Source organism: Athene noctua, chromosome 14, assembly GCF_965140245.1.
Source record: "Athene noctua chromosome 14, bAthNoc1.hap1.1, whole genome shotgun sequence".
Classification (NCBI taxonomy): domain Eukaryota; kingdom Metazoa; phylum Chordata; class Aves; order Strigiformes; family Strigidae; genus Athene; species Athene noctua.
This window is the reverse complement of record NC_134050.1, coordinates 1,848,294-2,136,651: the sequence shown is the minus strand read 5'-3', so window position 1 is coordinate 2,136,651 and position 288,358 is coordinate 1,848,294. Positions and strand designations below refer to the sequence as shown.

The following is a 288,358-nucleotide window of genomic DNA, read 5'->3' as shown; positions in this document are numbered from 1 at the left end:
GGGAGGTCAAGTAACAACAGTGTTTAGCCTTAGGCTTACAGTCCTTTTAAATATGAAAGGAAGAAATTTTTTTATTTATGGGTGAGAAAGGGCAGCAGCCAAATAGGAGCCTAGGGTAACTCTGCAGTAAAAGTGTATCCTCAGGGGGTCAACACTGCCAAGAACACAGGATATGCTGTTGTCTATTGTGCTTATTTCTGGACAGTATCTTCTGATTTAGGGACCAGCATTCACTATAAGGCTAAATCAGAATGGAAAGTTAAAGTATTCTGAAATGAGAATATATGAAATTGAACTTTCAGGTCAAATAACGAAGTGTACTGACTTTGTGAAAAAAATTTCTTCTTTCTTATTCTTTTTGGTCTCTTTTAGAATCAAGTTGTCTGCTTAAAATTTCATTTTGAATCTTTACATTTTTATTATTGTTTTTGAAGCAGTAGCCATTTCTTGGCTAAATTATAGCAGGCATACTTAGAATGCTCCCTGGCTTTAATAGAAGTAGGAATTGAAAATACTTGGAGCTGGTACGTTTGTTATTTTCCAGTTAAGGAAGCTGGCAAATGATGTTACAAATTTTTGGAAGAATTGCGGTTTTACAGACAATGAGAGTAGTAGTTAGAGCAACACAATGTCTAGATAGGATTGCTGAGAACATAATGATGATTGGTTTTCTGTTGTATAACTGATAAGTAATATGAAAACCTCAAATTATAATCGTAGAATGATACAACAAACAGCCCTGAAGTCTGACACTTGCAAGATCAAAAAGGCTATGTGAGATCTTGCATATTTGTTGTTTAAAGAAACAGTTCCATGACACGGTAGCTGTAGGCACTGTGCCATCCAGGCAAACAAATCTTATGAAGAAACTACCTGGTTTAGAAGTTAGTTTGCAATACGAGCTCTGAAAATCCAACAGAGATGAGCATTTTTAAAAAATGTTGGCATTTGGCGATTACTAATTCCTCTAATTAAAAATCTTATTTTTTTTAAAAAAAAGGGGGGGGGAGGTGTGTAAGTTATATTTACATCACTAGAAAACCCTGAGGGTACCTTGCAATTATTCTATATGCTGTCTGGGATGTTTTTAATAAACAGAATAGGCTGGCTTTGCTTTGCAATTATATTGCAGCAAAGTGGTTTTGGGTTTAAATGTTCCTTTCTAGTATATTTCTTCCTACAGGGTTTTTAAATTTTTCTTGCACAAGAAAGATTTTCTTTTTATTTTGATAATTGGGAGTTGGAAGTGCTTTGAGAGTTGAAATAAGATTTGAATTTAAAGATGGTATACCTACTGCGTACTCTTGTATTACCTCGATTATGGAAGACAGGAAAAAAGCTCATATTTGCCTTCTGTCTATGTTGTTTAATCAAGACAATAATAGGTTCTAGGATTTTTATTTCTGAAGTCACATGATAAACTAAGAGAAAGGACTGATGTCTTCTAAGTTATAATACTTGCAAACCCTAAGAAGTGTATATCCTGACCTATCCATGGATAAAAATTAATTTCAATTTTACTTGTAATTGTAGAAGTTAACAAAAAAAAGCTTTAAAATGATGGAAGAATAATGTGCATGTAGAAACCCTGGAAAATAAGGGACTTCTGCCAAGTATTTGAGTTTCCCAGGTTATAAGGTGAGGGAAGGATGTTTGGCTTTTGTTAATGGCTGTTATTTTAAAAAGAAAAATATTATGCCTATAAAGCTTTTGAGATACTCTGATAGATAAAATCAAAGGTCTAAGGCATCACAGAATAGCATGATCTTAATTTTTGTGTAGCGTTTAGCTAATTTGTCTGCTTTTCAGTTCATGATGGACGATGTGAGTGATAGACAAATGAACTAGGTGTATTATCATCAAAACAGAAATATGCAAATATCTAGGCTGAATCTTGGCATAGAAAGGAGGTAGTTTAACCCTTTTTGAACTTGGATTTCTAAAAATCTTATTTTGGCTACTCTAAACCTGTGACAGTTTCTGCTGAGAAACCACACAGGTGAAACTAAGAAGATTACAAGCTCTCCTTTATTAGTTACTGCTAAGAGAGGAGAGACACTGGAGCTGAGTAAGGCAGCCCGGGCTGCTCCCCAGGTGTAACAACCAGTGCAGCTGAGAAGAGGTGACAGCAGTAGGTGACTCTTCCGAGAGGTGTGGAGGCACCATCAGCCGACCTGACACGCTCTCTCGAGAGCTGTGCTGCTCACCGGGGGCTGGCATCAGGGCTGGCACCGAGAGACTGCCGAGCCTCCTGCAGCCTGCTGACTGTTACCTGCTGCTCTTGTTTCACATGGGCACCGGTGACATTTTTATCTAGTTACAGAGCCCTGGGAGTGGTGCTAAGGGACTCTGGAGCACAGGTAGTTTTTTCACCAATCCTGCTAGTCAAGGGGAAGGGGTTTGGAAGGGCCAGTCGAATCTGGCAAGTCGACAGTTGGTTATGGGACTGGTGCCACAGCCAGGGCTTCGACAACTTAGACCACGGGACTCGCATTGAGAGACCTTAGACCAGATGAGGGGGGCTGAGGGGTCCATCTGTCGGAGCAGGGGAAGAGCATCTTCAGTCATAGGCTTGCCAGGCTAGTGCAGACCTTTAAACTAAAGTTGCTGTGAGAGGGGAACCTCAACCTATTCCACTCCTACCAGCTTGATGCCAGTGCCAGCAATAGTTTGCCCAGAGCCTGAAGAGGGGTCACGGGTCAGCAGGAGAGCACCTGAGGAGCAGCACAAAGTAATTCCAGCCAGAGGGCCAGCTTCATTGGGGGCCCAACTTAAATGCCTCTTTGCAAACGCACGTAGCATGGGGAATAAACTAGAGGAGCTAGAGATACGCACGTACCTGCAGGGCTACGTTCTTATTGGCATCACAAAGACATGGTAGGATGTCTCCTGTGAGTGGGGTGTTGGAATGGAAGGGTACAGGCTCTTCAGGAAAGACAAGCAGGGGAGATGAGGAGGGGTGTCACCCTCTGTGTCAATGACGAGCTGAAGTGCATGGAGCTCTGCCTGGGGATGGGTGAGGAGCTGACCGAGAGCTTATGGGTCAGGATTAAAGGGAGGGCAGGGACAGGAGACATTATAGTGGGGGTCTGCTACAGGCCACCTGACCAGGTAGTCAGATAGGAGCAGCCTCATATTCACAAGCCCTGGGACTCATGGGGGACTTCAGTCATCTCAATAGCTGTTGGAGGGACAACACAGCAGGGCACAAACAATCCAGGAGGTTCCTGGAATGCATTGATGATAACTTTCTTCTCTAAGGGGTAGAAGAGCCAATAAGGAGATGTGCTGTGCTGGACCTTGTTCTCGCCAACAAGGAGGGGCTGGTGGGGAGTGTGAAGCTCAAGGGCAGCCTTGGGTGCAGTGACCATGAAATGGGGGAGTTCAACACCCTCGGGGCAGCGAGGAGGGCGCACAGCAAGCTCGCTGCCCTGGACTTCAGCAGACCAGACTCAGGGCTCTTCAGGGATCTGCCTGGCAGGGTAACTGGAGATAAAGTCCCAGAGGGAAGAGGGGCCCAAGAAAGCTGGCTAATGTTCAGGGATTCAAGGATCATGTCCTCCAAGCTCAGGAGTAATGCATCCTGACAAAGAAGGAGCCTTAGCGTGATGGAAGACAACCACAGTATCTTTTAAATTCATCTAACTTAATTTGAGAGGTTTAATGCTGCTTTTTTTGTTAGGTAATTTATACTGATTGGAGGATAGGAGAAGACATAATCTCAATCAAACCACTGGGGAATGGTGAAAGCAAACCTAGCAGGCAAAGATCTTTTCAGCATCAGGAGTGGTCTGGAGCCAAGACAGGACATTTGACTGCAGCTGGAGACTATAGGCTAGTCATACATGTTTAGCTTTTCAGAAACTGGGCCTCTTGAAGTATTAAGTTTAGTCCCAAATCATCATGAAAACTACTTTAGAAGAACTCAGAACTTTGGTTTCTGTAGTGTAACATTGATTCAGAGGAAGATGGGTAACATTAGAGATGCATTAGAGATTTGACACTTATTTTATATGTCACTAAGGCCTCTTTCCATCTAAAATTCCTAGTTTGCATACACAGAAATGTCAGGTTACAGTTAACTTGATGTATGTCCCCCATCATGACTGTATGTCAACATCTACTTGTCCCCTTAGCAATACAGTGCATACAGTGAGAGCAATATGAAGCATACAATGAGAATGTAGACTGTAATGCAGTAGTGAGAGCTCACAGCTGATGATATATGTGTTTTAGTAAGGAAAGGGTTAATTCATAACTGGAATGCATTTTTAATTTTAAGGAATAAATAAAGGAAACCATTGGGTCTTAACAGCTGGCCAAGAGTACTCGGAAAGACTTGCAAGCTCCTACAGCAATTAATCCAGATCAAGAGAGGTTTAACTTTGAAGTTTAAAATATCCTCCATGCCTGAGGAGGGACCCGTTTAAAGTGCTCATGAATGGGGTAGATAGCTGATTTGTAAGAGTGGGAGTTAATTTATGGATATGAAATCTGCCTTTTGACTCTGCAGTCTGGACTTTTCGATCTTAATCTTCTGTAGTAGATCAGTAGCCTGGGTGAATACAGAGTGAAAAATATTATAGATCATCTCACATTAGTATAGTCTGTAAGAAATACAAATTATTTGCTCTATTTATTACCAGAGCCAGGAGTTTGAGTTTTCCAACTTTTGATAATCAAGTTTTCTAAGTAAACCAACAGCAAGTTTGAAAATCTTCTGGTGTTCTTTTACAATTTTACTCTATTTAACCTGAAAAATAGGTTGATTTTTTTAAAAGGAACTTTTTTGGGGGAGGGATTATATCTACAATGAGCTGAATATCCTGCTCATTATGGGGTAAATCTTGGAAACTAACTTGCAAGTGTACTAGTAAACTTCATGCCAATTTTTGAAGACTTTCATTTTTCTAGAAATAAAATTACAATAAGATTTTTTTTTTGTTTTAATTTAAAAAAGCTCCTTGAGATAATAATGCATATTGTCACATCAATTAGAGTAAGTGGCCAGTCACATGGAAAAGATTACAGTTTTTTATTTGACCAGTCTGAGCTTTGAAAATTATAGTGAGATTTTAACTTTTTGAGCAGGAAGCTTCCCTAGTCTTCCTGTTATGGCTTTACATTTTGATGAGAGTATTCTGTTTCAATCCTTGCCAGTGTTTGTAAGAGGCTTTTTGACCTTTCTATTATTAATTTCTGTCTTAAAACAATGAAATGCCTATGCTGTCTTCATTCTTTTCACCATCTTACTTTCTCCCCACAAAAGCAGAAAGTAAAGCTATTAACAAACAGCCATTTTGTAAGCAGAGGGAACTAAATCCTCTGACTGCTTTCTCCTGCAGACTAAAAGTCTCTCGATCTTTGTCTACCCACATAAACTTCAGGTGTATTTTTTGAGGTGAACATACCCTTTTGTATAATGCTGCTTTGTGTGCCTTGGTGAAATTATGCCCACTGTTGTCTGTAATGCCAAGAGCCTCTAATGACAACAGAAAATTGAGAAAAGGTGGTTTGGAGAAAACACTTGAGCTAACACGTCTGTACTCTGTTTTATTATACTTGCTGTGCGATCTCAGATTAGGGGGCATGATAGCGTGCTTCTTTATGAATACTTCTCAACCTGTATGACAAAGTACTGCAACAGAGTTGAAAATGTTTTAAACATCTCTTCACCAGACAGCCATGGATGGGTCATTATGTTAGGCACTGACAACTTTGGTATGTTGGAAGGGGAATGGGGAAGACATTTAACTTCAAATAATATGGGAGGATGTGGGAGATGGGAATGGAGATGCGATCATCACAACCACTTCCAATGAAGATCTTTGTGTCATCAAACTATGTTCCAGACAAATAAAGTAACAAGAATACCAACAAACCAGGATGCGAGCTTTGAATGTCAAGCTGGAGAGGAGAGTGAGGAAAAAGAGATTCATCTTACACAAAAGGATGGAGAGGGTAATTAGTTCAGAAAAATCCTCATAGCTGCAGCTAGTTAGTAAGAGCTTAGGCTAAACAAAATCCTGGAGGAACAAAGAATGTTACGTAAAACATAATCTAACACTGCTTTTTCTTGTTTCATTTCGCTTTTTGTAGGCTGTCATTTGGAATTTAACATTTTGCTGTGTTAAACTTGGACTTAAATTTTCTTGTTGGAGCAACTCTCTCATCAGGTGTCATCTTGAGTGAAGTTAATAGGGCTTTTGTTACTGTTGTCTGAGTCTAGACCTACCTTTAGATATGACATACTTTAGGATCTGATCCCCTCCTTTTCCAAGGTGTTTCTCCTTAGAACATGCCAAGTGTCCTGCATGGGGTGAGGATGCAGATACCTGCATCTGCAAAGCAGAGCATGAGGAAGGAGAAGCTGATGTGTATTGTATGTTGTTCTTATGCTGACTTGCAATGCGGTTAGGTCACACATCCAGATCACGAATTAGAATGTGCTCCTGGACAGCGCGGAACAAACCGATGTTGTTAATTCAGAGGCAATGAATCTAAGTATGTATCGTAATGTGCAGTTGTAGGCAAGTGGGAATGGATGAAAACCATAATGAATTTAGGAATTTCACACCTGAGGGAGGGTTAGAGAAGTGAAAGTCTTCAGAGCTGGAATGCCTCTGCAGCCCTGCTTAGCTGGAAAAGTTAGGCTGTGGGCCAAGCTCAGGATGGGTCTGCTGCTCAGTATATTCTTGCAGCTGGACTCACCTTTCCGTGCTTCAGTCCAGGTTTAGGGTTAGGGAGGCAAGGTCTCCTGAGCAGGATTTCCAGTGGAGTCCTGTTCCACCTGGAGAGCAGGGATGGGGGCTTGCCTTGGGATGAGGCTGTAGCTCAACACATATTTGGAGCTAGACAAGCACTGTGCTCTGCTTTGGAATAAGGATGAGGGCTTTCAGAGATGGATTTGCATCGGAGTCTTCTCCAGTCCAGAGAGCTGATGGCACAGTGTGGAGTTTAAAGGCTGATACTGCTGAAAATCACATCTTAGGAAAAGTCTTCTCATATGTGAATGCCCTGCTGTAGGAGAATGAGCAAACAGTTCATGTTTCTGGCAAGATCCAAATTCAAACTCAGACAGTTATTAGTGTTTCTCATTTTAAAGATATTGTCTCTTCAAATCTGCAAGATAAGATTAATTGAAGATTTTGTGCAACTCTAGGGTATTTTTTGAATGTCAACTGTTAGTGTGTTGAATGATAGATCTTTACCACCTACTTAAGCTTGAAATTCTGCATTTCTTTTTCATGTTATTTATTTTGGAAAACACAGTAAAGTGCTCTTCTCTCACTAGTTTAAATAAAAGAGAACAACTTGGCATTTGTAATAATCAAACTAACTGACCTAGGGTGGAATAGCAATTCATTCAGCACAGGGCAAATCCAGGAGATTTTGAAAACTCAGCATGGCCTTGTAATGAGAGAAACTGTGCCAATTCATGAATACAAATCTTCTAAAAGAAAATTCTGCAAAACTTGGCTGGTATCATATATTGGCCCCTGGCTGGTTTAATTTATCTGGCACATACACAACTCTGACACTAGCTGATCATATTACTCAAAAAAAAAAAAGGGGGGGGGGGGGGAGTGTATCGTCTTCTACATTTGTTTTTTATATACATACCCCTTCTGTGTCATAGAACAATATGCTGACAGATGGTACTTAGTCACCTGTTATGTCTGTTGATTATATGCTTTGATCTAAAATTTATTTTGCTCTTCTTGGCAGCTGAGCTATTTCTTAATCCATTGATAAAACCTGCTTAATAAGCACTTACAAAGACATTGACATCACCAGAAATAGACCGTGTTGGTGAAATCATGACGTGATGCCGTAAACCCAAAAGAAGCCTTGTATTCAAGGCTTCAAGCAAAATGTGTTTTTCTGAGAAATAAGTAACAAGCAGTTTTATTCTTGCTTTTAATACTTAAGTCTGCTGCTTCCCTGTATTTATTTCAAGTGTGTCAATAAGGAGAGGACAGTTCAAATAGCTGCTTTCTTATAAGGAGTTTGTATCTTGCCATGCTAGAAGCTTCTTTTTCTGTGTGTTAAGACTTTCTGAAACACTATTTGATCTTCCTTAATTATGCATATAAAAATAATTTTGTTGTCATGAAACAGCTTTAAGAGGAGAGCCACTACCTTGTCTCAGGGTGGCTTGCTGTGACTAAACAGACCTGACAGTTCACCATGAGAAGTGTAGGTAGGTAAAATTTGGCACATTTTGTTTGGGCTTTTTCTTGAGCTTTTGTTGGGGTTTTCTGCAAAAGCTAAAGCTTTCGGGGGTTTTTAGGTTAAGGATCTCATTGCTCATTAATTTCCTTTGGTAATGACAGTGTGAGTAATAAGAACCAGCTACAGTAATCTTTGTATACAAAGGGGAGTTGGGGGGAGTTATAAATTTTTGATATCTTGAGGACTTCATTCCCTTAGCATTTTAGTAAAATCATGTCTTTGTGGCTAAGCTGCATGACCATCTCTGGCCGACACATACTGTCACCAAGCTTCCTGAAGAGGGTCATGCGGTGCAGTTTCACTTGCCATCAGTTGGCTGGCAAGTCCATCCAATTATCAAGGCATATTTTGTCAGCATGTAAGCAGTGTCTTCTGCCAGCTTTGGGAGCTTTCCAGCCTTGGAGACCTCCAAGGCTGCAGTGTAGGAAAACTGACTTCTCTTTAGCCTTCTCTTTGCCTGGTCAGCTTGCTTGATGTCCTGTGAGTGAGCACTGGAGAGAGCCGAGGTAACTGTTTTAAACCAAGTGGGTAAAACTAACTGATGTGATACCGTGAGAGACTTTCTCCTCTTAAATGATCCATCCTCAAAAAACATATTGAAGCTCCCCCAGGAAAGCTGTTAAATTCTCCACAGATAAATTGTTTATTTTCATGCAAGAAATACAAATTAATGGAGAAGATGACTGTGGGCAGAATTCTGGAATATTTAATTCTGAATCTGGCCATAATAACACATGGAGTGTTGCTGCTTAGATTCTCATTGAATTGTGTTCAGAATAGCTCTTCTGTCTTTTAAACTAAAGTGACAAGGAAGTTAGTGCTTAATTTTCTTTATTGCCCCTGTGACTGTTTACTTAAAAATACTTTGTTCTTAATTTTATAAATTTTTGCTCTATGTGCTCATGTAAGTGGAATATTATAAGTACCTAGTTTCCAGTAAATTTTTTCTTTGATAAAGCAGAATATTCTGGTAAATTTTTTTCTTTGATAAAGCAGTATCTATTAAAATTACTGAACAGATGTTAAAAATATGAGTTCAAATTTTAAATTTAAAAAATCCAATTAAAATGTACCATTTTTTCTTTTTTTATTTTGGTTTGGCACAGGAAAGGCTGATTTTAAAATGTCAGCCAGAGGACTACTAGTTAAACTGTGAAATACTGAGAAGCATGTTAAGGCATGACACTGTTGCACAGTTAACAATCGTTCTTTTTTGGCTTGTTGCCTCTAGAGACATACTAGAAGGGGGAGGAGAGGGGGGTGAAGCAAGCAATTTAGAGCTTATACTTAAATAGAGATAGGTTAAAAGAAAAAACAAGAACCACCACCAACAAAAAAACCCTCCCAAAACACCAGAAACCCTGCCAAAACACAACTGTCCAGAAACAACCCAACCCCTGGAAACTCATAACAAAAATACTCCCAAAGCACAAAATACTGTTCTTCATCAGATATTTTTGTCAGCCAGACTTGGGGACATATAAACTGCCAGACATACAGTCTGTCACACCGCCGTTTTGGTGTTTGGCACTGCCAGGAATGTTTGCACAGCTCGGAGAGGGTACAGCAAGGGGTGGATGAATCTTGGTGTGGAATAAATTTTTCTTGAAACCTGTTTTTTTTGTTTTTTCTGAGAGGAGAAAATGGAGTTTTTATGTTTGTATTAGGGGAAAAGGTAATATGTATTTTATCTTGGGAAGTTCTCAGTTGAAGAAAGAGAATGGACTTTATGGATTTTTGGTTGTTCTTCTTGGGAAGACTTTGGGCTTCCACATGAGGTGATGTGACGTACATGAGAGGGGAAAACCCCCCACAATTTAAAAATACACTTCAGGTATTGTTAAAAACTAGTTGTTCATCCTTTCTGTAGTGGATACTGTAAATGTCCATTACTTTGAATATTAAAGAATCTGATATTTAACTTCTGGCTGACGAATGTTCATGCTGAAGTGGTATAAGAAAGTAAATATATTGGAGAAGCATTTAATAGTTTCACTCAGGTTTTTTTTTTTTTCTCCTTTAATTATGAGAGTATCCCAAGAAACACTAAGCTAGAGAAAGAAAGTGGGGTTTTGTTTTGGGGTTTTTTTGGGGGGTTGTGTGTTTTTGTTGTGTTTCTTACCCTCCCTGTCTAACACCGCTTCCACCAACCTCCTAGCTCTTCTTTCAGACTCCTTTCTGTTAGGAGCCTTCTCCCACTTTCACCCAGACAGCATCGCCACCCACATACATACTAGGATCTTCAGTCATATCTGTCCTCACTCTCATGCACAAGAAATGTTCAGTTACTACTTCTACCTCTTTTCTTTCTCACAAAAGCCCGATGAGAGAGTCCTTTTGCTTCCAGTTTCACATCTCTTTTCGTGTGACATTGCTCCTGCCTGCTGGTAGTGCAACACTGAATCTTGCCACCACTAGTTTAGGTTGCAGAATCAAATTTTGTCTATGTTAACACAAGTTGATTCCAGGAGTAGCAGAATGCACCTTGGCTCAGCTTTGATACTGCTGTAACTCAGTGTCCATGAAGTTTGAGTTGCTGTAGAAACACTCCCCCGTGAGCCAATCCTCAATTCAAGGAATTACAGATTTTCAGGGCTTCAGATGAAGCCAGCTATGCTTATATGAAGGATGTCAACGAGAAGATTCAGTGGTAAATAAGGCAATCAATGCAGTAATTCTACATTATCTAAAAATGTTGTTCTTGATGAAGTTTTTGGAGTTTTAAATATTTTCATTTTAATGTTTTGTAAATATTGTCATGGTTGATGTTCTGGTGTCCAAAATAGATGGAAAAAAATTAGATTAGCTAAATGTTACTGTGAGCGTTTTTACACTTTGACACTGAAGTTATCATCTTGGATTGCACCACTGGCAGTCCTCTCAGACAATTGAACTAATTCACTTTCCCAGAGTGTCTGCAGACTGAAAATTAGAATATCTTGTCTACTACCATCTTCTGATTAGAAAATATTGGTTTACAGCTGTAAAGAAAAGGGAAATGTTTAAATTCAGATTGGAAACACATGTTCAGCTGAAGAGAATACTAGGATAAATTCAACAGCTGTGGATATGCCCTATGTTTAGGACTATGGCCTTGAAAACTTCAAGTAGTATTCCTGGTCTGTGTTTTTGGTTTTGTTGATTTTTTTTTTTTTTTTTTTATTCCTTGTAAATAAGTAGATTTTTAAAAAAGCTTTTGTCTGAGGGTTTTTTTTCTCTTTAAAACAATAATGCTAAACATGACATGCTAACAGGAAAACTGGTTGCAATGCGCATGCTGAAGAGGGAGGCCTAGGCCAGGAGTCGAACATTCCACATCAGTCTGCAAGATTAAAATGTTTGTAGCTTAGCAGTTTACACAGTTTTTATTGGAGTCTATCCAGATATTTGCATGCAAAGAATTATTGCTCAATGACAAATGGTGTTGACACAATCTAGTATGTCGGGAAATTTCCACTCTAGTATGGTCATGTGCCAAGTATGATACCTTTTGGGAATAATGAAATTATGTATTTTGGCCTCAAAATATAAGTGGACAGCAACAGCAATTTTCTATAATTTTGGAAACATCAGTTTCTGTATCCATAACTGGAGGTGATTAGCATTTTTGCTAGTTTGTGGTAAGACTAATACAAAAAGCTGAAAAGTAAACCATCCTTCAGCAGTTGTAAAATACTCCTCCTCTTACGAAGAGTAGTCTCTGTATATATGCATACTTGGACTACCTATACTCCAAAGTGTGATTCTGCAAATGTGGTGCTAAATAGTATTTTCTCCCTAAGCAGTTCATATACCATTGTGAAATTTGCTTTGTGGATGTTGTCTGCAAAATCAGGGTCTGGCTGCTTGGCAAGTACAGTGTAAAGGCTAAGGACTGGATTATTTCACCATATTCATCATCTGTGTGTGCTGGAATGAGTTTCTTTTCGAGGCAGGGACTGGCTTTTACCTTAATGTTCAGGGACTACTGCATATACACAGTTGCTACTTGCTGCAAATGAAGTAACTCCTGGTTTACATGGTATTTCAGAAAGTATTCTAGCACACTGTTGTAATGGTATTCAGAGCTGCACTAAATCAGAATAGCTCATTTGATGATTAGCTAGAGCCAGCATTAGTTGACAAAAGAAAACAGTTTGAAGAAAATATCTGAAGGCATATGTATCTGATTCAAAGACTGGTGCATCCATGCAAACACCTTTTAAGCACAGTGGATGTTAGCTCAGGCCTCTTTCCTTAAGTCCTTCCAGCTTTTGAGGTTTTTCAGGCAAGGCTGGTGCTCCACCATACATGCTGTGGACAATGAGAACTGGAAGAAATGACCGTGTTCTAGATTTTTAGAACCAGATACTGAAAGTCAGATGTGTAAGATCAGTCAGAAGGTTTTGCATGAAGTACTTAAGAGCTTTCAATGAGCCAGTCTTAGAAGTAGTAGTAATAGGTTTCCTACAGTTTTTCTCTCTAACTGCCTTTGCAGCAGAATGTGTGTAGAAGAAACTAAGCCTGAAAGCACTGTGCGAACATGAAGTATATTTGTTGTATATTTGCCAAAACGAAGTGTACTTTCTGTATGTAACAGTAGCATTCTTTTGCCTTTTTGATAATATAAACATTTCAGTGACATAAAATGCTAGTTTTTAAGCTAAGAGAAGAAAGGTGTCACACTTTTCAAATAAAGTTTTGAGCATGAAAATTCAGTTTTCTTAACTGGATAGGTGATACCTGGAATTTTCCCTATTAACTTCAATGGGGACCTTTCAGATCATTTGATTCACTTGTACTCTTTGTAAATGTTTTTTATTTGGCAGTAAAACAATTGTAGGAACAAGGATTAGGTTGTGTTTTGTGAAGAGATTACATTTACCATTTATCGCATTTCATGTTTATGTTGGAATACCACTGACATTATGAAGTAAGTCAAAAAGGCTTAACTTTTAAAATGACAGCTGAAGTCTTAACACTGAAAGCTCTTTGATTAGAAGAAATGTTTTCTCTTGAAGAGTGATATGGGAAAAGAAGAAAGTACTAGTAGGATTCAGGTCTGTCAGCATTTTAATTACACAGCTCACTGTTTTTAGTCACTGTGCTGAAGTCTTGCTTTATGCGTAGCTTTTATTTCTGTTGCATTATTTTGTACTGATTGCTGAGCAATCTCACACTAATGTAGTAAATAATGTTAGTACTACTTAGAGAGCAGGGTTTGTGGGGTTTATTTTTTGGTCTGGTGGGTTTTTTAGTGTATTTTTGTTTGGGTGTAGTTTTTTAGACACAATGAATGTAAAGGTTTTAAAGGTAAATTCTTAGCAGTTGGTGGGTGTATAATTAAATGTTTTGTCAAGTCCTGTGTAAAAATCCTATTTTGCCTATTCTGTTCCTGTGTGAGTTCTGTTTTGTGTACCAGTTTGAATGGTGATAGCTCTATGTGATTGGTCCCATGGTTGCATTTGTTGACATAAAATATTGGCTCACATGCCTTGTGAGGAAAAGTCTTTGCTGCTGATAATGCCTTTCTTACAGCAACCCACAAGCATACAAGTAGGTTCTGTACTTGGCATGAAGCACTTTGGCTGTTGTCAAGAATCCCAGAAACAACTAATGAATCTATCCATCTCTCAGGACACTGTTTTTAAGCAAGGGTAATATATTTAAATATATCTATATATGTATTTCAATCCTGCTTGCTTCCTGAAACACTGGAAATAACCACATTTAAATCCAGTAAATACATTTCTAAGTAATACAGTTTTAATAACTTACAGTTCAATGTAGCTTATTACATACTGAACTCCATGATTTTATCCGTTTGTAAACAGGATGTAAAGATGCTGTTGCCGAAATCTATCCAAGACTGATGGAAACTGGTCAAAAGGAGGAAAAAGAGAATAACATTTTACTTTAGTAGCTTAGAGAAGTCTGTTGATCTTGTCATTGCGATGACATGGGCACATACACCACTCATTTGCACAGACTAGCTGTGGCACAATGCATTTTCTAATTCATATCCTTTCAACTGCATATTTCTTTTTTGTCTTAATTTTCATTGTCTTTTTTCCCTCTGTTTCTTCATTTTTATTCTTTCCTCCAAATCTTCTTGCTCAATTCTTTCTCCCCCAACTCTTCTCACTTCTCACACCTCTATTTCTAATTTCACGTACTAGGAGTGTTTCTAGAGTAATGCAGAATTCCCAGAAAATAAGGGCTGATTTCTATCAGAGAGTCTATTTTCTGCAAAGTAATTACATTAAATTTAAGAATAGAGAGTATACCATTCAAGTCACAAGGACCAGAAGATCAGTTCAGGAGATGAGGACATCTCTAACCTAGTGTTCTTTTGTGATACCTTGATGTGTTTATGATGTGAAAGGGCTTCCTCTGCATAAGCAGAACAGTTGTGTGGAGAAGGAAGCCGCTGTGCCATAGCAAAAGCATTGTGGTCCTGCTGCTTTTCCTGTGCTGGGACCTTGGAAAGCAGGTGGCTGCTGTGAGGGGGTCAGGGTGCAGGCAGAGGCAGCTACTGCTGGGAAGGCAGAGCCACCCCAGAAGCCAGGCTTGGTGCCCAACTCTTCCCATTCATGTACCTCTTCAGTTGGCTCATCATTGCTCTTAATTCCCTTTCCTATTCCCATTCCTGCCGGAAGATCAGGCTGGCCCCGGTCCCATATTCCCATACAGGCTTGCTTCTGCTGCAGAGAAGCCCTGAGATGATTCTGTTTGTGTTGGTTGCTCAGTGGTTTATATGAAATGAGTTACTGACCTTTCTGCTTCCTTAGAGGCAGCGATTACTTCACAGCTGACATACATTGTGTAAATAACATAGCTGAGAGCTGTAGGAACTGAATGAGTGAGCAGGAAAAGTGAGTGAGCTTTAGTTCAGCCTGGGGTGATGCAGCCAGTGTGTGGGAACAGTTCTTTGGTCTTTCCTTCTCTTCAGTGCTAAGCAGAGGAGTTCTGCTCTTGGGGTGAGCAGCCTTGTACCTTGTTCTCCAGAGCATGAAGGCAATACCTGTGTGATAAATACAACATACAACCTCCTCGGTCTATAGATGGCATCGCAGAGTACTGCCACCCATAAGGATATCTCCAGGTGGTATGATTGCACAGACTTCGTTGCAGGATATTTCAACAAGAGGGATAATAATTGATCTGGGCTGACTGTTATAATATCCATTTTTATTATGGTCTGAATGACCAGCTACAATTTCCTGTCATTGTCTATAGTTTCCCCTGGACTTATGCAAGCTCTTTTCAATTAGCCTTCTTTCTGGAGACTTTTCAGGAAACAAATCTATTTATATGCATCTATCTATACACAAGGAAAAGAACAAGTCAGAACTATAAGAAACTGAAAACCAAGAAATCCTCCACAGTCTTATAATGAAAGAGCAGCAATAACCCAACATTTTGTGTAGTGCAAAACACTGCTGTTACCATTTGTTACTAAATATTATGGAAGGATGCTGAAGGGAATACATAAACCCAAATTTGGTTATTTTTCAATAGTAGAAGTCATAGTATTTTTATTGGAAATCGTACTCATTCTCCTCCTTTCAGATCATCTTTTTTCTTTGCTGCTTCAGCTTACACAAACTTAGTGGGCTCTCCTAATAGGAGTTAGTGTGTCTTGCTGCAGAACCTCCCTCAGTTAGTTGCTCTTACAAAAAAATGTTGCTCTATTTTTCTTCCTACTATGAGGTTTTACAATGATTCATTTCTCTTTGGAAGTATTACTGGGTTTGATCTCATACTTAATTTGCTCCACATTTCTCATAAGCTCACAGCATGCTGAGAGCTTGCTGGTTTCAGAAATGTGCCAGTGTTAGTTCTGCATTTGAACTGGTTGCTGTTTACAAGCCAAACGTGAACAGAGGTGGTTACTAGAGCCTTGCTGTCGTCTTTTTGCAAAGAACATTGCTTTTTATGGTGGTGTTTATGGATATAATGATACCAGGCCTCTGTGTGCACAGCAGAGATTACACAAGTGATACAGGGCAAGACCTTCAGGGAGTTATAAGGCCTTTTGAAAAAAGGCTTCCAGCTCTTTTCAGGCCTTGACAAAGTTGCTCACCTGTGAAAGTTTTACTAGTAGGAACTTGTTGGAAGGAAAGCAGATCCAGGTGGCTATTGTGTGAATGTGGAGAGACCTTGTCTGAAAGGTTGTTAAAGGGAGAGAAAATTAGAAGAGGGAAAGTAGATGTTTTAGCTTGTTCTCAGTTCTGGGGCTGTTTATACATATATAAGAGAGTTGTCTGTGAGAAATGGAATACTGAGATAATTTCACACTTGTGACTAAATGAATTTAATTAAAGTTATTTATTGTTCTTTCTCCTTGCTCCCACAAGCACTTAGTACCTTTATGTGTCTGTTAAAGGGTCATTAGAGTAGAAAAGAAAGCATATGTTTTATTCCCCTGATTATTGGGAAAAAAAAGGCTAGAATTAATAAAAATGCCAGGTTTCAGATGTTCTCCAAACCACTGGGGACATGTAAGTGAACACTGATGGGGAAATGGCTTCACCTTGAAACTGTCTGTGGCTAGAGTTGTTCTTCGGTTCATTTTGATCATGGATGTTTTGAAGAAAATTTTCTTGTTACTGCATCTTTTTAGGAGTTGTTGGAGAGATATGTACTTTCTCGTAGCTTGTGTGGGGGGGGTGTTTTGGGGTTTTTCTAGAACTATTAATTTCATCCCCCAGTGAAATTCTTTTCCACCTGGATTATCTTAATTTCATTTTGAGCAAAACATGGGTTGCTACTTGGACCTATTCAAGGAAGTGTCTGCATGCACATATCACATCACACACAAATAGTCACATCAGTCTTAAGGCAAAATTAGAAGATTATACTCCTTCAGACCCAGTCACAAAGCTGAAATGATGTCAGAATTTCCATTACATCTGTGTTGTTGACAATTTTTTTTTCTCCCTTTAATATGGAGAATTTACATATGAAAAGTCTTATTCTTAAAGAACTTGGTGAATTTTGTATTTGTTTGACTTTGAGGGAACAAAACCATAAGTAAATGAAAGTAAAAAAAATATTTTTTATAATAGATTTCTAAATATATAATGGTATTAACAAGCTGATTTACTGGGTTTGGCTTTATATAGTGAGCTAATAGGGAAAGAACACCTGAAAGTTTATCTTGTTCTTTTTTCAAAAGTATACATCCTGAAAGCAGAATTTAATCAGGGTTGTTTAGTAGCAAAGTAGCTTTGCCTTTTCTACAAGTACAAGTCCCTCCTCTTCATGAGATGTGGAATAGGTTTTTTGTCGAGTTATCTTCAGACAGATGTGGACTGTAAATGCCAGGTTAGCATTCTCTGATTGGAGTTAAAACAGTAGTTTCCTTTCACGGATCTAGTCTCTCTCTTTGTTGCTGCTTATCTTGCATGTTTTGTATAGGGCAGGTGGTTAGGAAAAGGAAGAACAACTTAAAGCATGCTCAGTATCTACTGAATTTTAAAAAATTACTCTTATCCTTTAGATGAGTACAATTAAAGCATGTTCCCCTGCTTAGATTTCAACTGGTTTGGGCTGAGCTGTGCAATGTGTAGCTGCAATTGTGCTGAGCTGTAGCTATAACATTCCCTGAGAATTCTAGTTTCAGGTCAATAACCTTGTCTCTGTACAGTATATAAGAATTTCAGTGCATGCTATTTCATTAGTCCTTGGTAAGCTGAAATCAATACGGGTTCTTGCACTTTTAAGCAATATGCTGTATAAGAAACTATGCAAAGCAATCTCTTGGGGGGGTTTCTTTTTTGTTGTCACTTGAACTATATGTAACAAGAACCACAGGAAAAAACCCAGCTCTTCAAAGAACATATTCACTGAAGTGCTCGGTGTGATTCAGCATTACCTTGAAGGTCAGGGCAGAAAATACCTTAAAAGTACAGGGAGAAAGAGGGAAGTGTACAGAAGCATGATTGTACCCAGTCATTTGAGACAAATGTCAACAGCTTCACACTACACAAGTCAGGTATTTATGTCATAATGCTTACCTTAGAGTGAAATAAGTGTTTTCTTTCAGGATAAGGATATATATGAGATACAGAAGGATTGAATCACTGGTTACATTTATTATTAAAAAATAAATATAACAAGTACAACAAGATGAAGTACTACTTGCACTACCTTATTGTTTGTAACCCATGGACAAAAATAATTCTATCTGTTGCTGTTAAATGAAATTACATGATTAATTTTATAGAAGCAAAGTGAATTTAAATCCCTTTTGTTTATTGAACACTTCCAAAACCTTGCATTTTAAGGAGGTGGGGAGTAGTTAACAGTAAGTGGAAGAGTATTCTTTTATCTTATATTTCAGCCCTTTACTAGCAAACTTGGACACTGTCACTTGAGCAGAGAGAGGGAAGACAGTTTCTCTAGCTCTGAAAGGGTGTTTTACTATGGTAGTAACTACTGCAACATAAACTTTTTTTTTTCATGAGAGTGATTTTGAATCCTTTTTCTTTGTTGTATTCCCAGCTATATTCATGCTATGCTTTTTGGATGGTTATTCTCCAACAGAAAAATGTATGGCTTGCATGTCTGAAGCAACTGTGAATTTTTGACAACTGTTTTCTTGCATTGAGTGAAGGAGTTATATTCAAACAAACAGGATGCTTTTAAAGATAGGTGGTGTTAAGTAGTGTTCTATAAATTTGCTTGCTTCTGGGTGACTTCCCAATGTATATAAAGTATGGAGTCATGGGAGAGCTGTCCCTGCAGATCCATTGTTTTGCACTAGGCTGTGTAGGTTTTGGGTGTCTTCACAGCAGTAATTTCAATAAATGTGCATGCCTTTTGAATGTTGTTCATCCAGTGTTCTAAAAAGGGATATGAAAAAAGCCCACTCCCACTTTCTTTGCACTGGAGTAAATATCAAAAGGGATTTAAAGGAAAGAGAAGGGAATGCTAATGCGAGTCTGCAGGTGCAACACTTCAGATTGCATCTGTGATTCCCTGTCTGAAGTCATAGAACACCAGTTTGGAAGGGCCCTCGGGGATCATCTGGTCCAACCTTTCTTGGCAAAAGCATGCTCTAGGCAAGACAGCCCAGCACCCCTGTCCAGCTGAACCTGAGAAGTGTCCAGTGTTGGGGAATCCACCACTTCCCTGGGGACATTATTCCAGTGGCTGACTGGTCTCATTGTGAAAAAATTTTCCTCTTGTGGCCAATCAGAATCTCCCCGGGACTAACCTGTACCCATTGCCCTTCATCTTTTCCCTGTGACTCCTTGTAAAAAGGGAGTCTCCATCATTTTTGTAGCCACCCTTTAAATACTGGAGCATGGTGATAGTCTCCTCTAAGCCTTCTTTTCTCCAGGCCGAACAACCCCAACTCCCTCAGCCTTTCCTCATGTGCCAGGCTTCCCAGCCCCGGGATCAGCTTTGTGGCTCTCCTCTGGAGCCCCTCCAGCCTGCCCACATGGATTTTGTGTAGCAGGGGCCAAAACTGAACACAGTGTTCCAGGTGTGGCCTGACAGGCTCTGAGCAGAGGGGGATAATGACTCCTTTACCTCTGCTGGTGCAGCCCAGCACCCTGTCGGCTTGCTCTGCTGCCGCCGCACGCTGTCCGCTCTCGCTGAGCTGGCTGTCCGCCAGGACCCCCAGGTCCCTCTCCAGAGCTGCTGCCCCGCCAGGTGGATCCAGCCCGTGCTGCACTCCTGGATGGCGTTTGCCCAGGTGCAAGACCTTACACTTGTCCTTGCTGAACTTCATCAGGTTCTTGTTAGCCCACTCTTGCAGCCTATCCGGGTCTTCCTGCAGGGTGGCTCTCCCTTCCCAAGTGTCCACTTCCCCCCTCAATTAAGTATTATTAGCAAACTTCATCACTTGATCCCATCATCTCTCACTGTCCTATTGTTGCAACTTTTTTCTATTAATCTCCTGAGAAAATTCTTTTCCAGACTTAATGCATCAGATCACATTTGGAATTGGCATTAAATTTTTTCTCAGTCAGTAAAATGTCACTTGATATTTTAAAACTTGTTCTAGGAATTTAAGGAATAAAAAAAATCATTTGAATTTGCAGATTATCTTTTGTGAAATATTGGAAGCCAATCTGTGGAAGCAGGTACTGTCCTGGCTGGAAAAGCCCCATGATTTTTCTTGTGCTGTGGCTTTGGCTTGTTCCCATAAATGTTTTTCTATTTCTCATATATGGAAATATTTTAATATCCTCTCTTTTATATATTTTTAAGATGAGGTTGGTTCACCATTGTCTCTTTCTCTGGAGGTCACAAATAATCTAGGCAGTTTCTTAGAAAAATTTTAGTTCTTCTCAAATAGTAAATTATATCTGTATAGACATTCAGATTATGCTTTCTGGTATTGTCAGTGTATGGGAAAATATGGGATCCATAAATTGTTAATTGAGAAAATTGTACCCCATCTTTGATTTTTGGAAAGTGGAGAATGAATTACTTCATTTCCCGTGTGAAACTTGTCAGTTCTGTAATGTGAGTGCTTTCCCTAAGTTACTCACACTACTTTGAGAAGAAGGGTCAAGTAGGGACTTGAAAGAAGATTCAAATGGGACTTCAGTGACAAAAGCTCTTCCCATCAGCATAAACACAAACTTTTGGTAATAAAATGATCAATATAACAGTGAAATGCAACAAAGTGCAAATGCAATTGATCATAAAGTATAAACTTGTCAATCATTTCTATTCAGACTTATGAATAACTTATCAGGAAGTTCTTCCATAATTTTTTATATTTAGGTTATTTGTATGAATTACTAGTGTGTTAAGAAAGATATTTTTTCCATGATGATTTTAATCTCAATGGCTTGAAAGCAATCAAGATTATGTTGCTCACGTACTCTTCCTCCATGTACTTTTCTTGGCTTAGAATTTCTTACTATTTTATCAATTTCGCATTCCCAAATATTAACCGTTTTTCCCAAACTCATTACTGTAATGCAATCTGAAATATTATTTTATATAATTTCAATATATAAATTAACATATATATGTTTTCAAAGTGCCTTGAAATGAAACTGATCCTTTCATTGTGCACAGCGAATATCAGAATGATTTCCCCTGCAGAGTCTTGAACATAGAACCTATAAAATAATGAATTGTCATAGCAATCCATTTACTGTTAATAGTCTTATTCTGTACAGCTGTCTTTTGAAAATACTTTCCTATTAGCAATAATAAAAAAAAATTCAAAATCAGTTAAAGTACATTGAGACAGTCTATTATTAGAAGGAAAATAAATTTTAGACTGGAAAATTAAAGACAATGTGTATGCATGGTGCATCTTTTAGTTTTTTATTTGGCTTTTTTTTCCCTCATTCATCACAGACTCTAGATCAGAGCATTAGTTATGTTTATCTTTTAATCCTACTGTTCTGGGTTTGTTTATGTAAGATTTATTATATAGCCAGGGTGGGTAGTTAAATGAAAACCAAAACTGACCCTCAGTCTGTGCAAGAATACCTAAGAAGAGATTACTTTACATCGACAAGTTAAATCTATTCTCAATTCATTATGTAACAGTTGGGCTCCATGTTTCCTGAGTCAACATGAGACAGAAATTATTGCCAGTTGTATCTACCTTTTTGCACTTAACTCTGACATATGAACAGCAAAACAAGGAGGAAGAGCAGCTGTGTACTTTTTCTTAGTAGTACTTTAAGACAGAAACTCTCTTAATGACCCTGTTCCATTTGTCAACTAATTAAAACACTATTATTATTGACTGTACTTACTGCTGGCTGTGTACAAATCTCACCCAGTATGATTTTTATTGGTCCCTGGTAACCTTTACTTCACAGAAAACCGTTAACAGATACCATAAGCATAGTGCTTGGGTGAACAAACATGAAAACAATAATATTGTGAGTGCTCCCACCTTTTTTTTTTTTGGACACAAACCCAATTTTAATAGGTAAATTTTACTAGAGATTGAATGTATTTACCTTAAAATAATTGTTGATATTACAGCTTGTTCTGTTAGGGCACTGTAGTTTGAGGTTGGGTTCCTGGTGGTTTTTTCCTTTATCTGATTAACGTGCTGAAGCAGACTGGAAATAACCAGACTGCCTAGTGATCTGGACAGTGGCTGAAGTAATAGTTGTGGAAATCACAGATGTTTTCACTTAGTGTGCATTTTGTATTCTGTACTCATAGGGCAGGTATAGAAAAATTGTGGTGGACTTGTTCTGATGTGCCACTAGGAGCTACAGATTAAATTCATTCTTCTTTAAAAGACCTACATGAGGTATATTCATCTTTAAAGTGATTTAAAGATTGAAATGGTGTCTAGGCGCTTTGTAGAGAGGGGAAAAAATGACCATATTTGTTACTGGAAACACAGTATTTTGCAATTTCATGCAGCCATATGTAACAGGATTTCAGGGACACTGATGGACTAACTTTTTGTGAAATCCTAGCTGTATATTCTTTTAGTAGGTATTGTTTTCACTTCATCAAAAAAAACCCTCCAAAGGAACTCAAATAGCGAAGTGATCTAGCTTAGAGTCTTAAACAAGGGATATTCCCAGCTCCATCTATCCTCTGAATACTCCCTATGGCTCCCTACACATGTATTTTATCACATTTTAGGAGGCTTTTTTACTCTCTGGGGGGTTTTTTTCATTGCTGCTTGTGAAATACCATGCTAGAAAAAGGTAAAGTAAATTAAAAAACACTGTAGGAGAAATGCTGAAATCAAAGTTGTATGAAGTAATGTGTGTAAAAAAAAAAAAAAAAAAAAAAAAAAAAGTGGGGGATCCCCCTGCCCGAGCTCACTTTCTTTGATGCCTGTATCATTGATTGCATATTCATATAGTTGTTCACAAAAATGCAGGTGGAAATGTCAGTTTTCAGTTATTACATCTTTAACAGTGATGCAAAGAGGTTGAAAAGCCTAGTGATGGCTGTAAATCTGAGAGCAAATATTTAGTGGAGTTCTACAGTTGTTCTGGGCTGTGGTATTAGTTATACAGAGGAGACACAAGCTTATCCTGAAAATGTTTTTATTCAAGTCATGTTTCTTTGCTCCCAGTGCAACAGGTTTATGGGGAGATGTGGGTGTGTGGTCCTGTGGTTAGAGCAGGAGAATACAAGTAGGACAGGAACTCTGACTCTGTACCAGCTCTGCCATTAACTCTGTGTGATCCTGGTCAAAACATGAAAATTCTGCTGTTCATTTTGCCCATTCGTACTGGATAAAATGCTGATTTTTAGAATGGACCAAGAGCCTTAATTAGCAGACATTTGATTTACTTGAGATTCTCAGAGAAGAGATGCTGTGCAATCTTAACTACACATAATTATTCACCCAGACTACAAAGTTTTGCTAACACCCCAGCACAGCTATGTCATGAAAGATACTGCATTCTCTTGCTGTGTCAAGAGTAGGTGGTTTTGGCTTTCAAAGGCCAGAGAAGTGTTTAATTTACAGTTTTAAAAATTACTGTCACACATCTGTACAGTGTATTATTATTATAAACTATATTTAGGATAATATTGAGCATTTTTTGTTAGCTCACAGTTGGTTTATTACAAAGTAAGCCAGATCTAATTCACTGCTGTCACAGGCTTTTTAAGGTGTGGTATGAGTGCAGGTTTTACTAAATTTCTGCCATTAGGCAAAATATTTGTTACTTAATTATGTGTAATAATTTTCTATCTTTTGCTCATCATCTTGGGAGCACTAACAAATCGGGACATATGTTTGTCAGAAGCAGCATGGACCAACAGAAGAACAACAAATAAGTGGTTGGGGATGTCCAGGAAATGTTCTTTTGAAGCTTTGTATTCAGTGTGATTTGAATTGCAAGACTTGACTTTCTGCAGCTGAAATCATTGCTGAAGGGCTGAATAAGCTTGAGGTATAATTTAAGGGAGGGTAGTTTTAATGCAATTCAACAGGCCTACTGGGAAAACTAAGATTTGGGGGTTGTCAAAATGAAAAAAATTTGTCAGAGTAGGTTATCTTTTCTCCTCCATGAAGTATTCTGCTGAAGTGGAAAAAAATTACTTAAACATAAAAATAGACATTGTTTTGGTCAAAGTATAAAAAAGAGGAAGTCAAAGTCATTATATCAGCAGAGAGTGGATTAAATTTATTTGGTCTTGGCTAAACACAAATGTGTGCATGTGGAAAGGATCACTGATACAGATTACTAAAATGTGATTGTAAAACACGTATTCTCCATGATTGCCTCTGTTTGCTAGGTAATGACAAGTGTGTTGCTAGTTGTCTTATAAAATTGGGCTATAAATCATTCAAGTTTTAATTTCACAGGGAGTTGAGTTCTGTATGGGCTTCCATTTGTAATATCTTTATTTGCGCTATGTGTAGCCATTGGGTGTAGAAGGATTGCACTCCATTACCCGTGTGACAGCAGGAACTTAGCGATTCAAGTGGTGGTCAAACCACTATAGAAGGCATGACTGTGAGTAAACACTGGATAAAGTGTACTGTCTTTTACCCTGAGGAACTTAAAACTGAGCAATGGACTGACAAACCATGGGCAAGATAACCAGGTGCTCGAGGCAGTGGGTTAATATAAAATGCAGGTGTGTTTGCAAGAATAAATTAGTTTTATTTTCTGTTCTGCTTTATCTTTTCAAGGGTAGTCGTTCTGCTGATGGTCAGGAGTTACAGACCACGATGAGAAGAGGAAGATGAGAGCAGGGACGTCAGGAAAAGCAGCTGCTGCAAGAGGTGAGCATTTCATAAGCTCTTGTTGCCTGACATAAATGGCAGGGTCTTTTGCATTGCCCAGTTGAAATTAGATAATTCCTCAAAAGATCTGACCTAAATAACAGTTCCTCAAAAGATCTGACAGCAGCCGTAGGGTATGAAGGAGGGAGACCTGTGATTATCCAGGCAGACTTGTCCAAAGCTAATAATCTGAAATCAACTTGATTTTCTGTGGGAAAAAGTAGCAGGTGGCATGGCTCATAAAGATCTGGACCATACTATGTAAGGTTTTTCATACTGTCTTGTGTGCTTATCAAGCAGCATCTCATTTGTTATATGGACTTGCTGAGATGACCCTGAGAGGCATAGACTAGTTTGCAGGGAAAGCATATTCAAGACATTGCTGTTAGTGATCCTCTGTCAAATAAGGAGTTGTTTTAGTAGTGTTTATGCAGGATTTGCAGTTTTGGGTCAAGTACAATTCCATGCTTTCCTTGCTGATAGGGCTGGTAAAACAGAAAGGTTCCAAATTGCATTGGCAGATGACACTATGCTGCAGCCAACTTGAAAAAAAGGGAATAGCTTTGAAAACTATGTAGTAAAATAATATTGAGAAAATATAAGAAAACTGATTAAGAAAAAGTGTCAAATTATGCACTTCGAAAGGAATAGATGGTGGGAATGTGGGGGGAAAATGCATTAAAAATTGCTAGGGCTTCTGGGGGGATGGGCAGCCTAATTGGTATCTTAAACCTCTTTTGAGCCCTGTTTTCTGTGATTGTGTATATCATTCACATACACATCTCTAAACTCTGCTTCTGAGTTCTTACGTTATCCATTGTGCATGCTTAGCACAGAGATTTGTGACTTTAGTGGGACATAAAGTGAGAATTCTGCATGCATTGCCAGAAGGCACTGATATTTTGACACTTCCATTCAGTAATATTGCCTGAGAATCTTTTGAAGAATGGAATAACTACACGCCTCGGACAGCATATAAATTTACTGACTCGGCGTTTTACAAGCTGGATGTATTGAATACATGGTTTGATTCATTATGGTGCACCATGTTCATTTATAGGTTCTGTTACATCTGAGAACTTGCCGAGGGGAAGGGGCTCCTTTATGGCACTAGTCCATTAACAATCACAGCTTTTCTAGGGTCAGATGTTTGTCTGGGCGATGCTGGAAGTGAACCAAAATCAAGTCTAAAGTTAGGATTTTCTTAGCACAGTGAAATACGTTCCATATAACTAAGACTTACTGCGTCTTGAGGAGGGGATAATTTTGTGTCTAATTTCTGTGGAAAGGAAAAGGAAGTTCTCATACCTTTTTGTAATCTCAAGTGTAAATTTCCAGGTATTTGAACAAATACAGTCAAGTAAGTAGTGACTTTAAACTGTAGTTTCATGCCTTGTAGATCATCCTGGAAAAGGTATGCAATTTCAAAGAGCTAAACAGCGGGAACCTTTTGAGATATTTTCACATGATATCTCTAAGGTCAACCAAGAAACTCAAGCAAAGATGAGAAAGGAATACAAGGAAGGCAAAAATGTGCAAAACTGGTTGAATGGTAGCTGAACTGTGTGTGTGGAGCTCTGTCTTGCGCCAGTGAAAGGCAACTGCTAAGAAACTGTGTTTAGCAAGAAGCCAAAACCTCTTCTCTAGTTGTGTGTCAGTTTTTTTAGGTGGAGTTCATGAACCAGTTTGTCATTGGGTCCCTAATGTATTCTCCAACCTTCTCTGTAATCTAGGCTATGAATTACAGATTATTTTACAGCCATTGTTTCCAAGAACTGCTTATCCCCTAATAAGTACCTGCAAACATGCTGATACATATTGAGTTCTAAAAAAAGATACCTGCATATATATGACCTGAAGAAAGCAAACCCTTGGACTGATTACATAAGGTAGTATTTTGTTGCATTATGTCAATTGCTAGGAAACGGGATGACGCCATTTCCTATGGTTTAAATTATTAAGAAGCTTGGGTTGAGATATAAAATTAAATACTTGTACCAGTATGGTCAGCTTTATTTTTACTAACTGAAACTGTAAAGGACTGCTGTGTAAGGCCAGACATTTCTACATCTAGCAAAAGTGGAAATGCAACTGATATGCAGCTCTTCAGCAAGAGATAAAACAAAACCTAATTGCTTAAATCACGCTCAAATTATATTTACAAAATATTTCTAAACCACTGGATTATTTCCATTTTCATTACAAGATGTGAAGATCGAGTGCGGTTTTTGTTCCTCTTATCCCTTTACTTTCATAGTATCTAATACATATTTAAAATGTCAAATTTCATTGTCTTGGTTATCACCACTGAAACTTTGCTAGAACTGAGTGAACAAACAATCATGAACAAAGCTGCCTTTTGACCTAGGTGTTGTTAGCTGTGTTCCCTGAATGTTAACAAAAACAAATTAAATTCACAGATAGGCTAAATATTCCTTTCTGGTTCAGGATTCAAAGACTGTCCTATTGTTGCCCAAAAATTAATAGATAAAAGCACCTCCAAACTGATTTCCCTCTCCTTTAGTCCTGGGTCTGGCATGAGTTTGATAGTATGTTGGATCAGAGTTCTGGCAGTGTTCACTTGTCGTATAGCCTGTCGTGGTTCTTGGGATCTCTGGCACATATAAATGGTGCTGGTAGGAAGGACACTCACAGCTGTCGTTTCCCTCTGTTGCCTGTCTGTAGTTTGTGGTCTCATAATGGAAAGGGACACTTGTGTGGGGCTAGAAATCTAGGCCTGAGAGTATTCTCGCTTGTGATTGATTTTATTAGGTTCTCCCTCTAGATTACAGGATGCTGTAGAGTTGTGTGGAGCCATGGCATCCTGTGGTTGTACTCGGTAAAGTGCAGTGGTAGCCTCAGTTTCCAGTACAGAAAGCCAAAGAAAAGCCAAGCAGGGGAAAATCAAAGAAGAAACCTCTCCTAGTTTATTGAGGCCTGTCAAAGGGTGCAAGACACAGGAGCCTTATGTCCTTTCCTGTGTGGTTAATTTCTCATGGGAGAAACATAATGAAAGTTTGCAGATGTGATATTTGAATTACTTTTCTCTGGTTTTTATTTGGCCAGCAAAAACATCTAGGTCAAGGAATGTAACAATCAAAGCAAGTATTTTACTATTTTAAAAATTTTTTTAATATACAAAATGTGATGGTTCTGGTCATAGGTTTTAGAGGTGACCTATCCAAGCAAAACTTTGGACAAGTGAATAAGGATATTTTTATGAATATGCACATAGAGAGCAGCAGTGAGGAGCTGTATAAAAGAAGTTTTGAGAATAAGCACGTCTGAAGCCACAAGTCATAGCTACACTGGTGAAGTAATAGTTTACCCCCCTGAGGACATTACCTTATACTGAGAGAAGATTGTGTGCTGTTAATGACTGCTGTAAGAGGAACATCCTTTATGAGAGGTGGGGCTTGGCAGAGCTCTGAAGCAAAATCTCTGGTGTTGGGACCTTTGTTATACCATTTGCTCTGCATCTCTGGTAGGCTTTCTTTCACCCTGCTTAGAGCCCTGACACTGATGATGCAGTTTGGATGTTGTATGTCCCATCTCTATGACTTTGATGCTTGGGACATTAGAACAGTGTGTTTCTCCCCTACAAAAGTGAGCACTGGTGATGGTGGGGAACCTTGCAAAATAGTTTTCTGACATAAACAAAGCTGTCTAGTATTTTAAGTGAAACACAACACTAGATGGGAGTAGGCAAGTATCCCTGTTATACTGAGGAAGGACAGCATGACAGCTTGAAAAGCAGCACCATTCAGTCATCTTTTTTTTTTTTTTTCCCAGCAATATAGGCACCTAGCCAAAGCTTTTTTTTAACAATTATTAGTATTTTTCAGTGCTAAAAGCTAACTTGAGATTCCAGGCAGGTGTAATTCAAATACAATATTAAACCACACTAGAATATCTATTCTAAGGAGCACCACTGCACAGTTTAAATAACTGCTGAGGTAACACACCAGAAAAATCTACACTGCAGAAATACTGATGATTTTTCAACAAGTAGTTGTTAATTTGGTTGAATACTCTTCACCAAAGTGCCCCAGAGAAATTATCACTAACAATTCACGTAACAATACTTCATGCTAGCAAATACATTTTCAAATCTCAACTTAACTACCAATTACGCCTCATTAAATGATTCTTGATGAATTAATCAGCAAAATTAAGCTTCATTAAGTGATTCTTGCAGTATCATTCTGAAATGTTATAATTATTTCTCTTTTAAATACCGGGAAACTGAGGTAGACAATTCAGGTGGTTTGCTAATGACCATGTACAGCGTTTACTCTATAACCAAAATTGAAGGCTAGGTTCCCAGAGCTGCTCTTCTGGTATTAAAACCACTAGCCCTGATTTTGATACCTGTTCAAAAAAAAAAAAAACAACCCAAAACAAACCACCACACCACAAGCAGACAAAACCTAAACACACACCACAGTCATCTCCCCCCAAAAAACCTTCCTGACTGTTCTGGCTACCCAAGTAATGTCTGAAAACAATTCTATTTTAATAAATATATTTTTTAGAAAGGGCTTTGATAGCTGATAGAAATTAAAACAAGAAACTTTTGTTTTTCAGACCAAGTTTTATTAGTTGTGGTTTTGCCGTTTTGTAGGCTCTACGGTGTAAGTATGTTTTACAACTGTTTCTTAGGCTGAAAATGTAATATCTCTTCTGTCAGGAACATTTCTGTAAAGTATATTTTATGACCTTTCACAATTCATCACAGTAATGTATCCAATTTATTTGAAGATTTTTCAAAATCCCAGTGACTAGATAAAAGCACCCACCACAGAACTTGCAGAATTCAACTTTAGTTGAACAACCTGCAGAACTGGTAGTATAAAATCGCTGAGAAATAGCATCCTAAATTTGATTTCCCCTACCACCCTTTTCAGATTTCCAACTTGCTGTAAAAAGTGGCAGGACTGAACTTGTGCAAACAGGCTGATGTCTTTCTGAGTGTGCTGAGAAACACAGGGAAAAGGATGAATAAAGTGCTTCTCTAGTTCTTGCATAAGTGCATCAGACACATCGGTATGTGCTTCCCCAGTCCCTGAGCAAACTGGGCCAGAGGAGCAAAGCTCTGACTCTCTCGGGCTTGGCCAACAGTGTTAGTATTGCCTTCTGCACATGACTTTCTCTGTCTTCAAGTACAATAAACATACTCCTTACAGAGGCTATATTTCAGAGCATAATTTAACCCATAAATGAAGGCTGATTCTGTTGTTATCTAGTGACTAATATTGCCCTCTGGAGCAGGGGGAGGAAACGACCTTTCACAGCCAAGACACTTCATCTCAAACTTTATTCAAAGTGTATAGGAATCAGATTCTTTCTGTCATGTAGTTATCATGTCTAGAGGCCACCACAGTTGCCAGCAAGTGATTCTAGCTCCTGATATGCTGCTGGGTTTCATTGCTGCTCTTTGGTTGGACTATGTGGCAGGCTGCAGTGAGTGCAGAGAACATGTACCTCAGTACATGTAACAAATTATTAAGGATATAATTATTATTTTATGTATAAGACAAATATTGAATGCTGTTTGAATACTAATAATCTGTAAGGCAAGTGAATGAAAACTAATAATCTGTAAGGCAAGTGGATGAATATGAGGGTTGGAGTTTAATTTTTGACAAAGCGAAGACTGTGGTGCTCTCCTTGTTCAGGTAACACATAACCATGACCATCATAACTTTGTTTTGAAGAGCCAAAAACCAGTAGTTGATTATTTATTTAGAGCAAACTTTCTTACACTCTTAATCTATTGCATATCTGATAACATAACACGTTGCACTAATCCTGCCCTTCTACAATACATAGGTGGGTTAGACACTGCAGCCACAGGCTGCATCTCTTCCTTTCCTAACTTGAGTTCTCTTCTGATAGTTATGGCTTCTTCTCTAGCATGTCACAACTTAGTTTTCTTCACAAGGATCCCATCTCTGCGTATTCTTCCTTGCACATGTGTATTTTGCTGCTCCCTGTAATGGGCCGTGTGTGGAATGCCTCTAACCAGGTGAGTTATGGAGTGGCCCTTGCAGGGGCAGCACGTCCAGCTCTGCCTCTGTGTGAAGGGGCAGTGGTGCTCCACCCTTCCCTTTCTTCTCCTGACCAGTGCTGCTAGTGTTGCCTGGAGCTGAAGTTGTTCTTTCTCCAATTGTTTACATGTAAATAACTCAGATACTTCGTTAATTAATTGGGGGGGATGACACAAAACTTGTTTTATTCTAAGTGGGAAGGAATTTCGTTTTTCTTGGAGCCCTAGGGTGTTTTATTTGATACTCTCCAGTGTTGATGTCTCCAGATTTTGAATATTGCCCTTCTTGCCAGGATGTTTTACTTTAACACTGGAGGTAAAATGTATCTGGAAAAGCATATCACGTTGTAAAAAAAAAAAAAAAAAAAAAAAAAAAAAAAAACCCAAACCCCAAAAAACCCTATCTAAAAGAAAATGTTTGTAGGCTTTCTAGGCAGATTGCTTGTTTGGTAGATGGTCTTGCTTGCTAATGCCTCTACTGCAAAACATATGCCATTATATATCTGGAAGATAGGATTCTTTTCATGTATGCTTACTCTGAGAAGAGGTGTGATGGTCTATGCTCTAGGAAGCAAAATGTGCTCCTAGAAAGGCAATGTGAACTTCAGCAACAGAGCCATCGGCACCCAGCCAAGAATATTGAAATCTGAGGGATGTCAGAGTTCTGGGGGAAAAAGCAGCAAACTGCACTTGTTCAGCCACACTGCTGCTTTAGTTGTCTAATATTTTGAAGTAGTCTGAAGAACTGCAGACTACTGTCTGTATTTCTTTGTTCACTGTGCTTCCGCAGCATCTGACACTTGATCTTCAAAGGCTGTTGCATGTCAGGTGCTCTGATGTTAGGTGAAATCATACTGCTTTTGTCTTTTATATTTCCCCATATGCAGGGATCCCTCTTACAAGGTGGTATGGTTTAAATGACTTGGGTGTGCTTTAACTAGAAAATGTGGAAGATGTTTCCTAAGCTTCAAGAGGAGGGTACTTTGCCTCCAAGAGAGAAAGTGAGTTTGGTTCACTGACCTTTCCTTGTTATTAGAAACTGGACATCTGAATGTTAAAATGAGGTTTTGATTAGTTTCCCTAGCATTCTTTCCTGTCAATGATGTATCAAAACAATGATGTTGAGCTATACTGCTGCAAACAAATAAGCTGCTAGAGGACCATGGAGAAAACTTGGCAGAAGTCCTCGTTTATTTCCATTCTCTTTCTATTTTAGAAGGAATTAAACAGCCAGTGTTTTCCATCCAGTTAAAACCAGGCTTTTACACGTACATTTGCAGTGTAATTTTGACTTAATGGAAAGGGAATGAATTATTGTTGGCATGATTCTAGTTTCTGCTGTTAAAGACAGGCTTGCTGGACCAAACTAAATCAAAACAACTTTTCTTTTAAATAGCTGCTTGAAAGTCCAGATTATGAAGTGCTGTGTGGTATTGTTTAAGTGTCTTAGAAATACTTGGAGATGTTACAAGAACTGATTTGGATGCCCTTAACTCTGCCAGGTCGAGTTTGCTCTGTTGGAGGCCTTGAAGAGCTGTCAGTCCTTTAAGTCTGACTGGATTGACTTGGAAGGCTGAGAAGATTAACCTTAAAGGGAAAATAAGCAAAAATCTATTGTGGTTGAACTCTAAGGATGAATTGCTTCAACAGATCTAGTTATAAATGCAGGTTCCTTCTTCCTCCATTACTTTTGAAGATCGTAGGTCTGAGTTGTTGGAGACTAAGAGTAAAGCCTTTATTTTTTTCTCCTGAGTGGCTATGGGCATTTTTATGGCTCATGTATTACAGCTGAACTGTATGTATTAATGATTAGAGAGTAAGGTTGGAGGATGCCACTTGCATGGAACTATAACTTACCAACATTACATGTTTTATGAATAGGAATTCTTTTAATGCCTTAATTCCTAAGGACCTGCAAGCAGTAATTAATAGTGGAGCAGGATAATAAATTATGTCTGCTCGAAGTTTACTTTGAGTTGAATATACTGAAAGAAACTGAAGAGGGATTATCAAGGACTGACTGTTGTGGTCTTAAAACATGTGAAAAGCAGAAGTGTGTGACACTTAAAAATCCTGATTCAGAAGAAGAGGAAGGCTTTGCAGCTGGTCACACAGTGGGATGCTGCTCTGTGCCCTCCATTTAAGCATTAGGTACCCGGTTACAAAATAATGTCATTAGGCTTCTGCCCCTGTCAGTGTGAGGGCTTTGTTCTCTTATTACATGACTTTTGAAGAAACAAAAGGCAAAAGAATGTGTGGAAGCCTCCTCAGTGCATCCCTAATGATGGCTTGCAACTTCACAGCTTTTCAAGGACAGGCAGACAAAGGCGTCCCCTCCTGCCATTGTATCTGTGCTCAGTTAGGAAGCACTGGCAGGGCTGCCACCCTCTGAGAGAGAGCTGCAAGTCCGAGCAGTCAAGGGGATTGAGAGGTAAAATGCCAGAAATGTCAGTCTGGAAAAACTGATTGCCATCCTCTCCGCAGATGGATGTGCACACACGTGGGTGTGTTGGACACTAGGCTTTGGCATTATTGAAACTATTTTAATTAAGGTTAAAACGAAACCAAACTATATTATCTATATGTCTTTAAAAGCATATTCTAGGCTTTAGAATTAGAAGTATTTTGCATGTTTGTGTGTGTGTAGGGGGATGTTGTTATTTCCCCCCACCCCCGACCTTAGTGTTGATAGTATTTTTATAAATTTCTAATGAAGGCAGAAAAGTTTTGGTGTCTGTAAAGTATCTCACAAAAGCTAGCACTCTGTAGCTTTGCTCTCGTAGATGGCAGCAGGAAAATAAAAATGCTTGTCTCGTTGTCTAAACTGAATGAAGTACAAAAGCAATGAGAGTATGGAAAACAGGGGAGGCTTTTAAAGTATTTTCATTTTCATAAACTCACATTAATGATGGAAAATATCAAATTTTATTATACAGCTAAGGCTCTGATTTTATTCCATTCACAGAGTGAGAAGACTCAGAATATAACTTTCATCACCTTGTTTGCTTCTGTGTCTTGGAAAATAAATTCTATTAATTTCAGGAAAGAGCAACTTCACTTTGTTCTTTCTTGTGTAAAAATAAATGTAAGGATTGTTCTGTGGAAAATAAGTCTCTGGCCAGATCCCGCCTTTCCTTTTCAAGATTTCAGAGGCAGTTTTTTCTTCATAAGGACTGTAGAATTTTGATCAGTGTTTAAAGAATGACTACCAAAAAAAAAAAGACTAACTCTCCTACTTGCGTACAAAGCTAATGTGCATTGATTTGTTGTCTTTTTTTCCAGGTAGTTCATCTGTTTAATATCTTTCCAGAAACTCAAGTCTTTGATATTTAATGTTATTAGACTTCTTCAAGTGCAAATAACTTCTTTATATAATTCTTCCATGTAAAAAGATAGAAATTAGTATTAGATAGGTAGTGATTGTTTTAAGTGCTTTGAGTTAATTCTAGTGAAGGTGATAATTCTGGGGGTGTTTTTAAACTGAGAATAGAAGACCAGACCCTGGCCTTAGCTACAATGAGGAAGAAAACTTGTATCCATAACTGCATTTAATGTGTATAGTTTACATGAACAGTAATTATGGAGTATGTCTGTGAAAACTCCATCTCTTTATACCCAAGAAGTTCCCTCTGTCCAAAGCATTCCCATTCTCCACCTCGTTGAATTAAGTTAAGAACAGGAATCCTTATGCTGTGAGTTATATTTGGTTACAGATCTGATTTGTAGATAGACAATAAATAAATTAATATATCCTGAACATTCTAAGAGGTACAATTCAATTTGAAAATAATTGTTTTTTTTTTAAAAAAAAAAACCAACTTTGTTATTACTGTGATTTAAGATCTGGCCTTTTTAAAACTAGGGTCTATACCGCACTGTAAAGCTTGGCTTGGGACTGTTGTTTATTGCCTGGCAGTACAAGTGCAATCTAGCATCAAGCCATCTTTGTTATCAGCAGAAATTGGCATAGTTACAGCAACCGAGGCAGGACCTAGCAAACAAATACCGCCTGTACTTCTTGTTTCTCCTTTACAGAAAGGTGCTGTGCTTGTTAGCTGTGTGGTGTTCTTTGTACTAGGAGTGTCAGGTAGAGACTATGTATATCTTAAAAGCAATCTTTTAAAGTAGGTTGTTAGTTCATCACTACCATGGTATTCATGCAGTGTTAGAATGATAAAAGCTTACCCATCCTCACTCCTACATACTGCCTTCAGAGTATTTTGTCTTGCAGCTTCTTACAAGTTATTGTAAGTACATGCATCTGGGGAGGAGGGGTCACCAAAGGAAATCCATTTTTGGCCTCTTCTAATTCTTCAGCTGGGTTTCAGGCAGCCACTGTGTCCTCAGGAGGTAAACTGCATCTGTTCCTTCTGAAGCTTCTTCAGCCTGAGATGTTGGGCAAAGGACTCTCAAGAATAATGCTAGGTACCTCCCTGTCCCACTCCTTCCAGTAATAAACTGGGCAGGAAGTATCTGACACTGGCAGAATCTGCTGTGATGTGCTGAGAGGAACTGAGAAGAATCATTAGTCGTTATTTTAATGACCTTTGGGCAGGAATGCATTTGATGTTCCTCTGTGAACAGCTCCCAAGATGCACTGAGGAGTGTTTTGGAACACTGTATCCACACAATGTTATGGATGCTAACGTACCACAATATATTCCAAAATATGAATGGTACTACTGTGAGTTAACTATTATCCTCTAGGTACATCATCACACGGAGGAATAAATCAGAAATTAACCCCCTTTCTTCAAGCTGGCTCTGTGGTTGATGTTAGCTTTTTCTTCCATGAAGTAGGGGAGCAGGTGATGCCGTATCTGCTGCTGTTCTCCCCCCACAAGCAAGCACAGGCAGGGCAAGGCAGGGAATTGCCTTCATAGGTCAGCAATGTTGGACAGAAGGCAGGTTGCAAGAAGAAATACTGCAGGGCCTTAGCCGCCATAGAGCCATAGGTAGGAATATGCTCACCTGCATAGCTGCTCTTTGCAGCATTACCATGAAAACTCTCAAAAATATGAAAGGCTTAAAAGACTTGCAATTAGGTTTTATCAATTTATCTTCATTCTGATGTGACATTGATAATGACTGGTTTTAACACCGGTATCTTGAGCTTCAAACATTCTCTTTCACAGACTACATGAGGAAAAGATAAATACAACATAAGTAAAAAGATAAGTAACCTCTTGTTTTATCTTGCTGTTAGTTCAAATTTTTTCTGTGTATGACTGAAAAAAATCTCTGCCACAAATACTTTAGTCTCTTCCAATCCCTACTGATAAGTTATGAGAGCTACAGCCAGTAACCCTGAGTTATAATTGAAAGAATCTCTGTGCCAATTCATTATTGATCTGTACGCAACGATGTGAAGCAACTTCCCTCCAGTGCTTGATTCTCCACATCATACACTGAAATGAACTGCCTGGTTACCTGCAGAGGGGAAGTGAATGTATTCTTCTGCTGCGGAGACATTGATTAGAGTCTGAAGCATGTTTTTTAAATTAATGTTTGCTCGTGGATCATCAATTGTGACATGTTGTGACCTTCCTTAGGTAGAGTCAACAAGTACTTCATACTGTTTATTAGATCCCCACTGGTCCACAACAAACGTGCCATTCATCTTCTCCAGTTAGTCATAGCTAGCCTGACAGCAGAGGGCTTTCACTCCCCTTCGTACGGCCGTCCCGTGTGTCCGACTGCTAAACAATGGTGTGCCAGCTGCGGTGAGGGATGGCATCAGTCCATAGTCTGAGCCACCCGCAAATATACTGAGTTTTGCAAATATGCTAATGAACTCTTAATCTGTTAGTGAAGCTGCTGAAAACACCAGACTTACCTTCCAGCTTCTCTTATGTTAAAGAAGGTTCTTTAATGTGTAAAAACAACTGTAGTTATTACTAAGGTGCATAAATTATACAGTTAATGTTGTTAGTGTCTAAAATTCATTTTCCTTTTCACACTGACCTTTTGATATACCTCTGTATTCATGTGTGTGCTATTTAATGCTCTATTAAGCTATATTAAAATACAAGGATCATCCACTAATGCAAATCATTCAGCAGCAGCATCCAGAGCCTATTCATAATTCACTGAAACCAGGCCTTTCCTGGCTTGTCTTTGTTACCGGTTGTATGTGATGCTTTCAACTGCTACTTTGCACCAATTGCCATTTGTATTCGATACCTAAGAGTACATTGGATTTAGCAAATGTGGAAGAAAAATTTCAGAATAATAGTAATGAAAATGGTCTTCCTTTTCAGATCTTGAGGTGTTTGTACAGGTTTCTTGGTGTTCTTGCTTATTGCTTTTTTCTGTGCTCCTCCAGATTTATAGGGTTTATTTCATACAGAACCAGTAAGATGAAAATATCAAAATCAGCCACTATGTCTGGTTTTACTACTATTTCTCAGGAGTTGATCAATAAACAAATGAAAGCTTTATAAATCTTCCCAGTTGTTGAAATTCAAATATTAGTATCTACAGAAAACATTCATTCTTTGAGTATTTAAGCAAAAAACTTGGGACCAGCCCATGAAAACATCTCACAACAATTGAAATGAATCATGACCTAGTTAAATTATTTCCTACTTCATGTCACAGTCATGACCCTCGTGACATCTCCACCTGCGACGACATCATCACTATTTCTGTTTAACCTCAGCCAAGAATTTGGGACATTTGTCATAACGTAATAGCTAAAGTAAACTTTATCTGCGTGATTCTTACCACCATCAAGCCCGCTAGTGTCATGTTCCTGGTATGCCTAGAGGCACTCGATGTGAAGTGGATCTTTTATAATTATTAGGATGGCAGAAGAACAGTATCCATACTGTGATCTTACAAACACCCCTTTCATCAGACTATAATATTGTACACTTCACTGTGCCCAAAGGGTTAAAAGCAGCTGGTTTTTACTCCAATAATGAATAATAATTTTGAAACAAGAAGTTTTTATAGAACCATTTAAGTGTGAAAGTACTTAAAACAAACAAAACAAACCCAACACAAGCACAAAAAAATCCACACAAAAAAGCCCCAAACACTTTGTCAAGCTGTTTTGTTTTTCAAACAGAATATTTTTATCAGACTTGGCAAAATTAACAGAGTGAATGTTTCAGAATTTGTGTTCATGCTTTGCATATAATAGGCTTTTTGTTTCTTGCATGTGATTTGGCATTCTCTCTCTTATTCATTTCTTTTTTTCCCAGTTTCTTTCATTTGATATAGGTACTTGTCACCTGTTTATTTCTAGAATCTGCAGAAATTCTAGGCCAAAATGTTATCTACCACTTTTTTTCTTAATGTCCACATATTGTACAAGCATCTGTTCCTATAGATCCATTTTTCACCTTGAGTGTAAGAAAATAAGGTTATTTTCTTTCTGCTGGATGCTGCAGCATTAAAATGCTTTAATTGAAGAGTATAGGGCTGAACGTTCTGGTGTTCTGGGCAGGCCATGGGGAGAAACTGTGCAGTGCTAAATGAATTTATCTTGGGAGATTTCTGGAGTCTTGAGCTGAAATTTAGGGATGCTCTTGGAGAATGTTTCCTTGGTTTCTGGTCAGCTGCCTCTTTATTTCTTTGGGGGGGCTGAATACACCCCTTAAGAGTATTTTTATAATTTTCTTATTTGGGAGTGAGTGTACCATGTGTCCAATGTTTTTCCTTAAATTACAAAAGTTTCTCTTCCCACTTTTAAATTGGTGAGGACTTGTTTGACTCGTTCCACTCACACAGTTTGAACACTGTGCTATTATACCAGGCCATCAGCTTCCTTGCAGTGTTTTTCTAGAAGAAAGTATAAATTATACTAGTGAAGCGACTTTTCTGTTTGCAAGGATGTTTTTTCTTAGTAAAGAGTGCTTTAATTAGGAGAACATTGATTTCACATACCTACTATTGCTGCAGATGTAAACACCTAGAATAAAGGTGGGGTTTTTTAACTGACCTGGGAATGGTTTTGTGGGAAGAAATCCAGTTCCTGGGTGTGAAGGTGTTAATTCAGTTCAAAGTAGTAGTTTGTGATGTTTAACAGTTAGACTAGATGATGTCCAGGGTCCTTTTCAACCTTAGATGATTCTGTGATGTTGTTTTTCTATAACCATAGACAGACTGACTAATTAGGGGAAACCTATGGATCCAGTAAGGAATCTGGGAAACTGCTGGCCCTAAGTTATACTGGCAGATGCTCATCATTCTTCATTCTGTTCTCCCTGTTGACAGCTCCCTGCTTCTTCAAGAAACTACATTAGGATTGGATTCCATTAACTTCTTGCATCTTTTTACAATGTATGTCTTTTCCCTGCAAGCATCTTAAATAGATGAAAAATACTATAAGCAGGAGATATTGTTTGTAAATGATCTGATATGAGCGGTTTTAAAATACTGCACATCAATGTGCTTGTGTCGATGACTTCTGAGGTTTTTACAAATAAGCCTTTTTGTGACAACAATGTAAATGTAAATAAATACATCCTTTGGGTTCAGAGGAGAGCTTATATGTAGAAGGCTTTAGTCTTATCCCTTCAGGATATTCTCCATCTTTTCCTCTGACATTTTGGTTACATGGTGTTTATATGGCAAGTCTTGCAAAAGCAAGGAGTGGTACAACAGGGAGCATGGATGACTGCATTCAGGCTGCTGGTCATCTGTACGTGGATGCAAGTTCTTCTCCCCTTCTGAAAAGGAGCTTGCTGCCTAGCAGTGTTTTGAAAGATTTGGGTTACGTTTTGGAAACCCTCACATACAATTTGCTATATTTTGGAAAAGTAGGCATGTTAAATCTGGATATGTAATATCTAAACAGCTTTGTAATTAATGCTTAATGATATAATTAATCAAAGCAGTTTGAAAGCAAGATAACATCAAGCACACTATGACAAAACATTGATTTCTAGATGGGAGAGTTGTATCATGCTCCTAGTTTCGTAAGATTTTAAAATGGAGCTGGAGGGGGGGCTAGGGAGGAGTTTTCTGTTAACGCTTCAGATCTCTTTGGAAGTAATTTTTTCAAGCAGGCCTGAACTATTCTGCTTTTGAATGCTAACTAGTGGAAACTGATCTTCATTATACTGATCCTTTATTATACAGATTGTTCTAGGAATTGAATGTCAACTTAGTGTCCTGTGCAAGACACTTCTGTGTCTCTGTACCTGTTTTATTGTAGTAGTTGAAAGGATGGTTGTCTGTTTAAAATCCTTTCCACTGCACCTCTATTCAGAATCATCTTGTCCTTCTGCTATGTCAGATGGTAAGATTACAGTTCCTGGCCATTACCAAATGAAAGGTATTCAGACAAGTTTCGGGCAGCCACCAAACAGAGAAACAATAGAATATCTGTTCCCTGGGTGGGAGCAAAGGGATTCATCCTCTTTCTTTTGTCAACTGGTAGAACGAACTAAGCTCTTGCAATTCAGATTTTCTGTTTTCTCCTTTGTTACTAATCTTCTAAGTATAGCAAGAAAGAGGCTTGCTGGAGAGTTCATCTACTGACTGTCATTCTAAGACTGACTAATAAATCTTCTGAGCCTGTTAACGTAGTTGTTTATGGGCATTAAAAAAATAGTACTAAAAGTATAAAAAATGCCTTCTAATTTCCAGAATAGAAATCCATGAGAGGGAAAAGCACTGAAGCTACTGCAAGAAATGGGGTTATATTGAGAATTAGATTTATCTTATTCAAAATGTGGGTTTCGTTGTATCTTTTCATATTGTTACAGGCCTGAACCTGTACTCAGTAAAAGCAGTTATATTTTTGCCATTGACTTCAGTGGGAACAGATTAGTTACTGGTAAATATTAGAGCAGTTAGGTAGATTTCATGGTGTTACTAAACTAAAGTAAGATCAGTGAGTGAAATATTTCTGAAGTTTTCAGAAGGTTGAAAGTTAAAAAATAATATAATCTCAAAAAACATATAAATTATTATGGCTGTTAAGCAGGGCTAAAGGATAAGCACTGAATCAATGAGTGGTACTTAATCCTTCACCAGAATTTTTCAAAACAAATTGGAGAAAAGAAATGCAATATATCCAAATGAAAGCTTTTTTGTTTTAAGTGGAACACTTTCTTGTTCTGAGCAGTTCGTGGGCTTCCTCATTGCAGTCACATCGCTTAAGTAGATTATGGCTAATGTAACACTGAACTTATACTAATTAGCTGTCTTAATTTTAAATTCAGCAAAGCTTATTGGCACAGACAATAATCAGCCTGTGCAATTCAGTGCCCTCGGAGACGCTCCCAGCAACCTCTAAGTAACCCGAGAGATGCTTTTCTTTTCCCCCTACAGGACCTATATAAGACTTAATGCAATTAACTCTATGGGCTCAGGGCCCTCTGAGGATGGGAACTCCAAGGCTGCTTTAGCATGTGGGCAAATGTCTTCTGGCACCTCTGCTCAAAGCCAGAATGTGGTTCAGAGATGGCATGAGAGCACTCAGGGCACCTATGTCTTTCAGTCTATCAGTCTTACAAATCTTATCTGTTTTCATGTTCTGACAGCTTAGTTTTTAAGATATTTTATCTTTGGAAAACCTCACTGAGTTAGTGAAGTGCTCTTTCCTTTCTGCCATCGGCACAAAGGGCAGGCCGGTGGGGTGAATCCCAAGGGCCGCTCCTCATGCGCCATGGAGCTCGGCGAGGGGAGCTGGCCCCTGGCCTGTCGGTGTGCACAGCCCTCGAGAAAGCCATTAGGACACACTGCGCCGGGGTGTGTAAAACCACACCTCAGGGCGTGTGAGTGGGAGAGGAGGAGTAGTCCCAGCTTTGAAGTCTCATCCAGAAAGCAGGTTACCCAGGTTTAGGTCCCTCCTCTGCCTAAGGGGATCCAAACCCACTGCTCCCACCTCCTTTTGGAGCTCCTTAATTTTTATGCTATGGGCCGCTCTTGGGTGGTAGTTATCTCCACCCTTCCTGCTGAAGCTGTGCCCACACAAGGTCGTCCCAAAAGCATCCTGACCTTTCCCTTCTCCCATACCTTCAGCAAGTACCAAATGCTGCCTTGGGCACCCATTCCTTGTTGTAGGCTGACCATATCTTACTGTAATAGATGTGGTGCTTAAAGTTGGCCCGAGCAAGCAAGATGCCAGCCTGTGAGGAGATGTAGCATGGTAGCTGGGCACATAAACATGGGGAAAAAAAACCTGTTTACTAGCAGCACAATACTGGTTTACAATATTGCATAATATTCAAGCAAATTTTTTTGTACTGAAAAGGATGTGAAACAAAAGGTTTCAAAAGATTAAACGTTCATTGGGAAGCATCTCTGCAAAGCCTTTTGACTTTTGACATATTTATATATATATGGATGTGGCTTTGATTACTGTGTTTTCCTTACTTTTCAAGTGGAACCCTACAATCTAAGGCTAATTAATGCCAGTATGAGAAATAAGACATCTAGGACTTTGTTCTGATCACAAAGTTAATGTAGGTCTTAATACTGAATGCTTTGGATGGGACACCGGATGAAAATTTATGCCAGTGCAATTTGCTCAGCCATGACTCTTAACTCGGCATTTATACATAATGTTACAGCTGTTCTGGCTAATATTATGCACTTTTAAGCTTTTCATCTGGAGATCTAAGAGTGCTATACAAACAGTAATTTATTTGAACTTTCCAATGTCCTGAGAAATTTCAAATCCCAGTTTTTTAAGAAATAAAGGCCATAAAGTATATTTTCTCTAGCAAGTATTTTGGATGTCTAACAATGATACCCTAGCAAAGTTCTGGTTTTGTTAAAATTGAAAAAATTAAATATATAACAGAAATACATAGCTAGGAAAAGGGCTTTTCATTCACAGACATCCTCTTAAAATCAGAGGTTAGCAGTTAATTGTGGAATACTGTCTAATTTGTATTGTCAAGAGCCACATATTTTTCATACAGGTTACATGTTCATAGGCCCATTAGTGAATTAGATGCATCCCAGCCTTCTCCCCAAGGTTGTGGGGTAACACAATATATTGTTTAATAAAAGAAGTTGCTATGCCTTCTTGAGCCCTTCTTGCTACTCCTTCTCTCAACTCCTAGAAATTACTGTATAAAACTCAGTGATGTTTTACATACTCCTATAAGTATAGCCTGTTTTCATGACCAGAGCTCATGTGTGTATAGCATGGATGCAAATGTTCAAAATGAAAACACGTTTTGATCGTAAGATCAAAGTATGTCTGGTGTAGAGCAACTAAAGTAGCTGTTATGCAAATTTACTGTCACATACGTTTTGCCTAATGGCCGAAGACTGATTCCCTGCATATGGTCAAGGAGGGGAAAGGCAGATCATCTTTTTATAGAAAACTCTGTAGGAAAGGGAGAAGCTTCTCCTTCTTACTTGTTCCTTAGCGCTGAGTTTTTTGATACTCTTGTGTGAAAAAGGGATGTAAAGATCTCTTGAAATGAATTGCTAAAGTATATTAGGCTAGACTACTGTGAAAAGATTGTAATACAAACTGCCTCGCACTTTCACCTGTTTTTTCCAACACTCTGCTTTTCATGGGTCGCAAACAGCACACCCCAAAAATAGCGATTCAAGCTGTGTTAGATGAAGGCAGGAAGCCAGTTCCAGAGTCCAGGACATATCCAGCCGCTCCCACTCTTGTTCAAGCTACATAAATATTTAATTTTAGGCTATTATGTTGAAATCAGACCAAGTTAGAATTATAGATTGGTTTTATGGACCATAAATTCTACCTTGGATATATCCTAGATTGATTGGGAGTAGTGCCAGTAACAGCACTTTGCTACTGAATTCTTTTTTTAAGGTGAATCTTCATGATTATTTTAAGAGCTGCCACCTTTTTATCATGTGTTTATAGTAAGCCACCATTGTTCATCATATAAAAGAGATTAATAATTTTACAATTTGGAAGGAAAACAAATATTTTTTTGTCTAATACTATAATCTGAAATCATCTGGAATCATTAGAAGATTCAATCATACTTCTAAGCCTTGCTTTTCCCAAGGTGGTGTATTTGAAAAATGCTCACTGAGACATATCATCCTTGTAGTTTCCTGTGGTGGTTTTCTAAACCCTTGTGGGAATGAGACTAAGTTGCAGACAGCTCTACTCCAGGTCTGTAGCTCATTTAAGTGCCTGGTAAATTGCTCAGTTATGTGGTTCTGTTCCTGGTTTAACAGCAACAAAGTGGAGCTAAAAAGCATCTGAATGAATAATTAACATAATCCTATAAATGTGGAATCTCTTAGGGGGAGAGTCTCTATTCAGAAGAAGAAATATTGCTATGGGGCTTGCACTGTGCTGTCCCAAGGCCTTGAATTCCTGACGAAAACTGGTGTTTTGGTAGGAGTTCCTCCTCCTACTGCTCACCTTCCCCCAGGAGCTGGCTGCCTGCCTCCTTATGCCCCGTTCCCAGTCCCTCCAGGTCACTGGCACCCAGTGGAGCTTGAGAAAGAGGCACACTGAGGGGGCTGGTGCCTTGTACTAAGGCCTGAAAAAGCAGAGGGCAGAAGGAGAAAGAGAATATATGTAGCAGGGAGAGCAAAGGCAGACGAACACAGCTGTGTAGAGAAGATGCAGCCACGTGAAGACAGCAGATGTTATCACTGCTGGCATGGATACTGGATGAGCGGATTGAGTTGTTAAGTATAGATTATATCTTGTAGCAATTCTCACGACTCCTAAAACACGTCAAAATTGTCTGCAACACAGAGAATGATTTATATAAAAGATTAATATGTTTTGTTTGCCTCATAAGGGCCCTTGCCAAGATGCTGCAGCTCCTCTGTATCTTGCTTTGGCTTCCCTACTGAAACAGGATGAAGAGGCTAACTCACTGTAACATACTCGGGATGAAATGGTTGGCCTATTCAGCTGCTCCAGAAATTTTTTTTCAAGTACTGGAACAATTAGCTGATGAGGTATCTAATAAGGAAGGGATATTTTGAAACATGTTAAAACTGCTGCTTCAAATCCCACTCTCTAGTGCTGCTTTTCCACATTTCTTTCCTTGAATGCCGTTATGCTTTCCTTGAACTCTTCTTGTTTTGCTGCTATTCAAACCCATTTCTTCCCTCATTGCTTTTCTTCAGAGCAATAGCACTTCTGCTTGCTTTCCAGAGAAAAAGCTATTTCTACACTCAACCTCAGTTCTCTAAGCCAGAAGGAGTGAAGCACAGTTTGGATTCAGGTGTGTCTGCAGTATAGTTTCACCTTGTGTTAATTGTTTGCTGTTTAGGCCAGTCTGGACACTTCCTGAATGTTTGTTTTCAGGCTATAAATGCTTGCTGCTTATGCTGAAGATGAGGATGTATGAATTTTCTGTATACACAAAAATGACTAGGTTTTTGTATACAAATATGTGGTGATATGGTCTTGCCTCTTTTAACTTGCTGACATAAACTTTTGGCAGTTTTTTCTTCAGTGAAATATTTAGAGGGCTAAGGTTGGGTATTTTTTAACATTTCTAGCAATTGGGTTTGGCTAGAAGTCCACAGTAATGACTAAGATTCTTCTCTTCCTTTTGCCAAATGATAGAAAAAAAGGAGATTGATATCAATGCTTTACATTTGTGTATAAGTGGATTTCTTCCCCCTAGATTGCTTTACCAGCATAAGATTAATGTTGAGGTTTCTTATAAACAGATACATCTGTTCACATGCAATTTTGCTCCATAAGCATCTCAAAACTGTCAGTGTAGCACATCTTAGGGATCTGTGCATGCAACTCTGTCCCACTTTTATCCAGTGTAGTAAAGTCAGGGCAAGAATTATGATAGGAAAATATGACACGCTACGTGGCATGATTCTCCACAGTCAGATTACTGTTCAGGTTCTCTCTGTGTGTGGATGCATCTTTTATTAGTCATGAATATTAAACCCCTTGAAGTCAATGGGGTTATGGGTTCTAGCTCTTTTGCTGGGTAGGCTGACAGCACAAAATAATATATACATAATAATATTCACTGCTTTGGCCAGTATTTGAAGTATGAACCTCAGATATGAGTTTGTTCTAGCTTTCATTACTGTTACTGATGGATTATTTTTATTCAGTGAAACCATACTTGATTACTTTATGCCGGTAGGAAAAGCCTGGGCAGACCAAAGACCTGCATTAGCCTGTTGAATTGGTATTCTTGGGTCACTAGCAGTGGATCTGTGGGTTAGTGTCAAGGGCATATGAACTGGGGTGGCAGCCCCGCTTGCATGCTCTGCCCCTCTATCAGCAAAGCAGGGCTTTCATGGGCATCTGTTAGTGATCTCACTTGTTCAAGGTGGATGGATCTGCCCACACTGCTGAAGTAATTCTGGTATCAGTGCTGACATTCTGTAATGTTAATTATAGTAGGCTAAAACCTTTGCAATCCTGAATGCAAGATTGCAGTGCTGATGTTTTTTTCTTGATCAAAGGCATTGATCACCCAAAGCTAGGGAACCAGAGATCGAACATTCATGTGCAGCGTTGTTTCTTCCAGCTACTTTTGGATATGTCTCATATTCTTAGCGTCCTGGTAGAGTGGTGGAGAAAAGCTTATGCCTTCAGTTGTGGCAGCTCTTGACTTGGGTTTCATTCTGGGAAAGTAAATTGGATGTGTATTTTCTCCGAAATAAGCCAGGAGCTGTGACAATTGTTTGGTGGGGTTTTTTTTCATCTCTGCAAATCTGACATCAGCTGAGCATCAGATAGGTCAGGCAGTTGGATTTGTAGAAGTCTAGGCTTTCACAATAAATCTTTGTGGTTATCTTGCTCAGTTAGTCTGTGGACCTGCTCAGATCTGGCACTGAGATATGTGTGCTCAGCAAGGAGGATACTGCAGTGTTATGAATGTGAACTTAAAAAAACCCATTTCAGTGGGACAGCACTGACTTCATTCCCTTCCTACCTATATATTACTATGACCTAGAAAAGTTGGGCTTAGGAGAGATCATAAATATTTCCATGTTTATCCTCAGTCTGTATTTTAATAAGAACTGGACACAGCTCTTCAGAGTTGCAAGAAAGTCGCCAGTGGTAATTCTAAACAAGCTTCAATGTATGAAATTACAAAAATTCTCAATGCAAAAGTTTTCTCCTGGTCTAAACCAATATGCTTCCCTTCTTACTAGTTTACAACTTTAATTATCAAAGGCATAACTTTTGAATTATGTAGCAGGGCTACAATTTTCAGAAAGAGTGTAAGTGATATTTGGACTGTCTTCACATGTGATTTTTCAAAAGCCAACAACCTTTTGGAGGACAGGTCTTGCTGGAAGTCAAAGACACTTTAAACCTGTACCTCTTGTGAAAGCGGGACTTGGGTTCCTAAGTTGAGAGGTGGCTTTTGGTGTCTTACCCACACCCTCTCTCCCCTCAGCAAATCTCACAAAGGAAGCCCCTGCAGGTATACTCTGGGGTGGAGATGATGTTTGACTGGAAGTCAATGACTGTCAGTCCTGCCAGACTGGTTGGCTTGTGCTAATCCTTTTTCAGAAACAGGGCCAAGTTTAGGCATGATACTCCAAATGGCGTGATGTTTGCTTAGCGTCAAGAAAGATGGTTCAATGCAGTCTCTTGGGGACTACTGTTCTATTATATTTTTTGAAATGAGTAATTGCTTCAGAGTAGGGGGGTATAGAGGGTAATGTTATTTGCTGAAAAGAAAATTAGGCATGGGTGTGCCCAAGTGACAAGTGAGCAACAGACTTCTCAAACAGCATTGGAGAATGTCTCGTTGTAGGCTTATATTTGTTTATGGATAGACTGTGCTCAGATCTGAATATATGATGCTCATGAATGTCATGGAAGTTTTAGCATTTGTACCTTGGGCTGGAATTTGACCCGTATTACTCCTAGTGAAACATGCAATGGATTGTTCAGCTGCATTTCATACCCTTAAGGATTAAAAAACAAAACAAACACCAAAAAAATCCTCAAAAAATGCCCAGACAGACAAAAATAAATTTTTTAGCCAGTGTTAATGTACTGAAAGTTCTTTATATTTGAATGCTGAATGCAATTGGATCTCTTATTTTTTTGCATTTGTACATGTTTAGGCTTGATTTGCCAGTGAACATAATAATAGATTATTTAAGAGTCCTTTAAACTGAAGACTGATTACACATTGCTTACAAACATTCCACACTGAAATTAACTTCATTTTTATGCTTAGTAATTTGAATTTGTACTCATCCTTCATTGACATACTTTTTATCTACTGATGTCTAAATGATATTCATATTTTAAATATGGCATTGGAAAGAAAAATTAAATCAAACTTAGTCATGTTGTGTTTAACAGAGTAGCTTATGAACAAGAGTTCTGAATTTTTTGTGAACATTATGCTCTTGGCAGAATTTGTTGGGAATTCTGAGGTACTTTTTGAAGTCTCTTCAATTTTAAGTGTATGTTAATAAGCAAAGAATTTCTTTTAAAAAGCATTGATACCTGTCAACAAAGGATAGAAATAAGACCTTTTTTTGTTAAGTCATCTCATCTTCTCATGAATGAGCAGGCTTTTAGTTATTTTGTTCAATAACTGACCCCATCATGAATAATATATATAGTTATATTAATGATCATGTTTAGTTAATCAACATTCAAATACATTTATTATATTTGCAGTTAATTTTTAAGAAATATTTTGCAAGACTCTAATCTGTTTTAGCTAGTGTTTCGGACTGCCATAAAAGGAGACACAAGCCGAAACACAAAGCAATATGAAAAGGGCATATGCCTATTGTATACTAAATTTATATAAAGCCATATGAAATGTTGAAAGCAAATTCCAGTTGCACCATTTTCCCATGACTTCCATTATCTGCATTTTTCTACCTAGTAACTAACTACTCATGGCCTGATCACATAAAAGCTCATAATTCAATATCTGAAATACTTGCAGACTTAGACACTAGTTTGGGTACTTTTGATTCTTGTGTTTGATATTATTTTGCTCATTAGCAATTTGAATAAAAATGGAAATTTCTCAGGGTAATTATATACTATGTATTGTGGCTACCTTCCCCCATACAAGCATTTGGTGAGGGATCAAACTGTTTGGAACTTGTAGAGCCCTTCTCACAGGGGCTTCCTAGACCACAGAACCAGCCAAACGTTCACTTCTACTATATAATAACTAGGGATTTCATCTAGACAGATCAAAAGATACATGATAAAATGTTTGGAGTTGTTCTGTTTGAGCCCTGGTGAAAGATTAAATCTTTCTTAGTATTGAATATTTGTGTAATAAAGATTTTTGTGGCAATACAGGTTTTTGTAGCAGTGCCCTTCAGTAACTTAAAATTATTCCATTGATACGAGGGGTTTTAAGTAAAGATGAGAACCTCAAATGGCTGTACTGGCAATAGCCTGTGTAAAAGAAGTATTTTTGTCCTGGGTGCCATAGCCCCTGATACTGATTCTGCTGCTCTTCTTCACCTGAAATTGCTAGGTATGGGTCCTGGAAAAGGAAGAACTTTCATGTTGGCAGCCATGTCCCAGGCAGAACAGCAATAGCCAGAGAGTCCCTCTGAGAGGAAACTGGGCAGTCTTCGGAGTGAGATCTGCCCACTGGGTGAACCACCTCTGCCAGAGCTGGTTTTCAGAGTGTTTTGGTTTTGCTAGATTGGCAAATTAAAATACAACAGCCTTGTCTGAACTTACCCAACCAACTCTGTTCTCCACTGTACATCATGTGAAAATTAATTTGCTTTTAATTGAGGCATGTTTTAGTGCACCGACTTGGCTGGTTTGAGTATCCCAGTTTCTGATATCCTGTGATAGGTATCTCAAATGTTAGACCAATCTTCTGTTTGTGTTTCCATGGAGCTACTGAAAATTTGTTGGTGTCATTTGAACTAATGACAAAGCTTGGACTTTCATGATCAACGAATCTGAGGACTCTCTAGATCCATGATTTTGAGTAGTGTATAGCATAAATATGTAACCGTAGGACATAGAGAAAAAGACAAATGATAGAGCTGAAGCCCGAAGTGTGGAACAGAAGCATTTTTTTAAGAGTTCCAAAACTATAGATTTGCTAAGTATATATCGCTAACAATATTGAAAAAGTTTAGTTGGAAAATTTTACTCATGGACAGGTCTTCACAGTATGCGTGGTTCTCCTTGCTGCAGAAAGAAATACAGATATCCAGGAGATGGAGAATGAAACACATTTATAGAAATAGCAGCTATTTGTGCCACTAACATAAATGAATCAAAAAATCTTCCTCAAACTATAAACTCTGAGTATAAAATTATAGGCCTGAGACTATAAAGAAATGTGGTTATAAAATGTAGTACTGTAGTACAATGGTTTCCTAATACTCTTTGACCTCTTGTGTTTCTTCCATAGCTTGAATCAGTCTCTACACGTTACCAGGTATATGGCTCCCCGGCAGTAAGGGGTGGAGGTGAATTTATACCTCGTCTGTTGTTTGTACCATATCACAGGTTGGAAGTGTGGGTCTAGTAGAGAGGAAAACACATTGGAAATTGTTGGCTTATTTACTACTTGTTGTCACTAACCTGCTGTGCACCCAGTTCAGGTCACTGCAGCTCCTATGCCTGTGATCTCAGCTGATGCCTGGCTTGTCTGGCTGTACTGTGATCTCATCAGAGCAAGGGCTACCTTCTCCCGTGTCCCTTAAAAATATGTAGTATCCTAACTTTCTATCTTGTGTGGACCTATTGCTATACAAATGCTAATGAGAATGATATTTAGCTCTAGCTGAAAATGTACAAGTTAATCACTGGGTTAACTAGCTACACCTTCAGGGTTTCTAACTTGTCTCCTTTTAGATTCAGATATACTGGGCAAAACAGCAGAGCTTGTGACCTTTTGCATAAATTGATTGTCTGGTTACCCATCTTTGAACTAGGAAAATGTCCATTCTTCAGTTTTATAAGTAAAAGAAATCCCAGAATACTGATGGAAAGCAACCCTGCTGGAATGACGGTGGCTTAGCAGTTATAAGCCTTGAGTTGAAAGTGTGTAGCAGATGACTTCTGAACAGGCAGGTATCTCTCACCCTTGTTATTTGCAAAGATGAAGCCCAATTGCTAATGACCGGAGGAAAAGAAAAAGGCTTGGAAATTCTGTGGGGAGAAATATTGGAGGGAGGGGCAATGACAGAGAAGTTAATAATGAAATATATGTTCTATAAACTTTTCCTTTAGGCATACTAAAGCTATAGGAGCTGATAATTATGGAGGTGGTTATGAAGGTGAAATGCAGAAAGGAGTCTAAGTACAGGTCCAATTAATATTGTCAAAACATGGTAATTGTGTTCATTAACTAGATGAAGTGATCTACATGTGAATCACTTCAGTGACACATGATGAGAGACTTTAAACAACTGAAATTTAAACCTGGCTCAGTTGGCTTGTTTTACACAAACTAGCTTGCAAAACATACTTAGAAATACCATTGCACATGCTTTGTAAAATGGATTAATAGGTCTGGATTTGATTTTACCTTAAACTTGCCTGTTAAATTAAGCTAAATACCCTTACTTTGTGGCACTGTTTTTGGCAAATCATGTAGGTAAACACTTAGAGCAAGATGAGAACATCCTGGATCACAAACAGCAGCTAAGGCTTAATGTTCTGTAGAAAAGGAGTGTATTGTGGAAGAACTCTGACTATATAAACTATGTATCATCTAGGGAAACACTCCTTCCTCCATACTTACCAATTACAAGTTAAAAGCAAAGGAAAAAACAACTTGAGTGATATTTCATCCTCAAATTCTCAGCACGCTAGCCTATTGCAAATTCTGCAGTCACTGGCCTTTACAGCTGCGTTAACAAAACCTCAAGAAAACCACAGGATTTTCGTTGATCGATCTCTCTTCCTGTTCACCTGGCTACAGTGTTGGTAGCTGTGGAGATACTGTGGCGTGGACTCCTGGCCCTCCCCGCCTGCTCTTTGTTAGGCTGTTGTAGTGAAACAGCTTGAAGCACAAGATGCTCCACGGTTCTCACAGACTCAAGAGTTTTCTTCCTTGTGACAATGCAGGGTTTGATTCATGCTGCCTGCCACTTTCCTATTGCCCAGGGTCTTTGCTGGGCTTTGTCCTTTCTTCTTCATTTCCTTCAGCTACCTGCTCTCCAGTCTGTATTTCATGGGTTCAGTTATGTTTTCTGACACGGTTTCATTCTCCACACTCTTGTCCCTGTCCATCCCCAATTCATTTAGGCAGGGCAGAGGCAGGAAAGTTTTCCTTCCCCAACAGAACAGAGAAGAGCAAGGTCCATGCTCACTACAATCCTGACTGGTTTATAAATCACTCTAAACCAGAATCCCATTTTGTTACTTAACTGTACAACTGACAGGTAGGGAGCAGGGGGTACTATTTTTTTTAAAATCCACACCCTGAAGTCAGTAAATACATAAAAATTATTTCAAAATAATTAGATGATCGGGTTATTCTATTTTACATTGTAATCACCTGCTGAAGATCATTGGTTACCCCTGTCAGAGCTAAGAATAAGTAATTTACAGTATATACTGGCTTCAATCCTGCCTCTTCCTATATTAGCCTAGGAAAAACTTTTCGGATCAGCTCACTACTGTGCATGGTGCACAACTGTATGTACTGCTTTGTGTGTTACAGCTACAGGACACCTGGAGCTGTGTGTGCTACATCTGTCTTTGAAGGATGGCAAAATTTGAGTGCCAGACTCTCTATTATCTGGTCAGAGTAATATTTTTTTGAGACCCAGCAAGGAAAGTAGAAGACATAGAAAATACACAGGAACACGATTATAAAAAAGATTACAATCCTGGCTTTAAGCTTTTAATTTACTGGTGATTCATGAGTCATCCAGGCGCTCCAAAAAGGAAATCTGTAGTAGAATTATGGAGAGACCTTACTGTGAGAGAGTGAAGAGCGCCTGTGAAAGAAAGGGAAATATAAAAAAAACTAGAAGTTTGCAGTCTAAAGCAAATTGTTTGATTCTGTGCTAGTGGTAGGAAGAACAAGCACCAACATTTTCAAAAGGTGATCCATGTCTTTTAATTTCCCAAGTCACTTTTCATCTGTTCTTGAGATATGTCTATCAAGTGGAGATTCAGTGTAAGACAGGAAAAAAAAAAAAAATTATTAGGCTACACTGATAATTAAAAGCATAAAGTAATAGCCTGATTACATGTTAAAAAAAATACCCTCTAAGAGATTAAAACAAGGGGATTACATTAAATTGGAACAGGGATTAAATATTTTTTCCTAGAGGCTTTTAACACATTTTCCAAAGACCTGCTTATGAGCACAATTTGACTGATGAAAAGTATTTTAGAGATAATAGACTAAATAATCACATAATTGAGGCATTTGAAGTACAGTGCTAGAAAGCTGATGATAGTATGTTTCAGATATGTAAGAGCTCTTTCTATGAGTCACAGATTATTTTTTGGGGCTTTTTTTGGTTTGGGTTTTCCCTACCACCATCACCCCTAGGAAGCTCTAATCCCAAAAGTGACTTAGAATTGTCTTCTGAGATAACTCTGCAGTGGTTTCACTGAACTATTAAATGGGAAATATGACTTGAAAACATTCAGAAAAGGGGAGAACGTGCAATTTAACTTTAGGGGAACTGAAGCACAGAAGAGTGAAATTGTTTAACATTTTCATTACAACAGTACCTAGAAGGCCTTGGGTAGGTTAGGACTCCTTCTGCCAGATGATGTACAATCGCACAGTAAATATCTTCATCAAAAGTTTACACTCCAAGGGGAATAAGATACCACTCATTACTCAAGTTATTCCCCAAACTAGGAATAGAAAAGCTATCTCCCTATCCCAGTGCTTCACAGTAATGTTCCTCCTAGAATATCACCTGAGATGTGCTCCCTCCTTATGTGAGAAGAACTTGCCTCAAATTAGAAGGGGAAAATTCAGAAGGTTAACTTGGAAACATGTTTAAATAAATTAAAAAAAAAAAAGGGGGGGGGGGGTTTCAGGCAAGGAAGTTGAGCAACAGTGGCATAAAACAGCTGGTGAGAGTATGTCCTTAATCTGTATGACATGTTATTACATAAAGAACTACAAAAATACTGCTGAGATTGCCACGTACTACACAAATAATGAGTTTTTGCCAGGACACAGAAAGAAACTAACTTTCTTCAGGTTTCTTACCAAGTAGGAACCTAATACTGAATCTGTGGAGTCCCACCAATTTGAACAAGACTATTCATGAAATTCAGAGCAGATGCTGACGAGCAGGGGAGGAGCAGCTTGGCAGAAAAGAAGAAAAAAGTTATTGGGAGGCAAACTATTTTTTTTATGGAACATCAGTGTGTTTCTGGAACACTTTCAAAACTGAGGGAAGGGGATTTTAATAAAACTTGCCAAATAAAGCTTAAAATTTAAAATGATATGTAGGTATTGTGTAAAGCCTGCAGAAGTTACCTTTTAAGGATATATTATAATGCTCTGGTAGAGTTAGTTCTGTGCACCCTAAGAAATCAATGGCCAACTCTAGTGTTATTCAGTATGTGAAAGGGTGTGAGAATCCACCCTACACAGAGAGCTCTGCTCTGATGCATTTACACAAGTAACGTGTTAAATTAGGCAAGCAATAGTTCTTAAAATGTGATTTGACAATTCTGCTCGAAGATACGTGGCTAACTTGCACACAAAGCCAAATTTCGCTTTGAGTTTATTACATTTTCCCTTTCTGTTAAGCTTCTAAGTTCATCTAGCAATGTGAGCTTGTATAAAAGTAGTAACATCCATGTAGACTCCCTGCACTTTGTGATGCTCATTTCTTTAAACTTTGTATGCCAGCTCAGGAGCAATAATATCAAATGACTTCAAAGGACAACTGCTTCCAACAATCCGCAATGGCTTGTATTTCAACTCTCTAACCAGCGTAGCTCACCAGACCTGTTATTTTATTTCAAGGCCTGTGCTGCTCTTTTCATGTATTGAGCTACAGTTCCAACTCAGTGCAAATGAAAGAGGGCAAAAAGAAACAGCCAAAAGTAGTGTAAAATTTGAGAGGGGGGAGGTCTGTGTGCATGTCTCCCCAAGATATAGGCACACAGGCTATTTTTAAAGTAAAGTTGGAAAATGTTTCATGCAAGCAGTGAACAATAAAGCTTCCTGATGTTTTCCTTCTCTCACACCCACTTACTCGCTTCCCTCCTTCAACTCTGTCTTGTCTGAAACCAAGACTGTAGGGTCTTCGGAAAAGGATCTATCACCATAAATCAGCTAGACTCTGATCTGACTGGCTACATGCTGCTTTAGAATTAAATGGCAATAATTAATAGGTCATTCATTTTGCATGTCAGTGGTGTTCATTACAGTAAATGTATTTGCCTCCCCTCTTCCCTCCCCATTTAAGGCATCAAATGATATCCCCACAAAGTGCTTACTCAAACTGGCAGATCTCTTACATGTGGTAAGGACTAGAAATATATTGAATTTGACACAGAGTCTTTATTCTGATAATATTGCTTGATAGTGGGTTTCTGAAACAAGGTCAGGGCTAAAAGCTGGACTACTTGACTCATTTTGGTTTAATATAGGTGAGTGATTGATGTCTGTGAAGCTTTGGCTCCAGCCTTAGTCTTCCACCAGAAACCTTCTCTTTAGACTGTGTGAGGATATTTACCGTTTGAACTAAGCTTTTGCCAACATGCAAGTCAATATAAGACAATGCCTCTTGCTGAAAGAATGAGTTCCCCCTTTCCAAGTGCTTTCAATTTCTCATTTTTACCACCATACTTTGTCACTGGCAGAAGCATTTGTGTGACTATTGAGTCACATCAGTGACTGGCCGAAATGAAAGATCATAATTTTTTTTCTGATCTGGTTCACTATCTTGTCCCACAAACTCTTGTCTAGTCTCAAAAGAAAGTACCATGTAGGGTCAGAAAAAAGTGTCCCCAAGGGCAGCAAACAGACAGGACTCATGTAGTAGTGCTTAATAATGCTTGTTTAAAGGGTGCCTGAAACTAAGGCCTGTTTCTACTCTGATTATGTCTCCCGGACAAAACTCCCTCTGTTTTCTGTAGGTATTGTGCCTGAGAAAGGCCTGGCGGCCTTGGTCCTTGATGGTTCCTTTGAGAAGCAGATAGGGTGTTGAATAAACAGGGCAACATGGTACTATACACAGAATTATCTTAAATAGTTCATAATGCTGTTAGTTTTCTATTTCATTTACCGCTATCTATATCTGCTTGCCTGGCCTTAGGATGAGAGAAAGATTAGACTGGACTTGAGTCTGTAAGATAGAGAATGGTGTATATATATATTTAAAAAGCAGGTGTTGGTTGGACCTTTCACCTCTCTTGTGGCGGTTCTAGAAGTAGATTTATGTAATGATGTTGGTGGGGATTTTGCTGCTGCTGCTCTCTCTCTTCTGTTCTCTCAGAACTGGGAAGGAGATGAAAATCCTGCCCTCCTAGCTGCTCTTCTGAATCGGCTCTCCTAACCCTTGGCTACATGCCTGGCAAAACCCCAGAGCCAAATCCCCTGTCAAAGCCAAGCATCTTGTGGCTTGTCTCTATTATCTAAGTGAGGATATACAAGTCTGGGAGAAGTACCTGGTCCAATGCAAAGAGTGATTTCCTCTTGTATGTTTTAATAATGATTTGAGAGAGAGGGATTTATGAAGATGTTTGAATTCGGTCTGTGCAAGAACAAAAACTGGGTCCATTGCAATTGCACTTGCAACTGTTTAAATATCAAATAAATATACCGAATTTCACCTGCACAATATAGGAACGCATTCAAATATGTGTTTGTGGGAAGTCACAGCGGGTCCCACCAAACCCTTGAGACTGCAGAGCCACCTGCAGTGTTCTCACCCCGGCCCTCCCGGGACAGGGGCCAGCAGGGTCAGGATCTGTGCTACTGAGAGGCCAAGAGCAAGCACTGCATGGTGTGTGTTCCTCAGCAACCTAGAGCAACAGTGGTTTTGTCCTGGTTTTAAGGCTTTTCCTAGCTGAGGATGAGTAGGCAGACTTCGCTTTTCAACTTCGAATTTCCTGGCTTCCTTCACAAAATACCTGACGCCTATATCAATAGTATAATGATGCACGGCCTGTTGCAGCTTATTTCTATAATGTGCTTGCTTTTTATTTGCTTGGTGTGGCTAATGGGAGAACTTACGTAAAGCAATTTCAGGTTTATTGCTTACATCACTCACTGGAGAAGCTATCAACAGATACTTGCATCACCCACCCATTACAGCTGTACTGGTTAATCTAATGCAGGGCAACAGCATGACTCCCCCACCCCCCAACTTATTCTTCAGAGCTACTTCCATGTAAGTATTTTTAATTGCAGAGTGGGGGGGAAATTCCTCACTCTGGACATGAGGCAGCACTTATAAATGCCACTACACTCCCCCTGCAGTGACCAGATCTGAGGAACACACAGTTGTACCTGAGGGAGCCCCTTGTCCCCTCACTTTCTGATGGCACAATGCTGTCATGAGACAGACTGGAGAGGTCTGACCTGGTGTATCTTTCTACTCACTTTGCAAGAGGGTAAATGACACCACGAGATAACACAACAAAATCCCAGACCTGAGATATATATATTTTTTTAAATCACATTCAATTGGGAACACTTGTTTAGTCTTACTAAGTTTTATTAGCTCTAAAAATAGGTTCTTAAATATTTTGCAAGGTTGACTAAAACATGAAAAACAATTATAATCAGTGTTTATAATAAACCACCATTTGTTATAACTAAGACCCATTCAGTGGAATAACATTTATCAAGAATGAGAGCGTATAGGGAATTGTAGCCTCAACGAATCCACAGACAGCATTTCTCTGCTTTCAAACTGACCCGTTGCAGAGTCCAGTCTTCTGCTGTGCAACAGCATTACTACCAGCAAGAACACTGCGAAAGAGTGGAACCCAGTCTTTGGGGGAGGAAGCTGTGAGGTTTTTATCAAAAATAAAGAACTGGTCTACTGGTATACCCCTTTTTTATACTTTATCGTTAAATGAAAACTTTCATAAATAGCCTTACATAAATAATAATCTCAGAAGTTTTAAAAAGTTCACACTGGCAGTCGGACCTTACTCTCTGGTCTCCCACTGCTGCTTCTGCAATTATTCTGGAGTACAAGAATCCTTAATGTCTCTTCCTGTAAGAGCAGGTCATATATTTTCAGTAAGAGTTAGGCTGCAGAGGAAGATTTGGCAGTTAGGTGAAATGCATGTTACAGCTGATGCTGTTTTTTTTTTTTTTTTAATTGGAATAACTGATGAAAAGATTAAGCTGTAGTGCAGGCAGGGCTTGAGTCATGCTTCTATCATTGTATCTCTTGGCCTAATATGAACTATAATATTAAAAACGGTAGCTCAAGCTGATTCTGTACTTTGTTTATCTACAACCAAGCTCAGCCAAATATCAGCTAGCCTAGTGAAAAAAAAATGTAGTTGAAGGCTGTGTACATACAGGTATTGCTAATTACTTTCAATGACTCTCAGATGAACACTGATACTAACAGATTTCTTAGTCTGCCTTTAAACAAAGCACTCTTATCTATGCATAAGAAAAAGTACTACGCAGAGCTAATACAGTATGTTAATCTGTATTCTGATTTAGTTTGTTCTTTTCTTAAAAAAAAAAAAAGTGATTTATCATCCGGTTTTGTTGCCAAAAGGAACTGCAGCACTTTCCAAAATCTTGCGCCCTGGGAGCTCCCGGCGTCGCTTTCAGTAGCATCGACACCTCTTTTCCTCCGCAGTGTTTAAACGATCAGCAGCTTTTAGTCGCGGTGGCTGGCTGCCTGTAAAGGAGCCGGGTTTATTTGTAAATGACAGCGTAACTCGCTGTCTGACTTTGCAAGGCTGAGCAACTATTCGGGAGGGAACTGATTTACCCTACAGGGAGCGCGTCCGGGCGCTTTACTGGCACAGAGATTATCCGGAGTCGCCTGTGCTGCAGTGGGGGGGTACCGTGGGGAACCGTAGGATTAAGAGGCCCAGCAAAAAAAACCACCGGAGAGGAACAGGCGGCGGGGTTTAGGGAACGAGCAATCCCAGGCGTGAGTGAAACACAAACGCGCTGTGGGTTTCTCTTCCTTAGATAAAAGGACCGGCGAGCCAGCCCCAGCGCTGCCCGCGGATGGCTAGTTAGAACAAGTTTAAACTCAAGAGCGAAAAGTACAAGGTTTGCCCTGCGCGACCGTCTCCTGCCCCGGGAGGCTGCTCGCCCGTCCGACGGCAGCCGCGGGCCGGGGGCACCGGGCAGGGACGGCGGCGGAGCCCTTCCCCGCTGCTCGGCGGGGCGGGCGCTAGACGAGGGACTCGCAGACGGGCACCGAGTCCGAGTCCTGGCTGTGCATGGAGCTCAGCCCCGTGTCCGAGTCCTCGTCGTTGTCGGCGCGGTCCTTGCGCAGCGCCCGCGCCTGCTCCAGCCAGGCGGCCGCGCCGCCTCCCCCCGCCGCCGGCCGCCCCCCGCCCGCTGCCCCGCGCGGCTCCGCCGGCGCCTCCGCCACGTCCAGGGTGCCCAGCGTCTCCAGCAGCCGCTGCAGCTCCCGCTCCTTGTCCTCCCACGCCCGCTGCGTGTAGTCCAGGTCGGTTTTGACGGCCTCCAGGTCCGTGCTGAGTTTGAGGCCGATGTAGAGGCTGGTGCTGAGCTGGGTCTTCACGCGGTCGTGCTCCAGGTGCAGCTCCCCCCCGCCGCCGCCGCCGCTCAGCTCCGTGGTGTCGCAGTCCGTGTCGGCCAGGCCGGGCCCCGCCGCCAGCTCCAGCTCCTCCCGCCGCCGCTTCATCCAGCGCTCGTTGAGCTCCTCCTGGATCTCGGCGGCCAGGTGCTCCAGCAGCTCCTCCTGCTGCGCCCGCTGCTCCTGCAGCCGCAGCACCTCCTCGCACTTCCTGGCGTAGTCCTCCTCGGGGCGGCCGGCGGCGGGCTGGGCCGCCCCGCCCGGCTCCCGGCCCGGCTCCGGCTCCGCGCCGCCGGCCCCCACCAGGTAGGTGTCCTGCACGTAGTTGACGCCGTGCCGCTTCATGCGGTCCAGGTGGATCTTGGCCTCGTACCGGTCGATCTCCCGGTCCAGCTCGCGGAGCCGCTGGATCTGCTGCCGGATGGTGTGGTCCTGCGAGAGCACCAGGTGCACCAGCGTCTCCATCCTCTCCGCCGACGAGGCCTCCCGGGCCAGCGGCTGCTGCCGCTTCTTGTTGATCTTGGCCAGCTTGCGGAAAGCCTTCCGCACCACCCGCCGCTGCCGCTCCTGCGTGAGCGCCAGGCTGGCGCGGGCCGCCCCCAGGCCGTGGCCGGGGCGCTCCTTGCTGAGCACCACCCGCGCCTCGGCGCTGCGCGGCCCCGCGTTGGGCAGCGAGGCCTCGCTGCGCACCAGCACGAAGCGCACGTTCTCCTGCTCGTCCCCCCACGCCACCCAGAGCCGCAGGATCTTCGTCTTGTTGGGCAGGATCCGCTCGAAGCCCCGCCACTTCTCCACGATGCAGTAGGAGTGCGGCGGCCCCGACAGCATCCCGCCGCCGGGCTCGGGCAGCGCCGGCCGCTGCCGCCGGTGGTGGCTGTCCTCCAGCAGCACCCGCACCACGTCCGAGCAGGTGGTCCGCCGGGAGAGCCCGGAGATCAGCTTCTCCTCCTGGCAGATCCACACCGAGATCTTCCGCTCCTCGGGCTCCATCGGGGGCGGCGGCGGGCGGGCGGCCGGCGGGGCGCGGCGGGTCAGGGCTGGCCGGGCAGCCGCTCCATGGGGAGCGCTCGGGGGAGGCGCGGCGCCGCCCGCCCGCCCGGCCTCAGCATGGCCGGGATGCCTGCCCGCCCGCGGCTCCCCGCCCGGCCGCTCCGCCGGCCGCTCCACCCCTTCCTGCCCGCTGCGCGGCCGGGAGGGGCCCGGCGCGGAGCGGAGCCCGGCCCGGCGCGGAGCGGAGCCGTGCGGAGCCCGCCCGCCGCCGCCCGCGCTCTGCCGGGTCCCCCCGCCGCCGCCGCCGCCGGGTTTTCCCTCGCCCACCACGTGGGCGCCCCCCGCGGCTCACGCCCCGGCGGGCAGCGCCGCCCCGGCACTCCGCGCAGAGGTCCGCCGGCGCGGAAACTTCAAGGCGGGTCGCCGTCGTCTGCCTGTGTGTCCCTTTGCGCCTGCCTCCGCCGCGCAGGAGCGGCGTCGGGGAACCGGCCGGCCGCCGAGGGACGGGAGCGAAGCCGGGAGCTTCAAAGTGAAAGCCGGGGCTAGCGAGGAATATCCAGTTTTAGTAAATCACCCGCCTGTAATTAGGGAATTCATGTGTGCAAAGCACTTCGCAGATGAAATATGCAAAGGACGGGAATGTCTAAGTGTTATTAAAATACTAGCTGAGCCAGATTTTAATGGGAGCTTGCCGTCTACTTTGATGGGAACGGGATCCGTCTCCGAGTGCGGATTAAAATGGGGAGATGTAAAAAATGGTAATGAAACGCAAGGGTTGTGGTGCTGGTTTTCACCTTGCGGTTGCATCGCAGGCGTTCGCGCACCCAGGCATTTCTACGTGCCTGGAAAGTATTGCAACGTTTAAAGGGGGTAAACTGTCTAAAACCTGAAGGCTGGTCTGTACCTTTTGGGGGATTTTTAGAGCTGATAGAATTGGTGTGCCACGTGGAGAGGATTTTTGCTTGAATACAGTTAGCATCCCAGTCAGTGGAACAGAGCAGAGTTACTGCTGTAATTCTGCTGTTTGAAACAGCGAAGTTGGGGCACACAAAATAGCGAGTTAACAACTCTGCAGCCCAATGTCCTCCTTTCCCTTAAAGTACAGCACTGGGGATGGGCAGCCCCTGTGGTAGCTTTTCCTGTATTTACCTGGAAAAGATAGTCCTGGGGGAGGCAGCCTGTGCCCTGCTCCGGCTGCCTAAGGCAGCTCCTTGCCGTGGTGGTTCCTGCGGTGCAGCCTCCTGTGCAGCAAGGAAGCGGGCTGAGGGCCACCAAGCACCAGCGTTCCTGGAGCTGAAGGTCACACAGGTCACGCGCCTGCTGCTAACCTCTCTTTCCTGTATTATTGTGGGTTAAACGATCCCAAACCGAGGTGGCCGCTGCGTGTTGCAATAAGGGCACGCAAGGCAGGGGTGTTGGTTGCGGGCTGGGTTTTGCTTCCTGACCCCAGCCGCATTACGTTAAAGTTGTGTGTTCCCGTCCAGTGGTAAAGTCTGTTACTGTTCAAGTCATTTTGCCCTCACGATGTGTTAGAAGCACTAGGTTGCTGCACTGTTTCTGTATAGAGGGAAGCCCTTGCTGATGGAAGGTTACTTCTGAGATGCGCAGTCTTTTTGTTCGGTGTGTCGATTGTGGCTAAAAGCGTCATTGACTCCAGGGCAGAGGAAGGTGGACCCAGCAATGGCAGTCCTCAAAGAGAACAAAATGGCCTTGACAAATGGAGTCGTAACTATGCTGGGACAAACCCAACAGCTCACGCTGCCCCGGGACGATAGGGTGTTGAACAGGAATAGGGTGCACGATTCGGCTTGGCCTCTGAAAGGCCCGAGATAAAAAAACTCCAGGAGAGTAGGGAAAGAAAAGCCTTGTTGCTCTCATCAGGCTGACAGGAACTTGGAAATTCCTTGTTGTCTTCTGCAGAATCAGGTGCAGCAAAAGAATTAGTGAGGCAGTGAGAAATTGTCTGACTCCTTTACTGGTGGTTCCTCGCCTTTCCCATTTAGTTTTGATCTCATTTTACATGTATTTCCTATGGGAATGTCTGTACCTACTTTGTTCTGGCAAAGAACAATACAGGAAGAGCAGGGTGTGATGTGAAGAGACATCTTATGCTCCCCACAGGTCAAGCTGCTCCAACTTGTCTGACTGCCTGTATCTATCCAGCATCCCAGCCCGGCTGTGTGCGATGAAATTGGAAGGTGATCGTTCCATCTTTCCTTGACCACATCTCTGTGTATGGAAAACTGGCTCTGCCTTTCCAGTGGAGCCCCCAAGGCAGCATCGCCAGAGACAGAACGAAGATGTTGGCAGTTTGGTTGGAGGCAGTAAGGTTAAGATTAATGAGACAAACACTTGACTTTGGTAGGATAAGCCTATTGGATAAGTATGTATATAATCTGTGGTTAAAAAGCTGGCATTAGAAATTTACATTGTTAGAACTCAGGTTTAGCCCTCAGGAAGTTTGTTTCAGGCTGTCTGCAGACTCAGGAAACTGCCACCGAAGCTTCAAAGGTTGGCGAGCTCAAGCGTGTAAACGCTTATCTGAAGCAAAGTTTGGGCCCCGCTGTGCTGAATCCCAAAAGGCAACTGAATGCATGCAACCCTTTGCCTTTCCTCCAAGGCTCTTAAAGCACCCTGCAGAGGAAGGTAGGGTTATTATCTAATTTTTACAGATAAGAATGCTAAGGCGTAAAGGAGTCGAGTGCCTCGCCTAAGGTTATACAGCAAGGCATTAGCAGTGTCACAAAGCCAGTCAGGTTCCTTCACTCTGGTGCCATTAGTCACTGAACTTGACTGCCTAGTGTTCTGCCTCCTTCCTCTCCTTTTAATTATTCCATGAGAAAGGGAGATGAGGAAGTACGCATTAGTTCAACGACTACAGATGGTGATAAAATGAAAGTGCAGTCTCAGCAGACGATACGTTCTCTATGTCCAGCGAGGCAATAGGAGGCAGTGGCATTACGGCCTCCTTCAGACATCTCCTGCCTGGTGAAGGCACATCTCCTCCTTCAGCTGACTGTGCCTGCAAACCTGCAAGCCTCAGCAGTGACACACGGGGAGGCTGTATCATTCACATATCAAATTGGAGGCAAGGACAGTTGTTCCTCTCTTCACTCCCTTCCCCACAGAACAGTGATAGATGAAGTCTTCTATAATTTCTGAAACAAGCATATTGCACAATTTAAAGCTAAATGTAATAAACATGATCTTCTGTAATCCAGAGGCTGTTTCTGTACTGCCGTATCAATGCACAGCTGTCACCATTCTCTGCTTCTGAAGCACAAACTTCCTCGACAGAATGCTATCCGGAACATCGCCGTGTGGCATGTATTTTTCTGTTTTACTAATTGCAAAAATGCAGAGTTGACGATACTCTTAACAGCCACCTAATCTCCAAAAGGAGATTTATGAGCTTAACATTTTAGGCTGTATTGAAAAGTCCAAGCCCAGATATAGACTAGTTTATTTTTACCTGCTGCAGAAGAATTACAAGGCCGAGTGATGGGAAATAAGCTGTATTCTGCCATGCCACCTGAAGTTCTTTCTCTTCCTCCCTTTTTGTTGAGGTGTGCAGGTAAATTACCCAGTCTTTTGTGATAAGAACAGCGTTTCTCATTACGGGGTTGGATAGTGAGGTGTCTGGTTTTTTTTCTTTTTGAGCTGAGCTACCAGAATGAAATTTCAGCCCTTATATTTTTAATAGATAGAATGATGCAGGACTTTATCTTGAATACTTTGAATTGAAAACAAATAAATGAAAATGTATTTCCTGCTTCCATAATTCATATAGCAGGGAAGTGGAGAAAGTCTTAGGAAACTGTATTTGAGACATGGAATTAATTTCTTTCAGAAGCATTTAAATGGAAAAATTGTAGGGATTTGGATTCAGGGTATTTATCTTCTTTTTTTTTTTTTTTTTTTCCACAGTGAAGTTGCCTTAACTTTTTAGATCACACTCAGGACAATTTACTTATTTTTCCTGAGGTTACAGTTCAAAAGAATACAGTCCAAGTGAGATGAGTAAAGGCAGGCTGCAACTGGTAATCTATTGAGCCATCACTGTCTGGAGAAGTTACTCTTTGTTGTGATGCTGAACAGCAATGCTGTTTTCCCGGCTCCTCTTCCTATGTTCCTGTTAATCTTTTTTATGAGGTTTAGCTGTTGGTCCCTTATACTTGTTGCTTTCTAACTAACATTTTGCCTCAACACACACTGATGAAGTCCTGGGACGTAGTTTGACTGTTAATACTGCAGGCTTCTGCAACGCTTGCTTACCTTTACAGATACATGAATAGTGGAAGGGGCTATTGAGCTTACAGGTCACTCTCTCTCACAGATCCTTTTTCTTTTGTACCTACTTTCTCCTGAAAGTATAAAGCTGAATAACCAAATCATGTTGTGAATAACCAAATCATCCCTAGTTAGCATGCATAGAAAAAAGTGCTTGAAAAACTACCTGTTACCAGGAGTATTTAGACCTTAGTCAAAACAGTTTGTAGACTTAGACTTTCATCTGAAAGAAAGTTGTTCAGTTTGTAACTGCACAGCTTTAGACATGTGAGAAAGCTTCTTCCAGGTTTTCTGTTGAAGCCACTGAAGGAAATGGCACTTTTGATCAAGATGACTTGTAAGAAGAGCAGTAAACTCTTGATCTGCTTCTGTAAGCTATAAGCTCTGGGAACTCTTGATCTGCTTCCTTCAGTTCCTTGCATCTGACGTGTAGTGTTTTGCTTCTGAACGCTCCCTATGCAACTGGTACAGTTGGTGTATGCAATCTGGAGTAATTCTTTGCTTCACATCATTGATGGTACTTACATGCTTGTGTGATCCATTTGGGAAGACTGTGGTGTGGTCTGTTTGAATAGTAGCTGCCGATGTTGGGTTATACTGCTTTGACTACTTTATTCAATTTCTTATTTTAATGTGCACACACCCAAACTACAAACAGGTATGTCAGGAGGAGGAGACTGTCTTCCAGTGAAATCGGAGGGGGCTGCATGGGTAAATCCCTCTGCAGTGCTTTGAAAATGCAGGTATGTCTATAGACTACCATTAAAGACAATTATGATGACGTATATTTATATTATAGTACAGCCTGGAAGTCTTGATGTGCTAGATGTAATGTAAATGCATGGGAAGAGACTATCCCTGCCTTGAAGGCTTAACCAGTGTCATGCAGCAGGTTAGGGGCACAACAAAGATCAGTGCTAAGAATACCGATTTCCAGCTTCTCATCTTTGAACCGACTCTTTTAACAGCTTGGTTTTGTTTGTTACGTGCCTGCGACTCCTAGGATGGAAAAGAATCCCTCTCCCTTTACACCTTATGTTTCAGATTTTCTTTTCTTACTGAATGCAATTTAGCATAAATGAAGAAGAATAAAAATAGTTGAAAGCCACCTTTTTCCTTATACTGTGCATAATAGATATACAAAGCTTTGATACTAAGTCAGTCAGTGGAGATGCATTAGTATGCCTTGGGGGAAAATATGAGAAAGATCAGACTCAAATGATGACTATAACCTTCCTTCTCCAAAAATGTTAAATGTATTTGAAAATGGTTTAGTACTACTCTAATAGCTTGGTCTTAGCTTGAATACCTAGCCTTCATTGATCAAAAAAGGAATCAAGAATTAGGTACAGTGACATTCCTTTCCTCAGCAGACATCCTCAGTGCAAATATGATCATTTAAATTATTTAGCACTTGTAGCTTCTTTGCTTTTACAGTAAACAGTTCTCTTAGCCCTTGAGAAAATGACTGAGGCTCTCACCGTGATTGTTTCTTCAATTTTGACCATTAAGCTCAAAACAGATATACTAGGTCATTCATTATCTTATTGACATTTATCAGGAAGGCTTTTAGCTACTTTAGGACCAAAATATTCTTGGTGAGGGTTTTTTTTTTTTCCCTACTAACTTGTGAATATCCATTAAAATACACCTTCTCCTCTTTCTGAGTGAGTAAGCAGTGTGGCCTCAGTAACACAAATGATACAGACTTTCCCATCTAGGCATTCAGATTACCTCTTTTGCAGGTCAGACTTGAGCTTTCTGGCCTTGCTGGGGTGATGATTAGCAAAAAGTTCTGTTGTTTTTTCTGTACAGGCCAAGCAGAGCTGCTGCTCTCTGTCTGCTGGGATCAATGACAAAACTCGACAGGTTTCCCTGGGAGCTGGCCCTAGAGCAGTGATGGTGAGAAATGTTAGTTAGGCATGAAGCAAACATCTGTTTTCATGCTGGCAATGTGAGTAATATGGTTCCTCAGCATAACCGCTGTGAAGAAAGAGGCCCCAGATCAACCTTGGCATTGCATTTTGGCAAGCACGTCTGGCTCGCATGTGCTCACAGGTATACTGTGTGCACTACGTTTCTGTAAGGCAATTCTTGCAGGTACAAAGAGGGTTTGAATTTAATTATATATTATCTGAGCTGGAGAACAGTTAGTGACGTATGTTCCTGTCTGTGACTATGAAGTGTGTATTCTCATTCTACCACCCCACAAACACATTCACTTGGAAATTTGTAAGAATTAAATTTTTTGTGTGCAAATATAGGCATTGTCTATATACTGTGTATGGATCGTTTGTGTTTAGATTTAGTGACATCCTTTTCTCCGGTGAAATACACCGCAGGGAGCTTTCTACCTGTGTCAGAAACCACCCTGAAGTGATAGATGATAAAATCAGGATGTATTGTTGCAGTAAGATGTTTTGGCAGATTAGAATGGGGACAAAGGAATTCTCAGGGTTGGAATGAACAGAACTTTCAGTATTTCCAATATTACCATGAAATCGTTTGGTTTTGAAGTCTGTCCTATAAATGTACTTAACAGGCAATCCGTTTTACCTGTTCTGTTTGTAGGATCAGTAGTTGATTACAGCTTTTATAGCACAGACTTATATTCAGATAAGGGTTTAAATATGTAGCTATGAATCCATATGCAAGAAGTGTAATTTACTTTTCAAGTATAATTAAATCCTCACTGAATTAAGACCATGAGATTATTACATTCTCCAGCCTCATTCTGTCCAGTTGTGATCTTTCTAACTCCTATGGAAAACATCCCAAAGTCTCGCTTCTGAACTTTTGTATCATAACCTCAAGACACTTGTATCTTTGACCCATTTCTAAACATTTTTCTTTTGTATTCTTAGTAGATCATCATAATACTAGCCTAACTCAAACCAAGCCTTAGTGAGTAGTTCAAGCGAGTAAATAAAATTCATTTCAGATTAATAAATAAGGATGCTTTACAAATTATTTCAACAAAAGATAATGCAAAAGGTCTTTTAAAGGGAATATGAAGCTGGATATAGACTGTGTATATTCGCGTGGCCCCCAACCCCATTCTGACATTAACAGTGGCAGCTGGATTAGGTCCAGAGGCCAGAAGTCTCTTTAGAAAGCAAGATGATTTCAGTGATGCTGTTCTTTCCCTTGAGCAGATATGTTCTGGATGGGTTCCATGGACAGAAAATTAAATGAGATGCAACTTAAGCTGGTGGAAAAATTTGAATAGTAATATGCAATATGAGAAAGGACCCTAGGTTAAAGTAATATGGAAAAAGCCCTGGAGTTGGGTGCATGCAGCAGGGAAATAGGGTGTGTTATTCTTTGAAGCATGGCTCTTCTGAGAGTCCCAGGAAGATGGTGTGATCTAAGGAAATGCTCAGTTTCCCTCAGGATGGCCCAGCACAGGCCTGAAAAAAACATTGTAGGAGACACATGAATTGTTCAGCACTTGTTACATTGCTATAAAAACAAACAAAAAAAAGTTTTTCTTTATCCTTTTCCTCAGCTTAATAAGATAGCATGATCCTTAGCTAAGCCTTAAGTATTAAATCGTAATGAAAGCAATGGAGAGATGACAGCAAGTGCAGTGCAAGGAAAGTAAGAAAAATTCAGGGGATGTCAAGAAAATCAGTTGGATCTGGCAGTTTCTAGAGTTTTGTTTTAAAGGAAGTGACAGGAACGTTGATAAAAACAGGAATTGGCACAGCACTGGAAAAATACAGTGAATGATCCTGGCAGAAATGGGGACCATATCCAGAGCCTCTGTCCGTGTAGTTGCAACCAAATTTTTAGAAGGCCCAAATCATCGCAAAACCATGCAGGTATTGCATGCAGCAAGTGAAAAGACTGATTATTAATGTACCTGCCCTTCTGTATAATGCTGTGCTTTTCCCACAAGAGATTTTTCAGGTTAGCTTACAAATTGACAACTGTATTAAAAGTGAGATTGTATCTGCCTCATTTACTTGTCACTCAGGAAAGAATGATACTCCATCTATCATCAGCTCCTAGGGCTGCACTGGGCTGCTGCATTGTAATTCTCTTGTTATTGTAAAGAGCCTCCAGTCTTATCCTTTACTTTAGAAACAATTCTCAGGGAGTCTCGTGGGGCTTCTGAGATGGGTGTAGGTTCTGCTGGCAGCTGATTACTCTGGATGCCTTGCATGCATTTCTACTGAGTGCTTGTAAAGTCAGTTGTGAAAAGCTGACTATTCTGTGGGAGAAATGACACCAGCAGGCCACATTCACCATGTTTCCTGTTGACTGGGCATTAATGACTGAAGAGTCATCATTTTTTAATGATTTAATATTTACCAACTGAAAAGGCTGCTGTTGTAATGGAGCATATATATTTTACAGCTAGTGAGGGCTTGAGACTTATGTATCACTAATTAGTACATATAGTAATAAATAAAGTTAATTTGGGAGGTTTTTATATGCAGAAAACAAATTAGTCTGTTACTTTTACTAGGAATATTCATCATAAATCAGATTTTTATTAGCTTAAAGTAAATTAACTTCTTAAAGCTATGGTGACTTGTGTCATCTTAAGATTTGGTCCAGACACCTTTTTGAAGCTGTATTACCTACAGTTTCTTCTTGTAATTCCTGGCAACCTTTGAATCCTATGTACTTTTTTTTAGCAAGGAAACTTAACTTGATTTCATTTATCATGATAAAATGCACTTTTAACTCTAAAACTTTGTCAGCTACTTGTTTTTAAGTAGAAGGCACTGTATAAACTGATACTATTTGAACTGAAAAAAATCTTAAGTACAGTTTTTAAATCCCACATTGTTGTGACAAGTCTTCTATTCATTTCAGTCTTTTATTCTTCTATTTCATTTCTATCCTGCTTGTACCAGAATCACTCATTGGTTTTGGCAGTGTTTCTTAACACAGATACAAGGAAGGCAAGACAACCTTTAAGCATGAAAAGTTAAGTGACTTTTCTCCATCTTACAGTTTTAGCGCTCTTGACAGCTTGAGGTCTGTTTTTCCTAAGGAACTTGTCACTAGTCAATGTACTACTCATAGACACAGCCTCAGACTTGTCAAGTTGCTTATAGCTCTGTGCTTTGGGTATTCAGTCTCCTAACATCCTTCTTGACCGCTCCCATGCATGACCTAGCTCCACTCCTACTGAACCACTGGACTCTGGACTATGAAAGATGCTGTATAAAAATAACAAAGCAAGCCAATGAATTTTTTTTAAAAAAAGGGGGGGGGGGGGGGAAGGAAAACGGGACCCATCACTGTGGGTTTTTGTTTTGCTTTTTTAAAGACAAAAAGGAGCGAAAGAGGACATGAAGGGAAGCCTCACATACTTGGCAGAAACCCTAACATTAGTAGCATAGAAGCAGTGTCAGGAGTGAAAAATAGACCTTATTGAAAATCCCATCAGAATTACCTTCTGAATGAGTGAAGGCTTGATCCAGAGAGATCTTGGGTTGCTGCCACAGTCTTCAAGGGAAGGTGGAGATGCTCAGAGCTATATGGCACAATCCTCCAATCTTCATAGCCTAAGAGAAGTTCAGGTCTCATTTTTCCCTTATTAGAATACATGCTTACTCATACTGCAGCGCAAGTTAGTGATAGGAAGGCTTTTGGCTAAAAGCTGAAAGGAATCTGAAATCCTATATCAGGGCGTTTGACAGTGAGGTTCTTAAAATATACCAGACTAAATCCAGAGAAGTGGAGTCTACCTGCAGCTCGGTGCCCTGGTACAGCACAGTGATTGGTGTGACAGAAATGTCTAACTATCCACCAAGCTCTCACCATCTTTAATGAGAGTGGATGTGTATGAGAACTTTTAATCCAAGGATTGAAACGAAACCTGAGTGCAGAATTTGTGGAGTAATTTCACCATATTTTCTGGTTTATAGAGCTTGCTTTATTTATAGGGCTAATTGTGGATTCCAAACGGCGAGTTGAAGGCCTTCAGGTATTAGAGCTCTAGAAGGGTCACAGCCGGGGCCGGGGTCCTGTCAGGCTGGTTACTGTACAGGCATGTAGTTAGAGATGTATTCCCTTTAGGACTGGGACTAGTTAAAGGTGTGCTGGGGAAGAGAGCAACTGCACTTCTGTTTTACAGAGAGAACAAGGGTGCAGAAATAGACCAGGCAAGTTTGAAAATATACTGGCTCTGGACTTCTGAGTCTCCCTTGTGCCTTTGAAAGCCAGCTTGTCAGCGGTGGACTTGCCTGAGCTGGGGGGTGTTGAGCTGGCAGCCCCAGCCCAGGGCATGGAGGGTCAGCTTTGTGCCCTGAAGCCAGAGATGCCATCACCTTCCCTCCTGCTGCCCTCCCTGCGCCACTGCTGGCCCTGACCAGCTGGTGTGGGCCAACTAAGGATGGGGCAGGGCCTCCCGCAACTGTTCCCTTGGGGACTATTGCCCTGTAGTGGCCTGCTTCCATGAGGCTCTAACATCTTCCACAGCCGGTGGGTGTCCAGCCCGCGGCCAGGTGTGGCTGGCTGTGTTTGAAACCTGAGTTTGTTTGATGAGCAGAGGGTGGCGTGGGCAGGATGCAGGGTGAATATGGATGTGTAATGGAATTGACTTGAATTCTCTCTAGCATTATTTGGCTCCTGCCTCTCTTTTCCTTTTCAATCAGTACAGTAGAAAATTCTTTTGAAGGGAGATAATTTTACAAAGTGCTGAGTTCAGTGTTCCAGAGCCTCTGGCATCAGCAGGAGACTTGCATGCTTTTAATCTATCTCCTGTGTTCCTATATTAAAGGAAATGTTTTCAAAGTGATTTGAGCAAGTTACTTCTGTGAAACCTGTTAACAAATAATAAGATATACGCATGTAACAGTTATTTTGCTTTCAAAGTTTGCCTTTAGGAGCAGAAAAGATTTCTCATTGCTAGAAATACTTTTTTTCCTAAAAAAAAAAAAGAAAAAGACAGGTTCTTGGATGTGATTTTTCATTCCCATCCCTCTTGTGTTGGCTTTAATCATGCAAACCTCCCACCAAGGTCAGGGAGAGTTCTGGCTAATTTACTGACTACAGGAACTGGAAAGTTGATGCAGATTTGGTGACTGTCTCCATAGGTCTGAGGGACACAGTGGAGGCAAGAAGCAGATCTCAAACCCAGGGACATCCTCAATCATTTCCCGTCACCAATGTTTCACTCCTTGAGAGAGAAGATCCCTGACATTTGAAGGGAGAATTCTTTAAGAGATCCTGCCCACGATTGCAGCATTTTCCTGTGAAAGACCTGATCTTGTAACCATGTTTTTGCACTGGTGAATGCTCCCATTTCCCAGCAGGCTGGAGAATGCTGAAGTGATTAAATCCCACAGACAGTTTTGATAGCCTGTAGTCAAGGTGAAAAGTATGCACGTATGATGTTGCTTCTTACAATTTTAGTTTTGCTGAGTTACGAGATTTCTTCAACATTTTATATAAACTGAAAATAGACAAAATTGTGGCTATGACAAACTGTAAGACCAGTTGTGCAATAGTATCTACCCATGTGGTGTGTCGTGGCAAACCCAAGGTTATACCTCTTTCCAAGAAAGGATAGCCACCTCCTGTTGTTGAAGAGCAGCTGATGTGCACTGATTTGTTCTCACGTGAAGCAGAAGTTCACCATTTCCATGGTTTGCAGTGTCCAGGACAACACTGGGACCTGCATTTCCAGGCGGGAATGCAGGGCACAAGTGAGCCAGGGTATCTGGGAGAGGAAAGAGCAAAATGGAGTGGGAGTAATGTGGGCAGTATGAATTTTGGGAGAAAAGGATTTCTGGCTTGGAATATTAAGTGAAGTAAGAAGCACAAGGATCTTGGTATGTAGCATGAGGTGAGAAGTAAGAAAATGTGGGAAGGTAGTGCATAGGGAGCAGCAGTCATAAGTGGTGGAGAGTAGAGGGCCTGTGGTGGGACAGTCATGGAAAAGCAGCCTTATTGAATCCATAAAAAGTATGGACCACCAGCAGACCACTGTAATAAATTGTCATTATTTGGTTTTGTTTATCATTACTTCCCATCAGGAGTAACTGAGCAAAAATACCATTTTTTGTGGTGACACTGCTGCTCTGCTCTGTAGTCTCAAGAGTCAGTGTCTTGAGCTGACATCTGTTGTAGACCGAGTAACTGCAGCCTGGTATTTGAAACACTGGTCTTATGTGCTCATTTGGTGCATTCTTGGTCATCAAGTGGCTGAGAAACTTTTAGGTAGCTTTTAGCTAAGACTACTGATAGTCAGTACTTTGTAGGATCTTATTTGTGCTGTATTGTTTAAATCTGGAGGACTGTGGCCAATCTTAAAGCACTGTAATTCTGATTCCTCTTTAATTTCCTTAAGCTGTTGGAAACCTCTCTATAGTAGCAGGGAGCAACGGTGATCAAAGGGGGGTGCAGACTGTGTTTGCCTTATTCGTCTGTTGTGAGAAACTCCCCCTGCTTCCCTTACCTGTCTGTACATAGCAGTGTGCTCTGCTCTGGGCTCGTCTGGTGGTCTGGCAGGAGAGGCTGAGGTCAGAGATTTGGCTGCATCAAGAGCAATGTGACAGAGCTCAGAGGAGCTGTGTGTGTGAAAGAGATGGCCGTTTGCTGTCTGCTCAGCACAATGTGACACTGTTTCTGTGACTTCGGTATAACCATAAGAGAAAAGTTAGGGATCCACAAGGAAAAAGACAAAAAAACCCAAAACAACCAAAAAAAAAAGGGAGTGAAAGGAATACTGCCAATACCATTACTCCTTGTGCATTCAGACTATGATCTTTTGCTGAGTGGGGTGTATGAACCTTTGTTGAACTACTTTAGCATGACTAATTTGACCTTTCCCGTTGGATTTTCCCAAATATATCTCTAGTGATCAAATGTATCAATGTAATTTACCAGTCTGCCCTCCTGGAAAGAGAAGTCCAATGCTGATTTTCTTATTTCATATTCCACCAGTATCTCTGCTACCACCCTGTTCTGTGCAGAAGTAGTTTTACTGAGAGTCTTTTCCATCATTAGAGCTCCTTCTAATGTGAACAGCTGCTCGCACTGGTTAGGCTAAGATTTAGGCCCACAGTGAAGTAACAGGATCTCTTTCCTAACAGGTATTGGGGGGGAACCCTTCCACTCTGACCAGCACCTTCATCCCGCCTTCCTCTGCTCTGCATTGTTCAGCTCCTTCTGCAACATGCCAGTGCACCTGCTGTTGTCTTACTGATTATTTTTTTTCTCTCTCATTGGCATTTTAAAGCCAACTCTCACGGGTTTAAAAAAGGCAGGGATCCGTTCCATTCCGGGTGTCAAAACCAGTTCATACGGTGTGGGAGAGAATGGTGTTGCTCCATGGCTTCGAGATGACACGGCGCCTGGCACCTCCTCTCGCTGCCGGGGCGCAGGCTCTGGGCCGGCGGCTCCTGCCCGCTGCCGGCCGTGCCCGTGCCCTGCGGGCCGTACGCCCCCCGCCAGGGCCGCTCCCGCTTCACGGGGCACGGCAGGGCCCTGTCGCGGCCGGTGCTGGGCGCTTGGGTGGGACGGCTCCCGCCGCCTTCCCGCTCCTGCAGCCTGCGGCGGGGCAGCACCCCTCGCCGGCGGCGGGGCCCCGCAAACTGCGCCGGGGGCGGCCACGGTCCGGCGGACCGCCCGCCCGCCCGGCGGACCGCCCGGCGGACCGCCCGCCCGCCCGGCGGACCGCCCGCCCGCCCGGCGCCGCTCTCCGGTCTGTGCCGCCCCCTGCCGGCGCGGCCGGGCTTTGCCCGCGGCTGTCCCGGCAGAGCCGCGGCGTTGCCGAGGCGGGCGGAGGGAGCGGGGTTGCGTCGGCCGGGGTCTGGGCTCCAGCCGGGACGGCCTTGGCGGCCCAGGTGCGAAGGCGCCTTGGTCTTCACCAGCGCCTCTGCATGGCTCTCGGCGTTCACTTGGGTAGAAGGCAGTCGGTCACCTCCTTTAAAATCGGGGCGCTCCGTTTCGGACTGCTCGGCAGAAAAGCCTCCTGCACGTCTAACCTTGCCCAGGGTGCTGTGGTTACCTTAGTCTGTGCATTGCCGGAGGTGCATTCTTCTCTCCACCTGCCAAGACACCCAGCTCAATCTCAGAGCCTTCACTAGAATCGGAGCCGGAATGACTAAGCAGCCAAAATATTTACCAATCTGCTCTGCCAAAAAAGCCACCCACCCTTTGCTTGGTATTTAAGACACAAAGGTTACACGAGTGAGTGTAAGTTCCACTGGTGTGGTATCACTGCAGAAGCCTAAGGAGCACAGCCCTTGGGCCACTTCTCCCTCTTTAATGACAAAGCAGCACGAGATTTCAGCGTGAGTTTTGGAAGTTAAGCTGCCATTAGCAATATGCAGATTTTAAAATGCTGAAAAATATGTCAAGAACATACATCCTGTAAAAGACTGGTCATCTTCTGATAGACTGAATAACTTGACTGATAGGGGTGTTTGTTTTGGGAAGACTTTGAATATATTCTATCCCCGTATCAAATACACCTGCATGAAGTACACATGGGCGTCATCTCTTCAGTTCCTCGCGCTGGGCAGTACAAAGGCAGAGCTTCCCATTTCGGATCAGTCACACCTTTGGTTTCAATTCAGATAGTAGCGAGAGGCATTATGATGAGCAGAGGAGAACTGAGGGTGCAGCCTCCAGCTGGGCATCTTTGGTCTCAGCGTAGTGCTTGCTCACAGGCTGCCACTACACACAGACACCACGCCAAGTAAGAATATCAGCGTATAGAACATGGCGGGACACTAAGAACTAAATAGTGCTATGTAGTCTATGTCTGTGTATTTTTATTATGCAACATGTATTTGATCACACTGAGCAAATTATAGTATAGAAAGTAGAAGCAGGTTAAGCTTTATTTTATATGAAAATCTTAACGCAGTGAAATGTTAACTTGAGAGCCAAATTCTGCCTTCATGCAGGCAATCATAATGCCATGCAAGTGAATGGCTCAGGTTGTGTCTTAAGGCAGATGTGGTTTCATCATGACTGAACTGATACCAGTGCACATGAATATAGAATTCCCTTTTCTGTTTTGTTTTTTTTTTTTTTTCTTAAACTAGAAATTTGGCATTGCTAAATTAAACTTGCATAACAATAAATTCCCCTTTCTTCAAAAAAATGTCAATTCTGTCATAAAAGAGCTAACTATCCCAAAGGAAAAATATTTCCTATGTGTTTGTTCTGACATTGTATTTTATCAGAGCTGGAGTTGGGGATTCCTGACTCCTGCTCTCTGCTTTGAGATGACGTCAACAGCAGTATGTCATGGCTAGGGATGCCTGTGATGCAACTGCTTCTGTGTGCTGCATTGTGAGCAGGCACCTGAGTGGTGAGGGTTAGGGAAGAAAGTAAGATCACCATTGCTATGAGATACTATGGAAATGCTCCCTAACTGGAGTATTTCAGAATTCCTTTTTTATTTTTTCCTCTCACCAATGTCAAACAAGCTAACTTTTTACGGTGCCAATGTTTGCCTTAAAATAAAACATTCCTATGTAGCTCTGCCTAAAAACCCCTTTGAAAGTCCCAATTTCAAGCCCAGTAATGCAGTGATATTTTTGCATGACACTTCCTGTATGGGAGGAGATATTTGGGTGCCTAAAATGTGAGCAGCTGGCTGCTGTATTATGGTTATCACCTGTACTGTGCAAGGCTAGAGGTAAGTCAGTGTCAAGACTGAAATAAAATAAGACAGCCTTCCCCCTCACCAGCCACGCAGTGCCAATATGTTAAGTAAATGTTTGACAGTAGGGTGATTTTATGTTATTTAAACCTTCAGGACAGCAGTCAATAGCATTTAAGTGCACTTCATGTAAGTCTTGTTGCAAAACCAGCAGTGGCTGAACTGTGACTTTTCCCACTAGGAAGGAGTCAAAGGCAGCAGTGGCAGTTGTGCGCTATCAGTGCCCTCCTGAGGGGCAGCACCTAGTGTCCCCGTAACTCCAGAGCGGGGCTAAGGCTGAGAGCCCACTAGAAGGGAAGGCGGAATTTCAGTTGTTCCTTCAGCAGTTTCCCGTATGTAGGTGTGGAAAGCCCTGAGGGACTTGATCCTTTTATCTCTTTATTCAAAACTGTGCAGCCAGCAAAAGATGCTGAAGAGGGTGTCCAGTTTGCAGCACCATCAGGACCCTTTTGAAGTGACTTAGGTAACAAGAGCAGCAGAAGTGGGCAGTTACTAACCCTGCTCTGGAGTTGGGAGCTCTATCTTGTAGCTGCCTTCAAGGTATGGATGGGGGCCCCAGAGTGAGGAGGCACCTTTGCCCTTTGCAGGAGCAGCCTCCGCTCCGCTCTCCCATCAGCTGCCTCGCAACCGTTCAGCTTCTTACCAGATCTCTCTCTTTCCTGCCAGCACTTGTTGCTTAGCTGATAGGACATTCCAGTTTATCTGGGCAAATCACCTTTTTCCCCCCTTCTCTTGAGATACAGACGACGTGATGGAGACCTGGTCTCCTTGTGGTACAGTCTTCTATCCTGTCGCATTTCAAGTGAGAAATCAAACCAGGGGGATCGATCGAGTTGGACGGTCCTGAGTAAATCAGGGAAGAGATTAGCTAGCTGAATTATTGAAAGAGGCTGGTGGGGGGGGGGGGTTAAAGGATACCCTCTCTAGAAGTGAGTACTGTTATTTGTTTGTCAGAGATACTGCTAGTAATCTCTATACTATTTTGAAATGTAATTTTCTTCCTTAGGAGGTGAATATTGGCAGAAATGTTTTGTGGGCTTTTGGGGTTTTGTTTTTTGGGGGAGGGGGTGTGGTGTTTTTTTAAGCAAAATCTCAATGGTTTCAACTGCAAATTTGGAGATTCGCTTTGTTCATGTCTGAAAAGCATAGCACAGTTAGGAAAGGAGGGTTCAAAACCAACCCAAATGACAAAAAAAGACTCTGTTCATAGATCAGACCCAAAGAGACAAATCTAACCATAGACTTCAGCTTCCCATTTAAGCAGATCTTCAGAGTTCAGTATCTTGACCTGAACTAGAGCATCTCTTCTAGAAAATGCAACCAATTTTGAATTTAAAATTCGTAATGAGGTAAAATCCATTATAAATCTTGGTATGCTTTTCCAAAGGTTTATACTTTCTTTTGAAAAATTTAACATATTTCTAGTGTGGGTATTGTAGGGGTTTGAGTCTTGTGTTTATATGTCTTTCTATTTCTTGTTATCTTCATATGAGAAACTAAAGCATTTTTTTCTCAGCCCTTTTAATCATTCTCACAGCTCTCCACTGCCTTTTCTTCAATATATCAGCTGATCCTTCTTCACTTCTTAACACTGGAACTAGGTACCATAGAGTCGCTGTAGTAATACCAAATGTAGTAGTAATGTACTTTTAGGCAAAGGTACTCCATTTCAATATCCAGGCATTGCATTCACTCTTTTGCCCCACTGTAACAGCAGGTGTGTAACTAATTCCCATCACACATTGAGTCATTTTCAGTTTTACTGGTTTTTAGAAGGAAATCTTCTGTCTGCAACACTTGGACTCAACCAGTAAAAGTCTTGGGAGGTACAACCATGTTCCAACACCTAATATTAAGTTAGACTTAACCCTGAGCCAAAAATATTCTCTGTAATACCTCAGACACGCTGACTGTAAAGTTTTTGGAAGCTCTGGTTGCAGCACCTCTACAGTCCCAGGCAGGCAAATGGCTCACGAACAGGTCACCTGTGCAAAGCTGTTTAGGTGAGCTAAAAGCCCAAGACAAACATCCTCTGGCAGGCTGTCTGTGCACTTTATCCCTGCCCATGTGTGTTTGCAGTGGCCACTTTGGCAGGCGCCTGGCAAGCCAGGAAACAGTATCCAAAAAAAGCAGAGGGTTGCTATGAAAACGAAAGAAGAATGTGTCCTGTTCAGCATTTCAGGTCAGATTTAGGATTTCACATTAGAGTAAGAAAATGCAGTATCATATGAGATGTCTTTCAAATCAGACATTTTAAACTGAGGGTCCAGCGTGTAGCAGTATGCATGTCCTGCTCGTGCTTCGTGCTATTGACTGTCATCATCACTACCTCAGGAAAAAATAGCGCTGCATCACAGTCATTAAGCAAGAACTCCTTCCGACAAGTTTTTTGCTATTAACTCCAGGAACAGATCAATGACTAGCATAATACATTCTTTCAACGCCCCCACTCGACAAGCAGGAATCATTTCCATTTTAGGAACAAAGACCCTGAGGTCGATAGGCAGGCTGCAGCATGTCCAAGGATGTTGCCCGCTGAAAACCTGCAGCATCTCAGGGTTAGAAACCTGGAACGTCCTTTTAACCCTCGTCTTTGTGCTCCCCCAGAAAATCTGCAGAGGGGACAGGGTATTTTAACCATGAGGCCCAAATCTGAGGATTAATTGCACCTAAGCAGACATATGAAATGAGTATGCTTAAGTGTGTGGCTGGAGAGGTCTGGGTGGGCAATAGCAGGAGCAGCCCCAGAGTCACACGGGACAGACCGTAGTGTTGCGCAGACCTTTGATGTTATTTTAGTAGGCTTTCTGATCCCAACGTGATTGATTTTTGTGTGTATAAACAGTGCAAGGACAGACGGGCCTCAGGCATTTGGAGAGTTTAGTAAAGTTCTTAACTTCTTTTTTTGAATGTTAGGCATATCTGTATGTGGGTGTTGGTAGCTGTTCATGACTTCTTAAGTCCATTGAAGCTTTCTGTGTCAGTACATTTTGGTCAGCTCAGAGAACTTCTCATCTTTCAGCACAGAGAAAGGGGGAAGACTTTTCACTGAAAAAACATTAAAATACCATCTTGGGATGGTGTCTTCATCAAGTCCTGATGTAACCACAGGGCTGAGTTGAGTTCCCCTCACTGTCCTCCCCTGTATGGTTCAAGGCTTTTCACGGCCTCTACTGTATCAGAAACATTGATGGAGATGGGAGGGGAGAACTCTCGGTTCCAGCACTTCGACTGAAGAGCCTCCAAAGAGTTTTCAGAGGATGACAGCTAATAATCCAAACTTTGAACCTAAATGCAGACGTTTACCACATGGCTCCTGCTGAGTACAGACTCTGGAATTTGGCATTGCTGCCTTGGGCTCTCCAGGATTTCAACAGATGTAGTGCATTGATTTAATGTTTAAAAGGGAACCCTGCTGTGGTTTCCACAGCTTGTTTCATCGCTTTAGAAATCAAGCAGTAACATACAAACAATACAAGCAATTTTGTGTTATAAACAACATCCAATGTTTAGGGAATTGGTATTAAAATAAAACATCTTCAAGACTTTTGGCATTCCCCTGTCATCCATCTGGAGATCATTCTCTTTTTCCAGACTCTTCCCATTTTTGTCTATTTCTGAATTTTCAGTATTTTCCTTGTAACTTGGAGATATCTTCAGTTTGCACTTTTTTTTCCTTTTTTTTTTTTAACCACACACTTACCTTGACGGGGCTTGTTTGGCCCAAATAATTCAGAGCTAATAAAAAGGCTAACTTCCCACATATGACAGCACAGTGTTTGGGCAATGAGCACGCCACAGTGCTCACTGCATTGTACAATACTCACGCAATAAGACACAGAGCCCACAATAAGATCATTTCTATGTTAATGTCCATGCTTTTGTTTATACATTTTTGGGACCTGATGCTTATACTAGACACCTTCAGTTTGTATGTGGGGTGGGGAGGTGGTCATTATGCTTCTGGAGCTTCTAGAAACAAAAAGCTCAGAGAATCGCTAAATATTATACCATTTGCTTTCAAGGAGTTGGTTTCAGAAGCAATTCAAAGGAATTTACAGAAATAAATCCTTTACCTCTACCACTGTGTTATTGACGTGATTATGCCTCCAAAGAAAAATAGAGCTGGAAAAGATAAAGGCAGATAGGGTGGTAAAAGATATGGACCACCTTCAGTGTTGAGCATGATGTGAGGTTTTGTCAAGCATTACATGAGGTTTTTAGCTTAGAAAAAGACAACTGAGTGGGAATGAGATCGAAATTATAAAAATCATAGAGAATGTGACTAGGAAAGCAGAATTTGCTGTTTCTCATAGTTCAAGAAATAGGTGGCAAATCTGAAAGAAAGACACTTCTTCAAACACAATGTAGGTACACTGTGAACCTTGCTGCCAGAGGGTGTTGTCAATGCCAAAAGTTGATACCTGGATTCAGACTAGACCCGTTCGTGGAAATAAGCTCCACCAAAAGCTATTAAACACAAATGTTACCATCTCTGTTTCCTAGATTATTACCCTGTGTATCTCTGAAAACTGAAAGAGTTTGTCGGGGAAAAAGCACTATACGCTTCTTCCATTCTCTGTCTCTTCCATCTGCCATCTGCCCTGTTGAGACAGGATACTGGCCTGTATCCTGCTGTGAAGTCCAGCAATTCTTACGTTTCTAGTCTAAAACTTCATTTCCTTTAACTTAGCTTCTTTTCTCTTTGTTTCCTGCTGTTTCTATTGCTCTTCAGTCTTTCCATCTATCAAGACATGGGTTTTTTGCCTTCTTTACTGCCTCTGCTATTTTCCACTTTGTCATCTTCAGAGTTTAACTTGTTTGACCTCCCGCAGATCTTTTACCTTGAGACCTAGAAAAGAGTTTAGCATCTTGACACCCATCTACATTTTCTAGTTAGCAGTGATCTGGGGGTCTAAGCATGAGGTACCTCAGAGAGCAGTTGGAGTATTCACTCCCTGAAAATGTAGGTTTGTTTAAGGAGTCTCCATCCAATTAACAAAGAATTGTAATATGCAAGAATTTGCTTGTCACTACTATTTTACTTGTCCAAGTGCTTGTTAAATTTTTATGCCTTTAGCTGAGGGGTGATTTTTAAAAAGTGAGGTGTTGTGACTGCAATATTGGGCACAGTGGGGATCATGAAAAATGCCAGATGGAACAAAATTATTCTGATTTTTGATCCACAAAGAGCCTAACTGTCAGTCATGCTGAGCATCCAGCAGCTCCCATTGAAATCAGTGGCCCCAGGCCAATCCTGCTAGAACTGCTTAGTTTAGTTCACTGGATTGACATTACTGTTGAACCTGCCTCGCACCACAGCTGAGCTTTGAGAATACAGAAAGAGGTGATAGTGTCAATAAAATAAGGAGATGCAAAGAAGCTGTGGGGAAAGGCAAGAGATTGATGCCCTACTGTTCGTTCCTTTTTCTTTTGAAGCTCTTTGTTTTCATTCAAGTGCTGAGTGTCTTTTCCATTTACCACTGCTCTACTCTGTCATCTCTATTTTGATTTAGTAGGACCTGGTAGGAAACATAACCGATTTGGAAATATAAATTTGCATCTCAGGTAGCAGTCTGAAGACATACTTGCTGAATTCTTTGCCTGTTTTTTAGCACATCCTTATGTCAGATTATGGCAGAAAAAATCCTTCTGATCATGCTTGGTTGTGGTGCACTGGAGGACACGGCTACATGCAGGAGAACAGTTCCTAAAAATAGTATTCAGTCATGAAGTTTATACAGGGAATTGTTTAGTCTTCTGTTTTGTTTTAGAGCATTTTTCAGCCAGCAGTTCAGTTTTATTCTGAAGCACATCAAAGCCCCAAATCAAAACACACCTGAAATTGAAATAGCACACTTCAGACCCAAATGGAACAGTATTTGGATTTTTGTATTTGTCTGGATTTAGCCCACTCTTGAGACCAGTGGAGCTCTGATGCAAATTCAAAGTCCAAACCTAATGATTTTATTTGTATCTATCTAAGTAGTAAAATAATTACTGATATGTTTAGAAGAATAAGCATACTTACTCTGTTGAAGATCGCCTGTCACTCTGTCTGCATGAAGATAAACTGTTTGCAGAACCAAAGGATCCCTTCAAAAGGTTCACAAGCAATAGAGGATACATAAACTTCAAAGAGTGAGGCTGGGATAATAAAGAAGAAGGAACCAAAGACAGTAAGAAGGACCCTGAGTACTTTGGTCCTTGAGTCTTCTGGATATAATTCTTTCTCTGTTTCACTGATGCACTGCAAAATATTAAGAGGTTCAGCTCTCTCTTAACAGAAACGTAACATGTCCCTCCCTGTTCAGAGGTGAGCATAAGTCTGCAGTTCACTTGAAGCACATCATGAACAGAATGCTTTATTTGAAAATTGACCTTTTATCATAAGCTGTTTGAATTCTGCCATCTACATGGTAAGACCCTTACCTGAAATAATACCATAATTCCATGGAAATGTTGCAAAAGCACTGAAGTGGTAGGTTACTTTTTCAAACTGTTATATTGTGCCTTTCCATATTTAAATAGCCGACAAACATCTTGTTTAACTTCTAGCAACACTGAATTCTAGTGACAGTCTGAATCACAATGCATCTTGGCTTATGATGTATTAGTCTCCTATTTTTTGTTGCACAGAATGATGAAAGCTGGGAGAAAAGAAAAATTACAGCAGAAATAGGAATGGGAAGCTGAAGTGAGCCCTAGGAGCATTGCAGGTGTTCTCCCACATGGAGTTTATCTGTCTGTGGCAGAGGCCAAGACTGTTAATGATGACTGTGGATAGTTACTATTGTCAAAGACATGCAATTAAGCTGCTTGGACTGCCCGACATCTCGGCCCCGTGTATACACGGTATTGGAGGTCCAAGAAGTTTAATTGCTGCTTCACACCATATCCACAAATATCAGTCACGTGCCTCCCGCCCTATGACAGAGCTGCACTGGCTGAAGATTCACAAACGTGCTGCCAGCCCAGGTGTGTGTTTTCTGTGTGCTAGAGATGAGGCAGTTGTGGCAGGAGAAGGCTGGCCACCAAAGCCAGCAGATGGGCTTGTCCTTGGAGCAAATCAAGCAGTGAAACCAGGTGGCTGAGAATTCCCAGCTGGCCACCTGTAGCTAGGGATGGCCTGTCTGGAGGAGCCAAACTCGAAGCTTTATCCCTAAGTTTTCAGAGGCTCATATGCAGCTCTGCAAGAGACAAAAGGGAAAACAAATGGGAATTAGTGTGATAGCAGGCTAATATTTTGCCAGGCTGTTTGCTTTGCTTTTTGGTGTCACATAACATCATGAACAATTTCTCCAGATGGTCAGGCCTCCTTCCAGCTGTCCTTTGAGGGTGGACTATAGGAGAATGGGATCTTCTGGCAAGTAGTTGCAACATAGGAAGCCTATGTTGGAATCTCCTAACTGTCCATTTGCAGTTTTTAACTGCCGGACTTGGACAGGCTACTTTGAGTTTGCTAGTACCACTTTGCAGTTTGGTGGCCAAGTTCAGTTTGGTCTCTAGCCAGTGGTTACCCCAGGATAGCTGTTTGCCTTACACTTTTGTCAGCCTTCCTCTGTGCCTAGGAAAGATAGTCTGTGCAAACTGTTATTGTCACAATGTTGTTAATGAGCTTTTACTCCAGTGGGAGGCACTAAAAAGGAGTTTTTTCACCTGGCTTTAATAAAAGCATCTCCAGATGAAACACAGATGAGAGGACATCTATGTGAGAGAGTGACTTGTTGTTGCTTAGACCAATTTACAATACTGATAACTGACAGCAGATAAAGACATGACTAGTCTTTGTGTTTTACCAGTTTAGAATTTATGTTTTCTATGGCAAATGAGCAATTTATGCTACCAGGTAGTCTTTCCTTTTATGGGAGACATGATGCAGCCTTTTTTCACGAGGTAGACTGTGTTTTGAATGTTCAGCGCAATTACTCAGGTTTTTTTCTGACTCTTAGCTAGCTAAAGGCTTCTGTATATAATAATGACCCATCCCTCCAGCCTCCAGGAGTGGCTGTTGAAAGCCAGGCACAAATCCTGAAGAGAGCAAACAAAGAAAAATAAGCTCTCTATATTGTATGCATATACAAGCCCTGAACTCTCCACACAGTCAGGTAAATGTGCTATCTCCTTTTAAATGCTCTAGCTGCACTGGTTGTGTTGACAGACTACACTTTGGCTATTGCTCTGGGCTGATGCTTGCTCTGGCTCTCAGCACTGACTCTAGAGCTTGGAAGAGGCACTTGCCCATGAACTGGCTGCTGTCCAGTGAAGAAAGGGGGTTCTTTGTGTCTGTCTGCATGGGGTTATTTGTCTCTGTAAATGTGTGCTCTATTCAGTGCTGACAATTCCCACAGTTTCATGATATGGCTCAATATTTAGCACTGGCCTACAAGCTGGACCTGGGGCATTGTGTGAGATGTGTAAAAGTCTTACAATTATAAACATAAAAAGGGAAGGTTTCCATTCTCTTAGGCACAGCAGACTGGAAACACCAAAAGGTAAAAGCAAAATTTTCCTTGAAATTGTTCTTTTTAAAAATTCAACCACATGATTTTTGGGTGCGTGAGATGGTTTCTGGCTGGCTGAAGTTGACAATACTGCACTCATCTGTTTTCAGTGAAACCATGGTAAAGTCAGACTCTGCCTTGGCAATGCCTGCAGCTCTGAGCTCCATTACGCCCTGATGCATCACAGATTTAGCAGCACGTTACTTCGTGGTGCTTTCTGCTCACTGGCTCGGCAAATGGCTTGTGCTAACCCGATCCCGTATCAGCTGCAGCTTATGTCTGACACAAACGGTGCTACTGCTCGTGGTGACTTTTGGGGCAGAGAAGCACTGACACGGGGAGATGCCTCCTGCCCGCTGACCTGGCTGATGAAGCACAGCCACACTGCTAGGGAGTTTGTTAACGGCCTCTCGTAGCAGGGTAATTTGTCCCAGGTGCCGGGCAGATGAGAACTGAGGAAGGTGGCCAGCGGGTATGGTGTCTTGTGTAATAAAGATAGCGAGCACTTCAAAACCGGCCTTTCAGCCACACAGGGAGGTTTTTACTCTCATGAGGGGAGATAGAGAAGCTATTAATCTGCCAGCAGATTCACAGGTTTAAGCCCTGAAGGATCTACAGTGATAATCTAATCTGATTTCCTGTATAATATAAATTGTGGAATTTCCCTGGCTTGATTCCTGCTTCGTGCTCACCCTGTATGTCAAAGAGAACACGTTTATTAGAGAAGTGTCCGACTGCAATTTAAATATTTCTGGCGGTGGCAGCTTCCTTGCAGACCTTGACAAACGGCTGTGGGGCGAGGAACCGGCGCGGGGTGCCCGGGCTGGGCTGGCCGGGCAGCGGGGGAGCGGCCGCCGGGAGCCGCTGCCGGGCCGTGGCGGCCCCGCTGGGTGTCGCTGCGGGGCCGCGGAGGTGCGGGAGCTGCGCGGCCGCGGTGGCCCCGCGGTGCGGCAGCCGCCCTGCGCTCTCCGGGTCTCACCCGGGAGCGGGTGTCACCCGCGAGAGGGATCGAACGAGAGGCGCTGCGGAGGGTTATGCACGGTTGGTTTTTTGGGGGCCAGACTCTGCTCTCCGTTATTCCAGGGAATTCAGGAATTACCTCTTTGCTTACTGCCTTATCAAGAAGCTTTTGATGTGACATTTATTCCAGTGACATAATTTTAAATCGAAAGTCCGACTGCTTTTCAGTCTGGACCGCTGGGGTAGTTATCCACCATCCCTACGCTGTTGGGAAGCGTGAGACAAGCTAATAACCTGATGAGAATGGGGAGCACAGATTTCCCAGGCTGACTCCATTCATTCCCAGAAGGTTTTTCCAGCCGTGAGTAGCAGTTAAACCAATGCTTGTCTAAAAAGACGTGCCATGCTCTGGGTGCTGAAAATCAGGCTGCAGAGGGAGCTAGTCTCAAGGTAAAACCCTTCCTCCGTACGCCTTTTCCCTGACAGTTGATGTGATCCCTTCACGTTTTTCACAGTACCACAGAGAAAACCCACTTTTCCCCAAATATATCTTGTGTTGTTCCCCAACATGACTGCTTCCCAGGCCAGGTTTGAGGGTTGAGGCTGTTTGGGATTTCCTTACAACAGTGTGGGTGCAACAGTAGTTTTGAGTGATGAGCCAGTCAAGCCAGAGGTGCTGGCTGAGCGCTGCCAGCGTGTGCACCAACACCCCAGTACGGGTCCAGAGGGCCTGATGCTGCCTTGGACGTATCCGACAGTTGCTGCACAGATGGTCCATGCTTGCAGGGTAAATACGCTGTAGTCAGAACTAGTCAGATTTACCGCACAGAAATACAGCTACTCAGCGATCCACTGAGGAGCACCGTGCCAAATTAGTTTGAAGATTGTGGAGCCAGTGTGGCTCAGGTCTTTGGTGATCTCTGGGCAGCCTGGGAACGGCAGAGATTTGCTGTTGTAAAGCCAGTTATACTCAGAGTGCCCTCAGCACTCGTGGTTATCGTTTCTCCTCTTCCTCCTGCAGCATGGTAGTAGCAACTTATGTCCCTTGACTTAGAGTGTGGTTACTGTGCAGCCCCAGTTGAGAGCAACGTTTCCTTCATTAGCTCTTGAAAACAGAAAGAGCATAAAGTGAGGAAACCTGCTCTCAGCTGGGCAGCTCTCAAGCTGCTCTCTTATGGGAGGTGGCGGTGGCTGCCAATTCCGTGCCCTAGTCTGGCTCCGCATCTTGCGGTCTGGTCATGCAGAAATCTGGGGAGGACGGGTCTGTATCAACTCCCATCCCGTGGCAGGAGGTAGCACTTGGTTTTCATCTGGCTTCGGTTGCTTGGCTGTGTGTCTATACGGAATATTTTAAATCTATGTGATTTGGATTCTTCTTCACCATAGAAACACATAAAATGACAAATGAGTAAAGACTGATAATGCCAGCAATAGGGAACAAGATACAAAGATTTTGACCTCTGATCCGCAGCTTGGCGGATGCTGTTACTGTTTGATGAGTTTTCTGTGGCCCATGTGAAATGTGTTCAGCTCCTACCTCATCTTCTGCTCCGCAGCCGGCAGGCAATCGCAAAGCAGTGCACTGGGATGAGGACTCTGTCTTTATTTCTGCAGCGTGCTGAGCTGAAGTGATTTGCCAGTGGTCACACAGGTGGCCAGTAGCAGAGATGAGAGTAGATCTCTATCTTAGCCCTAGTCTGGTGCTGTAGTTACCAGATTCTGTCTCATGGCTCTGCCCAGGGGAGCACATCTACAGCCTGTGCCAGGTTTTCAGAATCTTCCTTCATGTTTTTCCTGCATGAGCAAGCTGATAGAACATCTTTTCCATTTTGTTTCAGTCCTGTGGCCAGAAAAACATAATTTTGCTTTGTCCTTTTTAACCTTCATTTAAACTTTTGCTTAACAGAGTTGAAAACATAATCTGTCACTGTTTATCATAATCTAGTTACCTGTTTATATCATGAATAGAGAGAAACTATTGAAAACAAAGGTTCTAATGAAAAAGTAAACAGTTTTAGAAATAGTTTGCTTCAGGCCGTGGTATTATATATATGTGACTAGAGACCCAAATGCAAAGGGCACAAGGAGTTGAAACGCGAATCCATTTCCGTCATGTTTTTAAATGAAACCTCTTTCTCAGCATGCCCCAGGCTTTGGCTGATGGGTATGGTTTCAGCAACAGAAAAGTCTGCTCAGCACAGCTAGAAGCACTCACGGCACCAGGAATCCTGAGCGCTGCTGGCACTCAGACTGCTCCCCACCAAAGGGGGAACGCTGTACTGGGTCTGCACCAGGCACTGTACCGAAACAAAGCCTTTCAGCATCTGTGGCAGGGAAGTCACCAATTGCCATATGTCACTCTGCTGTGCATATGCTAAGTGGGCCCAACCAATCCCATTTGCACATTCTCTGTGTGACTTGTTGTCCCACACAATGAGCGCCCTGTTGTCACCAGTGCTAATGCTATGCAATCTGCTTTGCTGTAGTGCAGCAGGCACCTCGCCTCTTCATATCGTAGCACATTTTGCCACATAAGCGTGGCCCCGGTATTGCCGGATGCTTTGCAATCTGTTGCTCTGCCGAGTGCGAGCCCTGCTGTCACGTTTGCTGCAGCCTGTTGGGCCACAAAGGAGCAGGCGGGCTGCGGGCAAGGGACACGCTCTGCTCAGCTGCCGTCTCAGAGCTGTGCGGCCCCTGCACCGTGGCTGGGCTGCCTGGCCAGCATCACTCCCGTAGCAGGAGTGACGGTAACGAGCTTCACAACTCTATTGTCCGTAACCAACCATTCCCACTCCTTAACAAGTGTTATTTGTATTTGCTTCATGCATAACAAGCACATCCAAGACTGCGAGCCTTGAGGCACTTACACAAAGAGCTGATACAGGCAAGGTAGAATAGTGGCCCAGTCCTTTGCTGAGAAACAGACCTCACTGCAAGGGTTTCTTCAGAAACTCTTCATGTACCGCCCTTTAATTTGAGCCCAGGAGACATATGCAGGTTTCATGCTGTGGACTTCACTGAAACAGACCACTGAGTAGCACAGCCTTGCTGTGGACTGCAGGCTGAACTTCTGCTCAGAGGAGCCTCAGGAAAACAAATACGTGCTTCTGAAGTACTCACATACCATAAAGGCCTTCTCCAGGATACAGTTAATGGTGCCAGGGCTACCTGTTGACCAGCAAAGATGTGATAAAGTATTGAAAAGCTTGTGCCCTCAGATGTACCACCAAAACCACTAGCATCCATTTGGAGATTGTACTCTGTAGAATAATGGGTATATACATGGAACCTAAACTAGGGCTGGGAGGACAGTTTTCATTTAGGCATGCCCTAAGACTAGGTGCTTGGTTCCCAGAGTTTTTATAGCTTTTCTCAGTTCAGAGTAGTTGGCTCTCCTGCCTGTAGCGTCTTTTGACATACAACTTGTATGAAGTCAGAAAAAAGCCCTGATTTAGCAATGTAATTTTATAACATTCACACATCTGTTTTCACTGAGGGCTTTGAAGCCCAGTAAAATGGATAAGATAGAAAAGAAAAAAAGAGACAAAGAAAAAAACCCCTGCCTGTAGAAATATGACTAATGCCCAGACCTGTCTGTACTTGTTAAAATGTGCTAGAATGACAATGTTAACGGCTTGGCCAAACATCAGAAAATCACTACTTCATCTGATGCTATTAGCTGAGTTATTCAGTAAAGGCAGAGCTGGAAAAATAGTGATGCCTCCCTGGGCCTCAGGGTGGAGCGGCAGAGATCTCACACGCGTGACTAAGAGATGCTAATGAGAGTCTGGCCCCTTACGCCAGCTGCCCCACGCTGCTGCCACCCTGTCCTGAGTGGCCTGGTACCGCTGGGCCTGGAAAGCTTTCTGTGCCTAACCAGTCAGTAATTTGGAAGGTTGTGTAACGTGAGGGGCCTTTCCTGGGCAGCACTTCAGAAAGAGACAAAAATGCCACTTTATATTTTGCTTGTAAGGCTATGTTCAGGCTGCACAAGAAATGCCCAGGGTGAGTCACCAGCCACCCGAGAATGAGCTGTGTGCCTGATAATCACTTTCAAATGTCCCACTTCCCTGAGGGTGGGATTTTTGAACAGGAATACAAATCCCTGTCAGCTTCTGCGGTATACTTTGGACAGTTTTCTTTCTACAGTACTGACACCAACAGGGGGATCTGTCTCTTTGGTGTTTATCTTTACCTGTTCCAAGGCACACCTTTGGGAGGTGAAGGAGTTGATCTTTAGATTTGTACCTCACAGTTCTCCTAAAATGCTGTGTGCTGCCTTCAGGTTACAGGCCCCGTCATGTCTGCCTTCCAGTGAGGCATGATTCTCACCTGCCTGGCTCAGAGAGGGGGAGATCTGCTGGGCTGTGTTTGTGCTGAATCCTGTCCAGCCAAGTGTCATCCCCTGAGCAAAAAGTGACGCAGAAAAGGGAGTCTGTGATAAAGCCAGAGGTGCTTTATGCCGCAGCTTCATGTTTCCTGGAAATGTCTCTAGGAATAAAGGACAGTGCTTTAAACAGCACTTGCCGTAGGCATGTACTTCATTATGTTCTTCATGCAAGGACACATTGAAATTCAGTTCAAAGAGAGAAGGAAAGCCATTTTGCAGTAACCAGAGATCAGATTATTTGGTAAGCACAAAAGCCTTTTGAGTAATAACTTTTCTGTGGAGAGTCAGATGGTTTCTATATGCTTAGTAGTCTTGGTTTCCCTTGAACTGTGTAATTCAATTGAGGTGCCTCACTCAGCTTTTAAACCATCCCATGCCAACGTATCACAGCACAGCTGTATTCCTGGACTGGCAAAGCCACTGAGCATCTCTTGTGAGGCCAATATCTGCAGCGTTTGGCCTTGATCTTCTTCAGCGAGGTACAAGGATAAGCTGACTGACTAAAATCCAAGTCAGTCTCCTCCCAGCGATCTATGCTCAACAGTAGTTGGAAGCAAGGCTGGATTTGAATTGGTGCTTTAAATTTCTGTTCGTACTATTCCGGAGGTACATAGAGATCTCCAGGAGAGATGGTGCTCTGTTATTTTATGTGCCATGTGACGTAAGGGTGTCACACGGGCAAGGTGATAGAGGATGTGGATCCAAGCCAAGAGAATGCATGCCTTACTATATTGGCAGTGATGCAAAGAAATACAGAGAAATAAGCCACCATTCTGAAATAGAGCTAAAAATTAGAGGGGTTTTTAAAATGTTGGCTTTGCTGTCTCAGCAGAAGCCAAGAAGCCAGTATGTTATGGTAACTTAGAGTTTTCCTTCTTTTCGGCAGAGCTGAATGTTTAATTGATTTAGCAACTAAATGTGACAGGTAGGATGCTGCTGCTACAGGGGAAAGCTTTGGAAGGGAATGGAAGTGACAATGCATTACATTTGCTTATACATTACTAGTTCCCTAAAAATACAAATAGACTGAGATAGTAGATACAAACTATTCCCAAGTACCAAATGGTGTTGCTGAACCAGACCATAGTGAGAAAAGGGAGGAGGACAAACAGGTATTTTCTTGTAGTAGTTGTTCAGGTGGATCAAATCTTTTCAACCTTGGTGTCTAAATTACACTGATGGATAAATTTTTATGTTATGTATTCAGACTGCATGCTAGAGAAGACAGAAAAACCCAAATATCTTACCAAATGCTACTCACCTTTTGCTGAGGGTCCCGCTCAATATTCTGTTAATTAGACAGGAAGGGTTCAGCGCATCTCCAAAGGAGACTCAGAAGGAGTTGCTGTTCGTAGTTATCCATGATGAATGCTGCAGCTGTTATTTCTGAACACAGACCCAGAAAGTAGAAGGGAGATGACCTTCAAGATTTACATCAGATCAAAGGAAGGTCAGTGGCTGGCAGGAATATGGGAAGGGGGAAGAAAGGTGAGAAATTTCTGTTAAAAAGCAACAGTGACCCCCTCTGCCTGCAGGTCACCAGCGTCTTTAAATTGGTAGTTCTTTTCTCTTGTGCTAATTAGTAGGGGCTACAGTGGAAGTGCATATTCTGTCAGCTTAAATTCAGTTAGTTGAGAAGGGAGAGTGTGCCTTTTAGGTTTTCTTTTAGGGTAAACTCTTCCCATTAGGCGCAATATATTATCTAGGGATCCATCCTTCACTTGAGATTGTGGAAAATTTCCTGTGTCCCAGCTGGGATCACAAGTGTGTCCAGAAAGATGGAGAGCAGAGGCCTATTGCTTTCCGGGATATCCTAGCACTGAGTGCACACATAAACAGAGCACACTGGACAGATGGGTCATGATTTGTTTGTGCTACCTATATGTCCTATGTATCTCTATGTTTCTTATTTATCTTTATATATATTTATTAATTCAAAGACCATTTACAATGATTCCCTTTATTTAAACATCCTCTAGATTCTGTCTGCTTGTTTGTGCCTCTGGGAAAATCAATCTGTTTAGGGTGCTGAGCACAACTGTAATAAAGGGGAAAGAAATAAAACGGACAGTGAAATATGATGTGCTCTCTCTAGAAGGGAAAGTAGAAGCCTCAAGCCAAAGTCCAAAGGTTACGTGCTGTGGTAATGGTCTTATCTAACCTGGTTATACCTAGTACTTGCAGGTAGACAGATTGAGGCATGCTGCAGTCATGAAATGACTACAGCAGAGCCCGATGAGACTCACTGCCACCCCATGCTCTACATCAGAGTGTGTTGCAGCAGCAAGCACCAGAATCCTTCAAATCCTAGCTGCTGTCTTAGGGCCATATCCTTCTCTTGGGTGTCCCCAAGGATTTAGGCCACTTTGGTGGAGTGTCTGAGGAGAAAATTTGGAACATATGCGAACCTCACGGGCTCCTGGCTGAGGGACTTTGTCAGACGTTCAGCTCACAAAGTGACCCTTTGTATAAGCACAAAACCCAACTTTGTTACCATATGGAGACTTAAATCCAGTTATTGCAGGGCTTGATACAATCTTGGAAGGAAAGGGAGTAAGAATAAATGTTTCTTTTAAATATATTTTGGGTTGTACCTTGGGTTGTATCTTGGTCAGTCTTTCAAGCTTTTTTGCTCACTGGCTGACAGAGAAGTTTCTACTTTTTTGCCTCTTACGATGGCCTCTCTGCCTGGCATTTCCTGTATGATGTGGGGCTGTGCACACTTGCAGCACTGAAGCTGTTTCCTAGTTTCCAGCAGAGCTGAGCAGCACATACTGTGAACCCAGAGTCCCAGCTTCTCGTCAGGTACATTTTTAATAGCTGAACGGCATCTTTGTGATTAACCTTCAAACAGAAAGCTTAAGTATTATACAGAATTCCTCCTTTTCTGTTTATTAAAGAAAATGGACACCCTCCCATTACATGATTACATGCCTGTTGTTGGGGACTGTGAGGGTAACAGACCATCCACACTGCACCAATTTCTAAACTATATTGTGCAGGTATCAGTTTCCCTAGATCTCCTTTGTAATCGTGACCATCTCTTACGCATAAATACTTGTCTGTCTTGTCAACAGGCAATCGAAAATGAGCTCCAGATGACGTGCTGTTTTTTTCAGCCGTGAGTGTGTGTTTGGTGAGCTGTGAGTCTCACCACTTCCCTGTTCCCCTGTTTTGCAGACACAAGCACACCACGCTGCCTCCTACCACCACACAGTCTTCTAACAAGGAAGAGCTGGTTGCTGGAGCTGACAGACCACTTCACAGGTCCATACTGTGCAGCTCTATCTCCATGGCTTTTATCTCCTTGCTCCCTTCAACCTCCCATCTGCCACCATTGCAGGGAACTTGTGGTCAGCCCTGATCTTGAACTCTCCACCCCCTCCCAGGGCTTTCTTATCTGTAAATCTGTCTACTGCTGCATCCACAGCTTTCCCATGCATCTCACGGGCACACCCGAGAAAGCCTGATTTGTGCCGTAACTTCTGACGTTGGCAGTGGTCACTCGCAACTATCCAGCCACGTGAATGCACAGAGCCCTGCCTGTTCTTTCAGTATTTCCGGGACAGGGAGATGTTCAGGAAAGGGGAGATGCTCTCCCCTTCCACCACTCACTGGTCCCCTACCAGGTTATTTGCCTTATTCAAATTAATTCATATTAGTGAACACCCTGTATGCTTTCCTCAGTCTGGTCCTCTGGGTTCCTTTCCTCTTTCTTTGGTACTTTTTCAGCTGCCTCCAGTTGATTAACACTGACTTTTGTTTCTGTTCTTTTATGTGTCTGACCAGAGGTAGTGGAAAAGCCTTCTTCTCTGTAGTTCTCTGTAACAGCCTTTACCCTGTCTCCTCATTCATCAGCTTCATCTTCAAATCATGGCTAATCCCTGTGGTTGAGGCTTCCTTTCCGTTAGTATTCAGGTACTTTCAAGCTAACTTTCTCCACTGTGCGTGTACCTATTCCCTTGGTGCTATAACCAAGGGTAGACAGTTCATTTTCCACCTCCTTGAGCTGAGAAACCACACAAGCCTATAGAGCAGGGCACGTGGAGAGAGATTGCCTGACTGCCCTGTTTGTCTCCTCTCAGTGGCTCTTGAGCCCTCAGACTTGCTCTCTCAGAGTGGCTGTTACCTTTGTACCACTTCCAGCGCCGATGTTCTTAATGGAAAGTTGTTTTGTTTTCATGGAAAAAAATGCTAAGCTGATGCCATAGTTTTGTCTGAGTGCTCTGCATACCCTGTGGTGCCTCACCCAGAGTCAAGAGGAATTGTGAGCCTGGTGATGCTAGTCTCAAGTAATAGCATTTCAGAGAAGGAAGCAATTGGAGAAAAATTCTGAAAAAATAGGGGGGTCTCAGAGCTCAAGACCCCTCTGTTCATGTGTTGGGTCACTGCCCAGGTGACATTGTGTCCTTTTGTTGGCTGGGAGATGGGTGAAAGTGGGCAGGAAAGCCAAAAGGTTTGGAGTGTGCTTGTTACTGCACCACATCTACCTGCTCCTTCGTGCTTATCCAGAGCCTATCGCTGGAGAGGCTTGGGGCACCTCCCAAACATTACTCACCACCACCTCCCTCAAACCAGGAGATCATTGGAGGAGATAGGGGAGCACAAACCCTGCTGAGACTAGTGTTCTCTCTTCATTATTGCTGTAAACTCTGGAGGTGAACTGCACTGTTGAGTTTCCACCCATCATGGTGTTCTGAAGATAAACCTTAGATTAAACCCTATTAAAAATACAATATAGTCATAGTAAAACCAATACATATATTTTACAATGAAGCCATAAAATTCTCTGTGCTGTGCAGTGGTGTAATATATGTGCAACTGGTTGAATCTAATACGTCATTGCTTGAGTTTGTTGTATGTGGGTTCAGTTCAAAAGTAATGGAAGGGCAGAATATCATGAAGACACAGATATTCCCCTCTATTCCCTTCAATTAACACAGAGCTGCATCAAAACCAGTGTTCTTATAGCGTACTGAGGAGAATGGTTATAACCTTAATCTGTTCTTGTACATTTTGCCAAGTATAATGCTCACTAGGAAGTTCAACATCACAGGTGAAAGGATAAGAAAAGACAAGTATCTTGGAAAAAAAAAAGTCTCTGATAACGCTGTAGAGAATTTATGATCTTAGCAGAAAGGGATTTTTTGAAGTCTGGAAAAAAAATAAAATTCTTTTGACTCTGACAACAACAAAAAAAACCTGAGAGGGGGCTTTAAATATGTGTACTAAACTTAAATGCTTTAAGCAGGAAAAAAAATGAATGAGTTTGTAGTTTGTTAATCCACTGGCAAAGTCAGCAGCACATACAGCTCAGTGCCGTGTTCAAACTGAGAGTAAGGCTGAAAGCTGCGGCCGTAGGCTGCCTTTACTGGAGGGCCAGAAAGCAAAGCATTAAGGTGCATTGCAAGGTAAGCAGGCGTAGTGAACTAATCCCCTCTTTGAACTGTGTAAGAGGAATGAAAAGAGCCATATACATATTAATCATGGCTCCTGTACCTCGATCTGATGGCTCCAACCACCAGCCTTAGCAGAACATTGACTCTATCAGGGTTAGGGGAAAACTATAATGCCTAAGGCTGGATCCAAAACTGCTCCCTGTGTGTGTACATCTCTAAGAGCTGATAAAGATGTTTGGAAACAGACTTATGACTTTTTTTTTTTTTTTTTTTGGCTTTCTGTGCCAATTTAGTATCATCAAGGTTACCTGTTTATGCTCTCACCTCTAGGACAGAATGAGTGCCATGGAAAGCAACATTTTTGAATTTCATCAGTCTGAACCTAGAATGGACTCTGCACACACCCAAACCAACACATAGATGGAAGGAAGGTGGCCAGTGCTGGGTAACTTGAGACCAGTCACTTGCACTCAAGTGCCTTTGCTCAGCTGATTGTTTCAGCTCTCTTGTGACTGTTGCTCATGCTCATGCTCACGCTCTCTCGCTCTGTTTTCCAGTAAAAACCAAGCTGACAGCTCTTCATCTGTCAGGGAGGCTACAGGGAGCCTTGCTGCTGAGATTTTTGGGTTTTATTGATTCTCTACAGCAAGGCACGCAAGCATGGGGGCCTGCAGCAGCCCTTAAGCTTAGAGAGGATATGTCCAAAAACTGCAAAGGGCTAATAAGAGGCAATACAGGAGGGGGAAAAAAGAAAAAAAGTGTAATTCTGTTCACTGACTTAGAAGGTGAATGTTTGTGTTTTGGTGTAGCCTTTTTTCTTAGTTTTAGTTCTTTCTCCCTTCTTCTGGACTTCAGTGAAGGTCTTCAAATGATCCTTTTCCTCCTTTCTTCCTATCTTCTCCCATTCTCAGCTTTTCATTTTCTTTGAAAAGCAGTAACCTGCCACTCTTTTTTTTTTTTTCACAGTCACTTGAACTCTGAGTTTCTACAGTTTTCCTTTTGCCCCACCCCTAGTACAGTCTCTCTGCCCGCTCTCTCCTGCCCTTCCCACCTTCACCAAGTTTCTCATGTCTCCAGCACAGCCCTAGCTCTCACCAAACAGTAGCAATCATACACCAATTTACAACCATTAACCAATTAAGTGTCATAGCGCTCTACAGGTTAGGTAATTATTTATGAACATTGCTAAGATACTGCTGTTCGGTGTAACAGATTGTTCAGCTGTTTCTGTTCAGAGGGCCCCCTGCAACAATAGTAAAGCTGCAAAAGATCAGGGCTGGGATGGACAGCTAGAGCTGTGTGTGGGAACTGTAGACATCTGCTAACACACTGCTTAGCTCTGAACCCTCCTTTTACTCTTGGGTTTGTGAGCATTAAATGTGTTCTATATTTGTAATGTCAAATAGGCTGCAGCTTTAAAAAAAACCCCAAACATCCAGAAAAGTCCATGGACCACATAGAGCCTGTCATTCTACACTTCATAAAATGACACGGGGTAACTGGCCTGTCGTCTTTGTTCCTTGCCCAGGCTGCAGACTGTGCTTAGTCAGGGAGAGGCCATTGCTTCTGCTGAAGGCAGCTCATTAATAAACTAATGGGCTGTGACATTACATGGGGACTCCCAACCTGAAATCCTGCATGACATTTTCCCAAAGGTGGAAGATTTATGGTTTTAAACCTAAATTAATTAAGAAGCAGAACCTTAATTAAGAAGCAGGTTGCTTCTAAAACAGCTAACCCACTTCAAAGGGCTGAAGCCGTAGACTTAATGGGGAACAAAGAAGAGAAAACAGGGTCAAAACAGACCATATCCGTGCGTTGTTCTCAACCCATTCATCTTGCACATGGGGGGTGCTCTGCTGGCATTTTAAAAATGGCAGTGGAACATCTGCCACCCAAAAGGAGAATTAGGGTGTGTGGGAGGGGCGTGTGGTTTATTCAAAAGCCACTGCTCCCCTTTTGAAGCAGAAGATGAGCCAGATGTACATCTTTTTTTCTCTGACAAGTCCTGGTCATGTTCCCATTGATTTCAGTTGATCCAGGATATCCCTCTTATTCTGCTTTTCTTTTATTTTTTTTCTTTTTTTTTTTTTTTTCCTAGCTAGGTGGTTTTACTTCATAATGTTGGCAGGCAAGTTGATCCTGTATCATCACCTCTCACCATATCAAGTACAGCTGCTAGCTGAGGGGCAAGTGGTTTAAGAAAAAACAAGAAATCAAGTCTCTTGAAAAATGTCACATTTTTAGGATCTTAGTTCCCACAGAGCTCAGTGTCCTTCTGCACACTCAGATAACTGCTGTGTTCCTCAGTCCGTTCTAGTTGCCAAGTTAATGATGTATTTGATAGCACTTCTTATTAAGATTTTGAACAGGTCCTTCCTGCTTCTGGAATAAAGGGAGATGAGTGTTTTTTTCCCATTAAAACTGTATAGTTTTAAATGATGTTTCCAAAAAACCCTCCACCGTTTCTTTAGGAAGACTCACAAACTAGAGGTAGTCACCTTTCTTGATGATAAAATGCCAGAACGCAGATGGACTTGTTGAACACGGCTTCCAGATGTGCCAGCCTCGAGCACCTTCCCTGCAGGTTTTTGTAAGTCCTGCTGGACGTCCATTGCACTTTTAGGCGGGGACACAGATACTGCCGCAAATCTGGCCTTGTGCTACTTTGGGAAATGCTTTTGAAGATGCACCCACCATTAAAGAGATTGATGTAAGAGATGAAGATAAATGCACAAAACACTTTCATTTTCTTTATTTTCAATCGATACTGTATGAATACAAAGTTTCTAGAAAGCTACAAAAATTCTACCACTTTATCAAGAAGGCATCAAAATGTGTCACTTTGCAAAGACATGAAAACACCTGCAGTAACCGACACAAAAATAGCATTTTTAGAGTGATGAAATAATTGCACTTAACTGTCATGGATATTAAAGTTATCACACATATGTACCGCGAAAGCTAGAATACATATTTTTTTTTTTTTACAAAGCACTTTATAAAAAAATTCTCTGCACACAAAACCTATAATTTTCATATTACTATCATACTAAAGATAAATTCACTTTAAAGCCAACACTTAAAACATTTTAAACAAAAAAAGGTACCAGTACCTACACACAGACAATAACAAATACAAGAATACTGTACTGCCAAGAGGTTTGACTGAAACTCCTTTTGAAAGCTTCTGCAAATATGTTAAGAAAACATCGGAGAACATTCACTTTTTTCAAAGAGCCTTCCCTCACTGTCTAACCTAGAGGTACTTTATCATCAAAAGGCAAGTTCTACATCAAAAGTTACCAGCAGCAGTACAATATTAAAGTAACCACTGACCATATATGAATATGCTTAAGTCACAAACCCATTTTATACACATTACACAAATAAACATAAAGTGAGAATTCCATTAAGTCATTTACAAATGTGAACAAATGCACATGGCAAAAAAACCCCAAAACAAAACAAAAACCCAACCTGTTTTACATAAAATGTACTGAAGAATTAAAGGCTATTCAGGTTTTCAATGTTATAAAATTCTTTTGTCTTTTTTTTTTCAGGCACATATTGTATTTTTTGTCTGCAGTCATGAGCCTGAATCAGAGGCCCATAAAACAAAACAAAACAAAAACAAAAACACATATTCTGTAAGGAGGTAACAGGGATCCATCTCCTTTTAGTCAACTGAGTGCATTTAAGATTTAATTTACATACTAGAACTAATTACATGATCTCAGCAAGAATGACCTGAAAAGTTAAAAGATGAAGATGTCCGAAGTGTTTCTTGTACTTTGACTTATCCAGCCTCAGTCTTTTTTAGGGGGCTAAACATCTCATTAGGAAAGATAAGAGGGGGAAAAGAGATCATCCTGAGAAAAGTACAAAACCGGACCGTGTTATCCGCATCTGCTGTGTGACCGGGTACATTATCAGCATGGGTCGGGTAAAGGGTAGACAAAAGGTTTCTCAGTACGACTGATTGTGTGATCCAGGAAAACTGTGAGGGGGACCGCTTCAGAAAGCAAGTACGCCCTAGGACTTGCAGTGGAAAAATAAATAGGTATGGATTAGTATGTCAAATGTTGTATCTGCCTTGAACTGGCCAGTTACTTACATTCAACATCAATGTACACCCTTCATTATTTCAACGAGCCTATACCGTGGAGGTTTTAACGGAAGGAGCTACTGCCAAACTTAATGAGCTGTAGCTGTGGTAGAGAGGGAAAGTGAGAAACAGGCATTATATCTGCAATTCCTTCAAAACAGTGGTGCAGTACCTAAATAAAATCATTTTGGAATTCAAGTAAGTAAAACTACATTTGTTAATAGTAATTTTTAACAGCCCCAAATGGTACCATTATGCTTGTTTTAATGAGACAGAAGTATAGTTAATTACAAGTACTGACTAGTACAGCTCAAACATTTGCTAAGAACTGAAAATATATGCTCTATTTGTGGGGCGAAAGTATCTCTGCCCTACCTCAGTCTCATTGAGTTCAACAGGATTACTTGTTTTATAGAGGTAAGTGAGATTTAGACCTTGAAGGAATAACAAAAATAATATTTTAGAGACAGGGAACTTGAATTATCACAATATTTACCACACAGTGTCACAATATTTCTATATATAAAAAGTTAATCTTAGTTTTCATCAAATACTTTAAAAATCAAGTTAAAATTGTATTCACAACTATATAATCCCTCTGACAGCTTTTGGTTTTGCTGATATTTGTTCTTTCTAACATTGTTGTCTTAAAATCGTGCTCCTCTTCCCACCAATTTTAGCTGTAGTGTACAGTATGGCCCCCGTTCACAGAAGGTATCAACTACAGGCACATTATTAAGAGGAGCTAATGTTTTTTTCCAAGACATCATCTGGGTGAAAAAATAAACAAAACAACCCTGTGTTTTGAATCGCGCTGGCCAGAGTTTCTCTAACAGCACCTTCATCCACAATGCTCACACTCAACATTTCAATGCTTAAAAACACACAATTGCATTTACCCTAGCTGTTCTCTGTTCTCCACTTTCATCATTTTATGCATCTGACTTTCAGCATGCACAACTTTGTAAACAAAATCTTCTGTCTAACAAAAAAAATCTTCACAGATAGCAAAATATTCTTAGAGGAGAACAATAAAGTCACATTTGTCCACTGTCTGAAATTCTGCAGTATATGGATCTCTCATTATGCAGATGCATGACTGGCTGAAGAGAATATAAATGTGAATCATTTTTATATCACAGACAAATCAGTTGCTGGTTTGCAACGCTGTCAGAAACGGCAAACAGTAGATTATTTTTCAGCAGGTTGAGCAAAATTACTTTGATATAAATGGTGCTCTTTTGTGAATGGAGGCCTGTAGATTCAACTTATTCCAATAAACCAAAGGCATTACGGTGATAACTAAATATTTTTGGTCTCTCTACAAATTGTCATTATTATGGCAGCACTTTTCTAAGCTGGAATTTCAAACCAAAGGCACTTTCATGCTAGAGTGCAGAAGAGTCACAATTAATTATTTGGTCATGAAATTTAAAAAGGCAGCATTTATTAATACAATTCACTTTTCACGGAGAACTAAGAATCTGTAACCTTTCCTTTTGGTATAGGCATTTAACTGCGTAGTAATGGGACTGACTTGTACAGAAGGTTGGTTTAGACCAAGCAGTCAAAGAGCATTTCTGTGGGAAAAAATACAGATATTTTAAAAAATGGAACCAATTAATAAAACAATATATAAAATTTATGTTAAGAGGCTAAAGGTACTTCTAATATAATGCTAAGGCACTGCATATTGTAATGCTTTGGCAGCTCTCAATTAAAAGGTTCCTACAAAAAAGTAACAGTAACAAGATAAATTCTTCCAGCTTACAAAAGAGCTCACAGTTTACAGGCAGCCTGTTGGACTACACACCCTACAGCGAACAGTTGAAGGATTAAGGCTTTTAAGAATTAACATATACAGGGTATGGATCATTTACAGAAGTGTAAAGAAAAGACGATGGAAGTAGTTTCCCTAATATTACATATGTGAACACCAATAAACATTGTGACTTTTTATACCCTATAGTTATGGCATATGTATTGTGCCAGATTCTATTAAAAAAACTGTACCTGGTTTTGCAAATTGACTTACATACTTTATATGCCTCAAAGAGTTTGCTTGTTATTAAAAAAAAAAAAAAATAAAAAAAATCACCAAAACCACAATTCAAACCCTAAAATAAAAGATAACTTTAGAATAAAACAAAAAAGTAGTTTTTGACTTGTAACACCAAGTGCTTACAATAAAGGGCTACCGTTAGGCTGTTACAATGCAGTGCTTTTCCTGATGTGATTGTTAGTGTTAAAAACGAGTGTTAAGAGACCTTACCATGGACATATTTTCTCTGTTCAGTTCATGGAATATAAACCAAAAGATCATCAGCCCTAATATCCACAAGCAGGTAACAGCTAGACATCACAGCAATCATCCACCTACTGGCGTTAGCTCAGAGGCAGGCTAAGGAATTTAAGCAGTTGCCCTTCCCCTCAGTGATGTTTGTATTGTCCTCTAACCTGAGTCTTCACCAGTGTTAATGTGAACACGGTCTGACGCAGACATACAGCAACCCGCTACCTCATCTAGGCTATGCTCTAGTCTAGATAATTCAACAATGGGCAATTCTGACAGAAAGGACTACGCAGAAATATCGTATTTAAAAAAAAAAAAAAAAAAAAAGAGACTGGCTTTTTTGAAGACTACAGCACTGTGCCTGGGAGTAAATTCTAGACTTAAATTGTGCATGGGCACATATCAGTAAAGGGCAGGGAGGAGGGACCTGCTAAACTTTAACTTCTTTGATTCAGGACTGCGACAGACCTTCCCAAGAACGCTCTTTGCCGATATCTCATGACCGATTTTTAAGGTGGCTTGTGCTTGGCCGGGCAGCCCTCAGCCTTTCAGGCAAACGTTTCGCATGAGAACCTGCTGCTGGCCCAGCACCTGCTGAAACTGCTGCCCAGGCAACTGAGGGGCAGTGCTGGGTGTGCAGCAGAGGAAAAGAAATGGAGCAACACTTGCTGGTGTAGCCAGGAGGAATGAGACTACTTCTCTCCCGTGTGCGTACCTCAGACAATCACTCACACCCACATCCGTGGTTCGAATCCTTACAGTATTAAAATATCTCCAGCTGTACTTCACTTCCTGGAGTCTTCCCTGAATATATCAGAAGGATGAATACTACCACATCTGGATGCAAAAGGACATCAGACCCCACGTGGTATGTACGTGTTTGTTTCAAATAAGGTCTTCACCAGTTGGAACTGGAGAGACAACTGGGAGAGGTGTAAGAGCACCATGGTAAAGAGGAAATGGAGGAAAAAAAAAATCTCCACTTTCCCATCTTCTTAGCCTGATGTTGGTTGTGATTTTCTAGTGTCTCATAGATATTAAAGCTGTTGATCCTTTCAGAGGTGTACGTATTCTTCTTTCAAACACGTTAGTGTTTTGCTTTCAAGTTAACGAATTACTCGATGCTGTCGCAATGTCAGTTGTTTCCGTTCATCTGTTAATTTCAGAGCTGCAAGTTTTTCACTCATTAGAAAACATAGTTGTCCATATAAAATATAACTGCACACACAAGACTACATATAATGCAAGTCTAAATCTTCAGTATTTACCTACTTATTGCAAAATGAGCCATCTTTTTCATTAAATAATCAAATTTTCATATTAGTACAATACAGCTTTATACTCTTTTAAAATACACTAGATATGTTAGGGATAAGGGATGATGTTTTCTTTCTCTGCAATACTTGTTTGAAAATTTAATGGATTAGAAGATTAGTTTTAGTGTTGAGAAAAAAATACAGAATTTGCCTAATTTTAGGACCTGTCTGTTTCTATCAGGCATTTCTTAAGGCTATATTTTTCATTTGGTTTCAAACAGAAAAATGTTTTCATTTTAAAAAATAATTTAGTGAATTACATTCGTCCATATCTTCCACCCTAATTAGTTACAAAGATAATTCTATAAAGATTATTAACTTTGTGTACTCATTTACAGTTATAGCTAAAGATTCATTTCAATTTCACTTGCATTGTAAAACAAGTATTTCATGTTGGAAAAAAACCCAAAATAAATTCTTATAAATGCTGTCAGTTTTTCCCCATGGCAAATGCTCTGTCATACATTTTTCTACCAGAATTAAAAATAGGCCTCCACAGACAGAGGCGTTAGGTTCTTAAATACAGTCTTCCCAAAGAACTGTGGTTTACAAATTTGAAGAACACTTAGTTTTAGAAATAATTTTTACAACTGTACCAGAATTTCACAGCTACAATTATATATGAACACATTAAAAATGACTTCACTAAAACAGGATTTAGAAAAATGTGGGTGAAAGTTGGGCCAGAGGCACTGCCACTTAGTGTTGAGGTTTACAGTCTGTGTTTTGATAAAGAAGTGAAATGAAGTGTATATATAAATAACTGCTCAGTCCTTTACAAGCCTGTAGATATGATGCTGTGCTCCATGTTCGCTGTTGGACACTTCAAATACACAAGCCATGCAAAGCAGGGTTTCTTGTGTATCCCTGTTTGTGACAACCTGTGGAGGGGAAGGCAGAGGTAGACAATATATTACAAACTTGGAAACACCAGGGCCAGAACAAAAAGCGACTGGCTTAATTTAGACAATCTTTAGGCGTGACTGAAAGGCGCGCCCTCCCGCTCTCTCTTTGGCAGTTTAAACTGATCTCTGCGAGGGTGCCCACACGCTGTGCTCTGGGGCCGTTCCTCCCAGTGGAGGGCACGGAGGTTCACCCCACCCTGGGCCTTCTTGACCACGACCTGCCATTGTGTGGTCTTGGCTCAGCCTCCCTCGGCACGAGCACCACTTCAGCAAAGGGGAACCAGCACACCTTGTCCCCTTGCGACTGAAGGGCAGCCGAGGGGGGGGGCACGTGGCCCTGCCCCTTCCCTGTGCCACCAGCCCGCCGTCCTGCCTGAATCCTACGGCAGCAGCAGCAGTGCATGGCTCCAGGTGCTTGGCTGAGGTGCCACCACAAAACCACAGCAAAAGCAAGCTGGGTAACTGGATGAAACTGGCTTCAAGGCCACTATGCGGGCTGTTCTTCATGCTTTAGATCACCAGTTGGGTGTACCCATGACTGCACGCTTTTCTGGCCCAAGAACTAATTAACACCACTGACATTTGCAGTATTGTAACTGACATCTCGGTAAGAACATATTAGATGAATGGGGTGGTTCAAAGTTACTGCCTCAGGCTCCCTACAAACACCAAATAGAGACTTGTATGAAAAAAAGAGAGAAGTAAGCTGAATTTTTGGAGAGTAACAAAGCTGTTTGTTCATACCCTCAGCCAGCTTAGCCTTTTCATCCTTAGCGTCTACACTGCACACTTCCAAGCCAATGGGATGAGTTGTTTAGTAAGCAACGTGACTAAGGGATTCAGAAACTGGTTCTAAATATTACAAGTTAAGCAAGCCATGCAGAGCCCGAGAGTATTTTAGAAACAGAAAAATAAAAAGTGAGTCCATACCAATAAAATTGTAAAATTTTCCAACACGCTGTTCATCATGTATTTCTCTGGTAAATGCTTCAGCTTGTGTATGAAGTTGATCATATATTCACACATTGGAGAGCGATTTATTCTGTACACGAATCGGCCATTCTCAAACCTTGCATATTCAGTCTAAAAAAAAAAAAAAAGTAGAATATTCAGAAATAGCAAAAAAATTAATAATAAATCTATTTTTTTCTTTGTGTATCCAGAAAAAAGAGAAAGGGGCTCTCAGAAACACATTCCCCTACTTGCTAACTCCCTGCCAGAGCTATGCAATGCCTCGCTAAAAATTCAAGGGCCCTTAATTATTAAAAGGTAAATATCCCTACTTGTTCTCTAACCTGTGAATTAAAAAACTGAACAGATGAGCATTACACAAAGGTAAGTCCAAGTCTGATAAAAATGAATTAAGCAGAAAACTTTGTGGTACAATGATTTTACAGTAGTTTTGAGACAACTGTCTGCAAAGGGAACAGTAAAAAAAAAAGCTTATATATTTACGCATAAATATACACACATAAACACAGCTATATTATTGCATGATTTGATAGGCAACTGATGAATTACAGAAAGATGCAAGACTATAGCTGGAAGAAAAGCAGAACAATTTAGTTTGTAGGGACTCACAAGGGACTGAAGGAGGATAGGGCTGTGACTCGGACTCCTGCTGTCCAGCCAGCAATTGCTCAGATGAGCTACTCAGTGGCCTGTGGGTTTTTTTGGCTTTCTGTAAGCTGGGAATAATGGAAATGATGGAAGACCTTTTCACGGTCACCCCGCACAGAAAACATATTTAGTATAAGGGCATGAACAGTGACCAGGACATCTATAAAGACTCAACCTGCAGCTCTAGGCTAAAATTCCTGTACAAAAACTGTATTGCAGGTAACAGATGTGAGTGTGGGGCTTAGTACACAGAAGAAAATTAAATAGCTGCAGTACCATCATACAATAAACCAGGCTGCCTGCTACCTGACCACGCCATACACTTCTGTGCTTAGAAAAGGAAAGGTAGAAAACAAATAGAGGCCTTTGCATGTTAAGAAAATATGCAACTTTGTACTCCAAAGCTGCTGGTGACAAGGGAAAGGATGCCTTTCTGTGCATAAAATAAGATAAATAAGCATGGGTATAGACAAAACATAGCACACCATCCACAGCTTTTAAATGTTTTAGAAATTCTATATGATGGAGGGTAGCTTGTCACTGCAGGATGGTTCCAAAGAGGTTATGTGGCCAGCCAAGTATTTGAAAATGGGAGCAAGGGCATTTTTGCTTCAGCTCTCGTCTGCCAGGTGATGGAGGAGGTGGCACTGATGTCAGCTGCAGGTTCCCCACTGAAGGGTGCCACAGGCAGGGTGGGCGAAGGCCTCCAAAGCAACAGGTAACTGTAGTGTCACCATTCACACAGTGATTTAAAATAAACCCAAACACTGATGGGAGGGAAAGTACTCTTTCAGGGGGGATTAGGGGAAGAAAGGAAAAGCCAGATAAGAGCAAGGTAAAGACAAGTGAGAGAAAAGGCCAAGTAAAATGAAAAGGAACCATCCCACACATCCCATTACAACACCCACCTCTACTTTTTCTACTACTTGCTTTCCAAACGAGCAAACTTTGGTGGAACAGGTGATTGTCATGTTTTCTGAGCTCTCGTACTGACTAGTGACTCCGTAAAACGCTCCGGTATCATCTTGAATGTTGCAGTTTAAGTCAGCCTGTTGGGGAAAAGTAATAGATGTTGAAGATTTTTATTTTTCATTTGACAATGTCAGTAGCATAAGTTGTAATTAGCTCACTGTTTTTTTCAGAAATAAGGGAGAGAGGAGTTTTCTAGTGACACCAGTGACAGTGAAAAAAGTCTGTCAGGAAAGTACCTGCCTAATTGGTGGAGTAAAAACCTTAAGAGAAACAGCAATTTCTTCCAACTTTAAACAACAAAAGACAACCCAGTATTTCTTGAAGGTACAGGCGATGTTCTTGTCTGGCAGACAGCTGATGAAGTCCCTGGAGCAAAGGCCATGATCACCTGTGAGGAGCCTGGCTCCAGAGCTGACTCCTCTGGAGGGAACCTGCCCCGTGGCCTTGAATTCCACCGAGCCATCCCTCTCCTGGGGGGGCACAGTGCGCTTTCTCCCTTTCCCTTTCTTAAAGCAATGAACTCCTCAGGGCAAAGGCAGACAGCTGCACAACACGGGAATCCACCTCTGACAGGACTCTGTCAAGCCCTATGGCCCTGATTCAGCAAAGTACTTGACTTCACAGAGCTGCCTGACGCAGCTCGGAGCCTGCACGGGAGCCGTGTGCGCTGAGCCGTGCCCGCCACACCGATTAAATATTACTGGAACGATCTGATTTCTTTCAGTATTTCTCTGCAGCCTGCATAACTATCCAGCTGCCTTTGATATCTAGCGACAGAGACCGAGACTTGCAGGATCAAGTGAGGAACAGCGCTACCTTTAATTATTTATATCCACATCCAAGTCCTGTGCACAGCATGATTAATTTGGCTACAAAGCAACAGCACAGGTCACACGCTGAATCCGGCCTCCCCAGGCCTGCAGCAGCACTGAAGCTGTTCTGCCACTGTGCTCTTTGTCATCATGAATCCATTTTCAAAAGCCTTCAACTTAAAAGAGCGCTAATATGGATACAGGCAGAGTCTAGGGATATCCACAGCTGGATTTGTTGATTCAGGCATTAGCGCTGCTGACATCTTTGGTGCCCAACGAGCGAGTGGGCAGGGTTTTCTTTTTATGTGGAAATAGCTGATCAGCTACTGCAGCGTAACATTTAAGAATCACCTGAATTTTTAACTTACTACAACAAGCATTTTAGCAGGGAAATGCACCTTTAAGGCTGTTTCACTTGCAAGTCTAGCTCTGCTTGTTTTTATTGCTGATACAGAAACATAACACAAAAATTTTGACAGATACCTTCATGTCTACCTTGAGACTTTCTAAAAACCCAGTTTGCAGGTATGTTTATTCACTAGTTAGTGTGGAACATTTATAATCCTGCTTTCACTATAGTTCAGGTCATTTGTAACTGCTATTTAATTTTTAACTAGGCAACAACTCATTAATTCTACTTAGTGTCTACAGACCTTATTTGTGGTACAACATTCTGAGGCAATATGCTGATAATAGCACATACTAAGCTAGTTTGTGGTACAGAGAAGACATAGGTCTAAGATTACTTCAGGCTGGCTTTGGTAAATTAATCAGTGGCAAAGTCTCCTGAGGTTTACACAGAGTAACACAAACAGCCCCATAGTCACGTATTTTGCATAAGAGAAAGAAATCCTATCGCTATTACACCTTGTTTCTTGCACATGTTTTGCATGAGGTCAGCAGTTAATGTTTAATGTACATCTAAAGCAGTGTGTTCACAGTGAGCTGTAAGGAATTGTTCCGAGCTAATAGTAAATAAGCAATTTGCCATCACAGCTGGCTTGCAATCGAAACATGACAAACATCTAGAGATGACAAACTGTAGCAGCCATCAGCCATGCTACAGCTACTCCGCCGGAATTTCTTGAGAATAGGGATTTCTGATAAAACAGTTGCATTGTTATAATAATAATACTCATCATCATTATCATCATGATCTCTTAAAAAGTGGTTATTCCTGCTGCTACCACAATTCCATTTTACTATCGAAACATTTTCTTTTTTTTTTTCTTTCAGATATGGGCAAAATATTTAAGGAATTGTAACTAAAACGCTCCTCACAATTTCATGTTGTCGAAAGAGTCAACTGCATAAACCTTACATTTCAAGCTGCACAAGTGTTTACAGAGTTAAAGAAATAGAATAACTTTTTACCTGCTGCCTTCTGATTTTGAAGCCCACTGGAAAAAAAAATCTAATTGTTGTATTTACATGCTGACATTTAACCTGGAAAAGTAACACACATAGCCATCTGGCACCCTGTTGATCACTCCCACAGCTCTTCCAACTCTTGCTGAAATCACTAGGAGTCCTGTGTACACAAAAATACAGGCTGGGGCCCTGGTGTTTGAAGGAGGAACGCTTGAAATTATCGCTCAAATGTCATGGTTTACTCTTACGCAATCATGACATTGTTGCAAAAGTGCCACAATGATAATAATATAGGCATGAATTATCCTTATTTGGTTTATTTGTTATTCAATTTATTTTTTTGAGTCTAGCACGCAAGAAAGGTGTTTTCAAGGAAGGACAGAATTTTCCTTGTAAACAGTTTTCATGGTTAACTAATTACAGACTGCTGAGAGATGAAGCTTTAAAAATCCTTCGAAAAGTCTAACACCAATGTCATAAAAAACATAAGAGTTGGCAATGGTAAATACTCTTAAATGAAGGCTTCACTAAAGCCTCTTTTAATAGTGAAAGAATTTTGTCTGTTCTCACATACTACTACAAATCTTTCCCCTCAGTCTTGGTTCAAGATTGTTCACTAGAGGCCAAGTACACGAACACTAGGGAGGCGTGCGCGTTATTGCAAAGAAGGGACTGTCACATCAAGGAAGTATTCTGAACCAGGTATCCATGCCAAATACCTTCAGAAAAGAAGGAAAGACTATCACTGTTGGTAAAATACAAAACTTTGGTTAAAAATGATGGTGAAGGACATGCTGTTTATATTGTTATGGCTTACATAGTAAGGGGTTTGTCTAAACACATACATCTTAAAGGAAAATTGTATTTATTGAACTGACAAAAGCAGGTGACAATTAATTCCGCCCCCCCCCCCCCCAAAAAAAAAAAAAAGGTTATGAGACTACAAAAAACCCCAAGGCTCTGCTGAAAGTGGGCACTGCGGTGGCTATGAGAGTTGTAGATGTAGCTTTGAGCAGCAATAAGGTGATGCGTTACCCCGGTATTCAGTTTTAGCAGGCTCTTTACTACAGTATTGATTCCAGTTTTTTTGTCTACATTTTAGAAAGGATGTTGGAAAATTGGAAAGTGTTCAGAAAAGAGTTACAAGAATGATTTCAGGTCTGGAAAACATCCTTTGTAGTGAATGACTAATGAAACTCCATCTACTTACTTTTTCCGAGGGAAGTTTTTCCACGACTTTGTCATAGCCTACAAGTTGCTACATGGGGAAGAGTCTTCTGATAGATTAAATCTTGCAAGAAAGGACATTAGAAGACAGAAGGCTAAAGCTATGCAAAAGCTAAATGAGAAACAAGGCAGAGGCTGGTAACCCTGATGGCAGTGAAATACTGGCGTAATTTTCCAATGTGGTGGAATTGCCATTACTTGCGGTCTTTTTTAAACCAAGTTAAACATCTAACTAACAGGGATGCTCTAGTTCAAGTCGGCTGATTGTCTGGAGGCAGACATCACTTAGTGAGGTTCACTGCCTATATTACAAAAGAGGCAAGACTAGATAAATATAATAATAGAAAAATTGAAATATAGTAATTTATCTTATTAACCTCAATTAACCCTCTCCTTACAATTTCCTTCTTCAATGATCCCTGTGAAAAACGTGGCAGCAGTCAAGCTTCTGGAGCACTGGGCTTGCAGCCTCTCAGGCTGCAACCAGCTCTGTCTCATTATTTCCTTGGTACTCTGTCTCTAGCTGTTCTCGGGCATTTCAGACTCAGATTGCAAGTCTTCCTGGGCTGTAAACCTCCCTTCCCCTCTGTACAGCTTCTCATCTAACTATGCTCTGACCCACGGCTCCAGGAATTAGAGCTGGTGAGCACTATTGTAGCATATACAGATAAATAACCTTTTGAACGGTGATTTCAAATATATCAGCATGACTTCAAATAGTACGGCATTTCAAATATTATGGTATGATCACTTGTGACAAACAGGAGCCCGTTTCCTCACTGAATTTTAAAGTGCAGGATCAATACCATTTAGGAAAAAAAACCCCAACAACTTAATTCTTTTTGTTTTTACTTTCAAGAGTAAAACTCTTAATTTTGATTTATTTCTAAGAGCTGAGATTTATATCAGCTGAATGCATTTGGAGGCGGGAGCAGCATTCAGCTTTCTGACACCCTATCTATAGTGGGTGTGTAAAAGCATGATTAATTCAGTAATAAAGCAGAGCTTGTCAATGGCTAGCACTGAAAATATTACATATTAAGACCACCAAGTGTTCGATATGCTGCGTGGAGAAGCCTCTGCCAGCGTGCCAGAGCAAGCACCAAAACAGAGCTGGCTGCAACCAAAATAAAGAGTAAAAATAAATTGAAAAAAAAAATCTTCACATTCACTTCAGAAGAGCTCTCAGGCTCTGTGTTAAAGGCGGGGGGCAGAGGGTAGAGCGCTTGTGTAATAATAACAGCTTTGGCTAACAAAAAAGCAACTCCAGCAAAAATTGCTGAGAAGAGTCTAAATCCTTCCTGCTGAGTAGAAGGAAAACAGCACCTACTGGAAACAGTGGGATTTGGGGAGGGCAGAACAATTTACACTGGCATTCAGTAGTTAACGTTAAGCACATAAGGTCACTTATTAACAACATATAGGTTTAAACAACTGCTGACTGCAGGGAGGTGTGTTACTCATATGACCGCATCGTGCCTCCCCTCCTCCTCTCCAAAGAGTGATCAAAGAGCAGAGATTCCAAATTGTGAAGCAATTTTTTCCGACGGGAGCATCTGGGCCGTTGGCACGTTTCGCCGCGCGTTACGCTGCAGCCCGGGAATTGTGTCCAGCTCTGCCACATGGTTGGGCTGCGGGGGCCAGGCCGAGCGGCTCCGGCCGCCCAGCTGCTCAGCCCCTCCACGCATCACCCGGCCCCGAGCCTTGCACGGCTTTGGAAGGGGTCCTCCACCAGCACCACGTGAGCTCCCCGCGCCAAGGGGCTTGTGATGGGGAAAAGAAAATGGATGTCTGCTTTCTTCCGTATCTAATTTGTTTTGCATACATTTGCATGCTGGCCATAGACCCATTCACATTACGGCTCCCATTTGTGAGCTGCAGATCATTTGCCAGTCAAAGCTGGCGAGTGTGCGTGTGTGTCTGTGTGTGTGTGGAGGGAAATCCGAGATTCGAGATTGTGCAATATAAATTACATGTAAAAATAGAAAGGGAGGAAAAAAAAAAAAAAAGGCAGTAGCCACAATTGTGTCTGTGTGAATGAAGGGCACAAAGAATCTCTGCACCTTTTAAAGACGGCTGGAGGCACATGGGGATAAATTCAGGAGGGGGTGGGAGGAGACCACAGGCGCAAGCCATTTCTGAACACTGATTACATGGGTAAATTGTTTGTTCCAGTGTATCACAAAGAGAAGGAGCATTATTTTTCATGCCACAGCTGTTTTGAATAAGAATAGGAATAAACTTAACCATCCTCCTCATGTTACTTACCACTAATTATGGCATATATTTACATCTATAAAACAGTGAAATTTTGGGGGACATAATTTAATGCCCCTTTATTGTGTAGATTCCTTTATTTCCATCCCACATTTGAATTTCAAAAATGTTTAGGACTTCAAAGCATCTTTAAAAGCTTGCCCTAATTATAATATGCATTACTTTCTAAAACTCCTAGTTTGCATTGCAGATTCCTGCAAATAGAGGCATTCATTTTAAACATCAATTAATATCATCCATGCATCTTCAGATGAGTTTGGGTCTTTATTTCAGAGTTGCACTGAGCTCTGACTAAGCTTTCCTCAGTTTGAAGAATAGTTCAAGCTACTTCAAACATTTAAAATTAAGCCAGTGGATCAGAGCAGTAGCAAGTCTGACAGCCCAATATTAATTTATATCAGCCCAATATTAATTTAAATCTTTCCTGTGTCACTAGTTAGAAAATGTCCCTCCTCCTTTCAGATATATTTCCTTCCCATATCTGTTCTTGTCACCGCAGAAGACAGAGCTCAGGCTTGGCACAGAGCGTTCGGCAGCGTCAGAGACACAAAATCCATGTTATTGCAAGGTGTGCTTACACCAGCACTAAACATCCCAGCAGAGGCATGGACCCGCTGCATAATACTGTAGGTTCCATAGAAAGGTCATGCAAAAAGAGAACCCTTGCCTCAGAATTTGCAGAACATGCAAGAGAAATAATTAGCTAAATCAGAAGGCCGCAGTCCAGGCTGCAGCGGATAGATACAGGCTCCGGATGAACGCTGAAGGGGCTCCTAGCAGGGCTTGCTGGATGAGCTGGCCCGGGGGCAGGCTACAGGGCTAGCAAAGCTAGCAGGGGCCTGAAGGGAGGACAGAGTTGTGCCTTCCCAGAGCACTTCCCCTGCTGGGGTCAATGGAGATGCAGGTGACCCTAACAGCAGAGTCAGAATGAAGGTATTTGTTGGGGATGGGGCTGAGAGATAATGGATTCAACAGGGAGGTGGCGTGGGGGGACACGAGTTCCATCAGCCTGCTGTAAGAGAAGGCGGAGGGCCAGGGGAGGCAGGGCGCCGGGCACTGAGCACCGGGGCCAAGGCAGCAAGGCCACCAGTAGTGCTTTAGACAGACCGGGGTAAAACCGGAGGGACAATCTATCGTTTAGTTTGAACTCTTTGAGAAGGCCTAAGGGTATTATTTAGCATTAAATAATTTAATAGTAGTGAGTAATCAGTGGGGATAGCATTAGATATCAATATGAGTAGAACTTCAACCAATAAAAGAAACCAATAGAGGCAACATGTGTTGACTTTAAGCTTTTAGATAGGCTAATCAGAACTTCAAAGGCCAGAAAACTTCGGGGCTTTTCTCAAGTCACAAAACCAGTTGAAGAACAAACTAACGAACAGGTATGTTGACCTTACTCAGATGAAGATTAGATGGCATGCATCATACCTGCTTACTTTCTGTAGATTGGGTTTACTGTGCTAGTGACCAACGTAACAGAGGCAGGATTGTGAGCTCAATCTGCACCCCGGGCAAGGTTTCATCGGCAGGTATTCCAGCTTTGAATTCCTTGTCAGTGTTCTAGGAAATAACTCTTTCATTTACTTAAGAACATTTATTTTTGTTTTCATTTTATATCCCTGTAATCTCCAGTTTCATATCACTGTCATACAAGTTTCTTGTGCCATATCGTTAGTATGTTGTTCCTTATTTACTATTGTGCTGAATGCACAACATACCGAGTAAAGCTCCTTCTCTCTGTTACTGTAAAAGCCTGTCTCTGGGCTGACTTCCTTCAACTCTCCGAGTGACTACTTGGGATAAACAGAAGAAAAAAGTCACTGCATTCAAGGTGCGAGACAAGGACCAGGGCTGTAAGGTTGGTTGGTTGAGGTGGTGTAAAAGGAGAAGTCTCTTCCTTCTATACCTCCCTCGCTGTTAGGTAGGAAGAGGCCCAAAAGTGTGACGTCCAGATGTGTCACCAGGAGCGAGGCCAGAAGCTCATCCATTCCCAGCACCAGGCTGTATTTCACAGGAGATACAATCTGTATGAACCAATAAACCTCTGCAAAGCAAAGCAACACTTCACTTTGTACTCCATACCTGGGATGCTTTGCAAACTCAACTCCACAATTACCAAATGTCTCCTTGCAAGATTTCAGACCTTTCCCTCCCACTTTTTTGTAATCAAACCTTATTACGTTTATCACAGGGAAAACCATGCTGCTGCGGAGCCTCAAGCAGAATGAAATAGGAAAGAGCAAGCGCAGTACTCTTTCAGGCTACCAGAGTAAGCTGCTTTCTGCCTTAGTCATCCTCAAGGCAAGTGCTTGTCTCTGGTCTTCCTGTTTCCCATCTCTCCTTTCCACACTAGATATAATGTCAAAAAAGAAAGTACCCTTTGTGCTGCCTCCAGCAACATGCTGACTTCTCTTCAAATCTGTTTACAGGCTCACCATCCCTTCTGGCATCAAATCATCACCTTCGCTTTCAAGCTTCCACATGCCACGACGCCTGCCTGCTTTCCTTCTCTGGTTTCCCTTGACTTGTTTCACTCACAGTCCCTAGTTTTCTTTGTTGATTCTCCTCACAGTGATTTCCCACCTGTACTTATTTGCCCAACACAAATTCATGTTCCTCTTTTACTCATGTTACAATCAAATTCCAACAAAACACAGACACTGATGCTAGGATGCACTAGCTTACAGTGCTGAGCAAACTATCGATGGTTAAATGATAATGAAGGGAGAAGACAACAGAAAGGACGGAAAGGGGGAAATCGTTAAATAAAGGGTGAGAGAGAGTATTGTAAGTAATAAGCATGCAACATGAACAGAACCTGGGAGAAACTGAACTTTCAGAGTAGGAGGAAGTAGAGTCGATGATAAAAGAGAAAGTGGATACTGATTCAGGAGTGGATACTTAACTTAAAAGGACAAGAATACAAATATGAATCTGTTTTCATATTAATAAACCTGAAGTTACTAATGGGGTCAAAAAGATTGTCAGCAACCTTTGCCAGCTTTACACTGGTAATATATGACTATTTAGAACAGTTTCTCAACACTCCCCATAAAAAATGGGAACAATGTCCTTTTTCCTGAAGAAATGTCCTATTGGGGTGAAAGAAATTAAGGACAGTGAGCTGACAGTTTAGGATCTCATTCTCGTGACTAATTACACAGCCATCTTCTGTTTTTCCTATACATATTTCTAGATGGGGAGCACTGGTTTATTCCTAGAAAGGCATTCACTGTGACTCTTGCTAGACCCAAACACTGTCCCTGGCGCCCTCCCTCTACCTCACTCACTCAATGAGAGAAAAAAATCCACTGGACTACCTTAAGGTCATGGCTCAGGAAGGCATTCTCAACACATCTTTAATGTATAACTCAGAAGGATGTTAGCACTGTATGTCTTTTAGTCTCTAAGTTAATACAACACAAAATTGTATTAAAAGGCCATTATGTTGGAAGGCACAGTGAGGTTAGGAAATGTTGGATTGAAGTTGCCTGCACATCCTGACTGCTGAGCTGCATCATGATGCAGTCTTTAGCTACACAACTGCACCTTCGCCCTCTGAGCATCTATACAATATTTATTTGTCTTCATTATTCAGTGTGGCCCAGTCCCTATTTCCTGTGCACTACTCAAACCCTGTGCTGAACACAGAATTATTCATTTTATAAAGGTTTTCTTCATGGCATTATCTTGATTCTTTATAATCAGTCACGAGTTTGATTTCTCAGTGACCACCTAAGGAGGAGGGATGGTATCATCCCCGTATTACAAATGGGGAACTGAGGGAAGAGTGTTACAGGTTGCACTGCTTGGAGGAGATCAAGCAGAGAAGGCTGGCACTTGAATTCTCAAAAGTCATGACTACAACACAGAGCTTAATGATCCAAAGAAGATCTCCACTGGCTTTAGATAAATCTTTGAGCATTCAGCATGCCTGAAAATCAGTTTCCACATTGAGAAGAAGTAGAACATACAATACATCAATGACTGTATCACAAGTCGCTTCCATGTCTAATATAAAGTCTGAGGCTTGTCATTGTCTGTGGGAACTGAGAACAGGCAAGTGAGGTGACATTCACTTTGCCAGTTGGTTTTGCAAGTATTTATTATGCAAAGTGGATTGGTGAGACGATGGTCCTCAGTTCAAGCCCAAGTTTTGCAAGGAAATATATTTAGTGGTCACAGATCCTAAACCTGCAAGCTCTATTCCTCTGTAGCCAGATCTCTTCTGCCCTTGTGCTTGTCCTGTCCCCACCTCTCACACAGCTCTTTCTGCTGTGTGCCTTCATCCCTCTGTTTCCCTGCAGGCTCCTTATCCCAGATGTTCCCTCTTCACACTGCCTCCCCCTTTTTTACCCTACTTTCCCACCTGCCTTTAGCAGGCTCCTGGTGCCTGCCACGTTTCAGCTCCCAGTTCTCTGCTGCCTCCTGTTCCTGGCTTCAAGCCCTCAAATGCTTGGTCTAGAGCTCCCATGCCCAGTTTTAAGCCCCATGAATTTCTCAGTGGATTTCTTCTGCAGTCCAGCTTCTGCTCAGTGGTTTATCCCTTCTACACCCCAGATTTGAGGAAAAAAAGAGTCTCTCTCATTCCCAGATTCCAGTTCCAAATCTGGTGCCCCGGAAACTCTTGGCAAGATATGAAGTTTGGGGTATGTACAAGATGGCGAGTATTTCGGGTCACGTAGATAAACCTTAACTGAAAGCAACAAATGCCAAGAAATCTGATCATTAGCAGTGATTCCAGATCAACCTCTTCTGATTTCAGCCTCAACCTGTCCACCCTGTAATTAAACCCTGAATGTGCCCCTTTCACTGAGGTTTTAAAAGACAATTTAAAAATGTTTAGATGATAACTGTTGCTATGGAAGAGAGTATATGACAAAAAATGCCCCAACAAATTAATGAGTAGAAAAAGCTTCCAGTCCAGCCTGGAGTTTTGATGATCCTTTTGGATGAAGCTTTAGCATGGCTAACATGAGATTTTGTAAATACAAAAAGAAAATTCTGATGTATCAATGAAATTTATCACAAGCAGATCAATATACAACATCGTAGCCTTCCATTCAAATTCTTTTTTCACCCTTGCTCACCACTGCTATGAACAGATATAGCTTTTGGAGCAGAGTCCCATGGCTGACTAACAAAAAGGCAAGAGGAAAGCATACGTGCTCCAGTGACCCGAGAATGTTTGAGAAAAACCCTGGAACCCTCCCAGGCTCACAGTTGTCCTGCTGCACGCTGCGTTCAGATCCTACTTATTCCTATCTGCATAAGCGTGGACTGATTGCAGGACTGATACTTGCACTATTTGCATTTGGCAAGAGCTCTACGTCTGAAACGCTAAAAAGCAGTCTCCGTTTCCGCGGCTTCCCTGTTTTTCCCGGGACCACTAGATGGCAGTTCCCCATTGGCAACCGAGAGCTCTCGTTACCTGTTTGTTCCTGCCCACAGCTGTGTCAAGCACAATCTGCCTTTGAATGTCACCTGCCACACAGACTTCTTGTGGAGCTGTCAACAAGAGTGGCTCTGGGCCAGCGTCCTACCTGAAGGATATACACCTCTACACTTCTAAATAACGACAGAAGAAATTTCCACAAGCACCCCAAAGGGTGCTAAATACTGACCACAAGCCTTATCAACAAGAATGGTTCTCCACGTCATGTCTTACTCACCCAGAATTTTACGAGGAAGAAAGCGTTTTGGGGCCCCTTCCCAAACAGTTCCTTTAGACCGCCCTTCTTTTCAGGAAATTTGTCATAAATCTGACGAATGTCCACCGATTCAAGCAACGGGTCACTGTAAGAATGGTTAGCGTGTCCAATGTGTACGAAGAGGTGTTTATTGTACTGCAAGAAAGAAACAGGAAAATCAGTGTTGTACAAAGAGAACAGCGGTTCCTTATGGCACGGGTCTGCGTGTGCTCCTGTGGAGGGTAGCATGCTTTGATGGATTAAATGACTTGCACATTACTCCTGGGACTATGATTTTCTGCAGTATGATTTCCATGAACAACTTTAGTGATTGTGTCATAGCCCCTTGTGAGCAAGGGTCAACATCAAAAAACCTGCGTCCCTACTACAAACCACAAAACATGGTCATCTTCAAGGGGTAATTTACACTGAAAGACCCAGCGGCAGCCCGGTGATAAAGAGCCCTTCGCAGAGCAGGAGATGAATATACTCATGAGGAAAGCCTCTTTCTGCCTCTTTAAACTGTGCCTTCTAATGTCCCATGTCCTCAGAGCCTGAATTTCTGCTACTGCCACAGAGCCCACACATACACACCTCCCATTTGTCTATTAAAAAACTCCACACGCCTATCTATAGCATATGGCAATGCCGTTTAACTAAGAGATAGAAGGGAGTTTCTTTTAACTCCAGAATGACAATAAAAAGGCGGCCAGTTATTCTGCGTTCCTGTTACTACAGAAGTGGTCTCCATTGTATGTCCTCCAGTATTTTGACCCATGTCATACTGAAGAGCCAAACTTTTACCACTTCCCTCAGGAGCCAGCTCTTATAGATGATCATCTCTGCCAAAGCACATTCAGCTTCAATTTCCTGTTTCTTAACTTCATCCTATCACACCTCATTATGATCACGGGAATCACCTCAGCAACCCCCTTCCTGCCTGGGGGAAATCCACGGCCCAGTGAAGTCCACAGCAGCCCCTTACTGAGTCCAATACGGTCTTTTAGGGGCTGCCATTTCTCCCAGATGAGAGCACCTTTCAGCACCTGAAATGAAAGCGGAAGGACGAACCCCAAAGACCCTTGCCCAGAGTCAATCAGCACCTCAGAGTGTCACACAAGCAGAGGGAAGGAGCTTGAGAGTAGCAGGATTAAACACTGGGGTTTTTAACCGTGTGGATGACAAAACATTTTGCTAACTCAATTAAAGGAAAGCTGACACGCAGTCAATGAACAGTAGAAAACCCCTGTCATATTGAACAGATGCTGTGTATAAGGGGAATTCCCAAAAGCTAAGCACAAATAAAATATTTAAAACCCCAAAGCAGACCTCATTTAAGCTATTCTGTTTACGATATACCTGCTGAATGAACAAACTGAAACGACAAATCTAAATTAATTGGACAACCACTCAGAGCCTTCCTTTGGTGTAAGCAGAGTCTTCCCTACCAGATGTCCAGAACTCTGGGGAAAAGGAAGTGGACTGGCTAGATTTCTTCACCTAGGAAATTAAATTGAAATCTATTTAAAAATCATGTAGTACAGTGAAATCTGAATTTAGAATCAGAGAACACTCATCTGTATATGGGGCCAAAAATGAGGTACGGTCTGCGCTTTTTACAGGGTTGCATTTCTTTTTTAATTTCGTGGAAGGAAAAAGGAAAGCGTAACACTTTATTAAGGTGTTTACACAAGCAAATCCAAGTCTGAGAGCACCAGTTCCATGGATTTTCCTTGCAGCCCTCTTTCAAAATAATGCCATTCCAGCTGCTTCTGTGCATAAGTGGAAAACTTGCCCAGCCTTTAGTGCACGCAGAGCCCGAAAGGGGCAGAGCTGATCCAAAGAAGCTGTTTCCACCCTGAAGAGAAAAACAGGCATGGCAGAGAAACGAACGGGTGGTGGGGAGCTGAACAGCAGGTGTGCAAGAGTGAGCGTGCCCGTGCAGGTGTGCCAGCTAGCCCTCCCCCAGCACTGGCTTAGCTCGCACACTCGACTTTTACCCACGGTACAGGAAATCCCTGTGCTGGTTAGCAACCACGCGCGCCGACCATAACAGCGTCTGTGGTCAGACTTAGCACGTTACTTTACCTAGTAGGGGCAAAAGTGGACTAAGGAGACATTTTAACATGACAAAACAAACAAAAAAATGCAAAGTAATATGAGAAAGCACTGTGACTCCAACTTCTGTTTTTTTGACACTGTTGTCACAGATTTATCTTGCAGTACTGTGAGTAAATAACTAAAAGTCATGCTGAACATTTCTTACGTATCTTGCTGCCTACTGAAAATCTTAGATCTCAGTAAAATGCATCAGTGCCCCATATACCTGGGAACTGCCAGGAACACAAGAAAGGGAGTCCAGAAACCTGCTCCTGTTGCTGCCCCAAGCTACTGGGGTGAAGTGCAGCAGGCTGGGTCACTGAACTTGGCTATCAAGGGAAGCCTATCTCCATTTTTCAAATAGAATGGTGAGAATGCCCCAGCAGAGGTAAGCACTTCAGCCTTCTCTGAAAAATGGAAACCCAAATATTTCCCTTCCCCCAGCACCCCCACAGCCTGCCTAGGAGTGCCCAGCAGTTGGCTCTCCCTGCTCTCCCTCATTCAGAGTAAGGGCTTGAAAAACAATCCCTACTATTAGTGACCAGGGTATTATTTATTCTGAGATTGTTTCCTCTCAGTCTTTTCTGCTGGAGTTGCTCCAGGTTGTACAAATAACCCCATTTGTATGGGAACAGAACTGAGGGCTCAGGCTCTCCTGCACCCAGGAAAGTGTCTTCCCCAAAAAGGAGTCTCTCTCCCCGGCCCGAAGGTGGCCGAGCAGTCAAGGAGGCAGAGAGAGCAGTGCTGTAGTCTGACAGCTGCAAATTCCCCAGAGAACTCACACACTGTACCTTAGTCTGCAAACCAGGAAAATATACAAACCGCTCAGTATCCAAACTTTAGTAAAAACAAACACATTTATAGGAACGCGGAGCATGAAGTCTCAATACTGTTTAAATATAAAAGCCAAGTTAAAGGCAGCTGTAAAGCTACCACAGTTGTCTGCAGAGCTCGCCAAAGTACCAGATGCTGCTGCAGCAAAATTTCCGAGTGGGTACAGTAGGACAGATGGTATGACATCACCTGACAACATTCTTAGGACAGAAATGTTTATTTTGATATTGCAATGTGTGATTATTTTCTCCTTATGTTGCTGCAATGCCTATGCTAAGTACAATCACTACTAACCTAATTAGATATGGCATATTTCTATGGACTAACAAATGATAATATAATATCTGGAGCAGGGTAAATGGATACTGAAGTGATCCCTATCATTTTTATACAAACACACTCCATGACAGGAATTTATGCATAGATAAAAGCAAAGAAGCTAAGTGTTATGCCTATATTTTTGAGACTGTGTCTAAAAAGCTTAAAAACTTCATTATATTGAGAATTCACTGTTATTTTAGACTGAGTATTCCAGAGTCAATGAAGTACATTAGGTGCTGAGGAATTTACTCATGCCATGGCATTTAAAGGATTTGCATCCAGCATTGGGTAATAACATGTTTTAGAGGATGTAAACCTTCACAGGTCAAATCCTGTATTTTCTGAGGATAAAAACTACCTAAAAAATCCAAAGAACATTTTCAGCTGTATCTTCAGCATCTGCATTACACGACATGCCCTGGAGATGGCTGCCTCTTACTGAGCTCCTTTCCTTAAAAAATTCTAACTATCCAAAGAATGCAGTAAAGCCATGAAATATGACTGTTGTCAAATAATACCACAAGAAAAATTATAATCCACTTAGGAATTTAAAAGAACCAAGACAAATTGCCAATGGCAGGGGATACAAGCATTTAAGCTGGTGCAGAACAAAGACAAACCACCTACATTTGTTTTATCAGCCAGCGTATATATTTGTAACCAATTTTGCACTTACTTTCTAAAGCAACAGCCTTTCTGGTCTATGAAACACAGGTCTGCAAATTGCTACAGCGCTCTCTGCTGCATCCCTGTGCTTCCCCACACCTGTGGGGCTAACGCCAAGACTTGACAAGCCTGCATAGGACCAAGTTTGTTATTAACCAGTGGTGGCCACGCTGCAGAGGGCTCCTGGGGCGGGGGAGCAGGGCATGCCAAGCTGCGGGGTACCTGCTCTGGCACTGCTCCTGTGCACGGCGTGGCCCTGCACAACCCTGCGGGGTGGCACACGGCGGGTGAGCGCCTCCCCGGGCCTGGCCAGGCCTGGGTGATGTGGATGCGGAGCAAGGTGGAAGGCAAACCACCCAAAGGAGAAATACATTTAAAAGGCTCTGCCTCAGGTCTTCTCTCTCCCTGACACAGCGGGACAGCCTCTCGGCCCTCTTTGGACCGAATATATTCTGTACTGGAGTCACCAGGGCTACAGCCGCAGCTCAGAGGGACAGGTGTTTGAAGGCAGGTGGGACAGCCTGAGCCTTCACTGAAATGAGAGAAAACAGCACTACTGCAGTGCCTGGCACCGTGCAGTGATTCCCGCTGTGCCTCCACACACCGGTCCAACCCATCTTTTAAGAAGGTACCACTGTCTGTGCAGCGACTGCACCTCTGGAGGAAAAAGGAGCCAGGTGGGGTGGGCTGATTAAAAAACAATCACTAGTACATCAGCAGTCTGTGTGCAGCTCTAACCTGCACCCTGCCCAGCCACAGCTCTGCTGTCTCACTCTATCTTGTAAATCTGACACTCTTTAATTTCCTGCTGATGTAAGAAAATCATTTGGTCTGCCAACAATTTTTCTTACTTCTACCAAAATACCAGTAACTGAATATTTCATTCCCGTTGCTGTTCTGCACTGAGGCAGATTGGGAGTTATTTTTATAACATTTTAATGCTATAACTGGAGTCTGCACCAACTCCTGTTATTAAGGTTTTTAACACTTTCATGTGAAATGTCAGTCGAACTTTCTGTGCTTCTATGCTACGATACAACCGCACGGTCAACCTAGTCTTTCAAGGACCCCCACCCATTCCGCCTCCAGGATCTGCTCAGGGGTCCAATCAGGAACGTGAAGGAGATTTCTGGCTACTGTATGGTTAAGGAAATGGGGAGGCAGGTGAAGAGCAAGGCCAGTTCCCAGCCCTGCCACATTAATGTTGCCCAGCACTTCCCAGATACTGCCACACTGTGAAACTGGGACTTGCTGGTTGGGCAGGGTGCTCACACGTTTTCAGCAGCTTTCCTGCAGCAAAGATGCATCCTTCAGTTCTGGCCTGTGTGATTTGAGACCCTGCGGTCACAATTCCAGAAGTGCTGAGTGCTCAGATGGGGAAATTATGCCTGAATATAGGAAGCTCTCAATAACACTAAGTATTCTGCAAAATCAGGCTCATGACAAATCAAAGAGGACCCTCAAAATCAGTGGCCCATTCATTCTTTTGCACCTGAACTTCTTAGTTTGTCAAATGTGAGTAATAATGCTCCTTCATCTAAAAAATGACTGCACTAATACATCTGTGAAATGCAAATGGGAGGAATTATTAATTCCATTTGGAGGAGAGGTTAGGCAGTGCACAGCGAGCAGGGCACCGGGCCACACATTTCAACAGAAGAAAACAAACTACTGAGCAGTCGTTTACCGAAGAAGGGCCATCTACATCTACACTGAATGAAGCAGGAACAACTAAACATGTGAGCATGTAATTAACTGCTGCATTGTAGAGCAGACGCACAAGGACATTTCCCAACTTCTGAGGGCCTGACTCCGCAGCCCAGCTAAGCAGTTTTAAGGTGGGCGTAGGGGCGGGGAAGCTGCAGTGGAACAAGATGGGAAAATGTGGGGCAGAGGCACAGGCAGGCACCTGGCGAGGGTGGATGCTCGGGGTTCAGCGGGCAGGCAGTGTGGGGGAGAGGCGCAGCCACAGCCCACCGCACCGCCAGTCCCCCGCGTCCCCCCGCTCCTCCTCCCTGCGGGAACTGCGCTGTGCAAGGCTGGGGGGGGCAGAGGGCCCCCACTGGGGTGACCCCCCTGATCTTACAGCTCTCCTGCGCTCACAGCAGGGGCTGCGCACCCGGGCTCTGCTCCAGCTATTCCACAACCTCACTCCGTCCCTCCTCCCGAGTTCCCGCTCCCCCGGCTGGGCCCGTGTCCCATGGGGGCCGGCAGCACCCCTGCCCGGGCTGTTCTCAGGGCTCTGGGCTGGGGCACTGGCCACATGTATGGATGTTGCCAGCGCTCCTCTCCAGCTGTGCAAAAGCAGCACTTTTAGTTTTTCTGGGAAATTTCCAGCAGCAGTGGTGGGTTTTGAGCAAAGGGAGAGAGCATGCGTGAAGGCAGCAGCAAGAGCAGTCATGCCCCAGGAGTCCTTCCACCCAATCTCAGCACTTATCATGGGTCGACTTCAAGGAATAAACTGTACTCAGTCTCTCTACCCCCAAACACGTCTTCACCCCAGAACCCTCCCCTGAAGAGCCCATGTCCTGACCCTTCAGCTGGGCAGGGGGAGCTGGCCCGGGCCTCTCCGCGGGGCCCCCGGGTGAGGCCGCCAGCCGGCAGGTCTGCTGCCACGCCACGGCTTCAAGATTGGAGCCATGTCAATACTGAACCCCTTAAAGTGGTTTCTTGGCACTTCTAACCACAGACACCCGAATACGAACATTTTACAGACTATGACATTTGCTTCCCAGGGCCAACACGTGGCTCTCTAGCACCGCAAAATAAATGACCCTTGCATTTAGTTCAACTTTCTCCGATTTCAGATTAAAATTACCTCGAATCCTGAGTCTGCCACTCCAAGATGTTCATCCTAAAGTGGGCTTGCTTCCCCATCCTTTCACATCACAAAGACACTAAGCCGAGGACTTCCCTATGACTGAAACGCTGAACTGCCTTTTGTACTGGTTACAGGGAATACGGAAAGGATAAACAATGCTTGTAACAATGGATGTTGTTCAAAGATGGAGGTCTTCTTTTGAAAAGGTCTCATTTATTTTTCATCACTTAGGTGGTTTGATTAACTTTGGTGAATTTTACTGCATTTGGCTAATGATGGCAGGCTGTTTTTATGGCCCTTGAGCAATTGCTTTCACTTTCTCGTTCCCAGGCACAATTCTCCCCGGGCTCACAAAGCCCTTTTACAACAACAATAAAACCTGAATTAAAACATAAAGAATAATTTATTTCTTCACCACTTTTTAAAATAAATTTTGAAATTTGGACCTAACAAAAATCTGACAGTTTGGACAGGTGGATTAATACTGAAAATGCCCATCAGTTCGGCTCTTTACAGCCCTACACAGATATTTTAGATGTAAAGCTGTCTGAAGTGCTCAAAGCCAAAATGAATGTGACAGCAAGGGTGACAAACCCCAAACAGGAAGGCAAGAAAGGCTTTTTTTTTGTTGGGTGGTGCCAGGGTTTTTTTCCTGATTGGAAAGCAAGCTTGAATATATATATATGATAAAATAATAGTAATTATTTTCATCTCAGTGTTATAGTCTTTGAATTTTATAGTTACTTGCGTAAAAGTCAATTGCTTAGATCACTTCTAATCTGCTTGCATATTCACTTTATATTTGTTAGGGAATATGGGATTACTTGGTTTAAGCATTTGTCCGGAATTTTCACAGAACCACTACAGTAAAAATGGAAAGCCCCCATTAAGGAAAACCTGTCTTGAAAGCAACAGATGGGTTCACAAACTTGTTAGTTAGCTGAGAATATAGTTATACAGGGTAGGCAGTAATTAAAGGTAACTAAAACGCTGGTGCTTGAACCTACAAGGGCAGCTTCCATGCACCATTTAGGAATTGTACTTGAACACAAAATGTCACAAAAGAAAATACAGCTTGACATTTGTAAACCGAATTGATTTTCATGTAAAAGGAGGAGTAATTTCACCCCTCCTTAACTGCAGAGTCAGTATTCCAAGATTTTGCAACTGTGCCATCTTATGTCTCCCAGGCTATCTTCTGCCATGCAGAGTTACAGTGAGGGTTGCTTATTGTTTCCTTTCTACAATTTTTTCTTTTGTAAATGGAACAATTTTGTGGCTAGGCAAGGAAAAAAAAGTCAACAGCCCTCCACAAGTGACAGGACTCTACGGAGCACATTTCCGACCCACCAGAATGCCCACTCTAAATTAAAATAACTGCCTGACATTGAGGGGCTTTTGTACTTTTAAACACCAATTGCCATTGGAAGAACCCCAGAAATGTTTAAGGCCTCACTCCTACAATGAATTCCCTGTGGGTGGACTTTTGTGTCCATGCACAGCCCCACTGAAGTCACCGGGAGTCACCACGGGCAGACACCTACATTTCTAATTGCTGCACAGGAATATAGACAGCAAGGGACCTCCCAGGATCACCGAGTCCTGGCCCCAGGTGCCATGTCAAATAAGCCCTTTTCAGTAAAGTTCCAGGTTACATTTTAAGCTAGAATTGGTCTATTTGCCCCCACTAGCATGAGGCTTTCTGGCTTGGTTTTGGGTTGGGGGAGAGAGCAAGGTAGGGACATCTTTTTTTTAATAAAACGTTGGAAAGACATTTGAACAAAATAATACTTGATGTCATTTTCTGTTAGAAGTCAGATGTGCAATGAACACATAACTATCTTTTTTCAGAAGGTACATGAGAACTCTGACATGACTCTCACGTAGCAGCGTACACATATATTTGTTTCTGAGGTCAGCAGAGGCACAGAGGCATACAGGAGATGCTGCAGCCACAGCACATGCCTACATACCTTCATATGCACACTGTGCAAAACACACATATTGCCTGGCTTGCTGACTTTATTACTTAAAAAGTAATAAACCCCCATCCTTTGCTGCACAAACCGTGTCTGCAATAAAACATCTCACCAACACAAAGAAAGATGTACAAAACCACAGGCAGAATTCACATTTTCTTCAACAGTGCTAAAAGAGGCTGAGGGCTGGCTCTCACCTCCGAGGAGGACTCGGTGCTTGCTGGAAAAGTGTGCACTGGAGATGGGGAAGGCTGGCAGGAGGCAGGGCCCCTCAGAGCTGTCCCTGCAGACAAGTGTGCACCAGTGCCTGCCCAGCAAACGTCCTCTGTGTTTGCCCTGGGGACTGGTCACACCGCCTTGGGGTTGGTTTTTTTTTTATGCCCTTGCTTAAGATCGAAATAATCCAATTTACTCCATTTGATATAAGTAATGCTTCCCCTTCTTCTGACTCCTCTTTCCCAGGCAGCGGTGGTGACACGCTGCCCATGGGGGCTTACCCCTCGGCTCCCCCCGGCCCAGGCTGTCCCCACACAGCCCTCGCACAACGCTGCCCCACTGCAATTGCAGCGTGGGTGTAAAGAATGGTCTAAATTAATGCATGACTGGGAATTGACTTTTCTTTGTGTCTCATTTTTGCAATGTTACAGCACACAAGTAACTTTTTATAAACAAGTCTGGGTAGTTTGATGCTCTTGCTTCTCTAATAAGCCTGCATAAGTGTTCTGCATTTAAAAGGTGGGTTTCTTAGCAGCATGCTCACAAGCTGGGACAAGCTCCGGTGGGCCTTGCTGCACCCTCAGGAATTCCACATAACATTAGTTTACTCCAGCTTTACAGTATCTATGGGGCCATCCTGGGTAACCGTGTTTCTATTCAGGCCTCTACTCCTTCTCTGCAATGCAAGTGGATGTGTTGCATTCCTCAGAGCCTGCACCTGCCTGAAAAATGAAAGCCCCAACGTGGCCCCAAGGCGGTGGCCCACACACTGTACGTGACACAACCACCTCCGAGCCGTGCCACCATGGGCCAGCGAGGCCTGCGGCTCCAGCCCCTGCCAAAGCAGCATTTTCTCATTTTTGGTCTGTCAGTTATGTTGCCAATACGCTCATGTCACTCAGATGGTTTGATGTTGCAGACATCGGTGGTGTGATGGGCAACCACGTGTTATCTGTTTAGAGCGTACTTGGTTTGAGGGAGATATTTCTTAGAGGGAAAGACATAAGTTACTTAGTTGCTGAACTCTCATTCATTCTTCTACATGAAGCTATGCAGCTACACAGAGGCTCCACAATGTGTACGGCCACGGATTTTGCAAGTAGTTTTGCATTATAAAAATCTATGGGGAAAGGATAATTAAGTGGTATACCAGCAAAACAGTAAATCAAAATACACTGAAATGCCCTTTCATTCACATACAGCAGAGTAACGCTGAGCGCTAGCTACATGGCCACATCCTGTTTTCCCGATAACCTGGAGGCACACACAAAACATCCTGGCGTGCAGCAATCTGGGCACGGCAGAGCCCATAAATCAGCACGACATGTTACACAGGGTCAGCGAGGCAAAGGCTCCGAAAGCTGACTATCGATAAGGCTGCCTGATAGAAAACCTAGATGTTGCGTTTCTACATCAGAAATACAAACCGCTGTCTGGATGAGCTGGGGGCGGGGGCTGGAGAAGGCATTCCAGCTGTGGATTAGTCTGGAGGACACTGAGATGAAGCTTTTAGCCCACCAGAGCCAGGACTGCGAGGGGCGTTCCTGTGGGAATCAGGGCCTCGGGAAGGCAGAGGGATTCCAGGGAAACCACGCAGTGCCTAATAGTCAGCTAAGTGCTGAGATAACTGTACCTGCCGCCAAACATTTCCTCCCTCAAAGTTACTTCAACCTGGCAAAACATGACATTTAGCAAACCAACAGAGTGCCACACGTTTAGTGTATGAATAGCTGAGATATGGCGTATTTCCATTGGGATGTTTCTCCACCAGGAACATTCCTCTGTTGGAAGGTTTCTGGGCTATGTCTCCAGTCTCCATTATGCAGGGTAAACACTCCCTGGATAACACCCCTGGCCAGAGCCCATAAATACTATGGTTTCCAGTGCTGAATTACAAAGAGCAAGTGATAGCTTCTCTCTGCTCCAAGCTACTGTATTTTACCAAACATCTGAACAAGAATGGCCATTCTATATCACCCATTCATGACAGTATTTGCTTTTCAGAAATTATCTCGGTAAGAATTCTCAGGTTCAAGCTGAAAGAAGCTCTTCTGATTTATTTGTGATGCCGTAGAAACAGTGCTAGGCTAGTAACAACTGTTCCTGGCAAATATATGATGATTAATATCAAGGTTCGAGGCTTACTGAAGTAAATGAAACATTACAGCCAACTTCATAAACTACCCTTGCAGGTATAGTATGCAGTCTAAAAATCCAAACAAAACCAAAAACTTCCTAAAAAAAAAAATTCCAAACCTTGAATTGGACTCTAAGACACAATTAAAGATCAGGAAAGACTGAATGATTGGACATTTAGATCGGTAACCTCAATTTAAAAAAAAATAAAAAGTGATACAGTTAAATGGTACACACTTGGGAGGCTGGACCCAGAAGGGACAATCCTGAGAGGCAATCCCAAATGTCAGATATTTAAAATAATGTGCATATAGTTTCTACGCAAGTCCTCAATTTTGTTTCTGCTAGGAAATAGATTAGGCTCTGAGCACCGAATTAGTGCCAAAACCACCCTGCAATATGGTACAGCTGCTAAACTAGGTCAACAATGAGGCACCATAGCCAACTGCACCTGTTTTCAAAGAGGTCTCTCACCTCTGCAAGTGGGGAGAAAGAGCACAAGAAAGAAAAATACAGTACTAGAGTGAAAGGAATATTATACTGAGCAGTAGCAAATGCAGAAACACCAGGTATATTCCATCAGGCTTCACCCCGGGGAAGCATCCTCAGGGGTGGGGAGCTATGGAAAAAACCTGAAGATGAGCAGACACGAGGGCAACACTTACTGATTCGGGATCCCTCTGCTGTTCAAGGAAAGCCGAGAACTCCACCAGCCTGAGCTTGGTCGTACCAATCGATCGGCCCTGCCACGCAGGGACTGAGGGAGCTGGAGCTGACGTAGGCTCAAATCCTAAAAGAAAAGAACCATTTTCATGAAGAAGTTGACAGTTCCTCAGTTCATAATTTCTGAATTAAAAATAATTGGGAATTATGCATGTAGCCCTTGGATGTTTATATTTGTTTTAGCAAATAATGAATTCAGATGAGTTAAAATTGGAAAATCACAGAACAATATGTAGAAAAAGAGGCCCCAACCCAGCAAGCTAATAACGGTGCAAATAAAAGACCTACTTCTTTGTTTCCTCGGAGCTGTAACTCACTGTAGAATTTTTGTTTAAATTATGTACTAAATTGTAGAGATTTATAGAGACTTCATGTAGACTTACAGCTGACCCTTCCTTGGAAACTGGCAGCAAGACTCACAGGAGATATTACTGCCTTGGGAGTCAAGAGAACTGGCCTCCATTTCTGGCTCCTAATGTGCCACATGTTACAAGTAAATCACCTCTCTTTTTGCCTGTTTCTTCTGCCACTCTCAATTCCTCTCTCCTATTTAGAGTATAAGGTTTCCAAGGCAGGGACTGTCTCTTACTATGTATTTGCACATTGGGTCTTTGACTTCTTTTGGAGCTTTTAGGCAGCATTATATTACAGATAATAATAAATAATTACTGTAGAGAGCTGAATCATACCCTAAAAAGAAAAAGAAGGTTTTAAATTGATAATAAAGAGGGAATGACATGATCTAGAGAGAGAAGGGATGTTAACCACCATCCCTAATTCACCTCAAGAGAAAGAATAAATGCTACCTCTTGCTCCTCATGATGGAAAATTAGATGAGAAGGAAACAAAACAGTACAGAAAGAAGGGAAAGGCAGCAGCTTGAAGGCAAAACTGATCTTGGGAGAGACGCTGGCACAAGGAAGGCAGGGGAGAGGCACCAAAGATTTAGAGAACTAAGATAATCCTGAACTAGACTGAGAACCAGGGAGGAGTCACAGGTAGTGTGTGTCCATATCCCATAATGCGGGTATGGTACCTGACTCCAACCCTCAAATTTAGGCAGTGAAGGTGTGCGAGGCTTGTATGAAATAGGGAATTACAAACGTGACTGGTTAGACAGGAACAGGAATTCTAATGAAGCAAAAACTCATGCATGAGTTTTGACTGATTTAGGAATACTAATAATCCTATTCTGAGAGAAAACATGGAAGAATAAAAGATGGTTCAAAATGTCTGCCTTAGAAAACAATGTTATAAATTAGGAACATCAAAAGAAATGACATAAACAGGAATACAGAAAGATAGTCCTAGTTTTAAGCATTAAGTAGCAGCAAGTTAGAAAAGGATAAAAAAGGGGGTAAGAATCAAAAAACTGCAGTTCAGCGTCAGAAACATGGTGTCATTTGGCCAGGGAGACGTAAAATTACTTATCAGCTGCAAAGAAATAATTATCTTTCCTGAAATTAGCCACAAAACCAACTTGGGAAAAGGAGTAGGGGAGTAGCCATGTGAAGGGCTTGATCAGTTTGAGCAATGAAGTCAGAATAAACATCAGGTACTGATCAAAAGGTATCAGGCAGAGTAGGACCTTCAGGAGGAGGAATAGTTTCAGCAGCCAAGTACAAAGAGATGTTTTATACTTAAGGCTAAACATACATAGTTTTGGAGGAGTTTTTAGCCTCAGCTTAAAATAAATTAAGGCTTATTTTCATTACAAATGGAAACAAGTTTTAGCTATTGAAAAGGAAACATGCATCCTATTACTCATTTTTTACAAAGCATTTTCCAACAATACGGAATGCTGACGGGAGATCACAGAATCAGAGTCAGAAGGGCCCTCGGGGATCATCTGGTCCAACCTTTCTTGGCAAAAGCATGCTCTAGGCAAGACAGCCCAGCACCCCTGTCCAGCTGAACCTGAGAAGTGTCCAGTGTTGGGGAATCCACCACTTCCCTGGGGACATTATTCCAGTGGCTGACTGGTCTCATTGTGAAAAATTTTCCTCTTGTGGCCAATCAGAATCTCCCCGGGACTAACCTGTACCCATTGCCCCTCGTCTTTTCCCTGTGACTCCTTGTAAAAAGGGAGTCTCCATCGTCTTTGTAGCCACCCTTTAAATACTGGAGCATGGTGATAGTCTCCTCTAAGCCTTCTTTTCTCCAGGCCGAACAACCCCAACTCCCTCAGCCTTTCCTCATGTGCCAGGCTTCCCAGCCCTGGGATCAGCTTTGTGGCTCTCCTCTGGAGCCCCTCCAGCCTGCCCACATGGATTTTGTGTAGCAGGGACCAAAACTGAACACAGTGTTCCAGGTGTGGCCTGACAGGCTCTGAGCAGAGGGGGATAATGACTCCTTTACCTCTGCTGGTGCAGCCCAGCACCCTGTCGGCTTGCTCTGCTGCCGCCGCACGCTGTCCGCTCTCGCTGAGCTGGCTGTCCGCCAGGACCCCCAGGTCCCTCTCCAGAGCTGCTGCCCCGCCAGGTGGATCCAGCCCGTGCTGCACTCCTGGATGGCGTTTGCCCAGGTGCAAGACCTTACACTTGTCCTTGCTGAACTTCATCAGGTTCTTGTTAGCCCACTCTTGCAGCCTATCCAGGTCTTCCTGCAGGGTGGCTCTCCCTTCCCAAGTGTCCACTTCCCCCCTCAGTTTGGTATCATCATCTAATTTCATCAGGGTATGTTTAATGCCATCACCCAGATCACTTATGAAGATATTAATCGGTGTTGGGCCCAATATCAATCCTTGGGCGACTGAACTTGTGACAGGTTGCCAGTTTGAAAAGGTGCTATTCACCACCACCCTCTGGGTGCAGCCTGGCAGCCAGTTCCCCACCACCACACAGACCACTTGTCCAGACCATAACCCATGAGTTTCTCTAGGAGGAGGCTGTGGGAAACTGTAGCAAAAGCCTTGGAGAAGTCCAGGCAGACAATGTTCACCACTTGCCCCACATCAGCTGAGCAGGTTACTTTGTCACAACTCCTTGATTAGGGCTTCCTACCTAAAGTGTAAAAAAAAAAAAAACCACCCCCAAAACCTCCAAACCCAATGATTTTCTCTCTTATATGATCATGTAATAGGACATTGGGACTGGTGGTTGGTTTGGCTACAGGGAACATTAGATATGGAGTAATGTCTCTGTCCATCACAGGAATCAATACATCACATTCAGTATATGACTCAAGTCTTTTTAAAGGAGATTATAAATGGAAGAATTACCTGAAATGGGAGCTGTGACTGACGGCTGTATAGGATAGGCCTGCTGAACGAATGGCTTTACGCTGCAATAAAGAGTTACACAGAAATCACGCACCATGCCATTCACAGTAAATTCCGTTAGAGTCACACAGTATAAGAAAATCCATGGTTAATGACCTTTACCCAGAAACACAGCTCCTCCTTGCGTAGCATATTTAACGGACAGACACAAGAGAGGTAACAGAGGGGGAGATGAGAATTACACCCAACATCTGACAGCGAGGAGCTCGTCTGCGCCCAGTCACGCAGCAGGAAACCCGACCCGCCCGGCACAAGTGTTGCAGCAGACATGGGTGGGGATTGCTCCGACTCCCAGTAAATCCAGAGGACACTGAACTACAGGGGCAGAATGACTCCCACGGACCTGAAGGGAATAAGGTGGGGAGAAGCTGTAAAATAAGGCTGGGAAACATTGCTCCAGAGACCACCGCAGGGCTGAAAAGGTAACACCTGACAGAGGGGCAAATCTTCCTTCTCCACACGGTGCTGCTGCCACCATGCTGCAGAAGGGCAGTAACCCCACTGATCACTAACAGGCCTCATGCAGGCATCTCCTGCCCTGCAGGAAAATACGTTCCCAGTGTTGCTCATATATTTTAAAGAGGATGGAAGTATTTGTGTTGGAAACTTATTCACGGGCAAAACCTTACCAGCTGCCTCCCTGGCAGCATCACTGCATCTCATCATGCAATGGGAGAAGAAGCGTGCCCATTAGGTGTTCAGCCTCAGCTTTGAGGTCTGGGATCCCTTCTGACTTTCTGAATGTGAGTTCACATCACTGTAAAGGCTCTTCCTTTCCCTACAACTATCTTCTCTTTTTTAGAAAAATTTGCAAGGCCTTGTCTCATTGATATCCTCTGGTAGAAAAGTGCCCAAGCCAGCCCCACACTGCATGTAGAAGCATATTTTAATTTTCAGACTTACTCTTGTGAGGATCCAGGCTGCCCCGTTTGAATCATTCCCGGCCAAAACTGAAAGAGGAAAAACAAACAAACAGACCAACAATTGTTTTCTTTGTTGAAAGATTTTGGATATTTTTGAACAAGCATGATTCCTTTTGCAAACACAAGTGAAAGCATTAATCCATTCATTCAGCCTTAGTTTTCTACTGAACATTGTTAAAGAATACAGGGATTTTTTTGGGACTCGGCTAACAACTTACCCCAGGTGCCCCAGGAAATGTAGGACGGGGAATTCCTGGCAGGCCCAGCTTGTTGTGAATAGCAGTAGCTGAGACTATCTGAGCTGATGACATTGCTGCCATGTGCTGGAGTGCTTTGTCCTTTGCTGTCTGATCCTTTAATATGACAATTACATGGAGTCTTAAAACATTTGGCACAACAAATTATGTTAAATAACTGCAGCTACAAGCACATAACTAAAAACTTAAAAAGCCACACAGAAAATGCAAAAATAGCAAACCATGCAGGAAAAAAAAAATACAGCACGGAGGCTAACACTCAAACTACCTCAAGGCAAAACCTCCTCTCAGACATGCCTGGTAGACCTGAATTCTCACAGTCTGCTCTGCCAATGTGCAGGAAGCTCCGGGAGAGCAAACTACTGCCCACTTGTTTATCTGGGCAAATTCTGCTGATTTTAAATCAGGCTGGACAAAACACGGTCTGCTGCTAAGGCTCTGCCTGCAGGACAGGGAGCACTGAGATTTGAGCTCTATCATTTAGATCTAAGAGAAGTTTGCCTTTTGTATTACACTGTAAAATGAGAACACAGGACTGCGACTGACTCGCAAACAATGACAGATTTTTCTTCATGCTTACAGGTTTAGAAACATATTGGATTCTGTTTTACAACAAGTATTTTAAAAGTTAGATCACAAAAATGTAAGTAACATTTTAAAATTCCAATTGTGGTATTTTACTGATTTACAGTGTTCCCAAAGAAAACAATCAGCCATAAAATTTCTGCTGTTTTCAAGCATACAGGAACAAGTTTAGAAAAAGATGGGTTGTTATTGATTACTTGTATTAGAGCAGCACTTGGAGTCCTAGTCTCTGCCAATCAGGTATGATCACAGAATAGAAAAGGAAAGCCTCTTAATGCAACAGAGTTAAAGGGAATATCTTAGGTCAGGTAAAATAAGGAAACAACAGACTGTTACTATCTGGTAAAGTGGGGTTCCTCATCCAGACGTACTGTATTAATAAGTGCTAATATTTAGGGTATGTGACTTAGAACGAAGAAACACAAGCAGTATTAGGCAAGGATTTTTTCTTTCTTTTTTTTTTTTTCTGGTTTTATTTTACAAGCAAAGTAGCAAGCATGCTGGCAAGAGATGCATGCTCTTATATATGATATATGACTTTGCACATATGCTCCCTCTAAAGCTTGTATGTAGTAGTACTATAGGTGAGCAGTTTCTTCTTTTGAATAGCTCCTTTAGAAACAGCACAGGCTGAAAGTACAGGAAAAGCTAGCCAAAAATTCTGCCAAGCACAGCTAAGGTACATAATACTTGGTTTAGTTAAAATACTTACCATGCTTGTTACCTGGATACAACAACAAACAGTTTATTAAAATGCTTGTGTAGAATAGCAGATTCTTAGCAAAATATGAACAAAATAGTAAGAGACAAAGGAAGAGCAGTTTGCTCAACATTAAATATCAGCTTTAAACAAATGCATTATTTTAACCTAGGGACTGATTCATTAAAAGAGGAAAAAAAAAAAAAAAGCCCCCGCTCTGCCCCTGGCAGGATGTGACCCTCGAGTGCAAGCGCTGCCACAGCCGCGCCCGCCGCTGCTTTCGGACCTCTCTAAGCCCGGGACTGCCTCCCCACGCTGAGAGGGCATCTCCAGCGCAGCTTCTGTCCCGGGCCTGTGCGGCGGGACACGCCATCCGTCAGTGCCTGAACAAAGCGCCGTCATTTCTCCAGCCTGCATCCTTCCTCTATAAACACAACCAGTTCCCTGGGTAAGAGCTGAAGTCAGCTCTGGCTCTGCTGGCTACTGGCCCTCACCTCTCCCTGCCCCAGGGCCGCAGGGTGTGCACAAGGGCTTTGCACATGGCGTGTTTTACTGGCTGCCTTTGAATGCCTGAAAATCACTGGGCTAAAAAATACTTTGGTAGGTGTTCAGAGGTGGCAGTATCCCGAGATTCACGCAGCTCTCCAAAAAGCTGACCCCTCCGCTCTCCTGCACAGTAAGAAGGACCCTCCGTCATGAAAACATGAAAATGAGGAGATGTCCTTAAGCAATATGGAGATGCTAGCCCCACCAGACTTTTCTGTTCCTCTTCTCCCCTTTCTCTGTTAGGCAAGCTGGCTTGGAAATGCCAGACCATGCAAGTCTCACCTACAGTCTGCTGAACCGTAACAAAAGCAAACACACAGGGGATCGAAATCCTGTGTGAAATGGATGATGCAGGAGACACGTGTGCCTCTGCATCCCGGCAGCCTCCAAAACTACACAAGCGCTGCTTCTGTGACTACCTTGTAACTCTCCAGAAGTGCTGTGGCACAACAGCCTCCTGCCTGCAACCAGCCATGCCAGTGCCACCACAGGACGGTGCAGCCAGTGCCTGTGCTCCTGCCAAATTCCCAGACTCTTACTGTTCGGCTGCTACAATGGCCTTGCTATTAGGTGGGTCTGAACTAAAGGAGAATTTAAAAGTAAAAGCTTTGTTAGGGGTATAAAAGTCCATACCTGGGAGTTGCACGACCCCAGGATAAATTGTGTATCTAGGCCATAGTTCATCTTACCTCACTTCAGCCATCTAAAGTCTCCAGTCTAAGGCAGCTGGCTCACTCCCTGCTATTGTTAGTGCAGTAAGCACCTACAGGAGACAAGGAATTTCTTCCTCACCAGACACTGAAACCAACTGGAGCGTGTCAGTTCCTGGGATGTTACAGCTGGCCGAGCACTCAAATAGAAGCCTGGACACCCAACTTCTACATGGCAACAGGTACGGCCAGTAAATCCCACCATGACTGACGAACTAAAGACACATTTTTGAAGATCTATCTCCTTCTGTGAACAGAAGGTCTTGAAGGAAGTAGACACTTAGACTGTCCTGTGGGGTTCCTAGCTGCCATTAGCAGTGAGTCGGATGATCCTGAATTTTAGGAACAGTGACAGGGATTTTTGGAGGGAGATAACATCTTTTGTTTCGTAACATGAGAAGGGATGTGCCTTCCTTCTTGCCAATTGCTGCTTTTCCCCTTTTACAATATTCTGTATTGGCGAATCATCTCATCCTCTTTGACCAATTACATTTTCAGGAGGGTGGAGAGAAAGCAAAAACATTTAGGATGACAGCTCAGAACTACTGCCCTTCAACAGGGTTAGTCTTAAGGAGTTTCAACAAGTCCTACAAAGTATCCCAGTGGTGACAAATTGGCCAGCTCCACCTGAACATCAACAGACTCAGACCAACATACATCAACAGGAATTTCACCTTTTGTAGGCTTAGGAACCTCTGCATAGCTGGAAGATCGGTTTTCCTCAAAGTAACTGTAACTTCACATTCAAACATGAAAGAAATCAAATTCGAAATCAAAACAAATACATAAGAGGTCCTGACTTCCACTGGCGAAAGAGCACCTTCAGCTCCAGGAATATTTTGGAGAGCTGCAAGGTGGTAACCTATGCTTGCATAATCAGACAGACCTCATAATCTTCAAAAAAACACATTTTAAAGCTGTTTATTTAAATTGAAGTATGAGCTTGTTTGTCACTTAAAAGAACAAGCATATCTTGGAGGTTTTTATGCCATAATGGAGAGTGCCTGTAACCAGAAGGGAATGAGTCTTTCTACCTATCACTGCAACGTGGCTGCTTCTGGGATGAAACTTGGTAACTGATTAATAACACACAATGGTATTACATCACAGTTTAGGCAGCAAGAGAAGCAATATATCCAATTAAAATGGCAGGGGTAATTTAAACAGGCAGATTACAGTAATTACCCAGGTTGGAATTTGGCCAGGACAAATGGGTTAACACCCCTACTCTAAACAGGAACGTTGTGGGATTTTTAATGACCGCAAATAGTTAAGACTTTGGTTTCCTATCTTGTCCAAGACAGAAGGGGTTTGGTTTTGCTCTCACTTGTGCTGCCGTGCAAAGCTGGAATAAATCCTTTCAGGTCAACAAGGTTTACGTTGATCTACATAAAATAAAAGTTTGGCCCAGCGTGCTGCGGAGTCCTATGCTGAGGTTCGGCAGAGGCTTGGGGGGACAGTATCTCCTACTGAATCATTAAATCCTGCTGGAGCTTAAGGTCCTCCTTGGATAGGTCCCATCTGGCCCTGACCTAGTTTGACCCTGCTTAATTTATGAGCTCTGAAGGGATCGCTGCTGCCCAGGAATGACACTGTACTAAGTAACAGACCGCGCTCTTGCACTGCTGCCTTCCCCTGCCCTTGTCAAAGTCTTCTGCGCCGTGGTACGTAATTGGTAATGAATGTTACTGAGGTGGATTTAGAGTACAATCAGTGGAAATCTGGTCTAGTTCCACCAAACTCCTAAAAGATCATCACTGTAACGGAGATCAAGATCTGCCTCCTGTTTTAGCTGACTACTTCTGGCTGCAGTTGCAAACACTCTGTTTTTGGAAGGCATTAGCACTAAGAATCTAATGCAAGGAGACTATACAACTTTTAATGAATCAGGCCCTTGAGGTTTACTGTTCATCCATTGGTTTTGGAACGCAAAATACATAGTTAAATTAGATAATAATAATAATTCCGCAGTATCATCCAATTATAAATCTTAATATCTATAAAAGCCCCACATGAAACAAGAATTGTACATGACAAGCACAAAAGGATTTGTGCTTGACTTTCTTTTAATCCAACATAAACAGAAGAATAATTCAATCAATCAGTTCAAACAAGTTCTACAGCAAAAAATAAAAACTGTTATCCTAGAATGATAAATGGGGCTTGGAATACCATGTTATCTACGACTTTGTGAGAAAAAAAATCTAAGACACTACGAGGAAAAGTAAGCACAACAGAACACAGTATTAATTCAAGAAGCCCTAAAACCTGTACCAATATTTAAAATACAAAACTTTAAGGAAAAAAAATAACATAAGAGAAGAAATGACAATTTGCTCACAAAATGAATATTACAGTAACACTAAGATAAAATAGATTCCTAATAAGCAATTTTGCAGATGTTATTTCTGCTCAGATCTCGTATTGATTCAAATAACCTTTGCAATAATTAGCTGTAGCTCAAAAAAGATAAACAAATCATGAAAATATACAATTGTTCTGGACAAAAGATAGAGAGCACTTCAGTGTTTCTAGCCCTGATCTCCAATTTGCTTATTATTAGAGAAGACAGGAGTAAATACAAAAGCTGGCTATTTCAGCCAGGCAATAGCTAATGCCAAGAAGAGAATGCGCATTCAAAGCTGTCCCAACTTGCTGCCTAATGAGTAGCAATTAATCCATCTTATTGTATTTCAAAATGCTGAAGACTCCATTCACATCAAAGGGAATTTTTCAAGGCTTTTATCATTGTTCATTTAAAAAGTATAGAGCTATCTTTAGCATTTTATAATTGACAACAATATTTTCTTTTTATACCTCAATGCAGAATGTAGAATAATGGATTTTAAAACATGTAATACATGTGAACTGTAGGCATTTTAATGTTTCTTTTTGTCTCTGTCTAATTAATCTTGCACTATGAAAAAATATCTGAAATTAAAGTCTAAGACAGACGTATATCCTGCTGTGAAGACCTTTACTCTCTATTTATGCACAACTTATAATCCATCTTTTCTCCTGAACGGACAGAGGTGACTTTGGCTCCCCATCAGTGCAAAGGAGGGAAATGCTGCAACCTAACACTATGGACTGGTGTACTCGACATGGAAATAGAACATTAGAGCAAAAAAATTTGGCTTTGCCTCCTCCAGTTACTGCATGAGAGGAATTGTCATGAAGAGGAGCCACCTTTCAGATCTGTCTCCAAGGACAGCTTTATCTCAGCCTCTCCTCCCATTTTCTTGAGATGAAATTTCTCTAACTTCAGGAAGATTTTAATAACCTCAGAAAATTAAGACTAAAATCTCAAAAATAGGAGTATTTTCCTGCTGTAAAAACGAACAACAATGTAGAACATCCCTGGAAAGGCTGATAGGACATTCTCTACTAGTGTTCTTGAAACGCAGCAAGAGCATTTACGGGCAAACCTCTTTCTTGCAGGCTAAGGATCCACCCATCCAAGCGACTGTAGGCATTTATCAAAGAAATGGGACTTTGCTGGACCAAGCAGACTTTATGGCACACAGGTGGGATTCCAATCTATTAGGCAAGCTTCCATAATGCTTTATCCAGTGCAATGGGCGGAGATAGTGTTGAATTCCTTCCACCCATTTGGATTTTTGCAGAAGGCAAGCCCAAGAAGATTTGCCCAGGTCCTCTCCTTGCAATGAGCGGGATTCAGATCAAGGCAAGACAGAAAGATCTCTTGGTATAAAATAAATTCAGCAGGTACTTGGGGAACAAGAGTTATTTGTTATACCCTTCATCAAAGTAAGAGACCAGGAACTGAGGTCAACGGGACAGATTGGCCACATCCCAAAAGATTGGTATGAAAAGGCATTATGAAGAAAACTGCTATCAACAGATGTCAGCTGGGGGAAAGAGCCTCCAGGCCATGCCCCTGCGAGCCTCAAGAGCCTGCCCATGACCATTTCAGCTGGAGCAGCGCTGGCACATGGGGAACAACCGGCTTCCCAGCAGTACCCTGCTTGGTGATCACATGGGGGGTGTGCAGAGAGGATGCCTGGAGGCAAAGAAAAAGAAATATGGGAGATGGAACTTGTAGCTATGGACTGGCATGAAGGATCTCTGCGTTCATTCAGAGTGCTTTCCCCTCACGCTGTAGGTAGGAAACTTGACATCAGACGCATGTGGGGTTTTTTGAAGTAGCAGCTGTTCCCCTGGATAACACCAATCACAGGTTCATCAGAGTAACTGCAAGCACCAGTTCCTTGTTAAAAGGGCGCGGGTTGAAAGCAGTGCTTCCCTTGGTTATCTTCTTGGTCACCCCTCCACCAGAAGCGTGGGCAGCACCTGCTGCAGGAGAATGAGAGGATGTTGATGGGGCAGCCCAGGCTGCTGCCACAACGGCCCTCGTGGAAACGGCGGACACTCGCAGACGCCAGAATACATTCATCTTGTCTTCCTTTCACATCAGCAATGTCCTTCTCAGGCAGTTTTCAAGGCACACTGGACCATACACATGGCTCAATACAGGAATAATATGAAAAATGGGCAGTAGCACTAACAAAATGTCTGGAGGAGCAAGGTTTCGTCTCAGGTCCAAAACCAGCGGCTTCTTCCACTTTCAGGGAGTAATTGCAGCTCCCTGGCAGAAAAAAACGAGGGCTCTCTTTATGAGAAAGGCAGCTTCCTCACAATGCCTTCATGCATCAAAGTCTCACCTCTGCCATGTGGGGAAAAAAGGTCTGTGGGAGGCTACAACTTCTCTAGAAGAGGCCTGGTGCAAGGGGGGAAATGTCTGTTTGCTGAGACCAAGAATGGCAAGGAAAAGAGGAGGGAGATGGGGAGGACCTGGCTCCTCCACCCTTTCTGGGCAGGCCTCAGGCTGGGGGCCACGGAATAGTCATCAGGGCTGTGTCAGGGCTCCTGGAGGAGCTCAATCCTGGGGGCAGCATGTGTACGCAGGGGCGGGAGGAGCAGCCCAGGACCCACTGGCCAGCAAGACCCACCAGGGAGGGGAAGGGCTGCGGTAACTTTTGCAGCCAGCGATGCCTGGAGGGAGGCAAACCCAGGGGGGCTGCACACATCTGTCCCCAGCGTGCACTCCGTCCTCACCCGGCAGTTGTAGAGAATCAAAGCAAAAGCCCCTGTGGAGTGTCTGGGGAGTGGAGGTGGGAGGCTTCCTGAAGCAATCGACTCCTTGCACCAAAATGGCAGCTCCCCCACTTCCCACTCGGTCTGGAGGAGCTGCAACCCACTGACGGTGGGAAGGGGCAGCAAAGTCCGGAGCCCTTACAAAATATTCTGTTGCCTTAACAGATCTTTCCTTCTTCATGCAACTTCTTAAAATCAAAAATCCCTCTGAACCTCTATTTACTGCAAATGGCATCTAGGCTAGAGGTCTCAAATATTATTTGGGTTTAGCTAGCTGCTTTGGAAAGCTTCAATAAAAATCAGACAGCAGGTGCATTACTTAGAAGTATTTTTTTGCTTTATAAGTGTCTTCATATTTTAAGCTATTTTGGGCATTCAGAATGGGAAATATTTTAGAAGAGTAAATCCAATATTTCTGTTAGGCTCTTAGGCCTACAGTTTGGTATCTCAGTGGGCTTCCTGATTTTTGTAGCCCTGAGCACTCACCAGCCCTACAAATCTCCCTGAGAGCTGCTGGTGCAGAGCACCTCTGCAAGTAAGGCCACTTATTTACATACTTAATTTTAGGCATCAAGGATTGACAATTTAAGCTTAAAATGCTACATATCTCTGTATTATTGCACCCTCGGTTAAAAAGCAGTATGTTTAAGTTGTCTTAGTTGTTCTTTATGAACCCCAACTGCTCAGCCAGTGCAGCTAAAAAGCCAGCCACCAACAGCCATACAAGCTTGCCAGCATGCTGCCCACTGCGGACGAAAAACCCAGTGCTTCTGTCAAGGAGGCCTGTTACAAAGCCAGGCTGTTATTTATACGCTGCAGTTCCAGGATCATGGTAAGCATCCGCAGTGCTCACCACTTAGCATTGTGAAATTACTTTCTGAAACATTTTGCTTTCCAGCTAGAACAAAAATGTGATTTGTTCTCATCTGGAAATTAAAAAAAAAAAAAAAAAAAAATCTACAAAAAGAAAAAAGGAGTGAAGTAAAAGATTTACAAGTTCCTTTGCTTTTTATTAAAAAGAAAAAAAAATCCAACAGCAAAAATTGCAAAACCATCTATTCCACTTTTAAGTAATGTGAAAACAAAATGGGTCCCAAGATCTCCGCTGGAAAACTTGAAAAAATGAGCAATCCAAGAAACCCCTATTAGGCATTTCCAAGAGTTTCTTTTTAGCATTATAATATATTTTATGGAAAGCAGGGAAAACGGGGACATGTACCATTCATCACATCAGATTAAGCAAACATACTTAATATTCCCTGAACAGGACTCTGACTGAGGCTCTCCAAAGACTAAATGTCAAGATTTTACTTAAAAAAATTAAGTTTCAGGGAATCTTGTAAATAGTATGCAACTTGAGGTGATACTAGATGTATTCTAGAAACACCTTGTAGTTAGAGCAATCTTGATAAAACTGTGCTCTCTGGCACTTGGAATAAGTGATCCGTTTTAAGTATTCTTGATAGCATTTCAAAAGCATAGACAAAAAACATTTGGGAAGGGAAAACGATTACCCCAATTACCCCTCTGGAAAAAGCAAAAAAGAAAAAGCGTCTACACAACTGCATAAAAACCCCGTGTATTTAAATACACTCCTAGCACTCAACTGTTAAAAAAAATAATGGACTAACGGGTTAAAAATCAGGTTTAGGTGCTGAGCTGTTACAAAGAGTAGTTCACTTTGCATTTGGACGGTGTTAAAACGACGTTTTTAATGTGGATGCTAGTGCAGAAACCGGAGATTAAACACAAAGAGACGCAGACAGCTACCACATGCAGGAAAACGAGGTTACAGGCACGGCAGGACCAGGCGCTCGCCCATCACCGCGGGGAGGAGGAAGGGACAGGCATAGCAACCACAAGCCCAAAAGCAGAAAAGCGCATACCTTCAGCTTGGAATGAAAATCACGAGATTTCCTTCTGGCAAGAACCTGAATGTGACTAGACACCTGCAGGGTAGGGGAAGGGAGGAAACAAAGGAAAAGCCTGTAACCATGGAGATGAAAAGCCCCCTACAACTGGGCAAGCCAAACGTACCTTAATGGCGGCTTGAATTTCTCGAACTTTCTTTCTTGCTAAGACCTGTATGTGACTAGACACCTACATTGTTCAGGTTTATAGGGAAAAAAAAAACAACAAACAAAAGAAAAACAAAAAGCAAATCAAATTTAAAATGTCTATTTTTTTTCTTTAAAAAAAAAAAAAAAACTTTTCTGAGGGGAGGAAGTTATTTGCATCTTCAGTAAGCTCTGCTGTTAAAGATACCACATTCCCAGCCAGATACCAAGCTCTCAGCACCAGGGCTTAACAATACAGGTCATCACTGCAGTGACTTGATTAAGGAAAAAAAAAGAAAAAAAAAAAAAAAAGGTAACCCACCAGTTTGTGCATTCAGCTACAAGACAGAAGACCCAGTTCACAGCTGGAGGCAGCCCATGTGCTTTGGTACCGATCCCATGCGTGGCCAGGCCCTGCACTCTCGTGCAGGGAGCCAACAGGATTCCTACCCCATCTGCCGGGGATGCAGATGCCCACTCTGACCATTTGCCACCAGGCTCAAGACATAACTTGGCACCGAGAAGTTTTATCCATTATTTATTGTGTTCTGCAGCTCCAATGAGGAGCCTCAGGCTGCATTTTGACTGCACTGAAATGCTTTAAATTCTGGCACAAAGAATAAAATACTGGCACAGCACAGGTCCCTGAACCTGTGCTGGCTTCCTCGGTAATCTCAGCATCCAGTCTGCCCACAAAACACTCATGTAAGCGAGGACCGGTAACTTGACACCAGCTTGAGTGATGTCCAGGTTTGGCCCATCATCCTTTACATTTTGGTAAGAAATTTGCGTAAACCCAGGCCTGCACTAGACCAGTTACTGGTCAGAAGTTGTTGCTGGCGCAGTGAAGGGCCTGGGCCCAGATTCACGTTCCCGTTTACTCAGGCACGTACTGAAATCCATGCTATGGATGATGGGGGTTTAATGATGCTGCCCAGCAGTGCTCAGCATCCTACAGTCCTCTGTGTGAAGGTTTAAAACCTTCAGTGACGGTAAAAATTGCTAAAGAGAAATCTTTTATTCTTCCTTGACCCAGGGCGTACCATATCAGGTGTTGCACATTTTTCCTGAGTTAGTTACAATTCCTGTCTGGGAAAGAACAAAGCAGAAGAAAAGGAAAAACAAAGCTTGATTTCCTCCCTCTATAAGATTATTCCATAACAACAGAACCAAAAAGCCTGTATTTTTAGTAGGGAAGCAAACAGTAATGCATAAATGTGCACAGCTCCTGAAGGCCACCTTCAGAGACTTCTTGAGGAAGCAGCTCAGGAACCGGTTTGCAGTCATTCAGAGTCATACTATTGCTTACTGAGCAATTTCGTAGTCAAACATGTAGACCGAGTTTTCACACATGTTCATTTGTTTTGCTTTCAGTGGGATATTAGTGGTGTTAAAGGTTATACAAGAAGCACAGTCATAATGTTTAATTGCTCAGTTGAAACTCAAAAGTAAGGACAATCAAACTTTTCTAAACAGTCTGAAGTGATTTATGAGTCGCTATAGAGGGCTGTACAAGTACAGAGGCAGAACACGGCCATATGCAAGCCATCACAGCCCTCCTGGTTTCACCACAGCTCTGCCAGCACATGCTGGCCAAGGATCTAGCCCCAAGGTCTGCATTTTGACTCCTGACGTCGTTTTAAGATCCCAGCGTAACCCCCGACTCTTGGAGCTCACATGGGCAAATCGGGGCAGAACTTGGGACTTCGTCTTTTGTCTCGGATTCCTTTGCCAATCTTTTGTTTGTTCTCCGCATGCTGCAGTTTCTCTCCCTTCTCGTGTCTTTTTTGATCCCTTGTACATACGTTTTCTTCCTAACTGACAAAGGGCACCACCCAGGGCAAAAGAAGTGCTTTAAATCCAAGCACTGGCAGCAGGCCATCTTTGTGTGTGCCGACGCAGCATCACCTTCCCCTGCACTACAAAACACACGGAGCATGCAAGTGCACGAGCCTCTGCCTTCCCCTTTGCCCTTCTCCCCATCCACGTGTGTGAAAATCTCACACTTGACCTCAGAGGAAGCGAGGGGACTCTGCCGTTTGCAAAGCGTTTTGAAACAGTGCAAGGGTTTAGTAACCACTGCATAAACTACACAGAGCGTGTGCTTTCTGTGAGGCTGCTGATCACCGTGGATATTCTAAATTAAAGGATTTAGTCATATGAGATAAGTTAATGGTTATGTGATACTCATCTGAAAAAGACTTAAGACTGGTTAGAGGTTTATTCTGACTCTTTGATGAATGAAATCTTACCATGGTCACAGACGAGGAGCCTGAAGGCTCTTAGGGGAATTTTTAAATTATTTTTTCAACCTGTAGCAAGTACTGCCCATGAGCTGAGAGCATGATTATGATCAGTCCTGCTGGACAGTTTTTATTTATTTAGCTCTCTCTCATCCAAGGATCATAACCTCTATGACATAGGCAAATTGGCTGGACTTTTAGAAGTTCCATTATTCACCATCTCAAAATAATCATTAAATTCTGTAATTGTCCTTATAGCACAGTGCTTTATGCTTGTCCTTCCAACTTCTGAATTATTTTTTTCCTAAATAAGGGGGAATAATAGCTTCATGTACACATAGGTTAATAAAAAATGCATCCTCAAGCTGCCACTGAAATTATGCACAACGTAAGACCCCAGAGTTTTAAATATTTTCTAAACAGCATGTATTTAATCTGAACAGTGAAGTCAATACATCATCTCATCAGAGCTGGAGCACAGACAGCCACTGCAGCCAAAACCGCCACGTTTTGTCATTCACTGACATGCATACTTCCCCAATGGGTTATTTTACCTGCTTCCTGGTCCGTGTCTTCCCTGTTCTAAGTTTGATGTATCTGGCTATCAATTCATTCCTACCTGAAACAAAGAAAAATTCATGATAAGGGACAAGCAGCATCCCATCCATAACCACCACCAAAACACCCCATTTAAACTCCATGCATACGAGGCTTATGCTTTCTTACGCATTCTTCACTTGTCCTCGGCAAACTGTTTATCGGTATTTCCCAACGTTCATCGGTATTTCTCTCCTCACCAGACATCGTATGTGCCCCACAAGCTATGCAGAGGGCTCCAGGTGTGGTCCTGCAGTCGTCTGCAGGCAGGGAAGCACCTCTGTGGCCAGCCGCGGGGCCCAGGCCGATCTCTCTCTGGAGAACCCCCCCAATTCTGGGGGCTGACACAAGGTCCCGGGCTCCCCTGGGTTTGCTTCCAGCTGCGCCGGGTGGTGTTTGCCCCCCGGCCCACTGCTGGGGGGAGCAGCTGCTCTTGGGAAGGCCGTGTGCCACCCCAGTCTAACCGCCAATCACCCAGACATCGCAACAACTTTTCTCCAAGTTTTATTTCTACAAGGAGGGCGGCAAAATCTACCCTTCCTGCCAGGAAGCACTCTGCCTCCTCCACTGACACACATCACTGTCCCAGCTGGGCAGGTTATCAATCACACCCTTAACTCCGGGCACAAGAGTGGTCACCCTGCGGTGCCCAAGTCTGTGCTGCAGAGAGGCCGATCAACACGGTGGTTTGTTATTCAGAGCTTTATTTATCTTGGAAATGTATAGTATTTCCAAGTTTCTAAAACGGCTATTTGACTCTTCTTCAGTCACACATTATGCTACCTAATACAAACTAACATTTTCTTTCCAAATAATTTCCTTCCTAAATATTGCTGACATGGAAGATAACACAGTTTTATGTGGTGCCCTGTTTATTTTCACTGCATATTATGTTACTTCTCCATGAGTTGTAATAACTTAAATACACTTGTTCAACAAGTCCTAAGTTATGGAGTTATTTGCATTCAGCACAGGGGATAAGCAGCCCGTCCGTGTGTACGAAATGAGAAAACTGATTTAGCAGCAAGCTGAAAATGGGGAGGTTAAGAAAATAACTTGTCACCCACCAAGTTATTTTAGAGTGGATGAGTACATAGCTGGGGAGTGCAGAAAATCATTGTATCAGCCAGGGACTCAAACTCTTTCAGTGTGATGTTGTGGGGGAGAGATGGGCAGGCTTTGAAGTAGCCTGCCTATGTCTGAAGGGCATTTTGTTGACTGGAAGACTGAACACAGCTAGTCAAACCAGACCTTCATTTACCTTTTTTTCTTCTGTCTCCCAATCTGAGCCTTATTTTACACCCTTTGTATCAAACATCTTATGGTTCCTGTTTGCTAAACAGGTATCAGAATACAAAATATCAACCTGCTTCGGAGTAGAGCTGTGTTTTCTCTGATTCTCTTTTTGTTTTGGTCTGGACTGTGTGCCAGATCTCCTGCAACGTGCTGCTGTAACGGTGAGAGCAGGTTTGTAACTCTTCAGCAGGTCTCTTCAGGACAAACTTCAAGAGGTAAATTTTGCGTGAGCAAAGAGTTACACAAACAAGGAACATTTCTGCAAACAAGTGAGGGATTTCCCTATGCAAACAGAGGAGCAGCTAGTTACTTAATTTCACGCAAAGATCTTGTCTTTTGGCTGGACACAAGTTCTACAGCCTGTCATGCCCACAAGGTACTTTCCGTTTGCAGTGAACAAGAGCCTTTGTGGTCATGGGGTGAAACTAGTGAATGTTCAATCTCTGTATCTGTCTATTCTCATGTTCCTCCTCATAATCCAAACCATTTACCTCAAACATGGAGAAATAGTTTTCCTAGTGGTGACTGTCTCCCTATGTCCTTGTGCTGTAACAGCAGCTACATCACAGTGACGGGATTGCAGATTCGCTTTGCAGGTGTTGGGCATGGACAGAAATGGAGCTGCTCTACTCTTCATTAATACTAGATGGAAAAGCCCTGCAGTGGAAAAATATCATACATCTTGGAAAAGGAACCAACAGAGAGGTTGGGAGCCTGAGGCTACAGCAATGAGAAGGGAGAGGAAAAGATACACAACGATGGCAAGTCATACTAAATGTGCTTTGGGCAACAGTTTTCCAAAACCTTCTCGCCTGGTACTTTTTCTGCCTCTGCAGTGTCTCTTTAATGAGTACCAGGGAGTAAAGAGGTGCACAAAAATTAAAAGAAAAACAGGAAGATGCATTTCACCACCTGTAATGGGGAGCCCAAAGGGGCGGTTGCCTGCAAGAGTAGCAACCTGGAGAGATTCAGAGATCCCCGTATGCCTGCAATCACTAGCATGACAGGTGGTATGAACACTGTCATATTTTTAAATGTACATTTTGATTTAATTGGGGAATGTTCCCCCTCCAGAAAGTACCTTATTTGCATATATATGAGTATGTGCATGCAATAAGCACCCAGAATAGTTTTTTTGTGCAAAAAGCACTGCCAGGTTGTCCCTTTCAGCAGCCAGTGACACTGCAGGTCAACGACTTTATGAAGTGATGTGAAGGATGCATTGTCCCTCTGTCTGTACTGAAGATGTTTCAGATACATGGTCACAGCACAGGTCACTCCAGCCATCCCTTGCCCATTAAAGCAGTCCTATGCAGCCCTCAGCTGCAGATGAGGAAGGAAGAGTTAAACCTTCTCACGGTTTCACAGTTTTCTTCCCAGTCAAGAGAGCTAGGAAATTATTTTTAAAGGAAAGCTCAGATTCCCAGGCAGCCACTTGACAGGAGAAGCAGCTTTATAAAAAACACCGAGCACTGAAAGTCTAGACTGTATAATTCAAAATACCAGTCAAGTGCTGTCTCCAGTTGAGCCCCAGTCTACCCATGAAGTGCTTTGGCTTGATTCAAGGGTGGGCTTCTCTAGCTGCTATCTAGCCTGGCAGGGGTATGACTAACAAGACTGATTTTGCAGGTGATCACTTCCCCTTAAGGTGAAGTCTACCTGGAGCCTAGCTTGAGAAGAGTCAGCAGGGTGGAATAATTTGACTTAACTGACAGGGAGGAGGAACTCTACAAGGAACTATGCAAAGTGGCCGACACAACAGCCTTACGCCGTCCTTACAGCCACGTTTTCAATACAGCGAAGAAACACGCATCAGGTTTAGTTAGCTAGAGCAGGAGATATTGTAGCCTCAGGAGGCTCACTAAATATCTTCTGCCCAGCCACAATGATCTGAAAAGACATAACTTCTTTTTTAGACTATCAAAAAGCCATAAACACAAAGATAAAGCACTGCCTGACCTATACAAGACAGACGTTCCCAAGTAAAAATTTACAGCCTTTATGTTATCTACCAAACACTGGTGATCTTCTTTACCAACTCTGACAGATACTAACAGAAAAGATCTTACCTACTACCCATCAACTAAGGCCCAGAGAGGATTTTAAAGAAAGGAAGACTTAATAATCCTGAAAAGACCCTTTCCTGTTCTTGAGAATGAGAAGAGTCTGAAACAAAAGGAAGCTCAGGAAACTTCTTTAATTGGCCATTAGAAACCTTCGGGTGAAAAATGCTCACGAATAAATAGATCTGTTTTTCTCTAAGAAGAGCTCAGCTGTGGAAATACTTTCCATACATGCCCTCCTCCCTCTCTCTCCCTGTCATATATATCTGGGAAATTGCCTGGCAGAAGAGGTCAGGTTTATGAACTGTAAATGTTCAGCTCCTTCTTCTTGTCATCCGCTGTGACAGTCTCCTACTTTGAATGTTTTGGTTCAGGTATCAGAGAGGCGTGGGGAGGTGCCCAGTCAGATAAAACATCTTTGCAGCACGGGAATCTTTTCCAAGGATCTTGAAGAGATCGGGAGAGGACCACAACAAATATTTTGCATCGGCTTCATCTTGTGGGTTGGTTTTTTTTGTTGTGGGTTGTTCCCCCCCCCCCCCCCCCCCCCCCCTTTAAATTGAGGCTTTATCTGTCATAGCCTTTTGTACTGTCAGTGAAATTGCAAACTATAATTCTGCCTGGACTGATGCTGAGGAAGAAGCCTTTTACACAACACAACATCTTTTTTAATCGCGGCAGAAAGTAAAAAGGGGTTTCAGCTATAAAACAGTGCAGATGCTAGAAAACCTGCAAGGTTTTGCCGTGTGCCAAAGGCTCTCTGTGGCCCCTAAGGGGGACTGGCCGGCCCCCAGGGCAGCCCTGCTCCTGTCAGCCGGGGGGACACAGCTGCCTTCCCAAACTACTGCCCCGTCCCTGAGGAGCATCACCCTAAACAAAGGAGGGCGTGATGATCCCCGACACCTCACAGGCAGCATGGAGGACTGACATTTCTGCTCTTCTTTTTCAAAATAAGTAGAAGCAGCTGCAAAGTGTGGAGGCTCCCACCCGCCTCTCCCCAGGGGAGGCAGTTGTTGCTCTAACAGAGGGGCCTTGTGTGGGGAAGCCTCCCCCGCGAACGTTCTTTCCAACACCAGCCTAAGCAGCCAAGCATCAGTCCCCACAAAGGTCTCCACAAGGCTCCTGGGTGTCGCCCTTGGTGCTGAGAGTGGGTTTGGCCCCACTTGCCCAAAATGGGCAAAGCCCCCAAAGATGAAAATCAACCCCTGAGTGAGGGGGGCGTAACGGGCAACCCTTTCATGGGCCAAAACCAGCACCACCACCTCTGCACAGGAACCACCCGGCCACCACAGGCCGCGCTACCAGCACCTACAGGAGCTGTGGATGTGCCCCCAGGCACGGCAGGTCCCTTTCCCCACGTCCCAGCGCCACCCAAACCTGGTCCCTGCTGGCAACAGGCAGTGAAGCTGGTGCATCACGTCCCTGCGGCGCTGCTGGCCACGGGGCGGGTGGGCACCTGTATTTGGGATGTTAATGACACAAATCAAACCTCCACCCGCCCAGCTCCCACTAACAGACACCATCCCAACGTGATAGAAATAGTCAAGTGCAGGAAATCAAACCAGTTAGCAATCTGAAAATGAACAGCTAATTTAAAAAAGTTTTCATACTCAGCAAAATAATTCAGGTAATGACTAAGTAGAAAAGCTTACTCTTTTCAAAAAATGGTGACTATGAGTGTCTCCAAATTCTACGAGACAGTCACTCAAAACAGGTGTTTCACATCCCGAGCGCAACGTCTGGGCACGGACCTGCATGAAGATTTCATCTCCCAGGGCGTGCTCACGGCTGTGCTTTCACCACGGCAAAGCTTTTCAGCTGGTTTTGGCGGACACCATTTCTGGTCACCTCTACTCAAAGCCGCTGTGCCAGCCTGGTTATCGTAAAGCGCTGCACATGTGTCCGGGGCCAAATGTGAGAGGCAGCGGCAGTTGTGGCGGATGCAGGGCCCGCGGCCAAGCTCGCCGGACCTCCCGCAGGTGCGCTCTCCTGGGACGGCCCTGCCAGGGCCCCGCGGCTTGCTGCTGAGCCTGGCAGGGCCCGCGGCTCTGTGCGGGCTCACTCTCGCCCGCGATGGGCTTTGGAGCGCTCTCCTCCATCAGGAGGTGGCCGCGGGGCTCAGCCCAGCGCTTTCCTGCTCCGTTTTGCTGGCAGAACATCCGCCTTTGGGAGAGCTTGCCTAAAATTTGCCAGCGCCGCTTTCTGAAGATGCTTTAAAGCTAAATTGGCTAACAAAAAGCCTCTTGGAGATAAAAGAGCTCTGCAAGTCAACAACTGGCTAAGCAGTTTAAACCCTTAAGTAAGGCATCCTCTATTTAAACGTTATAGGCAAATCTAATTTAAGCTTTTAAAAATATTACGGGCAGGTGTTTAAGTCGCCCGCAGCCTGGGTTTTGGGGGGGCTGGGGGGGGCTTCCCAGGCGGGCAGCGTTTTGTTCAGACAAGCTTGCTGCAGCAGGCCACGTGACAGGGGCCAAATAAACAGCATCTGGGGATTTTCAATTACAGACCTTCACCCAGCATGCCTGCACTGTAATCTCTACCAGATGAGGCTCAGGCCTCACTATTTTCAATAATTCACACACTGTGTACACATAACATGACAATAAGGGCATTCATGCAACCGCCTGATTCGCACATCAAAGCTCCCAAATGGCCAGCTGTAAGCATGCTTACTGCTGAATAATTCATTCTTTTCACAGGCTTGAAAAAACGCTCAGCGGGAGTTGGCAAGCTTGTGTTCTTTCCTGTGTGGTATGCTAAACTCAAATTTTGAAAGAGGTACAGCCCCACTAAAAAGAGTCAGAGATCCAACTATTTAAATGTGCATTTGCGAGCTTTCGGATGGCTGCTCACAACAACAACAACAAAAAAAAAAAAAAAGAAAAAAAAAAGAGAAGGGCTACATTTCCAAGTGGGTTGCAGAGATAAGATGAAATAGCCTACGTGTTTTCTGGGGCAGGTGCTTAATAAAAATAAAATGATAAAACTGTTTTCCAGATGGTAAAATATTTTTTTACACATATTATTCCTTGCTAAATATCTTAAGATATACCAGAGACATAAGAGTTAACAAGTTCAGCAAACTTGAAATTTCCACATACTTAGCATAAATTTTCTACTATATGGCAAAGAGGGTTTTAGTTAAGACTAACACATATGAAAAAAGGTAAACAGAGAAACACCAGAGCTAATTCTTTAACTCCTACTTACTGTTCTCACAGATACGGGTTGAATACTAATTTCTAGATGATATTTTTAACAACTCCAAATTTGCAGCTGTGTCTCGTGAATGTTTAGCTTGCAACTGGTGAGTGTTCCAGATTTTTGAAAATACTCTGGCTTTACACAACAGAAGCATCACTTCTTAAAGAAAAAAAATAAAAAAAAAGAGGGGGGGTGGAGGGGGAAGAAGGGTCTGCTTCATAATATCAAGTTTTCTTGACTGTCAATCAATGCCAGAACCAGCAGGATCAACTAGTCGTGACCTCTCCTTATAGCAAACACATGCTGCTTACCAGCTGTGGACTGTGTTTTTTACACCCTTTTCTCTATCATTCAGAATGGCTTCCTCCTAATCACAATAATCCCAAAAGTGCTAAAACATATCAATCGTCCTTTAAGCCCTGCCTACAAAAGGCCAGCCGTCCGGCCTTTATGGGCTTGTCCAACAGCAGCTGATACTTCATTCAACTACAAATCCAATTTAGCAGTTACAAGAGGTTTAGCATCACTGGAAAAATATTGGTGTTGATCCTGCACTCTTAAGTCAGCAAATATTCCTTTGCCATATTGTTTAGCTTTTTCTGCCATATTTACACTTCTGCTGGATTTCCCTGAGTGACTTCAACAGCAGAATTTAACCTCTGAACCGGTAATATTTACAGTTGATCAAACAGCGATTTTTAAAATATGTTTACCACAATTACAGAAACATGAGCCTATTTGTATTCCAACTGTTACGATTCTGAAAAAAAAACCCAGCCAACAACCCTAAAAACAAACACAGTCATTTCATTCAAAACCATAGAGCACACTTTATGTACTAGTTATGCAGGATGTTATTTATTATAGCCCTTTGGGCAAGTTCATGGCAATTCTTTCACTTATGTATTTTTAATTGCCAAGTGAGCCAACGCAAACACTCACTTGATCCCCCCTCCGCTTTTTTTTTTTTTTTTTTTTTTCTTCTTTTTCCCTCTTTAAGCAGCAGCATATGTAATGCCATAAAGTAAAAAGGGGAGACCCTATCTAGGGATTTTACTAGCCCAAATCTGCGGGACCACTCAGTTTAGGCAACCTTTAATGATGGGAGTATAAGGCAGGAGATAACTCCTTCAGCCCCATGGAAGAGAATGGGAGCTGCTTCTCACTTGCTCTGTAGTGAAAATAATCACCTTCAAACTTGCATCAAGCACAGGATTTCCATCTCGCTGCATGGACATTTGTCGGAGGGCCGTGGCTACCCGGCTCACCCACAGCTGAGGGCGCAGGCAGGTCCCCACAGTCCCCCCGGGAACGCGGTGGGGGCAAAATAAAGAACTGAGTGCCTTAGACCACCTGGAGCTCGTTGGCGAACTCTGCCCAGAGTCCTTCCAGAGTCAAGACTGCGGCTCTGAATTCAGGTAGGGACCACGCACAGGAGCGGCCATCCCCGGACAGGACCAGACCACCGGGTTCCTCAAACGGCTGTAAGGCTGCCCGAGTGGGGTGTGTGTATGCAGACACACATGCACAAGATTACAATAAGCCACTTAAGTATTATTATACACAAATTAACTGCTTGCAAAGTGTACTGTAACTGGGTTGCCCAAGAGGACAGGGAAAAGAAAAGATCCAAGGAACAAAATAACCGAAATAATCCCTTTGGAAGCTAATGAGCGAACAATTACAATGAGTCATTGAAGTTATATCTTAACGATACTTCCAAAGAAAAGAACTTTTTGTGTATTGTATTAAAAACAACAATAAAATGATCCCAGATTGAAGCAACCCACAATTTAATTTATACAGCAAAAGGGAAATGACCTAATAGTAGCACGGAAAGATACTGTCCTCATGTCAAGTCTTAACCTTTTGGCTTTTATCCCAGCTTTGGTTTTAAAGAAAACAACGAAAAAAACCCATAGACACATCTGGTTCAAAAGTCTTCATTGACACTAATGCAATGCATTGGATTCTGTTTGGCAGGTCTTCATACTGGGAAATATTCCACATAAGCAATGTTTATTAATTTTCTTCTTCTGAGTTTTTAAAAACACAGACAGAACATATTTCAAAGAGAGAGGAGTGATCCAGAGATCTCTCTGAATATTCATTAATTAATATTTTGTCAGTGTCAGTTGTCTCAACAAAAGAGGGTTTTACAATTTACTCTAAGCCCCATTTAATTAAAATTTAAATGTTACAAAAATACATGGAAATTTTTTGCTCCCTTGTAATTATATTATTTTCTACTTAATATAAACTGTATTTTACTGCAACCAAAAATGCATTTCAAAACAAACAGTAATTTTTAGGCTTCAGAAAATACAAGGAGATGCCCATAGGAAAAAAAAAAAAAAAAATCCCCAAACTTGACCTTTGCCATCTCTCTGGATCAGCTACAGATGTTTAGTAGATTATACAAAAACCTAGATGTCCTTAATCTGACATTCTGGTTTTTGGTTGTTTTTGTTTTTTTTTTTTTCCCCCTGCTATGACAGGAACTCTTCATAACCTATCTGCAAAGACCCTGTGCGACTTCCACATGCATATGTAATTGCTGTGTTGTTTTCCAAGGTAGTTGCAATTTTTCAGCGACATGAGCAGTTCAGAAAGGAGAGGACTCTTGCCCAGCGCTACTGACAGAGTCTGATTTGGACAGGAATCCTTGAAATACACAGACAATGGGCTGGCTGACCTGTCATGCATGATGGATGAGTTAAGGGGATTAAAACCACTATTTGCATTAGAATAGATAAAAATTAGCAAAATAGAATTTCTCAGTAGGTGGTTTCAGTTCTGTTTGTCTCGTAGGCAAAATGAAGTTCATTTTTAAAGGAATTACGATTGTTTAAGTAACGCTTATTTGCAGAGGAGAAATTTTGGATGTCGGTTTGCTTTCTGTTGTTTATTCTTTAAGAAATCCACTTTAACTATCACTACAACAGTATCCTTTTCTCCCCATGTTTAATAGTAAAACATTACACAGCTACAATGTTCTAACCACTTTAAACTGCATGTATATCTTAATGCTTACATGTTTCTAAGCTGCATTATACCCAAAAAAGTACTTTGAGTTCAGAGACAGATGATCAAAAAGACCCCAAAATTACTTTAAATTGCCTATTGATGCTTCACTGAGGTTCTGAGTATACGCCTGCGACTCAAAAACAGTAAGAGCAAGATGCTTGAAATGCTGCATGTTTGACTAGATTCATATTGCACAGTGATGGCACTTAAAAGAGTCAGAAATGGCTGCACAAAGTAACATAATGAAAGACTTCCCTCACAGAGCAGCATCATATTGTTTATACAATATAACTTTGGAAGAAATCTGTGTGAAGAAGGCAGCGCACACAAGTAGGCAAACAGATGCAGGAACCCCAGAAACATCCACGGACCATCTCCTCTTCTGCGGAAAGCAACCAAGATCTGTCTGCCAAGCAGGAGTTGTAAAAGTAAGGGGGGGTCCCTCTCTTTGCAAGGCTCACGCATCCGATTCGCAGACAGAACGCAGCCTCCAGAAAATCCAGCACATTTTCAAAAACACGCCTGTGTGCTGCCAAGTACGTTTTCGAACCCCTGTCCCGTTTACAGGGTAGGCTGCAGAGGGGTGATACATCCCACTGTGCCCCGCAGCATTAACAGAACGCCAGGCTGAGGCATTAAGGAGGTAAATTTCTTTCACTGACGACATTACAAAAAGGAAAAGCTGTGACATGATTTCTCAACTCAGCATTTACTATAATGAGATTTTAAAAGAGCAGGTCACTTCTCTCCCGTAGCGATGGGGGTTCTGGCCAGATCCAGGGGCTGTCTCAAACAAGTCAATGCCAGAGCCGCAGCCGGGACGTGCTCCCACCGCACGGCCCCCGGGGAGGGGGCATGCGTCTGCAGGCAAGGGAGGACCCCAGGAGCTGCCTTCATTTTCAGCTCCACAGACCCTGCACTGGCATTTCGTGCAGTTCTTTGCAAAAACTGTTTATTTAGCTTATGAATTATTTGGTGTCTGTGTCCCATGCAGTTAAGATGCTTTATTTTCCCAGCAGGTGCAAAGAGGTATTTAAATTTGCATTATGTCCCGGGTATTCGGACTCGGTTTGTGTTAGATGACAGCTTCTGACAGCAGATGGGCCAAGTGGAGAAACGTTTGACCGGCATATGAGAGAGCTTGGGATACATCCAACACTAACCTTGGTTTCCAAGTTATTTCACAAGCACAAAGTAACATTTTGTGGAGATTTTATAGTTAACAATGTCGTTTAGCTACAGTACAATAAATATTTTGCTCCAGTTATGAACCCACAAGAGAGACCCACAACATACTTTAGCTACAGGGTAAGTAATTTCTTGCAAACCCAGCCTCAAAACACGTTTAAAATTGGAACTCCTTTAACTCTTTTTTAGCTTAAAGAAAGACCTGTCCGTACTTCCAGATCTGACATGAACCTGTCCCCACCAGTTGCCCATTCCTGCCTCCCTGCTGATCCCATCTGGGTCACTGATGCTCGAGCTGAAGTGGAGAACAACACCCCTGCAGTTCTGAAGGATCTCCAGGACACCGGCCCAAAGGGGGAAAAAAAGAGACCTTAACGTCAGCCCGAAGGCAGGTATGAGAACACAACAGGCTGTTAAAGAACAAAAGATGCCACTGCCTATTTTGAAACTCGGCTCCAAGAGACAGCAATGAAGATCTGAGTAATAAAGTAATACCTCACCATAATGCATTTTATTGAAATTTTGAAGTGTTCCTCACAACCTGCTCATTCATCGGAGTGAAAAATGCCTGCCAGACCCCTCCTGCCCCTCTGCACCAGCTCCACGGCCTCCAGCAACTTCAGCGGTCCACAGGGGGTCCCAAGCAGTGCAAATACTGTGTGGCTGATTTCATTATCATTTAAATCACCCGTTTGTGCCTTTCAAAATCCACAGAATTATTTTGGAAAATCATAAGAAAATTTTGCTTCCTGCATTCATCAAATGCATTAGAGTCCTAACATTTGTAATATTCATTATATATTATTTTACCTAAGGTGGTTGCTTTGGGTGATGGGAGGGCTCTTTTAAAAATTATTTTTAAGGGCTAGACACACCAGAGAACCAAAAGAAAATTACAATTATTTATGATCTTTTTACCACTTATTTGTTTCTATGGTAAATCACTACTTTTGCTTCTTAGCTCACGCCTTTACTTTACACAACATTTATCCAAAAAGCATACATTTGGAAACCTTTTCTTCGTTTGTTTTGGATAAATGAATAATGGAGTGCAGACGCAGTTTTGTGCGTAATCCTTAATCCCACATCCTTTAGGCCTGATGCAGCAGGAGAGGAACTTTACAGTCTGTGGCTGAGTACCGTTGATGTGGGACTGGGAGAGAAGACTGGGCTTCCAACTGCAGCTCGGCCGTGTTTCCTTCCTGGTTCCCTAGACTCTCTGGCACGGTTTTTGCCTGCTATAGAGGTTAGTTCTCTAAAAATCATGGTGAAAAAGGTGTGTGAAAGATCCAGTCCACTTTCTGCCCGATGTGCCTGCCCTCCGCCAGCACGGTTATCATGCTGAACAGCCTCAGCTGCCAGCGGCTCTCAGCCCCAACAGCAACGATGGACATTTCACGAGGAGCAGAAGGACTTTGCTTCTCAGCTCCAACACGCCCCGCTGGGGGCTGCGGGCCCAGCGCTGCTACCAGGACAAGGTCGGGGGCACACGTGCCAGCACAGGCCCCAGAGCTCACACCACCAGACTCACCATGGGTGCGCTGGCAAGAGCTGTGAGCACGGCAGCCTCACGCAGCAAAGAAGGAAAGTTTAAATACACACAGATCTGGAATTGCATTCAACAATTATTAATGTCATTTAGAGATCTCTATCCCTACCAAGCTCTAAGTTTGTGCATGTGACTGTATCGCCTGTTTAGTCTAACCTGCTGATATGGTAATCTGTAGTCTCCAGCGCATAAAATTATCTCATTTCTCTTTTGAACGATGGCACTTTATGTACTTTTGTCTCCCCTCTTGCAATGCACGCTCTCTCTCTCTCCCCACCCCACTGCCCCCTTCTCTCCTCTCTCCCCCCCACCTCCTTAAACAGTAAGGACAAGTAATACCAATCCTTCCCCTTCCTCAGTTGCTTCTAGGACAACCCTCCATCCCATACTGGTTCAGCTTTCAAGATCACTGCCCTTGTGCCCAGCCCATACCGTACAGACTCTACCCTAATGCCCCCACACCCTGGGAAGGTTATCTTGCAGGTGCTACTTCCCAGTGGACAAAGCCACGAACAACGCTCCTGTGTCTTACTCCTAACTTGGCCGGTGCCTGGACGGAAGCACCGTGGCACATGGAGCACCGCAGTATCGAGTGGGTGAGCGGCCCTCAGCTTCACTGGCGCGTGCCCGAGATCGACAAATGAAAAAGGGGGTTAAAGTGTTAAATAACGTACAGTTGGTTTCGACCTTCTGACATTGGTCTGAATTCAGATGAGCCCCTTGGCAAAGGGTTATTTCAGATCAGTGGCAATATGATCAGCATCCCCTTTCCTAATTCACAAGTTTCTGCCTATGCCAGTACAGAAATAGTCACCCGGTGCTTTGGTAAAACACAGCCAGTGTACAGAGTTCGTACCTAAACTTCTGCCAAGTCCAGTGAGCACCAAAACTTCCACGTGCTCTACTATATTATGACCTTTTTACAGTATATGTATTGGTCATGAAGGCATTTTCACTGAGGCAACTGGCAAATCCACCCTGAACCTGGCAATCACACCAGTATCAACATTTTAGCCCACACTAGGGTTTTTTCTATTCAAAGACATAAAGAAACGGTCATTGAGTCAGCCAAGGAAATTCCCCCTGACATCAGGCATAGCTACAACATATGCACAAAGAGATTAAATTAGTGCTGCAGAGACTTACCCAGAGTGCTTGCAAGAGCGACAACCCTTTCATCTTCTGTGAGATGCGTCTGACTATACCAGTACTCACCCCTCCAGACACTAAATGGAGCTACAGGCTGATTTTCCCTAAGGACTGGTGGACTTGATAGTGTTAGGTTAACAGTTGGACTTGATGATCTTAAGGATCTTTTCCAACCTATTCTATGATTCTGTGACATAAGAACAAGAAGTAAAAATATACTTACTTACCTCAGAGGCTCACAAATGTTTATATGAAGCTATTAAAAAGCTGAGATTTAAAACAATACATTCATTTAAAATAAAATGAAAGGTTGTTTCTGGTATGGCTGATGCAGTTATATGTTTTCTGTTGGGGGAAATTTATAGCCACATTATTGCTGTCAAGGAGGGTAGTGAGCCTCAAGGATTTCCAGATGCCATGTGCGAAGTTTCTCATTTCCTCTACTATACTAAAGTACATTATCACCCAAATGCAAACAAGCTTTAAAAAGTATCTGTCATTAAAACATGTGTGGCCCCCTTGCCTGGACTTAAGGGATTTGTTTTTTCTTTTCCTTTCTTTTTAAGCCAGATGGGAGACTGTACTGCAGCACTCCCCAGGGGCCTAATACTGATCATACTGATGTCCACAGTAATAGTTAGGGCTGCACCCCTACTGCACACTGCACCCTGCCAGTGAGAGAACCTGGCTCTGCCAAACAGCAACACTGCACTTGTACAGCGTCAGTCAGAGGAGTGGAAGAATTGCTGCCATGACATTTCTCAGAACAGCTACGAATGTGAAAACAGAGATTTAAAAGGAACACGGGAGATAAAAGGAGAAAAATGCTCAAGTTTCTCCTGTACCTGTGAATACAACTTGCCACAGCAGCAGACAGCCGAGGGATGTGTCCCACTGTGAGCAGCAGGGACAGCTTCCCGTGCAGGAGACCACCCTCACATCTAGCAGTGTGTTCACAGAGGTGGCAACCCCCTGCCAAAAGGACATTCAGAAAAAAGACCACCTCCAGGACAGCTTCTGCAAGCCTGAAGCAGAATGATCTCTCTTAGGGCTGTCTGGAACTGTTGTACGCCCAGGCACGAGCCTTTAAAGGAAGAATGGGTGCAAAAGGATGCCTTGCAGTTAATGACCTTTCCAACTCTTACGAGGAGAATGGTAAGGGAATTAAAGCTAGAAAGTTCCCAGATGGATTTGTTTTAAAAAAAGGAAACACAGAATTTATGCAAAGGTCCAGCACAATGGTGCTGAAAAGGAGACAGAGGTGGGACCATCAGAAGGCTGAAGCTGTATAGTCCCCACTGGTTTTTTATTTACAGTGAAAGCCACAGTCTCAAAGCAGGTGTTTGGTTAAGTGATGTTAACTTGAATTGTTCGCTCAATGTGAAAACTAAATGGGAGCTGCTGAGTGCAAAGCACAGCTATCCCTTCTGTCTCACATCTGGGAGCACACCAGCGGCAAGATCTTGGGTGGGAGCAAGAAAACAGTTCTGCTCAAAATCCACAATGAAACAGAAAGTCTATTAAGGAAACAGGGACATGCCAGCATCCCTCACTCCAGCTGGAGAACTTCACCACTACAGGGCCAAGGGCACAAAGCGGCACTGGTTTCTGAAGGATGCTTAGCACAGTGAAGGCTGAGGGCAGCACCATGCCCATGCCAGCCAAAATGACTGTCTGCCAGTTTTATCACATCAGCTTTTGTCCATTATCTCAACAAACAGTTTCCATGTCTTCAAACCTTTCTCATGGTCCTCCCAAAGAGAGTATATATATAACATAAGCCTCAGATACCAAAAGAACACTCACTCTTAGAAGCATTAAGGCAAATCACTGAAACTGTTTTCCTAATCACATCAGACACTTGGCTTGCAGTTATGCTGTAGCGTTTTCTGAAAGAAACAAAGAACCCGGGTAACAAAAATGGTCCCTCAGAAACTCTCATGCTCCACATTAATACGTCAGAAGAGAAGAACTGAATCTCTGCTACAGCAACCGCTGCAAACAGCTGAAGGCTCAAGGGTAGAGTGTGCATGCTTGATGAAACAGAAAGCAGCCAGTGCAATTATTTCCATAAACTTAAGACAAGTCAATATGGACAAACCCATTTCCAAATCTGTACGGGGCAAATCATTGCCTTGCTGTAGTATCATGATTGAAGCTGAACTGCCCGAGTATTCACAGCACTCACTCCTAGCTAAAGAAACTCATCATGAGTGCCTACCACACCTGTCAGTGCTTGATACTCCAGTCTTGTTAAAAATCCACGTTAATACATTGAAAATGAAAGTGTCATTACAGTGCTTTTAAAATGATCACTCTGGCTTCTCCTTCATCTTTTCATTTCCACTAGATTAATTAAAGACTTCAATTAAGATGTAAGCCAATTTATGAAAGTTTTTAAAATTCAGTAATTCAGATCTTTCCATCCTAGTATTTATTTTCTATTCTAACATCTGCCATTATGGCAGGCTTTTGTTTGCATCTTTTCCCATTATTACCTGTACAAAGAGCTCTTTTTTATTCTCCAGATTAAAAAAAAAAAAAAAAAAGCAAAGAGAACGTATTCAGACTGATCTATGTCTACCAGGCAGGCACTTGGTGTACGTATACACGCGGTGCAGGGGAGGCACGGGACCATGCTGTGGCAGGACCAAGGTCTCTCACATGAAAATGCCTTTTCTTAGTCTCTGCCTTTGCTGAAGAACTCCTGACTGTTATCCTCTGCCCACAGTCCATCCTGCCAGCCTTCTCTCTTAAATTAAGAGCTGTCCTTGTGTTGCTGCCAACAGCAGGTTTGAACAAGTGCTTCTGTGAGCAGCAGACCAAGGAGGTCTGGGTTCCTACGGCTCTGGGTCCCAGCAATGAGCTTCTGCACGGATCCTGGTGCCTCACCTCCTGAGGGCTACGTTCAGCCTTTCCCCAGCAAGATGCTCACAGGGTCTCTCTACCATCCACTCACCTTCCTGTTTTCAAGGAGCTTTAAAAGATGCTTCCTAAAGAGCATCACCTCTCCGGTCAACAATAAGCAAAGGATTTGCAGAAATGACTGGGGACAACTGACAGGCAGACATCTGTGGACTACTCTGGAGCTGTGGGCAAAAGAAAAGTTCAAGAGAGAGAGTCCTGTTTCACTGCTGTACTCAAATTTGAATTTAAAGCTCAGCTGATTATGACATTTGAACATGATTGCAATCTGTGGGTGAAGAAAACTCATCACAGCCATCTAGATCCTCTATCCTTGTATTAAGCTGTAAAGATCACAGGAAGAGAACAGACATTAAAGTAGATCAAGAAGTTTTCCTCTTCAAAAAGATTTTCTCTTCTAAACTTGTAGTTTCATGGCATTTGCGCTTGAGCAAAGAAGATAACAGAAACTTGGGATAAAGCTCTGGAGACATTAGTGGACAAAAATAACAAATTCAATCCCAGTTCCTACACCTGGTCTTTTGTATAGCTGATGGTTCACATACTCCGTACACACCTTTTACTATATTTGGGCTTAAAATAGTTTAGTATTAAGTAGAAATTATTAATATTTTACAATGTCAAAATATTTATGGGTAAAGAGGTTGAGATAGTGAAACTATTGACCTTATAACATTAAATAAATTTTTATCTGGCTTTAGGATTGAGTAAATTGCCCTAAATTATATTAACTATTATAATTTATTCTAATTTGAGAATCTTAAAACCAGTGCAAATTATATAAACTAGGCAAACAATCCCTGTGCTTAAGCCCCTTTAAGGTCAATCACGTTCCTTGGAATTTGAAAGGCTTCACTGAAGTTGCTGTCAGCGGTATCTTAAGGTGTGTATATAATGAAGAGCTTCATTTTAAATACAGGGGTTTTAAAACTGCTGTCATAAATAAAATACACTTTAAAAAAATCATTTTTTCTTTCATATAAATGTCTTTTCTTTATCCTAAAATGTGAGAAATAGAACCATCTAGCACTCAATACTGGGCTCAGTAGAAATCATTGGCCCTAAAGTTCAGCACTGCTTTCTGCAAGATAAAATCCAATACATCCAATAACAGATTACATTAAATCTGACCTAACCAGTGGGCAGGGTTCCTTATCCAGAAATAACATCCCTTTACACAAAATCGGTATTTTGAATGATCATAATCCTAAAGTGACCTATGGAAATATAACGCCTCTTGTATTCCCAAAGGACAGTATATGCTTACATCCAATAAGGCAGAAATACCTACTGAGCCATGTAGAAACAGCCCTCAGGTATAAACACACACCCTTTTTTTTCAGGAACAAAGAAACTCTGTCACTTCATCTAGGAACAGTCTCATCCAAATGCAGTTCAGCCTGTGAGAACAGAGAAACGGACCCATTTCACAAGAAACGGACCCGTTTCCAGAAGGCTTTCTTTGGTCAAGATTTTTCCCATTTTTCCTTTATCAACCCACTCAACCTGCAACACAAATGCAGGTTTCAGTTCCAAAAAAAAATACCAGCATGCTGAAGGCATCTGGGAGAGCAGTAAATTACTAGTAGATTGGAAAGATTGATTTGTGAAGAAGTTACAACGAAGTGGAGACATTGCAATCAGCATGTACATGGTGCAAAGGCCGAGTCTCCCAGCAATCTCTGAATGCCCTCAATTCCCACTAGCAGACTGAAATCAGTGGGAGCTCAGGACACTCAACAATTCATAAAAATTAAAGCAGGGCAACGACTGCTTTTATTGTTTGTTCTTGGCAGTACCCTCTAAGAGCTAGATGCTGAAGGAATGCATGATCTATTTTGTGACAACTTTGCAATTTAGAAAGATTTAAGCAAAAGGGAGAGGGTAGTGAAAAGGGGTGTAACAAGTGAATAAAGTGATCAAAGCTGACGGTGGCTGGCATCCTCTATTAATACAGCAATCTCTGTATTATGTGTAGAGACTATTCCCAAAGCAGCTCAACCCACCTGTTATTGACATACTCATTTCCTACAAATCACAGCGAAAGTGCTTCTGGCGTGCTCCAGGAGGCTGTAACAGAGGGCTGTGGCTATGGTAGGGGCAGAGCTCTGCAGGCCGGACCCGCTGCTGCGGAGCGAGGGGCTGGCCAAGGGAGGCAGCACGGGGCCAGGGGCTGCTCTCTTGCCCGTGCCGCAGTCTGCGGCGCGAAGGAAGACATCCGAGCAGCACAGAGACAGAAGAGAAGTAGAAAGCGATTTTTTTTTTGACCTGATATGTGAGAATATACACAGAGGGATGATCTTACCAAAGCAAAGTTTAAATATTAAGCAAGAAAATACCTTCCAGATTTAAAACAAGCTCCAAAGAACGTCCCATGTTGAGGCACTAAAAGCTAAATTGGGAAACGCACTAGAAACCATACCGAGAGGAGGAACCTTCCACCAATTCTTTTTTTTTTTCCCCCAATAGTTAATATTTTATCCCTGTGTGACCTAAAAATCTACACATATATCAGAGCCCCAGGTGATAAGTACAGCATAACCCATGCAGTAAGCCTGCAATACAAATATCCACACTCAACACTCCATGGTACCAGTACTGAGATCTAGTTAGACTCATACGGTTCAGTTTTAGATAGTCCTGTGAGGAGCAGGGAGTTGGACTCAATGACCATTATGGATCCCTTCCAACTCAAGATATTCCATGATACTACGATTCTTTTCAGTTACATTCCTCTAAACCTGAGAGTTTAATAGCCACACCCTGAAGGCACTCCTTGCTTATCTTTCTGGTTTTCTTGCACAAAACAGAGAGTAAGAAAAGTAGGAGGTGATAAATCACTGGATAATTCCTCTTCAAGAACAGCTGTGACAAGTTAGTATAGTATTGATGTCACTTTCCTTGTTTGTCTCACTTCTTCTAACAAATCACACTTTTATTTAAGCACACACTTTGCATTCTTACACACCTGGAATATGCCAAAATACTTCCACCAAGTCATCTCCTTTTCTTTGAGGGAAAATAAAATAAGGATCCACTGTAAATGCAAGGGCCTGTCCCACCTTTAACTTCCTTCTAATGCTTAACACCAGGCTTAAAATTGTACCAGATAAACACACAGAAGCTGAAACACCACGAGCAGCCCTTCCATCCACTCTGCTTTACACATTAAACCACGATTCAAACAAGAGTCCATTAAGGCATCTAAATGTGACTTACCACATGTGTTAATTGGGTGGGGAAAAAAAAAGAAAAGAAAACACAACTCTAGAATGTGGACATTTATGTATTCCCATTATTCAGACCCTCTTGATGCCACAATCTCCCACTTCTATAGTTTATAAATGTTTGATTTAAAATATAGCCATTTTATCATTTGTACCACATTTACCTCATCTTACCACTGTTCCGACTGGATGAGAAGCTAATGTAGCCTACACTGTCTGGTCAATTATTGCATGGACACCAGGGACCAATTAATGCCATCCATAAAAGCCTGAATCATTCTGTCAATTAACTAGAACTAACTATGTCATCAGATATATTACTGGTGAGCAAGTCTATTTGGTTGCAATATGTCTTGAAGGAGAGCAGTATCAAATGAATCACAATTGACTTGGACAACTGCTAGCATAATTTCAGAAGATGAAAAGACAAATGTGGTAGTTATTAGTGGTCCCCTGAGGAATTACGGCCAAGCAATTGTAATGTGCTAAGACTGTACTAGCAGGTGCCCACAGCACAAATCAGGCAGAGGGTTAAATCAATATTTTCAATTTCTTAGGATCAATCCAGTGTTTGAACAAGATAGAAACTTGTTAGCAATTGGCAGAATGTGTAAATGAAAAGTCAAACTTCTTATTATTTGTTAAAAAGGAATCAGTGCTCTGCATCATGCCCTTGGCACAAGGTAATGCTTTCATGATCCAGTTGCTTGGGCATTCACTAAAAATCTAGCAGTTCTTAAATTTTAATAGAGTGCAAAAGGTTACTTTAATACATGCCGAACATTCAAGATCTTTAAAAATGATTGAAGCGTCAATAGGAAAGTTTTTGAGCTGTGACAACAGCATAGTTATTAATGATTAGTGCAAGAAGCAGAAACCACCTTGATCCCTTTAGTTTCGAAAGTCTCACCAGGAATGCAGCTTGACATCTTTGGTACAACTTCACATTTATCCTGTTTCTTACGGAAGAGCCTTAGGATCATTAAGTGATCCCTTACCAGTTAAACAAGAAAGAAAAAAGTGACCTTACAAATTGATTTAATTTATCACTGCTGGGTTTAAAGATGCCTATAGCAGGACCTAAAGCACTGGCATCATATTCTTTAGTTTTAACACAAAAGTATCAAATGCACCCTTACATTTTACTGCTTTACCAAAAAAAAAGGTCTCCAGCTACCCTGCCAATCAGGGTTTGGATAATACACTTAGAAGTACATTTAAGTGTATTATTAATACACTTAAAAGTGTATCAGGGAAAGCTATTTTCATGATGCATACCCAACTCTTTTAAGCCCATTATTTCAAACAGATCAAAAACATGAACCCATTCTTCACGTTATAAAACTAAAGCCATTTTTATTAGGAAAACAAACAAACAAGCACAAAAGCCCTGATGGTTAATTAAAAAGAGCAAATACAACAAAACACAGTTATGAAACACAAGTGCCTAAACAAAGCACCTATGCTTCAAACATGAATACATTTCTCTATGTGTTTGGCTGGTATAGGAATTCTTTGTATTGTCTTCAGTGGTTGGACTTCAACTCACGGACACAGACAAGTGAAGAGGTAGGTGAAGCTCCTCTTTCACAAATGCCAGGGACAGAAATATATTTTTTTTTTAATGTTCTTTGTTGGCTGTTCTTTAATTGTGAAGATAACAAGAATTACAATACTGGAAAAATGGTTCATCTGACTGGAGTGCCTTTCATCCAAAGGATCTCAGAGCACTCAGCACCATAGCAGGGAAATGATCTCCCGCTCAGCATATGGTCAACCTGTGAAATCACCGCTCCCGAAAGTGATTAGCAACACCGCTCTAGCTGCTGGTTTTTAAATACTAATTGCAGGCTTCACTGATACAGGCCAAAATAATAAAACGCACTTGAACTTCAAGAAACTGCAAAGCCTTTTAAAAGCTTTATATTAGATGTTGCAGATGAAGTGGGAGATATTTCTTCTTTCTCAGCCTTTTCACAGGAAAATAAGGGTGCCGAGTCAAATGACATCAAAACCCCTCAAAGCAGATTTCCCTATTTCAGGATTGGCCCAGCTAATCTCCTACCAGTGTTTACCTCACTGCAGCTTTGTCTGATTTGTGCAAGACATTTGTCAAGAAGACCTTTTTCCCAACGTGCATTTAACACAATATGGGGGGTGCTCCACAGCACAGAGCATCGGGTCCAAAGCCCACAGACAGGCTGCCAGTGTAAGACAAGCACAGTAAAACTGGGGGAATGCAAAACATCCCAGTACTTCCTACTAAATCGGCCCCTATTAATTACAACAAAATAAGAGAAAGAACCTATTATAGTAACGAGATGGTTATTCTCTGAAGAACAAGGCAGGCAAGATAAGCTATTTAATCCAAGGTACACAGCCAGTAGATTTTTTTTCTTGCCTAACCCCTCTATCTATGCACTGTGTGTCAGTAACTCGGGGGTTTGGCTCCCTGAACACGCCCTCAGGTGAAAACCATTAGCTGGCTTTATGGAGGATACAGCCTGCATGTACTTCCTTGTGCTGGACTGGGGGAGCTCGAAGAACCTACACCTTTAAGAAGCACAGCGAACAAGCGCAATCATTTGAAACCGAGGTTCAGCAAATAGGAGACAATAAAATACGGAGTAACTTGAAACCAGCCCACGCACCGCCCAAGAGAAATCTCCAGCTTGCCTCGCTCTCAGACACACCCTTGCAGCTCTTCTGGAAAGCTGTGCCCTGTTCCCAAGACAAGGAGCTAATTGATTCAATCGTCTTCTGTATGCACAACTATAAAATAAAGTGCATAAAGCACAGTGTGGACACGCAGCTCTGCTGGCGGCATTGAAGGGCTGCGCTGTCTAACAGCGTGCTGATCACAGAACAAGCGCCGCAATTGTTCCAGCCAGACGCCACGGGACCAAGAATGCATAATTTCAGTACTTGTGTGTCCGACAGTAGGATATACTGGCAGCAGAATAGCAAACTGGCTGCAAGTTCAGCTATTGTTAACATTTTCTCTCCTGTCTCTGGAGTTACGGAGACAGTACAGAAGCGGGCCTGGTCCGCCCTCCGCTGCCAGCTCACACACCTGCCAGCAGCCCTCCTCTCCCTGCGTGCAGCAGCACATTTACAGCTTCGCAAAGTGTCAGGTTTTGTTCCATCTAGAAATTATATTCTTTAACTTCCTCTGTAACAACCTTTGAGTTGGGGCTTCCACGGTCGGACAGAAACCGGAGAAAACGAAGTCAATCTTTTCAGACCGAAACTGATACACCACTGAGTACCTTCATTTGATTTCTTTTACAGCACAATTTATTTCACAGACTTTCTCGTTCTGACCCAGTAAAACTCACCAGGCCGAAGGGAAACTCTGACACTGGATCTAAATGAAAGTTCCCGGCTGTGCAAGGGGACAGTTGTCAGCCACAGAAACAAGGAGAATGCTGCTGTAATTGGACCCAAGGTGATGGGTGTGAGGGCTCTGCCATTGCATTTCTGCTGAACTATGTGCTTAAAAGCAAAATGGCATGAGGTGCATTTTAAGCAGATCAAGAAACATGATGACTTTGTATTCATGTGGCAATCTTTCTGCTAAGCAAAGGCATCAATCAATTCCACTAACGATGAAAGAAGAAATTTTACGTCGGAGCCCATTCTGCAAACTCTGAATTCAACCACTGCTCTTGGATTTCAAACACGACAGAACTCGCAACTAATTAAGAATGAGTTATATAAATCTGGATATTAAATAAGTCTAAAAACACAAGGGTCATGATATCTTTGAAATGTGGTTTTTTTTTTCCCTCCAGAAGTAATAAGAAAAAATATTTATAATATATACTTATTTTTTCATATTGAAAATTCTGAAAATCTAGGAAAAAAAACATACAGCAGGCAAATAATTCTAGGCAAGTTTCCACAGTCACTGAGCTTCTCATATCAGTTCTTCTGGTTTAAATATGGAGTAATTTCACCAAACGGGGCAACAAAAATGTAAAACTGAGGTCTGTCTGAGGAGAATCGGCTCTAAAGTATTTATCAGATTCCACAGATTCTAGACACATAACTTACAATCCCCACAAATGCAAGCTAGTGGGGAGCCAGCAGTTCTCTACCAGGTAAACAGGAGCTACGATTCTGGCCAACTTAGAAATGAATTTCCAGGTCTTGGCTAGATAAACTGAGCACTCACAAAGATGCTAACAGACTAGAGATCCCATGAACATTCATGCCCTCTGCTTTCTGACAAAGTCAGCAAGAAGCAGTGTCTGGCCAGGCATCCCCATGGACTTCAAGACAGGATTCCACCTCAGGGTCTCAGCTGTCCCTGCCCCACAAATGAGTGACTTCTGAAGTTGCCAGCAGTGCCATGATTCAATTCAGTCAAATTCTTGCACATGATTGAATTTAGACCAAATTCTCTCCGGAATAAAGGCAGAGTTTGAGGATCACAACACAGGAGGAAATATTTACATGTTCGCATCTGATTTCACATTGATTTAAGTTCACTGAATTCAAAGGACTTAGTGATCAGTTTGCTCAAAAAAGCAGTGACCCTGTTTTTCCTTTCCTTACCTTCTTGCTCAAGCCCCAAGCCCTACACCAAGGAAAGATAACGACCCATACAGTCAGCCACACACTTGATACAAGAACTTGGACCTGACCTGCTGTTAATGCTCTTGTCCTTGCTATTCACTGATCGCTAACACACCCAGGTCTGACTCTCCTCCCATCCCTCATTTTATGACTCTCTCACTCTGTGATGACTCCCCATAATGAGACTTCTCCTTCCTTGTCGACCAGCCCTACAGCCTGACTTCTTTTCAGCTCCTCTGATATCAACATGGTCCATCTTGATCTTGCTACAACATCTTAGTGGGGCATTTGTAGAATAACGAGTCTAGGGAACAAAAAAGGTAGGAAGCAGGATTTTCTCCAAGGCCAGAGTGTGGCACACCAGCCCTCAACTGCACATCAAGAGGGGATAAGGTGATGACCCCTCACCCCTCCGGTGAGCTGGGAGAGCAGCTCCCCTCATCACAATAACCAGCAAATAGGTCTCCACATTAACACCCTAAAGAACATTTACAAAGAAAATAAAAGCTAGTCTGCTGCTACACATAACCTATTATTTCTCATATTTCTTATTACTTCAATTGTTCCATCATGTTACCAGTATATTTTTTTCAATGTAAAAAAGACACTCAAATAAAAAGACTCAAATCTTTTCTTTCCAAAATTACGTGCTTTGAAAAGCAGAATCACAACTCCGCACATTCGTTCTTCAACTAGAATTTCTCTCCCATAGTGTGAAGTAGAAAACAATATTTTACCATGACCTATTAATGTTTTACTTGAATGTGGTGCTGCTGTTAGCCAAAATGCATGGCCACAATAATCCCGACTGATCATCACTCCAGAAAAGACACCACAACAAGGAAAATCATTGCAACTAAATAACAATATTAAACTAAGAATTGATCACAAAGTGATTGCATTATGTCATACATTTAATTAGAATAGTCATTAAAATGTATCCGATTATTTACAATTCAAATCTAGCACGCAAGGTCAAAATGGAACCTAGTGCACCCTAAACTCTGCTTACAGAAAGGAAACCTCTGTAGTTTTTAAATCAGCTGAGAAGTTACTCATGCTCCTGCATAACTGATTCTGAACCCTGCATAGTTTTGGGCACTCACTATATAAATGCTGATTAATACATAATTTATTTACAAGGAAGTGTCTGATTTTTTAAAATGTGTTGCAAATTATTCCATTATTTTGATGAGGATGTTGAACTGCTGCATCGTGTGATGATATTCTTTAAGGGGGATGTGTATAGTCTGCATGATTTAGACTTTGCATAATAAACACTATACTTTTATGTTTGATCAGAGTAAATCAGTGAAACCTATTCTAAGTCTATCTAGGGTAATGAAGTTGTCTCCCTAGACTTATTTACAGAAATATGTCCAATCACTTTTGGACTCGTGCAGATTTTATGTTTATACAGAAGTGACTTCTTGCTTAAACTGAACTTTGCATAAGTTAAATCCCGGGGGGGGGGGGGGGGGGGGGGGGGAAATCCATAATTATAGGTGCAATATCATTCACTGAAGAACACAGGTTTTCAGATTTAATTATAAACCCTAAATGTACTTAGCTAATCGGATCAATTGCAAGTCACAGCAAAGCACATTCTAATTTTCAAGACAGATGAAATTTTGCCACCTCTCAGCTGCTGTGAGAGCCAACGTCAGGTGAAAAGTAAGATAAACCAGACAAGCATGTTTTCCAAGCACCACATTACAGCAAATTTTATGACTCTGTCTGCAGAGATGTTCCCTGCAGATCTTTGATTTGCTAAGGCTGGTTTTATCTTGCTGAACCTCTGCTGAGCAGCAACCACCCTTCTGAGGAGGTAACAATACCTTTTTTGACAGGTCCCATCATGCTTTCTCTCCCCAGGAATGCAATAGGCCACTTCTCAAAAGCCTCTTTATGAATTTATGGGGGCAAAGCTGAACTTCTACATATAGAAACATAGGTGAAATCTCAAAATAGTTCCTACAAGGTCCTGCTCCAGGCTATAAATGCTGTGCTTACTCTAACAGACCTGGAGCAGAGACTGAAGTCTTTCTTCCTTCAGGCACTTGCCCCAGCAACACGACTTTGCCACTGTTCTCCTTCCAGTGCTGAGCTGTGGAGGCTGTAGTGTCAGCCCACTCCGCGGGTTCTCTACTGAATAACCAGCCCCTCACAACAGGAAGGCAGCTGACGTGTTGTGACTCTGCACCATCAAACCCTTCTGGCTACCTTTACCTTTTCTGTAATACCAATCCATTCTCTTTTCTGCAACAGCGAGTTCTTTCAGACGGAGACTGCCTCCTCCTTGTGACTGCACAGTGGTTAGTATAATAAGAATAAAGTTTAGAGTACTGCAAGACAATCATATTTTCAGTGCTTCAGCTAGGTAACAAGCCATCAGACCATGCAAGATACGGCATCTCTTCACAGGCCTCTGGTAATACTGCTTTGGTTGCATATCCTGTCATTCATATGAATGGTCTTGAGGGTACTCTGGTCAAAACAGGAAAAACTGAGCCCAAAACAAACGGCTTGCAAATGCTAAAATCAATACTGCAGTCAACCTACTGTAAATAAAGGCAAAAATTAGCATACACAATAATTGCCGGTTTGTTTCATGGTTGTGTTTCCTTTTCCTATACACATCATCTTAAAAGCTCCTGATGACACAGCAGTTGCAAAATGAACTGCTCTAATCACAGCACAGTCTCAGGCTGACACAAAGGCGCTCTTAAAGGGAATTAGTATCACATTATAATTACATAACTATAATATTATTTATTATCTGCAATATTTGCAGTTACTTTGAGGTCTCAATTCCATGGTGCTGACTGCTTAAAATCACAGTTTCTCAAAGAGCTTGCTTAGCACGGAAAATCAGAAACAGGTAGATGTAATGGGCAGGCAAAAGGCACAGCAGAGAGGTAAGAATTGCCTGACAGCTGTGCCAGATAAAGTAACCAGTATTTTCCTCCTTTTAAATAAATTTTGGCACATGTAGGGGTAGGCAAATCAAAGCAATTCAAACACTGCCAGAGCTCTATTGACATCTATACAGTGTGCTGCTTCTCTATGAAAAAATGAATTTCCTCTAAAACACTCCACAACCTCCAAGGACAGGGAACGTGCCCCAGCATCAGCCTCTCTAATCTCTAACAAACAGAGGAAGTCTGGGCTGGGAGAAAAGCACTGAGAAACACAAGGATCCTGAGGAAAGACAAACAGGTGGGCGGTCAGGAGCAGAGCAGCAAGGAGACCTCTGGCTGGACAAGAAAAAACACTGAAGAGCAAAATGGTACCAGACGCATGAGATGGGGCGTCAGGCCTGGTGAAAGCCCAGAGAGGCCAACACCTCAGCCCTGAGTAAAGAGGGGGAGCATGTGGGGACAGCTCGAGAGAGTTCTCCCAAATTCAAGTATTTGCAGCTCGTGTCCTGAGCCAGCAGCAGTGCCTCTGGACAGAACATGGGATTTCTCCCCTGTCCATTTGCTTTCTGACCCTACATAAGCATTTAGCTTCCACTCTATCTTCCACAGAGTTTCATAGCTGAACTAGATCTTGTATCGAGAGTATCACCTTTTGTTTGTTTTGACCCTCTCATCTAACCTTTAAATTGATGCAGAAGAAGCAGTGAGCAGCTGCTCCTCATTCACCGTCTCCGTTCAGCTCGATTTTACAGACTTTGACCCTATCTGCCTTGAGTCACCTCTTCTGGACTGAAGAGTTACAGTCCACCGCGTCACTGCTTGTGCTGAAGCTGCTCATTGTGAAATTCTTTGATGCTCCTTGTTACCCTCTTCGAATCTTATCCACGTCTGCTGCTCTCCTTTTTGAGAGGAGGACCTGAAGTACACAGAGCACACAAGGCTGCCCAGGCTTCCAGACACAGCAAACGTCCTCAATTCTGCAGCACCAAGGAAAAGCCAGACTTCTTGAAAAAAATCCTGGAACGCTTTGTGCAGTGCTGCCACAAAGATTCTCACTTCCATCACCTAATAAAATTTAAGACTAAAAATCAAATAATCACTTGCCACTTCTATTTTCTTACATTTTTTTGCTTACTTGCAAGTATGGGAACATTAGCATGGACTGGATTGTTTCAGTTTTTGAAATGTGTAGTCCTCTCACAATATCTTTTGATGTTTTATGGACCTCCAGACATCCACAGGCCACATGCTGAGCAACACTGCTGTTCAGTGCTTTAACAAACAGCCAAACGGGAGTTGAGGGGACAAAACAAGTTTGACTCAAACTGCCCTCTACGGTACGACTAACTGCTCAGGAATTTTCTGTATATATTCAAAACCGCTCACACACAATCTGATGCTCATTTCCCATGCTATAAATTCACACGTGTAGGCTCAAGTGTGGTTCACTGTTTTGGATCTGAGGCATGAGAGAGATTAACGCTTGCTTGTGAGGATGCATCTTCATATGGAGGTAAACCCAAGAACCATGGGGTCTGTAGCTGAACTAGCTATGAATTCCCAGACACAGCATGAAGAATATGGCCAAAGCCCTGTGAGAGACATCGTGACTGTGTTTTAGGGCAAATATTAACAAACATCAACTATTTTCTCACAGTAGCTGACCTATGTGCAATATTTTATGACTCACTGAAAACTTGGAACAGCTGTAAGAAATGGTCAGTAAATTTAAGCAAGACCAGAGTGGATCAGCAATTGTACTGAAACAAAACATTACAAACCCGAGTGATAAATTGCATGAGATGTCCATAGTGGAAGGCTTGTGGCAGCTGTTTCAAAGCACCCAGGAAGATGAAATCACTGGTCAAGAGACTGAGTCAATATATGCCTATGGATTTAACCACTGTATTGCTTCTAACTAGCCCTGCCTAACTTTTTAGATCATAAACTGGAAGAATTTTGATTGAAAGAATGAAAATTTCACATTTGCTTAAATTTATTACTGACTGACGTCACAATTCCAGCAATTCATAAATTTCCACACTGGTCAGCAAGCTATGACCTACAGGGAAAATGTTATGCTGACCTCACTGCAACAGCAATGCTGAAACCTAGAAGACACTGAGTTATCAGGCCTTCAGTAATGGTGTTTAGATGGATTCAAGTAGTTGAAAAACTAGTATAATACTCAAAGTTAAATGTTGGGAGTTGTGGAAAAGAAAATGATTGAGTTCATATGTTGTGGAAAAATACACGGGATAACAGCTCCTTGGGAGAAAGGCTGCAAAGACTAAATGCAGTACTTGCCGTCTACGTATCTAAAGATTATAAATATTTATTTTATCGTATTTAGACTTGTCCATAGATCTAAGGAAGCCACAAAGGATAAGTTTATACTGAATGCAAGTCTGGTGAAAAAAACCAATCCAAACAAAATCCCCCAAACCCTACAGTGGAGGAATATGGCAACATTTTTAGCATTTGGTATCATGTAGTCCCTTGGAAACTTAAGAACTCCTATTCTGCCTCAATCAGTAGCTCACCTAGTTTAACACCCTGATTCTGTCAGTTATGAGCTTTAGATGTTCAAATAAGGTTCAAAACCATAACAGATTAACTTGCCCACAGTTTATGCCCAGTTTGTGACATTTAGAATATAAGGTTATATTCCTTATAAGACGGTTATTTCCTCTAACACAGTTGCATGTTCTTACTATCCACATAAATATCTGGTCTTCCCTTGTACCTCCCATGCTACAGTTACAGCAGTGAAGAAGGACCTGCATTTCCCAGGACTGCCACCGCGTCCTCTTAGAGACAGGAGAGAGCCGGGGCAGGTGGCCTGTGAGCCAGCAGTGCTGCGAGTCCCTCCGCGTGCCCGAGCCCAGCCTTCACCGCAGGGCTCGCACCCCACTCCCCTCTCAGGAAGGCTGATGTGCCAGCAGAGAGCTCAGCACTGAGTTTGCCACTTTCTTGCCTTGTTATATTTGCAATACTTAATGTTCCATAACTGATTACATGCAACCTGTACCAGCTGTAGCCACAATGTACTGCAGCTTCCCTTTGGATACAGAGGCAGTAAAATTAGAAACACTCAGGCCACCACTACAATTCAGTGAATACGTTTGGCAAGACAGAAGCAAAGAATTAGTAGTGCACTGGAGACTAACCTTTCAGGACCAAGACAGGTTTACTCCGAGCATTAATTCTGAAAGGAATGAGGCTGTGGCTTCAGTAGAGTCTTTAATAGTCTTCATCATAAAAGCACTACAGATAATATCCCATAATCAGTGATTTCTGATCATGAGAGTCCAATAAGCAATTTTCCAGCACGTACTGGAACTAAGCTACTGCTGTAATGTGAAGAAACAAACAAAACAATGCTCCAGTCTACATATATCAACAGAAAACACAAGCAAAACAATTTAAGTATTTAAATTGTCACGCCATTTGAGGGTCTAGCCACATCTTCCATTAAAATTAGCAGCCAAAACCTCCAGTCCTGCTTTGGAGCACTCACATACAGGGTTTTCTTAGTGTGTACGAAGCATCATCTTTTATTACTGCTTAGAATGGTGAGTCCCTCACCACCATTCTTGGTCCAGAAAAGTAAAACTATGCCAATTTAATGCAAATTAGTTTTTTATCTGTTTTGTTGGAAAACTGTTGGAAAAAACAGTTTGAATTAAAATCAGTTCAGCTGGAAAGTTCAATTTTACATCCGCTCTTTAAAATTAGTGTATATGGTTATTATTAATTTCTGAATCACACCATGTGCTCTTTCCTACAATAATTGCTAACTGAAGTCAACAGCAGTACTGTCATCCATTTTAATGGGCTGGGATCACACCACAAGACACAAAATAAAGACACTTCTTGTTTCAAAATGCTTAGGATCAAAACAAGAAAAACACAAGAGACACTCTGGGAAACCCAGAGGGATGAATGACTAGGAATTTAATTTCTCATTTATTGCTAATATTATTGTTGACTTGCTTGTTAATGTAACATAGCACTTACATTAAGGGATCTGTGTCAGAATGACCCACTAATGATGATTTCTATCTGCTGCCAGGATAGGCAGACATAGAAGACTATTTTGGTGGTGTTCAGGGGCTACTTCCCTGTCATTTAGAGGATTTAAAGCTATTAAGCAGTTACAGGGTTGTTTATTTTTTAATAATTAGAGCTGGCTGAATTGTAAGTCAAAGGCAGCAGAGGCAGGATAAGGGGTCCCTGCTCTCTGTGGTGCAATCACAACACAAGGGAGAAAGCAAGAGCTACAGGGCTGGGTTTGCCCCCTCTTCACCAGGGGGGAAGGTGGAAGAGCCTTCTCATTTCCTTGCTCAATGCCCCAGCCAGCAGAGCTATGTCCCTCTGCAGGTACAGGCAGCTCCTCATCACCAAAGCCAAATGAAGGACAGGATTTCCTAAGGCACAGCTCTCTCAGTGCGTGACTGGTGTTTATTCCTCACGCAGGAATGACCAGACCTTCCTGCTGTACTTTTGCTGTACAGCGGCGTTAGGCACCGCCACTGCCTGGGTACTTGGCCTCGTGCTCACAGAGCAGCTGGAACAGTCCGCTGGAGCTGAGCTGCCACCGGAGCACAGCCTGGAGCAAGGAGCTCCCTGATTATAAATACTGTATTTTTTGTGTCATGCTGACACATCATCTTGGCTTCCAGGTTAGCATGGCCAGTGCTGCCATCAGTAGATAAGAGTGGTTGGGGAAGAGTCCATTGGAGGAGAGGAAGGAGAACCCTCAACTTTGCGTAACTAAACTGGACCCAAAATTTGGTCTAGTGAAGCCGTAACTATCTAGCAAAAAAAGCCCTACAGCAGATACATCTTGTCTAAAGAACAAGCATCAGAGAGTGGCAAATGCCCTCTGCTTTCCCCATGTAGGGCTCATCAGCACATCTGTACTAGCAAACCTCTCCTAGCATACACAAGCCTAAATAAGTCACAGAGATACACCTCCAGCCCAAGCTTTGCAAAATGCCTTCCACCAAATTTATTCTTTATTAGGGGTCACCGATCATGATTGCATAATAAAAAGCTCAAGGGGGATACATACTTAGAAACGTCAATTTGTAAGACAAGGGAAAAACAGCTGCTTGTAATGGCAGGCACGGATGGATGCACAGGGAAGACTGCCCTAACACCAGTTTGGTTTGGGTTTGTCTGGTTGCTTTTCAAAACCGTGTAATTACTATTCCACCTAGAAAACTGGTATCCCTTACTGATGAAATTTGTAACTCCTTACTACAGTAAGCATTCATGGACACAAGTGTCCAAGCAGAACAGGCCAATTAAAATAGGCAGAACACAATTAAAAATATTTGAGTGGCAACTGAACAACTGCTGCTTTTAACCATATGTGACGTTTATATCTGTACAATCGGGTGTAAAATTCTTTTGTTATTAAGGCAAAGCGTGGGGACTCAAGCCTGTGGCTCACACTGCAGTGGCAATCATGTTATCCTCCGCCTCCCATCCTCAGCCTCCACTAGGTCTGGGAGAGCCAATACCAGCAATAAATCAATAACTCTTTACTCTTCACATCTGGGTGTTTGTTTTTAAATCAGCATCACACAGCAGCCCTCACATATCGATAGCAAACACTGAAAGGAGAACCGAGCAACAGATATTATCCAGGCCCTTGCCAAGCAGATTCAAACCAACAGTGTTTCTTGCCATTCTTCCCTTAACCGGGCTGGTGCTTTATCCCCTCCATCTACCACTATTCAGACTGCAGGCTCTTCAGGCCAGGGACCACCTACTGTGTGCATGTTTCTTCAGTCTCCGGAAAAAGGCTTCCATTTTTGCTGGTTCTCCCTAGGCTAGACCATAATAAATATGATTATTTTAACAATAACACGCATTAATAATCATTAATGCATTGCTTGAATTTTCCTTTGAAATGCTGTCTGTGCTCTCCTCCCTCTCAGCAGTTTAATTGCTGGCTGAACTTTTCTCAGTTAACTGAAAGTGCCATAGGTAAAATTTTTTTCCGTTATCAGCACTTTTAATCTTTGAGTAATTTAAAGCAAATACATCTTTCTCTGTGGCTGCAAAGAAGCCCAACTGTTGGGGGTTTTCTTTGTGGTTTTTTGTTTTGGTTTTGGGGTTGGGTTTTTTTAACTTCTCCCAACTTTTAAGTTATTTTCTAACATCAACCTGTCCTGGCAGCAGTAGTACAGACATGAGATAACGCTGGCTGGTGGCGGCTTCCTAACCCTGTCAGCTCTCCCCATTTCGAGGGGCGCTCTCAGACCCTCTTGCACCTACCAAAGGCCCTGTGCTCCAGGGCCGGGCTGAGGTCACAGCCCTGGGTAAGCCAGCCAGCTCCTCTCAAAGCCCGTCTCTTCTGGACTCAGAAATGGGGCTCTACCTTGTTTAAGTGCACCAGGCTGCCTGCTCTTTCGGAGGCATCTTCAAGTTGCTGGGGCTGTGGGAGGCCACACCATTCTCAGCTTTCCAGCACGTGGCTGTGGGAGCGGGCCCGGGCCGGCAGCACTGAGAAGCGTGCGGGGGTGTTGGGGGGCGCGGGGAACAGCTGCCTGGCGCAGAGCGATGCCCCTTCTGGGCGGGCACCCGCCGGCCAGAAAAATCCCCATCGGTGTTCTGAACTTTGCTGGCACGCTGGGGAAAGGCGAGTCGACCAACACCACCCTGGCCCTGAAAATAACCCCGCTCCCAGGGCTGCTGGTGGGCGTCCAGCTCCCGCGGGCCCGCAGAAGAGCGCGGCGGTGTCACGGGGCCGGCGCGGCTGCCCACGCGCCCGCACTGCCCCGGGCCGCGCCGTGCCAGCGCCCGCTGGACGCCCTGAGGAGAAAAGCCCCGTGCCCTCAAGGAGAAAAAAGTCCAGCATTTCAGCTGGCTATTTCCGTTTTAAAGAACTATCTTCCTCACACAAAGAATTCCTCAAATCTTACTCCACATCAGACATGATTATTTAGAGGAGTGGGACGTATGACAGAGGGACCGAGGGGCCCCATCGCAGACCAAAACCCCACTGCGTTAAGCACCGCACAAATACAGAGCAAAGAGATGATCCTTTCCCCAAAGAGCTTACATCTAAGTATAAAATGGAAAAATCTCATTATTGACAGATTAATGACAATCTGTCAGAGCAACCATTCCTATTAGGAGTGTCTTGTGCAGAAAAATAGTACAGGGCCCTTATAATTAGCTAAGGATAGCTAATCTGATGAGAAAATTGAACAGTAAAAATTAAGGACTCACCTCCATGGTAATATTACATTAAAAATGGCCAGTGTGATATGAGCACACAGAAGCATTTTAAACAGAACATGCAGACAGGTAACTCCCACAGGGAAGAGGCTAACGCATGGATTTCTTAAATGAACTTCATAAAAACATGCAACATGTATGTCCTTAGAACTGGTGTTTTTAAGTAACATCTGTGGATTTTCCTCTTTCAGCCCAGTTTGCTGAGCTAGTTTTAATACTAATGCTACAAAAATAAGTAAGTCACAGGCTATGGGTTGGGTTTTTCTTTTTGCATATTAGTGCTACTTTACATGTATTTGTGAAGATTTTCCTCAAATTAGTACTTCTTTTGCCTGATCACCTGTAATTCCTCTATTAAGCACTGACCGAATGCAGTGCTAAACTTTCCAAGTCACACAGCTTTCCTAAGGACAAGAAGTTAGTACAGAAAAGGTCATAAGTATTTGTTCTGCGTGTACAAATTGCATTCACGCACACGGCTTGCAACAGCCTGAGGACAATTTCACACTACTCCCGTTCAGTCTCACAGTTGCCATCTGAGATGGAGAAGCCTTTTGATATTCAATATTTGACAGTGTCGGCACTTAGATGATATCTAAGTATGTCAAGAAACACAACTAGAAGGAGCTCGAGAAAAAAAAAGATCTTACATCCTCATGTGGTGTAAATGAGCACGCACTCATGCATGCCTATGAAAATCATGCTGATTTACACAATGTGAACATCTGGCTCTCTTCCAAGGGTAAGGACTTACCACCCAAGGGCAAGAAACAGCCCATGACGTTATTTCACGTGGGCACATGATTTTCGCTGCATTATTACCGGGTAACGCCCACGTGGCTTCTCCCACCCTCAGGAAGGAAAGATTCTGACCTCGACTTCAAATTAAATCATTCAGAACAAAATTACCTTGGCCATAAAATGTTCAGGGCCCCATCTATGGCCCAGATCACTACTGCTGTACCATCAATGTCTAACCTGAGCATTAGGACTTCTGAATTTTCACACATTTATTGTGACCAGTCTTGCTGTTTACTCCTGTTACACGATCACCAGGATACACACAGTGTTTAGGTCTAATCCTGAGTCCTGACATTAAAAACCACTGTAACCACACAAAACTCAGTTTTAGTACTGCATTAAGCCCTTCATTACAGACTTGAAAAAGGTGTCTAAAACCAAGCATCACAGCAGCAAGCAAATTCTTTTGTACTGAAATGCAAAATATATGCATTTTCAGTAGTTTAATAAAAACAAGGCAATTACTCTAGAGTGCTTGCTGATCAATAGGATGAAATGAGTGTGCTAACTGTGAGAAGAGCAAGCTTGGAACTGACTGAAAGCATATGACAAAACAAATGGGGCAATTCTACTTTCCTAAAGATTAAGATTTGTCAAATATTGAAATGACAGCCACTGGTACTTAAAGAAATCTATTTATGGCTTATGCATTGCTTTAAGAAACTTCCAAAGATGAAGAAGAAACTGTTCCAGATTTCATACAGTTAACGTATTATACCAGCAAATGCCTATTTTTGATGTTTTTCATTGACACACACTGATATACATTATGCCATTTGAAAAAATGGCAGCTTTGTCTGCACTTAATAACTACAAGGCGTGGGTAAGAAAGAGCTAAAGCATAAAACCCTAAGGACAAGGCTTCATTGTGAGCATTAAATAATTATTACAACGCAAAATTAGTCAGAGCACTATCTCTGTTTTACTTCAAGCTATGTGAGGTCTGATGCAGAGCTGAATTTACTGTCAACTCTAGTTAGGATGGCATTTCTTGTTGTATTTTTTGCTTAAAGGGGCAAAATACATGTTATTTTTTTAACCAAGCAGTTTCATTTATTAAATCTGGTTTCTGATCATAATTAGTTTTAGACTTTAAACTGCCCACAGTTTTATTTGTAAGTGTATCTGAATTTTGTTTCTTCTTACATAAAAACCTCTTTACCATAACAAATTGACTATGCAGGGCAGAAACAGTGGGGTTTCTGTCTACCTTCCTCCAAAAGTGACAAATAGATATTAGGAATTTTGAAATTAATAATTTTGAGAGGACAATAATATTCTTTCAACTACCATTATAATTTTTACGCAATAGTAGACACAATGTAGGGCCTTGCAGCTGGCACTATGCTTTCAAATAATGCCTATATTTAAATTCAGTCAGCTTCTATATTTGCCAAAAGAAACCTGATACATAAATTCTCCTTGGTAGAGGAGCTGTGGAAATGATTCATAAAAAATGCTGCATTAAACTGAATGTTAGCATTAAGAAAACTGTTACATACCTATCTGATTATTATTTATATGGAGTAGCACCCTCTGTTTCAAATCCAAGAGGAGAATCTCACCGTGCTACATAAAAAAATGGATGAATAAATACACTGCAGTGGGTTCAACTGGCAGGGCCAGCAGGGCTAACTGCCTCCTACTTCTGCCACATCTATAGAACAAAAACCTCACACCCAAGAAACAAGGCCAAAAAAATCCTGTCAGGGTCTGTCATGTGTGGCCCACCACCCAAAACCTATACTGAAGGGTCTTCTACTCCTGCAGCACAGGTCTTTTCTTTGAGGAGAGGAAACACTACTTTTTTCCTGGAGTGTACGCAGATCCAAACCGATGACAGCTGAAATATATGTCATTCTAATGGGTTCTGTCATAACTGGGCAAAACACAGCAATGTTAGAAAGCATTTATCAAAGATATGACAGGGCTTTCAAATTATGCTGCCTTTCAACCCACTGCTTAATAAAAATGTGTGAAGTGATAGAACACTTTACCTCGTCAACATCACTAGCAGCAATAGACTTATTTTCTTTGGGAGCAGCTATTCAAAAGTAACTTGACTGAACTTCAGTCATAATTACAGAAACTACAGTTGAGGGATTTTAAAAAAAAACAAACAACACCTGTGCAACAAAGTAATTATATAAACCTATTATCTTTAAAAGAAACATTGAAGCTCTAATAAAGTTGCTTGCTCTCCTCTCCCAAGATGAGCAGAAATGCCCTTGTTCCGTCAGTGCTCTGCAGTCCCACGGCCTGAACGAGGGCTGGAGCAGGGGCCGTGACACCCCCACTGCACTGCTGCCATCTGAGAGACGATGCAGTAAACACATCTGGATAGCAAACTCTCGAGCTTTCGACTCTACTTGGCGTTTCTTACATGCTACCTTAATACAAGTAAGAGTAAAGAATATATTACTGTAAGTTTTCAAACGCTTGCTATGAGCATCGCCCCTTATGCCCTCAGAAGCCAAGAGAATTTTTTGAATTGATGTGAGTTGGGTCAGGAGGAGTTGGAGCAGCTCACATCCCACTGAAGACACTGACAAGTTTCCACTAGTCTCAGCTACAAAACCAAGCCCCCATCTTGTGTCACCCTTCAAGCACACACCAAACATCACTCAGGTTTTACACATACACAAGAAAGCTCTTTCAAAGTCTGCAGATTTCACTGAGACCAGGAACTCATCAACAGTGTTTAATTTTGAGAGACTTCAGCAGAGTATTCAAGAACATGCCTAGCATTAGTTGCTTGGACGTTTTCTGGCTGGCTTTTGGGATGTGAAGCATTCTCAGCTACAGCTCTGTAGGTAGCAGTTACTCGTAAAGCTCTGGTTACTGAGGTGGCACAGCAACTCACAGTGAGCACCTCTGACAGGCAGGTCCTTTCTAGTTCTTGCCTGTTTATGGATTTAGAGGTCTAGATTTAAGCAATCAGTTTTGTATATTTTGCCTTTGGTGTCTGAATCTGGCTGTTACCACAAATATTCACTGTGACTTAAAGTGTTAAAAAATACAGGGCATACAAAAATCTTTTTGTATCTTGGTTTTTATATATGGAGGACTCCACTGCTTACACTTAGGTTTCCTTACCTAGTAACTTTGTGCATCATGGACATCTTTCCCTCGGTTTAGTACCAACCTAGAGTCAAGAAGCCTAACACCAAATAATTTCCATTGCTTAAGCTCCAAATGCTTTACATTTCCTCTCATGGTCATTTCACTCCCTGTCTTCTACTTACAGCACAGAAACAGAGCCAAAATCCAAATTCATCTTCAGTTTCTGAAATCTCCTCCCCCGGTTCCCCATTTCTTTATTTCTACAACGGATTTTTTCAGTTTGTTCCTATGTTCCACACCTGACAAAGCAGCCATTCCTGTTTAACCCACCCTGACTCCTTCTGTTAAAGCCCTGCCATCCAAACTCATCAAGCCCTTACCCCCACTGTTCCTCACTGGTTATAGGTGAGAGATGACCCCCCAGCTGTGACAGGGCTTGCTGCAGGCACCTGTGTTACCTTGCTGCAGGAGGTGACCTCCCTCATGCCGGGGGTATGCCAGGAAGATCAAGAGGACAGCGTTGTTCTGAAGGGGCAAAATCTTCCCTTTAAAACCCTTCCAGAAAACCGTCATGAAGCCTAAAATCCCGCGGATGACCCAGAAATCTGTGAAGCTGCCCGTGCCATGAAGAACTTGGGTACTTATACACCAGCATTCCGTGTTTTAACTGGAGTGGTACTAAATGATATACAGCCTTGCTCTGTTTCTACACACAGGCTTGCATTTCCCTCTAAGTGAGGCACCAGTGCAGGAATCCCAGACACAAAAACTATGTCCCTCCCTGGGCTTTCATTTCTCCCCTCGGGTACCAGCACCTCCTGTCCCAGGCTCACCAACTCACAGACCTGGGGATTCACCTCCTGTCTCACCACACCACCGCGCTCCAGCCTCCACTACAGTCTTGGTATCTTAGATTATAAATCAAGAGGGCAACGCTGTAAAATAAACTCACCGGTCACGTGCCTCCCCCTTGCTGACTTCTCCCAGAGCTCCTAATAAAACCCATTATGTTAAAACACACACAGAGCGGTCAGACGCATACAGACATGCACGCACACCCCTATTTATCAGGCGTAGTAGCTTTATCTTTTAAGTAGCATGTCAGAGCCTTGAATAGAATTTTTAACTCATATATTAAACAATTATTCCTTTGCCAATAAATTAATTTGAGCCTCCCTTTTCAAGAAGTTACTGATTTTGTATGGGTTCTCCAGGGGTATTCAGACCAAACCACACATGGCACAGGTGTTCACCCCAGCTGCGTGAAGGGGCCTCCAGCAGCCAGCAGCTCCCAGACAACAGGATCACCAGGCGGATTCTGCTGTGGGCTGGGTTTTCTCATGCATGCAGCACCCTCACATCCACAACCCTAATTTGGAGGGAATGCCACTAAAAATAACCCAAGACCTCAGTTCAAACTTCCAGGGCCACACAGTTTTGCCCATGAGTGGTCCTTTACTTATATTCAATATGTGAAATAAAATAACCACCCTGCCAGTTTTCAGTACAATGTGAAATCCTGGCTTGTGACATCCCCAAACAGAACAGTAAGAATATATGCAAAAAAATCTTTGTCAGCACTCTCCCAACTGCAGTGGCTATGGGCCAGATTTCTCATGATGCAATTTCCCAGAGGAGCTGGTTTTCAGGCCAGAATCTCACCTCATCTGTGCTGAAGAAACTCCAGTGGAGCTGCACAGGTGAAACTGGCTTTTTATGTGTAACCTGCTATCACATTTTTGTCCAGAGAATTTTGTTCTGTATTTTAGCATCATTCTTCTTAACTACCTGCAAGACAATTTTCTTCAAAGAAAGCTCTTATTAGGCTTTATATCTATGACCTTAGGTTATCTTTTATAGTTTAATCTACACAAGCTTAGAAATCAAGTTTTGCCTGTGGTAGCCAGCCCATCAATTCATTCGATTGTCCAGTACAACTTCCAATTCTCACAAGCAATTTGACAATTGCGAGTATTTTGCGCTGCATGTTATGAAGTCTAGTGCTGCAAAAATAATGAGACCTGGAATTACACACAGCATTGCAAGTCTACTCATTCAGCCATGAATTTTCAGGTAACTCAGATGTTTCGATAACAGGCATACTATAGGCCAACCTGTCATATTACTCTTATCACAAAAATGTCATGTGCCTGTCTCCTAGCTTGCACACACGCTGACTCTCAGACTCCCATCAAACCGTACCCAATTCACAGGATACATAAGCAAAATACATTCTTTTTAATGCGTGGTTTCATAAATAGCATAGCCCTCCAGCCACTAACTAGTGCTCTCAAGTCATTTACTATGGTTTGTCATCTATTAAGAGGGGATAGATGAATCTTTCTTGATGGGAACGATGGAAGAAACCTGGGTCATCTTGGCGCACTAGAGGCACAGAGCTGGACTCTGCTCCTGGCGACTTCTGTCAAGAATGGATGGGGAGAGGGGTGTCCTGCCTTTCCCCCTCAGTCCCACATGGCAAAGGCCCCTTGCTTGGCTACTCTGGAGTCAAATGCCAGTGTGGGCTGGAAAACGACCACCAGTGGCCACCCACTCCAACCCTTTGCTGGGGGTTAGGATGCTCCTCACCAGATCCTAACGAGTGGACTGGCTGCAGAGGGTCTTGCACACATCTGCTGCTGAGAAAATAACTTCCCAAGGGCAAAGGTGGTCCACGAGGCAGGAGAGGGCAGCAACTGCAGGAATGGCTGGGCCATGAGTCACTGTGGCAGGGTAGCAAGTCCCCACTCCTGCCAGGAACTGGGGAGGAGGCACCTCGCCCCAGCTGCCAGGACGGGGTGCCCAGGAGCTCCTGGCAGCAATGATGCTGCAGCTGGAGACATCATAAATAACATAAATCATAACAGATCATAACTCACATGATTTATGGAATGTGAAGAATTTTTGGAATGTCATGTGATTATATGAAATAATAAAATAAACCACAAATAAATATAAAAAAATTAAGAAGGTAGCCACGCAGCTCCAGCAGACCAGAGAGTGGTCTGGCATGGCCGCACCCACGCAGTGATGGCTGGCTGTCCTGCACCACCAGACACAATTTGTCTCCCATTTTCTCCCCCTTCACCTACTGGCTAAATCACCGCGTGCCCCCGTGGGTGGGAGCAGAGACAGGCTGCCCATGCATAGCTCAGCACCCGTCCTAGAAATGTGACTTCACAACTGTTTGCACGGCCCAAGTTTAGCAACCTGTAACAATATCTCAAATCCCTCTTGCTGCTTTACTTCTCACTGCTTTTATTTCTGCGGTTAATCTGCAGCTTGGAGCCAGTGTACTCTGAAGCCTTCCAATACGCTATAGTGCAGGGTTAACCTGCAGTATCTCCTTAAATTACACGGATGGCTTAATTCAAAGAAAAATGAGCAGGTACAGAAAAGCCAGCCTGAAAGCAGACTGTAAACACTGTGTTGCTTCTCGCAAGTTCAATTCGCTTCTAATTTTGATCTGATATTTTTACAGATTTAATGAATCTGTTGGGTTGATACCATGCAGCTGGATAAGTGAGCAGTCAACTCTGTTGTTCAGGCTTTGTTCTCACGTTTCCAGTTAAAAAACAAAAAAACCCCAAGCAATTAATGGGAAACATTAAAATGTAAGAATGCAACAGCTTTTAAACATATGGGAGCTTTCATCTGAGCAAGAATGTTCCCTGGAAAAGATTGAGGTGAGCTCACAACTTTCAATCAGAGATCTCTCTATTTCTAAAAAACTTAGTTGAGTTTGGTTAAGGTTATCACATAATAGGTGGATTTACACAATTTTAGAGATTGGCTTTACTAGAATGAATTATTGATGTCTTACTTTCGTAAGTGAATGACTTGCAAAAACCAGCATACAGTACATTTCACCACTTCAAGCTCTGCAGACTTAATGCAGCTCTGGGAAAGCGAGCTGAATTCTTTCTCTGAACTGCGCATCAATGAAAACAAGACTGTAAAGGATATGGTTACTTTGGAAATGGATCAGTCTTAAAAATGTTAAAAACAATTTCTGTACCTGAACCCCATTGATAATTTATGTGGCTTTTTAACTGTCTTTCCTGTTTTCCTAAGTTTTTCTCTTCCCTGCTAATTGACAGAAGACGAACATCTATTCCAGTGGAGCTCTGCCAGTTTATACAAGCTGAGGATGTGGCCCATATTTTTAAAAAGGGAGGTCCTTTCCACTGTTTTGCCATCTGCCAAGCTCTACTTTAAGCTAATTAAATAACGTCAAGTTCTAGCAGGCGTTTTCAGGCCATTAGAGTTTTCCATTTCTGGACCCCTAAAGGTACCTAGCAAGTCTGGCTTCAGGAGAACTAAGCCATAGATTCAAAGGCGCTGACAATGCTAAATGCCTTTTTAAAAGTCAGAAAATATCCTGACAGTTTGGACACTCTCTGTGGTTCCTATCCAAAGTGAGTCTGTGTAAGATCTGGGAACATGAGCAAACCATCTTACATGCTGGAGTTACTGGGGGATTGCCTTCAAGTGTCTTCTTGGTTCAGCTGTTGTCAGCTGCTGAGTCAGGCAGGAACGGACAAACCTCTGCGCTGCCCCCGGCAGACCCAAGGGTGCAGACAGCTTCCTCCCGATAGACAGCGAGGCCATTCACCACCTTGATTTGATCTCCCCTTCAGCAGCCCTCGTATTACCAACCTCGCCTACCCCTTGGTCCAGGGCCTGCGGGAGTTGTCTGACCCACCCCCAGCACCCCCGGCTTCCTCAGGGCACCCACTGCCCTCTGGGGAAAAGAAAAGCATCTTATTTACCTTCCACTCCACAGCCCCAAACGTAACAAACACCGAATGTCTCAGAGGTACCTAAATGAACAGTTACTCTGCGTAACCATGGATTTTCTATCATTTGTAGCATTTTCTTTCCCTCTCTGCTATTCATATGATAAACCCACTTATGCTACTGGTCTTAAAACAGACTATAAACAGCCGGAGCAGAGATTGTCTCATCTTGTGTGCACAAGACCTACTACAATGGAGCCTTTATCCTGCCTGCAGACTGTCAGCACTGCTATAATTCAAATACTACTAATAATGATAGCGAATGTGGAGTAGTATGAACGAGACATTATCATGAACAGAGAGAGAATAACTCTCTATCAACCAGAAGCTCTATAGGAATAATGGAGTACACCAGCAATACCGGCAGAGTTTGCACGCATCCTGCTTTTTATCCTGAAAGAGCCCAAAACACCTTCTTCAAATCTATGGAAAGACTGTTTCAAACACATCAGAGTGAATGAAGTATTTTTATCAAGATGCAGCAGCCCCAGATGCCATTTGGGGCTAAAAAGGAGAATGACCTTTGCCAGCTGAAGCTGTAACTGGAAGAGGGAAGGGAGGCCACTGGCATGGCTGAACGACAAGCTCTGTCTTCTGCTCTGCCTAGGATAAAACGAGAATTACCCCAGTCTAAATCAGCCTCTCATCCACTGTACTGCCCGCCAAGCAAAACAAAACCAAGCAAAACCCCAACAAACCAAGCATTAAAAAGCAAAATACCCAGAAACCAAGAAAACGGTACTTCTCACATAGCCTCTTACGCCAGGAGCATCCTGGTTTCAGGACATAAACAGACATAAACGTCAGATTAAGACACCATTAAGATTCACCGTCACTTCAATGACGTTCACACCTTCAAGTAAGCCTCTATGGAGGTGTGTGTATATGTGGACACACCTCTGTATAAACTTCAAAGGCAATTTAAGTATGTCATCCTACACTGCCAAAGTCGTATTAGCACAAATCCACGGCTATTGTAACTGAGTCATGAGTTCACGGCAGATATTTTAACACCACTTTAATGGCTAATATGAATAAGCCTAAATCTCCAGTGTGCTTTGATTTATATGACCACAATAGCTCTTCTCCTTCCCTTTCTCATTAATTTCTCATATGGAACCAACACTCACAGATTTCAAAATTACGTTAATGTAAAGGAAAATGAATAGGACTCCAATGTTTAAGACAGCTGACCAGTGTACGGTGACATCCTCTTAATGAACAAGTTGGAATGGCCTGGGTTTGGAGGGAGGCAAGTTTCCTCACGGACCCGGATGAAGGTCTGTGCCTGCAGGGCTCACAGGCCTGGGAGTGCGTAACAGGCAAGGGAACGCTGCGTGGAGTAGGCTGCAAGAACTAAAAAAGGCCGAGAAGTAAAGCAGTATTTCAAAATGCACAGTATTCCTGGCAAGTCACATGCTTTAAAACTGGATGTAAATCATTGCAAACTTCAACTTTTGTTTCCACAGAACTTTTAAAATGTTTTTGCTTTCACACACAGGGCTCTGTTCAGCATCTTGCTGCCATGGTGTTTTTCTATCTTGACAATTCACTTCCGTGAGCAGGCATGCAGCCAACTCAAATGAGACTCAACGCAGTGAAAAGCCCTTCAGGTAAACAGTGTGATAAGCTAAACTGCAAAAACGAGACAATGTTTTTGGACTATGAGGCAGTTGCTATGGAGACGGTTGCTAATTAACTGCATTCAGCCAAGAGAACAAAGGGTTTAAGGGCAGACAGGACTCTGTATCTTAGAGTGAGCAATGCATAATGTCTTATGCAATCTGCACATCTATCATATCTGGAATACCTGAGCCTTTGCTTAGGTTGCAAAATACCTCACGAAATGACAACGGAGTGGTTTATTCCTTTAAATTTGAACTAATTTTTAGCTAATTAATGATCTATCAGTATTTTAAAAACAAACAAAATCCGTACTTAGAAGTCACAGGTATCATGAATCAATGCTTCAAGTTGGGACTGTATTAAACGCTGAAATGATTTATGTTCACTCAGAGTTTCTGCTTTCACAATGATTCTGGTTTGCGTGGCAAGGTTTTGGTAGTGGTGGCCTACAGGGGTGGCTGCTGTGAGAAGCTGCTAGAAGCTTCTCTCATGTCCAACAGAGCCAACGCCAGCCGGCTCCAGGATGGACCCAGCGCCGGCCAAGGCCGAGCCCGTCAGCGACGGGGGGAGCGCCTCTGGGATCACGGACTGAAGAAAGGGGGAAAAACCCGCTGTGCAACAGCAACTGCCGCTGGGAGAGAGGAGCGAGAACACGGGAGAGCAGCAGCTCCGCAGGCACCGAGGTCGGCGAGGCAGGAGGTGCCGGAGCGGGAGCAGAGGTTCCCCCGCAGCCCCTGGGGCAGCCCCTGGGGAGGCAGCTGTGCCCTGCACCCAGGGAGCCCACGGGGGAGCAGAGACCCACCTGCAGCCCGGGGGGACCCCGCGCCGGAGCAGGGGGATGCCCCGAGGAGGCTGTGACCCTGCGGGAAGCCCGCGCTGAGCGGGCTCCTGCCAGGAGCTGTGGCCCGTGGAGAGAGGAGCCCGGGCTGGAGCAGGTTCTCGGCAGCACCCGTGACCCCGCGGGGGACCCCGCTGGAGCAGCCTCTGCCTGAAGGGCTGCACCCCCGGGAGGGACCCCCGCTGGAGCAGTGCGGGAAGAGCTGCACCCCCGGGAGGGACCCCCGCTGGAGCAGCTCATGGAGGACTGTCTCCCGTGGGAGGGACCCCCGCTGGAGCAGGGCGAGAGTGTGAGGAGTCCTCCCTGAGGAGGAAGGAGCGGCAGAAACAACGGGCGATGAACTGACCGCAACGTCCTTTCCTTGTCCCCCTGTGCTGCTGGAGGGGAGGAGGCAGAGAAAATCGGGAGTGAAATTAAGCCTGGGAAGAAGGGAGTGGTGGGGGGAATGTGTTTTAAGATTTGGTTTTATTTCTTATGATCCTACTCTGATTTGATTGGTAATAAACTAAACTAATTTCCCCAAGTCAAGTCTGTTTGCCTGTGCTGTTAGCTGGTGGGTGATCTCTCCCTGCCCTTATCTCGACCCATGAGCCGTTTGTTATATTTTCTCTTCCCTGTCCAGCTGAGGAGGGGAGCGAGAGAGCGGCTTTGGTGGGCACCTGCAATCCAGCCAGGGTCAACCTACCACACACAGCTAATAAAAATGCCATTGAAAAATCACATTATATTCTCTTGCATCTTAAAATTATTAGCTTATAATTCTTGGAAATCTTAGAACAATTAATTCTTCAATTCCTTCCTAACCAACGTTCTTACAAATATACCTTGGACCTAAATACTGTACTTACATTGAAATGGGCTATTCTGAACAGACATCAAATTACATTCCTTTAAAGGGCTTGTATTTCCAGACAGCTCTATTATGATTCTTTACTATTTCTACAACGCACTGTAGGCCTACAGTGCTCTAGAAGAAACATAAACTTGTCAGAAGTGACATGAACGCCGGGGCAGCATAGTTCCAGGGGATGGGGTGCCCATGTGTTTCTGGGGAGACAGCCCACGTGCAGAGCAGCCCCTGCAAACCCACGGGCCGGGGCATTCACCGGCACCCCAGGAGCCTCACCAGGGGCTGTGCTCGGCCAGACCATGCACCTCTGCACGCTGCGCGGGCAGATGCTAACTCACTTTTCAGATGAAGACTTTAAAAGTGGAGACGTCTTTTCCTAAGTGAAAGCTGAGAAAACTAGTAAAGAGCCAGTTACTTATTAGAAAGCCCCTTCCATTAGGATGAAAAGCCAATGGATGAAATACATTTGCATTAATACAAAATTTCTTCAGGTCTGGATAAATAAGGCAACATTTTTCCTTTTTAAGTCATTAAATACATGATTTAAATAACTACAAAACAGGGAGTATTTTTTTATGATTTAGATACTTTTAGGATTTAAAGGGTCACAATCACTGTTGAAGTTAAGTCCTTACTAAGGTGAATGGGATGAGTTCACACCTCATCTGAGGGTATTACTTCAGCAAAGCTTGCTGCACACTGAACAAGCAGTATATTAATTTACTACATGAAGGCCTAAGGTCTGAGGGTTTTTTGACATTTTAAATTATGAGGCATCTGCAAACAGATCCTAAATCTGAATTGCACATGGATTTTCCACACCAGCCAATTCAGATTGCCCCTAGACATCCCCTCCAGCATTAATCACTCACCCACACTACTGTAGTTCATATTTCTTTTACAGAAACAGAGGTCTGCAAGATTCTTAAACTCTTGCCTAGAAAATAGAAATTATTACTTACGTGGCAAACTAAGTTTTAAACATAAGGGACCCAATTCTGCCTTCAGTTACACTGCCATAAATCTCTAACAACTCCGTTAGATTTATAACAGTGTAACTGAGGAGGAAATTGAACCCAAGATATTTTCTAAATCGGTAATTAAATAGCAGAATTTTAGCTTGGCACAGAGTAAAGACCTCTTAGATTACATCTTTGGATAAGGCTATAGACTTTTTTGTTCCTTGAATAATGATGTTACGAACAAATGAAACCATCTTATTTTCACCAGCCTCTATGTTACTGTGTACATCATCTCATGGAGCATCAACATGGGGCTAAATATTGCCTCCCTTTCCCATCCACCTTCTCTCTCTCTCTCTTCTCCATGTAAGTGTTAGACTCTTTACAGCTGTCCATTATTTGTACATGGTATACAGCACCTCAAGGACCTTTTCTCGTTTCAAAGAACTATTATATTAAACAAATGTCTAATAATAATAAAATGGCATTTAGCCAACTCCCTTATTAGAGGTGTGCAAGGCATCCTGTGGTCACATTATGCAGAGATTGTACTTTTAGGAAGATGCAGCCTGCTCTCCCAGCGCACAGGATGTGGTGCAGGAAACATGGTTTTACCACAGTAGCCCGAAGGTCCCCAAGGGTCACTGGATAAACTGTGAAAGGGGCCTCTTCAGCATTAAAACATAGACGCACTGGGGGTAAGAGGACTCAATTCCCAGCTCTGCTATAAAACTCTTGATGACATCAGACAAGTTATTTAATCTCTCCAGACTTCTTCATCGGGTTAAAGGCAGCTAAGTAAAACTTCCTCTCTTGTAATTTTAATAGAAGTGGGTTTTTTCATGGCTATTTTACCTCATTTTTACCTTTGCTCAGTATTTCCAGTCCTAATGCGTCTTTCCTATTATTTCCCACTTTTCTAACCTCCTAGGCCAGAGCCCACGCTGTCCCCACCCGCTCTGTACGTGTCACACTTGCAGAGGTCAGTGGGAGTCTGTAACTTAGGACAACTGCTACTAAATGGGGGCTGAGAGAGATCAATAGCCTCTGGGGTGGCCAGGCCAGGCCAGAGGGTTTTCTGAACTGTCCCACCTGCTAATGACACTCCTCTGGCAACCCAGCTATACAGCTCCAGCAGCCTTCTTTCACAGCCTCACAGGATGGAAAGTTCTGCGGGTGGCTCCTCCGTACGCTATCCCTTACAGTAACGCTCAGCACTTTCACAGCCTCTGGTGATGAGACCTCCTACAGCTAAAAATACACCCAGTAGTCTAAGTATGTAACAGACAATATGTGCCTGCATAACTCACCTAGCTAAATATATGCCTCCATACCTATCTCATAACTACTACAAATATCAGTCAGAATATTTCTTTGCAGATAGCTCTCAGTAGGTTGCATTCAGTCACCAAAGCAAAGGAGGAAGGTCCCAGCCAAGAGGTAGCCAAGTCATTGTGAGTAGACCTCGTTGTTGAGATCTCTTACATACATTTTAATTGGCTGGAAGGGAACACATTATATGCACACACACACACATTTGCACATATATGTGTGTGCATATAGGTATGCAGCTATTGATAAACATTATTTCATCACTAATTGTACTAAGAGGTTTATTGCTGATAGTCTGTCGAAGGAAGAACTAAAGAAATGAAAATGCAATTCTTGTTCAAAGACTTAAATGCTGAAGTTATGAAATGATTCAAAGACTACTTTTACTATGGAAAATTATTTTACTACTTATCTATAGTTGTCAACTATATCTATAAACAACAGTGAACCTGTTGTCTCTGACCACCTGGAACTGGAGCTGTTTGGGTTAACATTTTATTTTTCTCAATGTCTAAGACAGTAGTGTTACCAGTCAGTTTAGGGGTAAAACCGATGCTGAGTCCAAGTGGCTGAGGATGCATTTTTCATCTGTGTTCCCTACTCACTTGCCTTGCTAGCATGACATAAGACAGTGATTTCTATTTAAGTAATCCTTTTCTTTTCCAAGCTAACCAAACATCAGTTGATGTTAAGGTCCTAAGTAAGCAAAAGTGAAGCAGCTTCAGGCAAATAAACTTGAAATGTTTTAGCTTAGCTGCAATGATTAGGCATGCTGAAAACCCATTTCTTTCCTTACCTGTAAATGCAGTATAATCTACCTCACCTACTTCCACACAGATTACTGGAATATGCTTCCTAACACCTCCAGGCATACATTCAGTGCTGCTGTCCCCAAAACTATTGGGCATCAAGTCTGATACTGGTGCCTACAGACAAACCAAGATTCAGCCCAAGCCAAATCCATCGCTTCCTTTTAGCTCCTCTGTCTATCCCTTCCAAGGAGGGCAAAGAAACAAGGAACTGGATTGATAATCTCATCTTTTTTGATGGCTCATACACACGGTAACCTCTGGCAATCTTACTGCTCCCTTACAAAGGCAGGCCAGATTTTGTGCTAACTTTAGCTCCGTGCCAAGTTCCTAAATTCTATCAGGTTGTATGGGTGCAAGACAGCCTGATCTCTGCATTTTTATTTTTTTTTTGCTTTTCTTTCTTTTTTAAACAAGACAGAAAGGAGATGTCAGTAAAAGCATGAAATCTGCCTACATCCAGGAAAATCCTCAGGAGGCTTGACCTAGTTGGAGATGGCTGTTGTAGGAAGGCTGTAATTAAGCAGTTGCAATAGTGATGCTGACTTTGCACACCAGAGAACGTGTGTGTTGACCACAGTTTCTATTAACAGTGCTTATTTGAGTTCTCTGTAGGTAAAATTGTAATAGTGTTTGACTGGCATCCCGGCAACTCCCATGGTGTGCAATGCTTTCTCAGGGTTTCAGTTTCCTCGTGAATTTGGGATGCGTTGTTGTCCCTTGTACAATAGGTCTAACAGGCCATGCTACTTCCCTATGTTTAGAAGAGCAATCATGAGATGGAGTTAGCACATTTACGTTCATCTCTCTCCTCCTTCCCCCAATTTGTATTATTTTTGCTTACAAAAACATGTCCTTTAATCATCCAATGTAAAAATTTTAGCATGCCTAGAACAAAACCAGAAAAGCTTCAGAGGAGTCTTTTTCTATTAGCTAAGCCATTACTCCGATTGAAAGTCTGTAAACTGTTAATCCATTAGCGTCCAGTTCTTTAAACTATACGGCCAGACTAAAATCATCTGGAAGCCCAGACTCTGAAGTGTTTCTCTCTGATGCTCCAGACCAAATGTCCCAAATTAAATTGTTTGTAGGATAGGAAAATATTCATACAATGGTATGACTACTACTTCTCAAGGGCATTAAAAAAATAAAAAATTCTGCATGCATCTGTGAGGAAATCCCTGTAAGACACAGTTAAGATACATATTAATTTTGAATAGCGTGGCCCTCGGGGAATTGTGTAAGACTCATGTCACAACAACCACTGCATTTACTCTCCGACAGCGAGCTCGGGCTCACTCCTGTGAGGTGTGGGGGGGATATAAGCCTACTTCTCAGGAGACTGCATGTCCCCAGAAAACCAAAGACGCCGTAAAAAGTTCTTTGTGCTGCCACTGCTCCTTGTTCCCTGTAGTGTTATTTGTGATCACACCCACACTGAGCAAATCCCCTAGGGGAGAGGGAGAACACCAGGATGAAGTTTCCCTCCCGAGGTGGTTCAGATGCCTGGCTTTCACCCCTCATCACTGGCCCCAGCACGGCCTGGCTTGGAGAGCCAGCTAGGAGGGTCCGATTCCAGCAGCTCTTGGGTGCTGGTGAGAGCCATGGTGATGCTGCTGCTGCTGGTGGTTAAGGGGTCAATTTTTGGTCAATTTTTTTCTGTCACTGGTCATGTAAGATGCTCTCTGAACTGTTCGCGTCTCCCTTTTTATAAAAACAACGGTTTCTATGTTTTCTTACCTCTTCTGCTCCCATAAGGATGCCCAGAACAGGGGTGTCTAACACGAATATAACTCACCTTCCACATCACCACATAAGCACTTTACTGGGGATGTGGGTCAGTGGGCTGCTGCTATGATTGTGTGAGATAAGTCAACTAGTGTTTGAAGTGGGTGAAGAAAGGAGACACTTCTACCATAATCTCATACTGGTCTCATGAAGAGGAATCCAAACCTGACAGGCCATCATAACCCCCAAGAGCATACGGGCCTTACTTGTCTATCTCAAGTTGTCCCCAGGTTGTCTGAACCAGAAGGGGTTCGCCCTAATATGCTTCTAGGTGGGATACCAGTTCTGCAAGGAATTAGGTCAAATAAATAAGTACATTTTCTTTTATGCTATCTACATGCAGGATTTCCAATTATCTTGATCTCTCGGTACTGTGCAACCTACTAACCCACTACATCAGTCTGACCAAGGCTGTTTTAACTACCTCCTCGCGCGACAACACTATTTCTTAAGGCTGCAAAACTATGCTTTCTGCAATTACAGGACCACAAGTTCATCTTGTGAAATCAGTGCTGGAAGAAAAATGAGCTAATATAAATCATACCAGACAATCACCTAAACCTATCCTGGATGTTCCAGTGAGGTTGCATCACTTCAGTGCTCTCATGCTAACATGCGTCATTTCTAAACAAGGGGAACAATGTCATAAAGGAAAAACATCCTCTTACTCTGTTTAGTATAGCCGTTTGAATAGGACTGGCCATTAAAGGACTCTTAAAGTGGTCAAATGTCTGATCCAAACCCGCTCTTGTAGCTTCTACTTAGTTCCAGGCAAGAAGTAATGTTGCTAGTAACTCGTCTATACAAGGGTAAACACTGGAAGATGTAGGCAGCAGCCATACAGTTTACTTGACATTGTTTCCCACAAACAGGCTATAAACAACTTTCTCTGAGTTGTTCTTCGTATGGATGACTGAAGAGAACATCTTTAGTAGAGAGAAGATGAAAACCAACGTGCTAAAAAGCACTTCCAAAGGATGCCCTGCTCTTTTTGATGCACAATTTTTCAGTAGAACTTTCTAGTATGACTTCCCATTTCCTTTAGAATACATCATTCTCCTGATCCAACACAGCCAAACGGAGCACTTGATCACTGTGCCATGTACGACCTTACACATTACTCACAGTTTCAGATGTGGTGCTTCCCCCTGCCTGCTCCCCAGGTAGCAGCTGATACCCTCATCATGCACAACTCTTACAGTCCCACTCAGATCTTCTCTTGAGGATAACAGTTTATGGCAGAGGAAAAAAAAAAAATTAGATTCTCTATCTCATGAAGACTCTACCACTTTGTCCCAAGCCACTGACAATTTACTCTTGAAAGCCCAAATAGAAAGATCAAACCCTGTTGCTCTCCATTTTGGACATCCCCGGGAAGTCAGCCCCACGGCGCTGATCTCCTACGAGAGCAGGGCCTATTGCTCAGCTCACACAGCCACAGCTCCCTCTCGCAAGAACATCACCAGATTGCAAAAACGTTTATAGGCAGATTTGTTCATAACCTGAGCGATTTAAGTAGTAACTTTTCAAACGGACACTGTATCTTTGGACCTTTGTTTTCTACACTCTTAACTGATTGCTCAGCACACCCTCGCAGGCGGCCTTCCTGCATGCACTGTGTGCCATGACGTAATACAGTGAGCCATCACAGGATTGCAAGAATATTTCTAGACAGATTTGTTTACAATCTAAGAAACCCAAATAGTAACTTTCATAATAGGAGTCCTATCTCTAGTGCATTTTGTGTATGTTGCTGTGAGACCAAAAAGAAAAAAATAAAAAAAATACAAGAGCGTATCTTTGTACAATGATTGCAATAACAGATGAATAAACATGCAACCTGATACTTCACATCTGGTATTTCATCACTCCAAATACCTTATTCACATTCAAATATATTTAATACTGTGGAAACTTTATAAGGTAGTCATGTCTTTATAGAGGCAGTAACTTCCATGGAACTTTTAAAATTAAAAGCAATAGTAAAAATAATTTGTAACACATTCCTGTACGCTTCATAAAGCTAGTTACCTCGCAGTTTCCTAATACAAACCCAGAAAGACACCTAATAATAGCAGTTACCTACCGAATCACACAAGCCTACAGAATAGGATTTCTTTTGTCCATGTACTAGTTCAAAGTTCAATCTTAATATTCAATTTATACAAGGGGCTTTGGAAATGAAGACTATTATTACTCATCGTGCAAAAATTCTATCATCTGAGCAGAAGTTTTTATGAAAGTATCACTTTCCCTTTACTGTCATGGTAATGCAGGCCAGGAGATTTCATGCGTGACCTAATAAACATATACAACAGTGTTGAAAGGCTGCTATGCACCTTCTCACGTTAATTAGTACTCATTCTTCTCTGTAAAACAACGAAACACGCTACAAAACTTCCTTTTTAAAAAAATCATCAATACATTCAATTCATAATTGAAGACCTGTTGACAGGTCTCCAAAATCAAAATCAAACTATTTTCTTGTCTTAAAAACAAAAGCCACCTTTGCTACCTTGAGGCTAAGGTAGCGATGCTGATAGTAAACATGACTGAAGGCATCATTACACTTGCCAGCAACTTATGTTACTTTGGCATTGTCCCTAGAGCTGCACTACAGCTATAGCTAAATTAAAAAAAAAAAAAAAAAAAAATTAAAACAGGCACGCAGGGCCAAATCCATTCCCGTGGTAACTCCAGTGACTTACACCAGGGATAAAAGTAGGGCTGCATTTCACAGCAGCTTTCATTCTTGTAATCTTTTCCAAAACACTCTCCCAGGAGCAAAGACAAGCACAGGCAAATATCCTGCCAATAAGTGAGTTCACAGGAATTGCTACAAGTAACTAAACTGTCAGCAGTAAAAGACCAACAATTGGAACAAAGTACAAATACAGGACAGCCAATGCCCTCTAATGGGCTAGAGTTTTACTATGTGCTGGATAAACACAGGCACAGAAATTCATAGGAATTGATCTCCGAGAGGGGATGCAAATTATAGGGTGTCCCACTTTGTATTAGTGGATGATATTTATGTTTTATCAATACTTCTTTTGAAATTGTACAGATGAAAAAAATTTCTTACCAATACCTTGCAAGACAAATGAAAATGGGTCTAAGAGTGGAGCCTTTCCTCCACGGGCTATGTTCAACTGCTTCTACAAAGAGTGTGAGCATCAATTTATAGATCTGTTCCTCTATCCTCCTTCAAGCTTCTGTATTTATTCCCTCACCTTTTTATTTTATTTTATTTACTACTAGTCAGTGCTGTACTAGGAGCAAAACCAAAACTGTAAGATCATCACAAGCACATGCACAGAGGAAAGGGGAAAGGAGTGACAGACAGTGCTCTCCCACAGAAACCTTATCACCAGTCCCTTGGCCTTACAGCGCACTCCCTTGCTCTCAAGAATTTCCTGGAATTTGCCCCTCTGAACCAAAAAAAAAAAAAAAAAAAAAAAAGTGTCTTTGCTTCTTACTCAGTCATTTCCTATAGATTTAAAAACAAGAGTTTCGTTAAGTTTCTGGTTTGTTTTCTGAGGATTTCTTCAAGGAGCCATAACCCTGTACTGGTGGCAGGGTCAGCAGCAGCCTGAAATGCTACAGGTCACGACTTTGTCCCTACAGCCTGAAGATGCCCCAGGGCCAAATAAAAAAAAAAAAAAAAGTCAAGACATCCCCTTCCCCCTCCCCAGCCACGGGGCCCTGCAACCTTTTTCTGTGGGGGTAGGATTGAAAGTCTTTTGTTCTCGTCCTCCTCTAGTGCTGTAAGTTACTTTTTTGGGAAGGCGAGGGGAGAGGAAAACGCCCTCCCCCCTTCCCTTCCCTCCTTCGTCCGAGATCCCAGCTGTAGAGGAACAGCTGAAGCGGCCCAGGCTGCCCGGCGAGGTCACAGATGTCCCTCGGTACCACTGAGGCGGCTCTGCCGGCGTGAGCCCCACGGGCAGGCCCCTCGGCCACCCACCCCGCACGCACCCCGGATTTCCAGCCCCCCAGGCCTGCCCCAGCAATCCCCCAGGTCCCCCCAACCAACCAACCAACCCCAAGGCTCGACACAGCCCTCCCAGAAACGCTGCCTTCGGGGACGATTTCAGACCACCACAAAGAGCAGCCAAGCCGCTCTGGCTTCTGCTTACTCGAACGTCGCAAAGCTCTCATTAAATCAAAGGCAGAGCCTTCAAAATATTTCTTCAAGCAAAATCTCTGCTCTTCTCCAAGTCTCTCTCCAAAGATAAAAAAACCTACAATCGCTTAACTTAATCCACACAGAGTGATCATTATACCGGCCTCTGGAAAGATTATATTTGTTCTAGTGCCTATATCTAAAGGTAATTTCAGTTAGAAAATGAAATGGTGCTCTCTTGACCTTTTGTCTTACATGGTTCATGAATTACTGACACATTACAATATTCCCCAACACTATGGAAGCTTAGAGATATTGCAATCTCTCTCTTGTAAGTGAAATAAACTTGGTATGCCACTAAAAGGCATTAAATTATTTTCATTATGCCACACAGAATCTAAAACACTTACACTGTTTTGATTTCAAAATCCTTGGAGAACAATTACGCTCTCAGGGCCATAAGACTCTATTAGAAAGTCCTCAGAAACCTAGCATGGTTTCAATAAATCCTCAAACACTACAAAGCAGTTACTCAGCTTGAAGAATGAAAACATGAGTTCATCCGCTGCAAAATCACGATGTAAATTCTGCTCATATGGTACCCTGCACTTCCTAACACAATTTTTTCTTCGCAATCAGAGCAACACTTTAAGCCAAGTTTTCAGCATCAAGCATGCACACCTCCCTTTTTGATTGAAAAGAAACAATTTTTGATTTAGGGGGAGTGTAAATATGATATATGCATATATGCTTATGGAATGACTAGCTAGCAGTATTAATCAGCAATTAGATATATAGATGCATCAACAGTTTTATACATATATAATTAAACAAATGTTAACATTCAGCATTGGGGAACCATTAAATCAGTGATTGTTGAAATGAATGGATAAGTACGTTAACTTCCTTAATTTATATAACGGCACAAAGAATGCTTCAAAACACCAGAAATGAGATTTCAGGGGTGATTACTCCTAGTTGTGGGGATCCCGATTTTAAAAAAATGCACCACCACCCCCTTATTTTGGTTGATGAGGTTGTTCAAGCCTAAGCAGAGCTTTTGAGCATCAACACGCAATAAGCTTGTTTGCATGTACATGTTTACGTCCTCCTAGAAAGAGCACAACCTTCTCATTAAGCAAATCATCTCACCTTTCCTAAAGAAAAAAACCACCACCGAAACGCCGTCGAAACGGGCAGAAACGGGCGAGAAGGAGAGGACGTGAGAAATGATGTTCCCCCGCGTAGGGAGAGAAGGGGAGGGGGGGAAATTTTAAAATAATCAATAAAAAGCAAACCCCCAGGCAGGAAACCGGGGCCCGGAACTCTCTGCCAAGGGCAGCTGAGCTGCTTCATCGCGGCCCTTGTCCCGGCCGCGGCGTTCCGCGGGGCCGCCGGGGTCACACGGCGGCTGCGGGGGGAGCGGGGCCGGGGGGGCCGCCGGCAGCAGCAGTGTCCCCGTTTCCATGACCTCGGGGGGGCGCGGGGGCACAGCTGGTGGCAGCTGCAGCACCATCTGCTCGGGCCGCCGGGCCGGGCCGCCCCCCCCGCACCGCCCGGCCAGGTAGCGGCCAGGGCCGCGCCGCCCCCCCGGCCTCCCGCCGGCCCGGCAGCCGGGGCTCCGGAGTCTGTCAAATGGGCGAGAAGGGCCGGGCCGAGGGAGCTCGGGCGAGCGGGGCGAGAGCTGCAGAGCCCCGGATGGTGCGGGGGGGCAGCGCCCTCCGCGGAGCCTGTGTGTAGGGAATGCTGTCAGCACGGCACCTGATTTACAGCAGTTCGCAAGGAGGGAGCGGGGAAGGAGAAAAAAAAAAAAGAAAAAAGAAGCAAAGAAAGGCACAAAAGCGCACCCGACTTGCCTCTTTCAACAAGAGACTTCTGAACGCAACAAGAACTTTATCACTTTGCAATTTAGTATGGCGCGTCGGGGCACGTGACCGTGCAGACCGTATTTCCCATTTTCCTCTCTTCCCAATTTATTGAAAAATAAAGAAAAATCGACTTTTTTTTTTTTATGCTCAAGAAGTGACACATTTAAAAGCTTCTTTTAAACACTCCCATTCAGCCACAGCATAGCATTCATTAAAGACACAATTCTGCATCAATATTGCTTCCCAGCACCAGTGGTGAAGGGACCGTCCTGAGCAATGCATCAGCCCAGCCGAGCTCCCTTAACATCATGGATTTTTTCAAGATTTACTCCAAATATACCAAAATCAGAGCCGGCAACTTTGTGTAAACACAAGCTGGGCTTTACACTTCTCACTGGGACAATTATTTCCAAAGGCTAAACGTGTACCACTTACCATACATTTTGCCTTCATCTGATAAGATGATTTTCCTCCTCCCACATGGTGGATAGATAGCTAGAGCCTCCTGAAAGCTCTGTTCAATGTCAGGGCTCCAGACACCTTCTGCATCATTGTCAATAGGTTTATCTGCAGAATCACTCATTCTTTCAATATCTTCGGCAGGACTCTCGCTGCCGCTCCAGCTGCTGGGCTCAATGGTGATGGCTGGGGTCTCCAAGCCTAAGCCTGGAGTCTTATAGGAAATAAACCTACAAAACAAACAAACAAACAACCCCAAAGGCATTAAAGGCATGAAACTTCAGGCAAACATTTCCGTCTACTTCTGATACTAAGTTAGCAGCAGCTGAGCAGTAATGGCAATAACATGAGCATGGGAAGCACCCAGGAAAAGTAAAAAAAATTATTAACTGTTCTACCTCAAATCAGCAGAGGTGGAACAATAAGGTGGTCAGAAAGGGGAACTCTTTATCACATTTTCTCTGTGTGATTACATGAAGGCATAGAGCATCGGGTTATTTTTCACAGATAGTCAAAGTGGGTCTTAATACTGGGGGAAACTGCAGCACATGACACATTTCATTTGGCTGAAGACTGGCACCCTTAAAATAACGAGCCAGATCCTCAGGCAGGGGTAAATCAGCATACTTCCACTGCCTGGGAGGGAAGCACACCAATTTATGATACAGCGATCACCAGAGCCTAAAACCACTTAAACCTAAAAACAAAAGCAAAAACTATTGTTCACATTCATCCGGATGTCAGTGGAGTAAATGGAATTACACTAGTGATGACACAGCTCAATGTGATTAACTGGAAAAGGCTGTAATTTTCAGATCTTACCCAAATAAATAATACAATCAGAATCTGAGCTACATACAAACGGCAATCTTTAAAATGATAACACCAGAGAAAGAATTCCAAGGAAAGATAAATACTTTCCCTGTTTTAAAAGGTCTCTGTCACAGAACCATAGCAGAACAAAAATTACAAGCTTCAAGTTGCTGAATCAATTTAATAAGAAATAATTTAATATAGCTGCACCTGCTCACACCACCAGAGCTGCAGATCTGTCAGTGTTCCTTTTATATTTTTTGAAAGAAATACAACTCTGCTATAAAGACTTGCTCCAGGCAAAAAAGCTGCTATACCAGACCAAATTCACCTCTGGTGTAATTCTTTGGAAAGTCAGTGAAATAACACCAGGAACAGATTTGGCTCAACATGTCTAGGCACAATTCAGTTTTATTTTGAAAAATGAAGAAGATCAATTAGAGTCACCAAACTAAGTGGATGGGAGTGTTCAAACATGCACGCATGAACTGCACATGCACTTAAAAATCCAGTTAGTTGGCTAAACACTCAAAACCCCCTAAACTATAACGTTTTTATTCTGCTGAGGGAGATGAAAGCGGGCCCTTTCCACGCGTGGAAGAGGGGCTTCCCCTTCCGCACACCTCCATCCTCACGCTGATACGCATCTCAGCGGGGTCTCAGTTCGTCATAAAGTAACAGGTGAGAAGTGGCAGAACGGCATTCACCCCATGGAGAAAGAAGGGCAGGCTGTATTTGGGAAGCTGTGGCAGCTCTGATGAAACACCTTTGGGCTGGAGAACTCCCTGAAAGAAGAAATATTTACAGCAGCCCTCACCCGAACTAACCAATCAACCAATCACTAGAGATAGCTAAAACCTGATAGTCCGGTCCCTTGGAGGCTACAGAGCCTTGCAAAAAAAACCCAGAGCTGAAACTGAGGAAACTGGGAGTAGTTTCTCAGTCTCACTAACCAACGTTACCGGTCTGACATCCCAAGTACGGGGTATTTCCACTTCTCCAGGCTCTAACAAAAGAGCTCCGAGGGATCAGTGCACCACGTGAAATGGACTCCTCCAAGAACTTCAGTTTTCTTACCTCTTTGTAGAGACAGACATGCAAGTATCTCTTACCTTTGCATTAGTTTGAACATTTCTGAACAGCTTATGAAAACGTTACTTCCAACCCACCAGTAATCTCAAGGCTAATCAGTGTCTCGAACGCCTTTTAATAACTGATAATGAGGGAGCAGATGGATTCACAGGGAACCACACGCAAATGATAAGTGGGTGGGAAGTCTGGCCAAATACACCACTTATTGACTGGGAAATCCAAAAGGTACAAAACTCTCAAAGCCTCTTCACAAAAAGGAAGACGTAAACCTTTGTAGAATAGTGAAACGCCATTCTTCATAATTCTCAGAAGGCTGAAAGTTTGATTCATCCCTTGCATTTGAACCTCGTAGGCAAGATTTAGCCAAAACATAAACACAGCAATACTGGAAAAGAACTGACACAAACAATCACGTCCACTTAAGCCTTCAACTACAGGGGGAATTTTAGGTAAATGAGAGGTAATTGAATGTTGACTGGGATAATTAGGGGGGTTTCAGTTTTACTGCCACAATGTGGGGAAAAATGGCTACTGGAGATTTTATTGGCCTGGCGTGATCGAGACCACGGTTTAGCATTTCACCAGAAGACAACACCGAGTGGGACTGTTTACTGGGTCAGTTCTTCAAAGGTGACTCAGGGAGGAAATCCTTCCCCTCCCTGATCCTAGGCATGACAGCATGCAACGCACAGCACAGCCACGGGCATCTTTCACTCAGCCCAACCACTCTCTGCTTACAAAATGTGCCACAGTCATAGCCTCAAGTCTTATTATCGTCCTATAAACCAGCCCTTGTTATTACATTATGCTGAAATAATAATTAAAATGCACACAAGGAAAACAGAGAGGCTCTAAAGTAATTAATGTTACTTGATATTCATGTTAGATCTTGCACTGTGTTTACTGGTGAATTTTCACGACTGTGCCATCTCCCTTCCCATTCCTTTTTACCTACTTGGATATCATCTTGAGGCATTAGTGGTTACAATTCCAGCCTCTAAAATGTAAGACAACGAAGTGTTTCTTCCAGAACATCTGTACAATAGGGGCGAGGAACAACCTGCTGGAAAAACCACCTCTCTTACTAAGGTTGCTTTTAGTGATTTCCACTGTGGTGAATGCTGACAGTGCAGATCAAGCTAGAGGACCAAGGAGTGAAAAAACCTTGTATCACACCCACTAACTGGCTCCCTCTGCTTTCAGGAAAACAACGAGCTGCTCTGTTCATCACTTCCAGCTCAGCTCTACGTATCAAAAGGCAATCCCACCTTCTTCTTAGCTTGCATTCTAAGGACCGAACTGTGATGAAAAATTTCAGACCTGTTACGCTGGAGTTCCAGGCGATTATCAGAAATAATACAAGCTGTCAAGAGATGAGCTTTGTTGCACATTTCTAATGAGCTATAAATCTCATGTGAAAAATGTGGATTTACGGCCCAATTTACACATTAAAAAATAGAAATAAATAAAACAAAGCCTTCCTTATATTAGCAAACTCTAAATCTCACAATACGGACTTTCAGTGGAGGAAGAGTTAATCTCCTGGAGGCAATTAACCCCGCCCCCAGCCTCCCCAAAAGCAGAGCTTGCACACATGACAGATCAAGTTGAAGAGTTCTGTATTTGCTTTTTATCATGTTAACTTTTAGAGAACCAATTTCTTGCCTGTACTTTCTGTTAACACAATTAAAATACCTCAGCGCTGCCCAGAAAAACCAATCGAAAAAAACCCCAAACCAAAGCCAGATTTTGTCTAACCTTTCGGTACTTTGTAAGATTACTTCAAGCACACTGCTGCAGTTTAGGAGGTCCCTCTTCAGCTGCCCCGTTAACACCAGTCTCTCTCTTACGTATTTCAAGACAGCTCCCCCTGTGCATAAAGCTCTTTCAGTTGCAAACCTGAATGCATCTTTCTTGCAGTTGATTCCTACTCTCTCCAGTTAATTCTAAGTAAATCTGGTTTTCTCACACAGTTATTCAGACACTTTTTCTATGCATGACAGAGGTATGTGCCTCCTCCAAACACACCGTTACGTTTAGCAATGGCAAAACCATTAGGGACAAATACTGGATTTGATAAAAAATTTTTATAGCAAATCCACTCAATACAGCTTCAAGAGGCACAATATATGACTTATTTTCATTACATTCACTTGGTAGGGTAACCTGAAAAGTTCTTTTAAAAACTCAAGAGAAACAAAAATAGCTATTGTCAGAGCTGATCAAGCAATAGATTTTACTAAAACCAAATTATAGTCTTCAACATCTTGTCAAGGGAATGATTTCTTTGCTTGCATAAAACATTCTCTTGTGCCCTCGCTTTACGAGCAATGCAAACCTGGACTTGCCCAGAAAGTTGCTGCTCACAGACCAACAACTGAGATCAATAGCTCTTCCCAGGAGTGTGAGACAAGTGCAGATTTGAGGCCTTGATATGTTTCATATCCTTCAATACTTGCACAATGAACTGACATGGAAACATTGTCTTTCAAGAGTCATCAGAGCTGAATCTGATTTTTACAGTATCCCGCAAAATTTAAACCATTTTCTCTGCTTCTTCAATTAATTTACTTTCTGGAATTTCAGCGTACAGGTGCCGAACGGTGCCTTTCACTGACGTATCATAACCACTGGAAGAGGATTAATACTCTGCAGGTATTGGCGCAGGAACACGAGAAAGACTATGAACACATCTTGATTCTGAGAGATGTCAGAAAAAAAATGATTATGCCTCCCCAGTCTTCTAAACTGTCTGCTTGAACTGGATCAAGTGCAGATATTGTTGAGATAATCTGCAGTGGCACCTGCAAGAATTTCCAGGTGAGAAAGCAACAGTGGTGTTATCCACACTGATCTTCTAGCTACAAACGGCTGCAGAAGGCTACCAAATAATTCTTACAACCAGACTAATATTTCTAAAACAGGTCTTTCAGACTAATCTTAATTTCTGAGGTAAAGATTTCAAGTGTTGAAGTGATAAATTACACTTTTAAGGACACATATTATTTTTAGTTTGTGAACAACTTCATCTTAGCCTGTTATATAAAAACAATGGGACCAGGAATTCAACAAGCTTTTTTTTATAAACATCAAGACAATAATGAGCAGATGAGTAAAACCCAACTAATTCTAAATTTGCAGATGGCAACTTTTCCTCTCAAAGCTTGAAAAGCTACAGGCCCATGGGATTTTCCTTCTGCTTTGTTCAGCAGTGCAAATCCACAGCTGGAGCACTAAGGCTCTGGAGAGAATCCAGAGGAAGAAAGTTATCAGATCTAGAAAACATGACCTACCAGGAAAGGAATTAGGTTTGTTTAAATTTAGAGAAGACTGATGTGAGAAGATAACCGCTTTAAAATAAGGAAAAGGTAACAGCAAAGCAGAGAAGCAGCTCTTGGCCATTTCTACCAAGGATAGGACAAGAAGCAAAGAACTTAAGTTGCGGCAAGAAAACGGTAGTTGGGTGTTTGGAAGACTGTTCTGACCCTACCAACAGTCACACACCAGAAGTGGTCTGTCTGGAGTACTGGGGAACTGCTGGGGGGAGAGAGGTGGTGAAGAACAGGTGACAAGCATTTCTCAGGAATGATGCAGGTATGCCTAGCCCTCTCTGAGGCAGAGGAATGAACCAGATGATGCCATGAGACTCAGCAGCCAAGACAGAACGTAAAACGCCCCAATAGAGGGGAACTTGCAGTGGGAGCTCATCCTTGACATGGGGGAATGCCCAAGAGGCTTCACAGATGTCCCAGGGACCAGACAGCTTTGTCCGGTGCAGGGCAGAAATCCAGAGGAAGCCAGGCTTCCTACCACCAATGCCCGTGGAGTGCCCGCTCCTTTGCTCTGCGTGGTTTCCTCGCACGGCCGCTGGGCAGTCTGCTGCTGCTGGCAAAAGCCGCCTGGGAAGAAACTCACCGAGACAGGCGGGATGGGGAGGGAGAGCAAACCACCAGGCTCCTTCTCCTGCTGGTGCTCTCCGTGGGAGTTTTGGGAGATGAGGCTGCTTCATCCCCAGCCACCCCGTTCTCCTTCCAAATATCTGTCAACTGCCCAATCCCCCATATCACATCCATATTTCTTAAGATCTTTCTGCACTGATTAAAGAAAATATGGAATTGGTGGAAAGCTTGAATCTTACTAGGATTTATGTTTCTACTTTGCCAGTAAAAGTATCTTTGCAGTGGTTATGCAAGTCAAGCAATATACTCAAGCCTTAAAAAAAAAATATTTATTTAAAAAAAAATTCATACTCTAGATTTCGTAGCTGTGATGTGTAAGTATGTATGGATTTTTCTGATTCTTGGAGGCGTTCAAATAGCATTACTTTCAGGAAAACACTATATATATTCAAGCCATTTTATATATAATTTAGTTTTATGAGGAAATGATATAACACAGTACAAAGAATAAAAATGCAAATAATTCACAGAGCGTCCAATGGTGACATAATTAGCCTAAAATAACTCTATATTGTATTGTTGTTACAAGGTCTACTTATCATCAATTATTCCCTCCAAGAAGAAAGAACACCAGGAGAGAGAAGCAGCCCATTTCTAGGATAAAGTATTCCTTTAAAACTCAGTCAGACTAATTCAGCCATTCACTTTTGCCATTGAAATGAAATAAAAAGAGTTTTTTCTCTGACTGCGTGAACACTTCAGGGAGAAATTCTGATGCTGTGCTTTTTTGGCAATCAAATACTTGCATGTAAGGATGCTTCCACGTTCTTCCTATCATTCATAGAAACTAGTTCTGTTCTCCTAGGATTGAAGTTACTATTTCTCGCTTGAGATTCAACCTATTTACTAACTACAAACTATCTACTACAGACTTCTCCTTGGGATCTGTGGAAGAATAACGGGTTCACCTACAGCTACAGAGCACCTGTGAAAAGCAGCACACTGGTTCTTTCTGAGGCAAGTGCATTATGTAGTGAGTGAATTCAAGAGTTGCTTTCTTCCCCTCAACTACCGCACTCAGAGTACACGTAAAAAGAAGACAGACAGTGCCATGCCAGTAAAACACCAAAAGCACGTAACTAAACATTAATAAAGTGATAGTTTCCTTCAAATATAACGCTGTACCCTGCTCAACTGAGATGACTTACATGTGTATTTTCACTAAGTGTGAGGAAACTTACTGAACAAAGAATGACTTAGATCTGCAAGAGTAGGCAGCATATAGGCCTAAATGTGAAATTAGGATTATACAAACTATTTCTATAAAGAAACAATGCATTCTCCTTGAATTGCTCAGTCTTTGCTTACAGAAACAGATTACTCAGCAAAGAGTGGGCTGATGTTAATACATGGGAATTCTTCCCTTTGCAAAGTTCTCTTCTTTCTGCACTCTTTATGCAGCTGACAAGAGTATTTCGTACCACTCTGAGGGCCTCATTTAATTTTGTTCAAACAGCTGCTTTTGGTGATATAGAATTATGTTGTGAAGATGCTGAGTCATTGACTCCAACCCAATTTTATTTTCCATTAGTTTTAATTTCATACAACTAATAAAATGGTACATCTTCTCAGTGGGGAAACAACTGGTTTCTGACTGCGAGTACACCATGGTCCCGTGCTCCGTTGGCTTTGTGCTGGCTCACCAGGACGCCTTCTGCAAGCAGCCACAGCTTCCAACCATCCATCACATGTAGCTAGTGCCCAGCAATCCAGTGTGCGAAGGGCTCTGTAAGGGGCTACACATCACCCGTGGTCTGCACTGATTACCAAGTTACCACTGGGTAGATGAATCTCAACATACCCGTTGTGAATCCCTGTCTCACTACGATCACAGCTGTTTCAGAAACAATTCCTCCCTCATGTGATACTGAAGCAGTCACATCCATCCTAGGTGCTAGCGCTCATTTACACCCAGCTGGTTTCAATTATAAGGGTGTTCCTGGGATTTAACCCAGCTCAAATACTGCATTGTGGTGGTAACCAACAAAGATTATTCTAAATATGACTTGGCACTCAGCGGAATGAAGAATAGCGAGCATCGTGTCTGACTTGCTTTTGCTAATTACCAACATGAAGCAAAGGAAAGGATCAAATATTTACCAGCTCTCAGGAGAAGCCATTCTTCCTGCAACTGTGGGAGGTGACTGTGCAACAACCCAGCTGCTGTGCTCTGCGGCGGGAGCTGATCGCGCACCTACCGTCACCCAACAGGGACGGCTCCTGAATGGCAACACCAACATCTATTGCCGTGTAACGCCGTGGGTGCTTACCCCAGCTGTATTCCAGCTGAGACTTTTCTATGGCAAGAGCTGCTATATTGTGAAGTAGGGATTATTAATATTTCAGCCATTCACCAATTATTCAGCTTTTAGAAGAATGCTCTGTGACTGATGCAGGTCTGCCCATACCTGGGGGGGGCTCCGCTCCCAGGGCAAGTGAAACAGCTTGGTCTGGCCACAGGACAGCCCTTTGGCACTGAAAATAGCAGTCCCCAAACGACTGCACTGCAGCTCTGTGAGAAACATTCCCCAGCCCCAAGACCCATAAGCAGAGGCCACAGTATAGTCCCTCAGGGTCAGTTCTGCCGCCACTGCTTTGCTTGGGGCGTGTTTATGGAGCATGTGTTTGGCAGTTCACTACAATTCATTCCGCTGCCAACAAAGGTAAACAGAAAATAAAAACTAGTACATGTAGCTATCAGGACAATGGGCTTTTTTAACGTACAAGACTGAAAAGAGGGACACAAAAATAGATGCAGTTCTTGCTTACATGCAGGAACTGTCTATTCCTTGAACGCCTTAAGTTCAGTCACCCGGTGGAGGCTGAGGCAGGGGTTCAGTCTGCACAGAGGCTCTGTGCCTTCCCCTGTGACTCTACAAATTATGAATTACAGTATAAAAGCCCAAAGAAAACAGACACTGGCCCTCCCTTCAGCTCCAGTGGTGTTCATCTCTGCCTCTCCCTGCATACAGGTAATCTGGCATCCGGACCAGGATAGAGACCCCAACCCCCGGGTACGGTCGGAGCCAGCCACCTTGTGCATTTAAGGGGGTTTTGCCACAGGTCCAGTCCCATCTACCTGCGAGCAGGTGAATGATGTAAACGCAGCTAACGGTTTTCATGTGTGCTAACAGACAATCTCTTCTTTGTAGTTTGTTGTAGCTGCACGCTGAGCCATAGCATCCACGAGAATGACGGATCATTTTGTACCCCAGAAGCCAAACTGGAACTATTAATACCACAATATTATAAATATTTATTATAAATATTAGAACTGGGTACATCCTTGATCTCTGGTCTGTGACTAGCTTCCTGCTGGGACCACATATGATCCGTTGCTCACACATATGACGGACCTGGCAGCAAGTTGTTCTGTCTAGACATAGCCCTGAAACTGTTTGTTCTCCCAGTGCCTTAAGACTCCCCAATTTTATTGGAGTTCTCATGTCACACAGACATTTGCAAAACCAGATCGAATCCTTCATGTTCATAGTTCTCTTATTCTATTCCTGGCATATGACTAACTAGTTTTCTACTCCAATATTAGACTTTTCTTTTTAAAAAAAAATCTGCAACTTGTTTTCAGGATGAAAGGTTTTTTTCCACAATGGCTGCAAAAACATGAGTGTTCACTCTAACAACTCTGAGTGAGGTGGGAAAAGGGACAGAAAAACACCTGCTTGAACAACTTTATGTAAGTTCAGTCAGGAAAGGGAAAACCAATGCTATTTGAAGGGTGGTCCAATGTCTGACTGGTTCATATGTAACATAAAACTTTCGTCTATATAAAAAATATTTTATATAATGATTTAAGTATTCTGTTAAAAAGGTACAGAAAAAGGCACGGTAAAGTAAAAGGTTCATTCATTTACTCAGGTGCATTTGTTTAAACAAGAAATAGCCACAAGATTAACTCTTTCCCTACTCCAAGCTGAAGGAAGGACCTTCTTTTATGAAGCAAGTTTTGGACTAACAGCTGCAACATCCAACTGGCCAAAGCCACCCCTGGAATTCAGCGCTGGTACCTTTTATCCCTCAAGCCCACTAATTCTCTCCTTTACATAAAGGCAAAAACACACACACAGGCATTTTCTCAAACATTCGTTGAAAGAGCTAAATTTTAGCTAAAATTCATTTTACAAGTTAAGAAACACTGCCAAACACCACCTATAAGCTCTATCCCTCTAAAACTGCTACAGAAGGTTGTGAATGCCTCGTGCTCACCTGAATGTGCTGATAACGTATCAGGCAAAACCAGGAGAAAACAGTTTTATTCTGCTTTGGTGTTACTACTTGAGCTACCGCCCCAGGCTCTGATTCTGCCAACACAGAGCCATTTTATACATATGAATAATCACTCCAAGTTTAATGAAGCTCCTCACATCTCCATTAGCAATTGTTTTGGCTGGAAAAAGGCCCTGCCTATCAACCCTGGAGGAGCCTGGAAACAGAATAGTGATAATACTGGGAGGCTCACTTTGGGAAAGGCTGTGGTTTTCTGGTGATAGGACACAGAATCGCAAGACAAAAAAAAAAAAAAAAAAAAAAAAAAAAAGGAAGGGGCGAAATCACAGCACCATGGTCCTCAGCGGCAGGACTGGGATTTAATCCCAGGTTTCTGGCCTTGTTCTCACCAACTCTAAACAGAGATTTCAGAAACCAGCATGTGAGGTCAGATAGGTCTTGGGGTCCATGTCGACTAGTCACAACATGTCTAGTGGCTTGTCTTCATCACAAGCCAACACTGGAAACCCCACCTTGTGTTTTTGTGTATAGAGAAAAAAAAAATCAAAGCAACAATTTTGTTTGCAAGTGTAGCAGCTGTCAAATAAAAATATTTTAGCTCATTTTGTTTTCCAAATTCTAGCTGTAGTGTTATGGACAAATTACCTGCCAAATTAAATTTTAAGTCTGAGTTGTTTATCTATGTAGTACAAAGGAAGCCTCCTATGTAAGGAAATGAGCATTACTAATAAAGCACTTCTACCCTCCAACATCTTTCTTCCATCTCACACTTGCCTCCAACATCTATCCTTCCACAGGTGGTGAATGCATCGGCTTTTCTTTGTCAGTATGACTATCTCATATACGTAATGGCAGATCTATAGCTTGCATTTTGTCCACAATGGAACATTTATTTCTGACATCTCAAATAAGATTCTCCTGAGAAGTTAGCATGCTTTTATGCAGCAGCAGGACTTACATCTTCTACCAGGGAGTAGAAAACACTCTCCTGCTGAGATACTGAAACAATCTCAAACCATGGCAATCTTTAATTGCTAAACATAAGTAAAACATACAATGACTAACTATAGCATTTTCAAAACTCAATATAATAGTTATGTAGTTATTCTGCACTTCTCTTGTAGTTATCGCCTGTTGAGGAAGCAATTTCAGTCTTAAGCTCTGATTTATGTTTCCAGTCTATTTCAACTCCTTGTTCACTGTAGTTTAATCCTGCTTCAGGAGGTGTCAATTTTCCACAAAAATAACTTTGCTGGCAACCATTAGAATTGTGAATTCACTGGACGCCAGCAGAGCTAAAGAAGAGATGGAGCGGTCCAGGGCAGCAGAAAAACAAAACACACACAAAAACACCAACAAGAAGTACAAGCCCAGAAATTAATACTCATAATTCTACCGGACTTTTAAAACCTTGAATTTAACAGAAATACCGATTTCACAGCACACTGTCATTTCTGCCTCAGCACCCTTCCTCCCCCTCTGCTCACTGTTCCCAGTTTCACGGGCAATCATCACCTGCCTCTCGCTCTGCCTGAAGAACCACTTGCCTGTCCAAGACCTGGCTTCTTATTTCCAGCTCAGTCAGTAGGCGCAGGTGCCTCTCAGGAGCCGCCCTGGTGAAGGTGGCCATGTCCTCTGGCGAGAGGCTGAAACACCAGGGCCATGCCTAAGCTTAGCAGACCCCTGCCATTCTCCCCCACCCGAGTCACCCTGCTGCCACACTGCAGCTGAACCTGTTTCTTGGGAAGGGAGTGCTGGACTCATCCAAGCCCACACGGAGGTCTGTGCCGGGGACTGACACTGCTGTCTGCTCGGCTCGTGCCTGGGACTAACGTCTGCCCCTGCCACAAGTGGAAGAGGGGCTGGGACGTGAGCACGAGCAGAAAGCCTTGAAGAAAGGAGCCTGTCCAAAGCAGTGAGAGAAACCCACCGAGTATATCAGAGGAACAGAAGGGAAACGTGTGGACACGTGTTGTTCCTTACTGCTCTTCACTCGGGACCTTCTACCTCCTCCATGTCTGCCAGTCCTCCTCTGTTTGGGGGGAAGGTCAAAAAGGAGAGCGCACCCTTGCAAGGCTTTAGTTCTCTCTGTGTGGGCAATGGCCCCAACAGTTGAGTCACGTCTCCTCCTTTTCCCAGAGCCGGAGCTGCCGCTGTGCCCCCAGACACCCGCGTGCCACAAGCCCAGGGCTGCTCTGTCACTCCCTTGTGAGGGCCACGTGCCTGGCCAGGCTCCAGTGGCCAGAGCACACCCGGCTCTGCCGCCAAGCCCCTGCTCCGGCGTGAGCGGCACCAACCCACCAAGGTGCACACAGAGCTGGAGGGTGATGGAAACTCTCTGCTGTAACTAGTTTTACTGTACGTTTTCTCTGTAAGACTCTGGTCGGGTTCAAGAAGACCTAAAGCGGTTGTGCTGGCTTGCACAGGCTGCTTCTGAAACAGCACAGGCACTGCAGCATCCAGCTCCGTTCTCTGACCAGCGTGGGCAGAAATACATCCCCAGAACAATGCTGTTACTTAGACTGCAAGGTTTCTGAAGGAGATAGAAGACGGGCTCTCAATGCTTTTGATATAGTTTTACCATCCTAATTGGGGTCTTCAGGAGATAGTTCTGTAGTAATATGAAAATATATTAAATTCTACAGATTCCCCAGGGTAAGGAGAGTATGCAATAAAATGCCAGTAATGTCTTCAATGACAAAAGAAAAATGTCTCTGCCCACACCGGCCAAGAATACCTCGCTAAAACCACCTGATAGTTGCACTGTCTGGTATAAATACAATGCCTCTAACACAAGCATTATTTAGTATCTGAAGGTTAGACAGTATCAAAATCTGTTTATGAAGAACAGTTAATGCAGCTCATGCATGCATGCAGTTCTATACCAAAATATTTTGTCAAGCTCAGAAAAAGACAAATAGACTCAATTATTTATACTTTTAAATTTATGTTAAATGACATTTGCTCTTCAAAATTACCTCTGCTTTTCATAATGTTGTCTATACATAAAAGTTCCTTTAACTCAGTGGATGTTTTTGTTGTAGGGAAAACTGAACGCTTGTAGCATGGCTTATCCAATAGAGTTGGAGGCTCAAATTAGAGGCTAAGGCTGGTTTCATGTTGGTAGCTGGACTTCAAATACCACAATTTAATTCATCACCACAAAACACCATTAAAACCCTGCACTTGTACCATTTTAAATTCAAGGTTGCAGGGTTCCAGTCCTTGAAGGGCAGACCTCTCTAAGTCAGGACGATTTCTGGACTTGCACATGAAGCAAATGTCAAAATGACAAGTCTCTGGGAGATCTATCAATCTTGAACTATCTCGTGGTGTTTCTAGTAAATCTAACACTTCAAGGAAAGGATTAGACTGCCCTTGATTCTCTTCCTACTTAGCCACAGACTTGCTATATGATTCTTCAAACCTTTTATGCTTTACCATTTGCCATATCCTCTTTGCCGAGAAGCTCAGTCGGGCTGAGATCCAGTGCCTTTAAAACCAAGCAGGTCTTTTTCTACTTACTGCCAGTTAAATCCTTGGAAATCCTAGGCAAATGTATTTCATTTGAGTATTTTTGTTATTATTATTAAATGAATATGAAGAAGGAGAGTGTGACCCAGGCAAAAAAAGAATGACCCAGAAAGAGAATGAGCCAGGAAATGACCCAGAGAAAAGAAAGTATTCTGGCTTTCTTCCTCGGACGAGCAGTTGGTTTCCTCAAATGGCATTTTTGTAATTTTATTTAAAAGTATAAAAAAAAATGCTGATGAACGTTACAATAGAAGTAAGCTTGGCTCTTGGTAGAGAAACATTATGACTTAGAGCCAAGGACATTTATTTTTCACATTTGAATTATTTTTTGAACAGCATTTCTTGGCTCAACGTCACTGCACCACAGATAGATATGATAGCAGATAAGTGTATGAGATTTTAGATCAACAGGAATGTTACTCTTACAATGAATATATTTGTAGTCAGAGCTCAAAAGCGGGTTTATTTGCTACGCATGGAAGATGTTGTATTACACACTGTTTTACTAATACACTTTTCTTTCTAAAACAGAATGTAATTCAAGTTTTCTGACACTGCAGCTGCAGTTCGATAGTTGGATTTACTAACCATGTGGATTTACAGTAACAAACTCTTTAATTTTCTTTCCCTCTCTAGCTCACTAGTCTGCCACCTTGATTTATTTCTGTTTCACAGCTGCACCTACCAAATGAATCTTACTCTCACTCCACACTTTTGCACCTCTTCCTGCAGCTGATCCAAACTAAAACACAATTTTTCTGGGTATGTGAAATTAAAAAACTCTCACAGCAAGAATACAATGTCCAGAACTGAAGGGAACAATTTAGCTAGGCCAGGGTGGGGAGCAGGAACCAATCCCCCAACCCCCTGAAGGCTAGAGGTTCAAATTTAGAAAAGTTTAAAAATTTTTGGCTTAGATTCCACCATCAGTAGTCACTACAGTACACCAATAACTCTCCCACAGATTCTATGGAATTTACCACCTCTGGTATTTACAACACTAACCACCGTAAGTTGTAATTGCTTCAGTTACATAAATACAGTCACAAGCTCCAGATACCCTGCTCTCAAAATCAGTATTGCTGCTGTTAAAACTGGCACCAGAAAACCTTAGTAGCACAAATGTGATCCAAAATACAAACCAATCCAAATAAATAATGAAAACCAGATCAAAACAAAGCCGAGAACAAGCGAACATGGCGGGCCAACAGAATGAAATTAATAGGTAAAGTCAGGAAGAAAACTGAGGGAGCCTGCTCTCAGGCCCCTGCCCTGTAAGGCCTCTCCGCAGCAGGGGAGATGTGAAGGAGAGCCGGGCGCGGGCACAGGGCATGCCCGAGCTCTGGGGGCTCCTTCAGCCCTGCGCCCCACGCACTGGAGAGCTTCCTCGCCAGCGTTACACGGGGATTCAGCGAGGCAGAGCCCGGGAGGAAATCACAGCCCTGTGTTGATGTATTAATTACTGAAAAGTTACTTAACCTTGAGCCATATCCTAACGTAATGAGCTTGGGCATTCTTAAGGGAAAGGGAGCTGAAGGGAAACCGTCTGGCCTGTTTCTACTTCTGGGTAGCGCTGCCCCGAGTCCTTGTTTATAGGTACTTTAGACACTACCCATCAAAGGCAGGCTCTGACAGACCAGTGAAATGGGCAAATTTCAACTACAGGGACTCTGCGCTTCCAGTGCAGCCCAGCTGCCAACCACACAGAGATCTGCAGTGATAACAATTATACTTAACAGTGTCACTACATGTTTGAATGCATTTACACATTCTCCTTTTACTCTCTATTTATTATTAATGGCAACTCAACTAATATCAAGACCCCGGTGTGTTTGGCACTGTAGCTGTACAGAAGGACAGCAAGTTCTATCTCTGAGGAGTTTACAGTCTAATTATAAATGACAGCAGATGGAGGATAAACACTATGAGTTGTTGTGCTTTTCATCAGGAAATTTATCTCAGGTAACAATTTTTAATCAGATAGAAACAATTACACATTAAATCATGTACTCCTGGCTAGGCTGCAGGCATATCCTAGTCAATCTTATACTCTGTGGTGACAGTGGCCACTTCCAAGACAGACAACCAGGTCCCAGATGATTCAGGGCTTTACAGGTGACCACCTAGATGGAGATTTTGCAGGAAGAAATCGGGAAACTTAGCTTTGTTCAAGTCACACTCATGTGTACACAAAAGCATGTATTTCAATCCATGTCTATTCACCGAAGAACTTAATATGTAAGCTCAGCACAAGCATCTAATGGCATTTTGCACTTCCTCACATTCCTAAATCCACCATAAATTAGCTGCCTATGTAACTTCATGTTAATCCAGCTGGGAGGTCATAAAAGTCACAGGTGACTGTTACAGATCCCCACAAAAAAATATTTTGAAGCTGTAACTGATAAAGTTTGTCTGCCTGAGGACTATACTGGTCATTTGCCAGGAAACTGTGGCCTTATCTGTTTTACACACATTGAAACTTTGCACCCATCCTTGCTGTGGTGGCAGAGTCTGCAGACCCAGATGAGAGGCACCAGGCTCTGTGCAGCTGGCTACGAGCTGCATGCTGCTATTTGAGGACCCCCTCAGCAGCCATCATGTAGGGAAGCTCCGAGGGCTAAGATGGAGATAACAACAGTATGTGGGGGAACAGCTCCTAAGGAAAGCCCAAACCCTTGAGGCTGTAACTTCGGAAGTCAGCCCAAGTGAGCAGGGACCCTTGTACCTCCTAGACTGCAGCTGAAACCTTGCTTCCTAGGTGGAAAACACAGGTCTCATCTCGGGGAGATGTCTGGAGCAGGATGTCTGCATTCAGCTCTCTTGAAGGCCGTACCTCAGTACTGCAGAGCACCAGAGACTTAAGAGTTGTGCCTTAGATACAAAAGATTAAAGTCATGCTGAGACTTCATCTGATGCATTTCCTGCTTCTTTGCAAGAAGATCTGGACTCTGACCCTGCGACTGCCCTGGAGGACTAGAGGCTTGCTGAGCTCTTCCCAGGGCCCTAGGAGGGCCTCCTGTGCAGAACCTTGTGCTTGCCCTTGTTGGCAAACACCAACGGACCCACCAGTGCAGGAGGTGCCAAGTGCTGCATGTTTCACTGAAGCCAACTAGTATCACGGGGGACTTGCCACCCCTCAAGGACAGGAACTGAATCTGCTAAGTAAGGTAAGGTACAGAATCACAGGCACCACTTCCCAGAGATGACAGAAAATGGGTTCGTAGAGTTCAGATCTCCCACAGGTGCACACAGCTGTTCTAGGAAGGCAGAAGCAAGCTTCTGATTACCAGCCATGTCCATGTAGAAGAAGGGTTACTTACTGCACCACGCTGTGGGAATGACTGCATCAGCTAAGAGTCCTGGGCTTAAGATTCAGTTTGCTTCCACTAGTAAATTCACAAACAACTTACAGAACAGGAGCAAACATCTTTATGGCTCTCTCGCCCACTTTCCAAGCTACGACACCCAAGGCTACTCTGACCTTCCCCACGCAATGGGAGCACCGTACCTCACATGCTGCAGGAAACAGCTCTTTCTCCAGGAGTACAGCTACAATATGCCAGCTATGAATACTGCAAGGGCCAAATTCTGCCTGGTTTTCACTCTCTAACGCTCTCAAATGCATGAAGGTTCACACAGGAAGATCTTCAGCTCATCCCAGAAGTCCCTGTCGACAGGCTGCAGGGGCAGGGGAGGAGGGCCCAGCGTTGATGCACACTGACACACTCTGCTTCCCGCGCTCAGCCCGCAGGCAGGGCTGGCTCGCACACGCGGGCCTGGAGTCCTGAAGTACAGACGAGGAGTCAAGCTACTCTTCTGGAGTAATAGTGCAAGTAGGGGATACACTTCACTGCACAAAAAGGTCAGAAAACCATTTTGCTACTGAAAAAAAATTGGCTTACAGCAGAATTGGACAGTTAATCTTTTAGGGTTTAGCTTATTCAAAAATAGCTTCTGTGTCTGATGGAGATTCTGCAACCTTCTTTACTCCACAAAAAAGGATAACTCAGGGAAAAAACAATCGTATTTCAGACGTCCCCTTCCCCAAAAGCAAAGTCCTTGATAGAAGGACTTTTGTCCCAACCAGACTCACAAGAGTGATGTACAGGGATTGCAGAAACTCTGAATGTTTCTGAGTATCCTGATGATAATCCCGCAGGGGAACCACCATGCATCACCTAAAGAAGAAATGTGAGGAGGAGACAGCTGAATGTCCAGATTACACTCCTTCCTCGATACCATGCAGAGAAAGAAGAATAATCATTTGAATTACACATCCCTCCTCCCAGGCAACATCAAGGTTAGACAACCTGTGTATAAAACAGAAGCAGAAGATCTGAGAATGGCTTGAGGCTTTACTACAATAAATTTATGGTAAATTTTGAAAACATCCTCAAGCCATCCTTGAATCTTCTATTCCTTTCTTCAAAATATTTCAGATATTCTAGCAGGCCAAGGCAGAGGCCAGTGAGTACATGGGCACTGGGTGACACCAGAGTTGGCTGCGCAGCAAACCAGCACCAGAAACAAAGGGTGGAATCTCAAAGACAAGAAGGGCGTTTTCTATCTCCCACATTGTGTTGGTGAACCAGATTTTCTGGGAGGCTCCTGGCTCTGCTGTAACACACGAACCAGCTCATGGCAGTCCAGCTCATCACCAGGACTGATCCAGAGGCAGAATAACTTCGCTTTAGCAGCTGTGAGGTAAGAGGGATTTCTCACCAAAACCATAAAGCAGAGCTGCACAGTGGGACCCAGTGATGCAGATTAAGGAAGCCACAAGTGGCTTCTCGTTGCCGTGCACCCTCCACTACTACATCAGTTAGGAGCTGGCAAAAATCCTTCCCCTCCGGCTTTCCCAGGCTTTCAGCATACTCCAAGTAGGGGAAGGGCACCTTGGCTGGCAGTATCACATGCCTGGCCTCCTCTCTCTTCTCACTCAAGTACTGAAGCTTCTCAAGGACCATCGCAGCGAGGCAGGGCTAACACCACAGACCGTGCCACAGCAGAAGAATCTGGACATGAGATGTGTGTCGCTAGGCATGGTGGGTGAGGGAGCGTTGGTCCTGAATGAGTCCTACCAGTTTCACAGTGAATTCGACAGATGATACATAACGTTTGAAAAACAGCCCGAGACACACGTAATACCCGTATGAAGGGCCTTAGTATGGACACATCTGCCCTTCACCCAGGAAACAGCTATGGAGGCGCTCAGCACCGGCAGCGCCTAAAGGTTTTCACAGGAATATTAAGGAACAAAGGAAAAACAAATACATCCACACATTCATGCACAGCTGGAAAACATGATGAGTTTAATCCTGCAAAGTGAAGAAAGTGTCAGATCTTGTCAGTGACTTCATACTCACTGTGGAGCACAGAATATTTTATTCTACACTGTATTCCAAAAAAATTGCTCTGATTTTCAGGGAGTTTGGCTTTTATGATTGGACAGACATGATTATGAATGATTTGCATGAGGGACTTTCCCAGGCATGCTTTATAAGCTCACGAAGACTTCTGAAATCATGTCAGTCTTTTCTGTCTCACAGTAAAACTTTAAGATTTCTTTCCCAGGGACTTGGAACTGCGTGCACGGTATTTTGCAGTATTTTCAGTGAAAACATTTTCTATAAAAAACATGCCAAAATCACAACTATCTGTATCCCTGTACCTTCTCCTTTCTCATCTTTCTAGTGTCTTTCTCCCACAATTTGAATGTCATAAGTTCTGCAAACAACTACTCTTTGGGCAAAAATTAGGAAATGTTCTTTCCAGGCATTTAGCACTGAATCTTTATCTGTGTCTACGAGCCCACTGAGAGTTTCACATAAATTCCAATTGCTTTTCCACTCCACTCTTTTTTCCATTCTTGAAGATGGTTGTTGCACAATGGACTGTAGGATTCTATTTTATATTTACTTTTTTCTGCTAAAATAAATCCTCTATTTCTATCTGGTACTCTTTTCCTTTCAATGATTTACTTTCCTCTGAAGGAGGGGGAAGGAAAAAGCAAGTTTCAAATATGCAAGTAAATACCTAGATAACTGCAGGAATAGTCCAGTAACTACACACCACGAGATGGAAATCAGAAATAAAAATAACAGTATGCAGATAACAAAAACCGTCTCTTGATAGACACATCAGGAGGCTGCTGTGACCTCAGACCTGTGGTCACAGAAACCAAAATCAGTTAAAACCTGCAGAGAATATTGCAGATTCTATTTAAGATTTGCACCGAGATCCCCACATTAGAACTCTGCTATTATTTTAATTCTTGACTGATGTTTGAATGTTTAACTCAATTTTGGCTTTTGCTTTTTGTTTTTAATGAACACTAACTAATGGTTTCATTACAGTCTTAAGGATGGCTTTGTTTCATGTGCAAAGCAAACATTTCAAAGGTGTGATTAAAGCTAAACAAGTAAATGTTTTACAGAGATAGCTTAGAAGCTATAATACAAAAAACCAAGTGGTTATTTAAATGTTGAAAAATCTAACCTGCGTAGGTAGATGCCCCTCTTGACTCCCCAGTCTTCCTTTTTTTATTCTATTCTCTTACAATTTTATTCATAACCACAAAGAATATTGGGAGCAAATCAATGGTTTCAGTCCCAAAACAAGTTCTGGTGCCCAGTTTTTCAAGAGGATGTTGCTCGTAGTGAGCAGGCTAAACGTAATTTACTCAAACTGCCTTCAGCAAGTATGGCAGAGTGTAAAAGAGGGGTAAGGGGGAAAATCTGTATCTTAGACTCTTAGCAACTGCTGAAACAACGGAGCATACTTTTACCTCAAGTGTTTACCTAGTAATTCACCAGGAAGTAAACAGAAATTACGACCTCTCAAATGGACGTTTATGCCCAGACATCAAGCTCTCAGAGGGAGGGAAGATCTCTAAGCCACTTTGTAGAGAAGCAGCAGTCATTGGTCAAGGTGCAAAGCCACGGCGCCAAAATACGGAGAGATGCAGCAGACCCTGACCCTTCCCTGGCTGTTCTGGCCTGCCCCAAAGGAGGGGACGCTTCGCCGGCGCAGCACATCCCACAGCACGGGGTACAGACGCCTCCAGAGCCCGGCACTGGCAGGGCTCTGTGGCAGAAGGGTGCCGGCCCCAGGCGGTGGGTGAGCGCCGGGCAGGTGCCAACCCCGCGCCCAGCTGCCCATCGTGCCGGAGCGGCCGCCCAGGCGGGATCGATCTCTGCAGGAAAACTGCCCTCAAGATAAAGGGTGGTTTCCTACTAAACAGGGAAAGTAATCACTGGGAGCAAAACCGTATAAAGCTATTCACTGCACTTCTAAATCTAGGGGGTTTTTCCTCTCTCCTCAAAAAAATTTCCTCACTGTTCCTATCTGTAAGTGATAGTTTATGGAGAGGAGGGAAAACACAGGACAGGCAGTAAATCAGCCCGCTAACTGATCCAGAGTCCATTACCAAGTGTTTTTCATTACAAGTATGGTTTCACTAATTTCTGCAATGCATTGTAGGCTATTTCTGGAAGCTTTAAAAATGCATGATGTTTCTGCATTTTAATACTTAGCAGTATAGTTATTTCAGTTTATTAAACAAAAAAAGGGGGAATCTGCTTAACTGCAACTGGCTTTCATGTCACAAAAGGACTAAGCCAGTGCAAAAGCAGCCAAGCAGGAACCCTATTTAAGTCCAGCACGAAGAAAACCTTTCCAACCTCTTACACCAATTAGGATAATCTGGGTCTTTTGATGTTAAATCCCCAAGAATCATATGGAAATCATAAAAAGCACACTATTTAAAACAGATTCAGAATGCAGATAAAATCATTTTTCCTTCTTTACATTTCCACCAGAGCTGGGGGCACCATCAGCTAACAAATTCTTTCTAAAGCTTACGTCACTTGTACTGTCGTGTTTGCTTTCGGCCAGGGGAGATGAGGGAGGCCGTCTCTAAAAGCAGCCACTCATAAAACAACGGAGCACCTGGGGGGCGAAGCCGGGATGCCGGCCGGGGCTGGGCTGGGCCCCAGGCCCTCTACACAAGCTGCCTCCAAGCAGGGGAAAGGACACCGAAAAACTACCCGATCCACCGGCCAACTTCTGGAGTCTCAGCCCTTGGAGGCTGTGGTGGGCTTTGTGCAGCCTCCCCTAAATGAATGGCATCCTTCAGGAACACAAACAGGTTCTACAGGCATTGAAATAGCATGCTTGAATCTATGCAATGAGTTATCTTCAGGTGAAAAGCACTTAAGCCTTGCATTGCTTCTTTATATCGGACTCTTCCTGAAGCATCCAAATTTCTCTACGTGTCCTGCTTCCAAGGAAACTCAGGGCAAGAATTCTGTTTGCCTTGACAATTCAAAAAAAGACCATGGACAGGAAAGCGAGGGATGTTTTGCTGGATGCAGAATTGCAGAGCTGGAGGGATGTTTCATTTTCTTTAAATAAAATTCTGATCAACAGTATTTTGCCGTGAAATCTGACACAGCAACGAACCTTTGCCAAAACCATCTACATATATACATGGAGAGAGAGACAAAGAAGGTGATTTTACAATGTTCCTCCAGACCAGAACACAGTATTTTCTGTAATGGGCGAGGTTAAACACACCTTGTGCAATACAGAGCATCAACACAGCCTCCCTATGGAACTAGTTACACACTCCTACTACATGTGCGTAAGACGTTGTACAACACAGTTCCCTAGAGGCAAGGGAATGAAAAGGTGAAAAGACTGAGGCAGGGGGCACACACACAACTCAAGAACCTTACATTGGCATTTGAATAAATTGAAAAGTAAGCAAACTGTTCATGTTTATACAAGCAACTTGACTGTACTCTAACAGAGGACAAGGGTATGAAACTATGTCCTTATAAAGTAACGCTCATCTTTTACTTATCTAACAAAAAGAAACACAGGAGAGGGTCAGAGGCTGCTGAAGGAAAAATATCCAAGTGTTAAGGCCAGAGAAGTGGAAAACAAAGTTTAACAAAGATAGGAGTGTTTTCAGATAAATCACACACAAAAAAAAAACCTTAAACACTGCTGATTTTTCAAAAAAAATAAACATTAAATATTGTTGTCAGGGGTATGCTCACCTCTGTGAGAACCTCATCTTTAAATTGTTGGTTTGACAACCAATAAAAATGATATTAAAGAAGGATTAGCGTTACAGTTCTAGTACAGCTATAAAAAGAAAATTGGTAGTAACGTTACACATGAATGTAAAATCAGCCTTTCTAACTAATCATCCCAATTTTTAGTTGTGTTATGAAACTCTCATATGGATTTTGAATATCCTTTTATATCTTACAGTAATACCAGAACTATAATTAATATTAATTACAACTTCCACAATTTTGCAGTGCCGAATTGCCTGCTATTCCTAGTATTTGTAGGAAGCAAGCCGTGCAGTTCCTGACACAAATATTATTCCTTATTAGTTTTGCAGCTGAATAATATTCAGCCTGTAACAGAATCCTCCTAGGACTGAAAAGTACTCTTGTGCACACGGATACACACACAAAAACAACAACTAAAAGCTAAAAGCAAACTTGCCGAGAACTTCTGGGTCAGCTTTTGACATCACCCATAGGAATGAAATCAGACACCAACCAATCAGGCACCATGAGGCTGGCAGTACAAAATAAACAAAAGCTGGGCCCAGGGCTCTACAATGAGGGAGGGAAGTGGAAGAGACTATTGTTCCAAAAGCTTTTAAATGATGTTGCTTTATTTATTTCTTTTGACAATGCCTGAACTGAATCTTTAAAAAGGGAAAGGACCCTCCCCCCTTCCCCCCCGGATCCGTTAAAAGAGAGTCGGGGGGTTTCTTTCCCCTGCTGCTGTTTGTTCCCTTTAACAAGGTTTTGCGAGCCCTGCAAAGCCAACAGCACTGTCCCGGCGCGGCTGGGAAGGCAGCCTGCCTTCTTCCCAGCATCTCCACAGAAGCTCAGCACCGACACTCGGTGCCAGATTTTCTGAAAAGCTGAGCAGGCTGGGTGCTAAGCTCTTTTCAAAAATCTGACCCTTATTTAGGTGCCTTCCAGGAAGCTGAGGTCTTTAGAAATCTGGCAGTGAGCACAGATACTGGGCAGTTGGGGAAGCTGGGGCGAGAACCGTGCGATGAAACCACCTATCTGTGTGCTCCTCACGGAAGAGAAGCGGCAGCTGTTTCGGTCTCTTTGCACTGTGCACTGCTGAACCTGTGTGCCAAAACTCCTGTGTGAGGCCGTACTCACTTATTCACATGAGCAGGCAGAGCAGGACAATGCCCCGTGCAGCGTCATAGCTGCGGCTAGCGTACAGCCCATGATTCACTTCTTGGACACTCTAACCTGTCACTGAACTCAAAAGATTTAGGATTAGGCTCAGAGTTCACTAAAAGCACACATGGTGTGTTTTTTCAAAGTTCAGCTCAGCTGAACAAAGCTAGCTGAATGACTTCAATCCTCTCAGTGCTTCCCCAAGGGAAAAAAAAAGCAACATATGTCTACAGTTTGGAGGGGACTTGCTGCCCCTTTCCCCTTTCTAACCACACCGCCCAGTCAAGTGTATAGGGACACGTAAATGCATACCCGAAGCAAGAAGATAAACTCACAGGTCTTACAGGTAAAGAGTATCAGTCATTCTTACATCTTTGATAGAATAAACCTTTTTCTACTCTTGCCAAGAAAATTAGTCCGAAGGTGCACACAAATAATTACATATTGTGGAACGGTAAATGATTACAAACGCCATAGAATTCAAGCAGCCCCAAGTCTGGGCCAGATTTTCAAATGTTTTGCAGATGTTCATGGTTTGCTACAAAACTTTTGTCAAGTTACCCGCACAACACAGCATTTACTGAACGATTTTGGCACACAGTAATTCATTTTCTTTGCACAGGTGTTGCATTCCAGAAATATTTTGTCTTATAGAAGACTGCTGGAATTCTACTTTAAAAAAAAATCATCATGAAAGAAACCAGATCCTCTTATCTAGGAGAGAAAACCACTCCCTCCAAACTCAGTTCATTTGCCTTTTCTTTCTTTTCAGGTGAAAAAAAAAACAAAACCAAAACAAACCACCTTACAGGTAAAAATCTATCCAAAATATGTTACAGATGTCTGGTATTTCTGCAAAACTCGCAAACCGGAAAGCACAATCCCCTATAGGGCGAAGCCACAGGTTACCTCTGATAGAGATACTGAGGTGTCAAGTGCCAGGTGGCACTGCAGTGGTTAATTTTACTTACTGGAAGCTCACAGTTGGTGGGACTCCTAACGCCTCAGCCTTGACTGCAGTAGAGTCAGACTTTGTCCAGCAAGCTGCCGGCAGAGCCCCAGCCGGGGCAGAGGCGGTGATGGCAGCGCCAGCATCCCCACGTGCAGCCCCCGGCGCCCCCCTCAGCCTCACCACAAAGGCACCACATGCACCCCCAACGCTCCCTTTTGTTGTCAGCTTTTATTCCACACGGCGTGGGGCAGGAAGCAAAACACAAAACGGGGTTGTGCAGCACTTTGGACCTTTCCTTGGCTGATAAGCTGCCTGGAGGCGAAGCGAAATGAAACCCTTGGGATTTAACAACTTTCCCTTTTAAGCGTATGGAAATTAAACATTAAGCCTAAAAAATTTTCCAGAAGCAGATATGAATCCAGATATAATATCACTTTGTGGATATGGAAAAATACAACCAGCTATCTTTGACTTCCTAGACATGCAAGCCACTGAGTTTTCCTTCAGGGTAGGAAAGCAAAGATGAAAATGCCAAAGGACTGTTAACCTTTAGAGACACATTTTAAGAGATAACATGACTGAACCCAGATAAATCAGAATTAAATTTAATCAACCTCCCACTCCTTAGCTACACTACCAGAGGAGAAAAACCTACAATTAGGAAAGAAACAGAAAGGGGTTCAGACATCTTGAACTGAGCAAGCTCCCACCTCTGCTGTGTAACTAACTTCCCCCATGATACTAAATACTGCAATTCCCACGGGCAGCATTACAGCCTTGCTGTCTTAACAGTCCTCTTCCGAGTAATCAAGTAGAAGGGAACATTTAAATAATGTTTTGCAGTGCATATTATCTAGATTTGGCTGTTGTTCTCTCATTTAGAGCAAATTAATCTAAATTTACAATTTAAATACTTTGCATCAAATCCTTAAATCACCCTTCTTATTCTGTGAATGGAGGTGTTAACATCTATGTGGTAGCTATGACCCACTAATTCACGTACTTCTTAGTCACTATAAGTGACTAAGAATATATAATCCTTTAATCTTTTGTTCTGTGACTCCACCTACGACTCCCTGGCACTAATTTAAGAATACAGACCATGATGCTTCTAATGAGCAAAACTTTAAAGAAAGATTGACTGTCACAGTCAGCAATCTATGCCAAGAGTGCCATGAAAGTTAGATAGGTGTGAAGGTACCTACACAGGAATCTTCATTTTTTAAGTGACAGATGAGGAGCGTTCCTGCATGCATATAAAAGCCTATATTAAAAAGAAGTTTAAATATATATTATTAAAATACAGATCCTTCTATTGAGTGTATTTTTGTCTTTCTAAATAAAACCATTGTTATGATAACCTATATTACATTTTATCTTATTCTAAGCCTTCCTAATAACATTGACATGATTTTAATGTTATATTGAAGGTGTACGTGTGTCACTATTCAATCGGTTAACTCTTCTGGAGAAAGCTAAACCATTGTATTGAATGGATAGCTTTGACTGCCTAGGCATCTCAAACGGTTTGTTGAAGCTTTACTCTGTTGTGGTTTTTCCCCAACACTATTCTTTTCTGCAAGTTACAGCAACAGTTTTCTTCATTTTCAGCTAGTTCAGTTTATAATTAGTTCACTATAAGTTAGGAAAGCCATTAGTTCAGAAACTGGGAAAGTTTCTTTTCCTCTGTTCATTCATAAATAACACTGAGATGTGCAATGATAGACTACTTAAGGAGCTTGAAAAAACTTTAAGTAGTTAGTACCCAGAAAGAATCGGCACAGCGCACTAGCTGCACATACTATTTTTGTGTAACAGATCAGTTTTAAAAGCATAACATGTTCCGAAATAAATTTTTGCCTTGTATGCCAGAACACCAGAATTAAACCACTGAAGTAGTCTTGAAATGTCACTTTTGTGTATTTTAATTGAATTCAAACTACATTTTGCTACACATGAATCACGTGAGATTAAAATGATCTATTATTTCTATTAAGAAATGTGACTCACTGTTTTCTAGCAGAAGAAGAATGTAAGAATTTAGAACATGAGCAAAGGTATGTAAGCAGTACACACACATGTAGCAAAACCCAACTGTGTACAACAAACAGCTCTGGTAAGCAAATTATATTGACCAATAAAACTGAGCCTTTGTTTAGGAAAGTAACTGGAAAGCAAAAATGCAAAACAAGATTACACTTAATTATTTAAATCAAAGTGCTCTGCTTGTTGATTTAAATTGTGATTAAAATCAGAGATTTAAATTAATCCACTCTGGATTGCATAAACATCACCTTAATAAGAGGGAGCAGTAGCTTCATCACCCAAGAAGTCATTCAGGAAAAGCACTGTGGCGCAGAGCAGAGAAGGACTGAGGAAGTTCATTAATGGATGTCCCTCTGCTGCCCAGACTCTGATTTTTCCCCACAGAGAGAGAAAACCAATGCATGAGTGGGACGAAGTGTTTCTAGGAGTGTGCGTGCATAAAAACATGCACAGGTACTACAAGGTAAAATAACGATGATAATTTTTCATTAAAAGCAGGATTTCTGTCCTCAGACCTAAATAAAGCAGATTACTCATGCATTCCAATTATTCTTATTTGTTTTATTTCTAGAGCCCCTAGAATAGTCCATGTTCATACTTCTCCCCCATTAGCAGTAACATGGAGCATACTCCCTGTTGACCTGATACTGGCATTAGCTAATGTGTCATTTAAATAGAAAGCAATACTAAATATTATACTGAAATGGATTTAGCTCTGCCCTCATGATACTCACACCAAACTCCTTTTCCAGCTTCGACCAAATCCTGGACTCTACATTTCTTCCTAGATAGCAGGGAGATGAACGGGACAAACCAAACCAGTACAATTTACTGTTGAAGGAGATCTACTCCAACTTAGCTAAAAGTCCAAGGCATTGCCAAGGTGATCAAAATACCACTATAATGACAATGGAGTACAGACTAAGGTACTTAACAATGCAACCTGCAGCATATATACTCCAAGAGTGCCTTTAATACCTTTTATGAGAACACCCTCTCCAGTAATACGATTTATTTTTCAGCTGAGGTCCAATTACAATTAAAATAAATGAAAGCAGGTAAGCCTTTCTTCTTTCTGCTTCGCAGCTTGACTGTGAAGGACAAACTACTCTGGTTGAGCCCACTTCTAATAGGAACTACTTTTCTTTTCTGATTTTACAAGAAAGTGTTTTACAATCCAGAGAGGATGAGTCATCAGAAAATCCTTGTCTAGTTGCCAAAAACCTGCCCCTCTTCATTATGAACATAAAGATAAAAGCTCTTACAGTACATTAGCTGGCATACGCCTACACAGACAGTACAAATAAATTAATTGTGCCTAGCCTCAAACATCCAAAGAGGTGTAGTAGGAGCTCAGTCCATCTTGTTTCATTAACAAATTAAACTGTAATAGAGCATCAACAATTCTCTTATGTACATAAGCTTGGCTGTTGTACGGAAAAGTTTTGTAGGTATCATGCTTTCTTACATACATACATTGTAATTCTTCTAATATTTACATTACTCTGCATACACTACATAAATACCAACAAAAATGGTGTATGCTGGAAAAAAACCTATAAATGTTGGAGTAAACCTCTTGGCCATCCTACAAAACTAGTTAGAAACTGTATGGGTTTTTAGAACCCAAGACTGGGTAGTGTTTACTAAAAAGCTAATTTTGGGCACAACACTACTTCATACATGAAAAATTTACAAATTTTTTTGCATCCGACAAGAAAGGCAAGAATATTTGAAAGTATGAGTAGACTGTGTCTGGTCTGGCATATTCAGGTTCATTTGAAAACTGCACTACTTGCAAACATCAAGGCTATTTCATAAAAATATATACACACGTGTATTTTATAATTCAGCCAATGAGAATACAAATTAAAAGGAAAGTCACTGTATGAAGTACTGTATCTGGATCAGGGGCCAGAATTACTGGAAATAATCAACATTTACCATCAAACCCCTGCCACAGATGAACTGTTTTCCTTCTGGAATGCTCACAATCTTTAGCATGAGAAAGTTATACACAACCGACTTGAAAAACAAGTTTAACTCTACTTAGCCACAAGCTAAGATTACACCCTCAAACACACCTTTCTAAGATTTCTTATGAGAGGTTTGTTTGTGCAATCCAGTTAAGGGCAATTTGTTAAAATTGCTCCGTGATTTTCTTTATCCTTTAACTGCATAATTTAAGCAACCTGCATTTTATAAGTTCAAAGATTATTTTTTTTGTAATTACATATTTCTGTCTACATTTACCTCCTGAAAAATGAAAAGTTGTAGAAAGAGACTACAGAAAAAGAATGAAAGAGAGAGATTGAGCTCAATCTATCACAGAAAGCTACTTCTTAATTAATGAGAACAGGGAGCGAATGAACATAAAATACGAGGGTTCAAAACGACCTGCAGTTTGTGTTACTGCTGCTGTACCTTTTTGGCCTCTAACCCCAGGGCTGGGAAAAGCCAGTGTGAAAATGCAAGGCACTGACTCCTCCGGCAGGTAAATTCCGCTGTTACCCGAAGGCCAGCAGGTCCCACCTGTCCGAAGGCCCGAGGATGGCTGTACAGAGAATTCTACCCCTGTGTTTTGGTCAGGTGGCTGTTACCATCCCTCACCAGGTGCAGCAGGGCAACACCATGCTGTGACGCTCTGGCTAGCCCAGACAGGGCTTCCTTCCAGCTTTGGCCCTCCTTAAGTTTCACTTTATATCTTCAACCAGAGACAGTATTTTCCTTCTCTTCCTACCTCGGGAAAGCACACTGCTGCTATCTGATGTCAGGAGCTGTTACGTGGCACCAGACATGTGGACGCAGCCTCAGCAGCTCCCAGGCGAGCTCCAGACTCCCTCCGCAGAGGCCAGCCTCTCTCCCGAGGGGTAGAGCAGCGTGCCCAAAGGTGCGGACAGGCACCTTACAGCAGACTGAGGCTCACTACTCCCACTGCACAGGGATATTTTTTTTTTTTCCCCAGAGATTGGTTTTGACAGGCACTGAGGCCAGTGCAGACATCCTGGCCCGGACTCGTGACATCACCTGATTAGTAAATCCCAGGGAGGTTTGGCAGCTCCGGCTATGGGCAGGCACCCATCAGATAAGGCAGTGCTAACTCCCTGCTCTACGCAGCGCCTCAATCAATACACAACTTTCTCACAGCCTGCTCATTAGCCACCAGCTCACGAGGCCCCTCCTGCGAGGCCCAAAGGCCCCACAGGAGCAGAGCCCAAGCCCCCGGCAGAGGGACGGGGCCGGCGCCGCGCTCCCGGCAGCGGTGGCAGGGAGGTGGCAGGGGCCCCGCGGTGCTGAGTGGAGGAGCGCCCAGGAGCCCGAGGCCCCGCCAGAGCGCAGCCAGGCTCACAGCCTCCAAAAACGAGGCCACTATAGGCCCTTCTTTTTTTTCTTTCCTCCTTTTATGAACGGTGCCTCATTACTGCAGAATGATGTGAGCGCTTAATTAGTGCTATGGGTTAATCACTCTGCCTGAAGAGTTTCCCTCTCTTTCATGAATAAAGGAAGCCAGCCCAGCTTCCCGTTATCCAGCTACCAGCCGTGGCTCTAATAAAGCACCATCTTTGGCCAAAGTCAACCACAGCCATCACACAGATACGTAATGTCTGATGTGTAACTGTAGATATCCTTTCTTTTATGGGGTTAATACTTGCCCTTGGGGATAATTGTGCAGGACTTTAGATGAGAGATTTCCATAAAAGGCAGTAAGAGTCACCCAGCTAAAACCACACATAACTCAAGCTAGTTTACCCCTTTGCATTATTTAAATGTCTCCCTTTAATGTGAATGCATCAATTTAAAGGCACAGTACTGCTCCAGGCAGGCAGCTCTCCTCTGCTGACCAAATCTCTCTTCAGAATTTCAATTTGCATGCATTTGAAAAATATGACTATTTCTAGGCCTCCTGGCCGTCAGAAGACAAAGGCGTAAGTCTGCCTTTCCCACCACCATCAGGGAACTTGCGGCATCAGTTACTGCCCCCCTTTGCCTGGGTGTCAGGCAGGGAGGGCTGAGCCCTCTCTTCTGAACCAGATGTGGGCACTGGCATCCAACTCACCCGCGTTTCAAAGCGTCGACTCTGGCAATTCTCCTGACTCGTCTGAACGAGCACCTGGGCACTTTGTGAGTGGACCCAAAGGAGGAGGAGGAACCACCAGCCACTCTGGCCTCTCCCCTCTGCTTCCCTGTTCCCAGAGTACTGACTCTGGCTCATGCCCTCCTTGCAAGAGCTTCTGCTAAATCAGAATTTACACTAGTACATGCAGGTAATCAGAGACTTTTCAAAATCACTTACAGCTTGGCCTTCCATTTTAAGATTACAGGTTGGGTTTTTTTTCCAGGTTTATTTCTGGTGTATATTTATACAAGGAACACTAGCAAGGCTCAAGTTACAGCAATTAATGAAATGTAACTACCTTAATAGGGAGAGAGCCTTTTTTAAAACAATTTTGGTTTTAATGTTAAAAAAATTCAAACAACAATATGAGTGAGGTAGAAATATTTCCATTTGATTACACGTTTCTTTCTCTGACTACGTGTATGAACTTGTTTCCTGGTCAAGCAGAATTTTTGCAGGTAAGAAAAAATAATTTTGCCATCCACTTGTTTTTATAAGGCACAAAGGTTTTGTCAGGCAGGTTACCTAGGAGTGAAAGTTATGTCTCATAATCCGTAAGTCTATTGCCCATTACACACCATCTGGTGACACAGTCAAAGATAATCTGATTTTTGTCTTTTAAAAACATCGCATAGCTATATCATATGGTGCATGCAATATGATAAATTACCCATTTAAATATGGTGCTTCTGTATAGTTTACAAATCCATGGTCACTCTCAGTTAACCTGAAAGCAGTTTCGAGCAGGATTTGTTTGTTTGTTATTACAAATGTCTGGGTCCCTAGCTGAGGTTTTTATCTATTTACAGTTACACCTAAACTGTACAATTAAACAGCTAACATCTAATCTAACCAACCTTTAAGAAGCTGTTATTGGAATTCAAAGCTTTGCATCTACAGTGGAACAAATATCATGACAAAGCTGTTTCACATCCCAAAAGCAGCAATGTCTAATTGCAGTGTCTACTAGGAAGAGCCTGATATAATTTAATTATAGGCTACTTGTTCAGTGTGATGCAGGAGTGCTCAAGTATTTCAAGTAGATTCTGGGACTCTACCCATAAAAAGCTCCTTTCAAGATAATGGGCCATCAATATACCTGCAGGTTTGCAGCAGATTTGCTTTTGTCACTTTATTTTCAGTCTCCAAAAGTAATCAAAATAGTTAGTGGGTTGCCAAAACTTGTATCCTCAGAAAATAAATCAAAAAAAGAGAATCAATCATGCTGGACAAAAGAAAGCTCGACACAATTAAGCTGGTGAAGGGAAGTAGGCCATTTGCTGCTGTTCCAGCTCCTTTGCACAACTATTTCAGTGGCCCTTATATTCTCCAAGGCCAAACCTTTAAGCAACAATCTCATCCCCTTCTGATGCATCAGACACACCCAAAACATTTTCAAGAGGGGTGGAAAGTAGTAAAAGAAGATTTCTGTGATTTACAGTCAGGTTCTTCTGGGAAGATTACATATTTCTAGGAGACTACAATGTACACATACATCTGTAACTCTGATACAATCACATAATTAACATTCAGATCTAGGTAGCTATTTTTTCCATGCAGATTTTTATTACTTTCTCTTCCTGGAATAATTAACCACTTTCAGGATTTAACTTAAGAAGGGAGGACTTAATTTTCACCTGACTCTTCAATTACAGTTCTGAATAATTCCCATTTTTCTTGCAGGCCAGATTTAAATCAGTCTATCAGGCTGCTGTGTCCTTTTGCACTGTCCCACCAGAGCCTGTGGGCAAGCCAAAGCCAAAGGACATTCCCACAATAATCTCATTTAGTGATACATCTAGATCACTCACCAGAAGTTTCCACGGTCTCAGGCCTCACTTTGGGAGAGGAAGGCAGTAGTGTTCCGATGAAAGACAATTCCTCACAGAGTTTTGTGTCGGGCAATGGCTCACCAGCAGCCCAGCCACTGGGATGCCAAACCATGCACCACCAAGGGGAGCAGGGAACATTTCTGAACCTGACGAGCACGGAGATGGCAAACGAGCCAACGAGCCCCAGGTGTGAGGTCACAGGTGTTCCATTATGCTGCTCCTCTTTTACACACACCTGTGGAGCCCTAAAAGCACCAGACCTCATCCACAAAGCATGAAAAGTTTGTCCCATTTCCTCTGCCCTCTAAATTCGATTGTCTCATTCTCGCTCCCTCTGTCCAGCTGCCTATGCCTATCAGGTATGTTCTGCTACTCGAAGGGATTTGAATAAAGCATTTAAGTATCTGGCAAGCATTTTCTTCAATGAAGACATGCTATGAACTAGGCAATCATATTTTCAACTCTGCTGCCTGCCAGAAAAGTGCACAAACTTCCAATAGCAAAGAAATGAGGTCATTTTGGTCAACTGCCAAAATCAGCACATTTCCTCTTTTGGTTCTGGATGCTGCACCTCCACACTCCACGATGTGTGACAAGTTGTGAGAGGGAGGGGCAGTCTCTCAGAAAAGGAAATAAAGATTAAACCAGCGGATGTTATTAAAAAAAAAAAAAGGGGGGGGGGGGGGAGAATGGAAAAAAAGGAAAAAATCATGATGGATCCTGATGTCCCATGACCTCCTCCTAAAGATCTATTTAATTGGAGTCCAGTATAACCTTCCTAAGAAGATGCAAATATCTCATCTTGATATTGCAGAAATGTAAAGCCTCATCCCATTAGAGGAATTCAAAAGTCTTACATGAGAGATGCAGCTTTTGGTTAGAAGGCTGGAATTTAGCAAATCAGGATTAAACCCTGGGTCTTGCCACAAGTTCCTGTGGGGCTTGAGCAAGACTCCTAACTTCCCTTGCCTGAGACCCCATCTTCTGCCCGGTCTTGTGCATTTAAAAACTAAGTTTCCTGAGCAGGGAATATGTCTTTACCGTAGAACGGAGTCTGGAACAGTGGATTTTGGATGCTCATTTGGGCCTCTTAATGCTAATGCTGCACAAACCAAAATGACAGAAGTAGTAGTAATAAGAATAATAATAGTAATTATCTCTCAGTCTTTATTTTCAAGTTAATGTCTGCCAAAAAGCGTTAGAGAAGTTTCTCATTGTGGCAACTACTATATTTATGTGCGTAATTTACAAGCAGCTCATCTGAATAATTTGAATTTTTTATTAAGATTATTTTCTCATTTTCCATTGAGAAGCCTTCTTAGATACTGACTCACATTCAGCTTCATAGGGAAAAGTGCCAAGCATTTGTTTTTCTTATGTCTCCAGTAGTTATTTGACTCCTGCATTAAACTCAGCAAAGCCAAAACTGAATAGGAACAATCTTAATTTAATTATTAAATGTATTTCAAACTTCATTGTGATTTTAAAAAGATCTTTCATGTGGGGTAGTGGAAAAGTTCCAGGGAAATCTAAAAAACTCAATGTAACCCTCTCTCCCCACACCTTCTTTCTTTCAGTCTCTCTCAAAAGAAGGTTAGGTGACGTCAAATCTAGCAGAGCTCGGGTGAGCTAGTTTCACTTCAGGTTTGATAGAAAAAAGTTACCAGGGCATCGTGCCAAGCCTGCCACTTTTGAGATAAATATGACTTTCTTTCAGGGCAGTTTTATGAGGGGCACAGCAAGAGGCTCATATACTATGGCAATTCAATTGCAGATTTAGCTATGCAGCAGCTGCCACTGCTTCATTATAAACAACAGTTCGCTCTGAAGTTCTCTTAAGAAGTTTACAAAAGGGACAGTGTATTTATCTGACGTCTGTTACAGTGGTGTGGAGATACACAGATGGCCTTTGACTCTCACCTTCTGCATCACACACAGAGCCAAACCCAGTTCTACAGAAAGGCTTAGACCTTAAATTTGCCTGCTCTTTTCCTGACGACACTCCCCTCTTCTATTTGCTGATCAGAGCCAGCTTACTTTCCTTGGGAGGGTCAGACTGGCAGATGAACTACAGTGAGGAAAGGAAACATGTTAAGTATGAAAACATTCTCATAAGCTCTCACAGGAAAAGGATGTAGCTAACAATAAAAGAGAATACTGCATTTCTCTGCCAAACTTTATCATACAAGATGCTGCATTTCCAAAACTTATATTTATACCGGTTAAATATCGGTAGTGCCACATCTACAGGAGGCATCTTCCGAAACACCCTTCCTATATTCCCCATAGCAAGTCAGTTCTGGAGGTTTCTTTTTACCACCTCACTTAACTTGGGATACTACCAGAGTGCTGGGACTTACATGAACTGCTTCGCCACTGTCCGACCAGTCCCGTGGGTGATCTGTCAGCAAAGACCTCTAAAAGCCACTCAGGCAAGACTGTCATAGACTGCTTGAAGCAAGCTCCATTCACCAGATCCTCACCCGTAGTATTGATGGCCTGGCCTCCCGCCAGGCACAAATACTGTTTGCTGCACAGTTGGAAGGCTAATTACTTAAGGTTCGTCCTTCCTCCTCTGGGGTTGTTCCCTGCACTACTACTTCAGCTCTGCAAAGCTGGTACAGTAAAGCCAAAGAGCTGATAAAAGTATGGTGTGGGCATGGCTTTGAACTGCTTGCCTTTGCTTGGGTTAGCAGCCATATCATTTGCGGTTTCACTGGAAAGCTTCAGCTCTGACTGTTCTGGCCAAGTTTCATGGCTTTCTGTACCTTTCCAGGGAGCAATCAGAATGAGCAAATTTTTGATGGCCCTTCTCTAGTTCAAGCATTATTCCCAGAAATGCACCAGCCAGCAGAGACCTACTGACCTCTGCCTGCTGTCCTCAGCGCCATCGGGACAGCTGGCTTTGACTCATTCCTCATTTTGTTCACCTGTGGACATGTCTGCCAAACGGCCAGCACAGGTGATTCTTTTCTCCACACAGGCTGCTGGACAGACATTCACAGGCAGCCCTTGATTTACATTCAGTGTCAGGTCAATACCTGTACTCAATTTTACAAAATTGAGGCAAAAGAAGAAAGAAAAGGTGCTGGCAGGTCATTCTCAGAAAGGGATCCAGGGGGCTGTGTAACTTGCCTTATCCTCACAGACCTGGAATTGCTGCCTGCGATGAAAGCAGTCTATTAACAGTTCATCATAAAACATGCTCAGAGATTTTATGTCCTAAATTATGTATATGATTGTTTTGCCTGTTTAGTGACTGTTAGTGTAGTGAGAAGCCTAAATCACTGTTATTACACCTCCAACTAAGGATTTTTTGACTATTATTTAAATTAAAAATAAAAAGGCAAGTCCTCAGCAAGAATATTTCAAAAAGCTGTGATTATTCTGTGAGCAGCCTTAAATACTGACTTGATATTTCTTTTGGTCCTGGGATACACCAGTTTCAGCATGTTACTTCAGAGGAGAATCAGCTTTTCTGCAAGGACTGAGCCCTATCATCAGTTCCACCGCTTAAAAACGGTTCTTTACATACATTTTCATAATAAAGCACTTTATAACTATTACCCAATTATTGCTTACAGCATTAAGTAACAAGGTATTATTACTCCAATTTTACAGAAGGGAACAAATCATGAAATCTGAAACACTTACTCTGCTTTTGCATAGGCTTTCTCATATTAATTAATTATGAGACTTAATTACACTCAATCTCACCACTCCAAGGCAATTACGGAAAACTGTGTAAAGCAAAGAAGTAGGGAAATCTCTATCTCAGAGACAATCACTTACACTGACAGCACTTTCTACATAGGTATATAAAAGGACTTTGCAAATATTAACTCACACACCCAATGCAATGAGATGGAGTTTTCTCTGATTTTTCCCCAACTGCCCTGGGGAAGCAGTGAACACTTCTCCCAGCTTCCTCACTCAACTCTGCCCCAGAAACCAAATGCAAATCTCTGCCCCCTGACTTGTGCCTTAATCACATGATCACCTTTCTTCCCAGAAGCCGTAAAAAAATCCCCAGGCACGCTAAAATCACCAGATTAGAAAAGCTCTAATTGAATGACTTTAAACATGAGTTGGTAAGAATTGGTATACGCTATACATATATATGTTGTAAAATATTTTTAAGCTTTCTGTTTATTCTCAATGTACAGCAATTTTTGCTTACTGAAGTTTAGTCGGAAAGGGGAATGGTAAATCCTCTAAAGCATCACTTAAAAAGTTTTTGTTCTACTGAAGTATCTATGAACATTTCCACATCCTATGTTGAAACGTTAATCATGATTTCCCACAGCACTTAGCCACAGGGATTCACAACACGTTTCAATGCCTTCAGCAGCATTCCGTGGGGAACCGTTCTTCTATTTCCAAGTCATGGCTCTCATAAAGATGGACTAAGCCAAGGCAAACTGGCCTTCGTATATGAATACCAACTGATCCTCCCATAAAATGTGCATATTTAAAATCAGGGGAGAAACAAGAACAATTATCATCTCTGGCAGTTTGTCCAAAGAGATCTATGAGTTCAAGCAAATCTGCTTGGTTAAAATTGGGGAGAGACATTGAAATGACAAATAAACCTGACTTTTCCTTAATTTCTTTACTCTGTTTGCCAGTGAGTGAAGGCTGCTCTGAAAGACTCTTTTTGTGAATAAAGGTGCAAGCGTAAGTGGAGGAGACTCCATTCATTTATGACTTTGACTTCTTTGGAGCCAAGTTTTCCCCCTAGTCTTCACAGTTGTGACATTTTGTGTTCAATCTGGCCTATTCCAGCAGAACATTCAGTCTGTGCTCCTCGCAATTATGCCGTGTTTGCATCACACCATAACAAGCGTGCCACAAGAGTTTCACGCACCGGAATCTACCACACAGTATATTTTAAACACTCTCTAGTTGTCTAAGTCAGCCTCACGGCACAGCAGCAGAATTAAATACAACGGCATCTGGCAGGCTGCATTCACAGGACGGCATTGTAAGAAGGGGTAAAAATAAACATTTACATTTTGACCATTTCTTCCAATTTTTCTAAATACTCTTATGTAAAACAGAAATACTTTGCTGAGCCTGAAAAAAACCAGAGAGTTTGCAGGTGCAATTAAATCAGGCACATTTCAAATACATTATTCCTTATTCTGCAAAGCTTTCCCTTCTTTGCCTAGCGACACTTTCACACTTTCATTAGGCCAGCAAAGGGCAGCTGCAGTACAAGGCAGGCAGAGATAACTAGGCATTCAAAAGACTGAGATGCTCTAATCCACACCTGAATTTCCATACCTAATGACAGCTTTACCCCCACCCAGGTAAACTTCTACTTTTCCGAATTCAGCCAAGGGAGATGCCATCCACATTTATTTAGACACAGAGAGTGGACGGCCAGGATTTATCTCCCTCTGGAAGCCAGAGGGAAGGCACACAGCTCTCTCCTCTATACAGAGAACTAGAAACTTCCTTTAGTAAGACTGGCTTACCAAGCACCAAAACTTTAGCAACAAATTAAGTACCCAGTCCTCTTCATTTAGACCCCATCCTCCAAGCTTCACAACAGACACTTTCCTTGAAGATGCAAACTATAAATGCCAAGTGTAACATTAAGGCATGAACTACATCTACAGTAGTACTGCTAAAACAAATATCAGCACAAATTCTGTGTTAATGACAGTCATGTATTTTCCACCCTTTTAATACTAACCCCTGAGCTTAATTATTATATTTAGTGTCTAGGGCAGCAACACTTCCTTCCCAGCTCCCGTCATCAGTACAGCAATTAATTGCATACCACTGGCCTTCATATGAACACCATGGAAATTTTATTACTGTACAACTCAATTGCATTTTGTAAAACACTGCCCCATAACTATGTCTTGTTATAAAAAAATCATGTGCTTACAAAAGGGATAGTTGAGCCAACTGAACTATTTATAATTTGCAAGAATAAAAAACATTTCACAAGGTTTGCAACATACATACAAGAAACTTTGCAGCCTTAATACGAGACAAATGTTACTAAGATTCATACTCTAGACAAACACAGAATGGAAAATATTCCCTGAAGTCATAATGGCAGGGTTATGCAGTATGCTATTTAAAAGCTATTCACCAATGTCCTTCTCCTTTCAGCCAGAACTCTATGGTAGAAATTCAGCTGAAGGAAGTCAATTAATTGAAACTGTGATTCTACAACTGAGGAATGAGATGTGTAAATGAAGCAGCTGAAGGAAAGGACTGCACTTCCACACACTACTCAGGACTAGAAGAGAGGGCTCACAGCCACGGCCTATGTCTTCTACCTCAGAGTCACCTCTCTGCGAGTTTGTCACGTTGAGGGGCTACATCCTGTTTACGTCCTGCCTTACTCTCTTCTCTCATTTTTATGAAAATGCTACTGATAAGCACTTTTCTTCTAATTTCGAGAGTCTCCTTGCTCCTTTCCAAACCAAAGGGTTCGCAAAATAAATAATTATTGCATGACTACTCTAAGTCCAAACTGGCACACTAATGTAAGAGCTAACGTAAGCCAGGGCAAGAAGGCTTTCTCCCTGGATTCAAGGGCTGTGTCCAGGATGAAATAACTTGTCACGCCCAGGATTTCAATGCTAGCTTCCAAGTTCCCAGGCCCAAGTGACCCAGCAGGACACAGCCACGAACCTCCACACCAACACATCTGCACCAGCTGCAGACTCAGAGAAGGAAAGGGACTGGTGCAGCAGGCAGCACGGGCTTTTTGGAAGGTGTGTTTACATGTGCAGAGAGGAGCCCCAGGAGCTGCTCTTTCGGTCGTTTGCACTGTCCTTGTGCACTTCTGAGCCATCCTCCAAATTCTTACTGGAGTCATTAGTAGGCAGTGGGCTGGCAACATGCCCACACGCATGGTGAGGTGAATCACCCATCCTTCAAAGCCAAAACACAAAGAATATCAAGAGATAACTATGGAGTAAACTGGAGGTCACCACCGAGCTTTCTTGCAAATCAAATGAGTAAGGTATTACATTACAAAATGTTGCATCTCCCAAACACCTTGTTCAATTTTCCACAAGCAATGGAAAAGCCTTCTACCATGGCAAATTCCACACGTCTCAAGCAATTAATTTAATTTCACCAAACGCAGTTACAACTGGGTTTACCGTGTCAATCCAGTTTCAAACCTTTTTGGTTAAAGATTTGTAACCTATACTGCCAATGACAGTAAGATTATCTAACAAACAAAACTCAACACTTTGCTGCGAAGAATTGCCTACACATTGAATGGATGAAGTCTCTGACGCAATTCAGAGCTGTATGATGACAGTGATTTTGTTTTGTGGGGTTTTTTGAAGAAGTTTATTAAAATTTTTCAGTTGATATCAACAATTTATTACCGCCTGTTTTCAGAGACTCTTCCATTTCTACAATGCAGCAGAGGAAACGTAAAGCGAAACTAGCTTCATGTAATGAAAAAGGGATCTCATAATTTAATTCACTTTGCTCCCTAATCACAAATGCACAGAGAGCACGAACTAGGGAATAAATATGTAAAGTGATGCTACAGCGTAGCATGCACCAGTTAAAATGTTGTTTCTTGTAGAAGCCTGGGTTGCAAATCAGAATGGAGAGTACACACATTATTGAGATTACTAAAAAGTTGTGGGCAAGGCTATGTTTTGGAGGCAACAACCCTGCTCTGTTTGAAACTAAATTCAAAATTCACATGGATTTTGCTGACACCTTCGCTTAGATAGTCTTGAAGCCTGATCACAGAGCATAATAATATATACACAGACGCCTGGAATGACTTGCTATACATCTTGATGTAAAAAGAAGATACAAAATGAGTGCGAAGATGACAGTGGAGCCTCCCCTCTCCCAGCCAGGAAAGCTTTATTGCCATCTCTTCAACACTTTCGCTTCTGCCAGAACTCCCCTCTGCCCGTGCAGCCCCTCCAGCTGTCCAGAGTGGCTCCTCCACGCAGTGCTGCTGAGCAGGCGGAGCCTGGATTAAACAGTATTAGATGTTCTTTCTGTCATTTTGTTTTCAGTAATTTAGAAAATTATTTTTCTTGTGGTGGATATTTTTAAACGCGGTGAGGGAGATGTTACAGGAAAAAAAAAAAAAAAAAGAATCTCCAAGATCAGAATAGATCAGAAGCTCAACAATATTTAACATGTCTCTGTGACCATGAATATGTACACAAACACACGCACATGCATGCACACACACATTAAGATTAAAGTCAAGTCTTTTGGAGGAGGCTCACAAAAAAAATAAAAAAACATGTTCAACAGGAAGAGTCTGTTTAATGCAGGATTTAAACAAGGCTCATTTGCATAGATCACTTACAGCAACAGCAATTCATTAAATTCTCCCATAAAAATCGTGCTATATTTTGTCTAAAGCGACACATTCCTTGCAGATCACAGTGCCTTTCTCATGCTGTTAATAAGATAATCTGTTACATGAGGCTTACAAATCCATTTAAATTGATTTTAATTAATGAATCAGTCACTAGCCACTGATGACTTGGTCTACAGACAGTAAGCAATTCAAAGCCCCAGGCTTCTAATCCCAAACCAAAATCCACATTAGAGCGACGGGACATCTTTCTGATCGATAGTAACACAAAGATGTTCAGTTCATACACATCTGAAGTGTATGAACTTGATCAAAATGTATCTCCAGATCTTATGCATTACAATTCTCATATCCAGGACTGTTCAGCAAGGAAAACAATATTGAATCATTTACATTTCTTTGCAAGTGAAATAAATTAAATCAAGCACAACTATAACCTGCTTCTAAACTTTTAGATGCTTATTCCACTCGAAGGTTTTTTTCTTTGTTCCTAAACAATCAGTTGTTTAACATTAATTATTAGAAAATTGCACTTCTTACGGCCACAAACATGAACAATACCTTTTACATATGCTTTGATCCTGTGAAAATTCACTGCTATTCTCCACTGCTAAAGTGCTTAAATTTTCCCTTAAACAGAAAACAAGAAGAAAGATTTGTGTCCCAAAAGCAGCATGCAGAAGCAGTATAAAGAACATCCTTGTTATTTCAGTAAGTTAATTATTATAATTATTGTTATTACAAGAGTTTAATTACAATGCAGTAAGTTAAATCCACAATAGGTGGTGTGATGCTGAACGCTGCAATCCCCAAAGCATCAGCATCTGGATCCCCACAGCAGAGGGGACACACCTGAGGCTGCTCCTCCTACAGACACAAACAGCTGGTCTCTAGCACAGCATCTGTGAATAAAGCACCACTTAAACTGGCCAAGAGAAAGGAAGAAATGATGCATTCCTCCCCAGGAGCCTGCTTCCTGGATGTAAGCATCTAGCCCTTCTTTCAAAGGCCGCTCCTTCTTAAAACGTGACAGAGAAGGAAGGGTGAGACAGGCCAGCTTGCCTCCAAGAGTCTGTTTATATAGCTACGCCGTGCTAAGCCCAAGCCACTCTGCTCACATGATGCTCTGCGCTGCACAGGCTTGATGGCACAGATCTCTGCTTGTCGGGGACATGACTCTGTGCTGAGCTCCCCCACCTGACACAGGCTTGCCTCCAGCAGCAGAGAGACAGGTACTTGGAGAAATACAGTATCAAACCCTGAGATCTCTACAAACTCCCTGTACCAAAGGAGATGGTGTTACGAGAATTGCAGTTACGGACCAGTTACACTGTTTACATTTTTTTAAAATGTTATCTGCACCTTCATGGTTCAACAGCACCTCCCATGAAATATTCCAAGAGAAATCTCAATCCCCCTCCAATCAACAAAGCAGGGTGTTTGCTTGGGTGCTCCCTGCCACGGCGGAGGTTCAGCAGCCCACCTCACACACAGCTCCATTACAACAAACACATCCACTAGCCTATCCCTGGATGGATGCTACCAGCCCAACTGCGGGGACAAAGAGCAGGCCATCAGAAAAACGCCCCTGAAAACTGTGCTGACGCAAACCTGTCAATCAGGAGAGTCTCTTCCTCTCCCTCAATGGCAATGTCGCCCATAACTCAAAATAGTCCCTCAAAGGCTCCAATGTCACTGTCTGCGCAAGGGATTGACCCTCTCTGGGTCTTTCCCATGGGCACAGGGTTGCAAGGACAGAGGGACAAGGTGGGAAAAGTCTCTTACAGATATGGGTCTCCACATGAAAAGGATGTCAGCTCTCAGCTGTCTTCAAGGTGGTCTGTGTTCCCTCCTTTCTCCCCAGCCCAATCTTCTTCCATACTGCCCGACAAACACAAGACTCAAGAAATACCACACTGGACACCAGTACGGGATCACCTGTGTCAGCCGTTTGGCTCCAAAACTCTGTAAGTGGCCATTACATTGAGGTCACTTTACCAACACTGAACTGCACCAACTAAGAAAGAATCCAACTTGTAGCTCGCTCTATTAAAGCAATTTCAGGTATTATCTAATACAACAGACATTGTTGCCCAACGTGTAATAACCATCCTGCCTGTTTAAATGCAGAGCTCTGTACTTGGTTTTAATCAATACAGCATATACAGTTTAACCAATGCTGTCAAAAGTAGCTTTTTAATGCAGTGTCTTACTAATTCATTGCTCTCACTACTTATGTTCTTCCCAGTTTGTTATGAATAAACAATTTTTTGGAGGGAAGAACAAAAAGAATAATTAAAGAAGGTAGGTTTGGCTTTTATGTGCTGCTAATTAATTAGAGAGTTAAATTAACCAAATAATAAGTACAAGATACCAAACTATCTTTCATAATATTTCAGAAAAACATAAAGGGTTGAATACTTTCCAGGTGTAAACACATGAACATTGTACCAAATCTGAATCTGGCCCGGTTAGCTCAAAAAGGTAAATAGTGCATCCTCTTGCCCAGATGTTGCAGTGTACAGGCACTCCACATTTAAAGAGACAGATTCTGCAGCCAACAATGCTCCACTGACATAGAGACAATCAATGTGTCCTTGATTATGAGGCGGCAAACAGTTTTCACTACAAAAAAAGAAGACTGAAAAACAAATCATGTGTTTTTATTTTACAAGTTCCAAGTTTGGGTTGGGTTTTTTTCAAGCCCTTTTGGAGCACTGAAACAGCATAAAAATAGTTTGTTGCACAAGCATAAAACAAAGTACTAAACTAAACTAAAACTGCTAAATAAACTTTTTAAATTTACTCCTATGTGTTCAGTTCTTGCTCCCATTACTCTTCAGGAGCTGGATGATATCACTAAAATATCTTCCCGTTTTCTGGTAAACTGATTAGATGGGTTTTGTCCAAGAATTGTGCCATAATGTGTTCCCTCTATTTCATATTCTGAATATCACTGCTGGAAAATGCACTGCAGCACAGAATGTAGTATATGCCAATATATCCTGACATTCAAATCAAGACCACAAATTATAAACAGTTTCAGCAAATTGACTTGAGTGCCTTTGTTCCTCAGACATACATCTTCCTATTGCTTACAAAAGCAGCATATACTAACCACTAACGCTGCTATAGCCAGTACTGGGAAAGGAAGTTATTGAAGCCTGGATTTCCTGCTTTCAGTCGTAGCCAAGAACTGTGAGGCTTGTAGTGGTTTCAGGAACTGACTCATCTAATGATTCATGGATAAGATACTGGCTTTAATATATTTCTGATCATAAGACTCAAACTTCAAAAACAGGGATGCTTAATTTTTATTTTAAAGTTTTTTAAAAAGTACAAAAATCAAGTAAACAAATATTGTCATGGGACACACTGGCTAATAATTATAAATGTGTTTTACAGTGCACCCTGTTTTAAAAAAAAAAAACTACGTTAAACTTCCCGGAAATTCATTTCGGGAGAACCTTGACAAGGAATTCAAAATCCACCGTCAAACACCCAAATACTTTCACTGCAATCCTGATGCAGCTGAAAAGCAAGTGAAGGACAGGTGGGATATCAATTGCATTTTACATATACCCTTAGGTACACAAATATCTCCTGCTACATATGGATCAAGGAATCCTACAGCTACTATTGTTAACACACGTGGTTTCCTTAGCTGCGTATAAAAAAGCATCATCAAAAGATCGGCGGGTAACAATACATTTGGGTGTTTGAAACAACAGGAAAGTTTTGTTTCAGGAGTGACTGAAGCTGCAGAGGTCAATCTCAGAGCAGTGACTAACACTGGATCCAAAGTGCTCACAAACACATGCGTTTTGTGCTAATTCAGAATTCAAAACCAGCCATTTTTACCCGTTTAGTTCTTCCAGAGGGAAGCATGCCCTCCAGTGCATCAAAATGCTTTTTGCCCACAACACAAATCTCATCAGTATGCTGTAACTTGAACTGCCAGGCTCTTGCACCTAAAAAATAGCTTGTGATGGAACCTTAATTCTGCTAGGCTCATGTATGGAAAAGTACTGGTTTACTTTCTAATTTTTGAACTGCAAGCTGCAGCTACTTACACGCTATGTAGAGAGTTGCAGGGAGGGAGGGGGATGTTAGCATTTCTATATTTCACCATGTGCACAACTAGCACAAAAAAAAAAAAAAAAAAGAAAAAAATGCATGTTGCTCGGAGGAAAAAAAAAAAAAAAAAAAAAAAAAGCAGTTAAAACAGTTGACAAGAAAAGGCCAAAGTGCGCTCAGTGGCTGGCAGTCATTTTATGGCTATAGTCCTACAGCAGATTTACTTAGATGACGTCAGTGGCTCAAATCCAGCTTTTCTTTGGTAGCATTTACCACTTGCCTCTTGAAGCCTCCACTATGCTACAGAGCAGTAGACCATAATCAAAATTCCCTTTGTGAAATAGAGTTTACCTCAGGGCACAGAGGCATTGCTAGCTGAATTGCAGGCTCTTCACCCTGTACTGCATGCCCAGAAATAAATAACCTACAATACTGTACTTTCCTTAATACAGAAGAACCATTAAAAGCAGTTTGCTACCTAAAAAAAGCATTCTTTAATTTATTTCCAAAATCTCAGAGGCCAGAATATTAGTTCCTTTTTCAAGCAACCAAGAGCTATGATAATTCTACTACACTTTGGACTTCTTTGTATTGTTTTTAGAGATTTTGAAAGATAAAGTTATTTATGGGCCATTGTTTCACCAACAAAAAATATTACTAATGCTAGAGGCTAAAGTGAATTGGTATAGAAAGCTGCGTATTTTATAATTGTCTTTCAAATGTGCCCCTTTAACTGCTTATCTGCAACTGGTCAGTAAGTATAAAGTAAATATGCCAAAAGCAGAGCAAGAAATTATTGTGCATAAATGACAGTCGATTTAAAGCGCAAAATGCATATTATTTGAAGCTATGGATTTCCTATCACAAAACAATGACTGGAGCTAATGAAACACTAGTAAAGCCAAGTCAAGCAGATACCAAATCAAAACTTCACAGGCTCTGAAAGTTTAACTAAAAAACCCAAAAACCCAAATTCCAAACCCCACCACCGTATGAAAGATGCATCTTAATGTACTAAATAAACATAGATTTGTTATGTTTTAATGGACCCATCAGTCCAAAGACACCATACTCATTACGGGTGATAACTAGATACATTAGTGGACTGAAAATTGCCTCTCACATTTAAGCACTTAGACATTACTTATAGGGAAGATGCACACAAGCCTGACAGAACTGAAGCCTCGCTCTCTCCTTTCCCAGCCTCTTTGCTTACCTTCCCCCCAGTCACACCAGAATGAGAGACCAGAGGTCTGATCTGCAGTGAGCCAGAAGACTAAGAATGCTATTATCATCCAACTGCATGAGTCACACCATGGACCTGAACTCTAAATCTGAATTTGAAACAGATTTAAAATTTGAGGTGACCCCCAAAGTAGCTCTAGGTGGACAGATGCTAGCATTTCAGGTCCCTGCAGAGAAACCGAAAGCCTCTGTTAGCAGCTTCAGATGCCAAGGCAAGGGCAGGAAACTTTTCTCCTTTTCTGCAGGTGTCCGTGTTGACTCGGGCGCAGCGGCGAGGTGGGAGCACTACCTCTCGCTTCACTGCTGGCTCGCTTGGCCTCTAGGTGATCTGCCAGCTCCTGCATTTTTCCATGCAGTTCATCTGGGTGGACTTAAAGAATCGCCACTGTCTGGACTGTCATATTACTCGCTTGTTCCAAAGGGACAGAAGAAAAATTTTCTTCTCTTTGACCTCCTTTCATTACTAGAGAAGTGGTGTCAGCAAACAGATTCAGATGATTGTTCTTTGAGATATTCTTTGAGAGATAATCTGGTCCTTTTATTGGTCATTAGGATCCTGGACACGAAAGGCATTTTACAAGCACAAGCAGTCCTTTCTTTCCAATAGCCCTGGCAAGGAAGGAGTGGAAGCAGCATGGCAACTGGCATGGGCAAAAAGACCAAACAGCAAGGCCACATCCATGAGCAGCAGCAGTAGAAATAAGGTAAGGAGAACCTGGCAAGAGGGAAAGCAACAGGAGAGAAACGAAAAGCCACCATGATCCGGAAGGAGAGCCTAATCAAGCACTGCCCAAGAGCAGTAAGCGAGGAGGGTCCAGGCAACCAGAGAGGGATGCGGAGCCCTGCAAGGAACAGCCCGGCGGAGCCCGTAGGGCAGAAGACACAGAGGAATGTGCCGCAAGGTCAGAGAGCAATGCGCCCAAATCCAACCCTAAGGACATCACTGCTGCAGTCAATGGAAGACTGTATTTATGGTTTGAGACTTTTTCCTGCAACAAAATAATGACAGCCAAAGAAAGACGGGGGTAGGGGGAGGATGAAGGAACTTCGACTGAATCCTCAAGTCTTCTACAAGGCTTTCAGTTGATCATGGAAAATGTAGAAATAAAAAAAATTAAAATCTTCAAAGATCAGCTCACAGCAGACATAGGGACACAATTGTTTTTAAAGGTTGGGGTTTTTTAAAGAATAAAGGTAAAATCAGGGACGTGGAAAATGAAACTGTTTAGAGTTTTGCCTTTTATTTTGAACTGTAAACCAGCTTTAAGATGAAAAGTGTGCACACATGGTGGTGTTAGATTAAATATTAATAAAATTCCCTTTCAAACACTATATATTTTTTTAATTGAGATACACATAGCAGAGGCTTTAATCCACTAAACCTCTATGAATTTACCTTTTCTTCTAAAGTCTGTTCTGACATTTTCTCCCCTCAAAACCTAAATGTCATTCCTGAATTATAATCTCCCAACAGAAAGACAACCATGTAGAAAAACATGCCAGCTAATTCCAAAAATAAGCACCATTGTTCACAGCACCATGAGGTGAATGAATGGTGAGATTCCACCAAGGGAATAACTGTGATGTCTATAATGTTAAGGAATAATTTGGCACCAAAAATACCCAAGGCCATACCGGTTGGTGATTCAAACATGAAGCATATCAAAACGCTACTGATAAGCTAAATTAACAGATAGCTTATCTGAAGCATATACTAGCCATATGGTGCCACAACTTCTGTTGCCTGTTGCTGGCATAACAATAGGCTACTGCAGTCTTAGACTGGAAGCACTATTTGACAAACTGTCAACAGCATTTTTATTTTTTTTGCAGAGCTCTAGGGCAATGGCACACTCGCCGATTTGCATTTTTTTTTTTAAACAGGTGAACAAAGAGTAAACCAGATGTCAACTTTAGAAATCGAGCTGTCTGGATCAGGAGATTTAACAGAGGCAGGCATACTGCTACAGCTCAAATCTAGACAATGAGCTTTTCTAAAAACACTCTGGCCTAGGGGAGTGGCTATTTAAAACACTTGGCTTCTTTTATTTCAGCACTGTGGAAGTGAATTCTGCTCTTAAGTGCCAGCTCAAATGAAGTCATTTTGTTTCACTGGGGCTTTCTTTGCATTTTAGAAATGTAGCATGTACTGTAGTAAAGACAAGTATGAAAAAAAAAATTCTGATTCTTTTTCAGCTAGAAGCTGGGTAAAATGGGGGGTGTGTGGCAACTAATAATTTGATCTCATACCAAAAAAAAAAAAAAAAAAAAAAAATCCATGAAAGGATAATTCGAGTGCAAGTCAAATGAATTTTATTTTCTCCTCATTAAAAAAAAAAAAAAGAAACGAAACTGAAAACACTTTTGAAAGCTTTAGAAAGACCTGGTATTTACAACCCCCTCAAGCTCCACGAAGACAAGGTGTGAATACTGACCAATAAGGAAGATTTAGAGTGGGATTTTAATATGTTACAGAAACACAATCAGTTAATACCACAAGAAATCATTAACGTTGTCTTCTTACGTTATTTAGGACAATGAAATCTTTGTTACTTACACGCTATTTGAGGAAAAAATCTTTTAACAACAACACAGTAATCCACTCAATCATCTCAAAAATTGACAAAATAAAAACTACTGACAATCAATATATAGTATATATAACCAATATATAGTAGAATCTATGGCACTCAGTTACCAAAACGTGCTTTTAGTTGTGTTCTGTAGGAGTGTGAAAGACATAATGAGAAAAATAGATAACTTTCTGTTATAATAATCTGTTCTGCTTTGATAGGCAGTTATTGGAACATATTTATATTCCGACTTATACCCAGCTAAGTATGTAGCATTTTTAGATTATCTTTTCAAATTGTTCTTGAACATTCTCAGTTTAAAAAAAAAAAAACCGCTCCTTTCATGTTAAGTTGAGATTGCACTTGAACTCTTTCCAAAAGCCAGAGCTGTACTGAATTATGATAATTAGAAAGCTGTGCGCATAAAAGGCAGCACAGTTGATGCATTTAAAAAAGTTCATGCCAGAGAATATAAGTTCAATATGTTCTCACATAATTAACATTTCCCATCATTAGCAGCAGTTTTCAGTTCATGTATCTGTAAAAACAACAGCATTCGTCATTGTTTTAGATTCCCAGTCAATAGCATTTTAATAGTTTTACACATAATCCTAAACTTTCCTTCCCTTCCCCCTCCCAGCACACTGAGATTTCACATCCTACCTTCTGACCTGCTAGCAAATCAACTCCTATTTTGTGCTCAGACCCTTCTGCTGCCACACAGACTACCTCAGATTTGAAAGCTTAGTGAAGAGTTAATAAGAGCTAGAAATCTAAGAAGGCCATTTGGAAAGGTACAACAGGATGCGGAGGGAATAATCACGTTGTTCCAGTAAACAATGACTAGAAGACAAAGAACAAAAAGTTGTAGGTGATACCTTGGACTGGACAGGAGCCAAACTCAAAGGGGCTGCCCCTGACAGACCCAGACACGAGCTGGAGGGTCTAGGAAATGGGGTTGCAGCCCTGCACAACCGGGCGAGCATTTATAAACCCTTTACACACTCTGCAGATTTTCATCGCATTCTTGACATATGTACAAAAATTCACGTAACAAATAAGGGCATGTAGCACATGACGGGTTACCCTGAGACATTCACAGACTTCCTGTGGGAAGTTAGTTATTAGGAGTCAGATTAGTTGTTAGGAGTCAGATTTTGACACAGGCTCGTTGCTTGCTTTCTCTTGCCTCTGCTTCTCCAATCCGTGCATTTTAAACTAAACAGAAGTCGGGGGGAACTTTAATAACCTGATATTGTATAAAAGCTGCTGAATCTGCATCAACACAGAGAGAAATTTTGCCTCTACCAATAACAAGATAAAACTCACAGTGATTGCAGTGGGATCAGGATTTCATACAAAAACAAGAGAGGCTCAGGGTATTAAATTAGAAAACTTCTAGCTGAATTTTATGCAACAAATCTGAGGAGCAGATTTGAAGTCTGCAACTTTTCACTCTCTTATGTTTTGGAAATGAGCAATCATTAAAACCAAACACAGAATTATTCCAGGAAATATTATTCCATCCTTGTTCCACTTGCAAAAGTCAAAAGGAGTTTTGTGCAAGGACAGGGAGCAAGATATGGTCATAAAATGGGAATTTATTGCAGAGATTTTTCTTCTAAAAATGTGTCTTCAGTGTGGCTTAGAGTCAGTTGGCTTTACAATAAATAACGGCATTAATCCGTTCATATATCACAGGATACAATTTAAATTATACAGTACTTGGATAAACTGCCACAAAACCTCTAACAGCTGTTTCTTTCAGTGAGATGATTTACCTCTTTTGGGTTCTAAAATTTTGTTGAGACTCACTTAATTTTTTTTTTTTTAAATAATAAATGACTGTAGTTTAGGAATATAAAACATTCCTACCTGAGGCAAGCACTAATGGCGAAGTGCAGCATGGTGACAGAACAGTAATTAAATCTCAAATCCCAGAAATAAGTAACCACTATTTCTCTCATGCAGAATTAGGTTCCTCTGATGAACTGGGGATTTCAAAACCATTTTTAAAGGGCCAATTTGCACCCTCATTACAGCCACTGTAATAGAGCAACAGGCCATATGAAGACCATGGAATTAATCTGAACTGAGACCAGATTTTTAAGAAGTCAGCCCTCACCTCATATTTGCACATGTCGTCAATAAGAGCAGAAATGGAACGAGTGACCAACATTCAATAGAAATTTTCCTGCAAGTTTTAGAAAGATTACAAGCAAAGCAGAACACAAGCCTCGTCCAAAATTTCGAAAAAGCATGTGTGGCAAGTCTGATATTCTTTTAAATCAAAGATACCGAACAGCATGCACGTCCTTTAGACATCAAATATCATACTAACCATGTACATAAAGCATATGCTGTAAATATCTTCGTATTTGATCCAGCGAATGTTTATTCCTATGAGTCATCCCAGTCACTTAACCTGAGTAGGGACTGGATCTAGCAAACCTTTTCTTTTTAAATAAATGGAATCACTTCAGAAAGACAGTTTTAAAACCATCTCTGGAAAGATACAGTATTAATATTAATGCCACAAAGCAATATCAAATAAAAAAAGCGATGTACGCGTGCGTATGTACAGTCAGAAACCGTGCGTTCAAAACGTAAGGTTTGGAGGTAACCTTCTCCCAAACACACACGTTCAGAACTGTACAAAAAATCTTTGTGTTTTCAAACAGTCTTAGGCACCTTCCAATAAAATCAGATTACTTCTAGTGGAATTGTTCCAACAGTGTACCACCCTACCTTATAGATTGAAAACTGACAGCTATATCATAATACACGGTTATGTATTTTTATCTTTCACTTGTTTTGGGTTTTTTTTGTGAAAGACTCCAGAATTTCTCTGTAGCTCCAGAGGTCTTTATTACAGTTTTGCCTGTGCTATATCTTGAAAGTTTGCTTACAATATGATCTGCAAAGGTAGCTTAAAAAGAAAGGAGGAAGAAATCTTTTTCTCCCTGCATGTGACCTAACTGAGCTTAACTTTTTCAGGCATGGACAAACAAAGCCTAAAAACCACTTCAACGATATCCAAAACCACTACACCGTCCAGCAACAACAACAACAAAAAAAAAACACTAGTTACAAATTATACCAAACATGTTACACACATGCTCACACATCACAATATCTATCATTTCTCAGCTGGAAACTCACGGCAGGTCTACTTCATAATTAAGTTTCTGTTGTTCTTTTTTAGCTGTTTAATTAAAACTCCTTTAGGCAGAGGCTGTCTTTACTAAGACTCTTGTCAAATCAAAATTTTTCCCTCTGCTTCACTGCTCGCATACATCCCACTCAGCACTAAGAAACAGTACAGAATATAAAACCGTAATTTGAATCTCAAGAGCTGCTGTTACACTCTCCTGGTTGCAAAGGCTAATAATATTTACTTCACCAAAGCAGCGTATGTAAAACTGATGCTCAAAATACACCTAACATGCTTAGGGATAAAGTACTTTCCAAAGGTATTTCTAAGAAGAAAAATTGAAATAAATCCTTTGCATCCAAAATTGGTGCTTGGTCAGCTGATAAAAACCTGCAGCAGACAAAATGCAGAATTATCCCTATTGGTACAGAAAAATGCCTTTTGACCCAATTTAAAACCCGTGCAGTGTGAAAAGACACGTTTTTACCACGAAGGGGAAAAATAAATGCACCTCCAAAAAGTTTACCCTTGCTGAAAATAATTTCAAAAAGTTGATTTTAAAAACTTGCAAGTTCAAAATGTGACCCAAATATAAACCCAATTTTGTGTTTTAAGAGCATTCACTGCATTAATTCCTGTATTTCTATTCCCAAATAAAGTATGCATATATGTATTTATATATATGTATACACACACACACACAAGCCAACAAACAGGCAAGCTTCCCTCCCACCACAGAAGTAATTTAATATACAGGTCTGTGTCATTTTTGATAGCACCATCTTACCATCAGTACAATCTAATATCCCTGTAATGGTATTCCCCAACTATTTATAGAGACAGAATACATCATACATCACAGACACACATTCCCAATCTAGGGTTGTAAGAAGAATCCTACATAATTTTAAATTGAGTCCTAATGTCATTATAATGATTTTTGTTTTCATATTCAATTGCAGGTAGCACTTAGTTATTTACATGAATTTTCCTGTAAGAGGCATTCCCACAGAGATTTCCATATTAGATGCACCGCATAATAACTGAACATTCAGCTTGAGAAAACAGTATTCTATCCATACAGCTCCGGATTTTGCCATTACCTAGGTTAGATATCTCTCTAAGACCGCTAACTGGCAATACTGAGTTTCTAAACTTTATCAGCACTAAAGGAAAGCAAATACGCTTCTGTTAGGCAGGAATACAGCCGTACAGATACTTTTTTTTTTTTTTTTCCCCTGAGGCACTGCCATTTCAGCTTACATTTCTTATATATGCTATTTTACGTCAGAAAATGCCAGTACCATCTGATGTTTCCTGGCCTTTCTCTCCCAGATGGTGTTCAGCAACGACCAGTTAAAAATCACTGGGAGCCATTTACATTCAGAAAGCTAGACCAGAGCTGCTCCCTAACTTTCCAGCACTTCTGGAGGTCACTTTTCATTTCTTCATATCAAAGGCAGGCACTTGTTTCTAGTAAGTTAACAACTCTCCTGAGAAACGTGGGTGGCTGGTATTTCATTGTTTCATAAATATTTTTATACTGTAACACCATTCAACTTAAAACAGATTTCAAGAGGAGAAAAATCACGAGTAGGATTACGTTCAACTGAGGTAGGAGCACGAAGTTTTTTAACTTGGTTAAAAATACTTTTTTTTTTCCCCCCCCTCTCGCTTTATTTCCCCTCGTCGGTTTTGTTTAGCTGTTTGGAGGGGGCCGCTTTGTTTTAATTTGGTTACAAAAGCCGTACTGTATAACTTTTTCCCTCCCCCTCAGAAGTGTACTTCCTTTGAAAACGCTCCTTCTGTGAACAAAGGCTGCCCCCGGCCCTCCGCAGCAGCACTGGGGACATCTGTGGAATACATCTCGTTAAAGCGTTACGGATAAATAAAAACCCTACGGTTCCTACCGAAAGGAAGTTTTCCAGGGACAATCTCCTCGGTGGTGGTGTGACTGCGACTTTGTCTTTTTTGGATACAGTGTTTCTGCTGACTCCCGAAAATTTTCCACTTGAATGTGCAATTAACCAGCAGCAGCGGCAGCAGCTCTGGAGAAGGAGAAGAAGCAGCGAGAAAGGACATTCCTTCTTTCATCTTTCAGAGGCAAAGGGAAGCGGGCAGGAAAGCGGAGCTCGGGGCAGCGCAGCCGGCCGCGCTCCGAGCCAGGCCGGGCCGCCCGCCCCGCCGCGGGATGGCTCCGCAGGGCGGCGAGCCTCGGCGGCGAGCCCGGGGCTGCTCCGACTGCTCCTTCCCCGTGGAAAAAATGCGAAAAATGCCAAGGATCGGTGCGCGCGTGTGCGTGAGAGAGAGGGGGGGTGAGGGAGTGTGTGTGTGAGTGTGTGTGCGCGCCCCTGTGTGCGCGCCCGGCTGCAGAGCCGTGACTCAGGCAACTAAGTGCGAGCGGCGGCGGCGCGGGGGAGCGGAGCGGCGCGGAGCGGCGCGGGGCGGGCGGCAGCCGCCTGTTGCAGCTCCGGCCGCGGCCCCACAGCGGCAGAAACTCCGCGGGAAACAACTTCTGCCCCCGCCGCGGCCTCTCTCCCGCCTGCCCCGGCACCTGCGGGGGCGCCGGCCCCCCGGGCCGACCCCGGCCGGGACCGGCCCCCCCCGCCCCGCCGCACAAAGCGCCGGGCGGCGCGGCGTGCGCGCCCGCGGCCCCCTCTTACCTGCGCGCCGCGGCCCCCCTCCGCGCACCGCCAGCGCGCCGCGCTCCGACGGCAAACTTCGCCCGCCGCCCCCGGGCCGCCCCGGCTATTTATGGCCCCGCGCCTATTTTTAATCCGCCGCTCGGCTATTTATACCGCGGCGGTGGGTTGCCGCGGGCCGGCGGACGGAGCCCTCGGAGGATGAGTTGCTGCCCGGCCGGCGGCGGGGCGGGCCGGGCTCCCGGCCGGGCTGCGCGGCGCCAGCGATGCGAGGAATGCGCGGAATGAGGGGAGGAATGAAATGAACGCGGGAGCGGGGCGGCCGCGGGGCGGAGCGCGGCCCGCCGCCCCCTGCGGCCGCGGGCGGGCGGGCGGGCGGGGCGGCGGGCGGGGCCTCCGCGCCGCGCTGACCTCATAGGGGAGCCCGCGGGGGGGCGCGGACGGGGAGCCCGGGGCAGCGCGCCGCGGACGGGGAGCCAGCGGGCCAGCGCCTGCCGCACCGGGCGGCCCGGCCCCGCGGCGCTGCGCGGCGGAGTTGAGAAGCGGCGGAGCGCCGCGGGCGCTGGGCGGGCCCTGCGCGGGCAAACCCCTGCCCGGCCCCGGGGACGCAGACCCGCGCCCGGCCCAGGCCGCCCGCGGCGCCCCGAGCAGGGCGCGGCGCCAGGGGTTTGTCCGCGTCAGCCCCCGCTCAGCGGGCACGGAGCGGGCCCAGGGGTCCGCGGCCTTCGCCCCGAGCCCGGTCACGGCCCTGCTCACAAAACTGGCCCAAGTTTCGGGTTTCACAATGCAAGTTTTGCGCCACTCCAGTCCTGAGCCTGAGCGAGTTGGACTGCCTTTATCCTCCTCCTACTGGCACAACCCACCCCCCAGCAGCGCTCCCCGAGCACCGGCACCAGGCACGTCTCCTCCGGTTCACGATCCGCTACCTTATGGAAAGAATCACAGGGCAGGCACAGCTGTCGTGCTTGTGAAAATTTCTATTTGCATAAGCAAGGCGGATAACTGGACACCTCGGTGCCTGTTTGGGAAATAAATTGCCTATTTTGATGTGCAAACATACATTTCTATCCGCCTCCGAAAGTTTGCCCAGCAGGGCTACCACTTTTGGAGATGGCAGGAAAATCACATTACAACCTGGGAAGAGCCACATGTTGGTGTCGCCAGACGGCATCAACATGCTCACACCGTGTAACTTCATGGCGTGCTGGCAGAATTCACGGTAAACACCCTGTATATTACCGTGCATTACCTGGGTATGTAAGAAAAGATGCCGAGCAGTCTCTCTGTGAATACCAGAAACGCGCTCGTCCTGGTCCTTCGGCGGTGCCAACCCAGTAAGACAGCCGTGGGGGTAACAGCCGCCCTCTCAGCCTGAGACTGGCCCAGGAGCCTCTTGAACGTGAGGCACTTAAAGCTCACGCTGCAGTTCACACAGGGGCAGCGACTGGTTTTGACCTTTGTGGACCAGGCACAGAGTGTGTATGATGGGCTGTGCCAGCAGAAGATGCAATGTTCCCACTGACCACACGAAACACTGACTGAAACCCCCTAAAACCCAACCCTACAGAAACGACACGTAACAAGCAACAGTATAAAATGAAGCTAAAGTTTGAGCAGGGGTTAGACAAAGGATTGGGAGAATGCAAAAATGAACCTATTTTAGAATACTTTCTCCTCACACCATTCTATACTGCTCGAAAAATTTCTTCCCCCAAGTCAGCTACAAGTAACCTCCTCACACACACATATACAGAACTTCTCTTCCTCTCCTCCTTTCCAAACAACTTTAGTAATATTGTCTATTAAGTGTCTAAGTGCCTGCAAATTTGTAAAATTCAATCACTTTGCAGATGTCTCTACGAAAGTCATAATGTCTTGAGTTTACCCAACTCTTAACAACTCTTTTCCAAAGTTGGAACAGAAAATGGGAAAAAACATTGCCCCTAACCATAGTTTTTTAGTCACCGGACTTAAAGTCACTCTACTATGTTCACTGCATGCACAGAAATGTGAAAAGTCTTTAAATTAATGTGATTTTTTTTCCCATAAGGCTTGCAGAGAAAATGCCAAAGAATACTGACTCTAATTTCTATCTTTGTGCAGGGCCCAAAAGGTATCATAGCTCTGTACACATGGAGGGAGAATAGCAAATTTCTGGACAATGGATAATAGAGTTTGAAAACTTCTTACCTATAGCAGTTCTCATTAATGAAAGTGATGAAAAATTTGCAGTGGAAAAGAAAAAAAGGGGTTGTTTCTATACCCATGGTTGTGGATGAACACAAATCAAAGTCCTACCAGGTTGTAGCTGTTTGCCTGTATCTGCAGACAGATGGTTGAGCAGCTCTTTTGCCATGCAGAACTCTTTCAAGAAGAGTAATTAAATTTACCTGATGCCTGCACATTTTGCTGTTAACTGTGAACATCAAGGAAAGCGCACAAAAATCTGATTGTTTCTCAGGCTCTGAACTCAAAAACAAATGCTTAGGGAAGACTGGAAGTCTTCCACTAGCACAATGTAAAAGTTATCCACAATCCACAGTTTACAACTCAAGGCTGAGTCCTGACAATATCTTGCTCACACCAATTAAACTACCAAATCTGAGCCCAGGATGAACAGCAAACTAGTATGGTGACTAAATCATGGCACTTGCTGAGCGTAAGCCTGTAGGCCAGCTAGCTCCAGATAAAACCAATGGCCTCTGAACACTGAGACGGGGAAACTCTGTCAAGGATTGATCTTTCTTGCCTCTTGGCTCATATAACCTGCAGGTTGCCATGTCATGCCATACCATATTGGCAGTCACTTCAGAAAATACATACCTGGAATCCCAGTGAAGTTCTGACAGAAAAAATCGTGTACTGAGGAGAGAGAAGGTCTGTGCATTTGTACAGAATGTGAGGATGAGGAAAGACATCAGTGTCATCCAGCCTGTTGTCATCCAGTGAGGGTAGGCTTCTTTGGAGGCCCTGTGGATGAAGAAGGAAGGTACATTGGAGGCACATCCATACACAGTGAACTTTTCTCTGATGAACTGCCTGCCCTGTGTTTATTGACGAATGGCTTATTCAGGTACACAGGTGCTCTGAGAATGACAAAAGTTAAAGAAAACAAAGGGACATTGGCACAAGCCCAGACAGGGGCATTTCCTAGGGACAAATGCTTATCTCAGCTAGCAAGGAGACATACAAGTGGGGAAGATGGGGAAATATATTAAGAAAGAGAAAGAATGAAATTCAAGAAATGGATGCCAATTAAAAAACTTCAGTGAGAGAGAACTGGGGGAAGAGACACAGAAAAAGAGGAGAGAAGGGAAAGTGAGAAAAAATATTTGTGACTATAGAAGGAAGGCAGGAAGAATAAAAGTTAAAAAAAGGGGGATAAAAATGGAGAAAGAGAAACCTGAAAAAAAGAAGAATCAATGGGGCAGAAAGAACAGCTGAAGCAAAACCAGCTGGGAGAGCAAGGGAGACTACAGTTTATGAGAAGAAAAATAGGAAGTAGTAGAAACGGGAGATGGCAGTGAGGAAAGGGAATTAGCTTAATGAAAGGAGTAAGGTAAAGAAGGATAGAAAGAACAAGCAAAATAATATACAATTAGAGAATAAAAGTCTTGCATTTGTCAGTGAAATATTATTATGAGTGCGAGTCCTGTTGAGACTGGGGAGGAGACAAGCGTGAACGTACTTAAAGGTAAGATGAAGGCTGGATTGTGGTTTACATACAGGAATCGCTTTGGTCTTCGTTAATGATACTGCTGATAGCAGGGAACATTAGTGAGCCAAACGGGAGAGTTGTAGTTCCCTTCCCCTTTGCTATTAGCTATGCCAGGTACAGGGCACATAACTTACACGTTTCATCCCAGCCACCCAAAACCAGATGATGCTTTTAAGTGTCTAAGAGGTTAAAGTACCCAAAGATAGAGGGTTAACAGAATTCCTAGTTTACTCTAGGAATAAATAAACTCTCATCTGCCTAGAGAGCACTGGCAGAAAAAAGCAAGATGGACTTTGCAAATTCTAGATCTAGAGCCCATTTCGGACTTGTAATGGACCTCAAAGCTCAACAGTGCTTGGATACAGCATTTTGGTTATAAACACTGAAAGAATTTGGATTGCAGTTCAGATTAGAAAAAAACGCTAATCTCAGGAAATGCTTAAAAGCAGAAAGTAGATGATGGTTAATCTATAGTGTGCAAAGAGTTAAATACCCAAATCAATGTGTTGCTGAACATGCCAACAGAAATGCTAGGGAGAAGCTGTAATGTAATGGAACAGAGCTCTCCATATTATAAATCTAGCTGCTGAGCTTTGTAAAGCAGCAGACAGTGTAAAGAATGAAAACAAATAACAGTTTAATAATGAATTACAATAATTGAGTCGAGAGGAAGCCAGGACATGAACCACGGCCTCAGAGCCCAACTGAGTTAAAATAGTACAGAGAGTGGAAATATATAATTTCAGACAATTCTGCTTGCTTATTTCTAAAGGTGAACTGAGAGATTTCTAAAATTACAGGACCAGAGTCCAGGGCTGTGTATTTCTCCCATTGATGAAATCACTAACATTAAAATGGTGCGGCTCTTGTCCTGCTTTAGAGCAAACAATGTAAGCACAGCAGCCTATTCCCTCTACTGATAGCAATAATTCTTAGCACCACTGATTGAAACAAACTGCTGTGAAAACCACTTGGGTGGTTGGGCTTTTAAAAAATATTTTGCACTACAAATCTTGTTGTGTTACCATCATTTTCTGCTGGGGGGAAAAAGGGGAAAAACTCTGCTATTCAAATTCCCAAATAATCCCTCTGATTCAACAAAATGTCAGGTTTCTGAGCACTTCTCAGCCTGCTTAATATGCAAATGGCCTATTTTCTTCCCTCCCTTCACTTTGGCCCCGATTTCTAATGGTATTTAGACGCTTGAAGTTATGTGTAGGTATTTTTAATCCTCTTCAGTACCTAAGTGCCTGATTTCTTTTGATTTCAATGGGTTTTAGGTTGGTACCTATTCTGGGAAATTGCAATACTTATCTAGACACGTGAAGAACAATAATAGTAATAGCAATAAAAATAACAATAATAATAAAAGACACCTTAATGTTTATCTGAACCACCTAAGTACCATTAGAGGCCTCCTTTAGGTCACACTCCAAATCTCCATGCGAGGAATATGTCGAAGCACCTGAGAGCACCATCTGCTATGAGAGCTGTTGTACAAGGTCATTCACAAGCATTCCTTTATCTCACCAAAATGACTCCACAGGTGACTTTTACAGGGAGACGCAGGCTTTCTTCTTTCCCAAATGAATCATTTCCAGGTAGGCCTTTCTCCAGCCACCAAGAAAACCACACAAACCCTATTCCTGGTGTCAGCTTGTCCCTGCACACCCCTGCGGCAGCGCAGCCGGCTCTCCACCGCCTACCTTCGCGCCTCGGAGGCCGGGGAGGTTCCTTTCACAGGCAGCCCTTGCCTTTGTCCCCCGGAATGCTGCTGCTTCCAGACCAGCCTGTGGCTGCCTTGCCACCACCACTAAGGCAGGAGGTCCCACAGACCTGGCTCTCTGCTAGGCCTGGCCTGGGCATCTGTCCACATCAGTTGTACGGAAAGAAGCACGTTGTGGGATGGTAAAGTCACTAACCACCCAAATGTCAACGAGCAGCAGCAAACACGGGAGTCATTACACCATCTTAACACCAGAAATGGAAGAGGTTTCACTAGAGAAAGTGCTGGGCAGCTTCAAGAGAGACAGCAGCTCCTGCAGTAAGACACGCTACACTTTCACAATTTACTCTGCTGAGACTGCAAAAGGGGCAAATCAGTGCAGCATTTGGAGTTATCTGTTTATAAACAACGTTGGGTGTAAGCAGGCACTTGGGTGACACGGAACTGCTGGCAGTAAGCTGAGCTGTGTTTCCTGCTGAGGTTCCTCGGCCTCAGGTCAGGAGGGCAAAGGCCACTTCCCACATCACACCAAGACATACACAGGCTCCCCTGGCTGCTGCTTCACCTAATCCCTGGAAAGCCACGTGCTAAGGGAGAATTTGCCAGATATTGGGAAAGGCTACCAAAACCAGTGAACCACAAGTGACAGTGTCTAAAGTGAAAACAAACTGTCCTGGACAGGGAAGAATTGTTTAACACTCCTTAGCCATAGAGAGTCCAAAGAATCACTGGAAGTTCTGATAAATACAAAACTAAACTTCATCTGAACTGAAAGGGATACTCGATACATGACCAAGGCAGGTAGGACAGGTTGCACACTGAAGGCCCAACTAGAATATAGTTAGCTTTATTTTACACTGATTTTTCCATTTCTCCATTTGTAATGCAGGTAGAATCACACAAGGTAAATAAAATAGGGAGAAAACCGAAGTGAGAAAGTCTGAGCTCTGCAGGGGTGTTAAGGTTGATGTTGCTAAGACAGGAAAAAGTCAGAAGAGATATGTCCTCTTGTCACGCTGTCTTCTGTGTCATCTGCATAATGAGACCTGCAAAAAGTACCTGAGTTCCTCTTGCCTCATTATTTTCTCAGTGCATATGCTTCTGGTATAATATAGAAACTTGTTCCAGGCACCTGCAAAGCTCAAGGCTTGTTCAGGACAGAACTGGGGAGCTGAGAGAGCACAGCACTGTTTCTGAGGCAATTCAAACCTAGCAGGATTCAGTCTTCCTACTTTTGAAGGGGGCAAGTGGAAGAAGAGAGATGAAGGAAAGGAACTCTTAGCAGAATATATTGCTATTCCCTGTTAAACTTGACTATTTGGATGTTCAAATTAGTATAAAAGGAAATCTGAAGAGAGGTAATGCATTCCTGACTGCAACTAATCCTTGAAGGCCAAGCTTACGGCTTTTTGGTAGGAAAATTACAAAGAGTAATTTGCAGTTGGTCGGGTAATGAAAGAAGAAAAAAATACCTAAAGCTGCTGGGAAATCATAAAGGTGTATGGCTGTGTAGTTAGATGGACTCAGCTCATGGGGATGAGAACTACTGAATCAGGTTTCTGGAATGGCCATTACAGAATCTGTAGTGGTAAATATCACCATGTAAATCCCAACCTTTCCTCAGCCTTCCCAGGGGAAACCACAAATACTTTTCACTTAGCCTGTATTTAGGAAGACAGTTTTGGAAAGAGGAAAAAGAAAAGTAATCTGAAGATGTAGGAGCCACTGAGGCTAGCTGGTGCTCTAGCCTATCAGGACAGGATCCCTGCCCTTAATTTTAATATTGGACTGCCTCTTCTCTCACTGCCTCTTCTCTGCCAGGTTCCAGCTATGACATACAGTGACTGAACTGACCGTGTTACTTAATTGAAATTAAAACAACTGTTTAAAGCTCTTGAAATTCGGAGTTTTGAAGGTTTGCAAGCTCCTGTGGATGGACTAGCTGCTGTGAAGCTTAATCCTGATTGCAAGCGCTCTCTTTGTTCTGGCTCTTCTGCTGATATGCTTGTCACGTCTCAGAGAGAGCCCGTGTTTCAAGTGGTCCATGGAAATGGCAGACCACCTCAAAGAGGTATCCTGCAGGAAGAGCAATGCCTCTCAGAGGTGGGGGAATAACTGTACAGTCTTAATGAACAGGTTTTGGCAGGGGGAGGACAGGGACGACGGCAGGTCACATTAGTCAGCGAGTGTTCTCGGCTCAGGGCTGTGTGCCACACAGCACACAGGGCAAAGCGCTCTGCCCGCAGCGGGTGTCACAGGTAAGTGGGACACACAAGGAACTGTGAATCACAGGGCCTGTAAGCGGACATTAAATAGCTGGGTGGAAGCATGTCAAACAATGAGGTGATGTAATGGACAAATGTTATCATAAACATAGAGAATCCTGACCTCATTTCACATATGATTTCATCTTAGGTGACCTCACAAGTGCAGTTTCTCTACCACCTGCACAGCCTTGTATGTTTTATGTGCTTCTTTTACCCTCTAGATCCTGAAGAAATTAGTTAATTTGTTATTCTTCACAATCAGTCCCAGATGGATGATGTCTGTCAGCATTTCCTGATTTACATAGCATTTACAATTTTCAAAGCACATTATAAACACTAAGCAGTTGATCCTCACACCACCCCTGTGCCCTAAGCATTAGTACTTCCTTTTTACCGACTGGAAATTGTTACGGGAAGTCAAAGCAATCCTCACAGTAGCTAAGGTAACAGCAGAACTCAGTACCATCCAATTTTTAACTGCTCTTTACGCCTCTAGCACATCACACTTCCCTAATGCAAACGCATCTACCGCACTGCCCTCCAGTAGTTCTTTTTTCTTTCTTATTTGCATATAAAAATCCTCTCCCTAGCTCTGTTATTTCTTGCAACTTTTTGGTCTCTGATACAGTTGGAGAGCCAAACTCCCAACATGTCCATAAGTCAACTTCCAGAATACTCTAGAAACAAACGAGTCTAACTTTTGTGCCTTAAGAAACTGTATCCAAAATGTCTGTGAGGTACAATCAACAGTTTTAAAAAGTCTTCTTTTTAATTGATTCACTTAATATGAGGTCACAGAGTCATCTAAATTCCTTGTGGGTACAGAACTGAGGGTCACCGAAAATCGGGCCCCAGCTGAGCTTTGGTGAATTTTTAAAGCAAGCAGTTAAATGGCTTGTAAAAGAGAGGTATTGCAGAACTGACATCAGTAACTGCTGGAAAGAACTGAAACTCAGAATGGCTGCGTTCTTAGCTGCAGTAGAACATTCAGCAATGTTAAACTCCTTCCAAGCACATACAAAAGGAAGTAGTTTTGATTTATTAATAATAATGGCCTTACATACATAGTTACAGGCAGGTGAAGGCTTTTGAGTCACTTCTAACTGCCGAAGGCAAGTAAAGAAGAAACGCTGGGTAGTAGTTAGACAAAATTAGAAGCCTGTAACCCCTTCCTTGGGCAGTGTTTCTTCATCTAATCTTGTCCGTACTAGCCAAAAGTAGTGGTACATGGCTGAACTCCGTTAGTACATCACCACCTACTAGTCTCTCAGCACAGAAAGGCTCTAGAAGCCCTCCACTCATTTGAGTCACACCATTCACACAAATAACTACCCAAACAAAAACACAGTGCAAGAATTTCTGTTAGATATTGTCTTTTCCTTCCTTCCTTTTAAAATTTTTTTCTTCCTTTTAAAAGCATTTTCCCCATAGTGGCACAGGTGAACCCAGACCTTATGCTCTTAAGGATAAACCTCCCCAACATTCCGTGTTGCAGTTCATGACTTAGAGGTTTGCTTTCACATCAGATGCAATGGACACTACATGGGAAAAGCCGGGTGCCCGAGAACAACATTCACCACAGGTAAGTGAGAGGTACCTAGAACCAGCTAAAAGGGAAACCCTTAGGAAAGCAGTTAGAGCTCTGCTCTCTGTCAGCATAAAGTCACCTTGTTTGACATAACAGGAGGTGTTCTCTTGCGATTCAGACCCTAGCTGCCTCTGCTGAAGGTGAGTGTCTCTGCTTTTGCTTTTCAAACTGGCAGCTGGCCTCCATGCTTTACAGCAGTGAGAGGAAGAAGGTGACATACTGCCTTTCACTGTCCTTCCCTGGTAGCAAAGTAGATAAGCTTTGGTCTACTCAGGACTGAAGGAAACTTAAGTTTAATGTCCTTCCCTGCCTGAGAAAAATACAGTTCTCCCAGCCCCGTGGTGAAAGCACTACCTAGCAGCAGGCAGCTCTGTTGCAGAACAGTAGGTTCTCCTTCAGAGTTATTCATTGCATTTTACTGTGCTCCTTGCAGAAGACAGCAGTGGGTCTGTTCCAGCTTTTCTGGGCAAGCCATTAGTGGATGTAGCCTTCCAAACTGGGAACTGAAATGGCATAATACCTCCTTTTCCACAAGACCAGGAGCACAGCCACCAGTATACCTTCTCAAACAGGTCAGTGGACTTCATCAATTTTGTGGCCTCGGTGTAGCCTGGGCAAAATTTACTTGTTGCCTGCATCTGCACTGGAATTAGGCATTAAGACATCCCTGCATTATAACTCCTGCTCACTCTGCTCCATTTTGCAATGAAAGAATTAAATGTTGAAAATGGGCCAGAGGAAATGGGAAATCTGAAGTCAGTTGCAAGGACTAACTGCTCAGGAGAAGCACTCATTGATTTTATATTTGATATCAGTAGGCTAGGCACGCATGCTCCCCCTGACCATGCATTATAGCAAAACAATGGGGAAAATAAACTTGCATAGGATCATGTTGTTTTAGTAACATATCAATATTAACATCCTACATGTATAAAACATTGTCTATATCTTTTTGTTCTGTTTTCTTTTCTCTAGAGTGACTGTTGTCTAACTTGTAGGTGTCTCATGAATTCAGGCCGGTGGAAAGCAGTAAGTAAAAACTGTTGGTTTGAAACATGGGTTTGTTCTGCTGCCCAGGTTTGAAGGGGGTGAGATGCTTGCCTACGTTTCATTCCAGCATTGGCTCAGATGCATAACGAGCCAGTTCCAGTGGCTTAGCAAGGCAATGCAGCATATCAGCTGAACCATGGCTGCTCGGTTATGTCAGAGCTTTTCATGGCATATATGTGACTCCTACATACGGAATATGAATTAGGCACCCATGCCACAGCATTGGGAAGGGACTTTTACTCCTGCCTACATAGTTTTAATCTCCAAAACCATGAAAGGAGCCATTACGGTGTGGCAAAGGAATGACTGGGTGACGCGTGTTGTGCTGCTTCTATGGCACCGCTGTTAACAACTGATGGCTTATGTTATTGGTGAGGAGGAGAGTTAAACTATTAAAAACCTAATTTACGTCTCTTTCTTCGCTGTGTGACTCAAACCAGTTTTGCAATCTGTTACAGGTTAACTAGCCAGGGTTAGGCAGGGTGGGGCCCGTAGCAGATTGCAAAACTGGTTTATTCAATTCACAGAGCGAGAAAACATCCTTAAAAATAGGCATTCTAGAAGAAGCCCAGATACCTTGCTGTCAATTACTGCACATCATGCAACAAAACAGATTTTCAGGCCTCTCGGCTTTTGCTGCTGTGTTGAGGGAGACACTGCATGCAAGTCACGTGCCAGCGGAGGCCACCCGGCGCTGTGCTGCGCCTGAAGAGCCTGCCTTTCTGCCAGCCTGGGGCTATGCTCAGAGGCACACCCTCACCTGCAGCCGCGCTCGGCTCCTCCACCGCTCTGTGGGCCAAGTGCAGCTGGTTAATAGATCACAGATCAGATCAGACCGACCAGCTGCTTCCAGCATACGGGGTCAGGGAGGAGGGGAAGCTGCAGGGCCGCTCTGCAAACGGGCGAGATGCAGGTCTGGAGCTGTCTGGAGATCAACAGGTGATTTCACGTAGGGGAAGAAATGGAAAAGAGCTGTACTGTTTTCAGGAAAAGAGAGGAGGAATGCATTCTGTTGTCTCCTGCAGAGTTGTGCTCTTTTTGAGAGGGCAGGCAGAAGTACAGAGCATGGGAGTTGCAGGCTTACCTTGTGGGGTCTCTTGTACAGCTTCATCTGGACATGGGATGTACCACACAAGGCAGTGACATAGGTGTGTCTGAACGCTCTCCTTCAATGTTACACTGAGGAAGCTGGGATGCACAAAGAATGGGAAAAAAGTATTAAATTACATCCAAAGTCGATTGTAGATGTGTTAAAACATGTGACAGCTGGTTTCAGAATCTTGTACCCTCTCTTGTTATCAATGCAGTTTTTCTTATTGCTTCCAGACAATATGAATTTCGGCACTGTACAACACTATCAGAGAAGAGGGAACCATCTACTTTTCTTTATGCAGTCAATACCGTCATTGTCCTAGAGAGATTTCCTAGTCTACAGCCATAGGAAGATCATCAGAAACTGAGAGCCTCACTCACATTAGTGGGGCCTTCATATTGCTCCAGCAATATAAAAAGGTCCTAAAGTTTAAGTTAACCTAATGTGAAACTCACTTTAGCAATCCTTTACATTGTCATGACAGTGCAAATCTGTCCCTACTATAAACATAGCACAGCCATGTTAGTTGTGCATGTGCCAGGGTGGTCTGGGAGTATTTGATCCTGCCTCAGTACAGGGCTAGACTGAGTGATTTTCTGAAATCCCTTGCAGTTCTGTAGTTCTAAAGGTTTATGTTTTCTAAAAGAGACAATTTCTTTGCGTGTCAGTCAGTGTGGTCTGCTCTTATCCCCAGAACGTTACTCCGTATTTTTGCAAAGGCTATCAGTTTACCCACCGTAGTAGTGAAAATTAAAAACTACATTCCTGAAATTGGCCCGTTTCCTAACAACATACCAAAGAAAAGCAAACAGAAAAGGTATCACACATAATTTAGTTAAGATTGCTTCTTTTGTATTTGCTATAGTGTAAACATACATTCCCTTCTTGCTCTCCCAAACTGTCTAGCCCAGCTGAATTGCGAACTGATTCTAAGGATAGCTAACTTCTGTGCTTTTTAAAAATGTCATTAAAATTTCCCTCTTTCATCTATAAATTCCCCAAAACTCCTTCAAGCCCTGCTCTGTCGAGATAAAAGACTTATTTTCTCAAAAGATGTCAATTTTAAAATAAGGCTGTAACCTTTGTTTCTAAGCACAGTAGCCCCTATTTGTTTCGTATTCCTATTTGTTTCACAGCAACAACTGTTGGGAAGGGACCTTCATGATACCTCGCAGTGAAACTCCAGATTTTACAGCTATAACATCCAGGACCAAAATCATTGTTCATGTCAAGTGTTAATCCACACGTCTCCTGTCCCTTCTCCATGGAAGGGGACAGTTTCAAACCAAGGCTGTTCAGATTTCCTCATGTCCCCCCACAGAAGAGGCATGGGAATGCCTTCCCTACAACCTGCAGTGCAGCAGAGGGCCAGGTAAGCAGTCTGGCTTGGGTAACAGGAGTCGCTTCCCTGTCATCCCACAAAGCTGCTTCAGAGGGTAACTAGCCCACGCGGTGCCTGTGGCACTCAGACAAGCTCTGTCACCCCGTGCAACATCAAGTACCCCTACAGGGCCAGTGTAGCCCTGCTCCCAAGCTTTGATAATAAAGAAGGGACTTCAGTTTGCGTGTGTGTTAGTGTCAGCCTTTTGTAATGTCACATTTGTGCTAGAGACAACAGTCCCAAAGGAACTGGAACCAGAGCTAGCATTTCCCTTCCCTGGAGTCACCGGAGCAGCGCTTGGTTAGAGCTGCGGTCGGTCTGGGTGACTGGAGTAACGAGGTTCTGCAGTCCATAATTTTGCACTGTGCATTTCCTCCCTAAGGAGTAGCATGGCTGGTTTATTGAAATCGCACACAAACAGGTCTTAGTGCATTTCTTAGCGGTTGATGTTGGAAAAAACCTCAGATAGCCTAATTGTGAAATAAGCCGGTGGAACCTGCAGAAACGTGGGGTTTATTCCTGGCTTTCTGACCAGCTGGAGGGCTGACTTCAAACAAATCTTTTAACCCCTTTGTGTTTCAGCGCCCGTCAGCCATAGGAGAGGTTTGCTCACCCCCGCGGTGCTACTGCCATGAGCCAGCACGGGCTGAGCGCGTTCTGGGAGCGAGGCTGGACAGGCCTGTCCCACTGCTGACCGCCGACACCTGCTCCCCGGAGAACTGCGGCGCTCCGGCTCCAAGGGCACCCAATACAAGACCTCTACCAGCACTCAATCCACTAAACAAACATGTCTTTCGATTGTTGTTATGACTGCAGTTGGTTGACAGAAATCCCATAAAATTCAATGTGGTAAAAAATAATAAAAACATTTAATGTTGCAAAAAAGTGACTTTGATATTAAGCGCCAAGTTGGCATGACTGCCAGTAGCGTCACACAGAGCTAAACTACTAATGCTCCTTCCACTCATCGAGAGGCTTAGGCCACCCTGACCAGGCCCCTTGGGTCCCTACACCCCCCCACCACACACCCTCCAAGAGAAAGCCTCAGCAGACCCCTCTTCCACTCTCAGCCGAAGCTACTTCAGTAGCTTTAAAAATGCCTCTGGGCTGTGCTGCTCAACTCCAGCTCAGAAACTGCACTTGATGAGGCAAAAAGACACTTTGCCATGACTTCATGCTCTGGACCACAAGAAGACCTAGCAGTGACATGGCTGTCCCCACCATCTGTTCATGTAATGGCCATATCCGATCATTTGGTGTAAGCCATTTTCTAAACTGACATCCTAATTTTTAAACTGCTGCTCTGCAGGTCAGTTATTAGATTAGATCTGCAGTTATTTTTTACCTTGGGATGATCTTTTATAGCATGTGAAGTATTATGAAAGTTAGCATTTTTCCAGGGCAATAAAATTTGCATTTCAGAAACTTCTGAATAAATGTTTTTAAGAAAAAATATAAATATGTTAGGTAAAGTTCAGTTTATTTTAATTTTTATGACTCCTCTGGATGGCAGGACAGCCGTATTGCCTGCATAACATATTTTTTAGAGTTAGAAATATATAGCCATCTGTTCAGCTCATAACATGTGTTAATAGGTATCTCAAATTTCAATTCAAGAAATAACCATCTTAATAAATAACGTAACAGCAGGAAACTTGGGTTAAGTAATGGAGACCTAGCTGTAGTAGTACTACATCTGTTTAAGTTAGTCATTACAGAAATATTCAGGTACGAAGTACTTGGCTAAAATGGGACCTTTAGCTAAAAAGCATTAGAAAACTGCATTTCCTTGAAGTTTGAGACAGAGACTAAGAAAAAGACATAGCCAAAAGATTTCCAGCTTTATGTTGACACTTGGATACATTTTACAGAGATGAGAGATCTTTATATATAGTTATAGGTTACTACATACCCACCCAAGCTTCATAAATTTCTCCTACGGACTTGGAGTGCCAGAGATGACCCTTTAGATAACTTCAGACCTACCTGGATTTGAAGTTCAGACCACTAATTCTAGAGAAAGAAAAAGCCCATGCAAAATGCTTAAGGCCACCATTAAATTAATCTCAAATTGTGCAGCCCCTGTAGGACAATATCCTACTTAAGTGGTCTCAGTGCCGATAACGCTCAGCTCTGAATTTAATCTGGAAGGTGAGTTAGTACTGGATGCTCGTAACCTATACTTGCCTGGGTATGCATGAAGTGAGACTAATCACAAACTAAAGTAAAAATAAATATGGTTTGTTTTTTTTTTTTAACTTCAAAAAGCTCTTTTTGCTGCACAGTAAGAGGCAGTGTAAAGGGCTGTAACTCTAGGTCTTTGGTTGCCAAGACGAAGAAAATGTCACTCTCAAGCAGATGGTGCTACTGATGCAGAAGGTCATAGACTTGGAACTTCATTTAAACAATCCAGAACAAAAGCAAGGGAATGGAAGGGACTGTGTGTTATTATCTGTGAATATTGAAAAGAGGGTTGAGGAAGCACAGCAAAAAAAGGAAGACCAGTTTATCCTTGGATTAGCTATAGAAAATGCATTGGATTTCCTTAACAAGAACTAGAGGGAAACATAAGTCACCAAAAGAAATCATGGTCAGATCCTCGGACCTCTACAGATAAGGATCTTGAGTATGAGGAACCACAGAGGACACAATGTCACCATCATTAGTAGTCCTTATGCCATTTTCCACTGCAGGGATGCACTCGAGTCCCCCACCAACCACCCGATGCTGTTCCTGGTTCAGCCCTTAATTTTAGGACTGAGAAGCACAGAGAGCAGTTGACGTCCTTCTCTTGTATTCCTCCTCATCTTCCAGCTCTGCCTCAGCAGACTGGTGAATTCCAGTCCCTTGTGGCTAGCATGGGGCAGATGTCACACTGGAGAAGTTACAAGAGTATGACTTTATGATTTCATAAAGTACCTCCACAGGAACTAATTAGGGGGTAACTTATTAGGGGAGAAACCACCAAGTTATGAATAAACTGTCAGTTGCTGTGCCAAGTAACTTGCATCAGCAATTAGAGTTACAAACGTTCTGGGTAAAAGCACACTTAACAGGACCCTTTCAGGGGCTGTGCAGTCTCTGTCACAGGAACAATTTAGTGATTCCTTTGTTTGTGCCAGCTACAGAAGGGTCTGGAAGATCTGTGATCTTTATTCGACTTCTGTGACATGAACATGCACCCATCTTTGCTATTCATTAACCACTTCCCTCCCCTCCCCCAACTTCTTAGCTCTTACGGCTGTGAAGAAAATGTGATTCAAATGTATTTTGAAACAGCAAGATCTTCCTGACTCTGTGGAGAGCCTAATAAGATCCTTGTGAATATGAACTGCCCTATTCATATTAATCAGTGGCTTCACTGGTCTCACAGCCTTGGAACTGATAATTTTTCAACAATATACTAAAATTAACTGAATTTTTCATGTGGGCTTTGCCACAGACACAGGACATTTCACTTTGTTTCTATACTCTGCTGGAATCTCTCAGCAGCTGTTTCTATCTTAGCATTCTTCCTACAAGCAGAAAATGTGAGGAATTGTGGTACATCATTCCCACTTTCTCCATTCAGTCAGGCAGCTGTGTAAGTCACCTCTGGCTCAGCCCCCGGTCGTGTGACCACTCTGAGGTGACATCAGTAACCTGGAACCCACGCCAAAGTTACATCTCCTGGCACCCGAACCGTGCCTCTCTATCTGTATAAATTGCTATTACCACATGACAAATTGCCAAACCATCTATCTATAATAGGCAAAACCAACCAGTGTGTTGTATTTTTTATGCTCTCCTCTTCACTAAGACAACTTGTAAACATCTGAGCAGCTTTAAGCAGTTGCACTCTAGAGCATATGAATCTGAGCAGCTTTCAGAAACGCACAACCCCAAACACAGAAATACCTCCCACACAAGTAGCCTTCCATAGCTCAGCAGCAGACACAGAGTTTGAAAACTCTTGCAAACAGGAAGACACATGACATCTGACTGGAAAGAACAGCTTTCTATCTTAAATTTAAAATGTAGTAAAAAAACATTTTTATCTTCCATTTTTGACAGATTGCATTTTGTATCTGTCTCTTGTTAAGAATTACATAAAAAAAAAAAAAACCAAAACAAAACCACTCACCTTAAAGTTTCCTAAGTAAGAAACTAGCTGTTGGTACAATATTTCCTATGTGTTAGTATTCCAGGACTTCCAGAATACGATTAAAATATTATGAGCTGCTTTTATGAGAGCTGAAGTCATGTAAGGAGATTTATATAGGCCATTGCAACCTTCCTATCAACTGTAACTTTGCTTAAGGCTACTGTTTATGCTTTCAGAAAATACTGGAGATATCTAAGGTCTAAGGCACCAGAAAAAAGGAAAGGGAGACAAGCATCTGTCATGGTACATAGAAAATGAATCCTTCTGGCAACTCCTGCCCAGCCCTAGATTAATATGGATTTACAATTAACATCATCAGTGAATCAAGCAGCGTTGTAATTGTTTTTGCAGCTATTCCAAAACTTTCTTCTGCACAGACATAACCTAATTCTAACTTAGTGAGACAGAACAGCTTGACACATTTGTTATCTAAAGACCACTTCAGCCAAAGAACATAATGAAAAAGCATGGGAACTTGACTCAGGAGCAAAGGCTCTTCTTTAATATTTGTTCCAAAAATAAAAAACCCTCTCCCCCCTACATCTCTCATTATTTCTTATTCTTGAAGCTCTAATTTTGCCCTAAGGACTGCTTCAAAAATACATTCTCTTTGATAGGATTGCTTAATACTGCTCAGTCAAGTGGGATTAGAGCCTTCTGAGGGAAAGAACATACTTATTCATTTTCTTGACTAATTAGTTAAAATGACTTGGGGAAACCTTAGTTGTAGAATATCACTCACCTCCTCTTCACGGTGGGGATTAATACCGAGTGTGTGGTGCTGCTCGGTGCCCGAGTGCCCTGAGTGCAGGTGCAGGAGCCCTGCCACACCAGCCCCGGCACCTCTGCAGCAAGGCGCTGCGCCTGCAGTCCTCACGCTGCAACTCGGAGCAAACCTGCTATTCCCTCTCGCAGGCACACTCCTACCCATTTCATCACCACAGTATCCAAGGGCTGCGGCAAAGGGGGACTAACCAAGCACGACCCCGTTCTGAAGTCATTCCTCCAACTGGTCTTTGGGGAGAATGGAGTGAACGCCCTGCTGATGCACCAGTAGAGGGTAGGGGGTGTACCCGTGCCCCGACTTCTGGAAGCGACAGGAAGATGAGCTGGAAAAGACCAGGCACGATGGAATCAACTTCACACCCTTCCTTGCCCAGGCTATGGCCAGACATAGCCAGTCTTTGCTGGGAATTAATTGGCTAAACATTCCTCCAAAAGCCTGCAAGTTTCTTTCCGTAAACTCAGACTTCGTAGAGACACACATAACAGACAAACAGAACGTGCCTGGATCATGCGAACACTGAAAGATTACTTTCAGTTTGTTCAGCTATGAAGTTTAAGAAGGACTATCACTGTGTGTGGCACTACGTTTTCCCTGTGTGTTACACCATCGATACACTAAGGTATTGACACTTGAAACCATTTCCAGTAAGGCTGGGACAAGACAAAATCAAACCCAGGGATCTGAATCTACAGTCCTCACCAAATCGAAAGCAGGATTGTTGACATGTATACAAAATAATGACTCAGACCTTAAAAATCCATGATGTTAACTTACATTTGTGATTTTTTTTTTAGACACAAGACTGTATTTAGAGTTCTTTACACGGGTCCAAGAATACAGCCTTGCCATTGCTTTTCCTACAGTTGATTTGCTGGAGCATTTTTGTTGTCCAGTATGTAAAGCTGTCAGGGTGTGATGCAGAAAAAACAGACTTTATGAAAGACCATGAGATCAAATTGAAATGAACTTCCCAGCAAAGGGAGAAAGGAGTTTTTCTTGTTCCTCAGCACCACTGCCCACCGGCTGAGCTCCACTGGAAGAGCCGCACAACAAAGAGCTGGTCCCAACACCGCCCCCTGAGAAATGCCACTTGTCACCACTCTCCACTCAGACATCGAGCCTTTGATCTCAAGTCTTTGAGTGTGACCATCCAGCAATTCCTTATCCACTGAGCAGTCCATCCATCAACTCCATGTCTTTCTGATTTACAGACAAGAATGTCGTACAGGACAGCGTTAAAAGCTTTGCCCAAGTCCAGGCAGATGAAGTCAGTTGCTCTTCCCTTATCTAGCAGCGTTGTAACCCCAACACAGAAGGCCACCAAATTTGTCAGGCATGATTTGCCCTTAATGAAGCATTGTTGGCCTCCTTTGCCAGTCACTGGTAACACACTGATAAGTTGGGTTTTTTTGTGCAGAACCATATGAATCAATTTAGGTAACACCAAGGTAACATGGTGGGAATTGTCATTTCCTCATGACCAACCAGCATCTTTCACTTGCTGTCACAAGTCAATAGATGCAAAAAATAAAATAAAACAAGAACAAAAATAACCCAACATCATTCTTAAAGCACTGCCAGAGCTTCCACTTAGACAAGAGCAGTTGGGCCTATTACAGCAGGTAATGAAATCCACTTCTCTGTGACAAAATGGGACCTAATCATATGATTTTATTGCTTGTTTCTCTTTCCTGAAGAAGTTCTGTGCTCAAAAATGGTCTGAGCTTGACAATATTAACAATACTGATTCTGCTTGACGTTATTTCTGGACTTTTGCAAAGACCCCTTGACTAGAGCTGAGCTGTAAAAAAAATAGCATTTTTTCAAAAATGTAGCAGAATATGATGTGTTGCCATGTCCACCAACTGTGAACATGACTTTTCATCAGCTATAGGGATTGATTTAATTCAGCTGTAACCATGAGGCTTCTGAAAAGCACAATGGGACCTCTGGGACTCTGCAAGCCTCCCTGAGAGAGGCATTCTATGTCCAGATTTCTCTGTTAGGACTAAAACCACCACAACAGACAAAAAGGAATGTGTGACAGCTTCGGAGCAGTTCTGTTCCTGAATAGAAGTACTGGCTCTGGGAAGGTGAGACTGGGAACCACAGAGAAGAGGAGGCCAGGAGTTATTCCCTTTCTTCAGCAGTGCACAGCAGTGACAACACCTGCAGAGCAAGCACAGGTTGAAGTGCTGGGCATAGATGCTATACATATTCCACACTCGAAACAGAAGAGTCACTTTGCCTTCATCTTGCTTCACCAGTGCTTTGGAACAGCCATGGGGAGAAAAAGACTTGAGTCTATGGGAGAGGTGGCTTTAGGGATATTTCTGGGCAGGCCTTCAAAGCTCATTTCTTAGCCATGTTTCCATGAGCGTCCACGAAGACTAGAGTGAATTGTCAGTCATCTTGATCCTTCCCCAAGTCAATGCAACAGATCCCAGGGAGAAGAGACTCAGTTCCAGATTCTTTTCAGAGCTAATGGTATCTCAAAGTTTCATTCCTCACACCCCGGCCGCATGTGTCAGGGCCTCCCTCCCTCTCCTTCTCATGACAAGCCTGAAGAGATCAAGACTCAGTCAGTCTGGGATGGGAGTCAGTAACAGTGATTCTAGGAGATGAACCTATCTGCTTCTCGGTGTAGGGCATAAGGAAAGGGAGTAAGGACAGCCCACAAAGATAACAGTCAATCATGGAGTCATTCTGATTCTGGTGGGTACAGTAGCTACCCACCTTCAACTTGTCTGGCCTAGCAAACTAATTCTGAGCATGCTGGGGATGGAGGAACCAGGATCTTACAGACTGTGTAAGTCTGAGATACAGGCATGTGTGCAGTCCGCCGTCTGTGCTAGCTTCAAGTCTGAGAGAATCCAATACAGCATTTTACCTTCCCCCAGAATATCAGAGCTAGTCTGAAGAGGCTGCTACATAAAGCCTTTGCTAATACATGTGCACAGAGCAAGAGAACATCCATCAGGGCCAATATTTGAGACATCATACCACAGGGCTATCCCTGAGAGACCCAGCACCCGTGGAAACGTGGCATGTTTTGCTCTAGTCGCACACTCACCACCGATCATGCGAATGGCTCCGAGTTTACTGCTTTAGGAGCATAAATGGCATCTTAGAAGCCTGCTGATGAACTCCTCTGTATCAGAAGGTAGCCCTTTTTCTTGACAGATATACTGTTGTCATGAGGCTGCTGTGGTGCAGGCTAGCTGTGCTGTCTTGTGGGCTGTTGGCAGGCCCTGGCTATCCATGTGTGTATTATCCAGACCTACATGGGTGCACTTGGGAGAGTGATGAAAGGGGAAGGGTTTTTCTGAACATCCTATGAAACTTGTGAGGAGTTAAATCCTAGGAAGTGTGGATATTCATAAGGTTTGACCTCCAAAGATGCTAAAGTGATAGTCTAGAGGACTATGAAGGAACAAAAGCCTAGTCCTTCACAATATCTGGGCACCTAAATCCTACCTGTATTAGCAGGAACTAGGCCTTGGAGGATGTAGGACAGTAGTTCAGATTTATTTAGACCAGTGCCCACCACAGTCCTAGTGCTTCAAGCTCCTGGTTGACTAAGCCTTGGCGCCAGACAGTAAGGAATGCTTGACACTGGCAGTGAGGTGGGCACGTCTGACAAGTCCAAGTAAATTAGCCATGGTCATGGTGGAAACAGGGTGGCCAGGTAAGCAAAGGAAATCACCTTACTGCCAGAGACATAGTTCAATGCCTAAACTATGGTATTGTACTTCATTTCAGAACTCATAAGCAGTCCTAACTGAAGAACTAAACCAATCAAACTCTTAAAATATTTCCCTGATAATAATGTAACTGGCTGGTTGGCTGCTGCAGCCAGAAGAAGATCTAAATTACAATATGATGATGAACTGATGGTACAAAATAAGGTTACAACAGTAATTAAACACAGATCTCTAGCAATGCAGGTTTGGTTATTAATCTTGCTGGGTTAATGTTTTGGCTAGGAGGCAGTTAAACTTTTGTATTTTGAATTTGATCTTGTTCTGTCATGGAATGAATTTGAAAGTTCTGTAGGTGGTATCTATCAAAAAAACTTCCAGTCTGAAGCACACGATTAGCACAGGGCAAATGTTGTACGTCAATATGCATTTGTGATCGCATCATAGATGTTCCTTACATCAAGACACTAATACCCACACATTCTTTACCTAGCCACTGCGAAGTGAGTCCTGTGGGGTCAGGGAGACCACTCTGGGTTATTTCATAGGAAAACAGTTAATCTGCAACACAACAAGCTGTCATGCTTTAGAAAAAAGCAGTTCTACCACGGCGCATTCTGAATTACAGACATGCCTCAGATGGGCTCCACAGATGCCAACAAACCACTAGCCTGATTCAGATATCCCATCTGTCCGAATGTCTACTGCATTTCTCCAGACCTTTAGGTATATTTAAAAAAGGTTTCTTTGCCTTCTCTCTTCTCCCTCTCACCCTTGTCCTCCAACATCACCTCCTTTAGGATTGTAATGCCCTCAAATGGCTTTGGGGCAGCTTTTACACAGAAGACACTTTTTGGACGTTGTTCTGACTCACCACAGAAAGAACAGTCCTCTCCCCTCCTCGAACAGTAGTGAGCACTCTTAATTTTCGAATGCAAAAGCCCAGAACCGAGTCCATCCCTAACGTAACTCTACTGAAGTCAGTGAAATGACTCCAAGAACTGGTTTGTCTCTTCAATACCAGAGAAGTATGCCTCATCCAGCATAAAAGTAGAAATATAATACACAGTTTGGTGTGTTAGACAGCCTTGTCATCACAGCTCAGTATCTGCTTTTGAACAGGCTTATTATCCATATCTGTGTTACTTCTAAATCTGGATATTGCATTTGTTACGCAAAGAAAGAAAATTAGTTTTACTACTCGAGATAGGAACTGCTGAGACAGCTGAGTTTCAGCATATGTTAATAGTACAACTTCCCTCATTTAAAGAGATATCCAAACCTCTAATAAAATTTTCGGTTTTAAAGATTTCTTCTACTAAAGTACACGTAACTACCGTGTACCATTGCCATCTAGTGGAAAGGTAAGTAAGAACACAGGTTTCCTTCACTTTAATAGTTATCCATGATGACCATTGATGATTATTTTAGCTAATTTGGAAAACTTCTAGAAAGTGTACTGTGAAGTTCATACACCTCTCCGTGCCTGCCCTGCTCTCAGGGAAATCAATAGCTTCCTGTTTAATTTATCTTTTGGTAGGGTAAAAAGAAGTGTTTGACTGCTGTTAGCAATCTCACTGATAAAGAGTTTTTCTTCTGAAACAGGAAACTTAGCTTGTTGCTTTATCTTTGATTAAATATACCATTCACTAACAATTGAAATACAGCATGTCAGTGGATACACACGGTCAATAAGGATGAATTTCAGAGACAACTGCTGTGAAAGAGGAGGTGGTGGTACAGCAGAAATAGAAATAACTCTGTAGTAACACAGCTTCTCCTTGGCTTGTCTAAAAGAATGAAATGAACACAGCTTTTTGCAATTAAAAGTATATGCAAGTTTGGGGCACGCTGGCAGATTAAGCATTAAATTGAAGAGCTTCTACACAAATACACTGGTCAGGCTAAAAGACTTCTTTCTTGTAGCCATTTGTTTAATGAGTTTACATCTGCTGTAACATTCAAAGAAGTCAGCAGAGCTCAAGTGTTTGACAGCTGCTCTTAAAAAACCCAAGGAGGATGCACTTTGTCATCTTCCTCACAGACTTTAGATAAGGATGAGAAATGTTACAGAGATCCACTGAAAAGCCTCAAAGGCAAAATACATGATATCTAGTTTTACTAGATTCTTGATCATTTACAGTTCACCCTAAAACTCCCACACATTTGTTTCTTAATGTCCCTCATGCTCCGTTAAACCTCACTGCAGCAATGTTCCCATAGGAATGTGGCCACTTGCCAGACTCTCTCATGAACATTTCATTAATCTTCTTGGCTCTCATACAAACTACAAAACATTATTTGTTAGCAATTTAACTGTTTTGTTCCCAAATGTGCCAGAAATGTGATCTTTGCTATGCTTTCATTCAAGAATACAGGAGGATAATTATAGAGTAAATGAAATGAGTTTTTTTATATTTAGCAAGATACAGTGCCAAGAAAGGTAAACTGATTACATCTTGTTTCTGCAATTAATTCTCATACTATTCTAAAACCCAAATCATTCTCAAATGTTAAGATCTAACTTATACTTAGCAAAATACATTTTTAGATACAGTTTTATTTTGGTGTGTTACACAATGATTTCTGACCTCTTTAATAATTCAGACCATACCATGTAATCTACCTACTTTGGGGGGATAACAGAAAATACTATTTCTGTTTTCTGGAAGTCTGGCCTGACCCATGTCTAATGATGTTGAGAAAAGACTATCACTGGCTTTGCAATAAATACAAAGAGTCTGTTAGCATGCAAGGCCACTAGAAAGTACATGTGACTTGCTAGGGAGAAGGGAAATTAGAGAAAAGCAACTTCATCCTCTGCAGAGCAGGGAGGACTTCATTCTAGATATAAAGATACACAGCTTTTACTTCACAAAATAGGAAGCTTCAGAGCGGTATCAGTGGAGAAAACTGTCCTTGTGTGCGTAGAACACTAACAGCACAGAAGCAAGTTTTACCACTCAATTTCATCTGGGCTTAAAAACCCAACAGTATCACAGAGACCTGCGGGTGCAACTCCATGTGAGGGGTGTAACCTTTTAATCTGCTAATTTTGCAGTACTGCAAGTAATAACCTTCATACGTGTAACGTTTTGTAACTAATCTATAAGAAGTTTACTTAATTTCTCAAGTCTCACTTTCCACTTTGCAGCAATGGGACTGCTTTCCACAATCTGCTTCCATGGCCCTGTATGCAAAGCAGCATGCATCCGCAGCGAGAGGTGAAATGAAAAGTAGAGTGAATAAAGACTGCAGCCATTTAAAAGGACAAGATCAGAGAATTAAACAGAGGGGAATGAACAATAGCAGTTTATAGGTCTTTTGTTTTCTCTCCTGACTTCTGTAAGTGCACACAAGAAACCAACACACTTGGGATGTATCCACACTCAGGCACTTCTGAGGTTTTCCCAGCACTTTTCTGGTTTAATATTGTTCTGCAGTGTAATGGGCAGAGACATGCAGCCATCCTCTCCAGATTATGCAGTCACTAAATTGCAGTCTGTGTGAACAGACACATATTCGACCAGCCATGAATGAAGCAATGCCCACAGGCTGTTTGCTGGGTCAGAATTTGGATTTTTTTCTTAAAATAATCCTTACAGGAGAAGAAAAAGTTCTTGCAAATTATGTTGCAGGATGTGCTGGATTGTAGAAAAACCTGATTGCTACAAGCTCTTTCAATCCTACCTTTTAAAGTTATAGTAGGGAGATGAGTGGGGAGGTGTTATGAGTGTGTCCATAGAACACAAGAGTTTGTTGATAAGAAGCTCTATCAGTTGTTACGGTGAAGCGAGATAAATAAACCATTCAAAGCTTTTAACGCTGCTTGAAAAAAGCAACAGGAAAGACATAGTGCTTAAGACCAGTTGGAAAAAAAAAGGGGTTTTGGTGAAGCAACGGCATGATCAGCTCCATGATTTTGATTGTTTAGATGCTGGGTCGATCAGCTACGTTAACCAGGAGAAGGGACACCTTGAAGAGGAGGTAGGTCAAAAGGTATGACCAGCCGGAGGGGGGTTCGGGAGCTGGGAATTTTTGAAGGATTAAAGTAGGTAGATTTGGTAGAAAGGCTCATACAAGATCTCAGGACAGTCAGTCAAGGAGGAATTAACCAATGGAGGGGGCAAGGCACCCAGGAAAGTATCTGTTGTTCTCAGATGGTGACAGGAGAGCTGATGCGGCTCTTTTAGCACTGGACTGAGAATACTCACCTGCAGTGCTGCAAGGGTTAAAATCTGTCCAGAGACAAGCACATATGTAATTTGCCATTTGGAATGAGCATTCCCAATTTAGCTTACAACTGGTGGCAAAGCCTAGTCATAGTGGTGAGATGCCAAATATTAATTTAGGCAAAGCTATGCTGCTATATACTCTTGGAAGCTGTATGATTAGAAGAAGTCAACAGAGCATAACTGACCTAATTTCTTATTTTTATTTCATAACTAAAAGCAACTCAAGGGAACCTGAGCACAGAGACTTGCTCAACCCACACCATAATTGGACTGGCTGACTGAACTAGCTGGTTGGCTAAAATTGTATTCTGAATAAATTGTAAGACCTTTTTTCCAAATGGCAAATCTCTCTTCCCTGTAATTCCCGAGAGCCCCATCCAAGAATTACAGTGTAAAGAGAAAGAGAGTGCATAGTGTCAGACAGCCTCTGTTGTTCCCCCCAACAAGTTATAAATAATTATAGGATACTTGCAGTGCTCTGTACTAGAGAAAGACAAGCTCAAGGCCAAGTGTCACAGCCCTCCCCAAAAATAATTGCAGCATGCAATATAATCCTACATACTCTAGCAATATGTATTCTAAATAGAAACGAACAGGACAGCACTGGATTGTGGGTGGTGGAATTGTACCAGGCCCTGGGAATTTTATGTTAATTAAGAAATGCTGATTAATAGAGAACGGTAAGTTTTAATAAGTCAGTAATAAAAGAGAAATTGTGTTTAAATAGCAGGCGTGTCTTGATTCCCTGGAACAAATTTCTGATTTTTAATCGGGGGAATTCACCTAGTGGAAAATTTTGCCTGACTTAAGACAGCAGAAGTTTTCTGTTGGTGTTACTCACTGCGGTTTAACTCCTATCCCAGAGGTCTGCCTGGGTAACTGAGCCATTGGGAAAGAGATCTTAGAAGCAGCAGAAGCTACAGTCTTGATACCAAAATTACTGGGTGAGGTTGTGTCATACTAGAGGAAAGAACAGAGGACCACAAGATAGCTCAGCTTATCTCCTGAAAGTGCTCAGAATGCATGTTACAGGTCTGCCAGGAAAGAGATTAATAAAGGTGCCGAGACTGTGCTGCCCCAACAGGATTCATCCTCTGTCTCACATCAGAGTACGACAGCTTCTTCCCCCTTCTAGTAGGACAACTACACATAACTTCCTTAATCATAAAGTGAAGGAAAGCCCTGGATCTCTTCTGCTACGAGCACACGTGCTAACAGGGACATCCTGAGGTTTGACGCACGTTTCCTTGTATATACATCCCCAAAGGAGGCAGAGCTGTCTCAGAGAACTTGCCCATTAGTATCCTCCCATTAGTATCCTATCTTCGCATCATGTTCTGCACCCTGGTGGATCGTACAAAGCTTTGTAGATTATATATAAGAAGCTCTGTTCAATGGAGGGACATTATTGTAAGCATAAAACAGGAATCCAGACAGTTTGTGTAATCCAAACTCAAATAACGTGTGTAGAAAAATCTACTGTGACTGATGAAAAATGAAAAGCAAAATCTAGTTATCAGCAATGGAATTTCAGAAATTAACACTCAAAACTTCCGACTGAGAAATACGTATGTTTTTGAAAAGCAGTGTAACTGTTCAAAATATCAGTAGACAAATCCGTGCCCTAAATCTGCTTCCTACCAACTTGGTAACTCTCCACGGTGATTGGGAAGTGGATATTGCAGCAAATTTACTGCCAGACTGCCTTACATGCATGGAAGGACAATGTCCCTCCAAGACAGAAAAATCTCTGGATCTGGACATGGAGCTCTGGCTAAATGAAGCTGAGTCTGCTACGTGCCTCTAATTTGTCTGCTTTGATGAAAGTCCTAATGTCACCACTTAGGCAACGAGAAGGCAAGTTAGGGCTTTATCAGGACTAACTGGTGGAAGGCAGAGTCGAAGGCAGATCTTGATTAAGTGCCTTACGCTACTGGAATTAAACTGTGGGACTGCAGAGTCTGGGAAGCAGTGGTCCACATGCAAGTTTTCATTTCAGAGCCCCTCAAACTAAGCCCCTTTTAAAACCTGACCTTTTTCTTCCAGCTCTCCTCTTCATGCTACAAGTGAACTCATGGAACCTGCCAAAGCAGAAAACTAACTTATTAGTCACAGGACAGTTGGTGGCACACAGAGCATACTCCTGATTAATTTATCAGTCTAGGTTATTTTATGACCAGCTGGCCCACCCTCATTGTGTTATATGAGCCTGTTGCAAACTATAAAGTGTTCACAGAAAGATACATTTCTGCCTCTTCCTCTCACACTCCGCTTTTAGTCTGTGCTTGTCTCTCAAAGACTGTAGTGTTGTGGGAAGGCTCCGCAAAGTATCTGTATGCCTGCTTCTCATTTGCATTAAGAGTCCCTAAGGTGCCGTGAAGAAAGTTTAGTGTTAAGTAAGATTCAGGCTTTGATTTCTGTGAGGGTCAAAGTGAGGTGGTTTCATCATTGTCTTGTTTTTAATTCTTTTTAAATTGTGTAAATACAATTAGTATTGCTTCCGTTTTGAGAGGCTACACTCAGTAGTGGCTCACATTACCCTCTCTGCAATTTATATTTGAGGAGTTTATCTGATTTTGATATTGCTTTAAGAGAAGGCACAGTGACCCAGTTAAAAATATTGACAGGGATCCTGACCAATTAAAATTTTTACATTTTATCTTAAAAAGAGAACAAGAAAGAAAAGTTCCCAGATAGCAAAATTATGAAAATCACAAAGGGAAGTGACATCTAAGACCACTTCTATCAAAAATGTAACCACTATAAACTTGTTTTCCACTCATCTGAATCAAGACTGGGACAAATTTCCCAATGTGTTAGAATTCTGCATTTCTTTTTTTCTTCTCTCATAGTTTGCAATGCAAACAAATGAACATTAATTACAACACTTTAACAGTCTGTCAAATAAGGCAGTTCTGTTGCTTAATTTATAAGCTAGTGCATTCTTGGGAATTTTTTTTGTAGCATAAAAATACAC

General features: G+C 42.5%; 2 protein-coding genes across 11 annotated transcripts; both read right to left on the bottom strand.

The window, feature by feature from the left end:
* Positions 1–57,504: 57,504 nt before the first annotated feature.
* Positions 57,505–60,635, bottom strand: RASSF10 (Ras association domain family member 10). The gene has a single exon (XM_074918085.1). It carries the CDS (start codon positions 60,534–60,536, stop codon positions 59,175–59,177), a length of 1,362 nt encoding a protein of 453 aa, XP_074774186.1. The 5' UTR covers positions 60,537–60,635; the 3' UTR covers positions 57,505–59,174.
* A 37,827-nt stretch (positions 60,636–98,462) lies between these two features.
* Positions 98,463–259,064, bottom strand: TEAD1 (TEA domain transcription factor 1). 10 transcript variants are annotated; one of them, XM_074917839.1, is made up of 14 exons: positions 258,960–259,064; positions 204,814–205,067; positions 147,087–147,151; positions 144,270–144,332; positions 144,119–144,181; positions 135,871–135,882; positions 134,535–134,669; positions 134,297–134,343; positions 133,334–133,395; positions 130,056–130,180; positions 118,300–118,473; positions 106,874–107,014; positions 105,276–105,428; positions 98,463–104,321 (listed from the first exon to the last, which is right to left on the bottom strand). In XM_074917839.1, the coding sequence occupies exons 2-14, from the start codon at positions 204,959–204,961 to the stop codon at positions 104,208–104,210; spliced, it is 1,302 nt and encodes a 433-aa protein (XP_074773940.1). In that variant the 5' UTR covers positions 204,962–205,067; positions 258,960–259,064; the 3' UTR covers positions 98,463–104,207. The 10 variants fall into 10 exon arrangements, with proteins under 10 accessions (XP_074773940.1, XP_074773941.1, XP_074773932.1 ...); XM_074917840.1 differs by lacking the exon at positions 144,270–144,332; XM_074917831.1 differs by lacking the exons at positions 135,871–135,882; positions 258,960–259,064 and adding an exon at positions 136,925–136,936 and having other exon boundaries at positions 204,814–205,059.
* Between the last annotated feature and the right edge of the window lie 29,294 nt (positions 259,065–288,358).

Coding starts and splice junctions, on each gene's coding strand:
- TEAD1 (XM_074917839.1), bottom strand. CDS start 204,961: ATGAGTGATTCTGCAGATAAACCTATTGACAATGATGCAGAAGGTGTC. Junction 133,396..134,296: donor CAGCCTGGATCCTCACAAGA/GTAAGTCTGAAA, acceptor TCTTTATTGCAG/CGTAAAGCCATTCGTTCAGC. Junction 130,181..133,333: donor AGTCACAGCTCCCATTTCAG/GTAATTCTTCCA, acceptor CTTTTCTTTTAG/GATTTGAGCCTACGTCAGCT.
- RASSF10 (XM_074918085.1), bottom strand. CDS start 60,536: ATGGAGCCCGAGGAGCGGAAGATCTCGGTGTGGATCTGCCAGGAGGAG.